The sequence below is a fragment of the Euleptes europaea genome, chromosome 11 (genome assembly GCF_029931775.1).
Source record: "Euleptes europaea isolate rEulEur1 chromosome 11, rEulEur1.hap1, whole genome shotgun sequence".
NCBI lineage: Eukaryota > Metazoa > Chordata > Lepidosauria > Squamata > Sphaerodactylidae > Euleptes > Euleptes europaea.
Window position 1 is genome coordinate 11,153,715 of NC_079322.1, and position 247,562 is coordinate 11,401,276.

A 247,562-nucleotide genomic window follows, 5' to 3' on the forward strand; every position below is an offset into this window, starting at 1 on the left:
AATTATCCTAAACAACTGTGTCAGGCGAGAGCTAGTGGACGCAATGGAGGCTGCATAATATTCCTTCTTAGCAGGAAGGAAGGAATGGAACTTCCAACCCCCTGTGAGTGTCATGGGTTCCCCACTTGTATGATACTAATTTGAGAAAATGGAGTTTTTTCCTTTGGATTCTAATTTTGCTTTGTATAGTCCATATTTCTCAGAGTTTATGTTATATAGACTATGTAGCGTAAGAGCCATACTTTCCACTGACAGAAGTAGAAGCCGTTCCATTACAATCAATAGAAACTGATCTGATTAAACTTGCATTTACTGTCACATACGAATCTTATTATCCTGCTGAGCAACGTGGTAAAGTTTTACAGGCTTCCCCATCTTAATGGAGCGAAGAACCTACCATATTAGTCAAGTTACCAGCCTTCAATGACAAGATTGCATCTCCCAACCTTATTCTGCCACCCAACAGACAAAATACCCTTTCCAACGGCTTCTCCTGTTGCCATTACTGTTAGCAGAAGACAGTTTCACAACCAACAGGTTCGTTCCCTGGTATCTTCGCCCAATTAAACACACCAATGCAGGAGAAAGTTGAAAGATTTATTATTCAGCTGAATAACAGGCTCTGGTTTATAGGTAGAAGCAAGGATTTTTAGTCCAGCATAGGGTTATATACTTGCCAAGATGTCGATCATTACAAATGTCATTCTTTCCCCCGCCTTATACATGCTTTACCCTGTTCTACCCATAACATACCTATACACACACGTCGCATGATGAGAAAACGGAGGCGATTTTCCCTTTAGGGTGGGCAATTTACTATGCTAATAAATACTCTATACTCTGGCCTTGGCCAAAGCAACAACCTCATCAACAGGCTAATAGAACAATTGGTGCATGGGGGAGACTGTGGATACACTGCCCTTCCTTATCGCCTACAACCACACCAGAAGTCCGTCAAGCCACGGCTCCTCTCATCTACTTTAGAAAGCTGCTCTATTTATTTTCATTAACCCTTAACTCAGGCCCACATTACCAGAAGTAAACGGAGAAGCTGCAGGCTCCGTCCTTCAACACACTAAAATCTGCTCCTTAACTTAAGGCAGACCTTGAACATTTTTTCTTTGGATCTAGAAGCCAGACTCACAATTTAGGAGCCAGCAAATACACTATTGTCACTGTCAAGCAAGCTGCCTCAAGCAGGTCTCTGGAGAGAGGGTATAGCTCCGTGTTGGTGAACCTATGGCACGCGTGCCACAAGCGGCCACCCATAGAGACCTCTCTATGGGCACGCGTGGAGCCGCTGGGCCCCCCCGCCCGTCCCCCTCCTCCACCCCTCCTCGCGGCCTCGACGCCATATGCCTCCCGCCACCCTGCTCCACCTCAGCAGCAGCAGCACCGCCGCCCCACCCAGGCACCGCTCTACCCGCCGCCGCCCGCTCATGCTCGGCCCCGAGGGCTGCCTTGCCGGCTGCACCACTACGCCCACCGCCTCGCCCCCGCCCCGCGACAAAGTTGGCTGCCCATCCCCCTCCTCCGCCCCTCCTCGCGGCCTCGACACAAGTTTCCAACTTTGTTGCGGGGCGGGGGCAGGGGCGGTGCGGCGGGCGTAGCGGTGCGGCCGGCAGGGCAGCCCTCGGGGCCGAGCATGAGCGGCCGGTGGCGGCGGCGGGTCCAGAGTGGCGCCTAGGTGGGGCAGTGACACTGCTGCTGCTGCTGCGGTGGAGCAGGGCAGCGGGAGGCATATGGCTTGCGGCGGGGCGGCTCTTCCGCCGGCCGGCCCGGCGCCCCCGCCGTGGTACCACACCTGAGCCGGGTGGCGGCCGAGGAGCTGCTGGCCTGGGCTGGCTGTGATGGCAGCTTCCTGGTGTGCGACAGCGAGAGCATGGCCGGCGCCTTCACCCTCTGCCTGCTGTGAGTGGCCCTGGCCCGCCGGGGAGCATGGCGCGACGGGGCGGGCGGTCCGCGGTCCCCCTTCCTGGGGCGGGGGGCGCTCAGTGCTGCGCTGCCGGAAAGCCTTCACTTGGCAGAGGCGGGGCACAAGGATCATGGAAAAAAAAAACCCCACAAAAAAGGAGGTTTTGCCTTGGATTTGCCACTCAGATGCACATTTTCCCCATCAGATTCTCAAAACTCTGCATGGGGGGTTATTGGCCATTGTGAATGGGAAGTTTTGCCTTGGATTTGCCACAATGGTTCCATATTAACATACCACACCCTCATTAGCACATTATCTTGATACTTACAATGATTAGCACATTACCTTTGATACTTTTTGCAGGACGATGATTCAGCTCAAACCCAACCCCTTTCTGACTATATATTACTCTTCCTACACACTTGACACTGAGAGACACTGTCCTTCAGTGTTACTCCTCTGAAGATGCCTGCCACAGTTGCTGGCGAAACGTCAGGAAAGAAAATACCAAGACCACAGTTACACAGCCCGGATAACCTACAAGAACCAATTTGTCAGTCATTGTCATGATTTAATTTTATGGATGACAAAGGATAGCACAATTATAGCACAATTAGTTCTGAAAATGAAATCCTTAAAGTGTGGAATTCTCTGCCAAATAATTTTAAGTCAATGAAAGCACTTGGGATTACTTTCCTTACTTTCTTTGGATCATCTTATGATTTGTTTTTTCTAAACCAAAACCTCAGTATTCAGGTTAAATTGTCGTGTTGGCACTTTGCGATAAATAAGTGGGTTTTGGGTTGCAGTTTGGGCACTCGGTCTCTAAAAGGTTTGCCATCACTGGTATAGCCATTCACTAGAATTTACTTCATAAACAAAACTGTACATCGCCCTTTTGCTGTCTACGTGTAAAACAATAAAACAGTTAAATATTATAAATTTGCCTCTGGTTGTTGGGAACTTTTATTCTATGGTCATTTGTTTTATATATATATATATGTAATGTACTTAAAGAAAAGAGATTTAAACCATATAAGACAGCAAGGTACGAGTAACAGTAGGGTTGACAGGTACTCCCTGGCCACCAGTGAGGGATGGGGGGCTAGGGTTGCCAGATCCAGGTTGGGAAACTCCTGGAGATCTGGGGATGGAACCTAGAGATCACAGGGACCTCAGTGGGGTACAATGCCATAGAGTCCACCCTCCAAAGCATGCATTTTCTCCAGGGGAAATGATCTCTGTAGTTTGGAGATGAGCTGTAATACTGGGGGATCCCCAGGTCCCACCTGGAGGCTAGCATCCCTACAGGGCAGCAAGCACAGGTGCCAGTATTTTCATGCAAACTGGGCTACTGCTTCTACTAAAAGCCACCTAATTTCCTTTATAGATGCCGTCCTGGGTGAAAGAAAGGCGTACTTAAGAAAAGCCATGCTGGACCAGACCAAGGCCCATCAAGTCCAGCAGTCTGTTCACACAGTGGCTAACCAGGTGCCTCTAGGAAGCCCACAAACAAGACAACTGCAGCAGCACCATCCTGCCTGTGTTCCATAGCACCCAAGATAATAGGCCTGCTCCTCTGATCCTGGAGATAATAGGTATGCATAATGACTACCATCCATTTTTACTAGTAGCCATGAAAACCCCTCTCCTCCATGAACATGTCCACTCCCCTCTTAAAGCCTTCCAAGTTAGCAGCCACCACCACATCCTGGGGCAGGGAGTTCCACAGTTCCGTGAAGAAATACTTCCTTTCATCTGTTTTGAATCTCTGGCCTTTCAGCTTCAGCAGATGACCCCTCGTTCTGGTATTATGAGAGAGGGAGGGAAACGTCTCCCTGTCCACTCTCTCCATACCAGGCATCATTTTTCAGACCTCTATCCTATCTCCCCTTAACCAGTTTGAAACGGTGATTTCGACAAGAAAACCATACAGCGAGAAAGGGGGGAGGAGACCCTGTCCTCCACGTTGCTCTCTCCCTTAAAACTGCGAGCCCAGCGGCTGCATTTTGCGGGACAAAACGTCCCAGGAGAGAACCTCGGAAATATATGACATTCTACTGCTATCTACTTTTTATCTAAAAGGGGGGGAAATATCCAGCCCCCTCTCTCCACGCCAGGCATAACTGTACAGATCTCTATTATAGCTGAAGAACTGTTAAAAGAACGGGGAGAAATTCAACGGCCCCAGGGCAACGGTTGCCTCCTCCTCCTCGGCTCGCTTCGCGCCTCCCCTCAGAGAAACTCCAGAAGAGCCCCTCCCCTCCCCCTCCCCCTCCCCCTCCCCCTCCCCCTCCCCCTCCCCCAGCACACGCAGGCGCGGCTACGAAGTTCAGCCGCTGCCGCCGCCTCCCACTGAGCGGAGCGTTTCTGCCGAGGGGTCCCTTTGATTGGCTGGCGCCTCAAAGGGGCGGGGTTTGGGAGGCCGTTGGCGTTTTGGCGCGCGGAGGTGGAGGCGGGGCTTCGGCTGAGGGGTTGGCGGTTATTCTTCTGGTGGGTCGAGCCCCGCTTTATGGGATGGGATGGGGTGGGGGCGCTGTGAAGAGAAAGAACCGGGGTGGGGGGTGCTGTTGAGGAGGGGCGGCGGCATGCTACCGCTTCCTCCTCTTCCTAATGCTTCTAGACCATACCGCCCGGAGTCGTTGTGCTTCCGTCTCCCCGCCCGCCATTGGAGGGCCGCTTTTGCCTCGCCTCCTAGACGCCTTGGCGCAGGCCATCGCCCGGCCAGGCGGCAGCCGCGGAGTCGTTGTTGCCCGTGTTCATTTCCCGGCCGCGCGGGGCCCTGTGGGCGGGGGGGGGGGTCTGAAGGGCGAGCGGCAAAGTCAAGGTCTTCCAAGCAACGGGCTGCTGGGCAAGGAGCGATTTGGGATCGGGGCCCCAAGTGAAGGGGGGTGGGGTGGGGTGGGTGGATGTGGTGTTCGCTCTTTCCGCCTGGCACCTTTTACTCTGTCGTCTTTCACACTTTATTACCGTTAGGGTAAAAGTGAGGCAAAGTTTCCTGGAGTCGCACGTGCCGCCAGATCAGGTTACAAACTGCCTGGAGACAATAATAATAATAATAGTAATAATAATAATAATAATGGCCCTGTATGTAAAGGCTTTATTTGCCAGGCAGTTTAATTTATCTCAGTGTCATGAAAAGGCATCGCAATCTCGTTTCCAGGCATTAAGCCTCTGTTAAAGCCTCAGGGCGTTTTTCTCCCGGCCTGTTGGCAACCCTTCTAGCAATGATCTAGGGCAGTGGTTCCCAACCTTTTGACCAGGGACCACTAGGACTTTTTTGTTCGGCGCAGGGACCCCAAGGCTCAAAATAAATTTGAAAATAAACCTTAATCATAACTGTTAGTTCAACATTAAAATTAGAATAATATTTGAATATATATATATTATAATAGAGAACTTTTAATTGAAAATATTAATTTATTATGGGTTTATAACTTTGTTTTGCGGACCTTAATTTAGTTCTCGCGGACCCCTGGTTGGGAACCAGTGATCTAGGGGAAAAGGGTATTTCTATGCCCCAACGAAGGAGTCTCTGGGTCTGTTCCAGGGTTGTGCAAATTGTCACTTTGGGGTCCGGAAGCAATTTCCCTCCAGGCCTGATTGGCTAGGGATCCTGGAGGTTTTTTTTGGGGGGGGGGATCTGAACATAGAGTAGGGGTCACTGGGGCTGTGGGGGGAGGTAATTGTGAATTTCCTGCATTGTGCAGGGGATAGGACTAGATGACCTTAGTCCCTTCCAACTCTGATTCTATAAACCCCCCCCCCCCATTTTTTCACTGTATCTGGGTTTGCAGGGGTGGAATAATCATGGTCACCAGGAGGGGAAAAGTCCTGGCGCGCCAGAGGTGTTGGGAGTTGCTTCTCCAATACCTGGGCAATGTATGTGGTGACCGCTGCAAGGCCCTGCTCTGGCATTTTGTATGGTGGCTGCTGCTGGGTGGACTGAGCCTGGGCACTTTGGGTCCCATTCCACACATTAACCCATCTCTGCTAAAGGGACTGGATACTTTCCTCCCAGCTAGGTGGCAACAATATCTGTATGTAACATATTTATACAACATCAAAACATGAGATGTGTAATAAGAGGAAGACCTTGTGTATGAGACAGTTGCTGAGATGAGCAGTTTTAAACTGCATGTAAAACCATTACATCAAAGAATAATATGTTTGAAATTGGATGAATATATTCAGTAGTACTGAATTAATTATATATCAGTATTCATTAACTGGCATCCAGAAACTACGTCTATCCCAACGTAAGGTCTTGAGATAGTATTCCAGTTCTTTTTGTCTTCATGTGGTGATGGAAAGTGCTGTCAAGTTGCAGCCGATTTACAGCAACCCCATAGTCCAACATATATAAGGTCCTTCCGTTCCTACCAGTCTGTGTAGCTACGAACGGTATGAGGCTTGTACAGCCCTCCCATATTTACCATATCAGTGTTCTAGAGGGAAGAGTGTTAGCCAGGAAACTTCCAAACCAGGATTGCAGGAGGCCATTGTCTTTATCTCTCGAATGTATTTTTGCTAATTAAGCTGTTCTGGTCGTTGTCCATAGATAACGGCAACCCCAAGATCTAATGTGGAGGTGGAGCAAGATGTCAAACCTCAGAAGAGAGGAGTGCCTGCACTACTGTTATTTTTGTAACAATGTAATCCTAAACGAGATACACCCTTCTAAATTGACTGAGGTCCAGTGGTCTTAGAAGAGTGTCTAGAATTGCATTGTAAGGATCAACACATATACTTCTAAGTATACATGCTTAGCATGGCATTGTAAATGTAGGAGGGTGTTGTTTGAATGCAGAAGGTTGGTGTGAATGATAGGAGGAATTATTGAGTCCTCTGCTGTTGAGAGATTCATGCTCCCTTTGACAGATAGCACCATAAAATGTTTGAACCCCAAAGCACTACCTAAACTGAAAAATGTTAGATTATTTTTTTAGATGTCTGAAATATTTGACAGGATTTAATTGTGGTCAAGTGAGGTGATGAATGAAAGAAGTATTGACACTTGACTGTCTCTTCCATAGCTACGGCTAATGTTGAGGTAAACTTTCCCCCAGCACTAAATCTTTTTGTTTGTTTCTCTGTAGATCATGGAGACTGCTAGTCCCAGTGACATATACCTGAGTGAATGGCAGAAGAATTTCTTTGCTGTTACCTCTGGCACCTGCACACCAGGACAGAAGGCAGATGCATACCGTGCACAAGTTTTACGCATTCAGTATGCATGGGCAAACTCTGAGATCTCCCAGGTTTGTGCTGCCAGCCTGTTCAAAAAATATTCAGAAAAATACTCTGCAATTATTGACTCTGACAACACAGAAACTGGCTTGAATAACTATGCCGAAAACATTTTGACTTTGGCACAAAGTCAGCAAAATGACAGTGACAAATGGCAATCTGCTTTGACAACAAGTAATGTGATGGAATTAGAGTGTGTGCAAGAGATGATGCAGACTGGCAAAGAGTTCCAGAGGTCTCTGATGGCACAAGCAGATAAAGAGGTCAATGCCTCTGTTTCTTCAGGTCTTCCCAAACCTGCTCTCTGCTCTGGTGATGGGCAGTCTGTTGTTGAAGCTGGCTCATCAAGTTGTATAAGTCAGGGACCAGATATCCTTGTGGGTCCCCCTTCTCAGAATGGCATAGCTTCCTCAACCAAAGTAGCAGTTGCACATTCTTTTTCATCTGTGCCTGTAAGTGATGTGTCTGATAGAGGGACTCATGCAACCCCATTATTTAATAGTTCTCTGAAATATGCAAGTATTTCTGGTTTGGGGCAGAATTCCTCATCTACTCAGTCTGCTTTTCCAGCAGGGGTGAACAATCTGGGAAAAAGGAAAACTTTTTTTGGAGTTAGTGAAGAAAGCAGTAATATAGCTTATGGGTATAAGTCTTCAGTTAATACAGAAGGAAAAGACATTTTTGGGAGTAGAAGCAGAAACAATGAGAATAGAACATCTGGTTTCAAAACTGCAAAGGAGCAGCTCTGGGTGGATCAGCAGAAAAAATACCAAAATCAACCCCAGCGTGCAACACTCTCCTCTTATGGTGGTATAAAAAAATCTTTGGGAGCTGGAAGGTCTCGGGGGGCATTTGGAAAATTTGTCCCTCCAGTGCCAAAACAAGATGGAAATGAAAATTTGGGAGTGCAATGCAAACCTGGTGCAGAGTCGACTTGTCCTACAGATGAACGGTTAAAGAATATAGAACCAAAAATGATAGAACTTATCATGCATGAGATTATGGATCGTGGGCCTGCAGTCAACTGGGATGATATTGCTGGAGTTGAGTTTGCAAAAGCAACTATCAAGGAGATAGTAGTGTGGCCTATGTTGAGGCCTGACATTTTTGTTGGCTTACGGGGTCCACCAAAAGGAATTCTTCTGTTTGGTCCCCCTGGGACAGGGAAGACGCTCATTGGCAAATGCATTGCATGTCAGTCTGGTGCCACATTTTTTAGCATCAGTGCTTCTTCACTGACTTCTAAGTGGGTTGGTGAAGGGGAAAAGATGGTCCGTGCATTGTTTGCTGTGGCACGATGCCATCAGCCTGCAGTAATTTTTATTGATGAAATTGATTCTCTCTTGTCGCAGCGTGGAGATGGGGAACATGAATCTTCTAGAAGAATAAAAACTGAGTTCTTGGTTCAACTAGATGGAGCAACAACTTCTTCTGAAGACCGCATATTAGTTGTGGGAGCAACCAACCGTCCACAGGAGATTGATGAGGCTGCTAGGAGGAGGCTGGTGAAGAGACTGTACATTCCACTTCCCGAAGCTTCCGCCAGAAAGCAGATAGTGTCCTGTCTAATGTCAAAGGAACACTGTTCCCTAACTGAAGAGGAAGTGGAGCTCATTGTCAAAAAATCAGATGGGTTTTCTGGGGCTGATATGACTCAGCTTTGTCGAGAGGCTTCTCTAGGTCCCATTCGTAGCCTTAAGTCTGTTGATATTACAACTATTACACCTGAGCAAGTACGACCTATTATTTTTCAAGATTTTGATAATGCTTTAAAAACTGTGCGCCCTAGTGTTTCCTCCAAAGATCTGGAATTGTATGACACCTGGAATCAAACATTTGGTTGTGGAAGATAAGGGAAATGAATTAGGATCTGGAAAATTTTTTTATATTTTAAAATTTCTAAACTGTTCTAATAAATGTGAAGAAATTGACAAAATTGTGTTTTTTGCTTCACTGAACTAAATTGTTTTTTGCTTGACTGAACTAATGCCATAGAGCAGATAGAGACTGCTTTTGAAAGAGGCATTCTCACTATGGCAGGTTATACTTGAAGAATTTACTTATGAGTAAACATGTATTCATGGCCTGCTGTACATTGTGACAACATTTGAGCTGTTCCACCATACTGATACACAGTATCTATGGAAAGAAGCAGGAGTGCTTTTTTTGCTATGTAAGTCAAAAACTCACTGGCTTAAGACTTTTAGGGCTGGGCATTCATCAGAGTCACTGGGTATACTGTAAAGCTGTCACCGCATTCTTTTCCTCCACTCAGACTTGAAGTCTGCCTAAGCTGCTTTGGGCGGTTTGCCCCCCATCCCCTCTGTCTCCTGTGCAGTTTGTACATGCCTGGAATGAGGAGGCAGAGTGCTGAAGTGGTAGACTTATCATTTTAGACTGTGTAAGAAGGGTTGTATTTGTCAAAGTTCCCCTACATTAATAGTTCCCTACAAGTGGACAAGTAGCAGACCAAGGGCTAAACTGGCAAATTTCACTTGGATGTGCCAATTTTTTAATTCCAAGGTGTTTTCACGCATATTTATTAATTAAAATATTTATATCCTGTTCTTGTCAAAAGATTCAGGGCACATACCAGAATGCCAGATGGCAGAAAAATAAAATCACAAAACATAAATTCCGCTAATAAATGAAACATTACAAAGACATATTAATCCTAAGTTCCTTCGTTGCAACATCCCTCCCACCTTCTGATTGGGATATAAGGTCTCGGAGATTTCCATTCCGACTCATGTACGATGAAGGGACCTTTGACTCTTGAAAGCTTATACCTCAAAAACCTTGTTGGTCTCTTAAGGTGTTACTGGACTCGAATCTAGCTGTTCCACAGCAGACCGATATGACTGCCCTCTGAAACTCAAAAATGCATGGAGCATTCCCACTTGACCAGCCATCTCTTCAAAAGTGGTTACCTGTCCATGTCAGTTCACTCAGTTGATAACATTAATTGGCGATCTGGGTATACTTTCACCCTGCTCACAAGCAGCTGCAAGAGGTGTAACCACAGGACAGCCTTTCATCCATAGTCGCCTCACCCAAAAAATCACAAGGTTGGAAGAGACCACAAGGGCCATCCAGTCCAACCCCCTGCCATGCAGGATCCCACCCATTTTTCTCTACACAAACTTTATACTACCATATCCTTTTATAGTCAAAGTGCCTTAATTGCAGCATCCCCATCATGATACAGGTGCTTGAGATGTGTAAACATTTCAGGTGGGTTTAATGGCAAAAGAAAAAAATCAGCCTGGTAGGTACAGATTCTTAACTCCCTGCCTCAAACTGGACTGTGGGTCAAGGAAGAAAAAATCACTGGGGAAGTTGGGTATTGGAGAACTTGCTCTTTGCCCGTCATTTTTTCTCTTCTCAAAGTTTCAGTGCTCATCCAGCCCAGAAAGTGGGCTATTTGAACAGCATTTCTCCCTTGTGCACCTGCTAACCCACCTATGTTTGGAGTACCTTCCACATAGCCCCTGAGAAAGCATCAGCAGTAAATAAAACCACTAACAAGGGTAACTTTCATGTTGGCTGAGCCAGGGGGGAAGAATGATGGAGGAACAACATGAGGAACAATGTTCAGGATTTCATTGCTACTTGTGCATTTATACCTTGGTGGCTATCCCTACATGCCTGGGGAAATGTTGGATGCATCCCTCAAACCTGCATGCCATACGGCAAATGTTAGTGAGGACTTTCGAAATCAGGTTATGATATGAGGAAGGTATCAGGGTCTGCATGTTTAAGAAAAAGTATTTTTTAAAACGCTACTTGGTAGGCCTATGCTTGCTCTTGGGATTTTATTAGAAAAAAATGTAGAGCCACATTGGTCCATGCAAAGGCCCAAATCAAGAACAAAATCCATATACCTTTTATTAGGACCAGCCAAACTGGCACAAACATTGTTCAAGCTTTCAGGTTCACAAGAGCTCTTCATCAGGCTGGATGTTACAAAATTTAGAAGGGTAGAAGGCAGAATTCGCAGGCCATGATCATAACGTCTGATCTTGTAGGTATCTTTTGGATCATAGCCACTGTGTAGCACTGAAAGAAAAGTTAGCTTGTGATCAAATAAATACATGTTAAAACTTGACTACAATCTTTCTTCTGTACAGATATTTTGCTCATGTAGTAAAAAATTAATGTGGCACTTATGGTGAAATTGCCTTCTCTAATGACTTTCTCTTTTATTAGTGTGCAGGCAGTTTGCATATTTATCCCACCATCTTGCAGAAATCCAGATCATCTACTGAAAATCGTGGATCCATTGAAGCCAGTGGGGGTAGGTGACTGTCTAATATACATATGTGTTCCATAATCTCCTATTAAAATGCTACCTCAAATGAAAAATAACACAATTTCACAAAATATAGACAATTGCAACAAAGCAGGGCATGAATGCAATTTAAAGGAAATGATGCAGATAAATCCACTTTAATGGATATGTTCAGTAGATGCAAAAATATAATACTCTGTTATTTCTTCTTTTTTGGCTGGTTGAACTCGGTGAGCACAACCCTCTTCTGTTATGTGGTTCAGCAACACTAAGCATTCTTTCTCCCTAAATTGTAGTAAGTAATTTCTGCAGTTTTGGAAAGGTGAACCTTTATTAACAATTAAGGCTGTTCAAAAAAATTTTGTTTCATTTTCTCCCTGTATTTCCCACATCAGAGTTAGCTAAATTGCATCGGTATATTATGAAATTATCTGCATTTCCATTTAAAAGCACTATACCAGTTAGGACACTGAACTTGATAAGACGGGTAATGATTGCTACTTTAATAAAGATAACCTCAGTCGAAAACAATGCAGACAATATGGTCTTCAATGAGATTGAAATATTCAAATGAGGAACAAGTTTGGTTCTTCAAATGGGAATTGTTCCCCCCCCCACACTTTTCCCTTTTCTCCCCCTATTATGTGACATGTCTATGAACTGAGTATTTTTTTTAAAATAAAAGTCTGCAACTTTGTAACAGTGTTTAGCATATATGGTACTCAGAAGTTCAAAACCTTTTACCCAGACCAGTGAGGGCCTGTTGAGTTTTGGCCTGTCAATGCAACTCTTAAAGGCACAGAGTTCCTGTTACATAAAAAGTGGGTCTCTATTTTTTTGAAAATATGTCATACTCAAAATTTGGCAGGCTGGGTTGAGAGTCCCTACTTTTCACAGACATAGATGATAACTATGGACACAAATTCTGTCTAACCCTTTGGATACTGTGTGTGTGTGTGTGTATGTAGAGAGAGAGAGATGGACTAATTGGGCTGCAGTTAAAAAACTTATTAATAAAAAATCTACAAAAACCGGTGGTGCAGGTAAATTGACGGAAGTGTTGGATGTAAATACACTTTGCTCATACCATTCATTGACAAAGATTTCTTTAACTGATAGCAGCCCTCATTTATTTATTTTTGTGTTTTCTGTCTCTCACTTTAGAAGGATCACCAAGAAGAACTTACACAAAATGAAAAAAATACAGGCATACTTCATTTTATTGTGCTTCGCTTTATTGCGCTTTGCAGATATTGTGGTTTTTTTAGAAATTGAAGGTTTGTGGCAACCCTGCGTTGAGCAAGTCTATTGGCGCCATTTTTTCAGCACCATGTGCTCACTTTGTGTCTGTGTTACATTTTTAGCTATAAAGTATTTTTAAATTAAGGTATACACATTGTTATTTTTAGACATAATGCTATTGTACACTTAATAGACTTCAGTATAGTGTAGACATAACTTTTATATGCACCAGGAAACCAAAAAATTAGTGTGCCTCTCTTTATTGCAACAGTTGCTTCACTGCAGTTGTCTGGAACCAAATCTGAAATATCTCTGAGGTATGCCTATACAGTGGATTGTATTCAACCACCCCACTCAGCAAAGTATGTCTCCTCCTTCCAGACTAAAAAGTATTCTTCCTATGGAAGTGAGCTTTTTTTCCACTGGAAGAGTCACTTCTGTCAGAGTAGGCTCCTTCGGCTGGAGGGAGGCTTGCAAGCAAATGAATTTGGGGATGCTTCCAGCCCTTCCCACCCAAACATGAACTCTCATTAAACCCTTCTGATGGTTTCCAGCCCCTTTCATCCAGTCACAGTTGTCTAATAAACACAGAATGGTACAATTTTTTTAAAAAAAAGAATATATGAAATGCTTTTAATAGTTCATTAAAAATATAAAAGGGCATGCATATATAAAAGTACATTCTTCCAGGTTTTGTGCTGTACTATGTCTGAAACTATTTACTGCGTTTAGTTTGTCTTTCAGTCTATCGTATTGTTTGAAGTTCCCCTTTCCCTATCACCTTCATTACTCAACCTTTTTGGCTCAGTCCTAAGTATTACTAGATGGTCTAGGTGACTAGAAGGTTGGTTTGATGTCGCTGTTTTATCTAGCTGGCTTGCAGGAAGGATGGATTGATTTAAATCAAAGTAATCTACATTCAGCAACTTTACTCTTGATTTCATTTGCCAAGAAAAAAAAGGCTGAGTTAAATCACTGAATTAAATTAAGGTCTTTCCTAAATAAAAGTTAATACTAGTTTGTTGCTAAAAGCCTAAAAACATGCAGATTTAAAACTGAATAGGATCTTTATACAGCCACAGAAGCTACTTAATAAGTAAAAAATATTTAATACTTCTTCAATTTTAGAAGACCACGCTCAATAGCTTGCTTATTGTAACAGTGACCCGAAATAGGATCCTCTTACAGCCTTTAGCCTTAACAGAGTTTTCATAGGCGGGTGCTGATTGGACTAAACCAGTGGTTCCCAACCTTTTTTTGACCAGGGACCACTAGGACTTTTTTGTTCGGTGCAGGGACCCAAAGGTTCAAAATAAAAATTCTGAGAATTTGAAAATAAACATTAAACTTAGAATAATATTTGAATATATATTTTTATAATAGAGAACTTTTAATTGAAAATATTAATTTATTATGGGTTTATAACTTTGTTTCGCGGACCTTAATTTAGTTCTTGTGGACCCCTGGGGGTCCACGGACCCCCGGTTGGGAACCAGTGGACTAAACACTGGGAGGGAGGCTTCTGCTTTCCAGGGTTCCTCTGTTTTAGCCCACCCCATGTCCTTTATCCCATCCTCCACCCCACAAAGTAAACTATTTATTTATTTATACTGATATGTATAGCCCGCCCTCCCCCTGCATAACAGGGCCCAGGGTGGGTAACAACCATTTAAAATCCACTAAATCCCTGAGTTCAGTCCGAACGGAAGTTGGTTTCAGGTAGCCGGCTCAAGGTTGACTCAGCCTTCCATCCTTCCGAGGTCGGTAAAATTAGTACCCAGCTTGCTGGGGGTAAAGGGAAGATGACCAAACCACCCCATAAACAAAGTCTGCCTAGAAAATGTTGGGATGTGACATCACCCCATGGGTCAAGAATGACCTGGTACTTGCACAGGGGACCTTTACCTTTTTAAATAAATACATGGATTAAAACTAAATTAAAATAGTACAATAGATGGTGCTTAAAAAGCAACAGTATGCATAGTGCATAATGTGGGAGGGAGCCCCCACAAGGTCCAGGCTGGCCAATAGATTTACTGTATACTGGTGCTGCCCTCAACCATATGCCTGGCTGAACAGCTACACTAGGAGCAAGGGCTGTGATAATAGTTATTGGGCAGGGAAGGGTTCTGCAATAGACTTAAGGCCAAAGAAAACAGTTGTTTACTAGGTGTGAGAGGAAAGGAAACGAAGTCATCCAAATGATGAACAGACATCACCTGTAATGAACTGCCAGTTTGTTAGCCCCCAGGACCAGTGATTTATTTAGTACATTGTTACCTGCTCTTCCTCCGAGGGGCTCAGGGCAGTGTATATAATTCTCCATTTTATCTGCGCAACAATCCTGTGAGGTAGGTTAGGCTGAAAGAAAATGCTAGGCTCAAGATCACCCAGTGAGGTTCACGGTTTGTGGCGATTTGAACCTGGGTTGGGTTATGCTGTTTGATGTTTGGGAATATGTTTTCCTCACTTTTTTAACAAACAAAAAACCCTTTGTAAGTTTGCCAGAGGCCCACTAGTTCACTTTTAAGAGATCATATGTTGTATTAAGTTCAGATTTCATTTTAAAGCTGGTTATTTTTGAAAGAGGCATTGTGGCTGAATCTTAAAATTCATAACCGAATGTCCGTTTTCTTTCTCTCTTTTTTTAAATCCATCCATTTTTATCATCCATTTGTCCAAAAGTCTTTCTCCTAACACAACATGTTCTTATGACTTCTATGGGGATGGCTAGATTCCACCCCCCTTTTAGCTGTCCATGTTTTTATTTTCTGTTGCTTTGCTCTTCTTTATAAGTTCTCTTGTTTAAGGATGCTTGTAAGAGTTTTGTACCACTAGAGTTTTGTAAGAGTATACCACTAGATGGAGATATTTTCCTTGAAAAAAATGATACTTAAGGGAAGGACTCAGAAGGATAAACACACTTTCCTCCTTTCTGCTTTCTAACCTAAAAATGGATAAAGGTATGTAACCCTTTTTGCTGTGAAAAGGGCCAGGTTAGTGACCACAGGATTTGTAGATGCCCCCATTCAAAACCTGGAACACTTGAACACTTAAACAAATAGCATTTATTGAAAGGGGAGGGGAACAATAAAGTGAAACTAGGAGTGTGAAACAAACAGTGAGGACAACCATTATATCAACCCGTCCCAAAGTCAGTGGGCAAAGGTGAGGAAGTCTCTTTAGTCTCTGCGTTCTGACTCGCAAGCTGCAGATAAGGTCCCACTCTCCTCACAGTCCCTGAGAGAAACCCCTTTTCCTCCCAGTCGCAGCAAAGTCCCCGTGATACTCTGACTTAAAGACTCAGTCCAGAAGATGGCCGCTCTTCTGCCAGCTGGCTGTCAGGCACGGCCTGATGCCCGCCAACAGGGGAAACGGTGGACAGGCCAGATGGTATTTTCAAGGTTGTTCTGTTTTTTTGTTTCACTTTGTTTTGACTCGCTGAGAATGGGACTCAGTCTGAGAACGGGAATCTTATGTTTTCTTATGGTGTTGTTATCTTATGTTGCCGTGGCAACTTGGAGTTGTTCTGAAAGTTCTTTGCAACCATATATCTATTGAACTCTGCTTCCTACCCTCATTAGTCTCATTGCTTTATCCCAGTTAGATTCTGTAGCTGCTGTGTATTTTCCCATTAAACTAACTTTCTATGGAAACATGCCTAGAGGTCGTTTGTGGGATTTATCTGGCAAGCCCAGAGCTGACAGACTAATCATCACTCTTCCTTTTCAACTTTTTTTCTTTGATTTGTTTTTGTGAGGAATGGGGCTTGAGCCTCTTTCCTAAGTTCTGCATGGCAGCAGCGGCTGAATTCACCCGTCCCTCTGGAGAGGGGGATGACAGGTCGTCCCAGGGAGGGAGGCTGAGGACAACTACTGCCAGAGAAGTACTCCGCCAACTCCTCTGGGAGGAGGTTAAGGTACAGGCCCTGCACGCCTGAGAGGAGGCCCAGTGCGCCTGGGAGGTGGCCCGGCGCATCCGGGAGAAGGTCGAAACGATTGCCGGACTGGAAGCCGAGCGCCTCATCCAGGAGGAGGATGAGCAGAGGCGCCGGGAGGGGGCCAAGCGACTTGCCCAACGCCGGGCTGGGTGGCAGGCCCGGGTGGCGCACATGATGGAGCCGGTGGAGTGGCCACTCCCGGCTTCAGGTTTTTCCCTCCGAAAGAGGAAGTAGGTGGAGGGACCATTCTCCGGGAGTTCCCAGACGTGCGTGGAAGGGACAGTTCATCTGAATGGCTTCTATGCAGTCCCACATTGGGGACTGTGCAGGCGCAGGCCAGCCACGGATAAGATTTGTTAGCTTCTAGCAAATTCTAAAGAGTGCTCCCCCTCCCCTTGGGGCATGCAATCTCCCCGCCCCTCGGTCACATGTCCCGAGGGGGAGGGGGCACTCTTCCCTCCAGTTCTCTTTCTGCCGCCACGGAGAGAGAACGTGTTAGCTAGTGCTCTAGCCATGGAATCCAAGAAAATTCCTCTGTTCAAGAATTGCACCTTTTGCGGCTTTAAAATGGCAAAGAATGATACGCTGAGTGTCTTCTTTGCCTGGGAGAGGGACATATTCCCTCAACTTGCAAGAGCTGTGCTAAGTTCATCCAGAACGCCTTGAGGATGAGATCTACTCGTCTGCTGTCTCATCTCTACAAGGAATCTCTTCAACCAAGAGGCCAATCTGCTGAACTAAGTACTTCGGCGGGTAAGACTCATTCGGGTCAGGGTCCCCCATCAAAAAAATCCAAGCGGGGAGGTCCCTCTAAGATAATCAGCCCAGCGAAGTTTATTTTCCACCCGTCCCAAGATGGCCACCAGGCGAGGCTGATCGCCCCGTCGTCCCAAGATGGCCGCGGCCGGGGTTCTTCGCGCCAAACTTCCCGCCCAAAATCACCTCGGCAACAGCCGTCATCGAGATCCCCCAAGCCTTCTCGACACCGATCACCATCGATGTCTCCTCGTCGTTGATCCGCAGCGGCGTCTTCTCGACTCCGATCACCATCGACCTCTCCCCGATGTCGATCCGCAGCGGCGAGACTCGCCGAAGTGGCTAACCAGCCCATTCCTTTCGAGGCTCCTCCTCATTGCTCCCTGGCTACTGTGCCGGTGCGGCCGAGCAGTAGCCAGGATGACCCTGACGGGTTTAAGCAGCACCTTCTGAATCTGTATACAGACGTCCCTCAGGTGCATGCAAAGTCCCCACGGCCTGCTGAGGCAGAGCCTAGGGTAGACCTGTCCGCCCTGCAGCTCGATATCGAGCAACCAGCGGACCTGGAAGGCGTTCAGCAGCAACCCCAATGTCCTGCATAACAGATACATTCGGAGACGCCTAAAGACCCTTTGCAGTTGGAACCTGGTCAATGACCTCGACTTCGTTCTCTCTCTTGCCGTCTGTCTCTATCCCCGGCTCGGTCCAGAGGCGTTCGGCACCACTCGACTTCGAGGCAGTATTCTCTAGCGCGTCGGAGCAGGTCGTCCTCAAGGCGTCGCACACGCCACAGCAGGTCGAGCCGTCGGAGTCGATCAGCTAGTCGGAGCCGTTCAAGCCGTCAAAGTTGATGCAGCCGTCGGACCCTTTCGAGCAATCGAAGCCGAGACACCCGTCGGAGCTGTTCAAGCCGCCGGAGCTGTTCAAGCCATCGGAGCTGAGGCAGCCGTCGGAGCCGAGACAGCCGTCGGAATCGAGATGATCGTCGTCCTCCCCGTGTAGCCCTACGGGACAGGGGCGCCACCATTCATCCAGGAGCCGATCTCCCTCTCGTCAGAGCCAAGAGGTATCTCGACGCCGTTATCCCACTCCGGCATATTCTGGCTCTTCGACGGATCATCGCTGTCGACGGACTCACTCCCGTTCACTATTGAGGAGCCGCCGCCTGCGTAGGCATGCGCCGTCTCAGTACCCTGTTGCAGAAGAAGTCACCAATCGACCAAGGCAAGAACTCTCCCCTCAAACGAGGGACGTTGATTCATACGAATATGATGAGTCATATTCTCCTGATGAGGACGAAGAATCTCGTGCTTCGGCCCTCTCGCCAGAGGACGCTGTGGGGGACTCTAAGCCGGGTTCCCCTGCGGGGGAAACTCGACTGTACGCGGAGCAGCTGATCCGCATGGCTAAGGCCCTTAAGATTGAGTGTAAACCTGAGGACTCAGGTCCCATTGACGATATCATGGATATTCTTCATAATCCAGATCTGGGCCCCATAGCTTTTCCCATTATTAAAAGCATATGGGAGGTGCTTCAGGCTAACTGGGCTAGACCCGCTTCAGTCTCTTCCTCCTCCAAAAGAGTGGAGAATATGTACAAAATACGTAAGGAAGGAGGAGAATTCCTCTTCCAACACCCTTTCCCTAATTCAGTTATAGTAGAAGCCCTACCAGGGAAGTACAGGTCGGGGACACATTCCTCTCCACAAGATAAAGAGGGTCGCAAACTCGACATCCTCTCCAGGAAAATGTATTCCTCCAGTGCGGTGAACATCCGCATCTCTAACTTCCTCGCCATCGTGGCAAGATACCAATACTGTCTTTGGGATCGTATGTCCCCATCTATCCTCATGATACCTGAAGATCAGTGTCCCTCAGCGGTCGCTATACCATCTGAGGGTATGTCCTTAGCGAAGCAACAGTTGACGGCAGCACGGCATGTAGCTGATGCTACCAGCAAAGTAATTGCTTCATCTGTAGTCCTCCATAGACATGCGTGGCTACGACAATCTGCACTTCCGCACGATACTAAAGTGCGGATTGAAGACCTTCCATTCGAAGGTACCTCCTTATTTAGTGACCAGACAGACACGTTTCTGGATCGTCTAAAAAAGAATAAGACCAATGCTAAGTCACTTGGGATAGCCCCTCAGGCACCAGACTTCAAAAGACGGTACTTTGGCCGGCAGTCGGCCCAAGCACCCCGCCCATACAGTTTCCAAGGCCAGTTTCCACGGCCCTCCTTCCGCCCTTCATTTCCCCATCCCCAGAATGAGAGGAAATTTCAGGGCAGACCCAGAGTACGGAAAGGCCCTAGGGGGTCCCCAGGGCAGTTTTCAAAGAACAAACAGGCATGACTAGACGTGTCTGTAGATTTCCGGGATCGGTTGTCAAAATTTTTCCATGCTTGGTTTTCCATTACCTCAGATACCTGGGTGTTGAAAATAATAAACGTTGGTTACTTTATCAAATTTAGTAACTTGCCTCCGTATAGGCCTTTGGGTCATTCTCGTTCACAGACTCCTACCCTGCTGTTGCAAGAGGTTGAATGCCTTCTCTCCAAGGGGGCTATTTCAGAAGTCCCATCTGATGAATATAAAACAGGGTTCTACTCCCGGTTTTTTCTCATAGATAAGAAGGGAGGGGGCAAACGCCCCATTTTAGACCTTCAGGACCTTAATACGTTTATTAAGACTAAGAAATTTCGAATGGTATCAATTTCAGAGGTCCTTCCTCTCTTGAATGGTCACATGTGGTTCGCGGTTTTAGACCTTCGCGACGCCTACTTTCACATTGCCATTCATGAAGAGTGTAGCAAGTTTTTGAGATTTGAATGTGGAGGCAGGCTCTACCAATACAATGTATTGCCCTTCGGGTTGTCCACAGGCCCCAGAACATTCACGAAGTGTCTGGCGGTGGTAGTAGCTCATCTGGCGCTCAAGGGATGTGTAATTTTCCCTTATCTGGATGACTGGCTCCTGGTGGGTACCTCCCACTCCCAGTTGTCTGCTCAGGTTGATTTAACTCTCCAAGTTCTTGATAGTTTGGGTCTGGTGGTTAATTTCAAGAAATCCAGATTAGAACCGGCACAAATTCAGACCTTCATAGGAGCACGCCTGGAAGCAGTCCAGGCTAAAGCTTTCCTCCCAGTTGACAGGGGCCGTGCCATCCAAAAGATGGTGTCCAGATTTACAAGAAAGCGCCTCCAGACAGCATACAATATCCAGCAGTTGTTAGGCCTTATGGCCTCCACTACAGCCGTGGTTGAGTTCGCAAGACTCCGTATGCGCCCAATGCAAAATTGGTTTCTGCACGCATTCAGACTGAATGTGGACTCCCAATTTAAACAACTGTCCGTTCCCCGGTACGTCATTGCCTCCCTGCAATGGTGGTTAGACGATGCCAACATCTTTTCGGGAGTTCCGTTCCTTTGCCCTTCCCCTGACAAACAGTTACAGGTAAGTGAAACTGTTTTTTCTCCATGCCAGACGCGAGGGGATGAGGACGAGGTCCAGTACCTGCGACACCAGAGTCGGGACTTACAGGAACAATTGACTCAGGTGCAGGAACAGATGGCTACCATGTGGTAGGAGATGGGGAAGTTACAACGGACTCAACCAGCCCCCATCCCATTCCCACCGGCACCGGCACCGCCTTAGCTTGGAGGGCTAGGTCTACCCGACGCGGGTTCCAGCCAGCCAGGATTACCAATGCTGGCTCCAGGCCAGCCGGGAACGCCAGGCCTGGGACAGCTTGGAGGGCCGGCTCCGCAATCTCTCCCATATGCCCCACAAAGAGACTTACGAGCAACGTTTGACGGGTCAGCGGAAAGGCTGCCTTATTTTTTACATCAAGTGGACAGTTTTATGAGAGAGCAAGGGCTCCCCTTTCCCACAGAAGACAGTCGGGTCAGGTATGTGTCCTCCCTGGAAGGAGAAGCAGCAGAATGGATGATTCAATAGTTTGAAATTCGGGACCGATCCCTACAAACTCTAAATGACTTTATGCGAGCATTACGGAGACGCTTTGAGCATCTCTTCCGAAGTGAGAAAGCTAAAACTGCCATCCTCCAACTGCGCCAGGGTACTAAGTCAGTCCGGGAGTATGCCAGTGAGATTCAACGGCTTGACAATAAGATTGTGGATTGGAATGAAGTCACACAGATACAGTATTTTCGGGAGGGGCTGAATCCCGAAATACTGTATTGGAGTCTTATGCAGAGAGACCCGCCGAACCTCGAAGAATGGATACTATTGGCGGGAGAGGTAGAGAGTCATCAACAACTTCTCTCCCTCTGCAGGCGCAGGGCGAAGGAGACTGGGCCGCAACAGGCCCGAACGACCCTGCAGGCAACCCCAGAGGTACCCGCTCCGCCGCCACTGAGATCAGCTCCTGAACTTGAATAAGGTGAATGGTTCCGAAGTGGAGCTTGTTTTGTTTGTGGGGCGGTAGTCCATTTCGCCACAGCCTGCCCGTCGCAGCTGGAACAGCCAATCCTGACTCCCCGCCCTGGAAGTGCGGCTTGGGCGGGAGGAGACAGCTGTTGAAGGAGCCCTACAACCGGACGTGCCTCCACCGTCGGATGGAAGGGTCCCTCCGCTCTCAATTTCGACGCAGAAGTCCCTTCAGCGGATCTCACTGTTCCATTACCTGGCCCCTCCGGGCTCCGGATTACAAATGCCACTGTCCTGAGTGGGGACAGTACGACCTTACCAGAGGAAGAGGGAACTTGGGGAGCCCCGGCACTGAATCTGTCGCGCACAGCTTGTCTGGACTTCAGGAGTTTACCTGGTAGCAACTTCACACCACGCAGTTCTGCTATGTACAGTTTATTTACAATATTTACACAGAGTTCTTTGCTGTTAGCATTCACAGCTCTGAGCATCAGCATGCTCCGCCAGCATATATATTTCAGGCAATAGGTAACTTACATTCACTATACAGACTTATATACACATTCATGACCAATCACAGTTCACCTGAGATGAGTCATTCTGGAAATCCCCATTCCTGGCTGTACAAACTGGATCAGACCAGCATCATCACATGACTTAGCTGTCACTCTGATCAGTATGATCTGTTTAGCAAACTGCAGACTAGGCATAACTTTGACATATGTTGACACGCCTCCCTAGTCAAACGTTTGTTAAACACAGCCATTTCTTTAACTATTGAAACCTTTCAGTATTCAAACATTTCAGTCTCCTGGCTTAGTGCACACCAACCATTCTCATTTCTGGAGACTTGCACCCCTAGGTAATTCTTAATTGGGCCTAGATGTTTCCTGTCCGACCACCTGCGTAAATCCCCTCGCAACTAATCTTGCCTTATATTTAACATTTCCATTTGGCAAGGTTTTGAGTCTGTACAACCAACGGCAACTCAGAGTTTTCTTATCTGCTGGCAATTCAGATAAGGAAAATACTTCATTTGACACCAATGAGTTATATTCCGCCTCCATGGCTTGCAGCCAAGCATTTCTCTCTTCTGAGTCTAAACTTAACACTTCATTGTAATCAGTTGGAACTTTAACAAACACATGGTTAGCAGTTACACCATACCTTTGAGGTGGAATACCTTTTGTAGATCTAGAGGACACTCTTGGTACTGCTCTCTGATCTGCACTTTGCACACTCTCAGAGTCTGCATGTATTGGTGACTGCACCTCCTGTTTCACCTCTGGCATATTTTCAGAATTATCATCCATAGGTAACATTGCTGTAGATGGTAATTGGTTTGCATGTATTTTAGGCCAATTAGCATCCTCACAGAATGAAGCTGAACGACTGAAACTTAATGTATTCTGGTTATTTACAAAACGGTAAGATTTCATTCCTGTCTGATACCCCAGGAATGTCAACTTTTTTGCTCTTTCACCACCTTTCCTACGTTGTTTCAGTGGTATATTAACCCATGCTTTACTGCCAAATATCCTGATATGATCCAAACTGGGATCTTTCCCATACAAAGCCTTGTATGGAATGTTATCTGTGGCACTTGTCCAAATTCTATTTGAAATATAACAAGCATTTTTTGCCGCTTCAGCCCAGAACATTTTTGGCAATCCAGCATCAAGTAGTATTGATTTTATCATTGTTTGCAGTACTCCTGCCTTTCTCTCTGCAACACCATTTTCTTGACTCATAGATACATTTGCAATTCTGTGTTCAATACCTTGAGTCTTAAACCAATGAGCCATTTCACCAGACATGTACTCGCCCCCAAAATCACTTTGGAACTTACAAATTTTATGCCCCAATTGCCTTTGCACATTGTTAGCCCACATCTTTATAGTATCACACACCTCTGACTTCTTTGCTATGGGATACACCCATGTGAACCTTGTGGCATCATCTATCAAAAGAAGATATTTTCTTTTAGATATACTGTCTGGGAAAGGGCCTACCAGATCACTATGAATAAGATATAGAGGGGTTTTTGTCACTCTGTCACTCCTTGGTGCAACTGGGTGTGCTTTAGATTTACTTTGCTTGCACACATCACAATCCAGATATGTTTTGCACCCTTCAACCTTCTCTTTGCCCAGCAGGGCAAGAGTTTTATTCAAGGTACCCCAACCCACATGGCCAAGTTTTCTATGTAGCAAATGTATACATTTATGGTGTGGGTTTTTATTTAACACAGTTTGTGCTTTACCTGCCATGTTCTCTAGCACATACACATTATCCTTCAAATTCCCCACTGCCATAACTTTATCACCTTTGAGAATATTACAGCACTTATTTCTGAAAGTCACACTGAATCCAGCAGAATCTAGTGCACTAATACTTAATAAGTTTCTCTCAAGAGAGGGTATACAAATAACATCATTGAATGTATGGTTTAAACTTCCAAACATTACACTTCCTTCACAGGAAACAGTTGCAGAACGTCCATCTGCCAAACTTACATGACCTAACGCCGATTGATGTGAGTTCATTAGTAGCCTTTCCTCCCTCACAAATATTTGTGAAGCTCCTGAGTCAATTATCCAAGAGTCATTCAGGGAGTCTGGACTTGCTCTCACCAGCGTAGCTTGTTGTTTGGTCACAAATTGAGTCCTTTTTCCTTCTTTGTATTTCCTTGCAGCAGGGCAAAATCTTTGAATGTGTCCCTCTTTCCCACATCTGAAACATCTCTTTACACGTAACGCCACAGGTATAGGCTTACTTGCTTCACAGCTGGGGCTTGTATCCTTCCTTATCTCTTGCTTGGCACAGCTCCCGGTCTGGCCGACTGCCAACTCCCGTTGCATATGTCGCGCCTCTTCCTCTAGCAATCTGCCCGTGACGTACTGCAAGGTCAACTTAGCTGCCTCCACAGATTCAAGGGCTGAGATAAGTGGGTCGAAACGCTCCGTCAGGGAACTTAAAACTATAAACACCTGGTCAGAAATCTGTTTTCCCCTCTGAGCCAGCAGTTGAAAATACGTGGCTAAGGTGTTCAAATGAGCTCTGACACTCTCATTTGGCTCCATAGTCTTTCTATAAATCCTTCTCATCAGGGAAATAAGAGATCCAGCTGTGTCTTGCACATATACAGCCTTGAGGCTATTCCAGGCATCTTTAGCTGACCCCTGTCCCGCCACATGCACCAACTGGTCATCAGCAACACTTAATATCAACGTAGCCAATGCCTTTTGGTCTTTTAAACTTTCCTCAGGCGTGGGAGCTTGTGGGGGAGAATCCACATACGTCCACAATGACTCACGCTTAAGATAATGCTCCATTCGCAGAGACCACACGGCATAGTTATCTGCGGTCAGTTTATCAACCAGCAGGGCAGAAACAGCTTGCGCCATGATATCTTCTCTCACCGGCAGTAGCTGATTATCCTCCCCTGGTTCCTCCTCCGACTCTTGGTCAGAAACAACTGAAACGTCTGCAGACTGTACATCAAGGTCCTCAGCGTCGCTGGCCTCTGTAGACATCCAAACTGCTCACAGCAGCAACTCACGGCAGTAGCTCACCAACTCCAATAGAACCTCCAGCTCTCAGCGCAGTCTATCTGGGCTCATAACCCTGTCGCGCACAGCTTGTCTGGACTTCAGGAGTTTACCTGGTAGCAACTTCACACCACGCAGTTCTGCTATGTACAGTTTATTTACAATATCTACACAGAGTTCTTTGCTGTTAGCATTCACAGCTCTGAGCATCAGCATGCTCCGCCAGCATATATATTTCAGGCAATAGGTAACTTACATTCACTATACAGACTTATATACACATTCATGACCAATCACAGTTCACCTGAGATGAGTCATTCTGGAAATCCCCATTCCTGGCTGTACAAACTGGATCAGACCAGCATCATCACATGACTTAGCTGTCACTCTGATCAGTATGATCTGTTTAGCAAACTGCAGACTAGGCATAACTTTGACATATGTTGACACTCTCGACCAGTCAGAGGATGGGGCGTCCCCACAGACCCTTGTTCCAGTGCAACCTGAAGCTCCAAGAATGGTGAGCGATGTAGAGGACACTATGTTCCTAGATGTTATTTTGCAGTCCTACAAGGGGCCCCCCCAGATTCATGTAAAGGCCCTAATTGATTCTGGTTGCGCCCGTTCCCTAATTAACGACACATTTCAAGCCTTAAAAGTAAAAGGGGTGCACCTATCCCAACCCATCCAGTTCGCTCAAATGGATGGCAGTGAGTTCCAGGGAGGGCCGGTGAACCATTGCACCAGTAGAGTTGCCGTGGGGGTGGGCCATCACTGGGAACAGTTGCGTTTCACGATAGCACCGAGCATTCGCTACGCCGAGGTGTTGGGGGTGAATTGGCTACTTGGGCACAGTCCCACTATTGACTGGGCAGCTAGAATGATTGAATTTGCCCAACCACTGCGACCGCCATCGCAAAGATATAGCGGTGAGAGAACCCGCCATGACGGTGCAGCCTAATGATACTATGAATCCTCCTCAACTACCCCCCGAGTATTCGGACTATGCTGATGTTTTTGATGTACAGGAGTGTGATGTGCTACCTCCCCACCGCACAACGGACTGCTCCATTGAAGTAGTGGGGGAAGAGCAAAATTTATCCAGAGCCCAAGAGCAAAATTTATCCAATGAGCCCCAAGGAAAAGTCGGTACTCAGAGACTTCTTAGATAAAAACCTACCTCAGGGGTTCATTCGACCATCCGTCGCTCCAAACTGCGCCCCTGCCTTTTTCGTGAGCAAGAAGACGGGTGATTTACGCTTGTGCGTAGACTTTCGCAAACTCAATGCGGTCACCCAAACTAACGCCTATCCCATCCCCCTGATCTCTGATTTATTGAGCCAGCTTAAGGAGGGGCGCATTTTTACTAAACTAGATTTGGTTGAATCATATTATCATGTGAGGATTCGGGAGGGGGATGAGCCATTAACAGTTTTTTGGGGATGTTCGAGTACCTGGTGATGCCCTTTGGGTTAAAAGGCGCCCCGGGAGTCTTCATGCATTTGATTAATGAAATACTTCATGATCTATTGTTCAAGGGAGTGGTAGTGTATTTAGATGACATTCTTATTTACTCAAAGACTTACAAGGAGCATGTTGCCATTGTTAAAGAAGTGCTCCAACACCTCAGAGAAAATCAACTCTATGCTAAAGTGTCTAAATGTGAGTTTCACTGGGGCCAATTAACTTTCCTAGGTTATATAATATTGCACCAAGGACTGGCCATAAATCCTAAAAAGGTACGAGCCGTGGTGGATTGGAAACCACCCTCCACCCGTTAACAAGTGCCCCCACACAGGAGGCACTTATAGTTCATAGGGACCTGACCCTTAAATTATTGGAAAATTTAGGGTTAATGTTCAGAAATCAGTTTTATCTCCTTCATGGTCAGTTCAATTTGTAAAGGTAAAGCCTTTTTGGCCATGGATCGGCTTACGCAGCTTAGGCAACTTGTTGTTGCAACTCAGGCAGTGCGCTTCTGCTCTGCTCATTTTCTCCAAATGCTCTTGGGCAAGATGGCTTCAACCACAGCAGTAGTCCCCTTCGCCAGGTTAAACATGAGACCCCTTCAGAACTGGTTTTTCCAGGCTTATAACCCTTGTGTTGACCCACAGTCCAAGAATTTTCTGTGCCTAGGTCAGTGCTGAGATCCCTTAACTGGTGGAATTCTGAGGACAATTTGAGGCAAGGGATGCCCTTTGGGATGCCCTCCCATTCGGTAGTGGTAACTTCTGATGCCTCTAATTTGGGTTGGGGTGCTCACTGTGATGGCTCCTCAGCGCAAGGTGTTTGGTCCCCTGCTGAGTGCTCTTTTCATATTAACTTACTAGAGTTACATGCAATTAGTTATGCTCTTATTTCATTTGCAGATGTACTACGCAACGAAAGTGTGCTTGTGCAGACAGACAATACTACTGTGATGCATTACTTATACAGGCAAGGAGGCCCTGTGTCTGTGTCGCTCTGCCAGGAAGCAACCAGAATTTGGAAGTGGGCGATACTCAACGGGGTGTCTCTACGTGCTATTCACATAGCAGGAGTACAAAATTCTCTTGCCAATACATTAAGCAGGGTGTTTCTGCAAAACACGAGTGGTCCCTCAACTGGGACTATCTGCTCCCGGTGTTCCAGAAGTGGGGTTTTCCTGTAACTGACTTATTCGCTACATTGAGCAACACCAAAGCCCCTCGTTTTTGCTCCAGAGCAGGACTCGATCCCAACTCAGTGGGGGATGCCTTTTCGATTCCTTGTATTGTCTTCTGTGCAGGCACACATCCCACCCTCCTGCCCCGCTTTGAGCTTTAATTGTGTTCTTATCTTTCAGGAGTTCAGGCGGTTGGCAAATTAAAGAACTGAGGGATAGGGGGCGCTGCCCTCCAACATTGCGTCGCTTTGGCAGGAAAGTGCATGCATGTGCGCAGCACCCCCTATCTAGTACCTAGAAGCTATTGAAATCCTTCCAATGGCCGGCCTGCGCGTGCGCAGTCCCCAATGTGTGCCTGCACAGAAGACAACTCGACGAACAAAAGTTACAGGTAAGTGAAACTTTGTTTTTCCATCTATGAATCGGTAATAACTGGGGATTTTTCAGGGCAAATCAAGAAACCATTTTAGACCAATTTCACAGCAGCTTCCTCACAGAATGGATTGGGGTTGGGTGGGCTATAAGAAGAAGACCACATTTATTCCCATATTCGAATACAGGGAAGAGGATGGGATCTGCTGCGTGGGAGGGAGGAAATGTTCAGTAGCCAGAGAACCCGCAAAAGGTTCAGAAAAATACTGAGCATTTCTGCTGGGGTACTGGAGAGGTGGTATTGTTTACCTGGAAGTGTTCACCAACACTACACATAGGCTTTTATCATAGGAGTGCTTGTGTGCCGTGTTTTATTTTCATAGCTATCTGATATGCAGTGCCCTAACAAGGCTAGCCTGGTCTCAGAAGCAAAGCAGGGTTGACAGTGGCAAGTATTTGGATGGGAGACCGCCGAGTAATACCAGGGTCATGATGCAGAGGCAGGCAATGGCAAACTACTCATATGTGACTTGATGTGTGTGTGTTAAGTGCCGTCAAGTCGCTTCCGACTTGTGGCGACCCTATGAATCAATGTCCTTGATAGCCAAAAAATAAATTAAAAAATCTGATATGCAAAATTATTACATGAAGCTTTTTCAACCATTTCATCTCCAGCCCGGGAAACTTCATGTTTTAAATTTCTGTATGTCAAAAAGATCTTAAAGGCAAGGGAATTCTGCCACAAACAAACAAACCAACCCCAGTTCACAGACCTAGATACATGCGCCTTCCCATACGTGCGCAAATATGCACACATCCTCTTAAAAAGAAAATTTAAAATATTCGAAGTAGACAAAATGGTGAAGGCATTGGGGGAAGGGAGTGGGTTATATTGCTTATTTGGCAATTACCACTTAACGTGTAGCTGCACAGCAAGGGAAGAAATGACAATGTCCCAATTGTAAAACAGTGTAGTTTGTGGTGGAACCAAGCACGTTTCTTCCCACCTGTGTCACTGCTATGAGGAATGGTACTACGTAGTAGTAATATTTGTTTGTATGGCTTATTTAGGGCATTTTTAACCCTCCATTCTCCAGCGAAGGCTTCAAAATGGGTCATAATGTTGACTAAAACTGTCAATGATAAAAGCCATTCAGAGCCATAACGTTTAAACTCTGTTCTTGTAGAGGAAATGTGTTTCTCCAGTGTATAGTTCAGACCAAAATGGTGGGTGAGTGCATCTCCAAAATAATGTGAGTTACAGAAGTTCAGAAAATGCTCTTCAAGCACAACCATTATATTATGAGTGAATTGAAAAATAGAACATAAGAGGTGCCCTACTGCATTTGGTCCATCTAGTCTCACATCGTGTTTCACACTGAGGCCAACCAGTTGCCCTACAGGGCCAACAAACAGGGCATAGAGCTTTAGGTCTTCCCTGATATCGCCTCCTATCCGTGTTTATTTAGACACCTTTGAATATGGAAGTTTAATTAATAAATGAATTCATGTATTAACCACCAGGGCTACAAAGTCCTCTCTGCCGGGGCCATCACAACGTCCTCTGGTACTCAACTCCATAATATAATTAGTCGTTGAGTACAGAAATATTTTTCTCTCTCTCTTGCATCTACCCATCAATTTCATTGGGTGACCCAAGTTGTAGTATTATGGGAGGGGGGAGTTTCTCTCTCTCTCTCTCTCTCTCTCTCTGTGTTCTCCACCCCATGCATAATGTTATACATTACAGGATCCTGTCAAGTATTATCTTACAAAGTTTTCCTTAATGTTCTGAGTCAAAATCAGATCCGATAAAGAATAAACTTCCCTTTTCCTTCCACACTTGGGTTGCATGACCACTTCTGAAGAACTAGAGTGCCACCATGTATTACAAATCAGCAACTAGAAGTTACAATGAAGTAGCCATATCACCCTGGGGCAACAGTGAGGAGCAGTTACTCAACACACAGTTAACTGGCTCTTGTGTAACATTCTGGGAAAGAAGTGGGAATAATCTTGCCCCTGTGAACTTAAGGTCTAGAGCAGGGGTGTCGAAGTTAATTGTTATGAGGGTCAAATATGACATAAATGTCACTTGGTTGGGCCGGGCCATGCCTCGTCAGCCCTGATCGGGACTGGGGGTATGTTGCTAAATCGGCTGGTTCGAGGGCCAGAGAGCTTTCAAGGGGCCGGATCCAGCACGTGGGCCTTATGTTTGACACCCCTGGTCTAGAGCAAAGCTTCTTAAACTGTGGGTTGTGACCCCATGTGGGGTTACGTAACTGAATGTGGGGGTCGTGAAAAATTTGGCAACAATAAAAGGTTTCTGAATGTGCAACGACCAAAAATTAATTCAAAATCAAATGCGTAATGAATCCGAGGTGTTTCTGGCAGCGCTTGCCCGAGTTGCATCACGCGACTTCACTGCAGCCTTGGTTCTGAACAAACAACATGAGCACTTTGCCATCACGGAACGCAATGCCAACGAATGCTACCAGAAACACCTCAACTCAGATAAGAGACTATTGTGTTTTTATTGTTCCTACTTCTGCCATTTTGTATTATGTATTTATGTGAAGTGGCATTCTCAGCATTGACGATTATAAAATAAAAAAATATTGATCGACTCTGAAAAACGTTGAAGATGCTCAACGTCCTGCAGTATCAAATATTCTGCCAAGATTTAATTATGTAAAAATAAACAAGCACATCCATCTCATTAGTATGCAAATTTACTTTCGTCTTTAATAAATGGTAAAATTATATGTATACCAAAGATTTGTTTTAAAATAAATGTCTTTATTATTTATTATCAGTAAATGTTTGATTTGTATACCTATTTTATATACAGGGATCGTGTTAAAATTTCTTGGGCGAAAAGGGGTTGTGAGTGGAAAAAGTTTAAGAAGCCCTGGTCTAGAGGATTCAAAAAAGCCTACAAAAATGCATAGCATGGTCAGGACCTGTTAGGGGCTACGGAGGTCTGCGATGATCAATAAATTATAGTATTTACATCACCATGTACTTCATCTTTCCATTAAAACAGTTGTCAGAACGTTGTTGCTATAACTTTGTCCCCCTTGCTGTGCAACTCTTCAGGGTACAGAAATCTGGTCTTTTGTACGGAGTTGTGCGTTATGTGCTGTCTAGTCTCTTCCAACTTATGGCAACTCTATGAATTAATGACTTCCAAAACATCCTTTCATTAACAGCCTGCCCAGGTCTTGCAAACTGAGGGCTTTGGCTTCATTGATTGAGTCAATCCATCTCGTGTTGGGTCTTCCTCTTTTCCTACTGTCTTCAACTTTTCAAAGCATTATTGTTTTTTCCAGTGACTCTTGTCTTCCTGTAATGTGAACAAAGTACGATAGCCTCAGTTTAGTCCTTTTAGCATCCAGGGAAAGTTCAGACTTAATTTTTTTTAAAATTTCAAACAAAACATACAAACATAAATGTTAAATTATTACATTGTATTGGAACTTACTTTATGATTACAATCCAATTATCACCTTCTTTGACTTACAGTTTTCTATTTTCTGATTATAGTTGCATATCTGACAATGCATTTCTTACTTAAATTCTTACATTCTATTTTTTATTGGTTATCAGCTGTATAATCAAGGAATGCTTTCTATTTTTTATAGAACTCAGAGGTTGATCTATTATACGCTAAAATGTTAATTTAGCCATAGTTGCATATTCTGCTAACTTGTTTGCCCGTTTAGTTACATCTGGGTATTTTTCTGCTTTCCACTTTCTTGCATAGACTACTCTTGCCGCTGTCACAATATACCTAAATAATTAATTATATATTTTTGGCATATTGTTTGGTAAAATGTTCAATAAGGGACAGTTCTTTTTTGCTGTCCATGGTATCCATAAAACTTTCCTTCAACACTGCATTGCAAATGAATCAACTTTCTTCCTGTCCACTTTCTTCATTGTCCAATTTTCACACTCTTACATAGCAATAGGGAATACTATGGCATGAATTACTATGGCATGATGGGGCCAAGGAATAGGAACTCTTGAACAATTTCAGTTTCTTCATCATCAACCTTAAAGTTGAGTAATTCCCCAGGACATCTTGCTCAATACAGGAAATCCAAAGATGGAACTTTTCCAATGGATGGTTGTCCAGCCTCTTCTTGAAGATCTCCATGGAAGAAGAACTTACCACCCACAGGGCCCCTTCTCATTCCAAGACTCTGTGACTATTTACACTGAATCCATTCCCTGACATTTTGTGGCTTTTTCTTCACCAAAATTACCTAAGTGCCCCTCCTCCAGAGCATTCTTCCCATGATGTACTTGTTTCAAAAGTAGTAGGCAGTATCTGCTTATGACCAGCTTATCCTCTTATGTATAATGGGGGATGGGATATTATTCATTTATTTATTTACTTTATTTATATCCTGTCTTTCTCTCCAATGGGGACCTAAAGCAGCTTACATTGCCCTCTCCTCCATTTTATCCTCACAACTACGCTGTGAGGTAGGTTAGGCTGCGCATGCATGACTGGCCCAGTGTCGCCCAGTGATTTTCCATGGCAGAGTGGAGATTTGAACCAGGGTTTACCCAGATCCTAGTCTGACACTTTAACCACTGCACCACACTGGGTCTCTTGTGTCATGGGTGTTGGATCAGGGCAAGTTCTGGTAAAATACTTAGTGTAACACTTTTGCGGGGAAGGGGGGAGTTCTTTTGAAAAGCATTGCGAAGTCTCTTTGGTTGTGCCACAGATAAAGTACATGTCCTTTTAACCTTTAGTTGACACCGGTGAAAAGTTACTAAGGGCAATAGTTCTACACAGTGAATCAAGGAACAGGAACTTTTAACAGATGTTCAATGTGCAAGGGAGAAATAGTAATAATTTGCATCCTGAAAGAGCGAACTATAGACTGTAAAGCCATCAAAGCCAAGTGGGTCTAGAGCACAAATAATTGTCCCAGGAAAATGAAGTAGCTCATGGAGTTCTGTGTTACGTCAGTGAACAAAGTAATGGATATGTTTCAACGGCACCAATGGAATGTAGCTGATATCATGCAAGGAGACCATCTGGAAGAAGGATGGCGCTCCTGAACCTGAATGGTTGTGAGGGACAGCCAGTGTGCTTAGAGACTCGGGCTCAACTTCCAGCACTGACATAAAGCTCACAGGATAACCTTGGGCCTGTTACACCTAACTTCAAAGGTTGAAAGTGAAGGATTGTGCAGTGTTCCTTTGTACAGAGCACACCGGTGCTTCTGAGAGGGTAGTAAGGTTAGATAGGTCACTTCCTGTATCCTTCCCTTTGTTCTGCTGCTGCCCTTTCGTTACCCAGAATGCTACTTTGAGGGATTCCTTCCTTCCTGCTATCTTCTTTTCCTGCTTTGGTTTCTAACCACCATGAGCACAAGAGCAGTCTGTGTGCTGTTCTGAGCTTTGTGGAGGAAGGATGTCCCGTTAAATATACTCGACTCATAGATAGAAAACTGCACTTGTGGTAATTTCTTTTTCTTCACAACTGATAAAAGTACAGAAACTGATAAAAGTGCAGTCCTGTCTTCCTTTGCACATGAGCAGGATCAATGCCAGCACTGGGTCTGTATACTATCACTTTATATAATTCCTTACGTATGTACGTTCACTATCAAATTGCAACCGACTTAATGGCGATTCCAATAGGGGGCTTTCAAGGCTCAGCAGTAGGACATCCGCTTGGCATGCAGAAGGTCCCAGGTTCAATCCCTGGCATTCCATTTGAAAGATCAGGTAGCAGGTGTGAAAGACCTCTACCTAACACACTGGAGAGTCGCTGCCAGCCTGAGTAGACGATACTAACTTTGATGAAGAAGTATAAAGCAGCTTTACATGCTGCTATCATACTGCCCTTGTACAAATCTATGGTGAGACCCCCCTTTGAATACTGTGTATAGGTCTGGTCACCACACCTAAAAATTGATATTGCAGAACTTGAGAAGGTGCAGAAAAGAGCAACCAAAGTGATCAGGGGGCTAAAGCAACTGCCCTATGAAGAGCGGTTAAAATGTTAAGGGCTGTTTAGCTTGGAAAGAAGGCGGTTATGGGGAGACATGATAGAAGTCTAAAATTATGCATGGAATGGAGAGAGTGGACAGGGAGAAGCTTTTCTTCCTATCATAATACTGGAATGCAGGGACATCTGAAGCTGGAGGGTGAGAGATTCAAAACAGATCAAAGGAAGTATTTCTTCACACAATTAATAGTTAAATTGTGGATGTCCTTTCCCCAGGATATGGTGATGGCTGCCAACTTGGAAGGCTTTAAGAGGACATGTTCATGGAGGATAGGATTATCCATGGCTACTAGTTAAAATGAATACTAGTCATGATGCATACCTATTCTCTCCAGGATCAGAGGAGCATGCCTATTAGGTGTTGTGGAACACAGGCAGCATGCTGCTGCAATCGTCTTGTTTGTGGGTTTCCTAGAGGCACTTGGTTGGTCACTGTGTGAACAGACTGCTGGACATGATGGGCCTTGGCCTGATCCAGCATGGCTTCCCTTATGTTCTTATGATCTGACAGCTATCAGTGGCTCAGGAGATTAAATTAAATCAACTCTGCAGATCCAAAGGGAGCATTTATTCCCGTCTATTGAGGAAGTTCAAACAAAATAGCAACACTTTGTCTGAAACTAGCAGCATCTTAAAGTGATGTTGTAATGTACTCATTGATTTCAGCGGGGCACTGAATAAGCAAGTCCACTCTTTGCAGAACTGAAGGCTGGAACAGGTTGGTGGGTGGGAGGAGATGGGAGCCATGGCTAAAAGCTGTACTAAATCAGCCACAAGCATACCCACAGGAAAGGCCTTGCACAACAGCCTTCCTTTAAAAAAAGTCACTTGAGGATAGGATTGCAAGATTCCTTAGGGGGGCAGAGCTCTTAGGCTTAGCAGCAAGAATTTTGACTGCCATTGCTATTCTGATAGCTGTTTTCTAAACAGTTCTTAGGGAAATCTTGTAGCAATGCCAGCCTGTGATGTCTATATGGTTACTGGCACCTTCACATCAGTTCTTCAAGCGAAATGTGGCCTGGCTTTGAGCAACGATTTTGCATATTTATCCATAACTATGCATGTTTCCAGATTTCTCTGTAGAAAATGTACATACCACAGAGAATGGGGGAGGGGGGACTGGAAAAATAGCTTTTGCAAGGGAGCATTTCTAAAATTTAAAGGCAATTAGGCAAGCAGTTTCTTTAGAAGAAGTAGAAGCAAAGGGAAAACTGTTAGGCTGTTTCGTCCTTCTGTCTATTTCCCCTCCTTTCCAGATCCTGCAAAACTCGACAAGCAGGGTGTATAGCATGTTCTTCCCTATTTTCAGGAAATCCCACCCCCTTCCCCACAGCTTATTCTTTTTCCTGTTGGTGTGTGTGCAAATTCCTTCCCCTGCTCCCTTCTAAATGTCCTTTCTTTGGTGGCAAACAAGCACACTTTTGAAAATGTATAAGAAAGGGATATAAACTATTAATAAGTGACTTCCCACCCTACCAAACTACCATATATTAGAGCTCCCCCCGCCTTTACTGCTAGAGAGAAACATGCTGAAGAGAGGTCCGGCTTCTTGTGTGTGTTTTTTTAGACCGTGAAGATAAGCCCAGTTGTGGTTGCTACAATAATTACAAAATTCCTACAAAGTAGGAAATTGCACATATCCCACAATGATCTGCATACAGTGTTAACACAATTTCCTACACAGAAGGGACTTGCGTTTAGGAATTCTGTAATGTGTGAAACATGTTAAAAGCCCTGTGGTGGCAATTAGGTGCACAATGCTGATGCAAAGCCCACATTGGCTAGAGTATTAATGCACATTACAGGCTTCTGTTCCACATGAACAATGATCAGGTGTCAAAACAAATAGCTTGAAACAAACTCAAAGCAATCTCAGCTTTGCAGGTGAAAATGCTGGTAGTGTATGAACAGTGGTGTGTGTTGTTGGCACTATGCAGTATCTTTAGGGATGGCTGGACCTCTTTTTAAGTACCCCTTGTGTGTTAAAGCTTTCTTTGGAAGGTATGTGGTATTGGGTCACACTAAAACAGCGTGGTCTAGGAGCAGGCCGTTAAAAAAGTAGGTCACCTTCCAGTTATCATTGTCCCACTTTCACTAACATGAAGTACAACCACATGTTTTGGAATTGAATGTAATAGACCCAAACCTGCACTGCAATCTTCCTTGTTAAAATAAACCAGACTAAGATCTGTCCAGCTATGGAAAGAAAATTGCAGACCTTGATTGGCCTTGGAGCAGTGCAGGAAAGGGAGCTGCTACTGGGATTCTGTGCATAGCTCTGGTTGCCTCAAAAAAGATCTATAGAGCTGGCAAAGATCCAGACAAGGGTAATTAAAATATTCAATGGTATCTCCCCTACAAGGATTGGATATTTCCTCCCCTTTAGATAAAAGGTCGCTAATAGTAGGATGTCATATATTTTGTTTTGCAAAATGCAGCTGCTGAGGTTGCAACGTTAAGGGAGAGACCAACCTGGAGGACAGGGGTCTTCTTTACCCTTTCTCACTGCATTGTTTTCTTGCTGAAAAATCACCATTTCAAACTGTTCTAATCCCCAATCAGTAAAAGATATTGCACACACGTTTTTCCCCCAGCAGTGGTAGAAGCAGGTGTTTGGGAGCAATTTTGAGGATTAAACATAACAGATGACTAAGGAGGAGAGGGTTATGAATTTGCTTGATGTGGAGACAATGGATAGCAGACTTTTTCCCTCCCTCTTTTTTTTTAATACCCATTCTGGAATGGGAAGAAGCCATTCTTGATGCATATGAGATACCAATTTTCCACTGCTGTCCTTACTTGCATTTGCTACACTTCCAGTACATTTGCTCTGTTTTGAATAGCCAAAGTATTGCTCAGCCATTTGGAAGCTAATCTGGACCTCTCTCTCTTTGATAGTTTGAGATCATCCCCTTTAAAAATTGCCACTAGTAAACTAACCATCGATGTTGTTGCCAAATCATTTTTGACTAATATTCTCCCACATTTTCTATACAGCAGATTTGCACTGGTTAACATTTCCTCCCACATCCCCTCATTTGGAGGATGTCTGTTCTGTAACAGGGAGGCGAGATCTCTAACAGATCATTCTCAGAACTGAACTACAATTCCCAGGATTCTTCGGCTGAAGCTTTTCCAGTCAGTCAGGCATAAAACAATGTAGTGTAGGCTGGCACTCTGTTTACATTCTGTTTAGGACAAGATAGCAAGAGGGGTGCTTTCCTCCCTTTTTATTATTGCTCCTATGCCTTTAATGTGCCACATGCACAAGCAAGTGACGTTTTCCCCACCATCACTGTGCTCCAATACAGGAAAGTTTAATCTGCTACAGTTCTGCCTATCAGCCTGCTGTTAAAGGCAGAGCTACCAAAATGCTGTCAACACAAATCAAGAGGGGCAAAGCTAAGGAGGTTACTTAATGTATTATTCTTTGGAATTTTATGGGTCTTAAAATAACTAATGGGATTTCTTCCCCTTGTCTTGAAACAGGTCAGAGGCTGAGCTAAGAATGGCCGGGGTTGTGATGTACAGTGCAATCCTTTGCTCGAAGGCCACAGGAATCAATAGGCTTAGACAGAAGGAATTCAGCATAGAGATCCACCTGTCTGAATTTAAGAACATAAGAAAAGCCCTGCTGGATCAGACCAAGGTCCATCAAGTCCACAGTCTGTTCACATGGTGGCCAGCCAGGTGCCTCTCAGAAGCCCGCAAACAAGACAACTGCAGCAGCAGCAATATCCTGCCTGTGTTCTGCAGCACCTCATATAATGAACATGCTCCTCTGATCCTGGAGAGAATAGGTATGCATCATGACTAATATCCATTTTGACTAGCAGCCATGGATAGCCCTCTCCTCCATGAACATGTCCACTCCCCTCTTAAAGCCTTCCAAGTTGGCAGCCATCACCACATCCTGGGGCAGGGAGTTCCACAATTTAACTATGCATTGTGTGAAGAAATACATCCTTTGACCTGTTTTGAATCTCTCACTCTCCAGCTTCAGCAGATGACCCTGCGTCCTAGTATTATGAGAGAGGGAGAAAAGTTAGCAGTCTGATAGGCAGCATCTCTCCAGAGTCTGGTGTAGGGGTTTTTCAAATCACCTACCACTTGATCCTTTTAACTGGAATTGCTGGAGGTTGAACTGGAGATGACCTGCATGAAAAACACATGCTCTACCAATGCCGAAAGGGCTACAGTCTCGCTGTAGATGTGCCTTTAATAGCAACTCAATGAGCAGGCGATGTTTATCTCCAAGCTTGGCATGCAGGTTTCTCAACCCCAGGTTATGCTTAAAGGCAAAAGAGCAGGCCAGTTTTTGGATGGAACCAGAACAATGAGTAGGGATTCCCTTAGCTGACCTTGGGGTGTAGTGAAGATGTCTAGAGGTAGCAGACCAAGACCACAGACTGATCAGGTAGTAGGTGATGTGAAAGACCTCAGCTTGAGACCTGCAGAGCCGCTGACCTTGATGGACCAGAGGTCTGGTTCAGTATAAGGCAGTTTTGTGTGTTCATGTGCCTCTTTGATAGTCTCCTCTTTGTAGTCTAGTACTGAAATTGTTGGACCCTGATTCACATATCAGCCCTGGGATTATGAATTCCATCTGTTAGGCTGAAATCGTTATCTTGAGCAAATCATGTGCTTGGTTGGTGTATGTCATACCTGGGGCCAACAAAACTAATCTGTGTTACAGGATCCCAAATCAGACCGCCTTGGGGACCGTAAGCTGGGTGGAAAGGCAGCACACCAATGTTTTAAATAAAATAAACATTTCACGAATAAACTGAAAAGTTGGTCTTCTGTCCCAGGTTCTTTTCTGTGCAGAGAAAGTAAACTGTAAGTGGTCAGTACAGCCATTGACCACTTACATTTTTCTTTCTCTGCACAGAAAAGAACCTGAGGTAGAAGACAACCTGTCAGCGAGGGCATGCAATCGGACCCGGGATAGCGAGGTGACTTTCGTTTCATCTCTCCTTCCCGTGGGAAGGAAGAGGCAACAGCCAAAAGGCTCGAGAGATCTCCACTTCAAAGTGACTTCCTGATTGTAATCCTGCTCTGATCTTAAGGTGTGAATTCTCTCTCTTGGTATTGGGGAACCTCTGATGTTTTGCATTTCAAAGATGTTACTTGTAAACATGCTAGTGTGTGTACTCTATAAGAATACCCTCCAAATGATTTGGCGCCATTGTAACGTTGTGTTTCATAGGTTACTGTACCCTTCCTTTCAAATAAATTCTACTTTAAACTCTCTGCTAACGTCTGGAGTAAAGTGGATGATTCCTGAGAGGCAACGGAGTCCTAGAACCTGACAGTACGTTACAATCCCAACCTTTTTTGTTTTCGGGTTAGAAGTAGTATTAGGATGTCGGCACCACCCTCGGTCCCGCTCAACGCGGGAGAGGAGCTTCGGCAGACTCCCGCTGATATTGAGGTTGGTCAAGGAGCAGCGACCCCGGAGCAGCGCCCACCCGGGCCTACCGATGTCCCTGGGAGGCCGACGTGGACCCCCCGATTCTCGGAGACCGGGCAGCGGCAGAGAGCAGCGTCAGAACCAGGAGGCGACTTCTACCGGGGACCGCTGGCCGCTTGGTATGGAGAAGGGGAAGGGTGGAAGGACCCCACGCTCGCTCACACCCCGACCCTCACTGCAGAAGCGGCCACTCTGATACGCGGACAGAATCAGATGCTCGTTCTGCAGAATCGGGACCTGCAGACTCAGCTAGATACCTTGCAGCGAGACCTGGCAGCCGTTCTAGGGGCAGTGAGGGGGCTTGGACAGCCCGTGCAACAATCCCAAACGGGTTCACGGCCGACTACAGGACCGCTCGTTGTTGGGGAGGCTCCCACGCCCAGACGCCCTACGGCCAGAGACCTGAAGGTATCTTTCGACGGGTCCAGCTCACAGTTGTCTCACTTCTTACTCCAAATCTCCGGCTTTATGAAGGACCAGGGGGAGACCTTTGCCTCGGAAGAAGCTCGGGTCAGGTATGTGATCAGCCTGCTGGAGAAGGAGGCAGTGGAGTGGGCAGTGACAGTGGCGGAAACTATGCCCCGAGTTTTGGCATCCCTGGATGAGTTCTTGTGCGCTCTACGACGCCGGTTCGAAGACCCCCACCGGGGGGAAAAAGCAAAGATTGCCATGCGTCGTTTGAAGCAGGGAACCCGCTCAGTAAGTGAGTATGCACAGGACTTTTTATCTTTGTCGTGCAAGATAAGGGAGTGGAGTGAGGCCACAAAGGTCCAGCATTTCCGCGAAGGGTTGCGGTGGGAAGTGCTGGATGGCTGTTTGACTTTGGGAGATCCAGAGTCAGTGGAAGAGTGGGTAAATTTGGCAGCTCTAGTGGAGAACCGCAAGCTTACCCTCCAGTTCTCCAAGGATCGTCCTTCGAAGACGATCCCTATCCCGCCCACGAGAGGGGACAGCGCAGCAGGTCCCAGGCGAGAGGGAAGACATCGAGGAGTCTACAGTCTCGACAGGGCACGTCGGTTCAGGGAGGGAGCTTGCCTTCAGTGTGGGAAGATGGGTCATTTTGCAGCAAGATGTACCAACACGCCGTCAGAAGGGACGAGCAACAGGGCGACACAAGAGCGGGAGGCGACACCACCTCGGAACCTGGAGCACAGGAGAGCGGAGGGGACGAACGGTCGCCGGGGGGCGGCGGCCCTGCAAGCGGAAACCTCATCGGATCGTGGCACCCGAGATAGCTTCCGAAGCCCCTCACCGGCAAAAAACGAGGACGGCCTTCTGTGAGGGAACCGGCACAGAGGGCACCCTTGGAAGAAACCAAACCGGCTCCATGTAGGGTGAGTGACCAGGGAGAGACATTGCTGATACCTGTTGTATTACGAAATCCCCAAGGGGGGGAACCGGTGGCCGTTGTGGCTATCGTGGACTCCGGGTGCTCCCGGACCCTAATTGATCAGGCGGTGGTAGAACGTCTGAGAATTGGGACTCGAGAACTGGATCAACCCTTACATTTCCATCAAATGGATGGGAGTGACCTGCGGGGGGGGCCGGTTCATTTGCACACTCGCAAGATGTGGCTGGGGGTGGGAAACCACTGGGAACAGATCCACTTCACGGTAGTGCCTAAGATTTCCTACCCGGTGGTCCTCGGCGTTAATTGGTTGGCGGGACATAACCCGAGCATTGACTGGGAACAAAGGCGGGTGGTGTTTGGAGCTCCTCAGTGCGAAAAACACAGCCGGGATGATTTACCCGGGGGCGAAGGGGGAAGCGCCGCTGCCTTGGAGGAACCCACGTTGCCCCCAGAATATAGTGATTTCGCAGATGTATTTGAGGGGACGGACTGTGACTTATTGCCTCCTCATCGCACTACGGATTGTGCCATCGAACTGATTAAGGACGTTAAACCATCCAAGGCCCGAGTTTACGCCATGAGTCCTCAAGAGAAAGCAGTGCTGCGAGAATTTCTGGACAAGAACTTGGAGCGGGGCTTCATACGACCGTCCAAAGCTGCATTTTCTTCTCCCGGCTTCTTTGTGAAGAAGAAAGGTACATCTGATCTCAGACTGTGTGTAGACTATAGGGGGCTTAACGCGATTACTGAAACTAATGCCTACCCCCTTCCCTTAATCCCAGACCTCCTGAGTGTGTTACAGGAGGGTTGTATTTTCTCGAAAATTGACCTGGCGGAAGCCTACTACCGGGTCCGGATCAAGGAGGGGGATGAAGCTAAGACAGCCTTTTCTTGTTGTTATGGGTTGTTTGAATTTTTAGTCATGCCGTTTGGTCTGTCTGGGGGGCCCTCGTGCTTCATGCAATTAATTAATGAGATTCTACACGACCTCCTATTTAAAGGTGTGGTAGTCTTTTTAGACGATTTGCTCATTTACTCCAAGGATCCCGCAGAGCACAGGGAATTGGTGCGGGAGGTGTTGCGTCGTCTAAGGGACAATCATTTGTATGCTAAGTTATCAAAATGTGCATTCAACCAGGACCAATTGTCGTTTTTGGGTTATGTGATCTCGCCACAAGGGTTAAGCATGGATCCGGAGAAAGTGAGGGCAGTGTTAGAATGGGAACCTCCCAGAACTCGCAAACAGGTTCAGCAGTTTTTGGGGTTTGCGAACTTTTATAGAAATTTTATTCAGGATTTCGCTCAAATAGCTTTGCCTATTACTGATTTGCTTAAAACCAAAGGGAAGGGGCAAGGGGCCACTTTTGCACAATACCAGGTACCTTGGACCGCCAGGTGTCAGGCGGCTTTTGAAACTCTTAAGGAGCGCTTTACCTCTGAACCCATTCTGGCGCACCCAGATTGCTCCAGGCCATTCACTTTACAGGTAGATGCCTCGGACAAGGCGATGGGAGGCGCACTCCTTCAGAGGGATGATCAAGGGAGGCTTAGACCCTGCGCATATTTTTCTAAGAAGTTCTCTGGCCCTGAACTCAATTGGCCAATTGGGGAAAAAGAGGCAATGGCGATTAAACATGCACTCACGGTTTGGCGACAGTTCCTGGAGGGGGCTGCCGAGCCCTTTGTGGTATGTACTGATCACCGCAACCTCGAATCTATTTTGGGTCAGCGGAAGCTGTCAGCCAAACAAGTGCGTTGGTCTACCTTTTTCTCTAAGTTTAATTTTACCATCAAACACATGCCTGGGAAAGAAAACTGCTTAGCAGACGGACTGTCTCGCATGCCGCAATATGAGTGTCAGGTTGAGCGGCCGGTGGGTTCTCTTTTCACACGGGAACACCTGGGTTTGACTCCAGAGGGGAATAGTGCAGGAGTTCTGACCAGAGCGCAAAGCCGCGCGGCGGCACAGGACTCGAGTTCGAGTTCCCCTCGTGAAGTGGTCGCTCCCACCTCCTCATCCCCAGCAGTCCCCGGAGAACTCTCAACCACTACCGCTGGGGAGGGGGGGGGAATCTCCCAAATAGAGCGAAGGGACCAGGCTGAAGGGCCGGTACCCACCCCCTTGCCGGGGTCGGATGTTGCCATTCCCCGCCTCTGGGCAGTTCCAGAAAGCCTCCCGGAGGTAGTCAAGAAAAGGTGGGGGGAGGCTCTTCAACGGGAGCGGGAGGAAGAATCTATCCCGTCCCAGATGACGGACAAAAACGGTATCTGTAAGAACAAACATTACGTGCCCAGGGAACTGAGGCGGGAGATATTGGAACGGAGCCACAGTTCAACAATAGGGGGACATTTTGGGTTTGCTAAATCCTTACACCTAATAAGAAGACAGTTTTGGTGGCCTGGGATGCGCCAAGACATCGAAGTATTTATCAAATCCTGCCCTGTGTGCGCAACTAGTAAACGTTTGATGGGAAAACCCCCGGGATTATTAAAGCCCCTAGAAACTCCCGAGGCACCCTGGCGAGTGATTGGGATGGATTTCATAACAGACCTCCCATCCAGTCAGGGGAAGACTGTCCTGTGGGTAATCACGGATCTTTTCTCTAAGCAAGTTCATCTCGTACCGTGTGAAGGGATGCCATCTGCACATAAACTGGCTCGCTTGTTTGTGCACTGCATATTCAAATTGCACGGATTTCCACGGAAGGTCCTGAGTGACAGGGGCTCCGTGTTTGTGTCCAAGTTCTGGAAAGCGTTTTTAGGAATTGTAGGTGTGCAGTTGGGTTTGTCATCTGCCTATCACCCCCAGACGGATGGGCAGACCGAAAGGGTTAATGCGGTGATGGAATGTTATTTGCGTTGTTTTGTTAATTATCACCAAGACAATTGGGTTGATCTGCTGCCACTGGCAGAATATGCCTACAATAACTCGGTGCACTCTGCAACCGGGGTGAGCCCATTCAAAGCAGTTTATGGAATGGATTTTGGACCATTAGGGGCTGTACCCACCCCGCCAGAAGGCGATCCCCCCGAGGTGTCTAAATGGGCTCACACAGTGAGGAACACTTGGCCCTGGCTTGTAAAAAACCTGGAACAGGCTAAAGATAGGTACAAACTACAAGCAGACAAACACAGAACACCTCAGTGGGAATTGAGGGTCGGAGAAAAGGTGTATCTTTCCACTAAGAACCTCAGGTCTTTACGCCCGTGTAAAAAATTGAGCCCACGGTTTGTGGGCCCATTTTCTATCTCCAGAGTTATCAATGAGGTTACGGTAGAGCTGGAGCTACCCAAATCCTTACAAGGGGTGCACCCGGTGTTTCACGTGAGTCTACTAAAACCCTTTCTACAAGCACCAGAATGGCACCCCGAACCCGAAGCGGCAACTCCCATCATGGTACAGGGCGAACGGCACTTTGAAATCTCCAGGGTGCTCGATTCTCGGAGGCGCAGGGGCCGACTGGAATATCTTGTGCGTTGGAAACATTTAAATTCCAGTCACGATGAGTGGGTGTCCGCTGTTCACGTACAGGCTCCAACCCTTGTAGCGGATTTCCATCGCCATTACCCGGACAAACCAGGAAATCTGGAGGGGGGGCCTTTGGGGAGGCGGAGTGTCAGCGAGGGCATGCAATCGGACCCGGGATAGCGAGGTGACTTTCGTTTCATCTCTCCTTCCCGTGGGAAGGAAGAGGCAACAGCCAAAAGGCTCGAGAGATCTCCACTTCAAAGTGACTTCCTGATTGTAATCCTGCTCTGATCTTAAGGTGTGAATTCTCTCTCTTGGTATTGGGGAACCTCTGATGTTTTGCATTTCAAAGATGTTACTTGTAAACATGCTAGTGTGTGTACTCTATAAGAATACCCTCCAAATGATTTGGCGCCATTGTAACGTTGTGTTTCATAGGTTACTGTACCCTTCCTTTCAAATAAATTCTACTTTAAACTCTCTGCTAACGTCTGGAGTAAAGTGGATGATTCCTGAGAGGCAACGGAGTCCTAGAACCTGACACAACCCAATAACTCATTGAATATTTTCCCCACTGAGTTCCCACACTGCAAAGCTTGAGAAGGTGCAGAAAAGAGCAACCAAAATGATCAGGGGACTAGAGCAACTGCTCTATGAGGAGCAGTTAAAACATTTAGGGCTGTTTAGCTTGGAAAAAAGGCGTTTAAGGGGAGACATGATAGAGGTCTATGAAATTATGCATGGTATGGAGAGAGGACAGGGAGAAACTTTTCTCCCTCTCATAATAGCAGAACGCAGGGTCATCTGCTGAAACTTGAGGGTGAGAGATTCAAAATGGATAAAAGGAAGTATTTCTTCACACAATGCATAGTTAAATTGTGGAATTCCCTGCCCCAGGATGTGGTGATGGCTGCCAACTTGGAAGGCTTTGAGAGGGGCGTAGACATGTTAATAGAGGATAAGGATAACCATGGCTACTAATCAAAATGGATACTGGCTATTCTGTATACCTATTCTCTCCACTATCAGAGGAGCATGCCTATTATATTAGGTGTTTTGGAACACAGGCAGGATAATGCTGCAGTCATCTTGTTTGTGGGCTTCCTAGAGGCACCTGGTTGGCCACAGTGTGAACAGACTGCTGGACTTGATGGATCTTGGTCTAATCCATAATGGCTTTTCTTATGTTCTTATGTTCAAAAATGCTCCAGATTTGGAGAGTCCATTTGGATATCTTGCTTAAGGCATAACTGAAGCCATTCCAGGGCCTATTTTCAATACCTTGCTCCTCCACAGGGCTGTCATGTCTTCCTATGATTCAAATTTCACTTGGCCCTTATCACCAAGCATGAAAGCATGCTTTACATGAAAGGTCCACATGAGCCTCCTTTCTACTCCCTCACCACCTAAGGGGGACTGCTCCATCCCAGCCGTTGGTCACTAACTGTTGTGACACTTCAGTTGTCGCTCCTGACGTAGGCCCTTTTGCATTCCCTGAACTAACACATTATTGGGAAACACTCAGAGGCCGACTATTCAATCTGGCCCAGCGTAGAGACTGGGAAACAAGAAGTGAAAACAGACAACTATGCCCAGATCCATGCAGATCACTTCAAGGGGGTTAGTTTTGGTACCAAATTATCCCTGTTATGCAAATTTCCTCCCCAACCGGCTGGTTCCCAGTTATGCATGGGGAGAAGCGGTGGCCACATCTGCTTCCCGTTTTGCCATTTCAGAGCCTCACCATCTGTTTGGCCTCATCCCGAACAGCCTGTGCTGTGCTGATTAACTTCCTCACCCAGCCAGGCCAAGCCCCAGTGACTTCTGCAAGGTGCCGATGTCTTTTTTTTTTTCTGAACATGCTTACAAACCAGAACCTTCACTTTTCTCCCAAGGGACAGGAAGGCGTTGGTTTGTGTGATTTGCAGCACGGCCCGCATCGGCAGCTGCTTTTGGAAAGCCACATGCCCTACATATGGCAGGGACAGATAAAAAACAAACAAACAAAACCCCTAGGATTCCTCCTATCTCTGGGGAGCTTTTGGCTGTGAGATCCTGGATGGGAAAGCCAGAGACATGTGCTCTTGGTAAACGATTACGTATGTGCTGTAAAGTTGCACACAACTTATGGCGATCCCAGCAAGGGGCTTTCAGGGCAAGTGAGAAGCAGAGGTGTTTTGCCATTGCCTTCCTCTGCAGAGTCTTCCTTGGTGGTCTCCCATCCAAATACTGGCCCTGCTTGGCTTCCGAGACCTGACATGTTCGAGCTATAGCATGCCGCACTTCCTCCCAAGAAATTGTTTCTAACAGTCACTTTGCATACTGAGAGCATGTGAGGTGTGGTGGTTACAGTGTTGACCTTGGGTTCAATCCCCATTATGCCTTAATACTTGGATTCAGAGGCTTTCCTAGTCCTTGCTTTAATTCAATGTAGGGCTTGTGAGAGGCTCAGACTTGAGCCATGTGAAAACATAACAAATGTCTCTGAGCATGTGGAAAGTGTTCTTCTTATTCTCTATCATAACCACAACTTCAAGAATTAAGTAACGGCTTCTATGGCAGAACGCCTGAATTATCCAGGCATCATTGAGCCACACAATCCACAATTTAGGCATTAAACAATGTATGCATTTAGAACAGTTTCATAGAGTCATTGCTCTTAGTCTGGTTATTTAAACTTTATGTATCTTGCTGAAGGAGAGCTTTGTCTCTATGAGCTTATTTTGCCTTTGTGGCAATTTATAGCTTCAAGGCCCACTATTCTCTAGAGTCACCCAAAGAATACTGGGTTGAATCCAACCAGCTCTTCTATTGGTTAACAGGGGACCCCAAAAAAGACCGTGCTAGGGGTCATGAGACCTGCGTGGACAGAAGGTGTGTGACGGGGTCTTTAATAAGGGGGGGAATTGGGTGAGGTTGAATGAAAAGGTTGGCTGGATCCAACCCCCTTTCTCCTGTTGTTACACGTTACACACATGAAAAATCTGTTTCTTTAACTCAGTCAAATAGTTGGAGTGATGCGTCTCTCATCAGGCAACCAATCTTATAAAAAACGAGACAATTAGAGACGGGTCTGTCTGTGCCTTAAGCATAAAACCTCCGGACCAACGAGTAATACCTTGAAAGAGAACTGGCACTGAATTGACTTTCTACTTTCCAAATTAAGGTGGAGAAATCCCCTAAGCTTCCAGGGTCTGCACTGCAGATCACAGCTTGTGATGATCCCTTTTTCAATAGAGTCCTGCATTAAGGAATAACTGCTTGCACAGAGGAAAACAGCACACTGGCGTCACAGCCCCACTTTTTCAATGGGAAATTTGTTCCCCCTTTTTTATTTTTAAATTCCCTTCCCCCCCCCTCCGTGGTGGCCAGGAAACCTCAGAGGAGGCAGTGCAGCTCTGCCTTTCCCAGCTGCCACAGATCTATCCCCCCCTTTAGGAATGGGCTGCCCATTTGGAAATCCTACATAGGGGATTAAACTGGTTTAAATCAAAATACTTGGGAATGAGTTGTGAATTTGGCTGTCATTCTCAGTTTCTGCTTCCTTATTGCCTTGTTGGTATTCTCCCTTATCCAGTCAGCCACAATCCCAAAGCTCTTGAATGTATTTCCTTAGAAGAATAGGTTCCAAGTATGCTTTGTTACAAAATGATATTCTTCACTTTCAAAGAAAATTTTACATACATTCTGATTTTTTTTATGAAATTTGCTTTTTTTTAAAAAAAAATTGTACAATGGTCTGAAAGATAACTGAGGTTACAATATAAAACCACAACAAAAATGTGTTTAGTACAAGTATAAAAAGGCAGTGCTGAGCCAGGGATGGGGAGTGAGTTCTGAAAAGCATTTTCTTATTCCGTAGCTATTTACAGCTGTGAAATATTATTTAATAATACATCTCAACATAAAAGAATGCCACCACTTCGCCCCTCTAAGTCGTCCAGGACAGGCATGGCTCTCAGAAGCCCGTTGATCAGAACCATAAATTAAAATAAAATCAGTAGTACATTTTATTTTCAAATAAGACCCATTCTGTGAGCCTCACAGAGAGGGGGCAGCAGACCCCCACCCCGGGGTGGCCCATAAACTATGCTTTCTGATAACAGTGCCACTTACTAATATGCTAAATCACTAAACTGTATGTGCTTTCACAATCCATGTACTTGTGTTACAACATAAATAGGAAAACCTAGAATCAAGAAATGCAATCACTCTGATAATGGCTTACTCGATATTTATACAAGTATGGCTATGATACATATAAAACCACAGACCGGGGTGAAGGTAAATCGACACGGGCCAGTACGAAGTGCTGTTAAGAAAGCAGTCTTCTAATCTTTTGTTTCAAGCCCCCCCTCACACATGAAAGAACTGGTTTGAATTTAAGTTACTTCCCCCCCCCATTCATATAGTGTTAAGAACTATACGAACCTGCAGGTAGATGCTCCAATCCAGAGCACTGTGTGTGTGTGTGTTTTCTGATGGCCACCTGGAGCTCTTAATATGTGCTCAGGCTGCCCATTTAATTTAATGGAAAAACAATTCTATGTGCGAAGAAGAAGAGTTGGTTTTTATATGCCGACTTTCTCTACCTTTTAAGGAGAATCAAACCGGCTTACACTCTCTTTCCTTTTCTCTCCCCGCAACAGACACCTGGTGAGGTTGGGGGGGCTTAGAGAGTTTGGAGAGAACTGTGACCAGTTCAAGGTCACCCAGCTGGCTTTATGTATAGGAGTGGGGAAACCAACCCAGTTTACCAGATTAGAGTCCGCCGCTCATGTGAAAGAGTGAGAAATCAAACCCAGTTCTCCAGATTAGAGTCCACCACTCTTTACACCACACTGGCCTAGCTTCCTCCGGTGAACTGACTGGTGCATGCCTTGTGGACAGCGAAGTTCTGGGGGCACAAAGAAGCATCTGTGCCCATAAGAATCTGCTAGATAGAAGTGAGAAGTTGTCAGTGGTGTCCAGCTCATGGGGTGAATTAGAAATATGTTTAAAGCCTTATTCTTTCCAATTATAATGGCCAGATTAAATACCGCTACAAATTGGGTTCATACCAAAGTTGGTAGTAAAGGAATAGGGCACACCAATACAGCTTTGAGCAGCTTTGTTTCCTCAATGCCATCAAGTATTATGGTCTTTTTGTATAGTACACTTTTAAGTGCAGGCCAAAGAATTATTTCAAGCATGCGCCTAACAGAAAACAGCCTGGCCATGGCAAAGAGGGGTTCAATTAAGTTTGCAACGTACATGTGCATGTCAGAGAACAAGGACTGGTTGCAACTCCCTAGTGAAGATATTCTGGATTTTACTGTGGTTTAAAGTGTAAATAGTATGAGCTTCAAGCCCTCTATCTGAGCTCAGAAAATATAGGGGAGGGCTGGGTTGGGGTTTTCTTTCTTCCATAAAAGCAAAAGAAGTATTTTCCAGTGTAAAACGGGTGTGTTTTTGCAGATGTGGCTTAACCTCATGACTGAATGTGTTTGGTCACCCCAAAGCAAGAACATCATCACTCCTACCAATGTACTTTCCCTCATTTTTAATATTTTTTTTTAATAAAAAGATGCTCTTGATTTGAAAAGTGGCTGATCTTTTGCTGAGGCAGATGGAAATTTTCTTAACCAGGAGCCAAATTCATCAACAGAAAATGCGCAATCCAAGTTAGAGATGTTTGCGTTACACTAGAACTGTTCAAGTGCTTGAAAAAAGCTGATTCAACTCAGAGGAACCCAAACAGGCATCCTGGACAGCATTTATTGGCACACAATGCTTTTGTTTTATCGTCTTTCTCATGTAGACACTGCTGTCATTTTTAGGAATTAAGTTGTCCACACCAGCACGTGCAAGAGATTTCACATGCGGGCCATTTATGCATGGGAAGTTTGCCTTGGATGTGCCGCTCTCTGGATGCACATTTTCCCCATCCGAATCCTCAAACCTAAAAAATAAGCCCCCATGCAGAGTTTTCAGAATTCGGATGGGGAAAATGTATATCTAGAGAGCGGCAAATCCAAGGCAAAACCTCCCATGCATAAGTAGAGGATCAATGTATTTTTGTTGAATAGCAGCTCCCCCTCACAGCATTAGAGGCTTTTTTGTGAACTTCAGTGAAGTTTAAACAGAAATCTGTGGCCAAGGGCAGGGCCTTACAGTTTGGCAAAAGCAGATACGAGTCCCATTCTTCTCTAGACTTATTTCAGAGAGTTTAGGAGCTTTTCTACATGAGTTTCTTAATCGGTTTTGACCTCTTACTGCAGGGGTGTCAAACATAAGGCCCGGGGGCCACATCCGGCCCCTTGAGCGCTCTTATCTGGCCCACAAGCCAGCCAAGGCTGCCCACCCCCTACTCTTGATCTGAGCTGGCGAGGCATGGCCCAGCCTGACCAAGTGACATTTATGTCATATCCGGCCCTTGTAACAATGGAGTTCGATACCCTTGCCTTACTGCTTTGGTTTATCCTGATTTCCACATGCCTTTTTGTGCCTTTAGTTTAGCTTCTTTTTTTCCTGGTTCTTCTGAGACCACTTTTACCCCCATCTTTTTGGGAAGCTGATTTTCAATTGTCTTTTTCCTTTTGCATAAAGTTTCTTTTGGTTGTTTGTGTGTCGCCCACTCCCACCCACTAAAAAGGCACTAAAATATCGATATACCAATGTAATGATAGTTTAAGCAGGTTCTCTGAATTCCCAGCTTTCATTTTTTTAAAATAGTAGGTATCTAGCCTCTTCCCTTGCGGAGATATGCCTTCTTCCTTATTCCTCCACAAGGGAAGGGAATAGAGACTTCTTCTTTTTTTTTTAATGAAAATTGGGGATTAAGAGAACCTGCTTAAACTATCATTACAATATATAGTGTCTTTTCAGACCATCAACAGAGTAAAGGTCAGTGTTAATTTTGTCTTTCTTGTTTTCAATCAGATTTGGATATGAGTATGCAGTTAACTGCCTTGGATGAAGGGGGAGGGAGGAGGGGGTGGTTGAAAAGGACTGCTAGCTAGAAAAAGTTTCCTCTACCTAACTAAAAAAAAAAGCTTCTACTTGCTTTACTAATGTTTTGGATGGCTTATATCTTTTTGCAGCAAAAGCATCAGTATTAATAGCATAAGGCTGAATTGTGTGTGCAAGAGGAGTCCATTTATGGGGCCCATTTGGATTAAATGTTGTCCTGTTGCTGTTTGTATTTTGTTTTTGTGTTGTGGGGGTGGGGGAGGGGTTGCTGCCATCATGCAGCTCCAATGCGCAGGAAAAGCTTTAACTCATGCGGAAACGGTGTTCCCCTCGGGTTATGTGAGAAGAGAACTCATACCTGTCCTGGCTGTGATAGCCACACATGTTGCACTCAAAAGGGTCACGAAACCCATGACAGCCCATGTGGATGGTATACATGACATGGTCTAAGAATAAGACTCTACAGTGTTCACAGATGTAAACTTTCACTTGTTCTCCGTTGCCGTTGATGACTTTGAAAGCATCCTGGGAGCTGTCGCTCCCTGCCCTTAGGACATCGTATTGCCTATGTTCCTCCTTAACGGAGAGGCCGTTGCGCGCATGGGGCGCTATGTGATTTGTTAAGTAAATTAAACCGCTGCGTTCCTCATTATTGCTCTCTGTATCAGTGGAGTCGTGGCCACTGTTGCTGGGTGACGGGTCCCTTTCTGATGAGATTGATTTGACTTTGGAAAGCAAGAGCAAGTTTTCCACGGCACTGTCCTGAGTGGCATGATTGGAGCGAGTGTGGTTGTCTCCGGGGGGCTTGTGGAGCTGGTATATTGGGCTGATAACAGGCATGACTTCAGAGCCCCCTGGTGGGGTTTGCACCAGGGGACGCAACGATTCTGCCCCAAGGTAGCTGATAGCATTGTTGATGGCCTGATCCATGACATGGGTTTGCATCATATCGTTCTCCTTCTCGTAACTGATGGTTGCATCATAAGGAACATCAGATATGCATTTCTCCCCTGCAAACCAAAATGGTGAGAAGTTAGGCATGAAGCTGAAACACTCTTTAAACAGTTGCATTAGCCAATCAGAACTGACAGAGGCACTGCCCTGTTTGATCTACATCTGATGCTGTTGTGAGATGAATGGCTTTCAGTCACTGGTGTTCTTTTGTGCTTTTGAATCAGGCAATAGGCTCAGCTGCAAATATTTCGATAGGGAAATTGAAAATTACAGCAGCAGTACTGTATGATTGATGGCAGCCCGACATTTCAGTTGGATTATATTTCTAACTGAGATTGTTTGATCACTATAAGCCATTTTAATGTCCATTGTTGGTCAAAACGAAGCCTAATCAATACTAAACTTAAAGTCAGTATATCATAAATATCATAAATGACATGAAACTGTTGGCTGGAGCCAATATGAAACTGTTGGCTGGAGTCAGATAAATTTCTATTTCCATCATTTACATAGCAGAGAATTTTTATTCTGTAGTCAAAACTTCTTTGGTATCTCCTACATCAGATGGTCAGATGGTATGGGTAAAAGCCTTTCCTTTCCTTCTTTGCTCTTATGACCCATAGGTCCTGAGCAGTTATTTCTTAGAGAAAATGTGATGGCGAGATATTTGGCCACGGCCAATGTTATATTTGGGTCTCTGTGGCCCAGGCTAGCCTGATCTCGTCAGATCTCAGAAGCTAAGCAGGGTCAGCCCTGGTTAGTATTTGGATGGGAGACCACCAAGGAATACCAGGGTTGCTGTGCAGAGGAAGGCACTGGCAAACCACCTCTGTTAGTCTCTTGCCATGAAAACCCCAAAAAGGGGTCGCCATAAGTCGGCTGCGACTTGACGGCACTTTACACACACACACATTCATCAGCAAAAAGAGGATTATTTTGTCACTTGTTATGGTGGTAGGAATTCTTGCCAGTATGGGGGTAATCCATTTATCTCGGTGGTGTTTAAAGAGGGGGAATTCCATCATCTTATGAGATATTGTGCCAATTTTCTTCGTATTGCATGAGCAAAGTCTGTCAGAATATGGTAGATTTCTATATCTTCCGTTTAATACTGCTGAAGGTGCAACATACGAGTAAAAGAAAGGAAGTTCAGGAGATCCCCTCTGATTTTTCAGCCCTCAGCCTGACATTCCTATTGCCTGCCAACTCCTGTCTCAGCAGAGACACGGTTCTTGAAGAGGCATCAGGGTGTGAACATTGGGACCACAAGTATGTGCAGAACCATCTGGGGGAGGGTGATTGTCAGCAGGTGCCGACAGTGGTGCTCGAGCCTTCTCCCGGCACTGCATTTCTGCTGTGACTCACACACACATAAGCAATGCCGACCACATGGGGGGTTCCAGATACTTGACTGCAACTATAAAAAAGGTAGTAGAAGAAGAAGAGTTGGCTTTTATATGCCGACTTTCTCTACCATTTCAGGAAGAATCAAACCGGCTTACAATCACCTTCCCTTCCCCTCCCCACAGCAGACACCCTGTGAGGTAGGTGGGGCTGAGAGGGCTGTGACTAGCCCAAGGTCACCCAGCTGGCTTCATGTGTAGGAGTGGGGAAACAAATCTAGTTCACCAGATTAGCCTCCGCCGCCCATGTGGAGGAGTGGGGAATCAAATCCGGTTCTCCAGATCAGAGTCTACCACTAAACCCCCGCTCTTAACCACTACACCACATCGGCTTAAGTCCTTCTCTCACCACTGCTTCTTTGCTGAAAATCAGCCCCTTCTGAAAGCTGCCTTTCCTTGGAGGGACTTAAATGTGTTTGCATATAACAAAGAATTTGGTCTATTTTTGTTTGTGTCATCAAGTCACAGCTGACTAATGGCAACCCCATAGGGTTTTCAAGGCAAGAGACGTTCAAAGGTGGTTTGCCATTGCCTGCCTCCTTGTTGCAATTCTGGTGTTCTTCCATCCAAGTACTAACCAGGGCTGATCCTGTTTAGCTTCTGAGGTCTGACAAGATCAGGCTATCCTGGGGCTATCCAGATCAGGGCTATTTGGTCTATAGTTACATTTATATCCTGTTCAGAGTAGCATTTTAGCCTTACATAAATCCTATTAGATAGGTTAAAAAAAAAGGGGGGGGGTAACTCATCCAAAGTCCAGCCCAAGAGTTTCAGAGCTGAACAGGATCTGAAGCTGGACTTAGAAATCTATCTTTCCAGCCAGTCTGCTCCACAGTCTATAGATACTGCCCTATTCTTGGTCTTGGGGTGCTGGTTTTCGGTACTGGTGCCTGGAATGCATGAGGATGAAACAGATACGAGTGACACTTAGGAAGAAGAAGAGTTGGCTTTTATATGCCTATTTTCTCTACCACTTCAGGAAGAATCAAACTGGCTTACAATCACCTTCCCTTCCCCTCCCCACAACAGACACCCTATGAGGTAGGTGGGGCTGAGAGGGCTGTGACTAGCCCAAGGTTACCCAGCAGGCTGCATGTGGAGGGGTGGGAAAACCAACCCGGTTCACCAGATTAGAGTCTGCAGCTCATGTGGAGGAGTGGGGAGTCAAACCCGGTTCTCCATTTTAGAATCCACTGATCTTAACCACTACACCACGCTGGCTCTCAAGTAAGAGTTTTTCCCACACCAATGAGTAATACATAGTGCAATTTTAAACAGAGTTACACCTGGTGGTGAAATGCCCTAAACTCTAGGATTAATGCCAAAGTTTGTAGCCCCAAAGGATAATTTTCGAATTTGCAGTCAGTACAGCTACAGAGGCTTTGAAGGACTCTTTGCGGACAAGCTGGAGGAAAGTGGAGACGGAAGTTAGGAGGGGTTGCCTCAGAGTCAGCCAGTGTCACAGAAATGCAGATGACCCCGTCCAGAGAAGAGTGATGGGCAGCCAGAGTCCCACCTAAGCTATAAGATATAGAGCTTCTGGAGCCCAAAAGGCAGAGTGGACATTTCCTGCAGAAAGGAATGGAAAGAGGGTCTGCTGGAGGTGGTCTAAGGCACATAACAAAAACCCCAAGCATGTTGAGGAAGATCTCTTAGCTCTGAGTTCTCTTAACCTCTCTTAGCTCTGTGACCTCTGAGTCTTCATTTTGAGGAGGAGGATTCCATCATGGCTCTAAGTAGCCGGGTGCATATGGCACTGAACTCACTAGGGGAATGATTCCTAGATACTGAAATCAAGAAATGGATTATTTCTAATGGCTTACAACTCCAAGAATTATGCTGCCTATCTATCTGTAGGGATATGTTAGGGTTTAGAGGATTGTGTTTTATCACTTTTTTTTAATGCTTGCTTGTTCTGTTGTGTTTGAATATGCATTGTGTGCATTTTATGTCTTATTAAACTTCTTTTCACTTTCAGTGCAGCTAGTTTGGTCTCTGTGACCCAAGTTAAGCCCTGTTCAGTCCACGCACACCAGGAACAGAAAGGAGAGGGGCCGTGGATAAATCCTACTTCCCTAGATTGCTCAACTCTGTTGGTCTCCCTGTTAGCAAGTGTGGTAAGAGAGGGAGATGCAAAAACAGAGATAAGCCTTTAATTGGCAAAGCAGCAGAGGGTGTTTGAGCGCTAACCTTTAGGTGGAAACCCTGAAAGGAAAATTGATTAGCTGGAGGTGGTGAAAGAGAAACAGAGACAGTAAGGGAGGGAGTGGAGGAAGAGGAACCTAGCTGGGTAGGAGATGGCTGAATAACTCCTGGGCAGAAAGGAGTACTTGTGAAGCCCATTATCCCACACAAGCTTCTAAATCAATGGGTTTAGAAAGGTGTAACTGTGCTTAGGAGTGTGCTGACAGAGTCTTTCCCCCATAAGAAGCACGATGTGCAGTTTCTGGAAATACTTGAGCCTCTGCATCTTTTGCTGTAGAAATTAAGCAACTCACCACACTACTCTGAGATGACACATTATGACAATCCAAAGGATGATAACTGGAAAAGATAATTCTGCTTTTGGGAGGAAGCAAAACTTAAGCTGCTAGGAGAAGGAAAACTGGGGCATCTTGATGCCATTCAGATAAAGTTCCCCACCTTTTGAAGTTTCGTCCTGAACTGTCATTCTAGGATGTTTTTTACACCACACTCTGAATAACTGACAGGAAATGCTACCCTTTCAGACCTCATCTCTGGCTAGTTTTTAATCTTCCCTTCCCATAAGGGCAGAAAGTGAGAGCCTGAAATTAGAGTTTTCACCTATTCCAAGAGCAGAACACACCCTTAACCAAAAACTGCCTGACGAATCCCCTTTTGTTAGAAGTATGCTCTCAGGGCAGACATTAGTATGTACTTTTACCATTCTCTGACAACTAGTTCTGGGAATAAAGCATGCTAGGATTTTTAAAGGAAACATTTTTGAAGCTGAAGAACAGCCCCTTAGGAAAATTCTTCATTCATGTTCTCCCTTTGTCCCATACCATGTACTGAGAGGAGGCACTGCTGGGGCGGGGGGATCATTACTGGAAGCCCAGTAGAAGTCCGCCTCTGGCATTCCATGCCTACATACACCCTTCTGACCATTTTATTCTCCTCTTTTAGGCAATTAGTAACATCTGCCTTCTTTAGCAGGGTTTTTGTTTTCATACAATAATGCCTGGAGTAGAAATGTGTCCTCTGCGATTTTAGCATGGCTTTATGATTTTGTTGTGTGTGTGAAATGCCGTCAAGTCGCAGCTGACTTATGGCGACTCCATAGGGTTTTCAAGGGAAAAGATGAACAGAGGTGGTTTGCCATTGCTCTGTGTAGCAATCCTCAACTTCCTTGGTGGTCTCCCGTCCAAGACCTAACCAGGTCCGACTCTGATTAGTTTCTGAGATCTAATGAGACTGGGCTAGCCTGGGCCATCCAGGTCAGGGCTTGATTTCGTTAAGCATTTGGATATATGTTTTAATTTTTTTTTACAGTGTAGGGATGGAATTGCATGTCTTTTTGTTTTGTATTTCAAGCCACTTTTGAGGGCTCTGACAGGAAGTAAGGTAGAAATGGAATAAAGAATGAACTGGATTAAGTATCATAACCATTTCAGTGAACAGCGCTGCAGCAAAAAAGCTGATATAGCCAATCTCTTCTGTGTGTCAGCCCATGCATGCAGGGGGCTGCTCTTATTATCTGTTTTCAAGTGACATTCTGAAAATAAACACACTTATGTAAATGCAATTAATTTGTATGTCTGGCTGAAAATGCTGCATCTCTCATCACTTTTTTTTTTAGCAGTGACCAAAAGACTATTGAGCCAGGAAAGTGAAGCACTGCTTTGTGGGGAGAAGCAGAAATGGGGAAACCCTTTTGCAAGGAAATGCTAGGCAGTGCAGTGGGTCCAGTGATCGATTGGAGAGCAATCGATCCTGTAACGCTGCTGAAACTAAGGCCTTTTAGGCAGGGACGTTTGCCTGTGGTCCCCCCACCCCACCCCACCAACTGCTTTGGGGCTTCCTTTTAGTTATGCATGCCTTTTCAACCCGTCAGAGGTTGCCTCGCTCTCCCCTCATGTTTTGCCCACATTTTCCAGATTCTGGCTAAAACAGCATCTGGAAAATACAGGCAAAACGTGCAGGGAGAGTGAGGTGACCTCTGACATGTAGAAAAGGCATGCATAATCAAAAGGAAGCCCTAAAGCAGTCGGCGGGGGTGGGGGGGACCACGAGGGAAATGTCCCTGCATAAGTGGTAGAAGCTGGTGTGGGTCTGGTCAGTGACCACTAGAATCCTCCTGGGTGATCTAAAGAGTCAGGGAAACTACCCAAATATGTGATCACATAACACAAGTCTGGTTCATGGTTTTTGTTTGTTTTTTACCCACGTTATTCTGCTGTGACAAATGAAACAAGTTGGTAAAGGATCCATGCAAAACCTTTGCCTATTGCTGATTTCACCAGAGCTAGGAACTGAGAAGATGGGCATATGTGTGTGCAAGTGGGTAAATTACTTTGCCTGTCCAGTTGCAATGAAAAATACAAGTAACAGAAAAAAAATCCAACTAGGTAAAGGAGGCAGCAAACATTTAACTCTTACCCACAAATTTCTGAGGCATAGAACTCTTACGTTTGGCGACGTTACTTGTGAGTCTGTCCAGCACAAGGGATCGCTCAGATCCCATTTTGCACAGGTCTTCGGCTATTTCGCTCTGGCTTGTTTCCTCTTTCAGGACTGAAAGTTAAAGGGCACGAGACGGCTTATTAGGCTCACAGACTGCCAGGGCGAGACTTTGCTGAGACACTGTCTACAAGCTGGCATTCTTAACAAAAAAGAGAGCAGTTTTGGGCACCCAACGTTGGTGTCGGTGGGGAGAGGATGTCGTTGAACTAGCTGCTTTCCCCACTCTTTCCCTTCATAGCTTGAGAATAAAGAGACATATGGAAAACAGCGCAATAAATACATTTTTTTAAAAATTGTATGTTTTTTTAAAAGACCTAACTTAAAATTGGTTTCAGTATTAGAACACAGAGGGATCATCACAGGGTACAACACTTTGTAAAGGGCAAAGGGCCTTTAAACATGTGCAGGGTACTGTGGTCTCCCCAATAGGAAGCAGTAAATATTCTGTCTGTCCCCACGGCTTCCATGTGATTCTGATTCAATGCCGGTATTAGCTCAGTTCAAGTTGCTTGAATGGTACGCAGTACAACTTAGGTCAGCACCCCGGGGCATCCTTTGGATGGTAAAGAGTTAACCCTCAGACCAGGCCTGGGGCTTTGGAGCCTTCATGGACCTGGGACAGGAAGCCCTTGAGTGGGGTCTTTATCCTTGACCCATAGACCAGGCGGCTAGGGGGACAGGAAGGCTTGGCAAGGAGAAGCCATATGTGATGGCTTCAAGGCACAGAGCTGGGGTGGCCTAGCCCATAAATTCAGGGATGCGCAAACAAGAGCAAGAGGAAGAAGAAGAGTTGGTTTTTATATGCCGACTTTCTCTATCTTGTAAGGAGAATCAAACCAGCTTACAATCTTCTTCCCTTCCTCTTCCCACAACAGACACCTTGTGAGGCAGGAAGGGCTGAGAGAGTTCGGAGAGAGCCGTGACTGGCCCAAGGTCACCCAGCAGGCTTCATGTGGAGGAGTGGGGAAACCTACCCGGTTCACCAGATAAGAGTCCAATGCTCCTAACTGCTACACCATGCTGGCTCGGGAGGCCTGACTCTTCTACATCTTACCAATCGCCCACATGCAAATGGGTTTGGAATGGGGTTTGGTCTGCAGGAGTCGTAGATCCCCTTCAATCAATGTAAATAAATAGCTGAATAAAGTTGGCCCATTTTATCTCCCAGCTGAGGTGTCTGCTCCCCTTATTCTGCGTCTGTAGCAACAGGAAGCAGTAACCATTCTCTCTGCACAGCAGCAGAATGATTCTGATTCAAAACCAAGCTCAACTGAAGCATTTACTGCCACATGTTTTAGCTGAATGTCTAAATGTGAGTAACTGTTTCACTACACTCATTTTGACTGATCAAACGCTTTCGGAAGCTTGCATGTAGATTCTGTTTCAGACACAAAATTTTATTCATGAGAAAGATGCAGACCATCTTTAAACCTCCTCCACGAACCCCAGAGATTAGCTATCAGGCAAGGCTGAATAAACTTTCACCACCTGTGGGCAGTAGCTGTGCTACAACAATGGAGTTGCACTCCTGGTGGACTACCACAACTGCCCAAGCACGTCACTTGTGATTGCAGCTGGTTCTGAACCTAAACAGAAGATCCCTGGCACAGAAAATCCCTGAGCAAGGAGACCCCTCGGATGCCAGATGTCCCTCAACGTGGACACATTTGCCTTTTATGTGCATTTATGTAACACGTTAGAAAAGATCCTTACATGTAAGGATGTGTCAGTCACTGGCAACCAAGATCAAGTTAATTCATGCCAAAGTATTCCCTATAACTATGCATGGGTTTTAAAGCTGGACAATGAAGAAAGCTAACAGGAAGAAAGTAGATTCCTTTGAACTGTGGTGTTGGAAGAAAGTATGGATACCGTGGACTGCCAAAAAGACAAATCAAGCCTGAATTGTCCCTAGAAGCTAAAATGACTAAGCTGAGGCTATTGTACTTTCGTCATATTATGAGAAGACAAGAGTTATTGGAACAGACAATAATGCTAGGAAAAGCTGAAGGTGGCAGGAAAAGGGGAAAACCCAACGTGAGATGGATTGACTCAATAAAGGAAGCCCCCAGCCCTCAGTTTGCATGACCTGAGCAAAGAAGGCTGTTAAAAATAGGATATTTTGGAGGACATCGATTCACGGGGTCCCTATGGGTCAGAAGCGACTTGATGGCACTTAACACACACATGTAACACTCTTTCTGAGAGAAAGCTAGTTCCTCTCACTAATTTTGGCATGCTGTTTTCATGTTTGCTCATCATGGGAAGCAGCAGAAAGAAATCTATAGCAACATTTTCACTGAAGACTGGACTGTCTCCAACGAGATTTAGGTCTCTATTCAGCAGAAATGAATTAGGACTAGCAGCACCATCCGCAGCAGACTTAAGCCCTTCTGAATCCATTCAAGTCAATGGGCTTAGCTTCAGATAGCGCTGTAAGATCCACTCCCAGCAATGCAACTTAAATTAATGACACCAAAGACCCTTCCGTTGCTTTCCTTTTAGAGGGTCTTAGCAGCAACTCACTTTTGGTGGATTGGGTTGGTGTATCTGGTTATGCCCTTCTGTGAGTTTTTGAAGCAAACACAGACCCACAGCGGAAGCACTATGGCTCAGTGGTAGAGCATCTGCTTGGCATACAGAAGGTCCCAGGTTCAATCCCCAGGATCTTCAGTTAAGGGGACTAAGCAAGTAGGTCATGTGAAAGACCTCTGCCTGAGACCTTGGAGAGCCACTGCTTGTCTGAGTAGACAATACTGACTTATATTTATAGAATATATAATAACTTCCTCACCTAGTCAGCAATGCGAGAAAGGGAGCTGTGTGTGTTTTACGTCCCATCAAGTTGCTTCTGACTTATGGAGACCCTATGAATTAATGACCTCCAAAACATCTGGGCATCTGACAAAGGGCTATGACTCTCGAAAGCTTATATCCAAAACACCTTATGGACTCTAAGGTGCTACTGGTCTTGAATCTAGCTGCTCCAAAACACCCTATCGCTAGCAGCCTTGCTCAGGGTCTCACAGACTGAAGGCCTCGGCTTCCTTGCTACATATTTTAGATATGCTGTTGTGTCAGTTGTTTCTCAGATGCTTCTGGGTGTTATCACTACACTTTTAATTATCTGATAACACAAAAACATTGTCCCAAACACTATCCAAGAAGAAAGTATGAAACGAGGCTTCGTTGAATCTGGGTCACAGGCAGCCTTCTGTTTTTTCCCGTTGAACAGCTGACTGGATCCAAAAGGTATGCAGGATCACATGAATCTTACATGGCATTGCCTGGTGCTGTGGATAACAGTAGATCTGGCAATAGATCCCTCTTAGCGGACCTGTTGTATACATAAGAACATAAGAAAGGCCGTGCTGAATCAGACCAAGGTCCATCAGGTTCAGCAGTCTGTTCACACAGTGGCCAACCAGGTAGACAATGCTTGTAGGAGCGCCCTCTACAGGCATCCCACCTCTAAATATTCCATGTCAAAATAAAACCTCCCTGCACTTGGAGAACCAGGAAAAAAAATGATCTAATCCAGTCCTCTCTGCAATTGCTAACTTCCCACAAGGGAGCATTCAAACATACCATTCCCCAGTATGCAGTTCTAACACAGCTGACCCATATGATTATTCAGAACGCATAGATCATCTATAAGAGTCAGACAACTCCCTAATCCATCTGCTTATATATGTGTGTGTTTGTGTGTGTTCAGATATAACGTGAAAAATATGTTTTATTTTTAACACTGGTAACAAGGCTCACAGGTTATTCTCAAATCCTGGTTTGCCTTGTCAAATGCTGATATAGGCCTTTTATGCATTGCTGTTTCCCTCATGGTCATCCCTCCGATGACTTCGGGTCTTTGTTTTGATTACGCATGCCATTTTCGACCGTCAGAGGTTGCCTCGTTCTCCCTCCGTGTTTCCCCACATTTTGCCTGTGCTTTCAAATTTGAGATAAAACATGTCCTTGAAAATGCAGAGGGACAGGGAGAGCGAGGCGACCTCTTATGGTTGGAAACGGCATGCATAAGACCCGAAGTCGTCAGAGGGGTGACCATGAGAGAAACAGCCATGCATAAAAGGCCTTAGTTGCCTTTGCTCTGCCTAGGGCCAGGAACAGCTGGATTCAAGTCCAGACCTTAGAGAGCCATAGGATTTTTGGGGTACGAACTTTCAAGAGTCAGAGCTCCCTTCATCAGATATCTGACAAAGATATCTGCCGAAGGGAGCTTTGACTCTCAAAAGCTCATACCCCAAAAATCCTGTTGGTATCTAAGGCGCTTCTGGATTTGAATCCAGCTGTTCTACTGCAGACCAACACGGCTACCCTTTGAAACTATAGCCAGGAAGGTCGCTAAGGCGGTGCCCAGGAACAGGGCAGGATTAAGCCAGAATGTCTGTGTTCATATGGCTCAGGGAACCAGAGTTCAGGCAAACTTTAGACCATGTTTTCAGATCCTGGGTAGATGGCCCACAGCTAACCGTAGTTTGTGGAGTGTCCCACATTCCAACAGTCACAGTAACCATAACGAGTTCAAGTAAAACCATGGCCAGTCCAATATTTTTTTGGGGGTGTGTGTGTGAGCATCTGAACTGAAGCAGGAGCAGGTAACTACTTCCTTTTTATTCTCCGGTATCAGCAAATTACTGCCCTTCCTACTTTGCTTGAGCTGGGTTGGTTGCTGGTTTGATGGTGGTATCTGTGCAGCCATTCTTTGGACTGGATCTGGTGGTCGATTTCCATTAATGCAAAGGGAGGAGGAATTTTTGGTGATTGCCCCCCTCCACTGCAGACCCCAGATTCACCCATGTTGCTGTTCCTAAGTGTCCCTTACCCGGAGCTGAAGTATTTCAGGGAGCCTTTTGGGCTGCGGCAAGACAGGGGGTGGCGAGAACATCCCCTTCCACTATTCTTATAAAGGGGCAGAACCACAACACCTACAGCTGACTCATCTCCTTAATAGAAGGAGTCCGCGGTAGATGTTAATCTCTCAAAAGAGGCTGAAAAACAATGTCAAGAAGCTGGGAGAAGGGTCGCAGCTAGGGTTGCCACCTGGAGATCTCCCACAATTACAACTGATTTCCAGGTGACAGGGATCAGTTCCCCTGGAGAAAACAGCCTCTTTGGAAGGTGGCATTATACCCCACTGAGGTTACTCCCCTCCCCAAACCTTGCCCTCCTCAGGTTCCGCCCCCATAATTTCCAGGTATTTCTCAAACTGGAGCTGGCAATAGGGTTGCCAGGTCCCTCTTCGCCACCGGTGGGAGGTTTTTGGGGTGGAGCCTGAGGAGGGCGGGGTTTGGGAAGGGGAGATACTTCAATGCCATAGAGTCCAATTGCCAAAGCGGCCATTTTCTCCAGGTGAACTTATCTCTATCAGCTGGAGATCAGTTGTAATAGCAGGAGATCTCCAGTTAGTACCTGGAGGTTGGCAACCCTAGCTGGCAACCCTAGTTGCAGCTGATGGGTTTGTGGAAGGTGGATGTCTGCATACACACAAGTAGAAACGGATTTTCAGTTGATTTATTTAAAACTTTTATTAGCCACCTTTCTACCTTACCGAACTTAAGACAGCTGATAATGTTAATAAAATAACGATCATAAAAATACATAAAGAAACCAGAACTGGGATGGCAGAATTGGGAAGGCAATGGGTCTGTGAAAGCCATTTGCAAGAATGGAAGGTAAAATGGGAAGAGGGCATGGCCAGAGGGGTCCTGATCCAAGAAAGAGGATGGGAGAGCCCTTCCTCCTCTGCCCTTAGCTGGATGGGGGGGGGGGCAAACAGTCCTCGCCAATCCCCTACCCTCCACGGGAATCTTGACAGGAACCAGAAAGTAAAACCATGGCCAGTCCAATATTTTTTTGGGGGTGTGTGTGTGAGCAGAGAGTGCCCAGGGACCTTCTTCTCTCCCCTGCATTACCACCTGGCCCCCTCTCATGCCTCCCTCCCCACCTGCTGACCCACATGCCTGCGCATCCTTCTTCCACCCCCTCGTAAGCCCTCTTCCCACCTGTACTCACAGATGCCTGCACCATCCACATGCCTGCTCCCTGACAATGCTGGGCACTGTGTACCACTGGGAGTATGGATGGCACAGTGCTTGCAAGTGGGTAGGAGCGGAAAGGGTGGGTGAGCAGCAGACAGGGTTGCCAACCTCCAGGTACTAGCTGGAGATCTCCTGCTATTACAACTGATCTCCAGCCGATAGGGATGAGTTCCCCTGGAGAAAATGGCCGCTTTGGCAGTTGGTCTCTATGGCATGAACCTCCTTCCCTCCCCAAACCCCGCCCTCTTCAGGCTCCGCCCAAAAAATCTCCAGGTATTTCCCAACCTGGAGCTGGCAGGCCTAGCAGCAGTGAAGGCGTATGACACATGAAGCTGCCTTATACTGAATCAGACCCTTGGTCCATCAAAGTCAGTATGGTCTACTCAGACTGGCAGCGGCTCTCCAGGGTCTCGGTCAGAGGTCTTTCACATCACCTATTTGCCTAGTCCCTTTAACTGGAGATGCCGGGGATTGAACCTGGGACCTTCTGCATGCCAAGCAGAGGCTCTACCACTGAGCCACAGCCCCTCCCATGTGGTTGGTGGCAGCGGGCCCTGCTAGAACCCCTGGGTGCCAGCAGCGGCCCCACCTCAGGGTATGCTGATGCCAGCCGTGAGTAACAATGGAAGAAAAATGGGAACAAAGAAACTCAGCCTAAAAGTAAGGGCTAACCAAAGCTAAACACTATCTAATATAGCAACCAGTAAATCTATTTTTATTATATATTGTGCACAATTGTATTTAAAAACACAGGGCCTAAAATACAGGCTCCCTAAAAAGTACAAACATAGTTACAAATATTACCAATACATAACAGTTGATGTTAGTACATAAAATGACCAAAATCTGACCAGACGCATTTCATCCTTTTACAGGCCTTCCTCAATGGTCATATATAACACAATTTTACAATACACATCCTGACAAATACGTCGTACAAGGTAAAATATATATATAAAAGCCTTTTATTCTGTGTGGCTTTATGTTAAAATAATTTGCCCATGTGCCCTAAAGCATGGCTCCCGGCTCACATCTTGTATATGATGCCCAGTGTTTCGGGATGTGTATAACATCAACAAACGTGAAGAAAAGGTATGTTGGGGAGTCAGCTACTCCTGACTCCCCAACATACCTGAGGATCTGAGAATAAGGTTGCCAGCTCTGGGTTGGGAAATTCCTGGTGATTTTGGGGGCGGAGCCTGGGGAGCGCGGGGTTTGGGGAGGGACCTGAGTGGGTTATAATGCTGTACAGTCCACCTTCCAAAGCAGCTATTTCCGCCAGGGCAACTGATCTCTGTAACCTGGAGAGCAGGTTACACCTTGTCTCCACCCAGAGACTGGCAATCCTATCTGAAAATCGTGTCCAAATATCCTCTGTGACATTAGAAAGAAGGCCTTGCGGTATTAGTGGCCCTAAAACTATTTATGCGCCAAGCGACGGAGTGGATTGCTCATGTACTTGGACTGACCTGGCTGATTATGGCATTGTACAGCAAGGGAGATGATATGGAAACGCTTAATGGTGCCTGTCTGTTTAGTTCTCTTACCAGGATAAAGGCCGCCTGAGAGGTTCATGGTTTGCAAATAGTTGTGACAGCGCTCCTTATGTTCTTCCAAAGAGCTCCGTTGCTTATAGCTCCGACCACAATATCCACATTTGTGGGGCTTGCCAACTGAAAGGGGGGAAAATAGAATTTACTTTGTGATCCAGATTAAATGCTGGGTAGCACAATCCTGAGGGTAACTATGCACTAAGTGGAAGCAAACGCTTGGAATTAATGGCCCATCCAGAAGTCGGCAATGGACAACTGTCCTTGTTGGTTTATTTAGATTTCTACGCCCCACTTTTCTCCCCAATGGGGACCCAATCCGGCTTTCAACATCATTCTCCTCAGTTTTATCCTCACAATAACAACCCTGTGAGGTAGGTCAGGCTGAGAGAGTGGCTGGTCCAAGGTTACCACAGTGAGTTTCCATGGCTGAGTAAGGAGTTGACCCCATGTCTCCAAGATCCTAGTCTGCCACTCGAGCCAAGGGGTCCCCAACCTTTTTGAGCCTGTGGGCACCTGTGGAATTCTGACACAGTATGGTGGGCACAGCCACAAAACGGCTGCTGTAGGAGACAGAACCAGCCACCAAATAGCTTCCACAGCTTACCTTCAATAGCACAGTAGTAGAAGAAGAAGAGTTGGTTTTTATATGCCAACTTTCTCTACCACTTAAGGGAGAATCAAACTGGCTTACAATCACCTTCCCTTCCCTTCCCCACAACAGACACCCTGTGAGGGAGGTGGGGTGGAGAGAGCTGTGACTAGCCCAAGGTCACCCAGCTGGCTTCATGTGTAGGGGTGGGGAAACAAATCCAGTTCACCAGATTAGCCTCCACCGCTCATATGGAGGAGTGGGGAATCAAACCCGGTTCTCCAGATCAGAGTCCACCGCTCCAAACCACCGCTCTTAACCACTACACCAGGCCGTCTCTCCAGTAAAGATCCTTGTGCTGTGGTGGCAGCTGCTGCCACACGGCTAATCAGAAGCCTTTCTGGAAGAAAGCCCCACCTGGCCCCACCCATTTTCTAAAAACACCTGGTGGCACCACGAAATGTGTCAGCCGGCGCCACGGTGCCATGGGCACCCCACTGGGGACCGCTGCTCTAGGGTTTTCTGACGTGCACACCTACCGGAATGGGTCCTCAGGTGGCCCGTAAGAGCATCTCTACGGCGACAAGCGTAGTTACACAAGTGGCACTTGAATGGCTTTTCGCCGGAGTGCAACTTGATGTGGCGGAGTAGGTTGCCTTTTTGAGTAAAGGATGCCCCGCACTGATTACACTGGAAGGGGCGTTCGCCTAGGGGGAGAAGGAGAGGGAAAAATACGTGAGCACAAAACTCCGACATTGTAACAGGAGGAAGATTTCAGTGAGAAAGTTGTTTTCCAACTGGCTCTCTATGACTTCCACCGGCTGCAGGTTTGATATAACATGAGCTTTTCAGACTAAACCTGCCAGTTGCTTAACGCTTCACTGGCTGGGTCAATTTGATCTGAAAATCTAATTTTTTTTTTCTAAATCAGAATGGCACATCACAATGCAAATTCAAACTCATTTAAATAAAGTGACTGCAACATTTTGTGTTGAAGAGCCACTCTTCCTGATCAGCAGTTTTGGAATAAACCAATATCCAATTTTGCATGTTGTGGCATTTGGTGGAGTTTTTTTTAATGTGGCTTTTTTCAAAGGGTCTTTAAAATATGCCACTGAAGCAGCAAAATAAAAAGGAAACTCATTAAAAATGCATTTCAGGATCACAAGTTCATTTCAGCGTTACATTCTTATATTTAAATGAAAGGCACTTCATTATAACAGTTATAATAACTTCTTTTCATTTACATTTTCCCTGTATTTTCCCTTTCAATTTCTTCTCCATTACCTGGATGTCCCTAAGCAGCCAAATCAGGAAAGAGACAGAGAAGAAAAAGAAGGGGGGGGGGGCTAAAAAGAGTAGTTAAGACAGTGCAAAGGAAACTGTTTCTTCCACCCAGAATCCTGACCTTCCCTGTACACAGGATACTATTGGCACAGAATCTGCATTATCATGCTTGGTTTCTTCCTATTTTAGGGGGAAAAGAAATCCAGAACTATCTGTATAAATTCGCAGACTTTATCCAGTTTGATTGGCATTGTGAAGATTTCTAAATTGTACTTTCCTCCCCATTATGAATGCCATTGGGTGGAAATAGGCTCGTTTGCTTTGGCCTTGCATTACCTCTGTCAATATAATAAATTTTTTTTTTTTGCTGATTTCTTGTCAGGTTCTGTCAGGTTATTCTATCAATGAATTATAAACAAATTTGCACATTACCCCAAACTCAATCTAGATGCCTTTTAAAAGTTATGAGATGGCTTGCAACAACAGCCACCACCGGTCTTAAGAAAATGTTGAGGATAACCTTTCCTTCTTTGTTGACCCACAAAACAACTGCAGACAACAAACATGGCTTTACAATCAGTGCTTGAAAAAAGTGGGACGGTAGGGAAAAAGCAAGAAATCAAATGCTTAGGGTGAACATCTGTTGGCTTTGCAGGAATAAATGAGAGAGTAAACTGTGTCAATATTGGGAAAAACGGCTAGTGGAGCATTCCCAAAGAGAGAAGCTGGTCTTATCGTGGATCTCAATGCCAGGAAAATCTTCCCCTGCTAAACTCCTATGTGACTATCTATTGGTAAGAAGTAGATCCAGAAAAAATATTCATAGGGTTGCCAACCTCCAGGTAGTAGTTGGAGATCTCCTGCTATTACAACTGATCTCCAGCCGATAGAGATCAGTTCACCTGAAGACAATGGCTGCTTTGGCAATTGGGCTCTATGGCATTGAAGTCCCTCCCCTCCCCAAACCTTGCCGTCCTCAGGCTCCGCCCCAAAAACCTCCGGCCGGTGGCAAAGAGGAACCTGGCAACCCTAGTGAATAGAGATTCGAAAGTGTGGTTTCTTCCCGTATTTAAATTTGCCAGTTGGTGGGGGGTGGGGGGCAGGAATGCCCTGCCCTTTTAAAGAGAGATTTCATATGTGGAAATGGACAGTTAAAACTTTTCATGGCATGAAGTCAAATAACATCACTTGGGATTTGCTGCAGATTTAAAGAGACGGCTGGAGAGACCAGTTTAAAAGTGGGCAACCCTAGCTGTATTGCCAGGCCTAGGACTAACCCTTCAATTGAGACCTGATCCGTCACCCAAGCTAGATTTACCGAAAGCACACGGTACAGTCCTTATGTGACTGTACCACCTCAAAAGGCTCACGGACAGATCAGCTGTGTGAAAGTGCCCCTCTTTGAAAACATCCTTACATCTGCACAGGACGCAGGTAGCCAACACAGAAGAAGCAGTTTATAACATGCAAGTTGTTTTGGGGTGTGGGGGTTGCCTGGGTGGTGTGCCAACAACCAGTTAGGCCAAAACCCTATACCCTATATACCCTACATTGGGGTTGTTCATTTGGAACTTAAACAAGGAGGATCATGCTGAGGAAGGCAAATCTCTTCTCATCCTGCCCCTTGCACTGTTAGGTTGCATGCTAAACACAGACAGACAAAGAGACAGGCGGAAGGAAGGAAGGAAGGAAGGAAGGAAGGAAGGAAGGAAGGAAGGAAGGAAGGAAGAAACCAATATTGAAAATACAACCCACTGACACCCATGAATGCCCCAGATTTTGTAAAGCATGTATTTTACAGTTCAAAGAGAAAATGCAAGAGAAACCCTCAAGTGGAGTACATTAGAAAGTTGCTACCAATGAAGAAATAACTGGGGACATTACTAGCTAGGGCGACACCCCGGAAAACAAGCTAAAGGGGCAAAGGAACTGACCTTTCAACATCATTCCTGATAAGCTCGGGGCTGTGCTGAATGTTTGTTATGTGAACATTTTCAGGGTGAAACGGGGCTCCAAAATGTTCCCTTAACCCTCCACCCACTTTGGGTCATTTTCATGCTTATTTGCCAGTTTCATAGCCTTTCTTGGTTGCTGCTGCTGGCACCATTTTTAAAAAACTGAATTTGCTTGTTCCTACAGCTGTGAGCCCAGCTGCCTAAGGAGCGTGTCATAAACTCGCTGAGGTCACAACGCCACACAGCCGATCGGAGTTAGCCATGAGATGAAATCATAAAGCCAACTCAGAGCGAGGGCTCTCCTTACTGTGCCTGGAATCAGCCAGTTACTGAAAGGCGTGGGGGTGCTTTTATCAGAGGGGAAAAGGAGCTGCTTTTAAGTCGACTGCAAATTATTCCTTTTCGATATCCAGGAAACAGCTGATTTAAGAGATACAGTCAGGGGCTGTTGTGCGAAGCTTATATAAGAATACTTTTTGCTGATACGCTAGCTTACCAATGAGCAGAGATAGTTTTGGTTTTTAAAAAAAATGTGGAGGAGCCTTCAGAAATGCAATACAAATCAGCTGCTAAATGTATTGCATTCAAGGCAGTGGATCCTTACCAAGACAAAAATCTGTCCATTCTGTATACATTTTTAGAAAAAATGCAATGTTTAAAAAAACAAACCCCAAAAAATGTAATTTTGTGCATTCCTTATACTTGGGGCTGGCTGTGCTAAATGCTCAAAAGCCATTTGCACAACAGATTCCTAGCTAGGGTTGCCAACAGACCTGGAGAAAAAAAGTTCTGTCCTTTTAATGCACAGAAATGGGACAACTGAAGCTTTTCATGGCATGGAGGTAAATAAAATCCCGTTCAGCCTCCCTTCGAGGGACAGAATATTTTTCTCCAGGTCTGTTGGCCACCCAATCCCTAGCACGTTGTTTGATCAACACGGTCCTGCACAAACCAGACTGACTTGCACAGTGGCCCCGAACAGATCAACCACTTTAATTAAAAAATGGGACACCTACAACTTAAGGGAACTAGAAGAAGAAGAGTTGGTTTTAGATGCCAACTTTCTCTACCACTTCAGGAAGAATCAAACTGGCTTACAATCACCTTTCCCTTCTCCTCCCCACAACAGACACCCTGTGAGGCAGGTGGGGCTGAGAGAACTCTAAGAGAGTTGTGTCTAGACCAAGGTCACCCAGCAGGCTTCATGTGGAGGAGTGGGGAAATCAACCTAGTTCACCAGATGAGCATCCACCGCTCCAAACCACCGCTCTTAACCACCACACCACGCTGGCTAGGTTTAAAGGAGCCCAAAAGAAACTCCATTTCCCCGCAGATTGGATCAGCTGTAGCAGGGAACATCAGCACTTTAAAAGCCTGAAACGTGCGGACCAATTAGGCGCCTATGGAGTTCCATTTCGGGAAGGGAGGGGGCTAGTGGGTGGGAAAAACCAGATCACTTCAGTTGGCTACAGAACTTTTTAAAAATCGTAATAATGGCTGGAAAATATTAGGTACTTACTCGGCATATCTGCATTTGGCAGGTGTGTCGATTAAATGTAATTATGTGTTTTAACTAGGGCCAGCCATTCATCACTGTCTGGCAGTCCCCATGCCAGAGTTTTATCCATTTATCAAATGTTTACTTAAGAGAACCTCAGAATCTATGGGACATGTAGGTTTTGCTTGAATAAGTGGATCAGCTTTGCAAGCCTTATACCTTCATCAGTCACACACTGCAATGTGTCCCATTTTTCGCTTTTAATTTTCTCAGCTTCAGCTGAACGAGGTGGTGGGAAGACTTAAATGAGCAGCTTCCTTGTCACAGGCCTTTCATTTAGAAAGAAGGAGGCTGGTTACTACACTCTGCCTACTTCCACACTGGTCTCCTCCCCCCAGAACATAGAGTGACCCCCCCTACACACACACATTTAAGGAGAGCATCTGTGTCGCTGGGCTTAAAGTGCATCGAATATAAACCTGCTTTGATTCGGTTTAAAGGGATGGTGTAATGGAAATTGCGGAAGACAACTGTACTCACGAGGAGGTAGGTGGTGCTTAATGCAGCCCTTCTCCATGTGAGAGCAATCTCAGGGTATCAGGGAGTTAATTGTCACACCACACTGTAAATAATGAGCACCTGGTGGTGGGGAAATAAATCTGGCTTCGCTCACTGCTGAAGAGAGGAGAGCTCCAGGTAAGAAGCCAGAGAGAAGGAGCGTCTGCAGAACAAGGATGGGCTGCCAGACAGGATGAAGCAGCTTGCTTGCCTCTCAGGAGACGACTTCCCATCTTCATAAGGTTATTAGCCTGGATACAGGGTTATTTTTGTTTAATAAAGCTGCATACCTTTTTCTCCCCAATACCTGCCTGTTGGAATCTGTTTGTTTTCTGAATCATGGGTAATACAATTGGCTCTGTGAGCAGGATTCCAGAGGCAATATGGGGACAAAAGAATGCAGGGAGTGTGCAAAGCTGCATCCCAGGATTGTCTTGTACCAGTGCATGGGCCCCAGCTGCACACATATTGAACTCAATAGCCCCACCTAACAAATGGGATACTGAGCTAGAAAAAGCAGGAGGTTCCACACCCAGGGCAATAAGTAAATGCTTAAGAAAGATAGGAATAAGGGATGGTGAAGGTGTAGAAGAATGTGGCAACGTGGGTTGGTTACTTCTAACAGCATTAAAAAAGGTCTGGGAGTTGTTAAAAACTTCCTGGAAGCAAGTGGAAGAGCGGGCAGAAGAGATGTGCCTTAAAGGAGCAGCAAATGATTTTGCAGGAAGTCCTGAAGAAGGCAAGAGAAGGCAGGAATGCTGCTGAGGAACAGGCAGGGGCTATAGCTGTTTGTGTGACTAATATTAAACGGAACCGACAGCTGAAGAAATACCCCTATAAAACTAGAGCACTCAAGGTCCCTAGAGACTGGAGTTCTGCAGAGTCATGGGATTCCAGTGAGGGAGAGTGGACTGAAGGGGAAGGTAGTAGAAATGATAAAGTGCATGTAAGACCTCTGGTTTCCAACAAGGCCAAGGGCCCACCTGGAGGGCAAGCACAGGTCACTCACACTGTAAGGGATTTCAGCCAGCAGGAGCCGTCTGAAATCACCAAAAATGCTAAGCAGCCGGCGGAATGTTTGAGCCAATGGTTGGTGTGTCTTTGGGATCAAGGCTATACAGGTGTGCATATGAGCCCCCAGGAGTTATTGAAATTAGGTGCGCTATCCAGACTTCCGGTAACGAGCTGGTCCCAAGCACACGTCCCTAGGGAAAGCTCCCAAGGGAATCCAAGAAACGATTAGAATTGGAGTGTTTTTAGCACACCAACCCGGTTCTAAATAGTGGACCAGGATCCAGGAATTCCTCTGCAGCCCGAAGAAAGCGGTGTGACTCCCATACTCCCTGAGGGAGCTTTTTAAAGTCCCCCGGGGGTGTGGATGTTGTCCCGCTAGGCATCGATGGGAGAAGGCATTGCCGCGAGCGTTTATTTGGCTTTTGGCTTGGACCTCCATTACCTATAACCAACTTATGAACTATTTAATGAAGAAATACCTCACCCTGTCAGGCCTAGCCTGGGCAATGTGCAGAGAATGCCAGGCATAGTCTGACAGAGAATGTTGTGCTTTCACCAGGTGCTGCCCAAGGTCAGCCTCACCAACGGTCAACTGCCAACTATGTATTTTGACTCTAAACTTCGTGGGAACTTATTCCGGTGGGAGGGGGGTTGCCATGGTTTCCTGTGTTATTCTGTATTCCTTCATTTATACCCAGCACCAAGCTTTTAGTTCTCATAAGTGCCGTCTTGATTCCTAGCTACTGTTAACCTGTGGATTCTCCAATAAATCAACTCTCTTTTAGACTACTTGTCTGTGGATGTTGTTTATGGGACTGTCATGGGGCAAGTGCTCACACAGCCTGTGAAATCTATGTGAGTAACAAGAATACTTTTGATCTTACCAGAAATAGAAGGCTGACCTGGTTGGCAGAAATAACTGGGAACTCCGCATTCTCCCCCCCGCATCATACAAAACGTTTTGGTTAAGATAAGATATCAGATAAAGCGGCAAAGACTCTATCAAGTTGATCTGTGGGTATGTCAGGCCGGCTCTCTGTAGAGAGAAACAGACTGTGCATGTTTTGGTTTCACCAGGTGTGGTCCTAGGCCGAGAACTGGTAACTGTCAAATTCCTTTCCTAGCTGTGGGAACGGCCCTCATAAGGAGGGTGGTTGCCATGGCTGCAACCGCTATCTTGATATGACCAATGCTTTTCCATATAGGCCGCAGGCCATGCCTTTGGTTCCCATTTGTGCCAATTTACCTGTTAGCTCTGTAAACTTGTAGGTCTTCTAATAAATCAACTCTCTTTTGGACTACTCGTCTGTGGATGTTGTTTATAGGACTACTATGGGGACAAGTGCTCACAGGGTAGACTAAACAATTGACATGGACGTGGCAAGTACCAATCAGACTCTGTGACGTTTGAGGGGAAAGGAGAAATAAAACCCTCCCTCCCCTTGGTCACGCTACCTTTTCCGGGCCGGGAAGGTCCTCCTGCCACGTTTTTAAAATTCATCTTGAAGCACTGGAAGACCTCTAGGAATATTACTGTACTGCATGCATGCCTGCCGACAACGGGGAGAAGGGAAGTATAGAAGCACGCAGGACCGGAAGCGAACTCCCTTGGTGCACCAAGGTTTGCCATTGAAAACTACAAAAAGGGGACGATGGAAGGTCCGCGGCTGTACTGTTTTTGGCTAACTTCCTACTTCCTGATGCTTGCTGACCTAGAGCGTCTATAAGAAACTCGTTGGTTTTTCAAATTTAAAAAACTTACTTTTTACTTTTTTGTTGAAGATTTTTACGAAAATATCTTAGCGACTCTGCTTAGCATGAACTACTAGTCTACCCACACCCTGGAAAAACGCTTTTTCAAGACTTGCCAAAATTGCTAAAAATAAGGCATCAACTTTAAATGTCTTCAACTTGTCAAAGATCTGGATCACTGCATACAGTATCACCTGCAATATCTAAATCCAAAGAACCCTCGCAAGAAGCAAACATGGAGAAAAAAATTCAAGATATGTTTGCTAAGCAAAATGAGGCTTTTGCAAAACAGCATAAACAGCTGTCAAAACAACAGGAGCAGATGTCAAAGCAAATGGAACAAATGACTACTATGATTACCTCTTTATATCAGACATTGACTCAGAAAATGAACGAGGTGACAGAAGATCTTAAAGAAGTGAAAACCCAAGTCAATACAATTAAAACAGATGTGAAGATATTAGATGGATCATTAAAGAAAGTGATGGAAGATCAGAAGGATGTCAAGAAGAAGGTGGATAGCCATGAGAGACAAATAGATGCAATGTTGGTTCAGGAAGACACAGTGAAGGACCAACTGGTGCTTGCACAGGGGACCTTTACCGGTGCTTGTACAGGGGACCGGTGCTTGCACAGGGGACCTTTACCTTTTTATATTAGGGTTTCAACCTAAAACCCTAGTTTATTCTGTCTACATACCTAATTATGAAGTTATTCGATTTCCCATGATAACAAGGTGCTCCCTTTACCCATTTTCCCTTAGGGACACTTCATATTATCAAGTTTTTTTTCCTCCAGGCTGTACTTTTTCAAATTTTCAACTTCTGTTAACTTGTTCAACAGTTACTCCAGCGTAGTTTTTTTTAAATCATTCACTGAGATCATTTTGATTCTTGTAATGATTAATGTTTATTCCCATATCATCCCATTTATTTTTGAATTTTCTCATTCACTTAGTGAGTCCATTCAAGAATCTTTTTATCAATACTTATTGAAAAACTAGAGATAAAAATCAAGTTAATTTCAAATAAAAATATTAGCTTAATATTTTATCAATAAACTCTCATCTCCCTTTATATAGATATATATTTACTATGTTTATTTACTATGTTTGGCCACCTAAAATGCTATGAGTGTCATCTTGTAACTGATTAATTCATTTGCAGATGGGAACAGATTCACCCCCAAAGAAAAAGCAAATAATCCACCTGTCAAAATAATACATGTACTGAAAATACAGGGGCACAATCCAGTCATCCTACTGATCAAAAGAAGTATCCCAGACAATGTTTTTGGCTTTTTTTGGGGGGGAGGGTAACAAAATTCTGTAACAACAAATCTGTAACAATATTTATGATTTCTGCAACCTTTCGCAGAATCAAAGAAGGATTTCTCACATACACAAATCATAAAGGATTCTGACAGAATGAACTGTGTTGCTTTTAACCAATTATCCCACTAGCTAATGAACTGATCTCAGTCTAGATAATTACATTATTACAATTATGAAAATAACAGTTCCCTTTAACCAAGCAACGCTTTTGGTACATAATCTTCTTGACATAGTGCCACAGTGCAAGTGGCTGATGTTCTTAAAGTTTGGGAAATGGGTTTAAATAATGTTCCTGAATACAGAAAAATGTTTTATTGTTTGGTGTTTTTAGCTTGTGAACTGTATCAATTAAAATAAATAAATAAATAAATAAAACAGATTGTCATAAATAATGTCAACAATACTGAAACCTTTAGGCAGACAGGATGAGAATCAAACAATCTACTTTTTAAATCTCTGATTAATCAATTATATTCCTTGAAACTTTCCCTTTTAATTCTTTATTCGAAAATATAGCAAGTTATGTAATGGGTATTCTGGGATGCGGGATGGTATCGTATAACCAGATCTTGGAAGCTAAGCTGGGTCGGTACTTGGAAGGGAGACCTCCAAGGAAGACTTTGCGAGGCAGGCAATGGCAAACCACCTCTGCTTAATCACTTGCCTTGAAAGCCCCATGGGACTGCCATAAGTTAGCTGTGACTTGATGGAACTTTACACACACACATAACAGGCATTTCCTACATTATAGAGATCATTAGCAGTGCGATCGTAAACAGAGTTCATGAAGCAATGTTCATGAACAGTGGTAGAACATCTGCTTTGCATGCAGAAGGTTCCAGGTTCAATCCCTGACATCTCCAGTTAAAAGGATTTAGGTAGCATGTGATATGAAAGACCACTACCTGAAACCCTGGAGAATAGGGTTGCCAACTGCCAGGTAGTAGCAGGAGATCTCCTGCTAATTCATCTGATCTTCAGCCGATAGAGATCAGATCACCTGGAGAAAAATGGCCGCTTTGGCAATTGAACTCTATGGCATTGAAGTCCCTCCCCTCCCCAAACCCTGCCCGCCTCAGGCTCCACCCCAAAAATCTCCCACCGGTGGTGAAGAGGGACCTGGCAACCCTACTGGAGAACCACTTCCACTGTGAGTAGACAAGGCTTGGCTGCCCCGGAGGAATCTCCTTCTGTGTGTTCTTGTGGGACCCCAATTGAACACATGAAGCTGCCTTATACTGAATCAGACTCTTGTTCAATCAAAATCAGCATTGTCTGCTCAGACCGGCAGCAGCTCTCCAGGGTCTCAGGATTGTTATAGCGTTATAGTCTTTCATTTGTGAGCCAGTGTGGCATAGTTGTTAAGAGTGTTGGACTAGTATCTGGGAGACCCAGGTTCGAATCCCCACTTTGCCATGGAATCTTGCTTGTTGACCTTGGCCTAGTCACACACTCTTAGCCTAACCTACCTCACAGAATTGTTGTGAGGATAAAATGGAGGAAATGAGAATGATGTAAGCCGCTTTGTGACTATATTTAGGACTGCATCGTAAAACTGATAATTTTGGAAATCATAAAAATCAACAACCCCTTAAAACAACCCTTTTAAAAAAAAGAAAGCATGACAAGTTATTTCAAATATTAATTGGTTTCAGTTAAATTTTGGATGTTTAGAACTAGCTTAGCTGAAAATGGGATAAAATGAAAGTATACACATCATTAGGATTACTGTCAAAGTCATTAGCAGAATTAGTAAAATTGTATGTCTAAATGTGACCTGCAGAGAATGTTTGGGAGTCTGTGTTTCCATTTGGATTGCCATGTTGATAGCAAGGCATATCTCCATCCATACCATGAATTCATACTACAATGCATGCTTCAAGCCCAAATGTGAAATGCAATGCAAATGAACATCTGCATCCAGTGTGTGCATGTGCATGTATCTGGTCAAATGAGGTAATCTATGGGTTGGATCCAGCCAAATTTTCGCCTTAATCTCACCTAATACTATGTCCCCCATCTCACATGGCTGTGTCCAGGTATTTCCCATGATTCCCAGCAGAGCCTTTTGGGGGTCAAAGGGGAGCTCCTCCTCCCTTTTCCACCAGGGGAAAAGCTGCTTGGATCCAACCATACATGTAGAGGTTTCTGTCGCACATCTCCCTCCCTTACTGAATGGGGGTCCCCATGGAATCAGTTTGATGTGATTGTGGAAGGAGCGCTCTTTCGCATGGAATAAAAAATAATAACTATCCACACTGCAAGATGTCATAGTTCCACTGTACACTGCATTGGTCAGGCCGCACCTGGAGTATTGTGTGCAGTTCTGGAGGCCTCACTTCATAAAGGATGTGGATAAAATCAAGCGGGTGCAGAGGAGAGCGATCAAGGGCCTGGAGACCAAGCCCTATGAAGAAAGACTGAGGGAGATGGGAATGTTTAGTCTGGAGAAGAGGAGGTTGAGAGGGGACATGATTGCTCTCTTTAAGTATTTGAAGGGCTGTCACTTAAAGGAGGGCAGGAAGCTGTTCCTGTTGGCAGCAGAGGATAGGACTCACAATAATGGGTTGAAATTGCGGGAAGAAAGGTACTGGCTAGATATCAGGAAAAAGGTTTTTACAGTAAGAGTTGTTCGACAGTGGAATCAGCTACCTAGGGAGGTGGCGAGCTCCCCCTCTCTGGCAGTCTTTAAGCAGAGGCTGGACAAGCACTTGTCAGGGATGCTCTGACTGATCCTGCGTTAAGCAGGGGGCTGGACTAGATGACCTCTATGGCACCTTCCAACTCCATGATTCTATATCAGGCAAGAAATTAACATGCTCACAAGACTCCCATAAATAAATCTCTTCCTGCTGATGTAGCAACCTTTGCTGTGACTAAAGGAAAAAAAGAAACTCCGCCAGGCCTTACCCGTGTGGCTTCTCTTGTGAACCATAAGAACATTGGGGCCGATGCAAATTATCCCACAGATATCACACTTCAGTTTTCCGTTTGGGAGCCGAATGCCTCCAACACCTGACATGGCTTTGCTGCCATTGTGCGAGCCATTCATTTTCTCTCCTGAGGCATCAAGCATTCGTAAATCCTCCGCACATTCTTCCCCATTCATTTCACAGGCACGCCCATTCTCTTCATCACTCTGTGTCTCTATTTTAACATTACTGGCTGAAAGAAACAACAGAGGGAATCCCGCTCAGTGCATGGTGGTTTTGAAAGACAAATCGAAAACATAGCGGCAAAGAAACGATGAACATGGACGCGCCGCTTGGCAGAATCAATAACACAAGCACTTAAACATTTGTAGGGGTGCAAGGGAATTATTGCAAAAGCATTGGGAAACATTAAGCAATGATGACTACACGGATAACACTATGTCTCATATCTGTATTAAGAAGTCCTACATTAAATGCAAAAACAGAGGGGCCGTCAAGCATTGTTAAGACCGCACAACATGGCAGCCAAATGCACAGCGGGGATTACTTCCTGTAACTCTGGGCTCAATAAGGCGCTGCATTTTGTGGTGGCTTTTTGTGGAAATGTCTACTTTGTCCCTGACTTGTAAGCCATCAAGCTGAATGTGGTCAACATTTTTTGGCAAACCAGAGATTGAAAACCTTTGGTCTGCTTTTGCAAGGTTTGCCAACTCCGAGTTGGAAAATTCCTGGAGATTTGGGGGGGGGGGGTGGAGCTTGGGGAGGGTGGGGTTGGGGGAGAGACCTCAGTGGAGTATAATGCAATAGAGCAGCTATTTTCTCCAGAGGAACTAATCTCTAATCTGGAGATCAGTTGTATTTCCCAGAGATCTCCAGGCCCTACCTGCTAGTTGACAACACTAGCTTTTGCAGTCCCAGGTGCACCATGGTAGGAGGCCATGTAGAGGTGGTGGGCCAGCAGGGTGTAGTGGTTAGAGTGCCTGGCTAGGAGACCTGAGTTCAAATCCCCACTTAGCTGTGAAGCTCATTGGGCTAGCCATTCTCTTTCAGCCTATCCAACCTCATTGGATGGTCATTGTAAGGATACAATGGGGAGGTTGGGGAATGATGCCAAAGCCACATTGTTAAGAAAGTGGGAAATAAATTTCTAGATAAATATATTCAACTTGGCAAGTTAGAAGTTCTCCAGGCCTGGGATATGGAAACCGATTGGTGTTTTAAAGGTAAAGGAAGAATGATACCAGATGGAAATGTTATTCGTTTCTGCTTTTGTTCTCTTATGGCCTTTTTTTCTTTTCATTGCACAAGTTATTGCAAAGACATTTGAATTACTTGAGCAAAAATATTGCTACAAGTCAAAAGGCATAAGTAAAAATGTTCCCCTTTCCGTTGTGAATATGCTGAAGGTAGAGCATTTTATCACGGACAGTATAAGAACTGCTCGTGATAGGCGATGGTTATCTTATGTAACCACATTTGAGATCTGCAAACCTGGGAAAATAAAATTGGGAGGAATGACTTTGCACGGAAGTTATGATCATTTTGTCAGGAAGAGGCCAACCTATGTGGTCAAGAGAAGCTTTTGCTAGACTGAACCACTTCAGACTGCAGGCCAGGAACACTGTATTGTTGAATGCCCCCCCCCCCCATATTAAAACCCAAGCACAGGGAATCAGGAAGAAGACAACACTGGACCCTTTCTCCCCAACATAGCCAGTTTATACATTCAGGAAGCTTGCTTTTTAATAAGGTGGAGGATTCAAACACGCAACCACCCAGCTGCATTAGCAAAATGCTCCTCAAGGAAAAGGCACTGGAGAGGAGGGGTTTTCCTGTTCTCCTGCACAGTTTTCTAGATCTAAATCTAGGGCTCCTGGTTGGGAGATTCCTGGAGATTTGGGGGTAGAGCTGGAGAGGGCAGGGTTTGGGGAAGGGTATACCTCAGCAGCGTATAATGCCATGAAGTCCGCCTTCCAAACCAGCAAACAAAATTAGTGTCTATGTACAAGGAAACTTTTCAGCAAGTCTTGTTCATGTACTAGTTCTAATATTTAAAAAAATCCTTGGCTACTTATTACCAACCAGACAGCACTCAATTGCTGTAACCAAGTTAATCTAGGCCAATTCTTCCAGTTCTCCTGCAGGCAGATGTGGGAAGTAATCCTTTGCATGCACATATCTCCCATGGTCAAACATGATCTCCCATGGTCAAACATTACTGGAGAAGTGAGCCACAGAAGTAACATAAGAAGTAATCTGCTGATGAGCTCTGGCTGGATTTTTACCCAGCTTGCTGGGGGTAAAGTGTAGGCAACTGGGGAAGGCAATGACAAACCTCCCTGTAAACATAGGCCTTGTATGCATGGTTGTTTCCCTCGCGGTCACCCCTCTGATGACCTCAGGTTTTTATTTTGATTATGCATGCCGTTTCTGACCGTCAGAGGTAGCCTTGCTCTTCCTGTGTTTCCCCATGTTTTGCCCTTGCTTTTAAATTTGAGATAAAACAGGTCCCTGAAAACGCGGGAAAAATGCAAGGAAACACAGGGGTGAGCGAGGTGACCTCTGACGGTGGTAAACGGCATGCATAATTAAAACAAAGACCCGAAGTCGTCAGAGGGGTGATCACAAGGGAAATAGCCAAGCATAAAAGACCATACCCAGCTTTTGGTTTTTTAGGTTGCATTTCTTTCCCCTCCCCACCCCCCGTTTTAAAATATTTCAACCATGATGCTCACATGTCCACCCACTATTGTATACCAGCTCTCAAAAATATGGGGTTGTAGGGGGACAGCCACCTGAGCACTTCTAAATTCCACTGAATTCTGAGAGAGATCTGGCCATATGCTGAATTCTCCCACTTTCCTTAATAGCAAGTCAAAACACTTTGACTTTAGTGGCCTTTTGCAAATGGCCTTTCAGCCAATATTGGTTAAGGATCTCATTACTGGCTATTTTTCAGGAGACGCTGTATCTCAGAAGCATAAACCAGGCCCTCCCCCACTCTCCCCGTCAATCGTTTAACACTAACAGACAAATAAGTCTCCCCTTTAAGCAGTTTAGCCATGTGTAACAATCATAAAAAAAAATTACAGACTGCAAGCAGAAGAACGGAAAGGGAAATAAATACACGGCTGCTCCCTCGCTGCACAATGCAGGCACAGGAGAGCGCATGGGAGTGATAAGCAATCCAGTGTGCGAGATGGGAAAATGGAAAGCTGGGCCATATGCAGACAACACATGCACAGTATACTTACGGGAAAAGGATTTGGGGAGGATGGTGTGAAAATCCCTAAAGCTTTCAGCCCCATACGCAGCTGCAAACAGAGAAAGGCAAAGAAGACAGGAGGTTGTCAGCTGGCTGGCAGCGCAAGTCACAGAACCACAGAAGACGTCAACTGGGAGCAGCGGAGACTGGGAGCAGCGGAGGCGCAGAAAGGAAAAGACAAGGGAAAAAGCCAGCCAGCACAAGGCCCACCCGTGTCCTAGTATTTCTAATTGTTCATTTTGCAGAGTGAGAGTCACTCAGAGCTCTTTTGAGCCCCGTTCCCCAATGTGGCACCTGCCCTGTTTTTCAGAGACGTGGGCAAGGCCCTTGCCTGGTGGGGCTTGTGCTTAGCAGATGGTTCCTGCCTTGAAATAGCTGCCACCAGAAGCGCAGGTAAGGAACGCGCCTCCCTGAGGCCCATGTCTCATGCCTGGGATGGGGGAGGGTTGCCAGCCTCCAGGTGGGGCCTGGAGATCTCCCAGAATTACAACTGATATCCAGACTAGAGATCTGTTCCTCTGGAGAAAATGGATGTCTTGGAGGGTGGACTCTATGGCATTATGTAGACAAAGATCAACAGAAATTCCAGGAGAACTCCAGGCCCCACCTGGAGGTTGGCAACCCTAGCTTATATAGGAACAAAACCCACCACATGTCATGTTTGTAACACTTTGCTGATTAGGAAATGTCCCTGTCAGGAATGTATTAGCGGAGTCACTCGCTCCCCCTTCCCTGACCACATGAGTATCAAAGAAGACATCTAGAGACCATAATAACAGTCACATCTGTTACCAACTGTCACCAGTTTGGCTCAGTTACAATAACTAGATGAACCAATAAATGTTAATTTCAATTTGGTTTAGATGCAATACATAGATGAACCAATAAAGGATCTTGATTAGTTAATATCCAAAGGCATATTATAGAATCATAGAGTTGGGAGGGTCCATACAGGCCATCTAGTCCAACCCCCTGCTCAATGCAGGATCAGCCTAGAGCATCCCTGACAAGTGCTTGTCCAGCCTCTGCTTAAAAACTGCCAGTGAGGGGGAGCTCACCATTTCCACAAGTAGCTGATTCCACTGTCGAACAACCCTTACTGCAAAAATTTCCCCCCTAATATCCAGCCAGTACCTTTCCACCCGCAATTTAAACCTAATATCACCCGTATGGATTTTGATCTGTTGTTTTACAAGGTTAGCTATGTTTCCTACAAAGCACACTGCGAACTATATTTCGGTGAGAGCGCTGAGAAGACCATAGCGCACTTTCAAACATGCTGAATAATGCACTTCCAGTCCACTTTCAATGCACTTTGCAACTGGCTTTTACTGGCCATTTATGCAGGGCTGTTTCCCCGCAGTCACCCTGGCTGACTGCTCCGGTGCTTCATTGTGATTATGCATGCCTTTCCCGACTGCCTTGCTCTCCCCGCATGGTTACGCGCATTTTGCCTGTGCTTTCCAGATGCTGTTTTAGAAAAAAATCCGGAAAGTGCGGGCAAAATGTGCAAAAACGTGTGGGGAGAGCGAGGCGACCTCTGATGGTCAGGAAAGGCATGCATAATCGCAACGAAGCACCGGATCAGTCGGCGGGGGTGACCGTGAGGGAAACAGCCCTGCATAAATGCCCACTGTGTGAAATGACAAAATCCATTTGCAAATGATTGCTAAAGTATATGTTGAAAGTGGACCGAAAGTGCATTATTCAGCATGTGTAAAAGTGCCATCTGTGTCTCTAGCTCCTTCTAGAGCTGCAATTCCCAGGATTCCTGGGAGGAAATTAAGCCATGCCCTCATGTTCTCCCAGTGCCTGAGAATTCTGCACAGGAAAAGACTTTGTTGTGCAGCGTGCTGACAAATTCTGATCACGTGGGGAAAAAAGGCAGCATGCCCTGGATGGGAACAAGATCGATGCACAGTTGCACGATGTATGTTGTGGTCGAAATGTACAGGTGCTGCCCTCTCCCAGGAGGGATTGTGGCTCAGTGGTAGAGCATCTGCTTGGCATGCAGAAGGTCCCAGGTTCAATCCCCGGCTTCTTCAATTAAAGGGACTAGGCAAGTAGGTGATGTGAAAGACCCCTGCCAGAGACCCTGGAGAGCCGCTGCTGGTCTGAGTAGACAATACTGACTTTGATGGACCCAGGGTCTGATTCAGTATAAGGCAGCTTCATGTTACCTTCTAGACGGCACTATAAATTCCACTCACTGGCTCAAAGACCACCCAATCAGCTTTGCATATGAATTCCATCCCTGACTTGGGAGTTTGACTTTCAAATAAATATTAGTGATAAGCGCAAAGCAGCATCCCACAGATAAGTTATCTCTTGCTGAGCAACCAGGGAAAGGAGCTCCACCCATCTCCAGAGGTTAGTGGTTCCTTCCTTAGTGCATTTCAAGAAAGCTGAAACTGACAATAATACAAACAGCAAGATACACATGGGTGAACTTGTGTATAGACATTTAAATCTCACAGAGGTGTGATCATGATCCTCCAGTTGACAACTGCAGAATAAGCAGTTGGTAAAATATTCATGGATTATAGATCAATTCAAGCCTGAACTGACCCTAGAGGCTATTGTAGCTTGGTCACTTTATAAGAAGACAAGAGTCACTGGAAAAGACAATCATGCTAGGAAAAGTTGAAGGAAGAAGGAAAAGAGGAAGACCCAACAAAAGATGGATTGACTATATAAAGGAAGCCACGGCCCTCATTTTGCAAGATCTGAGCAAGGCTGTTAAAGATAGGATGTTTTGGAGGACATTGATTCATAGGGTCGCCATGAGTCGGAAGTGACTTGTCAGCACTTAACACAAACAAAAAAATATTCATGCAGGAAGACATGCACCCAATCCATCGGGATGTTTTCTTGGGCCTGCCTCACTCCAATGGTGGTGAGTTGTAGGACAACAGTTTCCTTTTCCTGGTGTGCTGAGCTTATGCATAGCCCTGCTGCACTTCAGTGGTGCTTGGGCAGCACAGCTTCTGGGCTGCAATCTTGAAACTCTTCATTCCAAATGATATCAAATTATTTGATATTTGTTTGCATTAGAGAGCCAGTGTGGTGTAGTGGTTAAGAGCAACGGACTCTAATCTGGAGAATCGGGTTTGATTCCCCACTCCTCCACACGAAGCTTGCTGGGTGCCCTCGGGCCAGTCACAGTTCTTTCAAAGCTCTCTCCGCTCACACAGAGGCAGGCAATGGCAAACCCATCTCCATATGCCTCTTGCCTTGGAAACCCTATGGGTCGTCATAAGTCACCTGTGACTTGACGGCACACACACACACACACATGTTTGTATTAAACATTGATATTGGTTTACCAATTCAACTGTCACAGCTTCTCTAAAAGAGCACTGGAAATTGCAGTTTGGCAAAAGGGGTGAGAATTCTCTGTTAGAGATTCCAATTCTTCCCCAACAGTCTCCTCTTGGGAGAGGGCGCAATTCACTTGGGAGAGGACGCAATCATGTTCTCATTGAGAAATCCAACAAAGATGCACAAATGAAGAGATATATGTAAAAGGAATAATTATCAGAAGCCCAAACCACCACTAAAATGTGTATTCATGAAAATAGAGCCAAATGCTGTAATTCCTACTGCAATCCTTCTGACCTTATACTTTAGATGTGCATGTTGTAGTGGCCCCAGGCTAAGGCTGTCAACTGCAGGTTGAGAAATTCTTGGAGATTTGGGGATGAAGCCCTGGGAGAGTGGGGTTAGGGAAGGGACTGCAGCAAGGTATAATGCCATAGATTTTGACCTAATACACTGCTTGATGTATACACATCCTTAAGAGCCCGGCATACAACAAAAGGTGAGACAGTGAAGCCAGGTTTTAGCATATAAGAAGTAAAGTAATTTACAGGGAACTTCACTGTACTAGAAGGGCTTTTAGATATCTCTTACTGCCTATTATGAGAAAGTTGTATTATTAGGATGTATGATAAGTTATAATTCTATACTGACCACTGAGGAAGGCCTTTCCAGGGCAAAATGTGTCTGGTCCTTTTTGGATCTCATATTGGTCAATAAAAGATTGTACATCGCAGTTGTTCATGTTTGTATATATTGAATGTGTAAGTTTCTGCTTTTACTAGGAGTTTCATGTTTTTAATTTATATGTGCACCTTATTAAAAATTTTATTTTTGTAATTTTAGCATTTTTCAGCTCAACCTCTTTGGTTTGTAATAATGCCATAGATGCCAGCTTCCAAAGCAGCCATTTTCTCCAGGGGAAACTGCTCTCTGTAGCCTGGGGATCAGCTGTAATTCCAGGAGAACACCATGCTCAACCTGGCGGTTGGTGACCCTACCCCAGGTACTTTGGAACATCTTCACGTGCATGCGCCCACCATGTTCCATGGAGCCAGATGACCAGTGCATGGCTTCTCTTACCTTGTTTCTCCCTCAGTCCCATCACCCATATTCAGCTCAAGCAAGTGACATGGAACAAGAAGATGTGGCTATGTTAAAAAGATCAGGGGCCTATAGAAAAGACCTGGGAGATGTTCTCTGGGTTGCAGTCTCCCAGCTCTAATGGAGTTTACTGGGGAGGAAATCAATGAGTTGGATCCATCTTGCTTTTGTTGCTGTAAAATGAAATGAAATGACCACCAAAAGGGATAATTGGACCCGCGTGTACACAAGCTACGTGGGACAGCGGCTGTTGTAGGGAGCAGACTTAGGCGAGATTCAGTTTTATGTTGCTGTAAAGAAGAAAAAGACTAAATGCTTCTTTAATTAACACAACCTCCATATTCAGTTGGTCTCTTTTATAAATTTTTGGTGACCACATATTACAATGGTTTTTGTTGTCATCTTCTGTACATGGAGCTGCGGTCACTGGGTGTGTGTGTGTGGGGAGGTAGTTGTGAATTTCCTGCATTGTGCAGGGGGTTGGACTAGATGACCCTGGTGGTCCGTTCCAACTCTTACGATTCTATGAAGGCAGAAACCTTCGGCTGCTAACACAACGTATGTTTTTGGAGTTTGGTCTTCAACATAAACGGGTGCTGAAGATCTGATTCGTGAGGAGTGAGACTTCATAAGCCAAAAGGGCTATTCTGAGGTTAAAGGCGAAAGCGCTGAGTTCCCTAGGGAACTGGGATAGGACAGCTGAGACAGCACATCACAGCTTCCCCCTGTCTGGTTTAACAGGAAACCTCCATTGGCTGTTCCTCTCTAGGTCCAGGCACAAACCATTCTGGGGAATCTGATGTCTTTCTCCACTCCCTGCCACTGTTTTTTTTTTTTAACTATCTCACTCTTCCTCACCAGCTTGAGTAAAACTCTTTGAAGACAGCAGCACATCTTAAGGACTGTGCTTTCCACCATGGGGTTCCTTTGGCGGGAGTGAAGACGTAGCTCCTTATCCTTTTACCTCCCTAGAAAGCTCTTCTCATGTTCTCTGCAAATGTGCAGCTTGATTCCGGGAAGGGCAGCTGAATGGTTTCTTATGAGTGAGCTTTCCCAGACTGTTAAGAGAAGCCACAGGTGGACTGTGCTCTTAAGGAGGTCTGTTGGCTCTTTGGAACAGTCAGCCTAGGCAAAGAAGGATCCGCATCAAGATCCAGGCACAAACCCTTTCAGCCAGTGGATCTTCTAAGCATTCAAGCCAAAACCACTGAGGCAAATAACTTCATTTGGACATGGCCTACAATCTCGCCTGTCTCTTGTTCTCTGACAGGCCCTCTGACTACATGGCCAAAGCCTTAGTTCCCTGTTGCTATATTTGCTTGTGGATCCAGTTCAGTATTGTTGTTGTTGTTGTCATAGGTTATGCACGTTGTGCACAACCCCCCTAGGATGTTCTTCTGAGCAGCTTCCACAGATACAAAAGGGAGAATTAGAAGAAGACGACAAAGAAGAAAAAGAAGAGTTGGTTTTTATATGCCGATTTTCTCTATCGTTCAAGGAGAATCAAACTGGCTTACAATCACCTTCCCTTCCCCTCCTCACAACACACACCCTGTGAGGTAGGTGGGGCTGAGAGAGGTCTAAGAGAGCTGTAACTGGCCCAAGGTCACCCAGCAGGCTGCATGTGGAGGAGTGGGGAAACCAGCCCAGTTCACCAGATTAGAGTCCGCCACTCATGTGGAGGAGTGGGGAATCAAACCCGGTTCTCCAGATTACGGTCCACCGCTCTTAACCACTACACCATGCTGGCTCTCAGAATACACAAAAGCAACTGCTTTTTCACATCTCCTGTTTGCCTACATAGGGCTTGCACAGAAGAATCTCCTACTGGATTGTGGCCCGTGCCCTCATCCAACTTTAACCAGAACATTTCACTCAGGTTCCAGTGCCTCTGAGTAAACATATACGCAGATTCACACGCATGTACACACTCCAAGAGGTAGAACAGCTAGATTCGAGTCCAATAGCACCTTAAAGTATCTGACAAAGGCAGCTTGGTGTAGTGGTTAAGAGCGGTGGTTTGGAACGGTGGATGCTAATTTGGAGAACTGGGTTTGATTCCCCACTCCTCCACATGAGTGGCGGAAGCTAATCTGGTGAACTGGATTTGTTTCCCCACTCCTACACGTGAAGCCAGCTGGGTGACCTTGGGCTAGTCACGCTCTCTCAGCCCCACCTACCTCACAGAGTGTCTGTTGTGGGAAGGGGAAGGGAAGGAGATTGTAAGCCGGTTGGAGTCTTCCTTGTGGTAGAGAAAGTCAGCATATAAAAACCAACTCTTCTTCTTCTTCTCTTCAAAGCTCATACCCCCCAAATCTCGTTGGTCTCTAAGATGTCACTGGACTCGTACCTAGCTGCTCTACTGCAGATCAACTCGGCCACTCTCTGAAATTATCCAAGAAGTAGGGACTTGCTGAACTGTGCCGTCTCAAGCAGGCGACACCTTTCTAGCCCACTGACTTCAAAGGATTTAGAAACGGGCAACTTTGCTTAGGACGGCACTGTTGGTCTCTCAAGTTGCTGCCCATAATGTAGCTGGGTTTCCACATCCTCCTCACACTGCTGGAAAAAAAAGTGCTTGAAGAGGAAGAAGCTGCAAATAATGAAATATAGGATTGCAGGAAAAAGAGGAAACAGCAGGCAGCCAAGAGCCCAACCGAAATACTAAGAATTATGGAGAAGTGACAGAAAGGGAAGCCCACACCAGGAATTGCTCTTGGTGGCTTAGCCGAGAAGAAAAAACAAAACAAAAGAGCAAAACTCAGAAGAAAAAAAAGGGGCCTCCAGCCTTGAATCAACCTTTCATGCCACAATCCCAATTTTTCATGCTTTACATGCTACAAAAAGGCTCCGTACAGTATCCAAAATGGCCTCTTGGGCCTTGGGAGAACCAGTGTGGTGTAGTGGTTGAGAGTGGTGGACTCTAATCTGGAGATCCTGGTTTGATTCCCCACTCCTCCACATGAGCGGCGGACTCTAATCTGGAGAACCTGGTTAGTTTCCTCACTCCTCCACATGAAGCCTGCTGGGTGACCTTGGGCCAGTCACAGTTCTCTCTGAACTCTCTCAGTCCCACCTACTTCACAAGGAGCCTGTCGTGGGGAGAGGCAGGGAAGGAGATTGTAAGCCGGTTTGATTCTCCTTAAAAAAGGTTGAGAAAGTCAGAATATAAAAACCAACTCTTCTTCTTTAACCCGTGTTTCACAAACTTCCTGACTCAGGGAACCTTTCCACCTCATCCTCTGACTATGGGCCACTGAGCCACTGAGGCATGTTCTAAGGCAGACAGTCCATATGGGCAAGTGGCTAGCTGCGACAGACGGGGATGTCAGATCAACCTTGGTGCAAGTGAAGCCAAGGGCTGGGTTCGAAATTCCAGGTTGGAAATTCCTGAAGATCTGGGGGTGGAGCTTGGGGAAAGTGGAGTTTGAAGAAGGGAGGAACCTCAGCGGGATATGATGTCATAGAGTCCACCCTCCAAAGCTGCCATTTTCTCCAGTAGCTATGATCTCTGCAGTCTGGAGGTCAGTTGTAATTCCAGGAGATCACCAGGCCACACCTGGAGATTGGCAATGCTAGCCAAGGGGCATCCTGCAGTGCTGGAACTCAGATAGGGTTGCCAGCCTCTGGGTGGAGCCTGGAGTCCTCCCAGAATTACAACTGATCTCCAGATGACAGAGGTCAGTTCTCTTGGAGAAAATGGCTGTTTTGGCATGTGGACCCTGCTGAGATCCCTCCCCTCTGCTGTTCTCTATGCCCAAATCTCCATGAATTTCCAAACCGGAGTTGGCAACCTTAGACTCAGACCAGGGAACTGCCAGCACTGGAGGGGACCCCCCTGCCAGAGCTGGCTTCCACACCACCCTCTTGGAAAGCGATCCATAGGGCACTGATAAGTTAAAGGCCCTGGGGGGGGGGCAGGCCTAATGGACATGGTTACTGCCCCATGTGAAGATATTGTTTATCCAACACCCTCTGGCATACCTATTGCAAGGGAAGATGGGTATCAAAAGGCAAAGTGTCTTTCTGGGAAGCCCTCCAATTAACCTCAGGGTTCTCAGGAACACAGCTGGAAAACCAAGACCTTAACCAAATGTGTTGGTATTAAAACTGGTGCAGTGGGTTGGCTGAAAAAAGAGCAAAGCATTGAATGGATGATTAGGGGTCTGGAGACCAAGCCCGACGAGGAAAGGCTGAGGGACTTGGGAATGTTTAGTCTGGAGAGAAGGAGGTTGAGGGGGGATACGATTGCTCTCTTTAAGTATTTGAAGGGCTGTCAATTAGAGGACAGGGAGCTGTTTCTGTTGGCAGCAGAGGTAGGACTCGCAATAATGGGTTTAAATTGAGGGTGGAAAAAGACCAGCTGGATATTAGGATTTTTTTTTTAACAGTAAGAGTTGTTCGACAGTGGAATCAGCTACATGGAGAGGTGGTGAGCTCCCCTTCCCTAGAAGTCCGTAAGCAGAGGCTGGACAAGCACTTGTCAGGGATGCTCTAGGCTGATCCTGGATTGAGCAGGAGGTTGGACTAGATGGCCTGTATGGCCCCTTCCAACTCTATGATTCTATGAATGGGCAATGGCAACTGCTGGTGTGTGTGTGTGGAGGAGAGACAGAAAAAGATGATTTCTCAGCAAGTCTGTTCTAAGAGCTAAAGTGGACATTACATCTGGCATGAATCAAGTAGGACCTCCATGAGGTCCGACAATGTAGGGAAGAAGACAGAAGCCTCTCCTTCCTCTGCACTTTAGTCCTATGCTAAATTAGGCCCTGACGCACTTGGAAACTTCAGTTCCCTGACCTCAGATTTGGCTGTGCAAACATCAGGCCAAACGTGATGTCTGTTTTAGGCCTAAATGTTCCATATCGGCCAGGCAAGGGGTCCTTTTATCACAGGTGCCCCTGTGCAAGGGATTTGCTATTGCTCGCTTTTCACAACTTCTCAGAAACTCATACAGAACTGCAGCACTGCTCCTGGAATGGTGACCCAAAAAATCCCCAGATATCCCACAATATTGGCTTAGTTCTACTGTAGCACGGCTGGACAACTACAGCCAACTGTGGAGCTATTCACAAAACACTGTGGGTTGGTTACAACCAGCTTCTCCACTGTTGAAAAAGGAAAGATGGGTCTTCTTGGGCCACCAGAAATGGCTAGGCTGAGAACTGTGGGACTGGTGTGTACAAAAGCCACATAGGATGGGAGGAGGAGGAGAAGAAGAAGAAGAAGAAGAAGAGTTGGTTTTTATATGCCAACTTTCACTACCCTTTAAGGAGTCTCAAACTGCCTTACAATCTCCTTCCTCTCCCCTAACAGGCACCTTGTGAGGTACGTGGGGCTGAGAGAGTTTGGAGAGAACTGCGACTAGCCCAAAGTCACCCAGCAGGCTTCATGTGGATGAGTGGGGAAACCAACCGGGTTCACCAGAATAGAGTCTGCTGCTCCTAACCGCTATACCACACTGGCTCCAAGAGGGAGGAGAACTGGGTGATACTGAATGGAAAACATGGAGGGATCCAACTCAGCATATATAAAACCGTGACAACCTATTACACTGCTCCTTACGAAACGTAACACATGAATGCGTCATGAAGGATGAGGAGCATGCGTTGCAGTCTTGCATTACTGGTGCAGAGACACAGAGGAAATAATGGAGAATCTTTCCAAAGAGATTGTGACATTCTATATCCTGCAACTTCAGAATGAAACTTCCGGGCAGCAGGAACAGCTGAAATGTTTGTGCTAAGCATTTTCTCTTCTCTTTTTTTCCCTCAGCAAAGGAAAGGAAATGCACTGGAATAAAACCCCTTTGTCGGGCCCAAAAACATTATTACAAAATAAATAAATAAATAAAATAACCCAACCAAATCAACAGCTTGGATCCAGCCAGCTTCTTCACTCAATCTTACACAATTTTGTTGCCTCCTACAGACGCTGTTCCACATGGCAATTGTACACGCAGCTTCCATGATTGTCTGCATAGCCTTTTTTTAATGGTCAGATTGGACTCCTTCCTTTTTCACCAGAAGAAATGCTGGGTGGATCCACCACAATGTGTTAAGTCTGTCTCTAAAAGATATTTTTAGAAGCTATCTAAAGAAGCCTGTATCAACTTCATCAAGAATTTTGCCTGCTGGTGGTTCATGGCGAATTTTTAAAAAATCCGTCTTAGAAGAACTCTCTTGTCTTTAAAATCTGAGGAAAGACCTCAAGGCTGTGATTTGTTCATAGGTGCTATTCATATTCTGTGCCCTCAGATAGACAGCAGGGTGACAAAGGGCATGTTGACTGATTTAGAAAGGGTTTAGGTGGCATTGAATTAATCGGGGCTATATTGCTAGATGACCTGGATGGCCCAGGCTAGCCTGATCCCATCAGATTTTGGAAGCTAAGCAGGGTTGGTCCTGGTTAGTATTTGGATGGGAGACCCCCAAGGAAGACAGGAGCAGCTATGCAGAGTAAGGCAATGGCAAACCACCTCTGCTCATCTCTTGCTTTGAAAACCCCATGATGGGTCACCATGAGTCAGCTGTGACGTGACGGCTCTTTCCACCAACTTCACCCTGCAGTCTTCCTTGCCATTTTTAGACAGCCAGCACAGTGTAGTGGTTATGGTGTTGAGCTAGGATCTGGGAAACCCAGGTTCGAATCCCTACTCTGCCATGGAAACTTGCTGGGTGACCTTGGGCCAGTCACACACTCTCAGCCTCGACCCTGGCAAGTATTTGGATGGGAGACCTCCAAGGAATACTAGAGGCAGATGCAGAGTTAGGCAATGGCAAACCACCTATGAACGTCTCTCGCCTGGAGAACCCCATGGAGTCGCCATAAGTCAGCTCTGCCATTCCAGGCAATGGCGGACATGTTCCAGAGTTTCCCCAAAAGGGAAATGGGAGGAGTAGGAGGGGAACATGGAATGGGGAAGTGTCGGAAGGAAGGGAAGGTCAACCCACACGTTACACGCACTAGCAAGCACTCGCAATAACCACGATTCTTTATTTACTTTCAGGACAAAACTGGGATTGGAAAACCAGGGGAAGTCTCGCAACAGAAGTGGCTTGGCGACCATGCGTTATAACAACGGAGATTTGCTACATTTGTGGGGAAATCGCACGACAAAACAGCCATGCATTTTCAACCAAAGCGAAGTAGGTGAGGCTGAGAGAGCTCTAAGAGAACTGTGACTAGCCCAAGGTCACCCAGCTGGCTTCATATGTAGGAGTGGGGAAACCAAACCAGTTCACCAGATTAGAGTCTGCCGCTCATGTGGAGAAGTGCGGAATCAAACCCGGTTCTCCAGATTAGAGTCCATCGCTCTTAACTACTGCACTACCACTACATTTCTACTCCACCTTTCTCACTATCCAAGGCAATTCAAGGTGGCTTTCAAGACAGCACCCTGACACACAAGAACTTCAAAATCATTCAGCCTAAATTTCTGTAAAAACGTCAGCTGACTGCCTGGAAAACCCTCCTCTATAAACATGCTGCAAGATCTAAGTAGCAATAGTGCTTGTGCGACCAGGCCATGGTAGCAACCTCCTGGGTGACTATTCCATAAGATTGGCACCACCCCTGGGAAAGATCTTGTCCAAATGGTAGCAGATCAAGAGGGGTGCAGCAGGAGATAGTTCTGACAGGATTCTGAGATGGTGCACAGGAATAAAACTGAATGGGTATAACTGACAAGCAAAATGAAGATGTGATGCTGTTGTTGATTCCTCCAACCATAACTCCTTCCAGCCAAGTATGTCTACTTCAACAGGAGCAACTCTCAGGTCCCAAGATAGCAGGGGTCTTTCTCAGTCTTGCTATCTGAGATCCAGGGCCATCTCCTGGATTCTGGAAGCCCTCAGACCTCTTGAACTAAACTAAGTCAGCACTTCCAACTTCCTTGGCAAAGGTGGTCCGTGCCAGCAAGCCAAAGTACACCACAAGCAAAATCTGACATTGTTTTATTAACACACTGGACATCGGTTTCTATCAAGGGTGTCCCACAACAAGTTCAGTTCAGGTGAAGGAGGAATCATCTTGTAAGTTTAGACCAGGTTTTTCCATGGGCCTCTGCTGATTGCGGGGCCCTGCATCCACGTGATCTTGTCACCCTCTGGAACCAGTCAAGCTGAGATCCTTTTAACGGGAGGGGCCAGGGGTGAAACCTGGGACTTTGGGCACCCAAAGCTCTGAGCAGGAGGCCTCTACCCGTCAAAGTGAAAGAGAAAACAAATGAGGCAAAATTAAAACTCCCCTCATCAACAAGGGTGACCAATTCTACATAGGGACAAACGTCAGAGAGACAGCCCCATCAGTCAGTTGAAAGACTGTGTGAAGTGTTCCTGCCTACATATGCAGAATAAGGAGAGCCGACACATCAGTTGGGAGATAAAACAGGCCAACTTTATTCAATTATTTATTTACATGGATCGAAGGGGACCTGTGACGCCCGCAGGCCAGACCCCATCCAAACCCGTTTGCCGTGCAGGCAATTGGTGGGATGCAGAAGAGTCAGGCCTCCTCTTGTTTGGGCATCCCTGAATTTATGGGCGGGGCCACCCCGGCCCTGAGCCTTGAACCATCACATATATAATGTATGTGAACAGGATGCAATTCAACAAGGTTAAGTGCCAAGTTCTACATCTGGGTAACAAAAATGAGGGACAGTGGGGGATACACTTCTGGGTAGCAGTTTGTGTGAACAAGATCTTGGGGTATAGGTGGACCCTAAGTTCAGTATGAGCAGCCAGTGTGATGCAATGAAAAAAAAAAGGCTAATGCAATATTAGGGTGTATCAACAGAGACATAGCATCCAAATTGCCAGATGTCATAGTTCCTCTGTACACTGCATTGGTCAGGCTGCACTTGGAGTATTGTGTGCAGTTCTGGAGTCCTCACTTCAAAAAAAATGTGGATAGAATTGAGCGAGTGCAGAGGAGAGCGATGAGGATGATCAGGGGCCTGGAGACCAAGCCCTACGAAGAAAGGCTGAGAGAGTTGGAAATGTTTATTCTGGAGAAGAGGAGGTTGAGGGAGGACATGATTGTTCTCTTTAAGTATTTGAAGGGCGGTCACTTAGAGGAAGGCATGGAGCTGTTCCTGTTGGTGGCAGAGGAACAGACTTGCAATAATGGGTTTAAATTGCAGGCGGAAAGGCTGGATATTAGGGGGAATTTTTTTTTACAGTAAGAGTTGTTCAACAGTGGAATCAGCTACCTAGGGAGGTGGTGAGCTCCCCCTCACTGGCAGTCTTTAAGCAGAGTCTGGACAAGCACTTGCCAGGGATGCTGTAGGCTGATCCTGCATTGAGTAGGGGGTTGGACTAGATGGCCTGTGTGGCCCCTCCCAACTCTATGATTCTGTGATAAGGCTCAGGTCCCTCCTAGAGCTGCTGACACCCTCCCAAGCCTCTGCCCAGTACAAGAGCATTGAGTTTTATAAATTTGTTTTTTTTTTGTGTGTGTGTTTTTACCACGTAACAACATGGATGCGGTTGGAGGGGGAGGAAAGGAGCAAGATTTACCACAAAAGCTGGTAAAATTGATGCCTTTGCCTTAACAATGCACAATGAAAAACTTCTGGCTTTAGTTTCGTATCAGTCTCCTTCAGAGTCCAACGGCAACATTTTCAAAAGACGGCAATCCTGAAATTTTGCAACCATTGTAAATTGCACAAGGCTTCCTTTCAGCTGCAATAAAAATCCCTTTCCTTCACCCATCTGAAAAATTGTTCTGCATTATAACAAGGCTTCCTGATTAGCCAGGCTCTCAGTTACTCTTGCTGAGCTAGAAATCCTGTGCTCAGTGCGGTGTAGTGGTTAAGAGCGGTGGTCTGGAGCGGTGGATACTGATCTGGAGAACCGGGTTTGATTCCCCGCTCCTCCACATGAGTGGCAGAGGCTAATCTGGTGAACTGGATTTGTTTCCCCATTCCTACACATGAAGCCAGCTGGGTGACCTTGGGCTAGTCACAGTTTTCTCAGCCCCACCTACCTCACAGGGTGTCTGTTGTGGGGAGGGGAAGGTGATTGTAAGCCGGTTTGATTCTGCCTTTTGTGGTAGAGAAAGTCAGCATATAAAAACCAACTCTTCTTCTTCTTCTTCTTCTTCTTCTGGAGCTCAGCCCATCACAAACCTTTTCTTTAAGAAAAACAAAGTGACCAAAATCAAGCAGAGACAGGGTTGCCAGGTTGCTGGTTCCAGCGGGCAATTGCGTGCCAATTCCCCAGGGTGCTTGGAATGTCAATTGCATGCGCGTGAGTGTGTGCAACGCGATTACATCATTTCCGGGTTCACCCCTAGAAGAGCCATATCATGATGGGACGCTTTAGCACCCAAACCCAAACATCATGCTGGTTTGAGTGATAAAGCATCCTGTCACGATGCGGCACTTCCAGGTTAAACCCGGAAATGATGTAGTAGTGTCATGCCTGTCTGCGCATGTAGGATTGCTGCCCTAGCCCCACCCCAGAAACCTCCTGCCAGTGGAGAGGAGGGACCTGGCAACCCTAAGCAGAGATAGAGTTGCCAGCTCCAGTTTGGGAAACTCCTGGAGATTTGGGGGTAGAGACTGGAGAAGGCAGGATTTGCAGAGAGAAAGGACCTCAGCAGGGTGTAATGCCATAGAGTCCACGCTCCAAAGCAGCCATTTTCCCCAAGGACAACTGATCTCTGTCATCTGGAGATCAGTTGTAATTTGGGGAGATTGCCAGCACCCATCTGGAGGCTGGCAAACCTAAGCAGACAGGCACGTGTACTCCACTGAACTCAACTAAGCACAGGAGATGTGTGACGGATTGTGGCCTACTGACTTTATGGCATTGGGCTGGCTCATTCTCTCCCCAAACATGGCTTAGTAAAGAAGCAGGTGCCACATGCCTCCCCCTTCCCTAAGCTCTGGTTATGATGTACATAAGCCAGGGAGCACATAGACTTAATAGGTGCATTCTTTTCCCTCTGCCCTTTTAATGAGGTAGGATCACACAAATTGTGCCTCTGGGCATATGGACTCAGATAACATACCTTATCTGCCCAGTGGGGAAGAGTATGCAAATGGCCACCCACCACCCCATGCCAGTCTGGGGGCAAAGAAGAAGAAGAGTTGGTTTTCATACCCTGATTTTCTCTACCTTTTAAGGAGCCTCAAACTGGCTTACAATCGCCTTCCCTTCTCCTCTCCACAACAGACACCTTGTGAGGTAGGTGAGGCTGAGAGAGTTCGGAGAGAACTGTGACTAGCCCAAGGTCACCCAGCAGGCTTCATGTGTAGGAATGGGGAAACCGACCTGGACTGCCAGATTAGTGTCTGCCACTCATGTGGAGGAGTGGGGAATCAAACTGGTTCTCCAGATTAGAGTCCACCGCTCTTAACCACTACGCCACGCAGGACAAGGGAAAGTGACTATACTTGCTGTTCCCTTTCCTAGCTACCAATGTTACCAAATAAATGTGCCGAGTCCTTTTCACTCTAACTGTGTCTTGTGGCAAACCTCCCCAGCGTGCTTTGGGTGCGAGGGCCGCCGCCAATGTGCAAATGTGCTCATTTTGTTAGCCTATCTGATGATCGCTCCCATCCAGCACCTCCGCATGAAAAACACCAGCCAAAGCCACAAGTCAAAATGTGTGGATCAGTATGTTCTCAGGAAGTGCGCAAGTATCTGAGAATCTAAACCTTGGAGGTTATTTTAAAAGTGGAGGTGGGGGGAGAGAGAAAGACGTTCACAGAGCCAACACCAGAATTCACACAGGAAGACTGGGGTTTTCTAGGATGGGGCCTGACGTCATTCAGAGCATTAGTTCTGCAGGAACCTTTTTTTTCTGCAATGCTGCTGCCATTTTTGGCTTGGGGTACACTGTGGACTCAAATGGATTAGCTGATTTGGGCGGGGAAGGCTGGTAGGTAGATTAACTGTGATCATGTAAGGATTCTAGAAGTACCCCCTAGTGTTAAACATTACATTCACAGATACACTTGTTACCGTATTTTTCGCTCCATAGGACACACCTTTCCATAAAACGCACTTATTTTTTAGAGGAGGAAAACAAGAAAAAATCTTGTTTTCCTCCTCTAAAAACTTGTCTGATGGAGCGAAAGCCGGCTGCGTTCCCCACCCTGACGGCCAGCTGGGAGGCGGGCGGTGTCGCACAGAGCGAGCCGGCGCACGCACCCAGCCGGCACTGAGCGCCCCGCCCGCCTCCCAGCTGGCCGTCGGGGCGGGGAACGCCGGCTCACGCCGTCCCGACGCGCATGCGCCCAGCCGGCTCTGCGTGTGCGCGTCGGGACGGTGCGAGCCGGCGTTCCCCACCCCAACAACCAGCTGGGAGGAGGGCAGGGCACTCAGAGCCGGCTGGGCGCGTGCGCGTTTGGACGGTGCGAGCCGGCGTTCCCCGCCTCAACGGCCAGCTGGGAGGCGGGCGGGGCTGCACGGAGCGAGCCGGCGCACGCGCCCAGCCGGCTCTGTGCGGCTCCGCCCACCTCCCAGCTGGCCGTCGGGGCGGGGAACGCCGGCTCGCGCCGTCCCTATGCGCACGCGCCCAGCCGGCATTTGCTCCATAAGACGCACGGACATTTCCCCTCACTTTTGAGGAGGAAAAAAGTGCGTCTTATGGAGCTAAAAATACAGTATTTGTTTACTTCATTTATACCCCGCCTTTCTTCCCAACTGGGACCCAAAGCAGCTGACATCATTCTCCTCTCCTCCATTTTATCCTCCTAAGAAACAGCTGCTAGAATTGTTCTAGCTAGAAAATGGAAGTCGATATCACTTTCAGATGTTGAAGAATGGAAGGAAAAGCTGTCTGAATATGCAATCATGGCCAAAATGACCAATTTAGCTAACAATGACCAACAATATGAGCTGTTTATGAAAACTGGTAAATTTATTATCAATATGTAAAGCATTAATCATAGATGTTAGAAGGATAGAAGATATTATAAGGATAGAACTGATACTAAATTTTGATATCTTTATCAATTATCTTTTTAAGCTGGGAAAGTTGTTTAGATATGAGTAAACCATGTACCATGAAACACAAACACATGCATGTAACAAACTGTTTCAATTGCTTGAGCAGCCTTACTCGACCAAAAAATTCTGGGCAGTTTATTAGCTGCCTTATCCCTTGGTATACTAATGTGAGAATTTTGCCAATTATGGGCGCCCATTTCAATTGATAAAGTCAACGGGAGATGGTCACTCTCAATTCTATCCATGACTGAAAAGGTCCGAATCTTGTTATTCAACGATGCTGGAATTGATATATAGTCCACCACACTACAACCCCGAGCAGACAGATATGTAAACTCTCCAGGATAATCAAAGGGAGGAGAACCGTTTAAAATATTTAGATTAAATCTCAAAGAAGCGCTAGTAGGGTTCCAGCATCATTATATACCAAATCCCTGGATAATCTCTGGTCAGATAGACAGATAAAGGGGGCATCTTCAGCATGAAAACCCAGCTTCTCTGTTATCCCACTACTATTCTTGCCCGTCCTAGCATTAAAATCGCCAGCAAGAATAATATTTAAGAGAAGAAATTTCTGTTCCAACAATTCTAAATATTCAAAAAGCTTTCTCCAATAGTTAGAGATAGAATCCTTCGTATGGCATGGTGGGATGTAAACATTTATTACCACTAGGGACAGCCCTGTCCTCTTCAACAAACAAACCTGAGCTATATGATCACATACTGTTAGAGGATAGAACTCAGCACCACAAGAGGACCACATTGTCAGGCCTGCTTGAGGACAGCCAAACCACTGAGATTTAAAAGCATGAAGGGAATAAGCCCCCAAACCCTCTAAGTTAAGATCATAATCAGTCCAGGTTTCCTGCAGTAAAATAAGGTCAAATTCTCCCCAAAAATTTCTAAATGTAGGGTCAGCTCTCTTGTTTCTCCAGCCAGCTATGTTCCAAGATAAAATCTTGAGACTGGATTTCTTTGTCCTAGAGTCTAGTCAGTCGAACTGGGTTATTTGGTTGAGGGTTCCTTCTTTATCAATGAAAACACTTCCATTCCTCATATCCATGGTCACCACGCCATTCAGCGTGCCTTGAGAGTCATTGGTCCAAGGCTTATTGGGTCCTTGAGGTTGTAGTAGATTTAAGGACTTCTCTGCAGGAATTTTTGGAGATAAGTCTGTTGTAATCATCAGGCTAGGGCCTGGGTTAACGTCCAAAGCCACATCTGACCGGGAATTAGATGTGGATAAAAGTTTCTGTGCAGTTGATCTCAGCTTAGCCAACTTGTCCTTCAGATTCCAGAGTCTGTCAATAACGCCCAAGCAATTGAAGGTATTTTGACCCCTGACATCTTAGATGAATTTGCCCTTTTTGTGGAAAACTCACCCGAGAGCGTGGCCTGGCTATCAAAGTATAATAACATTGTAAACCATATTGCTACGGCATTGAAGGTCAATCCGAGCACCATCAGTGTAGGAGGGCCCTACCAACGTCTGGTTGGTTTGACAAGGAATGCCTTGAGATGAAATGCCAGCTACATTCTATTTACCAAAGATACAGAGATTTGAATAGATTGCGCCTTCCAAGGGAATATGTCGCTCTGAGAAAGACCCTCCACCTTCTATTTAAAGATAAGCAAAAGAATTTCATGATAAAAAATTGGGAATCCCTAATACAAACAATAAATAGGAATGAATCAAAGAAGTTCTGATCACTAATTGCTAACGCACTGGGAAGAAACGGCTCGGCCAACGGAGCGATCACTATGGATAAGTGGCATGAATACTTTTCAATGACCTTCCAGGGAGGTAGTGAGAGCTGCGATGAAATGTCTTATCTCAATTTAACAGAGTGCCCGGAATGGGACCCGGCTCAGCCTGAGGAGGTTGAATCTTTGATTGCTTCGATGCACTTGGGCAAAGCTGCTGGTCTGGATGTGATTCTGGCTGATGCTATCAAAACTTTCCCACACTGGTGGATTCCCTTTTTAGCTGCCCTGTTTACGGTTATTGATAGAACTGGGGTAATACCAGATGACTGGAGAAATGCCATAATAGTCCCCATCTTTAAGAAAGGCGATCCCATCACTGGTTTAATCCTTTCCTGTTCTAGACTCATTTCTATCAGTAGTTTATAAATCCGTCCTATCAATCCTTTATTTCCCTTAGTTAATATAATCTCAAATTTGGATTTAGTTTGATTAAAGCCCATCTTATTATCTTTGTTGAATATATCCCTTAATTTATAATACATAAACCAATTTTTAATTTGAAGCTTTTCTCTGGTTTTCAACATCCATAACCCCCCTCTATATTCTATCAATTCTCTCTATATAGTGCTATCCAGATTTAGATGTACACCCCTTCTCATATAGGCTTCTATCGGATTAATCCAACCGGGAGTTTTGTTTTCCAGGAAACCTTTATATTTGTTCCATGTTTGCAATAAACTTTTCCTAATAATATGGGAATTAAAATCTTTATTTACTTTCTCCTTTTCATACCATAAATATGCATGCCACCCAAATCGTAAATTAAATCCCTCTAATTCCAATAATTTCGGATTCTCTAATAGAATCAAATTTTTTATCCAGATGAAGCAAGCTGCTTGATAGTACATTCTCAAATCTGGTAATCCCAACCCTCCTGTTTCTTTCAATTCCACTAAATTATTATACGCTATCCTATGTCTTTCTTTACCCCAGAGAAAACTTAAAATATCTTTCTTCCAGTTTTTGAATATCTGTGCACCTTTCACTATTGGTAGGTTTTGAAACAAAAAAAGCATTTTAGGTAATAACATCATTTTAATTACAGAAGTTCGTCCCCACAATGATAATGGTATTTTTTCCCAACTTTTTAAATCTTTTGCTATTTGTTGCCATTGAGTTACATAATTATTTTGAAATAAATTAAGATTATTATTTGATATCCATATACCTAAATATTTAACTTTATGTTCAATGCTAAATCCTGTCTTTTTGGCCAGTAATTGCTGTTGTGAAAGAGTCATATTTTTAACCAATATCTTAGTTTTGTTTTTATTGACTTTAAAACCTGAAAGCTGTCCATAAACCTCCCAAATTTTATTCCAACTATCGAAATGGATGAGGGAACTAGGTTATAATATAGATTTGGAAATATGGGAAAATTTGTGGAAGAAGGAATTTAAATTTACTATTACTAACGAAATGTTCTACAGATGGTATATAACTCCAATACTATTAAGTAAAATGAAAAAAGAGGAGGAGGGTTTTTGTTGGAAGTGCAGAACCAAGATAGGTACATTTATGCATGTTTGGTGGTTTTGCAAAAAAATCAAGAGATTTTGGCAATTAGTTTTAAAAGAAACTAACAATTTGATTAAGTCAAATATAAAAAAAGATCCTGCCTTTTGCTTATTGGGTATTCCCAATAAGAATATAGATTATGCTGATAGAGTCATATGCCAATACAGTTTTGCAGCGGCTAGGATTACAATGGCTAAGAAATAGAAGCAAATAAATAAACCTTCAATCAAAGAGTGGAGAGAAAAGCTTTGGATGTATATGCGGATGGCCAAAATTACAGACTCTTTACATGGTAAAGATATGGATGAATTTAAACAAATATGGTCAAAGGCCGCCACATATTGGGATAAATTGGCAAAAATGGATTTTAAAGGTATAGTTAATGAATTATAGATTTATGTGTTTTTTTTAAACAATGATTATAAAAATAAGTTTTTATATACTGTCATAACACCTCTCCGGAAGTCCAAAGGTGGAGGGCACTGAGGTGGGTGGTAGAGGTTTGGGCACTATATATTTTTTAAAAGATAGTAAACATTGTATTAGTAATAGATGTAATAGTGCTCTATATATGTTTTTGTATGTTATATGTTTTATTTTGTATTTTTCTTTTTTTGTTTAATTTTGTGTTTAATTATAAAAGCAATTAAAAATTATGAAAGAAAGAAAGAAAGAAAGAAAGAAAGAAAGAAAGAAAGAAAGAAAGAAAGAAAGAAAGAAAGACGATCCCCAGACTCCGTCAAATTATAGGCCAATTAGCCTTTTATCTTCTATTGGGAAGCTATATGCCAGCCACCTAGTATACAAGCTTAAACCCTGGATGGTAGAACAACAAATCTTGGGAATGGAACAGATCGGCTTTTGCCAGGGCAAATCAACATTAGATCATTGCGTTATCTTAAACTATCTTATAGACAAATATAAAAAGGGGAAGGGGCCTAAATTACATGCTGCCTTTCTAGACTTAAAGGGAGCCTTCGATTCTGTATCCCGAGGTATCCTATGGAAAAAGTTAAAAGATATGGAGACTGACAAACGTCTTCTACTTCTGATAAAAAACTTGCATTCTGGAACTACTTGCCAGATTAGATATTCCCATGTGGGCGAGCTAACCCCCAAGATTCCAATGTCAATAGGTGTGAAGCAAGGGTGCATTCTGCCCCCCACCTTATTTAATCTTTTTTAAAATGACCTGGCTCCCTGAGTGAAATAGATGGCCACTATCCAAAAATAGGAAATATATGCTGACGATGCAGTTCTACTCTCGTTATCGAAAATTGGCCTATCTTATTGCTATTCCTATCTTATTGCTCTAGAAATAAACTCTCTTTAAACTTTGAAAAATCGAAAATTATGGTCTTTAGGAGAAACTGGAAACCCAATAAATGGATTTTCCAAGACAGATGTATAAAACAAGTCAGAAGCTTTAAATACCTCGGCATCTATTTTAAACCTAATTCCAGGTGGCCACTCATGTCAAGGAATCGGTAAAAACTATAAAAGGTACAACCCTAGCGATTTCTCGTTTCTTTTTTACTAAAGCAAATCAGTATATACCTGCTGTACTCAAGGTATTCAATGCAAAAATCTGCGCCATACTATTATATGGTGCCCCAATTTGGATTTCTGCTTTTAGTGCACTTCTTGAAAGGGTGCAAGCAAAATTTCTGAGGAAAATTTTAGGGGTTCCGTTTTGTGTATCCTATGTGGCTATATGTTTGGAATTGAAGCAGAGACGGTTAATAACCAAGGCCTGGCTGATAACGATTAAATTTTGGCTACGTCTTCACTTTAGATGTGATTCTAACAGCCTGGTATCACTTATGCTCGCTGAACACCACAGTTCTGAATGGCTGCTCAACATTGATAAGAAAATCACAGCCATAGGCCTTAATATAAACGACTTGGCCATGATATTGTCGAAGGCTTTCACGGTCAGAGTTCATTGCTTCTCGTAGGTTATCCGGGCTGTGTAACCGTGGTCTTGGTATTTTCTTTCCTGACGTTTCGCCAGCAGCTGTGGCCGGCATCTTCAGAAGAGTAACACTGAAAGACCACGGTTACACAGCCCGGATAACCTACGAGGACTTGGCCATGCTTTCAGAAAACAGTGCCTTTGAGTTGATTAAACAGAGGCTTATTGATATTGAGTTACAAGAACTGAAAAGCCTTGCTTCTGGTCGATGCTCCCCAATGCTTTGCGGTTTTTCACCCGAGTCCGCGCTTCCCAAATATTTTTCTTGCCTGATCGACCCGCCCTTACGTAGGGCATATATGCTCGTTCGTTTTAATGTTCACCCCTCTAGGGTGCTATACGGGAGATTTGAGAAAATCCCTTATACAGAAAGATTGTGCCCATGTGGGATGAACAAGATAGAGGATAATGAACATGTTTTATTATACTGTAAATTTTATAATGATCTTCGAGTTCCTCTTCTTCAGTCTATTTTGCAATTGCTTGAGAGGCAATTGGATTCTGCCAAAGTCCGCAAACTTATTGTAACACAGAATAGGAATACAATTGAATCGGTAGCAAAATTTCTCTATTATGCTATTAGGAGGAGATATGTTTTTGACCATTGACTTGTATGTAATTTATGACGTTATTATGCCAATAAAGGTAAAGACAGACTGAAACAAACTGTTTATCTTTTTGTACTTTATTTTTCAACTTTTTCCCTTCCCCTGTACTTCCCTTTCCCCTTTATATTAAAAATAAATAAAACATTTTAAAAAAACTTGTGAGGTTGGTTAGGCTACCAGAGTGTGGCTGGCCCAAGGTCCCCCAGTGAGCTTCCTTGGCTTAAGTGGGGTTTCAAACCTGGGTCTCCCAGGTCCTAGTCTGACACTCTAACCACTACACCACACTGGCTCTCCGAGGAGGCAGTCTGACTTGTTTCCCAAAGCAGGAGAGCAGGCAATTCTTCTATGTGTTGAAATATTTGTCCATTAGGCAGTTACTGAATATTCGTCCATTAGGCACTTAGAAAATTATCATCAGTTAGGAAGCCTTGATCAGGGCTGAGTTGGAAGCTTTATTTTAAACATCAGGGAAATGCCTCTTTATGAAAGCCATGGGGTCAATGGCACATCCTGCTCATTGTATCCTAGACAGCAGCCCTTTAGTTTTGTCCCCCAGAATGCAGTGGGAACCACTCAGATCCCGTTACTTACACAGGGTTCTGTTTCTTGGTCACCCTGATGAAAAGGAGTTGGTGTATGTACATATAAGGAGTCACCAGATTCTGTAGTGGGAATTTTTGCTGTTGGGATTTGTTGAATTCTCTTTAAATAAGACAAGATCTCAAAGCACAAATGTATATTGCAAAACATGCTGTACCATGATTTTTTTTTTGGGTGGGGGGATAAATTCTAAAAGTTATACAGAAAAGAGAATAAATATTCCAAAGCAGTACAGTTGTAGTACAGTTAATAAAATACTCTGGGTTTGGACACAGGAGCCCCATGGCGCAAAGTGGTAAGCTGCAGTACTGCAGTCAAAGCTCTGCTCTTGACCTGAGTTTGATCCCAATGGAAGCCGGTTTCAGGTAGCCGGCTCAATGTTGACTCCATTCTTCCAAGGTTGGTGAGAGGAGTACCCAGCTTGCTGGGGCTCAATTTTAGATGACTCGGGAAGGCAGTGGCAAACCACCCCGTAAACATAGTCTGCCTAGGAAACATAGTGATGTGACTTCACTCCATGAGTCAGTAATGACCGGTGCTTGCACAGGGGACTACCTTTACCTGGGACACAGGACTGTCTCTATACACATTACACATAGGTTGAGACTGAAATCTCCACTCTGTGTCCTGTGTTACAGACAGCCATGAGTTGTGTGTTCTCCTCAATTCCTGCATACATGGGGCCCAATTCAGATCACAACTGTGTTTCACATGGAGAAGGGGTTTCAGCCTACCCCTGTCATGCCGTTTTCCAGACCTGAAATGGTACGAGACAACTATTTGGCCCATTGGGAACATCCCTACAGGGTCTGCCCAGAAGAAAACCCTTAGGCACAGTATAGCTAGATTAGGGGTATGAGCTTTTGAGGGTCAAAGCTCCCTTCGTCAGATACGCTGACTCTCAAACGTTTATCCCCAAAAAATCTTATTAGTCTCTAACGTGCTACTGGACTCGAATCTAGCTCTTCTACTGCAGACCAACACAGCTACCCCCTGAAACTATCCTGATGTACAGTTTCTATTAAAGGTTGCCTGAGTACATTTTCTATTACTGTAGGATCGAAAGGACCTTCCAGACTAGCTCCAGGCCCTTTCCATGCCAACCTCATTTCCTGGTCCTTTGCATTCTGCCCCCACCCCCCACCCCAGGGCCATGATTTAATGGAAGAGCGCATGTTTCACAAGCAGGAGGCCTCTGGTGTAATCTTCAGGCAGTGTGGAGGTAGTTTGCCATCACCTGTCTCCATGTGGGCTGAGAGAGTTCTAAGAGAACGGTGACTGGCCCAAGGTCTCCCAGCAGGCTTCATGTGGAGGAGTGGGGAATTGAACTGGGCTCTCCAGATTACAGTCCTGCCTCTCTTAACTACTACACCACGCTGGTTCTCTAATCTTCAGAGACTACAGAGATCAATTTCCCTGGAGAAAATGGCTGCTTTGGAGGGCAGAATCTGGGGCATTGTACCCTCTGAGCTCCCTCCCCTAACCAAACCCTGCCCTTGCCAGGCTGCATTCCCACATCTCCAGGAATTTCCAAACTTGGCAACCCTAGTAGAGTCACATCCTTCTAAGTCCACTGAACCCTGTTTAGAATTGTACTGTTAATACACAAACTGTGTGTCAGGCAGTTGCTGTGTCAGGCCTTTGACATAACTCTGTCAGGCCTTTGCTGTGTCAGGCCTGGCTCTGGCTCCGTGTCAAAAGGCCTTGATTCTCATGCCTGTAAATACTGTGTACACTTCCCTCTGTCCGGTTTCCCGCAGCTGCCTAGTTGTTTGGTCTATGCTTCATGGGAACTCTTATCTCGGCTTTACCTCACTAGTTTACTTTTGTGGCTAAAGTGCTTTTAAGCTTATGCTTTCCATATTGGGGTCATTAGCAGCCTTCCTCTGTTTCTATATAGTCAATTCTTATTTTTACCTTTTTGCTCCTAATAAAATATACTGTGCAGGAGGCTGCACAGCTGGCCGAGCGGGCAGCTTGACGGCGGATACTCTTGGAAGAGGCCAAGGGTGACCTTGCCGGGGAATTACGGGGATCAGGAAGCTCCCTGGGACCTTCCCTTTGATGCCACTATCAGGGACATGGGGCTTTTGGAGGAGCCGTCGTTATGGGGCGCCAATCTCCGCCGCACCCAGGACTGGCAAGACCGGGAGGGAGGCTGGCCATGCCAAGGGCAACGGAGCCGAGAAAGTGACGAGGAGTATCAACACCTGTTTCACCAGCATCAGGAAATTTTGGAGAGCTTTGCGGCATGCAGGGACTCTGGCAAGAAGTCACTGACCTCCTCTGGGCTCAGCAGGCACAGCTGGTGCCTGTTGTGCCTCTAGTAGTGCCTGTCGTTTCGGGCGCTCCTGCGGCGGGATTGCAACTGCTGGCCGCTCTGGGTGAGCCTGCAGGGGGTCCGCAGGTGCCGACCGCTCCTGGTGTGCCTACGGGGGGTCCGCAAGCACCTGCCCCCTGTTAGTACCTCCGGTTCCAAGACCACCCGCTCCCCTTCTGCAACCAGCCGCCTCACGGAGGGAACCTCCTTTGACAGCTCAGGGAAAAAGCTTCCCTACTTCTTGCTGCAAGTAGACTGTTTCATGAGCGAGCAGGGAGCTACTTTTGCCTTCGAGGAGAGTCGGGTACTGTATGTGGCCTCCCTCCTGGAAGGAGAAGCTGCGAGCTGGGTAGTCCAGCAGGCTGACCTCCATTCCCGCACGCTGCGGATCCTAGATGATTTTATGGTTGCGCTCCGATGACGTTTTGAGGACCCATTTCAAAGTGAACAAGCTAAGACGGCTCTTCTTCAACTTCGCCAAGGGGCCAGGTCAGTGATGCAGTATGCAGGAGAATTCCAGCTGTTGGCTGGCAAAGTTGTAGATTGGAGTGAAGCAATGCCGGTGCAGTATTTCCAAGAAGGACTAAACCCTGAGATTCTCCACTGGACTTTCATGCAAGGCAACCCTCCAGATCTGGAGGGGTGGATTTTGTTAGCGGTAGAAGTGGAAAACCGCCAACAACTGGACCGCGGCCAGAGAGGGCAACCCCAAGAGGAGGCTCCCGACCGCCAGGGAAGGCGCTAACCACTCCAGTGGCCGAGAAATCGAAACGGTTCCAGCGTGGGGCGTGCCTAGTTTGCAGCAGAATGGGACATTTTGCTGCTGCTTGTCCTTCCCAACCAGAGGGGCCTCCTGCCACTCTCCAACTGTCCAAAGGGGAGACGGTGCGAGTCAGGAGCAAGGATCGTCAGAGGAGCATCGCGCCCGGGAAGCGAGGGCCCACCGCTCTCGCCCTCACTCCGACCGGCCAACAGGACTAACGTAGAACGTCGAGCCCGGACATCTCATCCGCGTCAGAGGACAACGAGCCTGAAAGTTCCGAGCCAAAAAAAGACCCCGGTCTGCTGTAAGGGGGGCTCCACAGCAGACCCTGACTATGAAGCAAGGAGCTCCAGAAATGGTGAGCAACAAGGGAGAGATTTTGTTGTCAGATGTGGTTTTACAGAATTATAAGGGGGGTCTTTGGATAGCGGTAGAGGCCCTAGTTGACTCTGGGTGTGCACGTACCTTAATCAGTGAAGAGACTTTTCAAGCCTTAAAAGTGAAAGCAGTGCACTTGCCCGAGGCTATCCAATTCACCCAGATGGATGGCAGTGATTTTTGGGGTGGCCCAGTAAACAGATGTACGGGCCGAGTAGCAATGGGAGTGGGGGCACACTGGGAACAAATACATTTCACCATTGCTCCTGGCATTCAGTACCTAGTGGTACTAGGAGCAAATTGGCTACAAGGGCACAGTCCAGTTATTGACTGGGCAGCCAGGACTATTGTTTTCGCTCAGACCCATTGCGACCACCATTGTAGAGAAGTGGCTGTCAAGGTCTGTGCCATGTCGGTGGGGTCTAGTGCCCCTCAGTTGCCTAAAGAATATGCCTTGTTTGCTGATGGGTTTAACAAGAAGGAGTGTGATATCCTACCACCCCACCGCAAGACGGACTGTGCTATCAAACTGGTGGGGGAGGGCAAGCTGCCTAAGGGAAAAATTAATCCCATGAGTCCTAAAAAGAAAGCAGTTCTAAGAGAGTTCCTGGACAAAAATCTAGTCAGTGGTTTTATCCAACCTTTGTCAGCCCCTTCGTTCTTTGTGTGAAAAAAGACAGGGGATCTACATTTGTGTATTGACTTTCAGAGACTCAATGCGGTTACTCAGATGAATGCCTATCCCCTTCCATTGATTCCTGACTTGCTCAGCCAACTGAAAGAGGGACACATTTTTACCAAATTGGACTTGGTCGAAGCTTATTACTGAGTCAGGATTCAAAAAGGGGACGAATGGAAAACAGCCTTTTCCAGCTGTTTTGGGATGTTTGAGTATCTAGTTATGCCCTTTGGGTTAAGTGGGGCTCCCAGTGTTTTCATGCAAATGATTAACGAGGTGCTGCATGACTTATTGTTCAAAGGGGTGATCGCAAAAGGCAAAAGGTCTACCCAATCATCTTGATGGTAATTAACATAACAGCACAAATAGCATTCCAACACCGCATTCACCCGTTCAGTTTGACCATCCGTTTGGGGATGGAAGGCACTAGACAGTCCTTGTTCCACTTCTCCACCAGTAGAATCCACTCTTCCAAGGTGGCTGGGTCCCGCTGCATGTATGCCCAGTTTAGAATCTCAGGATGCAACGCTGCTCTGAAGTAATGCACCCGGGTAGCTTCAGTCCAATCCACTATCTTATTAGTGAGTCTTTGGAACTCATCCGCAAACTCTCGGACTGAGGAGGATCCTTGACGGAGTTGGAGGAGGGCAGCTTTGGCCTTCTCCCCTTGAAACAGATCCTCAAAACGTCTCCTTAACTCTTGCATGAATTCATTAAGCGACCGTATGGAGCGGGCCCGGGTATCAAACTGGAGGACCATCCATTCTGCACCCTTTCCAGCCAAAAGCGAGGAAACGAATCTCACCCGGCTATCTTCCGTGGGAAAGGTATGCCCCTGTTCTCTCATGTAACTGTCCACTTGGTGCAGGAAACAGGGTAACGTGTCCGCGGAGCCATCAAAAGTCACTCGCAAATGGGGTTGCTTCCACTGCATGACCGGGACCACAGGCTGGACCGATCCCACTGGTGGTGGTGCTGGTTGTTGTCCAGGGATGGGGTGTCCTGGGGGCGGCTGCCCGGGAGCCGGTTGTACTGGGGCCAGCTGCCCCGGAGGCAGTTGCACCGGAGGTTGCCCTGGAGCCGGCTGCGCTGGAGCCGGCTGCTGGCCGGGGGGTTGTTGGCCTGGGATTGGTGCCGGCGCAGGCGCCACTTGAGCTCGCTGTAGGCGACTACTCACACATCAACACGTCCATTTGGTCCTGCATACGGGCCATATGATCCAACAGTTCTCAGTTTTGAAACCTCAAGGCATGGATCTCCTCCTCAGCTCCCCCCCCCCAGTTCGTTGGGCTTGGCTGACTCGGTTGTTCGTATTCTAGTCGCCCTCCTCTGCATACAAGTCCTCCTCCTCTGAATATTCTTGCACATCAGGAGAAAGGTGAGCCGTTGCCTGCGCGCTACTTCCCGGGGCAGGCCAGGTTCCGGGGAGCCCAAAGAAAACGAGGGGAAAGACCAGTCCAGTCCCCCGCTAACTTTCGACCGCGCTCCAGTTCCTGCCGTCGCCCGAGCGGCGGCCGCGTCCACCAACAGTTGCTTCTCCGCCCGCCTCCGGTCAGTGAACGCTCGGTCCGCCTCAAGTTTGGCGACCGCGGCAGCTGTCACAATTGGTTCGGCTGCTTGTTCCAAGAGCATTTGTATTTCCTTGTGCTGGCCCAACAGCGGTTGGATCTGCTGAGCAAGATCCGCAGAGGAAGGACCGTATAATGTCAGGAGCAGGCCATGAGGATGGTATGCGGTAGTGCTGGTGTGCTGCTTCCAGGTGCTGTTGTGCTATTCTGTCCAAGGCCAGTCTATGCCCCGTGTTTAGTCTTCATAGATTCCCATAGTGTGGGAATCGCCAAGTGCTCCTTCCTGCCTGTTGGAGGGGAGGGGGTTGCCTGGGTAACCGGTTATCTCCTTTTACTCTCCCATATATGTTGCCTTGCCTTTGACCCTGACTAGTATCCTAATGTAAGCTCTAGCCCTGCGGCAAACCCATAAACAGACTTCAGCAGACAGCAAATCCACGAAAGCAGTTTTATTGGGAAGAATCGACAGGTTTTAGAAGCCATATTCAAAAGGATACTAGTAAGGGTCAAAGGCAAGGCAAGACACATATATGGGAGAGCAAAAGGAGATAACCGGTTACCCTGGCAACCCCCCCTCCAACAGGCAGGAAGAAGCACTTGGCGATTCCCACACTATGGGAATCTATGAAGACTAAACACAGGGCATAGACTGGCCTTGGACAGAATAGCACAACCTCACCTGGAAGCAGCACACCAGCACTACCGCATACCATCCTCATGGCCTGCTCCTGATATTTGGTTTTCATACCGAAAGTCGAACTCGGACCGCCTGGGTGAAAACCAGGAATCCTAACCGCTAGACCACCAGGGTGTTTATAACCCCCAAACAGATGGCCTGACTGAATGTGTCAATGCTGTGTTAGAATGCTACTGTCAGCTCTGGGCTCACCAGACAAATCCCACAAATCGACTTCTAGGCAGGCCTTCCATAGAAAGTTGATTTGTTAAGAAATATACAGTGAGTTACAGAAATTGACTTGGAAATTGGCAAGGATACTAATGGGGGGAACACTAAGGGTACGGGAGATATAAAGGTGAAAGTGAACTTTGTGGATGACTACTGGTTGCTACGGCAACCCCCTGATAAAACTTGTTCCCAGGGAAGAGCAAGACAAACTAAAACCAGAGCTGAATAACAGTTTGACCTTGAAACACCACCTGGCTTAGCCGCTGGGTACCAGCTGGGTACCTGACCAGGCTGGTGTCCCACATGTGCTACAGCAAAAAGGGTGGTGGGGAAGCCGTCTGGACTTTTGAAGCTGTTAGAAACACCTTCGGCTCCCTGGGAAGTCATTTCCATGGACTTTGTCACTGATCTCCCTCCCAGCAGGGGAAGACAGTACTTTGGGTGGTTATGGACCTTTTCTCTAAACAGGTGCATTTAGTCCCCTGCGCGGGACTGCCTACAGCCCAGAAATTGGCTAAAATGTTTGTGTCACATGTTTTCAAATATCACTCGTTTCCGCGTAAGATAATTTCCAACCGCAGAGTTCATTTTGTTGCTAAGTTTTGGAAAGCATTCCTTAAGTTGGTGGGGGTGGAACAAGGACTTTCTAGCGCCTATCACGCCCAAACAGATGGCCAGACTGAACGTGTCAATGCTGTGTTAGAATGCTACTTGCGTTGCTATGTGAATTACCACCAAGATGATTGGGTGGATCTCCTATTTTTCGCAGAGTATGCCTATAACAATGCCTCTCACCAGTCCACCGGTCTCAGCCCATTCCATGTGGTTTATGGTAAAGAGTTTGGACCCTTTGGTAATGTAGATTTAATAGGGGAGGCGGAAAGTGCTGAGGTGACTGATTGGGCAAAAGCCATACAATATACCTGGCCCTGGTTACAATTTTTTTTAGAGCGGGCCAAAAACAAGTACAAAGCCCAAGCAGACAAACACCGCGCCCCGGGGTGGAATGTCAAAGTGGGGGACCAGGTGTATCTGTCCACAAAAGACCTACGCTCCCTACAGCCTTGTAAAAAACTAACTGAAAAGTATGTGGGGCCTTTCCCAGTTTCCAGACTCATCAACGAAGTCACAGTGGAGCTTCAACTTCCCAAATCCTTGAGGGAATCCATCCCGTATTTCATGTCAGTCTCTTAAAGAAACATGAGCCGGCACCAGAATGGCATCCTGGTCCTCCGCCAGAGGTTCCAGTGTTGGTGGTGGTGGGGAGAACATTTTGAAGTGTCCAAGATCCTGGATTCACGCATACGGGGGGGGGGGTGCTCTTCTACCTCGTCCACTGGAAACACTTAGGTCCAGGACACGATGAGTGGGTGGCTGAACACCATGTTGCTGCCCCTTGACTGGTACAACAATTCCATGACGCCTACCCCCAAAAACCCCGTCCTGGGGGGAAGCTGGGGAGGGGGCCTTAGGGGGGGCCAGAATGTCAGGCCGTTGCTGTGTCAGGCCTGATCCCTTGACATGACTCTGTCAGGCCTTTGCTGTGTCAGGCCTGGCTCTGGTTCTGTGTCAAAAGGCCTTGATTCTCATGCCTGTAAATACTGTGTACACTTCCCTCTGTCCGGTTTCCCGCAGCTGCCTAGTTGTTTGGTCTACGCTTCATGGGAACTCTTATCTCGGCTTTACCTCACTGGTTTACTTTTGTGGCTAAAGTGCTTTTAAGCTTATGCTTTCCCTATTGGGGTCATTAGCAGCCTTCCTCTGTTTCTATACAGTCAATTCTTATTTTTACCTTTTTGCTCCTAATAAAATATACTGCTTCAGGATCACCTGCCTGAGTGTGTTTGCTTTTGGGATGCTACAGGTAAACACCTGATTCTGACACTGTGCTGTATTATAAAATATAAATTAGAGAACACTTCTAAGCAGGTCTACTCAGAATTCTATCCAAGACTATTTAGTGGGCTTACTCCCAGGAAAGTGTCCTTAAGATTGCTTTGTAGATCATGCTGAATCAGACTGTGCAGTTTCAACAAGTTTAAAGTGGAAAAATATTGGTAAAGATAACGTTATTGGACTCAAACCAAAATGGGTCTTTTTCAGTCCATACATTTTATAAAATAAATAAGTGGCCCGTGCCCACAAGGACTGGTAAAGATAACGTTATTGGACTCAAACCAAAATAGGTCTTTTTCAGTCCATACATTTTATAAAATAAATAAGTGGCCCGTGCCCACAAGGATAAAATGGTTAGAATATGAAGATAACTGAGAACGGTTGTCACATGAACAATAAAATTAAACCTAAAGATTCTTGTACACGGAAAGAATAAACAATACAAGATCCCCCCCCCCACACACACACAGCAATTTTGCGGGCAGTATAAGAAATTCCATTTGGCATCAACATTAAGCCCAGGACAAGCTACCAATTTCAACGGGATCTATTAGCAACGCTGAGAAAAAATTAAGGAAATGTACTGCAGGCTCAGTTAATACCTCATTATCATTGTGATTCTTCCCTTTCTGTGTTTGACAGCCTCCGAAGCCAACAAAATCCCCCCTTCATGAATTAACATTTCTTAATTTCATTTCTAGGCTGTTGTGTATGCCAACAGGCAACAGATATTCTCATTATTTCCCAGGATAAATAAGCCTTCCTACATCCACCTGGGTATTGTAGTGGGCACGGAGGGGCTGTGGCTCAGTGGGTGAGCATCCGCTTGGCATGCGGAAGGTCCCAGGTTCAATCCACGGCATCTCCAGTTAAAAGGACCAGGCAGTAGGTGATGTGAGACCTCTGCCTGAGACCCTGGAGAGCTGCTTCCGGTCTGAGTAGATTATACTGACCTTGACGGACCAACGGTCTGATTCAGTATAAGTCAGCTTCATGTGGGTTTGTGTGTGTGTGAAAGAGGTTTGGAGACATGCGGGTTCTGCTCAGCCAGGAAGCTCACTTGAGACAGTCCGTTTCTCTCAGACTAACCTACCTCATAGAGTTATTGTGAGGTTAAAAGGAAAAAGAAGGGGAAGGACCATTCATTATCTGAGGAGCCCTGCACTAGGGTTGCCAACCTTCAGGTGGGGCCTGCAGATCTCCCAGAAATACAACTGAATTCCAGGCTACAGACATCAGTTGCCCTGGAGAAAATGGCTGCTTTGGAGGATGGCCTGTGTGGAATTATATCCTGCTGAAGTCCCTTCCCTCCCCAGCCCCCTCAGACTCCACCCTCAAATCTCCAGAAATTTCCAACCTAGAGTTGGCAAGCCTACCCTGCACAGATGGTCTCCTGGCTATACCCATAGAGCAAAATTCAAAATAGAATGGAGCATGCTTGAAATTAATGTGCTCTAAATGTGCTTGACTAGTGAGTCCTTCCATATGGAAGTTTTTCCCCCAGTGTGGGTGTCATTTTTTCTCCAAGTTTCCTCACTGCATCATTTTCCATCAGCTGTCTTTTCTGTGGTTCCCTCATCAACTCTTTGTGCTTTCTTAAACATCCTTTGATCCAATTTGAGATAGCATGGAGGACTGATGAAGAAACCATGGAAAGAGAAATGGAAATGACGCCATGAGGAAACTTGGAGTAAACCTGCTGCGGTTCAGCACCCAAATTGTGGAGAATCTCCATGTGAAAAGGTCTCCCTCTCTCTATTCTCATTACAGACATACCGATATAACCTTATGTTTAACAATGCTCATGTTGATTTAAGCATCTGATTATCAAAATTGGTGTAGCACAGAGAATGAATATGAAAGAGTTTGAATCTGCAAGGCCATTTCATCTGCTAGGGCTTTTAATGGGGCATTTTTCTGTGGTTGGGCAGGGTTCATTGTTCTTTGTACATTTTAAATTCGAATATCTAACCGACATAGGAAAGGCAGGATATAAATACTTAAATTACCAACTAAATAAACCTCGCTTCTGTCATAAACTTACTAGGTGACCATAGGCAATCGAGGGTTCCTTCAGCCTTTCCTCCTTTCTTCCACATACATTATAGAATTATTTTATTTTATTTTTTACTTTCTCTTCTCCTCTGCCTTTCACAGAGCTGGACGCATGGTAATTAAGCTGCTGAACCTTTTCCTGACAGGAGAATCTTCACTTGCTGAATTTCAGCATATCAGACTTCTGTTCATGGCACTAGATCAAGGCCAGTCAAAAAGTTGGCAACCCTAGGATACTATGGCTGACCATACAGTTTGGGGGCAAGGATTACTGAGACAGTGCAAGTGAAGCATTTAAAGCACTCAGGGAGAGGCTGTGGCTCAGTAGTAGAGCATCTGCTTGGCATACAGGGGATCCCAGGTTCAATCCCCAGTGTCTCTGGTTAAAGGATCAGTTAGTAGGTGATGTGAAGACCTCTACCTAAGACCCTGGAGAGCAGCTGCCAGTCTAAGAAGACAATACTGAACGAGATGGACTAATGGTCTGATTCACTATAAGGCAGCTTCATGCGACACACATTTAAAGGTTGAATATCTCTTATCCGGACATCCGATATCTGCAAACCAGACTTTTTGAGCCGGTGTGCAGGCATCACTCACAGGCCCTCAGTGGCACGCCAGTTTGCTTTCTGATGGTTCAGTGAACACAACATTATTAAAAATATTGTTTAAAATTACATTCAGGCTATGTGTATAAAGTGTATATAAAACATATACAAAACATACATGAATTTCGTGTTTAGACTTGGGTCCCATCCCCAAGATATCTCATTATGTATATGCAAATATTCCAAAATATGGAAAGATCCAAAATACGGACCACTTCTGGTCCCAAGCAGTCCGGATTAGGGATACTCAACCTGTATATGTGTGTGTGTGTGTTAAGTGCCGTCAAGTCGCTTCTGACTCATGGCGACCCTATGAATCAATGTCCTCCCAAATGTCCTATGTTTGACAGCCTTGCTCAGATCTTGCAAATTGAGGGCAGTGGCTCCCTTTGAGTCAATCCATCTCTTGTTGTATATGCTTAGAATTAACCTCACTGTGTATAGATGAAGCTGTGCTGAAGAGCGGGAGTCTGTACCATTTCTGCCTGCCTCCACGCAACAGGAGTGCAAAGTTTTCCAAATACCTTAAAGCTTTCAGAAGGGGAGGGGGGGAATCATGGAATTCCTGGGCAACACCCAAGCAAGTCCCAAGTTCCTCCTATAGTATCTGCTGCTTTCTAGACCTGGATGCAAGGGTGGCAAAAACATAGTGGGGTGGAAAAGGTCTCAGCCCACAGAGAAACTGATTAGACCAAGGTGCATTCGCATGGATCCACAAGGACACAGAACAACGGTCAAGGAAGCTTAACGAAATGCAGAGTAAAGATGCTCTCGCCCTCACCTACACGATATCTCACCAACTGCTGAAATCATTTTTTTTTAAATTGGCGGGCTTCTAGAGTTCAGCTAGAAAGGTATGCTTTAATGCATGGCTGCAGGCTATTTTTTATTGAATTTAATGCAGCTAGAATTTGGTTTTCAGGGGTGGGGGTTACCCTGACAGTGCTAAATCAGTTAATTAGCAGTGGTGGAAAGTGCCAACCCTGTAGGGCAGAGGTATCACCCGCCAGCCGGATCTGGTCCCTTGAGTACTCTTATTTGGCCTGCGAGCCAGCCAAGGCAGCCGCCCCCAATCTGGACATGGCGAGGCATTTACGCCATATCCGGCCCTTGTAACAATGGAGTTCGACACCCCTGCTGTAGGGTTTTCAAGCCATGGGACGAACAGAGGGGGTTTGCCATTGCTTGCCTCCGTGTATCAATCCTGGACTACTTTGGTGTTCTCCCATCCAAATACTTACCAGGGCCGAGTCTGCTTAGTTTCCAAGATCTGATGAGACTGGGTTAGCCTCGGCCATCCAGGTCAGGGCAATTAATCAGTACAAGCAGGACATTCTGATGCCAAGAGCCCTTTCTCAGTCATCACAATGCTGATGCTCAAACCACACATCAGAGGAGATTGCACCAATCACAACACTCCTGATAATGCGCGGTCACCATTTTGCATGAACAGAGCAGCACGTGGTATTTTCCAGCTTCAGTGGGTACAAATGCATAACCTTAGCAAATCACAAGACCACACATACAAAGCTGGAAAATACATGCATGGTTCTATTCAGACAAAATGGTGACTGCATGTACCAGGAGGAGAAGAAGAGTTGTTTTTTTACCCTGCGTTTCTCTACCTTTAAGGAGTCTCAGAGCAGCTTACAATCTCCTTCCCTTCCCTTCCCCACAACAGACACTCTGTGAGGTAGGTGGGGGTGAGAGAGCTCTAACAGAGCTGTAACTTGCCTAAGGTCGCCCAGCTGGCTTTCATGTGGAGGAGTGGGGAAACCCACCTAGTTTGCCAGATTAGTGTCCACCGCTCATGTGGAGGAGCGGGGAATCAAACCTGGTTATCCAGAGTCCACCTTTCTTAACTACTACACCACTCTGGGGGAACTGAGGTAGCACATCTCCTGAATGCACAATTTGACTGCCAAAACTGTAATAACTAGAATGGTCTTTGAAAAAGTTCAAGGTATATGATTCTCTCAACCTGGCAACACTAAGATAGAGGAAGAGCTGGAAAAATATCTGCACCTAACAGAACTCCCTGCTATATTCAGATTCCTTCTTCCTTTGGAAACAGAACTGGAAAACTGTACTTTCAATAGCATTTCAAGAGGCTTTAATACTTTAGTGATAATTTTCTTTTTCTAAAGACTCCTCAGTCCTCTCCCCATAATTCTTGGGATCATGGAGAAGAAGAGGAAGAAGAAGAATAGTTGGTTTTTACATGCTGACTTTCTGTACCACTTAAGGAAGAATCAAACTGGCTTACAATCACCTTCCCTTCCCCTCCTCACCCTATGAGGTAGGTGGGCCAAGAGAGCTCTAAAAGAGCTGTGACTAGCCCAAGGTTACCCAGGTGGCTTCATGTGTAGGAGTGGGGAAACCAATCCGGTTCACCAGATTAGCATCTGCCACTCATGTGGAGGAGTGGGGAATCAAATTTGGCTCTCCAGATTAAAGTCCACCGCTCCAAACAACCACTCTTAACCACTATACCATGCTGGCTTACAAAGCTCTAACATCTGTGCATTTATTCCACCCAAGATTTGCTGGCATGGGCACCTTACACTCTTTCAAAACAAAGGCAAGGAACTTTCAAAGACTGCAAAGGGTATAATTCCGGGAAGCTCACATCCATACAAAAGGAAGATGTTGCAAACGCAGGATGCTCTTGAATTACAAAATAAGAGGGACTGAGTATTTCCCTCTTGAATAAGTTGGAACAGATGTTAAAAATTCTGCCAAACTCATCTGAAGACACTTTCAACATCTCAATACTTGTATTTTATTGTGGCTAGCAAGAAACAAATTAATTCATGAGACGGTTGCAGGCGAGGGGCTGTGGCTCAGTGATAGAGCATCCGCTGGGCATGCAGAAGGCCCCAGGTTCAAACCCCAGCATTCATTTATTTATTTGTTCATTTTATACCCTACCCTTTCCCGGCAGGGCTGGGCTCCAGTGAGGAGGAGCAGGTCATAGGTGCTGTGCAGGAACTCTGCCCGAGACCCTGGAGAGCCTCTGCCAGTCTGAATACTGACCTTGATGGACGAAGGGTCTGATTCACTATAAGGCAGCTTCATGAGTAGGTATGTGTGTACAGTGTGAAGGGGTGGATAGGCTGCTATTGGCTCTGTAGGGCCAGAGACACTGCCATGAAGGGAAGATGTGGGTAAGCTTGCCAACTTCCAGGTGGGGGCCTGGAGATCTTCCAGAATTACAACTGATCTCCAGACTAGAGATCAATTTTTCTGGAGAAAAGGGCTACATTAGAAGGTAGACTCAATGACATTACACCCTGCTGAGGTACCTCCCCTCCCCAAGCCCCGCCCTCCCCAGGCTCCACCCTCAAAATCTTCAGGAATCTCCCAACCCTGAGTTGGCAACCCCAAATGTGGGACATCTCTACACTAGCACTTTTCTAATTCGACTTCTTTCTCCAGCTCCTTTTGCTTTCTCCGTCCTAGTGTGTCGTGAAATAATCCTTGTGCATTTCTGCTCACACAGAGTTCCCCCTCTTGAAATGGCATATGTGGAGTTTTTTTTTTTTTTAAAGGGGGGGGGGAAATCCCTAAACAAATGCAGAGTTTTTGCAACGGCCGTGTGCAAATAACCACAACCCTTAGTGGGAATCACTGCAGGAAAAGCAATGTTCCTTTTTTGAGAACTCACTTTCCAACCACCCACCAGCGGAACACCAGCTGGCGACTCTGCCTGGGTTTGGGTGTCAAAGGCACCATCTTTTGCTTACAGGCCTTGGGGCACAACATTGGTGTGAGTACACCATAACTTGGCCATGTCGAGATTCAGCTGAGGGTTGGGGTTTACGCTCATCCATCCCCTCTGCAGGGAGAGCCTCTCATGCACCAAACTCTCTCGAAATAACCAAAGGGCTTACAGTGTTCAGGGGCGAATTGGCCACGTGAACAATATCATTAAAGGATTCTAGAACCAAAGGGCTTAGCTTCTGACCCCCAGTCTCAAATGGTTCTCCTGGTTTAAAACTCAGCCTTTGACAGCCCTACGTACCTGCTCTCGAGCCAAAGATCCCACCAGATAATGTAACTCCCCCAGCTAATGTGGAACTTGCCGGAAAGGGAGAGATGAGCTTCTCAGATAAAGCCGACTTCCTCCCTTGCAGATAAGATCGGCAGCCTCACTATCCGAACAGAAAAAGCCACACGGCGAAGCGCATGTTTTCACGTCTCCTGCTCAGCCAAGCCCTTTCCTTCTCCTCAAGTAAATAAAGCTCAATAAGTTTGTTTCTTCCTTGAGATTGGCAGTCCTCATTGGCGGATCTCTCTGTTTATTTAATAAAGCACACTTTAATCCTACCGTTCTTCCACAGGGCAACATGATTCTGCTCTCATAGCAACCTTGTGAGGTAGGTTAGGCTGAGGACATGTGCCTGGCCCAGGGTTACCCAGGAAGCTCCCATGGCAGCACAGGGATTCGAACCCAGGTCTCCCAGATCCTAGCCTACATCACACCGACGACCCCTGAAATAAACACAAGCACCACAAACCCTCTTGAGCTCTCTCTTAAAACCCTGACCTATCTAGAACAGACAAAGCTCAATCCAACGTGGATTGTACCATCTCAGAATGCAGGTGGAAGTTCACAGGATTGTAGGTTCACATTGTGTGGAAAAGCACACACTACATTAGCCCATCTTCATCTTGTAGGGATCACTGGGGGGGTGTTGTGAATTTCCTGCATTGTGCAGGGGATTGGACTAGATGACCCTGGTGGTCCCTTCCAACTCTATGATTCTATGATCTGATAGAAAGCTCAGCTACAGTGCCTTTGGCTTCACATGCTACCCTTTCATAGATAAGGAGGCGAGGGGGTTGTGGCTCAGTGGAAGAGCCTCTGCTTTGCATGCAGAAGTTCCCAGGTTCAATCCCCAGCATCTCCAGTTAAAAAGATCAGGTAGGAGGTGATGTGAAAGACCTCTGCCTGAGATCCTGGGGAGCCGCTGCCAGTCTGAGTAGACAACACTGACCTTGAGGGACCAATGGTCTTGTTCAGTATAAGGCAGCTTCATGTGTGAGCTGCTGATGCGGGCAAGCATCAAACACACCACACAGCCTCAGATCTGCATCCTGCAGTAGTTTAATCCCAGGGCCAAAATGAACCCAAAGCATTAGGAAACAGGTCGAAGGGCTCAAAGAAGAAGAGTTGGTTTTTATATCCCAATTTTCTCTACCTTTAAGGAGTCTCTAACTGGCTTACAATCAACTTCCTCTCCACACAACAGACACCCTGTGAGGTAGGTGGGGCTGTTCGGAGAGAACTGTGACTAGCCCAAGGTCACCCAGCAGGCTTCATGTGGAGGAGCGGGGAAACCAACCCGGTTAAGTCCACTGCTCTTAACTGCTACACCATGCTGGTTCTCTGCCACTCCTAACTAGTAAATAGTTCTGTACATTCTGCAGGAGAGCCAGAGTGGTGCAGTGGTTAGATTGTCAGACTGGGATCTGGGGAACCCGGGTTCGAATCTCCACTCTGCCATGGAAGCTCGCTGAGTGACCTTGTGCCAGTCACACACTCTCAGCCTAACCTATTTCACAGGATTGTTATGAGGGTAAAACAGGGAATGACGGAAGCCCCTTTGGGTCCCTACTGGGGAGAAGGGCAGAGTCTAAATGAAGTAAATAATAATCCTCTACTGACAGCATCTACAGAAACAGCATTCGGTCTCAAAGCAGTGGATTGTGTTTCACAATCTGGGGTGGAGCGCTTCCGCTTTCCCCTCGAGCTACCCAGGCTTTTTTTTTTTCTAGCTTCCTTTCTCTCCTGACAACCTTCTTGCCTACATCTGCACGAGGGCCTCAGCTTCAAGGGGTTTCTCTTTCGACCGTTATTCCAGAACACCACCGAAACCCAAGACAGAAGACATTGCCTCACTCAATTAGACCAATGCCTACACAGTCCAACATTTTGCTTCCATCAGCACCAGCTGTTGCACCAGGCGTTCAGCTCTGCTACGCTGCCTCTGTTCATGGAGGTTCCATTTCACTGGCATCGCCACCGACCATAACCAACCTCATAGTGAGACCTGGAGTTCTCCTGGAAATTACAACTGAAATCCAGACTAGAGATCACTCCCATGGATAGGGTTGCCAGCTCAAGGTTGAGAAATACCAGGAGATTTTGGGGGTGGAGCCTGAAAAGGGCAGGATTTGGGGAGGGGAGGGACTTTGATGGGGTATAATGACATAGAGTCCACCCTCTAAATTGGCCATTTACTCCAGGTGAACTCATTTCTGTCACCTGGAGATCAGCTGTAATCCGAGGAGATCTCCAGCCACCACCTGGGAATTGATAACCCTACCCATGGAGGAAAGGGCAGTTTCAGAGGGCAGACTCCGCGGCATCAAATCCTCACTGAGCTCCCTCCCCTCTTCATCCCTCTTCAACCAGCCCCCAAATTGCCAGGAATTTCTCCATGCTGGAGTTGGCAACCATATGGCTATAGCACAAGCACTCCCGCTGCGACAGCTCCCTGCATCCCCAGCACAAGACTGCAGCTGAGTAACTGTGAGCTCATTAAATGTTCATGGAGACGCGAGAAGTCTTCTCTCCTATCTTGGAGGGTTCCAGGACAGGCCCAGGGCCGGCCGAGAAATCATCAGCTACTCCTTTCATTTCTTTAGTTTTAGAAATCTGGCCACAGCACAGGCTTGAGGCGCCTTTTCAGCTCCACTGATTTCAAAAGAAGAACCGAGCAAAGTGATTATCTGGGTCCCTTCAAAAATCAGTTGGGCTGAAAAAAATACCATTTCCTCCAACATTTTTAAAATTAACTACAGTAAATCAGGGTCTCTGGAAGGAATCAATCCTTAATGCCCACGCCCCCTTCAAAGGCAGTCCAAGGTATGCTGGTGCCCACGGCAGACAAACATTATGTTCTCTGAGATGTTAAACAAAAAAATAATACAGCAAATAATCAACATTTAAAAAGGTAAAGGTCCCCTGTGAAAGCACCGGGTCATTCCTGAACCCTGGGATGTCACATCCCTACATTTACTAGGCAGGCTTTGTTTATGGGGTGGTTTGCAGTGCCTTACCAGTCATCTTCCCTTTACCCCCAGCAAGCTGGGTACTCATTTTACCGACCTCGGAAGGATGGAAGGCTGAGTCAACCTCGAGCCGGCTAACTGAAACCGACTTCCGTTGGGATCGTGAGCAGAGCTTGGACTGCAGTACTGCACTTACCACTCTGCGCCACGGGGCTACCCTTTAAATAGCCCTTTAAACGGGGCTTTGACTCAGTGGTAGAGCAAATGCTTTGTGTAGCAAAGGTCCCTGGTTCAATCCCTGGCACCTCCAGTTAAAAGCAATTAAACATGAAAGACTTCTGCTTGAGACCCCAGAGAGATGATGCCAGTCAGAGTAGACCAGGGGTCCCCAACGTGGTGCCCGTGGGTGTCATGGCTCCCACTGACACCTTTGCTGATGCTTGCCAAGTGTTTTTAGGAAGTGGGCAGGGCAAGGTAGGGTTTTTGCCCATAGGGTGGCCAGGTCCTAGCACTGTGCCCAATGCTAGGTCCCCCTGGCCACTGGTGGGGGGTGGGGTAGGGTTGCCAGATCCAGGTTAAGAAATGCCTGAAGATTTGGGGGTGGAGCCTGGGGAGGACAGGGACCTCAGTGGGGTACAATGCCAAAGAGTCCACCCTCCAAAGCAACCATTTTCTCTAGGGGAAATGATCTCTTTCGTCTGGAGATCAGCTGCAGTTCCAGGTGATTCCCAGGTCCCACCTGGAGGCTGGCATCCCTATTTGCCGAGCAAGGCTTCTGATTGGCTATTCAGATTTTCTAAAAATGTCACTTTGGCAGCTGCCGCCACCACAGAACAACGTTCTTCGCTGTGTGACTGAAGTTAAGCTGTGGCAATCATTTCAGGACTGGCTCTGCCTCCTGCGGCAGCCATTTTCTGGTGGCCATTTTGTGGCTCCACCCACCACACCATGTCATAATTCTAAAGGTGCCCACAGGCTCAAAAAGTTGGGGACCCCTGGAGTAGATAATACTGGCTGTGACTTAGTAGAAGGCCACTTCTACTGCCTTAGTAGAAGGCCACTTCGTGCGTTCAGATGTACTATCACGAATGAAATATGTCATTTCATTTCATTTCATTAACCTTTATTGGCATACCAAAAGACAGAGATAAAAAACAACAACAATATACCTCCAAAGGGCAGTACATATAAGTTACAAGTCGGGTTTATAAAACTTTTCTTGTTCTTTAAGAACTCCTGTAAGAAATTCAGCCACGGTAGCCGTAATTTTAGGATCATGATCACTCAAAAGAAATTTGCATTTCACTTCATTACTCCTGTATCTCTTGTACTGGAGCAAAGTAAATAGCAGTTTATCCCGCAGAGTCACATAGAAGGGGCAATCTAAAAGGATGTGGTCAATTGTATCCAACAAATTCAAACCGCATGTGCATAGGCGTTCATGTTTAGGGATCTGAAGGTATCGGCCTAAGAGCATCCTAGATGGGAATGCGTTAACCCTAGCTAATAGAAAAGCGCGGCGTTGAGAAGGTATCTCTAGGTTATCTAGATACCTGGCCATTTTACCCAATCCATTATTAAGGCCTAGGGCCGCCGGAGAACAGATGGGGGGAAGAGCTGGGTTAAAATTCTGCAATTCTACATCAAGGAGATGTTGCTTGATTCTTTTAAAGATGTAAGATTCATTGGCCAGAGCAAGATTATCTAAATCAATTCCAATTTGGCAGAGTCTAGATCTAATCAATATGTCCCATGAGAAATAATGAAGTTCACTTTTCAAAAGATATAAAAGGGAACCTGGCTCAATTTGAAAATATAATTTGAGCCAATATCTTATTGTTTGAATCCAGGCTTTGGTGGCAATCAAGTTTTGCCTGGTTTCAAGACAAATTGTAAAATATGAAACACATTTAGGTATCCCCAATATTTGTCTAAGAAATATGGCTTGGATGTTCTCCACTTCTTGATTAAGAGTTCCAAGCCATAAGGGAACACCAAACAGAAATTGGGGGAATATTTTCAAATTCACGATTTTGATCACTGCAGGAACACACTGATTCCCCTTCGTGTAGAAAAATTGCTTGAATTGATTTAAGGAAATCCTGGTGGCTTTAATAGTATTTTGTCGATGTATCGACCAACTGAGATTATAGTTATAAGTAATTCCCAAATACTTATAGCTTTTAACTTGTTCGATTGAATCCTTCCCAATATGCCATTTGTATAAGGACCATTTTTTGGAAAATACCACTACTTTTGATTTGGAGGAGTTAATAGAAAGTAAATTCGAACGGCAATAATTATTAAAAGCATCTAGATATCGTTGGAGGCCTACTTTGGTGAAAGAAAGAATGACGGTATCGTCCGCATAAAGAAGTAGAGGTAAAGACTGGGACCCTAATTTAGGTGGGTGACTATTAACTGAACCCAATGACTGCACTAAATCAGAAAGAAAAATATTAAAAAGTAGGGGAGCTAAAACACACCCTTGTTTAACGCCTCTTTGAATTAAGATTTTCTTAGTCAGTCCACCATTAGGTGAGTATTTAACTTGGCAGGTGGTGTTTAAGTGTAATTTCTTTAAAAGTATTAGCAGCCTGGGGTCAATTCCTAGATTTGACAATTTGTCCCACAGTTTCTCTCTAGAAATAGAGTCAAAAGCACTTTTTAGATCTATGAAGGCTGCAAACAATTCCCTCCCTATCTTCATGTATTTTTCCACAAGAAAGGATAAAACGAGACAGTGATCTAAAGATGATTTGTTCTTAGTGAATCCTATTTGCTCTGGGCCAATAATGGATTTAGCTTGAGACCACTCCGAAAGGCGGGTCTCAAGGTGTCTAGCATATAACTTGCCCAGTACTGATAGCAAGCTAATAGGACGATAATTTCCCGGTAGATTGGGGTCTCCCTTTTTATAGATTGGCATTAAGATTGAGTTCAGCCATGAATCAGGAAGGATACCATAATGATCAATTGATGTAAAAAGACTGGCTAGTAGTGAAGCCCACCAGTCAGCATATTTCTTAAAGAGTTCGACAGGGAGCCCATCAGGACCTGGTGCTCGACCAGTTTTTAGTTTAGAAATTAGGGTCATAATTTCTTCCCTACTTACTGCATGCCATGGAGGGATATTTGAGGGAATAATTTCCTCATTATCAGATGGAGGGACCACAGCATGGCCAAAGACGTTGAAAAAATAATCAACCCATACTTGAGGGATAATATTTGAGTCAGGAAAGGGTTTGTGGTTTAATAGACAAGAAATTGTTCTCCAAAAGATTTTACTGTCACTTGATTTCAGAGATAAAAAGAGCTGGTCCCATCTTTTTTGATAATAGGCTTTCTTTTTATTAGCCACTAATTCCTGATATGCTTTTTTTGACTATAAATATTGCTCCATATCGATTGTTTGGCCTCCTTTCCTAGATTTCCCAAAAACCGATTGCAAATTCTTTTTTTGAGTTAAACATGCATAATCAAACCAGGTCGATGGTTCAAAAGTAGTTTTACGTATCGGTTTGGCTATAGAGCTACATTGCTCTATAACTTGAGAAAAGGCTATTAGTATCTCCTCATGAGAGGAAGAGCCAATTATAGACATCTTTAGTTTGGACAATAAGTCAGATTGGAGGATATTGAACAATTCAATTTCTGTAGATTCTGACCATTTAATCCTTGTCAGGATTAAAACCTTGTTCTCATCAGGGGAGGGATTTAAAAAATTGAAGGTCTTTATTGGGAAATTTAATAGAAATGAAAGGGGGAGATGATCACTTTCGGTACGGGTTTCAATATTCACTGACTTGACAAGAGGCAACAAGTTCAAAGAGCATAAACCATAATCAATCACACTACAGCCTCTTGTAGATATAAAGGTGGAGTTTGTTGATGAAGGGAATTGTGGTAGTCCATTTAATTAAGCTATGAGTCACACAAAACTCTATCAGTCTAACTCCAGCCTTATTATATATTTTATCAGTAAAGAGGCAAACTTAACTGGGGAGGTAACAAGTCTTCCCCATCAAAACCCATAGAGGTGGACCATTCCTGCTGGTTTGACCCAATTCGAGCATTTAAATCTCCCACTAAACAATTTGAGCCAACGGATAATTTTGAGCAATTTTAAAAGTAAATTTAGAGAGGTTGGACCACATAGTGTCCAAGTCCTTAATATTATTAGAGGGTGGCAGATAGGTATTAATCATAATAAGGCTCAGAGTGGGAGAGGAGAGTAATATTGCTTGAGCAAAACAATCACAATTTCCCAAAAAGGTTTGCTTAAAGAAGCTATTGTTCCTGGTCAAACTGGCCTGGCTGCATTTTGGGTGACCCATTGAGGACACTTTATAGGCTGGGAGGAGAAAAGTTTGGAAACCATTTATACTCAAGTCAGTAGCTGTAATCTGAGGGAGCCAACCTCAAGCTGCCCAATGCTGGAGCCAACCCAATCAGTGACCACATACCCTCTGAGAACAGGGACGTCATAGTTGTGGAACCCATATTGTTGGCAAGGCCAGCTTTATCTGGGCAACGTGGCCATATTGTAAGGGGCCAGAGTGTTACAACCCGTAGGATCTCGGTTTACACATGCTAGAGAATGAGGCAACTGTCAGAAAATCCTGAGGCAGAACAGTGGAAAGCACCACTTTGGATTGTGGCTGGTGGATTCCAGCTTTGAATGTTCCTCTGCGTAATCCCCCACAAATGGAAAAGTGGAACGGTAGGCAAAAAAAAATTCTCCTTCCTGCTCTTTGTTTTGCTGTACTGCCTATTCAATTAGTAGAGAGCTTTCTTTGATATCAGTGGGAGTCAAGCACATGCCCAGCTCTCTCCCATGACAATCCGTGTTGTCTACGTGTCCTTCAGTGTACCTTGGCTGAATTGTTACCTGTGGTTTTTTTTAAAAAAAATCAAATAGCTGGAGAAACCTCAAATCTTTTAATAACCCCACATTTGATTGAGCAGAAGTGCCCCTTTGGACTACATTTTTGTAGGCTACATGAGGCCTGGGAGCACCTTACGGCATGAGATTTAGAACAGGAGCTTTCAACTTTTTCAGATGTGTCACCCCAAATTTTCAACACGAATCCACTTTGAATTTTTCACCTAATCTCTACCATTTACTCTCCGTTTTTCTCTCATCTCTGTTTCGTCTTTCTCTGTCCTTCTCTTGCCTGTATATATATATACAGCCACAACACAAAAATAAGATCATGAAAGTAACAATGCCACTGCTGTGACAATCCACTTGGGTTTAGGCCATGACCAGTTGTGGATCATATAAGCTACCACTCAAAAAATTTAGATGACTGGGAATTATAAGGGACTGGGATTTCAGATATGATATTTCAGATACTTCATGTCAAAAGAGAGCTCATAGAATCATAGAGTTGGAAGGGACCACCAGGGTCATCTAGTCCAGCCCCCTACACAATGCAGGAAACTCACAACTATCCCCCACACACACACCCAGTGACCAGAAGATGGCCAAGATGCTGTACTTTCAAACAACCAAGTCAGCACTGGGAAATCTAAAGGAAAAGGATATCGCAAACTGACTTTTCCATTTCCCATAATCACGTGCTTTATGTATTTTCTTCTCAATTGGGCAATCATTCAAACGCAGAATGAGAAGGGATCTTTGATGAGATCTCATACTTTAAAGCTACAGAGCTGGCTGGATATTTCTTTAAAAGTGAACAAGTGTGTTATCTTTAAAACAGAAGAGGAAACAAACAAAACGAAGCACATCGGAAGCACCATCTCAAGGGCAGTAGTAAGCGGACAGATATCAATGCTCTTACCCAAAACTCTCTCATTCCTAGAATTCTGCTGTCCTCCCGTGCTGGTTGAAAGATCTTCCGGCACAGGCATGGACTCATCACCATCGTCCGGGACATCACTTAATGGGGGACTTTCTTTCCCTGCAAATAAAGTGAACACCTTTAGTAAGTTAAGGAAGTCCTATAGTTCCTGCACCTATGCAAATTTACATGTGGTTGATATCATGGTTCCACAGCCATCAAAATACAGAGCACCACTGTGATGGATTCCTGGTCAGCGACTAACAATATCAGGGAGCCAAAGTCTGGATTTAGAAAAGGGACAGAGCGAAGATTTGTTCCAAGCAGGTGCATGCCAGTGCCTGTTCCTATGAGGGTATGCAAAGAAACACAGGAATAGTAGGATGGGACTATTAGTTTGCTATTATTATTTTTATGCTGGTCTTTGACCATAATAAAGTATAAGAAAAAAGTATAAGAAAAAAAGGGGTTATTACTTTTTCAGGACAAGACACAGTAACTAATTACATATTCTATAGTTCTATGGACCACACAAACTACAGGACACGTCTACAAAAGAGCCACGACCACTGTGTACATCCAAAGATCACGTAATTACTTTTCTGGGAAGCAAGCAGGACATGTGCCTTACTGGTGGTGGTGGAAAGTGCTGTCAAGTCGCAGCCGACTTATGGCAACCCCACAGAGGGGGGTTGCCGTGGCTCAGTGGTAGAGCATCTGCTTGGCATGCAGAAGGTCCCAGGTTCAATCCCCGGCATCTTAAGTTAAAGGGACTGGGCAAGTAGGTGATGTGAAAGACCTCAGCCTGAGACCCTGGAGAGCAGCTGCCGGTCTGAGTAGACAATGTTGACTTTGATGGACCGAGGGTCTGATTCAGTAGAAGGCAGCTTCATGTGTTCATGTGTTCACAGGATTTTCAAGGCAAGAGACAGACAGAGATCGTTGGCCACTGCCTGCCTCTGCGTAGCAACCCTAGGCTTCCTTGGTGGTCTCCCATCCAAACTACTAACCAGGGCCAACCCTGCTTAGCTTCTGAGATCTGATGAGCTGGGGTTGGCCTGGGCCTTCACACCCGCAATTAAATCAACACGCCGCCCATTCCTGAGCCTTGCGGCAGCCAGGGACAACATAGCTGAGGCTCTGCCACAGCGCCTCCATAGATGTTGCCCCGTTGCCACAAGGCTTTAAAAAGCCCCTTTTAAAGATTTAAAAAGAAAAGGGGCTTCCCCCCCATAGAAAATAGCGATGCTACACCAGGAAAAACCTGGCACAGCAACGCTGTTGTTCAAGGGGGCATTCCCCGGCTGGACAGGCTTTGGAAGCTGACTACCGTCAGCTCCGCCCCCGGGAATGTGCCTCCCCCCTACGACGGCGCTGCATTTGTCTTCTGGGATTTACATCCCAGAGAAACTGCGGCATCAGAGGAGCGGCGTGCTGCTCTGCGGTGCCCAAGCGCTAATGGAACTGCCCCCGCCGCCAGCGTGAGAGGCCACTTACGCTGGCGGCGGGGTTACACCGCCTCCACTCCACTTTCAGCCGCCCACCTCCGGAATGGGCTGCAAATTTGTTTCTTCAGCCTGCACATCCCTCAATACAGCCTTCCTTTTGAGAAAAGGAGGCTAAATACTGGTTTGCTCTTCTTCCTTTAGATGCTGGAGCATGATATTTCCTATTTCATGCCTTAACTGCATCTACGTTGTTATAGTCTGATAAGTCCATGATTGAATGGCCAATTTTATAGATATGTAATCACTCTAACATTTTCTAGCAGATGACTTTCAAAGTGGGGAGGAAAAATAGCCGGCCTTTAATTTCCATGTCCAGAATATTAACTGAAGGTGAGGTTTGCCATGGCGAAGTGAGAAGGAAATATTAGGTCAAAATCTTAAAATGTCATCCAAGAGTCTGAGTTTCAAATTCCTTTTTTGGCTGTTTTAAAACACCAACACAAAAAGAGGTGCATTTCATTCACTGTCTGTGTCTAGTCCAGGAGCCCCCAACCTTTCTGAACCTGCGGTCACATCTGCAATTCTGACACAGGGTGGTTGGCCCAACCACAAAATGGCGGCCACAGAAGGCGGAGCCACATACACAGAGGAAGCCCAAGTACAGGGGGGAGTAATTTTTGAAATAAATTGGAAAGAGAGGCGAGAGAGGAGAAAAGAAACACTGGGGTTGCAGCTGCCACAGAAACGTTATTTTAATCTTCATAGCCAATCAGATTCTCAGTGGCCAATCAGAAGCCCTGCTGGGCAAGAGCTCCACCTGGCCCCGCCCACTTTCTGAAAACACTTGGTAGGGTCAAAGATGGGTGTTGGCAAGTGCCATGATGCCCCCAGGCACCCCGTTGGGGACTCTGGTCTAGACTATAATGTTTAGAGACTTTTTTGTGCAGTGAAAGACTTCCCCTTCTCAATTCCATATTCCCCACCCAAATCACTTGGCCCCCAACAATGGCTGCTTTTAAAGAAAACGAAGATGTCTGGCAACATCTGCTTACAGTGCAAGAGTTGTACCCCTCTAAGCCCATTGAAGTAAGTGGACTTTAGAAGGGTATAACTCTGTTTAGGATTGCATCGCTGAAATGTAACTAAAGAAGATCTGAAGATGCTGGAGATCTATGATCGTGTTACATTTCAGCGGTGCAATCCTAAACAGAGTTATACCCTTCTAAAGCGGTGGTTTGGAGCAGTGAACTCTGATCGGGAGAATTGGGTTTGATTCCCCACTCCTCCACATGAGCGGCAGAGGCTAATCTGGTGAACTGGATTTGTTCCCCCACTCCTCCACACGAAGCCAGCTGAGTGACCTTGGGCAAGTTGCAGCTCTGTTAGAGCTCTCTCAGCCTCACCTACCTCACAGGGTGTCTGTTGTCAGGAGGGAAAGGGAAGGTGATTGTGAACCGATTTGAGCCTCCCTTAAGTGGTAGAGAAAGCCAGCATATAAAAATCAACTCTTCTCCTTCTTCTTACCCCTGGGCTTAGAGGGGTACAACTCTTGCGCTCCAAGTTGTCATCTGGCTCTTTGGTTTAATGAAGCAGTTTACAGCAGGTGGATACAAACATGCATTTGAGAAACTGCTAGTATAATGAAAGATGAAGGGTTAGTTCCATCATACTAGGCTATACAGGAATCAGGAAACACAGGATGGAGTTAGAGAACACATGGGTCCAAATCCATGCTAAAATTAGTTCTGAATACCGGTAAGTCCAAATGAAAGCAGTGGGATTTAAGTGAACCACAGCTAACTTACTCCACTTGGTAAACTTCACTGCAACTAGCATTAATTGGATCAGGGTCACAGTGGAGTCAGGTAAGAAGAGATAACTAAATATAAAAAATTTGTAAGTGTATGATAATACTCAGCAATTATATTTAGAATATTTAAAGCCCCTCACATATATTATCACAGTAATCCTTATAACAATACTGTAAGGCTGGATGGTATTGTTATTATTCCTATACTGGCTATGAGATGGTCGTTTGCAGCTGAGTTTACAATGGTGAGATTCAAACCTAGGACTTTCTGGTCCATAGCTCAGTTCAGTGGAACATAATGGTTGAAAACATAAAATTGTCAGTGCAGAAACAATTTCTCAACCCAGACTAACTAAACCAGGAACATTCATTCATGTCTTTGTTTGGAAACTTTAGGCCACTTTAGAGTACAAAACTTAAGAAAAACATGAATTCTGGAGAGTTCTAGAAAGCTATGGGCATGAATTCATCCAGCAAAAGTCAACTGCTTTTTAGTCCCAGCGCCGATCTCGGTGGGCAAGCTGAGCCTGCACTGAAATCTCTCCTGCTGAAATCGACAGCATTTAAAACGCCTAACTTGAGTTAGATCTTGCCTAACCACAACATAAAAATAGCTGCAGATAAACCCAAGCCCCACTTGGCTTCCTAGGAGTCCCGCCAGGCAAACCATGAGACAAGCGTTCGCAGCTTGCTCACAAGAGCATGGTGGAAAATAATTTTCCATTGCAAAAAGCTTTTAAACTGTTGCTGGTATGCTGTCTGTATTTCCCAGAAAGGCTTTGAAAAAGACCACTTAAGGCTATTGGTTTTTCCCCTACTCCCCATTTATTTCAGTCCCTTTTTCCACCAAATAGTCCCATTTAGGACCAGGCTGCAAGAGAAGAAGAAGAAGAGTTGGTTTTATATGCCAATTTTCTCTACCTTTTAAGGAGAATGGCTTATAATCGCCTTCCCTTCCTCTCCCTACGACAGACACCTTGTGAGGCAGGTGAGGCTGAGAGAGCTTGAAGAGAACTGTGACTAGCCCAGGGTCAGCCAGCTGGCTTCATGTGGAGGAGTGAGGAAACCAAACAGGTTCACCAGATTAGAGTCCCCTGCTCATGTGGAGGAGTGGGGAATCAAGCCCAGATCTCCAGATTAAAGTCTACTGCTCTAAACAACTACACCATGCTGAAGTTCAAGGAGACGGCAATGATAGCCCCCTGACAGTGCTGCCAACCTCCAGGTAGTGGCTATAGGTCTCCTGGGGTTACATCTGATCTCCAGGTAACCAAGATCAGTTTCCTTGGAGAAAATGGCTGCTTTGGAGGGTGGACTCTATGGCATTATACCCCACTGAAGTCCCTCACCTCCCCAGACTGTGCCCTCCCCAGGCTCAACCCCCAAATTCTCCAAGTATTTCTCAATCCAGAGCTGGTAACCCTACCCCTTGACCTCATAACAAAGGTGAACCACAGCTACACTGTGGTGGGGCTTGGAAGAAGGTGTAGCAGGCTGACTTGGGGTGGGGAAGTCACCTGCTTGCCCATAAATCCATTCAAAACTTCAACAGGCCAATACAAGTATATTCAAAACTGCTTGTTTTTCACACATCAAAAACCTGATCCACATTAATTTAAAACAGGTTTTTTTGCAGGAGAAAGCCAGTGTGGTGTAGTGGTTAAGAGTGGTGGTTTGGAGCGGTGGACTCTGATCTGGAGAACTGGGTTTGATTCTCCACTCCTCCACATGAGCGGTGGACACTAATCTGGTGAACTGAATTTGTTTCCCCACTCTTACACATGAAGCCAGCTGGGTGACCTTGGGCTAGTCACACACTCTCAGCCCCACCTACCTCACAGGGTCTCTGTTGTGGGGAGGGGAAGGGAAGGTGATTGTAAGCCGGTTTGATTCTTCCTTAAGTGGTAGTTGGCATATAAAAACCAACTCTTCTTCTTATTCTTTAAACACAAGCACACCAGTTAACTGTGGGAGAGAGGCTAAAGACCACTTTTAAGTGGCCTGTGCCCATTTAATCTGAATGACAGACATGGGGTTTTCTTTGGTCCACTTTAATGTGTGAACCTTCAATGCATTCATGAAACCTTCCCATTCCCTTTTTCACTGGGTAGAGCCAATGCCGAAATGTCAGAGAACAAAAAGCAGCAGTGGGGAAAATGGAAAGCTTACTATGACTACGTCAAACTGTGAAGTTTAAGAACAAGCAAGCAATTTAATAGTTTAGCAACAATTTAATAGCACAGTATGACATTATAGCCATCATATTTAAATCTTATATACGGTAAATGAAGAATGCATAGACTAGCAAATACATAGACTAGCAAATAATATATAAACAAGCATTATAGTAGGATAAAAGTATAAGCTAAAAATTAAGTCAGAAGTTCCTTTTCTCAAGTATTTAATGTAGGTGACATTACGAAAGGTTTCTTTGTTATCAGTAAACACTAATAAGGATATTTACAAATACAGTTCTATAGTGAGGATTACTTAGAATAAACACTAACAGATATAAGATTTAGAGTTGAATGAGGCACACCTGATCTTATGTTAGGTTTTTGTGTTAGATTTAGAATCTATGTTAGACTTTGTATTTATGTTTTGTGTTATATGTTTGGTCTTTGTTAGTATAACTTTAAAAGTTGAAATAAAAGTTTATTAAAAAAGAAGAAGAAGAAGAAGCAGTGAGGAAAACATGTTGGAAAATATTTCTGGTCCTTATTTGTTGGCACCTGCTCTGCATCTCCAGTTTAGCATGGTAATGACTTGCGTCATAAAATATTGCTTTCGGTGGGAAGGGGGGACAGATGGATGGAAAGAAGTGTGAACTCTAAGCTCATTGTGTAGGTTGGGGTTCCTTTAGGGATGGGTAGCAGCCACATTCCAAGAAAGGGGAACAGCTGCATCCTGAATGCCATTCTGCTCTCACTTGACAGTCGCTGGCTTGCTTCCTTAAAGCAAGTTTGAATCTGAATATGCTGTAATCCACAGATCAGTTTGGATCTCATCATAACCACTGATTTTACACCATTGACTTGTTTTCCACCCTGTTTAAATTCTTGCCAGTATCACAATACGGGAGTCAGCATGGTATAGTGGTTAAGAGCGGTGTACTCTAACCTGGTGAACTGGGTTAGTTTCCCCACTCCTACACATGAAGCCAGCTGGGTGACCTTGGGCTAGTCACAGTTCTCTCCAAACTCTCTCAGCCCCACCTACCTCCCAAGGTGTCTGTTGTGGGGAGAGGAAGGGAAAGCAATTGTAAACCGGTTTGAAACTCCTTAAAGATAGAGAAAATTGGGGTATAAAATCCAACTGTTCCTCTTCTTCTAGTATGATGTGCTCTGATGCCTCTGGGAAGTATGTGTGTGCGTGCATACATCTCACAATCACAAGGTTAGGGATCAATTGTGTGACTCCCACCCAAGTGGTACTCCCAATATTTACTTTGGTTCCAAGAGAACAATCCCCAGGAGAAATGGGGGGAGGGTGTTGCAGACGCTTATTGGAAGCCACTTCCTGCATTGAAACAGGAGTGACTTCCCAGTGGTGTTTTCCTCCCCATTTTCCTACCTGCTACTTTACTGAGTGAACGAGGGAGACAGGGAGCGTTACCAAGAGGTCCCCTGACATTACCGCCATTATAGTACAGTGGTTAAGAGCAGTGGACTCTAATCTGGATTTGATTCCAATCTGGGTTTGATTCCCCGCTCCTCCACATGAGCAGCGGACTCTTATTTTGTGAACCAGTTTGGTTTCCCCACTCCTCCACATGAAGCCTGCTGGGTGACCTTGGGCCAGTCACAGTTCTCTCCAATCTCTCTTAGCCTCACCTACCTCACAAGGTGTCTGTTGTGGGGAGGAGAAGGTGATTGTAAGCTGCTTTGAGACTCCTTAAAGGTAGAGAAAATCGGGGTATAAAAAACAACTCCCTCCTTCTCAACCCTAGCCTATCCTTTCACCCACTTGCCTGCATCCAAGCAACGCCCACCACATGTTGAGAATTAACAGTGCAATCCTAAATGGACTTAGAAGGGTGTCACTCTGCCTAGAGTTGCGCTCTTAACAAGAGATTAATTCTTAAACTCCAGGCTTAAAGGTAAGGTAAAGGTCCCCTGTGCAAGCACCAGGTCATTCCTGACCCATGGGGTGAAGTCACATCATGACATTTGCTAGGCAGACTTTGTTTACGGGGTGGTTTGCCAGTGCCTTCCCCAGTCATCTTCCCTTTACCCCCAGCAAGCTGGGTACTCATTTCACCGACCTCGGAAGGATGAGTCAAATTGAGCCGGCTACCTGAAACCAACTTCCGTTGGGATCGAACTCAGGTAGTGAGCAGAGGTTGGACTGCAGTACTACAGCTTACCACTCTGCGCCACGGGGCTCCTAAACTCCAGGCTTACCCGAAGGTTATTCTTTATTCCTGTAGGTGGAGGATCCTTCTTTAAGTTAGGGCAGGGGACTCAGATACATGAATTTCAGGTACCTTCTAGTCATGCGACTATATGATTGTCTTTAGCATTCAATCAATCAATGCTATTTGCAGTGAATACAATTAACAGTTGCATTCATTCCTCTGTTCACCTCCAGACGCCCATTTTTAAAGATCAGGATGGTTTCATTCATTTCCCCAGATATGTCCATGTTTCCCAACATTATTTATATTCCACATTCTATTCTTGAGTGCCCCCCCTCCAGTACACTGGGGTGTCTTTTACAAAGGAGGACATTTGCCCTCAGTCCCCTAGATTTCACACCACATACGAATATTCCTCAGAAGCACCTTTATTTCTGGCCATTTCGATCGCCACTCAGTGTATAAACACAACATCTGAGGCCCAGTTCTAGCTACAGCTGTGTTAATCTGCAGCAGTAGAACAACTAGATCCGAGTCCAGTAGCATCTTCGAGACCAACACGATTTGGGGGGTATGAGCTTTTGGGAGTAAAAGATCCCCCCCCCTCAAGCTCATACCTTCAAGTTTTTGTTGGTCTTTAAGGTGCTACTGGACTACGGTTGCCAGGTCTTCCCCGGCCACTCGTGGTGGTGGGGATGCCAGATCCAGGTTGGGAAACTCCTGGAGATTTGGGGGTGAAACCCGGGGAAAGCAAGGATCTCAGTGAGGCACAATGCCACAAGAGTCCACCCCCCAAAGCATCCTTTTTCTCAAGGGGAACTGATCCCTGTAGTCTGGAGATGAGCTGTAATTCCGGGGGATCCCCAGGTCCCACCTTGAGGCTGGCATCTCTATGACTGGACTCTGCATCAGTTCTAGCTGTGTGTGCCAAAGGCACTGGGTAGGAGGGGAGGGGAGGGGGCAACCTTTGACCTTTTCTCCTGCCATTCATGGTTATGATCATGAGGTACAATGAAACAATCACACACGAAATGATCTCAGACTTGGGGTTGGGCAGTTTTAGTTCTAATGTTTCCAAAGTTTCCTTTGAAAGGCTTGAATGGCCTCCCGCTGCCTTTTAAAATTGCAGTTCTTTTTATAACTGAAATGCAAAATGGTACCCTTCCTTAGCATCGCCAACTCTGGCATGCAAGTGCCCGGAGATCTGGAGGTGGAGCCCAGGGAGGGCGGGGTTTGAGGAAGGGAGGAAGGGAGAGTAGAAGGCCATAGAATCTGCCTTCCAAAGCTGCCATTTCTTCCAAGGGCACTGATCTCTGTAGTCTAGAGATCCGTTGTGATTGTGGGAGACCTCCAGGCCCTACGTGGAGGTGGGCCTTCCCTATTTAAATCAACTGAGAAACAAGAAAGCTGCTCTCAGATCGGTTTGCTTCACAGGCCTGCCTTTTGCAAACCTTCACACGGCATCATGGCCCCTTGAGCACCTTCCGCACAAAAAGGATTCAGCAAGGTGACGGGATGCCCCCCGCAAACGGAAAAGAAATGGTGGGCAGGATGGCTTAATTTTCCAGGAGGAGCCTGGGCCTTGGCCACCAAAGTCAACCCCCCCCCCCCAAAAAAATACCACATGAGGAAGAAGAGATTCCTTTCATTCAGAGAAACTACAGCCGAGTGATGAGGAACTGCAAACGCCACACTGGGGAGAAGCAAAATTAACTCCCCCCACCCCTCAATTGGCAATTTAAGGAAGGGACATTTCCCTATCCTCTGATCTATTTCCCTTTGTGGTTGCATCCAGCTGAAAGGGGTAACATTTAGTTGGGGTTGGTGGGGGGGGGGCGACATTTATTAGATGAAAGCACCTGTCACTGAACTGGAGCTGTGTGTCGTTTTACAGATCGGTGAACTCTGAGAGGACTGCAGTTATTCTCCTGGCAAATGCGTGTTTCTAAGCCCGTGTTTATAGAAATAAGAGGAATGCAGAAGTACAGGAGTGGGGCATTTGCAGCTGAGGATCAGAAGCCAGGCTGCTGAATTCTTTGACAAACATACACCGAAAAAGGCCAGTTGTGTTGGAAATACAATGTCTAGTGCACAAAGATCGATTAAAGAAAGGAAGATCTGCAGGGGGCAGCAAGGGTGAGAGTTGGATAGATAGAAAGGTTGTGATCCTTCTCCCTTCTCTTCCTGTGTTCTTGTTTGTTCCATAATGCACCCTTACTCTTCCTTCTAGTTACAGTGAAAGAGAGGAGCAACAGGCTGCATGTTGCCCTAGTTAGAAATATGGACCCTAGTTAGAAATAAGCCTGTCTCTCAGTCGTTTACCAAGTTTGTGATTTCTGAATAAACTCACTTTTAGTCCTTAATCATTCTTAAGAAAAACTCCATTCCTTCAAGTTTCCCCTTAGCCGGGCTGGTTTGGATACCGGCTGGGAAGAAAACCACTAAAACTGCTTCCTGGTCATTGGCAGGAGAGAATTGGTGGATAGGGAAAAGGTTAAACACCTTCTCCGCCCACCAATTCTCTTTTCGAAATGCTGCTGCGTGGGTTTTATGAAGGGAAACAGGGGTCTCCAACAGGGTTGCCAAGTCGTCCTTGGCCGCTCATGGTAGATGGGGGGGGGGGTAGGATTGCCAGATCCAGGTGGGGGAAACTCCTGGAGATTTGGGGGTAGAGCTGGGCAGGACAGGGACCTCAGTGGGGTACTATGCCATAGAGCAGGGGTGTCAAACGTATGGCCCGTGGGCCAGATCCGGCCCCTTGAGAGCTTTTATCCAGCCCGCAAGCCAGCCAAGGAAGCCACACACACACCCAATCTGGTCTGGCGAGGCATGGCTTGGCCCGACCAAGTGATATTTATGTCATATCCAGCCCCTATAACAAATACGTTTGCCCTCCAAAGCATCCATTTCCTCCAGGGGAACTGATCTCTGTAGTCTGGAGATAAACTGTAATTCCTGGGGGATCCCCAGGTCCCACCTGGAGGCTGGCATGCCTAGTCTCCTACCTCGTGTTTCCCTCAGGGCATCCAGCTGTGCCCGAACACAATGTCAAAAGGAAGTGTTTCAAGTCTGGGTAAGTGCCTCAATATTGCAGGCTGCAAACAGTATAAGGAGAGGGTGACCTTACTGGCAAGGTTATTGAAGCTCACCCCCAAAGCAATCTCCAGGTGGGTAGGCAAGAAATTTTCCTCACAGACTGGCAAGTTGTCCTGATCTCTCCTCCCCGCTGCGGACTCCCCTTATGACATTCCTCACGGTCTCCTTTTCCCCAGGAGCAAAATTTGACCTGATGTTGTAGAGATCAGCAGGATACAGTGTGGGGCCCCCGAAAGTTCAATTCTACCACTGAAAAATTCAGTCTGGATCCAACCCCATCCCTCTTGTTAGACCTGGCCATTTGCTTCCACACTGCAACCTCAGCAGCTTATTCGGGCTACTCTTTACACAAGAGCCGATTGTATTAATTGACTTTCATTATTGTGGGTTGAAATTCTCCAGAACTGAGATAGTAGCAGAATATATTACCCAACAAACAGGTCTTCCTTTCAACAAAATAGAACTACTTTGTCGTAATGCCTGTAAGTAATAGCACATACACACACGGTGTACACAGGAGGCCATCGAAAAACACAAGAACTGCATTTATCCCCTGATAGAGAAAAAGGAATAACTGCACATGGAATCCATTCAGCTTCTTCTGTCAGGGTCCAGGTAGGGTTGCCAGGTCTCCCATTATAGCAGGGGATCTCCCACTGGAAGCCCCCAACTGCTTGGTAGCTGGCAAGGGGGGTGGGGATGGATAAAGAAAAAATGCCACAGAGTCAATGGTGTGAAATAATTTCTGGGGTGAACTCAGAAGTGATACCACACCTCTCTAGGTTTCAGCAGAAATGCTATGATTTAGCGTTTCTGCTGAATCCTGGAGTAGATAAGGATGCCAGGTCCTCCCGGCCATCAGCAGGGGATGGGTGGGTGAGTGAGGTAAGGGTTGCCATCTCCAGGTTGAGAATCTCCTGGGGATTTAAGGGTGGAGCCTGGAGAGGACAGGGACCTCGGTGGGGTACAGTGCCACAGGGCCCACCCTCCAAAGCATCCATTTTCTCCAGGGGAACTGATCTCTGCAGTCTGGAGATGAGCTGTAATTCCAGGAGATCCCTGGGCCCCACATGGAGGCTGGCATCCCTAGTGCCAGCACCCCCCATGTCCCCGCCCCTGAGTCTCCCGCAGGGTGCTAGCCACCAGCTGGCAACCCTCGGTGCACATCGGCCATAAAGAAGGCAAGAATTTTATGCTTTTACTACTCATGAGAGAAAGACTTAACAGCCCTCTAGGTAGGGTTGCCAGCTCTGGGTTGGGAAATACCTGGAGATTTTTGGGGTGGAGCCTGAGGAGGGCGGGATTTGGGGACGGGAGGGACTTCAATGCCATAGAGCCCAATTGCCAAAGCAGCCATTTTTTTCCCAGGGGAACTGATCTCTAGGGACTGGCTATCAGTTGTAAGAGCAGGAGATCTCCAGCTAGTATCTGGAGGTTGGCAACCCTACCCCTAGGAATTTAGGCTATAGCACAAATAGCCACTATGCTGCTGATAACCGGCCAATTCTTAAGGTCTTGCTGAATCAGACCACCTGTCCACTTATTCCCAGGCCACGGGTCCAGCAGCAGCCATCCTGGAAGCTTGCATGAAGTACTGACAGCTCTCCTAAGATTAAGGCCTAGAATATGAACTATGATCAGAAAGTGCTTCCTCTCCAAAGATGTAGATGAACTCTCATCCTACATATGCACACACTCACACCGATCCCCACCCTCTCCCTCCCATGCAGGTGTCTCTACAGGAAACCCACAAGCAAGAGGAAACACTGCAGAAATGGTACTTCATCTTCGGCCCAGCTTGGTTTTAGCGGGATTTGCCGCTCAGGCAAATGCCTGCAGCCTAACAGCAGTTTCACTTGAATGTTCGGTCTCCCTTTTTAAGTGCGCATGAAACTTGGAGTGAGGAGAGGCCTGCACAACCGGCAAAGCAACAAGCCAACCGCAGCCCACCAGCTGTAACCCGAGGCCTGACAGTTGCCAAGCGGCAACTATATGCTCAAACAGTTCCAGCAGCGTGCAGGAGATTTATTGTACTTGGTGGTCACCCTAAATATACTGATAAGCAGCATCTGAAGTTGGGTTGCCAGGTCCCTCTTCACCACCGGCGGGAGGTTTTGGGGCCGGAGCCTGAGGAGGGCAGGGTTTGGGGTGGGGAGGGACTTCAATGCCATAGAGTCCAATGGCCAAAGCGGTCATTTTATTCAGGCAAACTGATCTCTATCGGCTGGAGATCAGTTGTAATAGCAGGAGATCTCCAGCTAGTACCTGGAGGTTGGCAACCCTAATTTGGAGCTGAGCAGGCCCAAATCAGAAACGCAACCCTGGGCCCACATCTTGAATGTCCAGTCATAATAAGTGTGTGGAGTTCATAATAAGTTCTTAATAAGTGTGTGGAGTAAGGCTGCCAACCTCCATCAGGGGCCTGGTGAGCTCCCACTTTTACAACTGATCTACAGGTGACAGAGATCAGTTCCCCTGGAGAAAATGGCCACTTTGGAAGACAGACTTTATGGCTTTATACCATGCTGAGGTCTATCTCCTGCCCAAACCCCACTCTCTCCAAGTTCCACCCCAAAATCTCTAGGTATTTCCCAACCCAGAGCTGGATACCCTAGTGTGGACGTTGGGGGGGGGGGGGTTGGCAGGAGATCACCCCAGCCCCAACTGGTGCCTCACAGCCCAGTGTGGGGGGGGGAAATGGGCGAAAATTGGAGGGGGGAGTACGCCAGCTAGGGTTGCCAACTGCCAAGTAGTAGCAGGAGATCTCCTGCTAATTCAACTGATCTCCAGCCGATGGAGATCAGATCACCTGGAGAAAAATGGCCGCTTTGTCAATTGAACTCTATGGCATTGAAGTCCCTCCCCTCCCCAAACCCTGCCCTTTTCAGGCTCCACCCCAAAAATCTCCCACCGGTGGCGAAGAGGGACCTGGCAACCCTAACGCCAGCATTGTGCCAGGATTGCACCAGCATGTGACATCACTTTTGCTGCCTAACCAGGAGCAAATCCTGGGCAAATCCTAGACTATCAACTGCTACTGTGATGATGTCACTTCCAGTTTGGCATTGGAAGTGATGTCGCAGGCCAGCAGGCCTGTCCCCACCCCCCAGTCGCTCCCAGGGGTTAGTTAGTTGAGACTGGCAACCCTACTAGATGTGCATGTATCTCTTTATCTCAAGAGAAGTAAAAACTGGATGACTTTATAAACAAAACGGGGGAAAGGATATATGGAACGAAGGAGATTTTACAAAGCTGCATAATTATAGTTGGTTGTGCGCTAGCTTTGGGGGAGAGAAGGAACCTTAACATTCATATGCAATAAGCATATGATGACAGACTGATGGTCTAATTCAGTAGCGCTCTTCTTATGATGTTAAACTTATTCTGTAGCCAGTGTGGTGTAGGGCGCCAGCATGGTGTAGTGGTTAAGAGTGGTGGTTTGGAGCGGTGGAGTCTGATCTGGAGAACCAGGTTGGTTTTCCCACTCTTCCACACGAAGGCAGCTGGTGACCTTGGGCAAGTTACAGCTCTCAGCCCCACCCACCTCACAGGGTGTCTGTTGTGGGGAGGGGGAGGGAAGGTGATTGTAAACCGGTTTGAGTCTCCCTTAAGTAGTAGAGAAAGTCAGCATATAAAAACCACCTCTTCTTCTTCTTCTTCTAGGCCTAATTCCCAAGTTAAGCGATTGGGAGCAGGGGACTAGGCTTTGGGGGGAAATAGTCGCATCCAATGGTATTATTATTGTTCAAGTTACCATCTGAAGAAAACAGATAGTTAACACCGATGCTCTGCCCTTTTATGGCTAAAACAGCATCCGGAAAACACGGGCAAAATGCGTGGGGAGAGCAAGGCAACCTCTGACAGGTGGAAAAGGCATGCATAGTGAGTGGATGACTTCTGGAGGGAGCCCGAAACAGGAGATCATAGAATCATAGAGTTGGAAGGGTCCATACAGGCCATCTAGTCCAACCCCCTGCTCAATGCAGGATCAGCCTACAGCAACCCTGACAAGTGCTTGTCCGGCCTCTGCTTAAAGACTGCAAGCGAGGGAGGGGGAGCTCACCGCCTCCCTAGGTAGCCGATTCCACTGCTGAACAACTCTTACTGTAAAAACAAATCCCCCTAATATCTAACCGGTATGTTTCCATCCACAATTTAAATCCTTTATTGCGAGTCCTATCCTCTGCTATCAACAGGAGCAGCTCCCTGCCCTTCTCTAAGTGACAGCCCTTCAAATACTTCAAGAGATCTCCAAGGCCTTATTTTAACATGTTGATGTCAACCAGCTGTGGAAAAGAGCAGTGGTAGAACAACCTCCAGGAGGTTGTTCTACCACTTACCTTGCATAGACTCGGGAGTGTGCACTTGTATTTTTCGTTAACAATTGTTCATATTATTTACCTTGCTAGCACTTCGGAGTGTGTTTTCATGGATTGTCGTCCTTCTGACACATATTTCATGTTTGTACTTGTGCTTATGCATTTACATTATATTCAATGAAAAACTGAGCTTGATATCTTTATTGCCATAAGTGTCCACTGTTTAGTATTGCTTTCCCTACTTGGGACACTAGTTTTCTTATTTGATTACCACCTGGAGGTTGGCAACCTTACTCTTTTTGTCCTCAGCTGACTGGTTGAGAGTCTATTGATGCAGCTGGAGACAAGCATCTCCACTCACATCCCCCAGTCGTCACACACACAAGACTAATTGTCTCTGACAAGGGCCAAACTGGTTCCCAAATCTAAAAAATGACCGTTCTGCCTCACACATGCACCCTTTCAAGGGCACCTTGATTTTAAAAAAATTATTTAAAAAGAAATCCATGCTCTACTGAATTTTGCACACAGTGATAAACGTTCATCATATCCCAATTTCCACTCTGGCAATACGAAAAGACCCAAAGCAAATACAATGACAATAACAACAACACTGTGTTCTGGTTAAGAACTAAATGGATTTTAGGTTAGGGGTTCCTCCCCCCACCTTTTCTAAGTCATATTCTTTAATGATCTCACCTGAAACTTGGGACATATCTTGAGCCTCGTCTGTTTCCATTTTCCCCAAGTTTTCTGAAAAAGAGAAAAAAAGCCTTAAGTTTAATATGAAATACAAAATCACCAAAGAGACAGAGAGATGGAGAGAGAAAGGAACAGAGGGAGAAAGGGAGGAAAAAAATCTTTGCTATTTAACTATGAGATTATCTGGCAGGACTAATGTATTTTCTCTCTCTCTTTCTTTCCCATCCTGCATAGTTGTGGGGGTATCAGGCTGCCACAGACCTTGATCCTTTTAAAAAGAGCATTACAAAGATTTATAAAAAATATCATTACAAGCATAGGAGGACCAAATTTGTTATTTATTGTTAATTTCCTACTGCATAATAACCCAAAATGCAAACTGACTGCAACAAAATTAAGCAGAAAATTAAATGGCCCTGGGTCATTGTAGGCAAAGAATTCATTCTCTTGGCTGATCCATAGTTATGTTCTTTCTAATTTACTGAGCATGCATCGATGAACCTTGAGTCAGCTTGGTGACACGCGTACAATCAGCAATCAAAAAACGAAGCAATTTGCTGAAGAATGTCTCATTTACCCAGGCAGGCCTGCATATCTGAACAGCAACCGCCACTACCTCCATTAATAATGAATACACCTCAAGTCGTGGCAGATGGGCAAAACAGCCGCTTCAGCCTGCCGGTCCTCTCTGGTCGGGGAGGCCTGGGTTTCGAACCACACCACCTTGCCTTGATGCAGGGAGAAGAGGCACTCCCCAAAATAGCAAACCAAGCCCTGGAGAGAAAGGGAACTCGGGCCTTCCTGTTTTGCTGGCAGATGGCCTGGCTCCAAAGATTTGTAACAATTACTGGGAAGCTGCTTGCCCTGCTGTTGCAACACATCATGTTCCAAAGGCGAAAGGTGCAAATTGACCACAAGCACCAGGGAGAACTGCATGTCCGGGGTTAGTGGGGTAGAAATAAAAAGTCCAAGCCCTGTGTTTGGACTGCGAGTCTATGGATCGGAGGTCTCCGGGGTGGACATCTGGTGGTCCTTTGGATAATAAATGCCTTGCTAACACAGGTATTCTCAGCACGCCCCGACAATGAACTCTCAGCGCAGTGTCGGCAACTCTGGTGGCCTGCCTTCGGGATAAGCGGCTCAGAACAGGTTCCCTGCTCAAGGCAACTCCTGCAGCAGCCAAAACTTGGTGGAATTTCTAAAGTTGCCACAGACAGCTTCTTGATGAAGGAGAAGGAAACAAAGGGTTTTGACTTAGGTCAGAGCGGAGAGCATTTCCCAATATGGCATTGTTAGAATAATCTGCCCCGTTTAATTCACGAGAACCAGCCCGCCCGACTTGTAAGCCACCAGAGGCTAGCGCAGCCTGCTAGCCACACGTGGTAGCCCTCCAGAGCGCAATACGCCTCATCTTGTTACCAAATATTTCCCAGGTGAGCAGAAGGGGGAAAGTTGTCAAGTACTTAGCAGGATGTCAACGAGACCTTGGCTAATGACCTGAAACTGGGTGCCGAAAACCCAAGTTCAGTCCCCAGCTATGAAGCTCATGGGCCTGAACTATTGCACAGTCTGCTTTCTCACTGGTTTGCTCCAGCTATGTGTCTGGAGTAGAGTTTTGGGAGCATTCACACAGCTGTACAGTTTTCTCTTCACATACAACCCTGTCCCCCCCCAAATTCCCTCAAGCTCCACCCTGAGGCACCAGGGAAAGTCAGGCTCTTCCTCAACTCCCACGCACCATCCTCTGCGTCCACTAAGCTCCACCCCCTGACCTATCATATGTTACATTTGGCTGTGAGCCAATGTCCCCATGCTTTAGGATCTGATCCTCCGGAGATCTGGGAACCCTATTTCACAGCAATAGATGGAGAAATATCTCTACTAAATTCAGATTAAGGAGGAAATGGTGCTAAAGTTGGAATTAGCTATCAAAATCTCAGTTATCCTCACATCATTCAATAACCATTAAATAAGAATATTTTCCGAGGCTAACGTCATTTGTTGACATCAGCCTACCCTATTTCTGCAGGATGACCAGTGACAACATTTCCTTCTCATACACCCTCAAAAACAATTATTGTTAAGTGGATCCCAATGATACTCATTTCACAGATGGGACACAGAGGACAATAGATAGTGACTTATTCAGGGTCACCTCAGTTCATCTACTGCGGCACTGAGTCTTGAACTCATATTTTCTAAATATGAAGTACAAGTTGCTACTGACTGGCCCAACCAACCAAGATATGGTTGGAGGTTCCTGAAGTTAACCAGGTCTGAGTTGGCTCTGAACCTGAGTGGCAGACCTGCTGGGAACCCTATAAATAAATAACCATAAGTTCCATGATGGAAGATAGGAAAGAGGGTAGTGGAAAGTGCCTTCAAGTTGCAGCCAACTTACAGCGACCCCAGAGAGCTTTCAAGGCCCGACATGAACAGAGGTGGTTTGCCCTTGATTTCCACTGTATAGTGATCCTGGACTTCCTTAGTGATCTCCCATCCAAGTCCTAACCAGGGCTGATCCTGCTTCGCTTCCAATATCTGACAAGATCAGGTTAGCCTGGGCTACCCAGGTCAGGGCAAGGAAAGACATAGATGTAATGTATTTATTTTTACATCTTTATCTAAGAAAGATACAGATGTAAAAAGAAAGAAAGAAAACCACTTCAACTGACAGGATAAATCTTCAGTCAGCCAAGCAATTTGGAGGCCCTAAGACCGCCGGCAGAAAAAATAAGGCTACTGTTTTTGTGCCCATCGGAACCTTGTGAATAGTTTATTATTAATTATAAGATAAATTATGTATCTAATGCTCTTCTAATGCTGTAAATCGGCCACAACAAAGGCAGTGACTTATCTCTGCCTTAGGAGGAATATTCTGCACAAGAATGCACAGTACATTTTAAATACATTACAGTGAATCACCTAGACTGGGTCAACTATGTGGCATCTCTTGCCAGATCATTATCCTCCCCCCTGGTTGGCTGATGACTGAGATGGAAAGGCCCATGTGATTGGCCGTATCTGCATAGTTCCCGGGTTCACACATACCACTGTTGAGCGAAGACTGAAACATGAAGTGGATCCTATGCTACTGCATGGCCGTTTGACAGGGCTCCTTCCAGCGAAATATAAGTACTCTTAAGTGCCACTAATCAATACAGGGGACTTCAAGGCTGAAATCTTAAGAACTTTCCTGGAAGCAAGCCCCACTGAATAAAATGGAACTTACCTTTGAGTAGGACCACTTAGGATTATCCTCCCATCACTTAACTTTGACTGGATTGATTACCCTGTATTGATTACCACTCACTGCAGATTTCTGTACCCTTTTGACTAAGTATCTCCTGCTGTCCTTTCTATCAGTGGGAATCTGATCCGTAGAGGCAAAGCAGAATACCAGCAAGGAAATGTACCTTGTGCCTATGAACTCATCTTGTTTTCCTTTACTCTTGTGGAATTTGGTGATAAAACCTGCTTTAGGGCTATATTCCTCCCTGGGACATTCTACTACTACAGGAAGCTATAATTACTAAAAGGTCTATTTTGTTTTCCTTCTGTCTCAATTTTTCTTCTCTTCTGAACAACTGATAACATTCCTGCTTAAGGGTACCCTCTCAGAATGGCATGCCTGACCACCACCCATTTTTGATCCCTCTTCACCACTGCACCCCCCAATGTAGAATCAACTTCCTTTGGAGGTCCATAGGAGCTGTTCTATGCTGGCTTTTAGGAGGGCCATGAAAACTTTATTTATTGCTAAAGGCATTTATTTGGCTGTCATTTCTGTTGTGGAATATCCAGTTCTAGCTGTTGCTGTTTTGATTGTTTTAACATGATATTTTAGTAATATTTTTGAGGGAAGTGTTTTTTGGTCTTTTGGTTTTTTTGGTTGAAGAAAGGCTAGTTATATAAAACCATATAAAAACCACCAATTTTAGCGAGAGAGATTTAAATGTGCTTTTACCAGTGCGAGAACCCTGCACACCCCACTGCTTGAAGTTCAGCAAGAGTTATACTGCTAAGGCTTCTGAATCCCAATTCCAGCCATGCTGACACTCAATTGTCTCATGTTAGTCAATGTAGCCTATTTGCAAGCAACTTTGCATAAGACTACAGCCTTAGACGCTTTAAAAAAATGCAGCATCCAATTGGTTAGAAAAGTAACCAACAGACATTATTGATCACAAATGTGTTAATATCAAGGCTAATTTAGAGGACAAAGTAGTAGGCTAGCTCATGATGAGCTTGTAAAGTATTATCATTTTAGAGAATGGATAAGTAAACAATAAGCTGAATATTCAATTTCAAAACTGAGAACAGTATAACAATGGCAACGGTTTTACCCAGGTACAGATTGTTTCTTTTATAGTTTAGGTTTAATGTTTTAGTATTGTGTTTGTTATGTTGACTTTATTAGCTTGTATGTATATTTGTTTAGATGTTTACTTTCTGGGAAAAATACTTATTAAAAAAAATGCAGCATCCCTTAAGAACAAACTAGGGCTATTCAAACAGGAAGCAAGAAGCATATCTGACTTAAAATAATTGCTAATAAATAATATTTGTTTCTGCCTTTTATGTCAGTTGACAGTTTCACCTCCTAGATGCAAGGATTATTGCAAAAGGAAGAAAAACTTTTCAATTAGTACAACACTGCAGAACCACAATTTTAGCTGTTGTTCATGAAACAGAAATACTATCAAATTTTGTCCCAATACCTCCTCACTTGAAAATTTCAAGGCTAAGGGGCTGAAGCTAACTCCAAGCCAATTGGGGGGGCGCTCAATGAAACTGACCGGCAGTACTTTCAAGATCGAAGAAATTACTTATTTCGCACAGTGCATTGCTAATTTATGGAAATGACAGCCACAAAAAGGCAATGCTCATCTAGCTGGATGGCTTTTTTAAAGGAATATACAAATTCTTGGGGGGAGGGGGACAGTCAGTCTACTGGATGGGAAAATGGAACCACCATGTTCAGGGGCAGTTTACCTCCAAAAAATAGACCAACAACAGTTGTGGGTTATTGCTTTCATCCCCTGCCTGTGGGACACCCAGAAGCTTCCAGTCTGTGTTGGACACAGGTTGGCAGACTAGAGGGACCTTTGGTCTGATCTAACAGCCTCTTAGTGTGGAGTTAATTTTTTTTTAAAATGTACAGAATACCATTTTTCCTTGAACTGAAAATATAGTTTCTTTTGCATGGATGTGTTGGAAATCCTTGTCCAAAATTGCAAACTAGCTTTAATTAAAAGTGTTCAATATCTCCTCCAGCAACTGATAATTAACTTTATTATTTGAATTTAATAAAGTAGACCTCTCAATCCCTGTGAAAGACTCGACTTTAGAACCATTTTAATTCTATTTTTAATTTCCTCTCCAGCACACAAAAATAATAACTAACAAAAAAGTCCATCCTAGAAACAAAAAACGGGGACGCGGACCGGGCTTTCTCTCATTTCCATTCAGCAATGGCCCCACCCCCCAAAAGCCCTGGGAGTATCAAGATGTGTAAGAAACAAACTTTATAATTAAGATCAATTCATTTTCGCCTCTTCTCCATCTACACATCTATAGGGAACTTTTCTATAGAAGCAACGGAGACTTTAGTCATAGTTTCTAGTCTTCTTATAGGAATTGACCATTCAGGTATACGTTTACCACAAAAAATAAAAAAATCGACACAGGAAATCCGGCTACCAAATGAGACTTGTCCCTTTCCTCTTTCTTTTTGCACCTTTTGCCTGGCAAAATTGATATAACATAAGCCTACAAATTCAGGCACCCCAATCTCCATGTGTGGTACTTTATCTCCACTGGCATTTAGCTTTTCTTGATCCAGACATGAGGAGGATTTGCGCAGGGTGACCAGAACCAGGCATGGTAAAGCTCCTCCCTGTCCCTTAAAAAAAAAAAAACTTCAAATTTTTGCCAATGTGAGACAGGACTGCTTAAATGGTACCTTTTCACCAAGCAAAGAAATGCTTCAGATTTTCCACACAATCCTTTAGTTTGTTTATACTGGAAAGCGAACTTGCCAAATTTGGGTCCGAAGCGTGATGAGACACACACACGCACCTTTAAGGAGCATGAAAAACGGCACCAAACACAAAAACCCAAGGAAGAATAAGAGTCCCCCCAGCCCGTTTGCTTTCCTTGCTTTCCTGCCATTTCAGTAACTTGAGTTCAGTGCCTCTGATGCCACTTCCTAATTTCTCTTGGGTTGCTGAAGGCTTTTCAAATGATAAAGGAAGCCCATCAACCTGAAACGTTTTTGTGCCTCAAACAGGGAAGCGGATTTCTCAAATGACGCCCGTTCGCCTCCTCTGCTTGCTTCCTGTAGCATCTGACAGGCCTTCTTTGCCTGCCTGCCAATGCCCGTTTTCAACAACTGACATCCCATTAATTTCAATGGGGCAGATTAAAATGATTAATGCAGTTGTCCCTTGACCTGGTTTGTTACATCGACAGCCCTTTTCACTATTTCAATTAACCGGTTTGTTTCGTTTTCTGCAGACAAAGAATTCACTATTGATAAGAGAAGGAAAAGCTGCCATCATTATTTTATTAGTAAGCGTCTTAGAACATCAGAAAAGCCCTGATGGATCAGACCAAGGTCCATCAAGTCCAGCAGTCTGTTCACACAGTGGCCAACCAGGTGCCTCTAGGAAGCCCACAAACAAGACAACTGCAGCAGCATTATCCTGCCTGTGTTCTGAAGCACCTAATATAATAGGCGTGTTCCTCTGATCCTGGAGAGAAGAGGTATGCATCATGACTAGTATTCATTTTGACTAGTAGCCATGGATAGTCCTCCATGAACATGTCCACTCCCCTCTTAAAGCCTTCCAAGTTGGCAGCCATCACCACTTCGTGGGGCAGGGAGTTCCACAATTTAACTATGCGTTGTGTGAAGAAGCTTCAACTTTGGGAAGCTCTGGCCACTTGAAAGGGATAGGCTCCTCTTTTGCTTCGACTGATTCTGTTGTAGAACAAATGCAGGAGCCAAAAAATTTAAGTACCCTTTTGTCCCTTAAAGACCAACATCAAACTAAAGGTGATGTCCTCTTGAAACTCTCAAGTGAACCAAATTCCATTTCACAGACTGCAGCTGACAACAGGTTTGGAAGCAACCATTTGCCTGTAAACAGGGCAGCTGTCTGAGGCAGAGGGGGAAGGAGGACAAAATTTCAGGGTCCCTGTTCACCAAGGACTCCAGAGAGCCGAGTGCAGTGCCCCTGGTGTACACCTATAAATCCTGAACCCTTTTATTGAGCAGTAGGGTTGCAAACTCTGGGAAATTCCTGCAGACTAGTGGGTGTAGGAGGGCGAGGTCTGGGGAGGACAAGGTTTGGGGAGAGGAGGGCGCTCAGACAGATATAATGCCATAGAGTCCACCCTCCAAAGTTGTCATTTTCTCCATGGAAACCGATCTCTGTCATCTGGAGATCAGGTGTAATTCCGAAAGCTCTCCTAGCCCCTCCTGGAGGTTAGTCACCCTAAGGAAGAAGGAAGGTGGAATTGTGATCTTGGGCCAGTAAGAGTACCTCAGACTAACCTACCTCATAGGGTTCTTGTTAAGAATAAATAAGGAAAGGTCATGTACAAAGCCCTGTGCTCCTTGAAGGAAGGGTGGGGTATCAATATGAGTAATGGAATGGGGGAAATGTATGGCAAACACAGAGGCAATCAATGATCATCCTCTTAATGCCAAGAGCATTGTATGAGTTTTTTTCACAGGATTGGGGATTGGGTCTGGGTGTTGTGGATGGAGTAAAGGAGATCTCTGTCTGAAGGCCTATCATGGGAAGTATCTCAAGGTGAGTGGGCCATGACTAAGAAGGAGGTTATTGAAGCCAAATGTTTCTGGATCCTTGGGTGTTGAGGAATACCCAACAAACCTCATTTTCAAAGTTCTAACCCAGACACTGTAGTAGACAAGAGTGTTGGACCATGGTCGGGGCGACCCAGGTTCAAATCCCCACTCTGCCATGGAAACTGGCTGGGTGACCTCAGGCAAGTCACTCTCTCTCAGAGCTAACATACTTCACAAGGTTATTGTTGGGAGGATACAATGGAAAAGGCGAGGATGGTGTTGTAAACTGCTTTGGATCCTGACTGAAGAGAAAAGTGGGGTACAAATAAATACTTAAAATTATGTTGGCCAGTTATCTTTGAAAAAATTAGAGAACAGAGCCATATCAATACAACACCTATATAAACGACACAACAACATCAACCAACATATTTTTGTGTGCCCACAAGCCACCATATGCAAAATACACACTGATATACAGCTGCTGGTCACCAATGGTAAGGATTTCCTCAATGATCAGACAGGAAATCTTTATATTATTTGTCTTCTAATTTACATTATTTGTTTTTTAAGCCAACATATGTATATATTAGTAAGCAGTATCTTTTTTTTTGCAGGCCAATAACTTTTCAGGTTTCTTTTTCTTTTTTTACAAGGCTGCGCTAAACACATATGTGTGCTGTTTCAAAGCCCATCCTTGGCCCACCGCCAAAGGGTGCTTTCATGTAACACCCGTCGCAGTCCGGCTCCAGCTAGCTATAGTCAAAACACAGTGTGACTGCCGAGGTTGTTGTATGAATGAGAGAAGCTATGACTGTTGACATTCACTTGTGGTAAAAGGCCCCTTGAGCGGTAAACGCCCCTTGCAATGCGTTTACACCCGGAAGTGCCGCATCACAAGGGGCCTTTTACCACTCAAACTGGGAGCCCTTGCAATGTGGCTCTTCCAGTTTACAACCAGAAGTGACGTGACACAGTGGGCAGGCGTGCGTGCCTGCATTGCCCGCCGACCCTCAGCTGATCGACGGGCAGCCAGGTGGATTGCTGGGGGTTTGACCGCCACCACCTGGCACTTGGCTACCCTACCCACTGATTCGCTTCCACACAAACTCGAATACAGCAAAGAATCTCTTAACCCTGTCTGGTGTGAATAGCTACACGGGCGCAGAATACCAAATGCCAGGGCCCCAATTTATCAGTATCACTTTATCAGTATTGTGTATTTTCCTACACAAGACATGCTGTAATGAAAGCGAGTAGTAGAAAAGAACCGCTAAGTTAGTTTGTGCCTCAAATATCCACTTTTGTTGACATACCAAAGGGAAGCAAAATGAGGAAACTATGACTTTCCCTGTCATGCAACCCTTCAGAGGCAGGCTTGCCTTTATTATAGGATACAAAATAAAAGAGGGCCGCACCAAACCAAACAGAGACAAAAAGCAGCAATTAGTGCAAGGGAAAAATATTCAACAATTAAAAGTTTCGTGATTGTTATCATTGCTTGCTTGGGATGTTTAAGTTAAGAAAGATTCCCCTGAGGAAGCATATGCGAAACACGTTGGGGCAATTTAATGATTACATATTTTTCCCTTGCACCAATTAATTGCTGCTTTTTGTCTCCGTTTATTATAGGATAAAAGAATACATAGAGTCCTATAGAGTTTCACTGTTATTATTAAGGTCTTTGTTTAGCACCCAGTTTCCCAAGTACTAAGCGTTGTTCAGTGCTAGATATCAACATTGACAGGATCCACAAACTAGTTAAACTATTAGACTTTTGCTCTGTCTTTCCCAACCAAGGTCGGGCTCAATTTACAAAAATTCAGTCATGCGTGGTCTAATTACGATTTATAATCTGAAATGTAGCTTCACAGTACTTTATTAGTATGAGAATATTCCTAATGTACGAGAATTTTTTTTTTTAAAACACACACCCTGAATCTATAGTTACTCATGCGGACCCCATGTTCCTTATGCAAGGCAACGTGGTACTCTTCAGTCAAACTTCTAATCCCATGTAATTTTTTGGGATCATCCATCAATTCTCCCATAATCCTGTAAAGGAACAGGAAGTTTTCGCTTTTTTGGTTATTGAAACAAACATTTCATAGCCAGGAGTGCGTCATGACTACAGTGTCAGATTTCTGTCTGGGAGGTCAGGGACAGAGCCCCATAGCCGTACTGCCCAGTGGCTACTAGTCAAGGTGAATGGATTCTTGGTCTAAAGCTGCAGGGTCCTTCTTGTGTCTTCAAGGGTGACATTGGGACGGGTCAATCACATTCAGATAGCCTAGACTACCTCACAGTACCGTTGTGAAGCTAAAAGCTCATTCTGAACCATGTGAATTAAGCATGATATCATACAGCTAGCATGCATTAATAAACACAATGCCTGTAGATAATAGGAAGTAATTCTTCTCCTGATACCAACATAAATACAATTTCTTACCCTTTAGAACAGGGGTGTCAAATATATGGCCCACGGGCTGGATCCAGCATCTTGAGAGCTCTTATCTGGTCCGCGAGGCAGCCCCCCCCCCTTCAATCTGGGCTGGCAAGGTATGGCCCGGCCCAACTAAGTGATATTTATGTCATATCTGGCCCTCGTAACAATTGAGTTTGACACCCCTGCTTTAGAATCTAAAGGTCCATTCTTCCCAGAGTGAAAAAAATTGACCAGCTATATTTTGACTTTTAAAGTATTTAATATATACCGTTTTCTCTAGCAAAATGCCTTTGAATCAGAGGCTATTTCTTATTTTTTATTGATCCAGAAATAGCACAAAACTACTTACATACTCAAATCAAATTCTCACTGCAAATTTCAATTTGAAGTGCTAGATTTTAAAGACAAGTAACGAAAAGGAAAGTTTCTATATGCTCTTTTGATACCCCAGGATACACTGCAAGTCTGCAGCATTCCCAAGTAATCCAATAGTAATTTCAGCCTCAACGCTTGAATCCCCTGCAACTTTGCTGCATACAGTGAGTGACTGGTTTTCCACTTCTAAACATAGTTCCTTAGAACAGAGTCCCTCATCCTTGATTTCAAAATTTCCAAGCAAGCAGAAGGTATTTCAATGCCTGTTTTACTCTCTTCTTGTGAAGTTGCTAAAACTACGCAACTTCAGTAGGTTTTCACACTGGCGCTTAACAAAGAGAAACACCCAAAAGAAATCAGACAATCTTTTGGTGAACTTTCCCAGCAAATATTCCCGCACTGCATAGATTTAAAGAAATACTGTACGTTTGCACTCCTAAACCCATCTAGGGTTGCAAGGTGAAATGCATTAAATCAGTAGATTCAATCAACCGGGGGGGGGCAGATTCTAACAAGTGAGAGTCAATTTTAAGGGGAAGGGCTGAGCTCTAAGGTCATCCTTGCTTATTTTTGAGCCTATTTTGGTTCTGGTGTGTTACTGTACCAGGGAATGAAAAAGTAAAGATTTGTTTCCCTTCCAACAACCCTTCCCTTCACAATAAAAACTCTTTGTTTTTTCCCAAATCCTTTAATATCTCAAATAGCTATGTACTTACATTGAAATGTTGGTGATAGGCACATTTATTTAAAAATAACTGCAAGAAATTACTAACCAACTAAATATTATTGAACTAGTCAAGAAACCTAAAAATGCTGAAACCATGTTGGTGTATGCACTGGATTTATGGATAGAACAGCAAGATCATACTTCAGATAATTTAGGGTATGTATATCCAGACAGTATTATATGACATCAGTTGAGGCTGCTGACTGTGGTCCTTCTCTCAAGCACTGTTATAATTGCTTAAGCTCCATCATTTGTGTTGGACATTCCCAAGCCAAGCTGTAGGTATGATGGCTTAATTTAAAATATTTGGATTAAAAAAATCAAGTTTCTGTTCAAATTAAAATTACCAAAAGCATCACCAGAAGTTAATATTTAGCCCACTCTAAATGATAAATACTTGAAGGTGGCTATATAACTAGAAACATGTGTTACTAAACAACACACAAATAGAGCAGAAATATTTTCCAAGATACCTAAGTCTTCTCATAATAACACATACTAAGGTGGATTGTGTTTTCTCTGCAATATATATAGTATCTGATATCAGTTTTCAACCCAAACGTCTAACGTTCATGCATACTATTTTGGAAGCACCGAGTATTGTCCACTAAATTTATTTTTTACACCTTACACTCTATATTTAACTTGGAATAAACATTTGTGCCTACAGTTTAATTTGAAAGGCACTCTGATCTAAAACAAAAAACTTTTATCTTTTTCCACATTTGTATCTCAGTTTAAAAGTATGATTGACCTGCAAAGTTTTTAACCTGGACAGTCTGTAGCTTGCTTGTTAAGAATCTTTGCTATTTGTGAAGCAAAACATTCTATGTCCAGGAACAGAAACAGGAGAACTAATAAAAATCCTATAAAACTATACATAATTTCCCCCATTTAATGTAATAATTATATTATAAAATATGATATTAAAATATACATGCCTGGCAAGAGCACTGGGGAGGGGGGTGTTTGTAATAATATCACTTCAATTTTGGTTCACAGTGTTTTGCATAACAAATTATATTTCTTTACAAAACGAGTCCATTTTAGCATGGCAGCTCAAGGATGTACACTGGAGTTTCTACGTTGCTAGAACTTCCTTATTTTATTTGAACCAAAACCAGGCAATATTTTAAAACTTTTTTGGGGTAAGATTTACTTTTATCTAATATGTTTACAACCTGGTCTCATGCACGTTGAATCAGAAGTAAATCCGATTTTGATGGGATTCACTTCCAAGTTTGTGCGTTTGTTTCACTTTGTAGCCTTAAGTCCAGTTGACCAATGAAAGATTTCAGCACCTGCTTAACCCTTTTGCCTTGGAATCAGAATCAAACTTAATTTTGCCTGGATCACTCACTGCTTTTTTAAAAAAATGCATGCCACTGATGCTGAAAATCTAACGCTCTTCAGCATCCTAATAAACATTATGGACAATCCACTGATTTTAATTGACATGACTGTGGGAGCAATCTTATTTACTGGGGCTTACTCCCAGTAAACTGTTTTTAGGATTGCAATCTAAGGATATGATCTTAACTGTGCTACCTAATTCTAAGCCTGTTTACTTGGAAATAAGTCCCATTGAGATCCATGAGACTTAATGCCAAGTAGACATGTGTAGGATTGCGTCTGTAGTTTACCTGATGATTATTTAATTTCCAGGAATACCTACTGCAGGAATAAAATAAATTGTTCAAATCACTTGTTTTTTGGGCTGTGGACTGAAATAAATGCATTGCTATTAAAAACAAGCACACAAGGACGGTTTAAGAAACTTAGATCAGGATCTACCGGTAGTTTAAATCTTTCCCTATCCAAGTGCTTAACATTAGCTGGCTTTTAATTTTTGACAGACAAAAAAACCATTTTCTCTTGGTTTTTCACCAGGTTTACGCTCGCCTATGGAAGAAACCCATGTGGCATGCAGTTAATGACACAGTACCAGGTATCTTGTTGACAAGCAAAATGGATTTCCTCATTCTTCCTTTCCATTTCCACACATAAACTTATCAGAAAAAAGATCTGTAGCTCTGCATTGTGCAGCACACAATAAGTCTGCTTTCTGACACAACAGAGGGCCAAAAGAAAAGTTTCAGTCTTCTCAAGCAGTTTGTTTTTTTGAGTCGCTCATACAATTTTGAAAACATCTCCTCCGTAACCTGCACCTCACCTTATCAATCGCACAGTATCTACAGTAGCGAGCCTTTACTTTGTAAATGGATAATCCTAACAAGCTACAAACTTGCTGGAAACTCCAAAGAAAGATCAGTTAGATTAGAATCCAAGTAGCACCTTGGAGACCAACAAGATTTTCAGGGCATCGTTTTTGGAATCAACGTTGCCTGTCTCACGAAGGGAGCTCTGACTCTCCACAGCTGATACCCCGAAAATCTTGTGGGTCTCGAAGGTGCTACCGGACTCCGGTCCACCTGTCCTACTGCAGACCAACACGGCTACCCTGTGAAACGAAAGAAAGGTCACTTTCTCTAATGACGAGAGCCTTGCAGGATGTATTCAGGAACGTGCTGACTTTGCCATCGTTTTCCAACCCCAACAACAAAAACTTAAAACATGACCTAGAAGATTTCAGGACAACTGCCCAAAGCAAGCTCCTCCGGACACCTGCCAGCTCCTAAAGCACAAAACTTCCAAAGCTCACCTTTCCAGCATCAGTTACCAGGCAGCAAAACTACAGTCTGCTGGGTTTTTGTACAGCTCTGCTGACCACTCTCTGGAATGTCCCAAGTTTTAAAGTGTGTTTCTGGAGAAGTTGGATTCTGGGTGGACTGGCCACAATTCACAGAAGGAAACAGGGTTGTCAGTTTCCCACCCCCTAACTGTGGCGTGAGCCTTCCTAAGCTCCATGCACCTAATAGAAGTAGGCTCTTGCCTATGCAAACTCATGCTCCAAGGAACGTGGCAGCCTTCAGGATGCCGCAGGGCTCTTTGGTTTGGGCTCCAAACCGGCCACCTTGTTGAAAGGCAGGGTTTTGCATGCTCCTCAGGATGAACTCCTTGGGATCTTTTAAGGAACATGTTTCCCTTTGCAAAAACGTCCGCCCTTTCGCTTTCTCTGGTTTACTGAAATGCCCAGGATAATTTACATCGGCCTCTTTTTCATTCAGCTTAACTTTTAAAAAAAAGTATTAAAAAAAACACGTCGTAACGTTACCTTTATTGCAAACCAACAGGGCTTTCTCCTTTTCTGCGACCGCTTCCTGAAATTTATTCCCTTCTCCTCCTCCCCCTTCCCCCCCCCGTCCAGTTTGATGCTTGTTTACAGTTCCGTCTAGTCCTCCCTTCAACTTTTAAGTTGCCGCCACCCAGGCAGCTCGCGCCTTCACCAGTCCTCTTTCAGAAAGCAGCAGTAGAAAAAGCTTCCGGCCCCCCCTTATGTCAGATCCCCATCAAACAATTCACTGGGAACCCAAAAAGGGGGGGGGGTTTCCAGCAGCAAAACAGAAACAAATTTTAAAAAAAAAAGTTTAGAGAGCCAAACCCAAGCCTATTATTATATATATATATATATATATATATATATATATATATATATATATATATATATATATTATATTTATTATATATTATATTTATTATATATTTAATATATATTATATCTATTATATTTATTATATATTATATTTATTATATATTTAATATATATTATATCTATTATATATTTATTATATTATAATAATTTATTATATTTATTATAATAAATATATTATTAAATATTTATTATATTATATATATATATTGAAGGCAACTTCTCCCTTCCCACTGTAACCCACCCTAGCAGTGAAATCGGAGTCACGCCGGTGTCGGTTCGGGTGCAGGGCTGTGGCCAAGAGGGCCGGCCCTCTTGCTGGGAACGGACGGGGGAACTCGCGGCCACTGGCCGGCCGGCAGCGCACGCCCCGCGCGCCTCTCCCCCCCTCCCCGCCAGGACTTTCTGGCCATTTGTGCCCGGGACGGGAGGTTCCGCTTCGGCTTTGCCCTGCTCTCGAGACGCCCACTTGCCCCAGCCCACTTCTCCAAACTCCGCCAGAAGCGCCCCCAAGTTGGCCGGCCGCTCCGACAGGTGTCGCCCCCCCCCCCCGCCTCCCGCCTCCCCGCCCCGGGACCCCTCGCGCGCCGCCCGCCAGGGGAACGGCGGTACCTGCTCCGGCCGGCGCGGGCTGCAGAGCGGCGCCCCGCGGCTCCCCCGCCGCCGCCGCCGCCGCTCCTCGGGCCAGGAGCGCGAAGGCGGCGTTGGGCAGCGGGGCTCCCGGCCCCTCCCCGCGCCAGCCCACTTCCTCGTTCCAGCGCAGCATCCTCGCCCGCGGCCCGCCGCTCCGCAGGGCATCTCGGCCGGCGGGACGGCGGCGCGCCGCTTTTGCAGGGGCGCGCGGGCGGGCGGGGGGAGCGGGCGGGGGGAGCGGGCGGAGTGGCCGGAGCGGGGAGGGGGGAGGGCGACCCCTCCCTTCGGCGCCGGCCCACAGCCGCGCCGCTCCTCGGGAGGGGTGGCAACGCCTTCCCACGGGACGGGGCCGGTCTTTGGTGCTGCGTGACGTAGTGCGCGTGAAGCTGCCCACCGAGTCAGGGTGGTCGACTCTACCACTGAGCCATGGCCCTTCCCCAAATAATGAAGCTGCCTTCTACTGATTCAGACCCTCGGTCCATCAAAGTCCGGCAGCAGCTCTCCAGGGTCTCAGGCAGGGGTCTTTCCCATCACCTACCTGCCTAGTCCCTTTACCTGGAGATGCCGGGCATTGAACCTGGGACCTTCTGCATGCCCAGCAGAGGCTCTACCACCGAGCCATGGCCCTTCCCCAAATAATGAAGCTGCCTTCTACTGACTCAGACCCTCGGTCCATCAAAGTCCGTTTTCTCTACTCTGACCGGCAGCGGCTCTCCAGGGTCTCAGGCGGAGGTCTTTCCCATCACCTACCTGCCTAGTCCCTTTAACTGGAGATGCCGGGGATTGAACCTGGGACCTTCTGCATGCCCAGCAGAGGCTCTACCACCGAGCCATGGCCCTTCCCCAAATAATGAAGCTGCCTTTCTACTGACTCAGACCCTCGGTCCATCAAAGTCTGGCAGCAATTCTCCAGGGTCTCAGGCAGGGGTCTTTCCCATCACCTACCTGCCTAGTCCCTTTAACTGGAGATGCCGGGCATTGAACTTGGGACCTTCTGCGTGCCAAGCAGAGGCTCTACCACTGAGCCACAGCCGCTCTCTATAATAACAACAACAACATTTTAACAGCAACAACTCACGGCGCATAAGCTTTCCAACAGTTATCAGGGACAGAGTGAATGGAGCCTCCTTGTCCAGAGGCAGTATACCTTAGAGTAACTTTTTTGCCATCAAGTCACTGTTGATTCATGGCGACCCCATACGGTATTGAAGGCAAGAGGCATTCAGAGGTGGTTGGACGTTGCCTGCTGGTGTGTCCATCCATCCATCCATCCATCCATCCATCCATCCATCCATCCATCCATCCAGTGTGCCCATCCAAATATTAACCAGGTCAACCCTGGGTAAGCTTCTGATATCTAACAAAATTGGGCCAGCCAGTTTGGAGCAGGTAGTGGAAAGTGCTGTCAAGTTACAGCCATTTTATGGTGACACTGTAAGGTTTTCAAGGCAAGAGGTGTTCCAAGGTAGTTTGCTATTGCCTACCTCTGCGTCGCACCCCTGATATCCCTTGGTGATCTCCCATCATAGTACTAGCCAGAGCCGACCGTGCTTAGCTTCAGAGAGCTGAGGAGTTCGGGCTGGCCTGGGCTATCCAGGATAACTTACACCAGGGGGAATAATCAGCACGCCCAACTTGTAAGCATCCTGAAAGTTTGGCTCCTTCAGGGCACATAAAGCTGATGTTTGGTCCAATTAAGCAAAATGGTTCTTCCGGTCTTTCTTTCCTTCAGTCACCAGGATCCTGATCCTAACCATCTTTACCTGGAAGTAGTGCAGTAATATTATGCACCATGACTTGGATCTGGCCCCTGTTATACTTCTGCCTAAGTGTACAACTTAAGCGTCAATTCCTGCAACACCGAATGCCAATGTGGAAGGTATTTCTGTTTCACAGTGACTATGAAATCCATGCGTAGATTGACAAAGCTGGTGGGCTTGTGCGTGTGTGTTTGTGGTGTATGCACTAATATTTACAGGATAGGAGACTGCAATTAGCTGTGGCTCACTATTGTGCACACACCTTATGTCCCTCCATGCAGAGAACAACGTGTGATAGATCTATCAGTGGCTGCTATCCATGGTGACTAAAGGGAACCTCCACATTCGGAGGCAGTCAGCCTCTCAACCCCAGTGCCAGAGGGCAACATCAGGGGAAGGCTTCAGTCTCTGTGCCCTGTTGTTGGCCCTTCAGAGGAACTGGTTGGTCACTGATGTGGGACAGGATGTTGGGACAGATGGATCCCTGGTCTGACCCAGCCGGGCTCTTCTTATGTTCTTATGCGTACGCCAGTGCGGTATAGTGGTTAAAATGTTGGAGAGAGTTGTGCAAAAAAAAAAAAATCGGTAAATTTCACGTTTATTGGGTATGATTTTTTCGGTAAACCCAGAATAAGTTTATTTCTGGGTTTAGCGAAAAATTCAGGCCCATTATAGTCTATGGGGATATTTTCGAAGCTCCTGTGGGAGGGTTTTTGGAGGCAGAGTCCCCATATTTGCAGCAGAGCTGCAAGGGACGCTCCTTTTACAGACACCAAAGTCCAATTTTATGGGCCTGCAAAGGGGACACTCGCATCCTCCAAGCATTTGCGAACCGAGTTGTCCATCGGTTTTCAGGTTCAGAAGTTCAGCGTTGCCGAGGACTGGCAGAAGGAGCTGATTGCCACACTGACACCTCAAAGTCTGAGGGCTGCCTTCATATCTGGGGCGCATAGCATGATGTCCATGCAAATTAGCTTTCAAACTGAGGGAAAAGGCTTAAATGCAAGAACTAACAAAACCAGTAAAAAAAGAGATAGAAAAATGGGAGAAAGCACAGATCCTCTACATCTGAGCAAAGGGGAATAGCCGAACCCGAAAAAGCCAAATAATTATTCAGCTTTTCCAGGAATTGCCTATTTGGCTTCAGGCAGACTCCCAGGTTTTGGCATTTGGTAAACCTGAATCCCGAAAATTGCCAAAACTGCTAATGTTGGGTTTATTTTCAGTTCAGGTTTACTGATATGCACAACCCTAGTGTTGGAGTAGGATCTGAGAGACCCAGTTCCAAAACCCCATATTGCCACGAAACTTGCTCGTTTAGTCTGGGCCAGGCACTCTCTTTCAGCCTAATCTACTTTACAGGGTTGCTGTGAGAATTAAACAGATAAGAACAATGCACATTTCTAAGAGCTTCTTGGAGGAAGCATGGAATGAAAAGGTCCTAAATAAGGAAATAAACCATACAGACCTGGTGACCTAAATAGTGAGACTCTTTAAACTTTATCCAAACTGTGCAGGAACTGCTTTTGTGGCTGGGGTAATTTTAAATAACTCAATCATGTGGATGAGGGTAATCCATGGAACTGACTTTTCCCTGGGAAGGGCTGGGGTGCTAATTTTGTGGAAAAGGCCCACTGGATCGACCTTCACCTGCATGGTTGCCATCATTATCCATGTTTTAGTCATGGCTGGGTTACGCTACTCGACTGCGATATGCATGGACTTGCCTCTGGAAAGTCTGTGGAAATGTCCACTGGTCCAAAATACAGTAGCCAGGCTGTCAAAAGGACTAGCTACAATAAGGGTTGCCAGGCCTAGGCTGGGAAATTCCTGTAGATTTGGGGGTTGCACTTGGGGAGGGGAGGGTTTGGCGAGGGGAGTGCACCCTCCGAAGCAGCCATTTTCTCCAGATCTTTGTAGTCTGAAGATCAGTTGTAATTCTGGGTGATCTCCAGGCCTTACCTGGAGCTTGGCAACTCTAGCTATAATAAGCAGATTTCTCTAGTGCTCGAAGCTTTTCAGCGGCTTCCAGTATGTTTCCAGGCACAATTCAAAATGGTGGTGCTGACTTTTAAAACCCTCAGTGGAACCAGTTTAACCCATGGGCCCACATTCTTCTGTGGGAACTTGCCTATTAGTTGAGATCAGAACCACAGTGAGAGCCAGTGCGATTGTAGTGGTTAAGAGTGGCGGACCCTAATCTAGAGAACCAGGTTTGATTCCCTGCTCCACCACATGAGCGGCAGACTCTAATCTGGAGAACTGGGTTTGATTCCCCACTCCCCCACATGAAGCCTGCTGGGTGATCTTGGGCTAGCCACAGTTCTCTCAGAACTCTCTCAGCCCTACCTACTTTACAAGGTGCCCATCATGGGGGGGCGGGGAAGAGAAGCCGATCATAAGCTGCTTTGAGAATCTTTATGGTAGAGAAAAGCAGGGTATAAAAAACAACTTTTCTTCGTCTTCAGGTGCCCCAGAAAAGTTAGAGGTCTGTCCACAGGAGACAGAGGCTTTTTTGTCGATGTGCCCCAAATGTGGAACCCTTTCCAGAAAGATGCTTGGATGACCTTTCTCATCTTGTAGGCACCAGAAAAATTCTGCCCCACTCACCTGAGTTTTGGGTGCTTTAGAGAGACCCTATCCTAAGCAGGTCTATTGGTGTCAGGCAAATGCATGGCGTTTCAGGCAATAGAACTCAAATCCAGACAGAGCAGCGATTCAAGGATTTATTCCAAAAGTCAGTGATTTCAGTAAAGAGACGAGCAAGGCTGGAATACATGACTGGGGGAGTATGGATACATATATAGGGCTGATACAACAGGGTTACAGGAACAAAGAGACAATGTAGTCGTTTCCTGCCGGTAACGACTTAAGTAAAACTGAATAGAAACCATTGCGAGCAATCAGTGGAGGAGATGGCCAAGCTCTCGGCTTTGTGCGCGGGCCCCGATATCAGATCGGAGATTTACATGGGCGGGTCCCAATACAATTGTAAATCTCTGGCCGAAGCTCGTGTGCAAAACGGGGGGGGGGAGTGCACGGAGAATTCCATCTTGTTCGCGGGGAAACCATCTTGTTTGGGAACGGAGCTGTCAGAAGCCCTATCTGACAATTGGGTCTGTCCAATAAGACTTACTTCCAGGATTGCAGTGTGTCAGGTCTCAGCAACACGTTGCGTTCCTGGTAATAAGGACTTCTCTCCAGACCGTGCAGCGAGTTAAAAGTTTTATTTCAGAAAGTCAGCGAGTTCAGCAGATCATAGAAACTTAAGGCTAGAATACAGGCATAGGGAAGCATCGGTACATATATAGGGTAAATACAATGGGGTTGATTAGGTTTTGAAGACAAAGAAACAATACAGAAGTTAACAACCGGTAAAGACTTAAGACAACGCATATAGTAAATAAATGCTTGCGTTCACTGGCTTATCTTCCTGGGCTTCCGGCATTGTTTTGCGGGACCCGGTATCAGATCAGCAATTACTCGGGCGGGTCTCCATTGAGGTGCAGATCTAGGGCAGGAGACCGGGTGCAAACGGGGAGGAACGGAGTGCACAAAAAACTCCATTTTGTCCGTGTGGGGAACCATCTTGTTTCATATCCGGGGCCGAGAGAGAGCCTATCTGACATCTCGCCTCCCCAAAGACCCCCTCCCTGGGTTCCCTGGTTTGTCGGGACAACTCCGGTGGAATTCAGCGATCAGGAAGGGGCGTTCACGTGTACTGTGGAAACCCATTCATCATGGCTAGAGTTCAGGTGCTTCCAGTGTACAAGGTATTCCAGCTGTCCCCTCCGTAGTCTGAAATCCAGGACCTTAGAAATTTCAAAGTGTTGTTCCCCCTGAACCATAGGGGTTGCAGCCGGAAGTTCGAGATGCCACTCGGGGGCGGGAAAAAATGGTTTTAAAAGACTGATGTGGAATACTGGGTGTACTCCCTGCAAAGTTTTAGGGAGGTCTAGTTCAGCAGTAACCTCAGTAATGACCCGGGATATGGCAAACGGACTCACGTACTTCTGGCACAATTTCTTACACGGGCGCAACGACTTCAAATTCTTTGTGAAGAGGTAGACCTTCTTCCCGGCCTTAAGTTCCCATTGGGGCTCTCTGTGCTTGTCTGTCTGCACCTTGTACCTTTCCTTAGCCTGGTCCAATTGCTTTACTAACCAGGACCATGCCGATACTTCTGGGGGGACCCCTCCTGGCGGGAGGGGAACCGCCCCCAAAGGGTTGAATTCCATCCCATAGATGGCTTTGAATGGGCTCAAACCAGTGGCGGAGTGTACAGAATTATTATAGGCATACTCTGCTAATGGTAGCAGGTCGACCCAATTATCCTGATGGTAGTTGGTAAAACAACGCAAATAACACTCGATCACAGCATTGACCCTTTCCGTCTGTCCATCAGTCTGTGGGTGATAGGCGGATGATAAACCTTGGTCTACTCCCACCAGTCCTAAAAATGCTTTCCAAAATTTGGAAATAAATACCGAGCCCCTGTCACTCATGATCTTCCGGGAAAAGCCGTGTAGGCGGAAGACCTGTTGCACGAACAAACGGGCCAATTTGTGGGCGGAGGGCATTCCTTCGCAAGGAATGAGGTGAACCTGCTTTGAAAATAGGTCATTGATCACCCACAGTACAGACTTCCCCTGGCTAGGGGGAAGGCTAGTGACGAAATCCATGCCGATCACTCGTCAGGGTGCCTCTGGAGTTTCTAGGGGTTTTAACAACTCGGGAGGTTTTACCATCAGGCGTTTATTAGTGGCTCACGCTGGGCAGGACCTTATAAAACCATCGATTTCCTGGCGCATCCCCAGCCACCAGAAACGACGTCTTACCAGGTGTAAAGTCTTTACAAAGCCGAAATGCCCCCCCCTGCCCTGGAGCTGTGACTCCACTCTAGTACCTCTCGGCGCAGTTTCTGGGGGACATAGGTTTTTCCCTCCGGCGTGCCGTTCTCCCCCTCCCCCAGGAGCGTATCCCCTCGCTCCTCCTGAAGAGCCTCCTCCCACCTCGTTTGGATGGGAAGATCCCCTGGGACTGCCGGGGAGCGGGAGGTAGAGACCACCTCCTCCTGTGGGGGGCCCGGGCTTGGTGTTGGAGCCACTGTACGGGCTTGGGCTCGGGTCAGAACGCCTGCACTCGCCCCCTCCGGGTCCAAGCCAAGGTGCTCCGGGGTAAACAGGGAGCCTACCAGCCGCTCGACTCTACAGTCGTATTGCGGCATGCGGGAGAGCCCATCCGCCAGACTATTCTCCCTCCCGTGGACATGCTTAATAGTAAAACAGAATTTTGAAAAGAAGTCCCCCCACCTAAGCTGTTTGGCCGAGAGTTTCCTCTGTCCCAAGATGGCTTCCAGATTGCGGTGGTCCGTCCAGACCTCAAACGGTTCTGCTGCCCCCTCTAGGAATTGGTGTCAGGCTGTGAGGGCGTGCTTAATTGCCATGGCCTCTTTCTCTCCAATTGGCCAGTTAAGCTCGGGCCAAAATAATTTTTTTGAAAAGTAAGCACAGGGTTTGAGCGTCCCCTGCGCGTCCCTCTGAAGGAGCGCTCCCCCCATAGCCTTATCTGAGGCGTCCACCTGGAGGGTGAACGGGCAAGAACAGTCAGGGTGGGCCAGAACAGGTTCTGAGGTGAAGCAGCTTTTCAGTAAGTCAAATGCCGCCTGACAGCGGTCGTCCCACGCCACCTGATAGTTTGCAGCTGTAGCCGCCTGTCCCTTCCCCTTAGTTTTTAGGAGGTCCGTGATGGGGAGGGCTATCTTGGCAAAGTCGGGGATGAAAGTACTATAAAAGTTCGCAAACCCCAGAAACTGTTGGACTTGCTTGCGAGTCCTGGGGGGTTCCCAGTCCCGGACCGCCTGAACCTTCTCGGGGTCCATGATCAACCCGTTGGGGGACACGACATAACCAAGGAAGGACAGTTGGTCCTGGTTCAACGCACACTTAGACAACTTTGCATATAAGTGGTGTTCTCGCAATCGGCGCAGTACCTCCCTCACCAACTCCCGGTGTTCTTCCGGATCCCTAGAATAAATTAGGATATCATCTAAATAAACGATAACTCCCTTAAACAAGAGATCATGCAAGATCTCGTTAATCAGTTGCATGAAGCACGACGGAACTCCAGACAACCCGAACGGCATGGCAATCTTGGCCCTCTCCCCTCGGTGGGGGTCCTCAAAACGGCGTTGCAAGGCCTCCAAAAACGTGTTCAGTGAGTGCAGGATCCCGGGTTCGGATTCTGTCGCTGTTACCGCCCACTCTACCGCCTCCTTCTCCAGCAGGCTGATGGCGTATCAGACCCAGGCTTCCTCAGAAGGAAAAGTCTCTCCCTGGTCTTTTATGAACCTGGACAGCTGGAGCAAGAAGTAGGGCAGCTGGGCGCAGGACCCATCGGAACGGGTTGTTAGATCGAGTAGACATCTTCTCCTAATATAAACTATTACAAAAATAAAAAAGAGATGATTCTAGCCTACTGTCAGGTCTCAGCAACACGTTGCGTTCCTGGTAATAAAGACTTCTCTCCAGATGGTGCAGCGAGTTAAAAGTTTTATTTTAGAAAGTCAGCGAGTTTAGCAGATCATAGAAACTTAAGGCTAGAATACAGGCATGAGGAAGCATCGGTACATATATAGGGTCAACACAATGGGGTTGATTAGGTTTCGAAGACAAAGAAACAATACAGAAGTTAACTACCGGTAAAGACTTAAGACAACACATATAGGAAATAAATGCGTGCGTTAACTGGCTGATCTTCCCGGGCTTCTGGCATTGTTTTGCGGGACCCGGTATCAGATCAGCGATTACTCGGGCAGGTCTCCATTGAGGTGCAGATCTAGGGCAGGAGACCGGGTGCAAACTGGGAGGAACGGAGTGCACAAAAAACTCCATTTTGTCCATGTGGGGAACCATCTTGTTTCATATCTGGGGCCAACAGAGAGCCTATTTGACACAGTGTCAGCATGTATGTATGTGTGTGTGTTCTTCTACACACGTACTCTTGGCAACTTAGTTTGATCTTAGTGTTATTATTGCTGCTGCTTTGTATTTTTTTATAATTTTAATATGTTTTCTATTGTTTGCATATATTTAAACATTCTGTAAGCCAGGATTCCCCAACATGGTACCCTTGGTGCTCACCAAGCTTTTCAGAAAGTGGGTGGGGCCACTGTAAAGCAGGGGTTGTTATTGGCTGCCCTCATTCAAATGAAAGGGTTTTCCACTGGAGGATCTGGAAGACTGGCAAGCCGTTGGGCTTTCCTTAGTCAGTGTGTGGTTCTACTCTCACTTCAGGCTTTCCTTCTTCGCAGGAGGTATTAGGACAGAGGTATTCAATTTGGCTGTGTCTCCTGCAGCAGCCATTTGGGGGAGGAGGGCAGTCACCATCCCCTCTCAACATTCCAGAGGTGCCCGCAGGCTGGAAAAGGTAGAGTATTCCTGCTGTAAACCATCTTGAATTCCCCATTCTGCTAAAACAGCAACATTGTATTTTAAATTAAATAAAACCTGAAACATTACCCCCACCATATTACTTATGGAAAGTGCATACTACAGGTTGAGTATCCCTTATCTGGACATCCGATATCCGGACTGACCCCAAAACCAGACTTTTTGAGCCGGCATGCAGGCATTACTCACCGGCCCTCAGCAGCACACCAGTTTGCTCTCTGATAGTTCAATGTATGCAAAATTATTAAAAATATTTTTTTAAATTACATTCAGGCTATGTGTATAATGTGTATATAAAAGTTATAGAAAACATACAAAATTTCATGTTTAGACTTGGGTCCCTTCCCCAAGATATCTCATTATGTATATGCAAATATTCCAAAATACGGAAAGATCCAAAATATGGACCATTTCTGGTCCCAAGCAGTCCAGATAAGGGATACTCAACCTGTATACAACAAAGGTGACTTTTAAGAGTCTCAGAGTTTCATGCTAAATTTCATGTAAAGGCCTTAAATCTTCCTATTCTCCCTGCTACCCAGTAACTGGTCATGGAAACTATACATTCTGATCTAACCCATTGTTTACTTGGAAATAAGCCACATTTATATATATTTTTAAATGCATTTATATCAGACTGCCCACCCCATAGGAGTCAATATGGCAATGTATATTTCCTCACCTAGGCCACTCTAGAGCAGGGCTTCTTGAAATTTTTACGAGACCCCGGGTATATAGGTATATAAAATAGGTATACATATCAAACATTTACTGATAATAACTCATAAATTTTTCACGACCCCCACATTCAGTTACACGACAGTTTAAGAAGCTTTGCTCTAGAGAATAGAAAGGCAGGCCCTTAAAAATGTATAAGTTGGCCATCCCAGTTCTAGTCCAGCTTCCCCTCTCTAAAATGTGTGTCTGTGTTATACGCCATCAAGTTGCTTTTGAGTTAGGGTGACCCTATGAATCAATGTCCTCCCAAATGTCCTATCCTTAACAGCCTTGCTCAGGTCTTGCAAACTGAGGGTTGTGACTTCCTTTCTAGAGTCAATCCATCTCATGTTGGGTCTTTCTCTTTTACTGCTGCCTTCAACTATTCCTATCATTATTGTCTTTTCCAGTGAGTCTTGTCTTCTAATGATGTGACCAAAATAAAATAACCTCAGTTTAGTCATTTCCGCTTCTAGGGAGAGTTCAGGCTTGATTTGATCTAGAACCCATTGATTTGTCTTTTTGGCAGTCCACGGTATCCGTAAAGCTTTTCTCCAAAACCACATTTCAAAGGAATCTACTTTCTTCCTGTCAGCTTTCTTCATTGTCCAGCTTTCACACCCATACTGAGTAATGGGGAAGAGTTATCTTGATTTTGGTCGCCCGTAATACATCCTTACACTTAAGGATTTTTTCTAGCTCCTTCATGGCAACCCTTCCCAGCTTAAATCTCCTTATTTTTTGGTTACAGTCTCTCTTTTGGTTGATGATTGAGCCAAGGAATAGAAAATCTTTAACAATTTCCATTTCATCATTGTCAGCCTTAAAGTTGTGTAATTCTTCCACAGTCATTACTTTTGTCTTCTTGATGTTCAGCTTTAATCCTGCTTTGGCACTTTCAGCTTTAACCTTCATCAGTAAAATAGGGTGTCCTTTATCTGAAGCATTCCTTAACAGTTGCCAGTCCAAACTTTTCTTAAATACCTCCAAGAAAGAAAATCCCATAAGCACCTGCTGCAGATTGTTCTGGAAGATTTTCATAATTGGGAAGGATGGCCTACCAGCTTTTCCACTAGTGCAAATGGACTTTTCGGTTGCCTAAGAAGTCTATGACCTGACCTGGATAGCCCAGGCTAGCCTGATCTTCTCAGATCTCAGGAGCTAAGCAGGGTCAACCCTAGCAAGTATTTGGATGGGCAACCTCCAAGGAATACCAGGGTTCATTCATTCAAACTTTATTGCGGTCCACGACCAGCACAAAAACAGGTACAGGGAATGGAATACCAGGGTTGTGACACGGAGGCATGCAATGGCAAACCACCTCTGAATGTCTCTTGCCTAGAAAACCACACCAAGGGTTGCCATAAGTCAGATGTGACTTGACCACACACACAAAAAGGCTTTGCTGGGGATTGTGGGACATGTGTGGACAAAAGGGACCGAGGCTGCAGAAAAGAGGGTTATTGTATGAGATCACCCATTCTCCTTCTTGTACCAGTGGACAAACATTTCTGGATCCAATGCTATGTCACAGCAGGCTGCACAGTAATAAAGAAGGAAAAAGAGTGGATTTTTAAAAAACATATTTCAGTGTGTGTTTTTGTGTGATTAGAAATCTCATTTGCCCTGACCTGGATGGCCCAGGCTAACTCAATCTTGTTAGATCTCAGAAGTTATGTGGGGTCAAACCTGGTTGGTACTTGGATGGGAGACCTTCAAGGAAGTCCAGGTTAGTACTTGGATGGGAGACCACCCTGGATAGAACTTGGATGGGAGACTACCAAGGAAGTCCAGAGCTGCTATGCAGGCAATAGCAAACCACCTCTGCTCATCTCTTGCCTTGAAAGCCCTACGGGGTCACCGTAAGTTGGGTGCAACTTGATGTTGCTTTCCACCACCAATCTTATTTAAAATCAACATTCTCTTTCACAAAGAGACCTCTGAAATGGTCCAAAATTCACAATTTTATGGGGAGGTATAGATATACCCCACTCTTCTTCCTTGTGGGGACCCAAAGCAGCTTACATAATTCTCTCCTCCATTTTAACCTCATGACCACCACCTTGTGAGGTAGGTTAGGCTAAAAGTGTGTGACTGGCCCAAGATCACCCAGTGAGCTTCCATGGCCAAGTGGGGATTCAGCCCTGGGTCTCCCAGATACTAGTCTGACCTCCTAATCACTAGGCCACACTGGCACTGATCAGCACTAGTGGGTCTAAAAAAGGAGTATGAAATCATTAGTGAGTTTTGAAGGATTCTCAGGGCCAAATGGGAAGATTGTCTAGAGCAAAGCTTCTTAAACTGTGGGTCGCATAACTCAATGTTGGGGAGGGGGGTCGTGAAAAATTTGCTTTTGTCTTTAATAAAGGGTAAAATTATAAGTACACCAAAGAATCATTTTGAAATAAATTTCTTTATGATTTATTATCAGAAAATGTTTGATTTGTATACCTATTTTATATACCTATATACCCAAGGTTGCATAAAGATTTCTTGGGCAAAAAGGGGTCGCGACTGGAAAAGGTTTTAGAAGCTCTAGTCTAGAAGAAGCAGCAGGGCACATTTCTCTTGCTTCCTCAACTGCCTCCAGGCACTTTTTGAGATGAGATCGAGGAGAGAGACTTGGCATTTCTAGTTGGGGCTGGATCCAACCCACTGACCCCCAATGCCAGCCCTCTATCTAAATACAAGCCAGTCTCTTATACTACAGGCAGATAGAGGGCTGTGTAATATTTTCTTTGAGGCTACAAACAGGGACTTGAAGAGACACAGGAACGGGAAGTGGGGCTATTTTGAAAGTGAGAAAACTACCTCCCCACTCTTTTTTTTAAAAAAGTTTTTTAACAAAATTCCCCCCTGCCAAGATAAATTGCCCTCAATCTAAAAACATTGTTAATATAACAGCAGCTTCAAATCAGTTAACGCTGCACCGTTCCCTCCTGAATTTGAGCCAGAGTCAAGCCTCTTTTTGCTCGTGGTCCTCTGGGAATTGGCTTTCTAGAAGCAACCCCCTCTTCCGATGTACTATTTTCATCCAAGAGTGAACAAACGCACTAATTCACCACAGGGCAAAAGCCACAAGGAGGGTAATAAGCCCACCAGGTGCATCAGGGCAAAGCCTTAGGACCGATCTTGTAAACCTTCTGTTTGGATTGACAGTCGCAACTCTTGTCCCCTGCGTACAATTTTGAAAGCTCAATCAAAGTGGGTTTTAAAAAAAAAAACTTCTCTTGACATTCTCCTGAAGTTTCATTTAGGAGGTACCTTCCCAGAATTCACTTTTGCCAAAGTCCTGTGACTACTTTAAGGATACCCTGAGAAAATCCACTGGTCTTGTTAACACTTTCTTGGGTCTTCCTTGAAGTTCCTCGGCGTGGTGTAGTTGTTAAGAGTAGTGGACTCTAATATGAAGAACTGGGTTTGAGTCCCTGCTCCTACACATGAGTGGAGGACTCTAATCTGGTGAACCAGGTTTGTTTCTCCACTCCTCCACATGAAGCCTGCTGGGTGACCTTGGGTTAGTCACAGTTCTCTCTGACACTCTCTCAGCCCCACTGTCAGCTAAGGCTTCCTGGCTTTCGGCCCCTGCCCATCCCCCCCCCCCCGGCATCTACACCTCAATGGAGACCTGCCCGGCTAATCGTTACTGAGTTACCAGGTCCCACGGAACAATGCCTGGGAGCCCTGGCAATCACCTAGCTATTTCACACATTAGTTTCATGTATGTTTTTTCCTGTGAATAGTTACCGACTGTTACCTTCTGTATTGTTTCCTTATACCTCAAGGCAACTCTGCCTCAACTCGGCCCTTTTGTATTGTGTCCTGAAACTAATCAATCCTATAGTATGAATCCTTTAAATGTACTGGTATTTCCCCATGTCTGCATTCTAGCCTTATGTCTCAACGGACCCACTGAACTCGCTGGCTTTCTTAAATAAAACTTTTTAACTCGTGATTATGTCTGGAGTAAAGTTCCTTATGAGAGAAACGCAACGAGGTGCTGGAGTCTTACACCCACCTACCTCACAAGGTGTCTGTTGCGGGGAGAGGAAGGGAAGGTGATTGTAAGCTGGTTTGAGACTCCTTAAAGGTAGAGAAAATCAGGGTATTAAAACCAACTCTTCTTCTTCCACGCAATGGGCTTATCTTGTCCTTGTTCTTACTCCTACTCTGTACATAGGAAAAGAACCCTTTTTTGTTGCGTTTAGCATTTCTCGCTAGCCTAAGTTCATACTGAGCTTTAGCTTTCCTAACACTCTCCCTACAAGCACTAGTTATTTGATTATATTCCTCTTTGGTTATAAGGCCCTCCTTCCACTTCCTAAATGAGTCTTTTTTATTTCTCAACTTTTTAACAAGCTGTTTATGGAGCCACCCTGGCCTCTTTAGGCTCCTCCCATTTTTCTTTCTCAAAGGAATGGTTTGGGATTGCACCTTCAGTATTTCATTTTTAAGAAACGCCCACCCTTCTTGAACTCCCTTCTCCTTAAGTATTTCCGACTATGGGATTCTACCTAGCATAAGGTTAAGTTTGTTAAAATTTGCTCTTTTAAAGTCCAACCTATATGTCTGACTATGTACAGGTTTTCCTTTCCCCAAGATTGTAAATTCCAAGAGTACGTGGTCACTACCACCCAGGGTGCCTACTTCTTCAACCTCATCGACCAGTTCTTCCCTGTTGGTGAGAATCAAGTCTAAGATAGCAGACCCCCTTGTTTCCCTCTCCACCTTCTGGAATAGGAAGTTGTCAGCAAGACAAGTCAGTAATTTATTGGATCTTGCATTTTTAGCAGCGTTGGACTTCCAACAGATATCCCGGTAATTAAAATCTCCCACGACCTCCCATGTCCCTTCTCTTTGAGAACTTTGTGAATTGGTCTAGGAGCGTCCCATCCAAGTCCTCTGCCTGGTTTGGCAGTCGGGCAACACTTCTGTGGAAAGTTAACTTCTTGTACTGAACTAAAGCGAGCTGGTGGAGCGGATTAAGGAATGTGGATGGGCCAAGCTGTTGAAGGAAGTCTAGTAAGGTGAAGGAGCTGCGAAACAAAGCCTGTGCAATACTGTTTCTGAGGGAATGTTTTGTACATTCATCTACAGGGGCTGGAGTAGCCTGGAGGCCAGGCAAGTATAGAGCTGAGTCTATACTGAGCAACAGCTTGCTCAAACTGAGGAAGCAAGTCAGAGTCAGGCGGTTATTTTTTTTCCCTTGCAAGGAAAAGATAGAGGAATTGCCTTTTCTTTTCCCCCATCATGCAAGGAAAACAGTATGTGTGTGTGGCGGGGGGAAGAGATTGGGATTCTAAATAGACAAACAGTAGAAAATAAAAGGTTTACAATTCCTTTCCCCAAATTTAACAGCCGTTAGTATTCATCTGCCCTGACCTGGATGGCCCAGGCTAGCCTGATCTCGTCAGATCTCAGAAGCTAAGCAGGGTCAGCCCTGGTTAGTCTTTGGATGGGAGACCACCAAGGAATACCAGGGTTGCTGTGCAGAGGAAGGCACTGGCAAAACACCTCTGTTAGTCTCTTGCCATGAAAATCCCAAAAGGGGTTGCCATAAGTCGGCTGCGACTTGAAGGCACTTCACACACACACATACACAGCTATTCATCTGCCATTTCACACTTTAAAAAGGGGGAAATAAAATTAATTTCTTGACACTATAAAGAGAAAAGTTGCCTCATCTCTCTCGCAATTCACTGATCTACTTGATAGCAGATAATGCAGTATCTGCTTCACACAAAGGGCGTTAACGCATGGCATTGCCTGGGGTGGTTTGTCGCTGGCCTGTCGTGTGCCTTTCAGTTCTGTGTTCAAAAAATTGAACGTATGGACTGAAGATGCACCGGTAGGAGTGTTTGCGTGCGCCACCCCCCCCACTTTGAAGTGCTCCTCCGATGGGTGGAGAGCCTGCCGAGGGGGTAAAGAGAAAAGTAAGCTAGTTAGGAGCCGCCACTGCCATACTCCTCCGCCCCCCACCCCGCTTGGAGGGTTCCTCTGATGGGTGGAGACAGCAAGCTGACCTTTCTCTTCCCCCCCCCCCCTTGGCAGGCTCTCCACCTGTCAGAGCCCTTCCTGGGGGGAGGTGGGGAGGAGCATGGTGGCGGCAAGCTTACCTTTCTCTTCACCCCCTCGGCAGGCTCTCCACCTTTCAGAGGAGCACTTCCAAGTGGGGTGGGTGGTGGACATGAACACTCTGGCAAGACCTCGCAACTGATGTGAGTCTTGCCTTTGAATCAGGACAACCCAGAACCTAAAAAACCTGGGGAAGTTTCAGATGGAGGTGGGTTGATCTCGCAGGCAGGGGGGCGACCATGCGTTCTGCCTGTGGAGATTCACTATTTTTGCTGGAGAAGTGGAGGACAAAGCGGCCACATGTTTCCGACCAAAGTTTCATTAGCTGTTTTCTCCAGGGATAAAAGCAACCCATGCTCTCATTGGTAGCCTCTGAGACTGGTTTTCAGTAGCCATCAGAAGACTGGTTTCCTGGGCTGTGTCCCCTTCATCCCTATGGGCTCCACCCATCTAGTCACACAGGCCTTTACTTCAGGGACATTTCCCTGCCGTCACCCCCCTGACTGCTTCAAGGCTTCCTTTTGATTATGCATGCCTTATCTTCCCATCACAGGTCGCCTAGCTCTCCTCGAGCGTTTTGCCCACATTTTCCAGATTCTGGCTAAAACAGCATTTGGAAAACACAGGCAAAACACTGGCTCTTGCTCTAGGCCAGTTCCAGACAGTGTGAGCCAGTCTTATGTTGACAGGTCTTCAACAGACATTAAGATCTGCCTTGGTCCCTGCTTGTGGCGGATGTGAGGGCTTTGTACTACTAGTGAAGTGGACTGGAGGTTTTTTTTTTTTTAATTGTAATTGCTTTAGGGCCTGAGGTAGGGCAGCTGCCATCTGCTAGGGCTTCTGGCAGGGGCCACTATTGTTAGGGTTGCCAACCTCCAGTTAGTAGCTGGAGATCTCCTGCTATTACAACGGATCTCCAGCCAATAGAGATCAGTTCACCTGGAGAAAATGGCCACTTTGGCAATTGGACTCTATGGCACTGAAGCCCCTCTCCAAACCCCACACTCCTCAGGCTCCACCCCCAAAACCTCCCGCTGGTGGCGAAGAGGGACCTGGCATCCCTAACTATTGTAACCCCCTCCTCCCTTTTCCTAGCAGGGGCTATGGACATTGGCAGTGGGAGGGCTCACCAATGGGCAGGGGAGGTACTGTGACTCAGGGGTAGAGCATCTGCTTGGCATGCAGGAGGTCCCAGGTTCAATCCCCAGCATCTCCAGTTAAACGGACTAGGCAGGTAGGTGATGTGAAAGACCCCTGCCTGAGACCCTGGAGAGACAATGCTGGTCTGAGTAGACAATACTGACTTCGATGGACCAAGGGTCTGATTCATTATAAGGCAGCTTCGTGTGTTCATGACACCCTGGCAAGTGGGAGGTGTCCGGATGGATGGGAAAGAAGGAGGAGGAGAGAGGAAGGCCTAGGGTGAGCAGATGGGGGGGAGGAAGGCCCTGGGAACTGTCTGCTTGGGCGGTGGCGGGGACAAACCCTGGAACTGGCCCTGAATTGCATGTTAGCTTCGGCTAATGCTGTTAGCTGACTTGGGTCCTAGAATCATAGAATCATATAGAGTTGGAAGGGACCACCAGGGTCATCAACCCCCTGCACAATGCAGGAAATTCAAAACTACCTCCCCCCTCCCAGTGACCCCTACTCCATGCCCAGAAGATGGCTGATGCCCTCCCTCTCATGATCTGCCTAAGGTCATAGAATCAGCATTGCTGACAGATGGCCATCTAGCCTCTGCTTAAAAACCTCCAGGCAAGGAGAGCTCACCATGTCCCGAGGAAGCCTGTTCCACTGAGGAACCGCTCTAACTGTTACAAAATTCTTTCTAATGTCTAGACAGAAACTCTTTTGATTTCATTGGTTCTGGTCCGACCTTCTGGGGCAACAGAAAACAACTCGGCATCATCCTGTATACGACAGCCCTCCAACTACTTGAAGATGGTTATCATATCACCTCTCAGTCTTCTTTTCAGGCTAAACATACCCAGCTCCTTCAACCTTTCCTCACAGGACTTGGTCTAGAGGTGGTTGCCATCTTCTGCTAGCAGGTGAAGCCTTTTTTTGTTTCATTTGGTGGTGTCTCAGTGGTCTCACCTTCCAGACAAATTTTGTCATTGTTGTTTTTGTTGGTTTTAATGGTTTTTAAAGTGCAGTTTTATGATGTATGTTTTAATTTGTGAGCCTCCTTGGTGGCCCTTATAAGGGCGGAAAAGTGGGGTATAAATTTTGTAAAATAAATAACACTGTGACAAGTCTCACGTACACAGCAGCAGAATTGCTACTAGTACTACAATCTGGAGAAGAATCTGTGAACGCACACTCTCTGAATAACTATATCAAAGAACAGGACATTTATAGTTCATTTTTTGTTTGTTTGTTAATGTGCTAATGCACACCCTTAGAACAGATGTATATCAGCCCATTCCTGAGCTGAGGCGTATGGGGACGGCGGGCAAGAGATGCAGCGGCGCCTCTTCCTAAGCCGATCCCCGTACGCCATTAAACAACAACAAAAAGCCGTTTCGCTGCTTTTTTTTGTTTAACCGAGGCCTTTCGCCCCATAGGGAATAGCGAGGCTGAGCCTGCTAAAAAGCAGGTGCAGCACCGCCATTCCTGGCACCGGCGAAAGTGGCCGAAAGGGGATATGGAGATGCCTAACTGGCGACTCCTTCCCCTGCCCCACCCCCTGAATGCCCCCCTGCGCCGGTGTGCCCTCTCCACCCCATTGCCGGCGCCATGGAGAGGCCACGCCGGCGGAGGGGGGAGGCGCGGTCCCACAGCACTCGGCTGCTGCCGGGACTGGCCTCACCGCCAGCATAAGTACGTGTAATCGCACGATTGCATGTACTTACGCTGGCGGTAAGGTCACGCCGCCTCCTATAGAGTTTCGGCCCAAATCTCAGGAATGGGCCGTATGTGTGCAATGTACTCATTTTTATGTAGTTCAAGGTACATAACAAGATTTATTATTTTAAAAAAAATGTTTTTATTGATTTTTAGGGTACAAAATTAAAAAGAAAATAGGGGAATGAGGGAAAAACAATAAAAAGTAATATTACATAGTTTGCATACCTTGTAACCCTTCTACAGTTTGGAACAAAACTTTACATTTAAGTCAGGTGTTTACTTATAAACCATACTAAAGGGAATGTACCTGTTCCTAATGTCTTCTTATTGGAGGTGATTGATGGAGTGAGCCTGTATTGGGTCAGAAAATGGCACTTTCATGGGATATAGAGAATGGAAAATTAGGGGAGATGGCATACTCCAGGATAAAATAGGATGCCCACTGGAGGAAGGAAAGAGCTGTCAAGGGCTCCAAATTTGGGCCTCAGGGCCACAGAGACAGGCTGTTTGTATCAGGACTGATATGGAAGAGAGAAATAGAAGAAAGGTTTATCAAGGAGACTCACAGACCGCTCTGAAATCCCCCAGGCCTGGGGGATCCAGACACACCCAAGAGCCAATTTGGTGCCTAATACAAAACTCCTAGTTCTTCCGTTGCCTTTCCTGTTGCAGAAGGAGGCTGCTGTCTCTTCCCTCCATTCCACCAAACTTTGTTTTCTCACTGGCCTCCATTTTACTGACTTTGACTTGCGTCTTGCCTCCTTGGTATCTGTCTGCTGGGCACTTGTTTGCTAAAGGTAATTATATCCGCCCTTAGGCTGAGTGCCTGATGGGTGGCTTACGTGGAGCCTGAATCTCTGGAAATGAGGCCCTGAGTACCTTCAGGGACCTTCTGAGGACCTTTTGAGACCTTGTGAGGTACCTTGTGAGGTAAACAGAGACTACTCTTTAGGACCTGCTGGAGTAAACATTGGTTCTAGACTCTGTTGTGGTAGGGGACACTCCCAGATGTTACAAAATGTACTTAGTCATCTGTTGTACAGCAATGTGGAATCTTCTGAGGAAAACTGCAGAATTATGCAACTCTGGTTGCCACAGTTTAGGAAGGATGTTGACAAGCTGACGAATGTTCAGAGGTAAGAAACGCATGTTAGAAGAAATGCTGTACATGCAGAAAGGCTAAAGAACTGGTCATATTTCTCCTAGGCAAAAGTATGTGAGGGGGAGTTAGGTCAACTGCCTTCAGAAGAAGGTAAGAAGCAATTCTTCATGCTTTGCCACGGAGGACAAAGCAAGAGGAAATTGGGTTCAGGGTGCAGGAAGGAAGATTCAAGTTGAAGATCAGGAAAAAGTCCTAATTGCAAGAATAGTTGGGCAATGAAAACAAGTTGCCTGCGGAAACTGTGGTTTTGAGCTTTTTTTTTTTTAATACCTCCATACAATGTTTTCTGGGGTCCTATTGGATCCACTGAAACATTAGATGGAGTACAAGCATGGACTTCCCGGTGTTCAAGCTTAGGGTTTTTTTTCAGGTCTTCTGAGCATATGAAAATCATCAGAGTTCTGGCACTGATTTTTTTAAATCTTTTTTTGTATTAACATTTTGTGATTTTTGTCCCTTTTAAAAAAATAAACCTGTGTACCGGATTTCTTTATATTATAAATCATTGTTATCTCATTACTGGGTTTCAGTTATGGCCTCTACTGTTTCACTTTTGGGGATTTCAATAAAATAAAGACATCTCCCCCCCCCCCCACTTTGGTCCCAACTCAAACACCTTGCCCTTGAGGCAATGGCTTATCAATCAACTGCTGCGTAAAAGCAGAACCCGAGCACAGCAAAACTGCAGAAAAGCTACTTGAACTTAGTAGTGCTGAAACATTCTGCCATAAAGTATTACTGCTGTAAAATGCAGCAAGACTTAACATCCTTCCTGCCTTATGATATGATAACATATGAGAGGGTTTTTCCTATAGCCAAGAGGAACACTCTGAGTACTGTACCTCATTGACTCTGGATTTCTGATTGACCATTATGCTTCTTCACTCACATATAGGATTTGTCAGTACTGAGCATATGAGATCAACCCTGTGAGATAATTTCAGTCTGCCCAATTCCTCTAGGTAGAGTAAGAACATAAGAACATAAGAAAAGCCATGCTGGATCAGAACAAGGCACATCAAGTCCAGCAGTCTGTTCACACAGCGGCCAATTGGGTGCTTCTAGGAAGCCAACAAGCAAGACGACTGCAGCATTGTCCTGCCTGCGTTCCACACCATAGCACAGTAGATTTCTATCTGACATTCTGACCATGTCTGACATTCTGCCCCTCCTATCAGCTCTAGTCCTGCGGCAAACCCATAAACAGACTCCAGCAGATGGCAAGTCCACGAAAGCAGTTTTATTGATTAAGCACGACAGGTTACAGAAGTCATATTCAAGATGTTACTAGTGAGAGACTAAGGGAAAGCATTTTGCATATATACAAAGCAATAAGAGATAACCAGTAACCCTGGCAACCCCCCTCCCAGTGGCAGGAAGGAGCACTTGGCATTTCCCACACTGAAGGAATCTATGAAGTCTAAACATGGGGCACGGACTGGTGATCTAATCTGGCCTTGGAGAGAACTACAAAACAACACCTGGGAGCGCAACCATGAACTGTCTTCATGGCCTGCTCCTGACACCCCCCCAAAGGCCCCCCCCTTATTTCCCGGGACCTGGCTTGTGAGGATAGGCAGCATGGAATTCGTGGACCAGGTGAGGGGTGGAAACATCGTGAGAAAGCACCCTCTCATCCTGAGCAGAATTGAAGTGTTTCCAGCGAACCAGATATTGGAGGGAACCATGGTGGATACGCGAGTCCAGGATTTTTGTGACTTCAAAATGCTCCTCCCCCCCCCCCCACCATCACAGATGCTGCAGGTGGTGGTTCAGGATGCCACTCCGGGGAAGGAACATGCGGTTTCAATAGACTGACATGAAACACGGGATGAATTCGCCTCAGAGATTTGGAGAGCTAGAGTTCTACAGTCACCAGGTTGATAATCCGGGAGATGGGGAACAGACCCACATACTTGGCACTGAGTTTGCCACACGGGCAGGTGGATCGTAGATTCTTGGTGGACAAATAAACCAATTCCCCCACCCCGTATTCTTTCCCCGGCGAACGGTGTTTATCAGCTTGAGCCTTATATTTACATTTGGCTCGTTCCAGATTTTTTATCAGCCACGGCCAGGTTGTCTGAATCGTGTGCACCCATTCAGCCACATCACCACCTCCCTCCTCCCCTGAAACATCAACATGGCCAATGGGGCCAAACTCTTGTCCATACACAGTTTGAAAAGGGCTAAAGCCAGTGGACTGGTGCACAGCATTATTGTAAGCATATTCAGCGAAGGGCAACAGTCCTACCCAATCATCTTGGTGATAATTAACATAACAGCGCAAGTAGCATTCTAACACAGTATTCACCAGTTCCGTTTGGCTGTCTGTTTGGGGATGGAAGGTGCTTGACAGTCCTTGTTCCACCCCAACCAATTTTAGGAAAGCTTTCCAGAACTTAGCCACATATGTGCTCCCGCGGTCGCTCACTACCTTGTGCGGAAAACTGTGCAATTCGGAAGACATGTGACACAAAGAGGTGGGCCAATTTTGGGGCAGAAGGGATACCTGCACAAGGTACAAGATGTATCTGTTTCAGAAACAGATCCGTGATTACCCAAATTACAGTTTTCCCCTCACTGAGGGGTAGATCAGTCATAAAATCCTTTGCAATTACCTCCCAGGGTCTAGTGGGGCTTTCCAAAGGTTGCCTTGGGGTCTCTTGGCAGCAGTGCACACTGGGCAACTGCGGATGAATGAATCCACTTCTGATCGCATGCCCGCCCACCAGAACTGTCTCCTTAGCAAATGTAATGTTTTGAGAAATCCAAAGTGTCCTGCGGTCTTAGCTCCATGAACTAGACCCAAAACCTCCCCCAGTAGCATCTTAGGAACATACAACTTTGAATCTTTGTACCAGTAAACTCCGCGTTCAATCAGAAAAGCCGGAAGGGTTTGGGCAGAGAGCTCTGCTTGGTAACTGTGACAGAGAGTTTCCTTGAAGGAATCATTAAGCCCCTCCACCTCCTGCACTCTAGGAACCATGCTGGCAGGCATCTCAGAGGGAGGAGGGGCCGGCGCCGTTGAGGGGAGCAGGGTGGACGGTTCGACCGGGTGTTTGGGTCCCCGCAACCCGGGACCTGCACCGATAGGCCGTATGGGTGGAGGAGTCAGTGCCAGTGAGGGAGGCGAGGGGATCGGAGAGGATGGCTCGACGGATGTGGTCGGGCATTTGGCTTCCCTGGAGGCGGTTGCGCCGGAGGTTGCCCTGGAGCCAGCTGCCCCGGAGCCAGCTGCATCAGAGGCTGCTGGCCTGGGGGTTGTTGGCCTGGGACCACTGCCTGCGGAGGCGCCCCTTGAGCTCACTGTAGGCGACTGTACTCACACATCAACACGTCCATTTGGTCCTGCATACGGGCCATATGTTCCAACAGCTCTCGGTTTTGAAACCTCAAGGCATGGATCTCCTCCTCACCCCCCCAGTCCGTCGGGCTTGGCTGACTCGGTAGTTCGTATACCAGTCGCCCTCCTCTGCATACAAGTCCTCCTCTGAATACTCTTGAACATCAGGAGCAAAGGTGAGCCGTTGCCTGCGCGCCACCTCCCGGGGCAGGCCAGGTTCCGGGGAGCCCAAAGAAAATGAGGGGAAAGACCACTCCAGTCCCCCGCTATCGACTGCTCTCCAGTTCTGGCCATCGCCTGCGCCCAAGCGGCGGCTGCATCCGCCAACAGTTGCTCCTCTGCCCGCCTCCGGTCAGCGAGCGCTCCATCCGCCTCGAGTTTGGCGGCGGTGGCAGCCATCATAATTGGTTCGGCCGCTTGCTCCAAGAGCATTTGTATTTCCTTGTGCTGGCCCAACAGCGGTTGGACCTGTTGAGCCAGATCCACAGAGGCAGGACCGAATTCAGGAGTTAGTATCTTCTCGACGTCGGCCGCTGTCACCCGGAGTGAAATCCACAAGAACCAGGACTGTCCTGGCGGCAGAGTTCTGTGCTTTCCGGCGGCATAGGACGGGATCTGGAACAGTTTGCGGAATGTCTCCCCCCTGAGTCCCCGCCGTTGGGAAACAGAGCTCAGGCCCCTGAATTGGGGCCGCCGACTCCTGTTGCGTCTCATGGAGCGCAAGCTCAGCCAACAACTGAGTTAGGAGAGCATAGTCCTCTTGCTCCAACCGGGCCTCCTCCAGAAAAGTATCTAGCCCCAAAAGGTCATTGTGGGCACGTAGATCAGCGTCCTGAGTCCTCCAGGGGGTCGCCGCTGCCAGGCGACACCACTAATCAATCACCAGCCCAACCATCCGGGAGGACTCCGCATATGTCCGCTGCGCCTCCTCCAAGACGGCACGCAGAAAGTCGGGGTCCTTGGGGAGCTTGTCCTGCACCTCAAACCGAGGAGACGAGTGTCTAGGCGAACCCTCCAGGGCTCCAGCCAAGGTCAGCAAGTAAGGATAAGTCTAGGGTCCTAATGTAAGCTCTAGCCCTGCAGCAAACCCTTAAACAGATTTCAGCAGACAGCAAATCCATGAAAGCAGTTTTATTGGTTAGAATTGACAGGTTTCAGAAGCCATATTGAAAAGGATACTAGTAAGGGTCAAAAGCAAGGCAAGACACATATATGGGAGAGCAAAAGGAGATAACCGGTTACCCAGGCAACCCCCCCACCCTCCAACAGGCAGGAAGGAGCACTCGGCGATTCCCAAAGTATGGGAATCCATCAAGACTAAACACGGGGCTTAGACTGGCCTTGTACAGAATAGCACAACAGCACCTGGAAGCAGCACAACAACACTACCACATACCATCCTCATGGCCTCTCCTGACAACTACATCCACATAAACAGTCTCTCCCACCTCACTCACCATTAAGGGAGCCTTGGGTTTTGCAGAAGCATCTGCAGAGGTCTGCGGTGTCACTCCATTCACCGCAGACCCAGTCCGTTTTTTGATTGATCCAGGGGAGACTGCAAGTTCAGAGCAGAGGGGTCCCAGTGGCTTCCTTCCTCTGATGAAGCTGAGCTGTCCCCTCCTGGGGCAATTGTAATCTGGGACCCCGGCGGGTACACTGGCGAAGGCTCGTTTGCAGACTCCTTGATGTGGAGAGCTGGGGGTGCTTTCCATCCTGGAGCGACGCTACGATCAGCGGCGACGCCTCTTCTCCGAGCGCGTCCCCTCCTGCGAGGTGTCCCCTCTGGCTGGGGAGTGGGAGCCAGTTGCTCCCGACGCAACAGGCAGGCTGCAGCGAAGTGGCCCATGGCACCGCAAATGAGGCAGTCTCCCCTTTGAAACCGTGACACTCGGTCTTGCGAGGGCTGAGCTGGTCTCCGGGGGCAGGAGCTGCGGCCTTGGGAGGGTTTTTCTGGCCTCCCCCCTCCTTGGCCCGATGTCAGGCAAGAGAGATGAACTGGCGGCGGCTTTACACTTCCTCCACCAGTAGGATCCACTCCTCTAGGGTGGCTGGATCCCGTTGCATATAAGCCCAGTTCAAAATCTCAGGGTGTAAGGCTTCTCAGAAGTAATGCACCCAGGTAGCCTCCATCCAATCGACGATTTTACTAGCGAGTGTTTGAAACTCATCAGCAAACTCCCTGACCGAAGAAGATCCTTATCGGAGTTGTAGAAGGACAGCCTTGGCTTTCTCCCCCTGGAATGGGTCCTCGAAACGTCTCCTTAACGCTTGCATAAAGTAGTTGAGCGAGCGAACGGATAGGGCCCGGGTATCAAACTGCAGGATCATCCACTCTGCAGCCCTCCCAGTTAGAAGAGAAGAGACAAACCTTACCCAGCTGTCTTCCATGGGAAAGGCATGCCCCTGCTCTCTCATATAGCTGTCCACCTGGTGTAGGAAATAGGGCAGCGCTTCCGCGGAGCCATTGAAAGTCACTCGTAGTCGGGGCTGCTGCCAAGGTATGACCGGTACCACTGGTTGGAGTGGGGCCCCAGCTGGGCAGGCAGTCCTGGGGGCAGTGCTGGCGGCAGTTGTCCGGGAACTGGTTGCTCTCCAGATATTGGTTGCTGCCCTGGGGGTGGTGGCGGTACCGGAGCTGGCGCTGGCAGAGGAGCCGGCGTGGGCGGAGGAGCTGGCGTGGGCGGAGGTATGGTTTGGGCCTGATGCAAGCATCCATACTCGCGCACTAGCACGTCCATCTGGTCTTGCATTTGGGCCATACGCTCCAATAGTTCCCGGTTTTGATACTTCAAAACATGTATCTCCTCCTCAGCCCCCCCAGTCCGCCGGGCTTGGCCAACACGGAGGTTTGTATTCCAGTCGTCTGAGTCCTCTTCGTTGGGCTCAACATCATCAAAATAATCCTGCACGTCAGAGGTGAAGGCGAGCCGCCGCCGAGCCACATCCAGGGGCGGATAGGGTTTTGTGGAGAACAAGGGCCATTCTAGTCCCCCCCGCCTTTTGGTCGCGCTCCAGTCGCCAAGGCCGCCCGCTCCAGGGCAGCCTTTTTCGGAGCAGCGGTCGCCTCAGCCAAAAGTTGCTCTGCCGCCAGTTGTTGAGCAGCCTGAGCCGCTTCCAAGGAGGCGGCCCAAGCCACCACCGCGGCAGCCACCAGCAGCTCGGCCGCTTGCTCCAGTACTAACTGGATTTCCTTATGATTGCCCAGTAACGGTAAAACCTTGAGGGGCAAGTTCCACGGAGGAAGAACCAAACTCTGGTTGCAGCACCTTAACCACATTGTCCTCCAATGCAGTGTTTGGAGGTAAATCCATAAGGGACAACACTGTCCTGGAGGCTACGTTATTCACGTCCCGGCTGCCCTGGTTGAGGTCCAGAATAGTTCCACTCCCAGCTCCCACAATTGGGAATGGGGAAAGGGGCCCTCGGATTGGGACCGCCGGTTCCCCCTGCGCCCTGCGAACCGCAACCTCGTCAAACAGCTGGGCTAAGTGAGTTGCATCTTCTTGCGCCAACCTGGTCTCCTTCAGCAAGACGTCCAACCACCAAAGTTCGTTATGGGCACGGAGATCAGTGTCCCGCGTCTCCCATGGGGCCGATGCCACTGACTCATGACCAACCTAGTCAGCCGGTTGGACTCGGTTTGAGTCCGCTGTGCCTCCACAAGGATAGCACTCAGAAGGTCAGATTCCTCGGGGAGCGGATCCAAAGCTCTTACCCGAGCTCCTGGCAATCCCTCCAGGGCTCCAGCCAGGAAGAAGGTCCTCGGGGAGCACGTCCGTAGCTCTAACCCGAGATCCCGGCAATCCCTCCAGGGCTCCAGCCAGGGATGAAACTATTTTTTTTGACTAGTGTCCAAATGTAAGCTCTAGTCCCGTGATAATCCCATAAACAACACCAGCAGACTGACAGTCCAAAGAAAGTTGATTTATTGGAAAATCCACAGGTAGCAGAAGCCAGGAGTCAGATGGACACTAGTGAAAACTAAGGGAACAGTACAGGGCATATATGAAAGAGCAAAGGGAAAATCTGGATACCATGGCAACCCCCCTCCCAGGAGCTGTCAGGGTACTAGGAGTCTTCCCACAGAGAGTAGTCTAAAAACGCTGTTTACAGGACGCAGAGCTGGCCAAGGCCAGCACCTGGAGAAACCACAACATTCCTTTCTCAGACCATGTCTGACACTATCCTTCTAGAGGATAGAGGTACTACTGGCTGACAGTAATGCAGATGAAGATTTGAACTGACCCTGCCTGATCTGGATGACATTGCACTCCCCCCATAAAGAGCAGGTACATAGTACACGGGGGCTGTTTGATCCAGAGCCACAGATGGAGATGCAGATCTTCATACAGAACATTCATTTATTTACTTCCTTTATAGCCTGCCTTTCTTTCTGAAATTCAAGGCAGATTATGAAATATTTTAAAAAATTCTATCAGATGGCAGTCCGAACCCCCAGTCCGAACCCCCCCCCACACCAGCGCTTAACATTCCCAACATGGCTGCCACATGTGATGAAGACCCACGGTCGGGGTCCTCAGAAGCCTCCTAGTCCCGCTATGGATCTAGGCCTTCAATCCGTCCACAACGGGGTGTGAGGATCAGCTAGGAGGGCAGAGAAGCCAACCCTATGACATGCAACCAGCCGCCCCATCATCCGCACCACCTCAGCCCACCCCATGTTTCATTGGCGTGGGTTTGCATTCGCAGTCTATGAGGGGCAGGGCCCTGGGTAGGCTTGCCAGGCCTCGTAGCTCCACCTTCGGGAGCTTTGCAGGGCTGTAGCTGCGGTGAACTATGTGTGCATGCGCCTGGCACGCACACGCACCCCACGTGACATGCCTACGTCACTTCCGGGTTCACCTGGAAGCGGCACAGACGCTCTTGCGATCTCAGCTAAAACTCTATGGAAACCATAGAGTTTTGGCCTCCACTGGACTGCAGTAGAGTGTGGCCAAGCTGGTTTGTCGGTCATTTCTTTCTTTTGCCATCTGACTCACAAAACTTACAAGGAATGAAAAGGGGGTACTTTGTACTTTTCCTTGTAGTCGAATACTGCCATGTCCCACCTTTCTCGTAGCAACATAGGAAGCTTTTCCATAATGCCCTCTTGGGCCCTGAATTGGTCAAGACATGCAAGCCCTGGTAGCTCTGGATTCCTTTTGGCTGCTTCCAACTCTGATAGGACTTTCACCAAATTCCAAAGCTTACAATGGTCCTTCATGGTCATCTTGGGGAAGTTCTCTAATTTCTGCATCAGGAAGTCTTCAGTCTCTTCTGACTCTCCATAGCGCTCATCAAGCCTTTCCCAAACTTGCTCAAGCGCTTTCTCTGGATCCTTGACATGTGCCGCGTAGATTCGCTTCATCTGCTCTGAAGATGCTGGTCCCAGCCATGCAGTCAAAAGTGTCAGTTCTTCATCTGCGTGTAGTCTCATTTCTCTGATAACTCTCTGGAAAATGGTCTTCCATATCAAGTAGTCCTCTGGGCGGTCCGTAAATTTCTGGACGCCTTTGTCTGCCAAGTCTCTTTTGGGGTTTCGTGATGATGCACAGCTCCCACAGTCCCGTGTGGTCTGGCCATAGAGAGGTGGTGTGGGATATCCTGATCCCGCCAGTGGACCCCCACGCATGGGGGATGTCTGTGCAGGGACCATAGGCATCGTTGGAGGTGCAACATAAGGTGGCCAGCTCCCAATAGGTGCTGCTTATATGGCATGTGTTGTTACAGGGGCTAGCACCTCTAGTGAGGGTACTGATGAAACAAGAGCTGAAGGGTTCGTCAAGATCATAACCGGCATGGCCCAACTCTAAGCTGGTGCAGCTGGTGCAAGGAACTCAGGTGCAGGAACTGCAGAGGTTGCTGGGGTAGTGATGGTTGTGAGTGAACTCCAAACAGGTGCTGTTGATGTCACCTGCGTTAGTGCCAGAGTCGTAGGAAATGCATGGGGGCCCACAGGCATGGACCAACTTGGGAGAGTCATTTGTGCGAGTTCCAGTGCTTTAGACAGGTTCCCATGCTCTGGTCGCCCTGTGGCAGATGTTAATGTTGTTGAGGGCCTTGTTAAGGGAACTGTAGGGGTGATTGGATTCAAAGGAGGCACCACTGGCATGAACTCTGGTGCACTGGGATTACGTATCCTCTCTCCCCCCATCGGGTTGAGAAGCTGGAGACTGTGTTTGCAGAACAAAGGAAGCCTCCAGTTCCCTCCCTGTCTTGGTCTATTTGCATGAAGAAGCCCCAGGGCCCCTGAGTTGCTCTGCTCAGCCTATTGAGTTGGAAATGTCAGGGTAATTTCCCTGCCCGCAAACTTCTAGGAATTAATCCAAGCCTGATCTTCTCCAGTTCAGCCTTTGCAAACTGCATGTAATAAATTGGAGACAAGGCCTCAAAGTTTAGGAAAAGAAGGCTTCAGCCAGAGATTGTCCCAGCTAATCAGGTCAGCTTGAAACGGGTATCAAAGCTATACAACCAAAGTTCCTTCAACCCAGAGAAAAACATTTCTAGTATATTGCATAGGTTCCAAAGCACAAGTGTGACCTGAAGAATAGCAAGTGCTCAGCCAAAATCAAGCAATTGCAAGCTAAATTCCCTTTTTGACTCCAAAACAAGAAGCATCACCACCCCTGAAGGCACAAAATCAGAACCAATGGCTCAGCCTCAAAGGCGAATTAAGAAGCTTGCATCCAAGATGAGGGAGCTCTTGGCCACTGAGAAAGCAAGGCTACAAAAAAGAATGCAGGGTGCATGGGCAAAGGTACAAGATGATCTCCGTGAGAGCATCCACATGATGACCTTGGAGGGCATGCACCACATTAAGACTCACATGACAAGCCATTATGAAAAATGGAAGGCCTACAAAGAATGCACCCTTGGCATTCTTAACCAGCTGGACACGGACGAAGCCTTGGAAGAAGGGCATCAGCTCGAGGAAGTGAGTAGATCACAAGAGAGCACATTCGATGAGGCTAGCAGGGCCCTGGATAGATCCATCAAGGAAGAAGATAAGCTTGCTTCAACAGTTGACGGAGTCGGAGAAGCCGTTGCTATTGGAACCCTTGTAAAGACCTGCAACCAAGATCAGCCTTCTCCAAGCATCGTTCCCTTTTCAACCCAGGACATGCATTCAAGGGCACCCTCCATAGTCTCTAACAGCTCCTCAAAATCCTGTTCCAGTTGCGCCAAGTCATCCTACCATTCCTCCAGCGCTTCTTCTAGAGCTTCATCAATGAAGAATCTCTCCAAGTCGCCACACCATTCTTCTGCTGCCTCCTCCAGGCTCTCCGCCGCTCTCTCACAAAAAGGTGCCCCCAGAGCCTCTTCCCACATAAGCAGTTCATCCCACAAGTACAGAGCTGCTGATTTAGCTGTGGAGGCATGTAAAGCAAGGGCCAAAGCGGCTGCAGCAATTAAGAGAGCTGAGTTCACCAAGAAGGAAGAGGGGTTAAGAAGAGAGACTGCAAATCAACAGGCGGAGTATGCAGCTCGAGAAGCCAAGTTGCAAGCAGAAAGGGAATCTAGAGAGGCGCAGCAAAGGGCAGAGCAGGAGGCCAAGGAAGCCAGGCTTGAGACGCTAAAAAAGGAAGCTGAAGCAGCTGAAATGACTGCTTGGGCAAAAGTCCTCGAGGAGGGAATCCAGGATGAGGCTCTAGCCTTTCGCCCAAGCTCAAACTTCTGTCCAGAAGATCTAGAAGAAGACGACCCAGGTCAGCGGGTGTCGTTCTATGTGTCAGGCCTGCTCTCTGCTGAGACAGCCAGACTGGCTGTGTGTTATGATTCCACCAGGTGCGTTCCAAGGCCAAGCCTGGTAACTGCCAAATTCCTATCCTCTGTGGGAACCGCTCTCATAAGGGGGGTGGTTGCCATGGCTGCCTTCACTATCTGATATAACCAATACTCTTCCATATAGGCCTCAGCTGTGCCTTTAGTTCTCATTCGTGCCAATTTACCTGTTAGCTCTGTATACCTGTAGGTTCTCTAATAAATCAACTCTCTTTTGGACGACTCGTCTGTGGATGTTGTTTATGGGACTACCACGGGGACAAGTGCTCACATTTTGGCACGAATCTCTCTCTCTATTTTTTTTTGACCTGCCTGGCTGGAGCCCTGGAGGGTTCGCTGGGGTCTCGGATGGGAGCAGGGAACGTGCTCTCCGAGTGAATTGCCTGTGGCTGGAGCCCCGGAGGGTTCGCCTGGGACCCCGGGTGGGAGTAGAGACAGTGCTCCCCGGGTAGAGGGTTTCTGGCCAAAACCCTGGAGGGTCCTGAGCCTTGGTACCCTCTGTTGGAACCGTCGGACGAGTACCGCGATGACCCTTCTCTGCTGAATGACATTCTTGCTGAGGCACTGCGGACGGATGTGGAGATCAATCACCTAATTGTACTTATTCGAGTTCAGTGGCGTGGCCTGGCTGACACGACCTCCTGGACGACCCCCGACGCAGATCAATGCACCCAGCATGACCTCTGAACACTGGATAGTTTGTTGGAAGAAGTTCGACTGGTGCAGGAGGACTTAGCAGCCTTAACCCGCTTGTTAGCGGGGTTAACTGTATGTGAGGCGCAACAGGAGCTGGCAGTGGCCCTGCTCCGCCCCGCTCCGCCCCGATCCATGGTGGGAACACCGGCGGAAGGAGTCCCGGTCTCAGCCGTTCCTGATCCCAACTTGTGCTTGAAGGAAGCACGGGATGTAGCGGCCCGGATGGCCTTACTGTTTATTGGACTGACCTCGGCCACAGTGGCCGAACTCACAAAGCGTTTAGCCCCTGAGTTTGGAGCAGATGCTGCTGCTTTGGCAGGCATCTTCAGATAACGGCTTCTGCTGACCAGGGGGATAGACTGCAAATAGTATTATCGAATGTATGTGAACACAAGGCAGCCACTCAGTATCTGCAGCTCTGAAGTTATTTAAAGCTAAATCTTTAGTTCAACTTCAATATGGTTTCTTCTCGGGCCCACCAACCTCTTGCTTCTCACCACTGGAGAGAGTGCAATCCAGGTTCCCAAATGCATCCCAAATGCCTGGATCAGATTAGAAGCCGGAATGCTGAAGGTGCAAACCAGAGTTTGCATCACATCCATCCAGCTGTGGTTGAAAAGAATATTGAACACCCAAGGGATCGTTCCTTTGATATTCCAGGATACATTTCAAGCAAGTTGGTTGAGGACTGTCGGTAAAAGAATCAATTCCTTGGGATTATCTCTGCAGGCACTGTTGAAAAGCGGGTATGAATGTGGGAAAGACATTATTCGTCAGAGGGTGGAAGATATTGAGCGGCAAGCAGACCTCTCTAGAGCCCCAAACTTTAAATGCCAGCCGAGCGTTAAATATGTGGTTACCCCGGCAGCCTATTTAACTAGAATTTAACGATAGCAGAAGAAATTTTACCTTGGCACTTCCTTCTGCCTTGCTGGTAGGGAGATTTAAAAAGATCCCATTCTCAGAAAGATTATGTTAATGCTCAATGGGGGAGGTGGAAACCACGGAGCACATGCTTCTGAGATGTCCATATTACAAGGAGGCCAGACCAAAATATCTTCAGCCAGTGTCAGTTGGATTTCTTGATGAATCCAATGCGGCTAAATTGGAATATCTGTTGTCTGACAAAAACCACTGGATATCCAGACAAGTAGCTAAATTCTGTCTTGGGATATGTAAGACACGGGGGGATGATACTACAGCTGAAGCAGAGTCTTAAACCCATTTGACCTGCTCAAATGATCATGTTGCCTTTTTTTCATTGAATTGAACCATTGTTGTTTAATGATGTTTTAACTTTGTAATACTGGTCAATGACCACAATAAATTATACATACATCTCATCTTGCCCAGGAAGGTAAATAATAGACGGTGTCATGAGTCTCTCCAGCCCAAGCAGTGTTTCTGGCTTGGAATCTCTAGGGAAGGAGCCAAGGTCACTGACTGAGGAGGACAGAGCGACCAGGAAGAGCCCGGCACTGCAGAGCCGCCTGAAGACGATGCCTCCTCAAGCCCAGAGGCTGCCCTGCCACAGCCTGCAAGGAAAGGCTCTCCACCAGCCCAGGGACGCAGAGGCAAACACTTGGGAAGGTGATGCGACTCTTAATATCAGTATCATTTCCCCTGACTCTGAAATAGCTCACAAGTTAGATCAGAACACTGGTCCATCTAGTCCAGTGTACTGTTTCACAAAGCACCAACAAGTTGCCTTGAAGGTAGGGTTACCAGGTCCCTCTTCACCACTGGCAGGAGGTTTTTAGGCAGAGCCTGAGGAGGGTGGTATTTGGGGAGGGGAGGACTTCGATGCCATAGAGTCCAATTGCCAAAGAGATCATTTTCTCCAAGTGAACTGATCTCTATAAGCTGGAGATCAGTTGTAACAGCAGGAGATCTCCAGCCACCACCTGGAAGTTGGCAAACCTACCTGAAGAGTCAAACAAGCAGGACAGAGAAACCAAGGCCTTCCCCTAATGTTGCCTCTTAGTTCTGGGTTTCAGAGGTTTATTGCCTCTGAATATGGAAGTTTCCTTTACTAACTATGATTAGTAGTAATTGATGGACCTATAGTCCATGAATCTGTCTAACCCCCTTTTAAAGCTTTCTCTGCTGATGGCTATCACTACCTCCACTGACAATTTAATTAACTCATTGAGTACAAAAGTATTTATTTTTGTCTGTCCTGAACCTAATTGCCTACAATTTCAATAAATACAAGATTGTGAGGGGTCATTTTTAGTTTGGTTTCTAGCCATAAATTTGCAAACATTTAATTGTGGTTTACTTGAATCAATTCTATCAGGCAGTACAGGCTTATTCCTATTTCACATTCAGGGAATTGAGATGAAATTTCATGAATTGCCCTGGTCACAAAATAATCCAGTGGAAGGGATAGGATTAGTGATGCTTGAACTTCCACCAATTCAGCTCATGCCCTGTTTGACAGACACAAACAAGACACCAGTTTTTCGGTGATTCTTTCGACTGTTCATCAACTGGTTTGCAGCTGTTCAACTGGATGCTTTGCTGTATTCCTTCCTAACAGTACAATTGTTTTTTCCTGCAGCCAAGGTTGCCATGTTCCCTGCCATGCCACCAGAAGGCTTTTGGAAGTTTTAAAAAGAATAATTGCTATTGTGATCTATCATTCTACCGATGTAGTAACATAATTGATGAAGTCCCAGCCTTCAGGTTTTTTTTTAAAGTAAGACTTTAGCCCCTTTCGTTGAAGAGTTGTAAGGGTAAAGGTGTAAACAGTGCAATAGAAGGGACTAGAAAACCTATTTTTAAAAAGGAAACCTGGGACTGCAGTAATCATGGTAAAGCATTGGTAGAATGTTAGATAGCAATAGCAATTACTTTTTCTTCTTATTTTTTAACTCCAAAAGTAAGGCAGGCAAAAAATGCAGGGAAAATGATGGCTCACTGTGCGGACACAGCTATAGTTAAAAGCTGTCTTAAATAAATGCTATGTTTAAGAAAAATCCTACCCTTTGGTATTTTGTCTAAGTACTCCTTCATTAATGGCTACCAATCTGCTTGGGTTAGCAGATTGTGGGGAAGGGAAGGTGATTGTAAGCTAGTTTGAGTCTCCCTTAGGTGGGAGAGAAAGTCGGCCTATAAAAACCAACTCTTCTTCTTCTATATCTCTATAGCATCACAACACCAAAGCACTATAGCTACTATATGATATACTGTTTAAAAGCCAGCAAAAAGCCCTCCAGGGGTATGGGGTGTGGGAGGGTAGGTCAGCATGAGGGATACTGAGGAAAACATGGCAAAAAACCCCATGTGGACAATCGGGCGGTGAGTGCTCACAGTCTCTGTGTGAATATAGCCAAAGTGGCACAAGATGTTATAAATTTCATGATAGCCCTTTATTATATCAAGAACAAATATTTGCTTCTGGCAGCTTGGGGGTATTCTTACAGAGGGTGGTGGTTTTGAGTTCCTGTGGGTGTCTCCTCCCACAAGGCTATAGCTTAAGATGTACCTAAGATGGAGGAGATAGGTGCTGTGAGGGAGGAAATTAGCCATAAAGAGAAAATCTCCAGAGAATGAGTAATGTAGTGTTAGGGCTATTAGAACAGAGAGTAAATGTCAGGGAAAAATATGTATACCTCAACTGCCCCATTACACTATAATTAGTTTATATAATTCAGGCTTATTTCCGTGCCATTTATATGAGAGGAAAACTACATGTGCCTGACTGGATAAATCACATGAGAATGAAGCTAGTCCGCTTCTGGACTTACCTTCTGACAAGCCAATAATGTCGAGGTTACCTCCTCACACCGTATTTGCTGACAAATACCTCTTGACAGACCACAGCTGAATTCAGTGAAAAATATTATTCATCTCAAGAGTCGTGAATAGTAATTATTTTCCCTGTTTCTCTGACTTCATCTTCCCGTGCGCAAGCTAGAATAATAATAATTTTTTTAAAAAACCGCACACCAGAAGTTTGAAACGACAGTTTGTGGCTTGAAATAGAAAGCAGGAATTTTTGCTTCTTTATATGTCTTACCTTGACAATGTGTTGTGTGTAGGCTGGGATAACTTAAGCCTTAACACCACCTTTCTAGAGCATTAAAAAGGTAAAGGTAAAGGTCCTCTGTGCAAGCACCGGGTCATTCCTGACCCATGGGGTGACGTCACATCCTGATGTTTAGTAGGCCGACTTTGTTTGTGGGGTGGTTTGCCAGTGCCTTCCCCAGTCACCTTCCCTTTACCCCCAACAAGCTGGGTACTCATTTTACCGACCCCGGAAGGATGGAAGGCTGAGTCAACCTTGAGCCCGGCTGCCTGAAACCGACTTCCGTTGGGATCGAACTCAGGTCGTGAGCAGAGCTTGGACTGCAGTACTGCAGCTTTCCACTCTGCACCATGGGGCTCATTTCTAGAGCATTAGGTTTCATTAATTGTGAGGAATTTACATGGAGCCCCATAATGGACTACTCAATGTGTAGAAGCTCTTGGTTTGTAGAAGACTCTCTAAGGTCTTCCTATGTAAGAACGGAAGTGCCCTGCTATATCAGACCAGTTTTAAAGGGTTGCCAGCCTCCAAGTGGTGGCTGGAGATCTCCCACTATTACAACTGATCTCCAAGCGACAGAGAGCTGGCAACCCTACCAGCAGACCATGTAGGCCTTGCATCCTGTCTCACATAGTGGCCAACAAGTTATTCTGGAGGTCCGATAACAGGGCATAGAGGTTGAGGCCTTCCCCTGATGTTGTCTTCTGGCACTGGTATGCAGAGGTTTACTGCCTCTGAATGTGGAGGTTCCCTGCAGATAGACCTATCCTCCATGAACCTGTCTAATTCTCTTTTAAAGCTGTCTATGCTTGTGGCCATCACTACACCTTCTGGCAGCGAATTCCACACTTTAATCAAACATTTGTATAAACAATATTTGTATAAACAAATATTTCCATTCCTCCACCATTCATCTACTGCCATCAACTTCATTGAACAACTTCATGTTCGAATGTTTTCGGAGAGGGAGAAAAAGTTATCTCTGTAAACACTACCTCATGCGCAATTTTATAAACCTCCATTATGTCCCCCCTTAAGTTGTCTCTTTTCTAAACCGAAAAGGCTACTGCATAGGCCAGTGTGAAATATGTTATGACTATCTAGAGAAGGCCTGTACAACATGTGATTCTGCCATTGAGACAGAATGTCCAGGAAGAGGTTTTTAAAAGTCCTATTTTGTTGCCTGCATTTCCACCTAGGCAAGAGAAACGTGGGCATTATTGAGCACCAGGCCATCCACAGTACATGGCTAGAATGGCTTGGTGGGTCTGGCAGTGTACTGGCTTGATATAGAGAGCACGCTGTTCTCTAGTTCAGGGGTCCCCAACCCTTTTCAGCATGCGGACACCTTTGTAATTCGGACGCCGAGTGGTGGGAGCAGCCACAAAATAGCTGTGGCAAAATGGCTGCCAAAGGAGTAGGGTTGCCGGGTCCTTCATCACCACCGGTGGGAGGTTTTTGGGGTGGAGCCTGTGGAGGGCGGGGTTTGGGGAGGGACTTCAGTGCCATAGAGTCCAATTGCCAAAGTGGCCATTTTCTCCATGTGAACTCATCTCTATCGGCTGGAGATCAGTTGTAATAGCAGGAGATCTCCAGCTACTACCTGGAGGTTGGCAACCCTACACAGGAGGCAGAGACAGCCACAAAATGGCTGCCACAGCTGACCTTCAGTCACACAGTGGGCACCTGGCAACCCTATCGCCACCGGCGGGAGGTTTGTGGGGCAGAGCCTGAGGAGGGCGGGGTTTGGGAAGGGGAGGGACTTCAATGCCATAGAGTCCAATTGCGAAAGCAGCCATTTTCTCCTGGTGAACTGATCTCTATTGGCTGGAGATCAGTTGTAATAGCAGGAGATCACCAGCTAGTATCTGGAGGTTGGCAACCCTAGGCCCTGCCCACTTTCTAAAAACACTTGGTGGGCACCTGGAAAGGTGTTATGTTGCCTAAGGGCACCACACTGGGGACCACAAGCTATTATATCAGTTTTTTTCTTCCAGCACCTGGAATCAAGGAAACTCAGGGCTGCTAAGAAGGTCGGCCAAGGCGGCCAAAAGTCCCGTCATCCTGGGGCCATGGAGGCTAGCAAATAGGGTTGCCAGGTCCTTCTCTGCCACCGGCGGGAGGTTTTTGGGATGGAGCCCTAGGAGGGCAGGGTTTGGGGAGGGGAAGGACTTCAATGCCATAGAGTTCAATTGCCTAAGTGGCCATTTTCTACAGGTGAACTGAACTCTATCGGCTGGAGATCAGTTGTAATAGTAGGGCACCTTCAGATACTACTTGGAGGTTGGCACCCCTACTAACAAGTGATACGACTTTTAAAATGATGTTTTGGTAGGGTCTGGATGGTGCATGTGTGTACATCAAGGGGGAGCGAGGATCTTTGTCTGAGGGCCTGCAGTAGCTCTCAACAGCACTGAGAAAACCAGGTGTTTTATGGTTTCTCCAGAACTAACCCACTAACCCATCCCTATAGCAACTGCATAAAGAAGCTCCTGTCAGGAAGCCAACTTTTTAATCATCACTGTCAGGATCAGATAATTATCCTGAGGAAACTCTTGAGTTAGAGATGTCAGTATCTTTATCTTAAACTTCTCAGTCTCCTGCCAGCCTGTCGAAATAACAGTCAGGAAACCAGGGAAGGAGAGGCATTTTGTGAAGGGTTTGTCCTCGGGTTGTTTCTGGAGACTGTTTTCACACAATTGCTTATTTCTGAGTGGTGTTTAGAATATGAGTTCGGCGTACTTTAGGGTTGCCAACTTCCAGGTACTAGCTGGAGATCTCTTCTTTTTATTACAATTGATCTCCGTCTGATAGAGATCTGTTCACCTGGAGAAAATGCCCACTCTGGCAATTGGACTCTTTGGCATTGAAGTCCCTCCCCTCCCCATACCCAGCCCTCCTCAGGCTCCGCCCCAAAACTCCTGCCAGTGGCAAAGAGGGACCTGACAACCCTAGCGTACTTTGATGTCTAGTCTGTCCTACAATGATACCCATACTGTGCTCTTATTTAACAAGAGTCGGTCTTATTTGTCAACATGGCATTCCACTTGTTAGGACACTAGTAGGTATGCTGAAAGGGATACGGTGGGTTGCTACTGTATTAACTGGGGCCGGGAAATCTGGTACTTTCATTATCCTGAAACCTTTAGAATCATAGAATCATAGAGTTGGAGGGGACCACCAGGGTCATCTAGTCCAACCCCCTGCACAATGCAGGAACCTCACAACTACCTACCCCCCACACACCCAGTGACCCCTACTCATGCCCAGAAGATGGCCAAGATGCCCTCCCTCTCATGAACTGCCTAAGGTTATAGAATCAGCATTGCTGACAGATGGCCATCTAGTCTCTGCTTAAAAACCTCCAGCGAAGGAGCACTCACCACCTCCCGAGGAAGCCTGTTCCACTGTGGAACCGCTCTAACTGTTAGAAATGTCTTCCTAATGTCTAGATGGAAACTCTTTTGATTTAATTTCGACCCATTGGTTCTGGTCCAACCTTCTGGAGCAACAAAAAACAACTTTGCACCATCCTCTATATGACAGCCCTTCAAGTACTTGAAGATGGTTATCATGTCCCCTCTCAGTCTTCTCCTCTTCAGGCTAAACATACCCAGCTCCTTCAATCTTTCCTCATAAAACTTGGTCTCTAGACCCTTCACCATCTTTGTTGCCCTCCTCTGGACACGTTCCAGCTTATCTACATCTTTCTGAAATTGTGGTGCCCAAAACTGAACAGAGTACTCTAGGTGAGGTCTAACCAGAGCAGAGTAAAGCGATACCATCACTTCACGTGCTCTGGACACGATACTTCTGTTGATGCAGCCCAAGACCGCATTTGCCTTTTTAGCTACCGCATCACACTGCTGACTCATGTTCAGCGTTTGGTCTACTAAGACCCCAAGATCCTTTCCACACACACTACTGCTAAGACAAGTCTCCCCCATCCTAAAATGATGCATTTGATTTTTCCTACCTAAATGCAGAACTTTACATTTGTCTTTGTTGAAGTGCATTTTATTAGTTCTAGCCCATTTCTCCAGCTGTCAAGATCATCCTGCATCCTGGCTCTGTCTTCTACCGTGTTTGCTACCCCTCCCAATTTAGTATCATCTGCAAATTTAATAAGCATCCCCTCTATTCCTTCATCCAAATCATTTATAAAGATAATGAACAACACAGGGCCCAGGACAGATCCCTGAAGCACTCCACTAGTCACTCCTCTCCAAGTGGATGAGGAACCATTAACAAGCACTCTTTGGGTATGATCTGTCAACCAATTACATATCCACCTAACAGTAACAGGATCTAAACCATATTTTCCCAATTTGTCAACAAATGGGGAACCTTATCAAAAGACTTACTGAAATCTATATAAACTATGTCTACAGCATTCCCCTGATCCAGTAACTTTCTTGAAAAAGAAGATTAGTCTGACATGACTTGTTTTTGAGAAACCTGTGCTGGCTCTTAGTAATCAGAGCCATCTTTTCTAAACGCTCAAGAACTGATTGCTTGATGATTTGTCCGAAAACCTTTCCTGGTATAGAAGTCAAGCTGAGGTTCCCAAAGGCCAGGGGTTCCCAAACTGTGCTCCAAGGAGCACTTGGTGCTCTGTGAAACATCTCCTACTGCTCTACTTGGTGCTCCGTGAAACATCTCCTACTGCTCCATGAAGAGATTGTAAAGAAAAATACTACTGTTTAGTATATAGGTGCTAGGTGAAAATTAGTGCTCTGTGATGAATTTCTCTCCTGAAAAGTGCTCCATGACTCAAAAAGTTTGGGAAACTCTGCTTTAGGCTATGGTTATCTAATTTTGTGTGAAGAAAGCTATTATAGTTTCTCTCTCTTGCTCTCCGGTAGGTCTACTATCAAAATACTGAGATGACAGAATACTGAAGAGAAAGATCTGGATGGGTAGGCATGTTAGTCTTCCTGTAGCAGTAGAAAAGAGCAGGGGTCCAGTAGCACGTTAAAGACTAACAAAATTACTGGCAGGGTATGAGCTTTCATGAGTCACAGCTCACTTCTTCAGACACACGTGCTACTGGACTCTTGCTCTTTTCTACTGCTACTCAAGAGAAAGAGTGCACTATACCACCTTCAGGGGATGCCATTTCTTTAATATTCTTTAATATTCCCCTATCTAAGAGTGCCCTCCAAGTAAAAACTTAGTACATCAGAGAGAAATCTTCTAGCCCTGCCTGCTCTGCTTGTACTGTTGTTTTCTTACATAGAGAGCAGTTCAAAATGTGATATTTTCAGCTTTAATGTGAAGCGACGCAACCCATTCTATCACTTATTCCAACTTCATCCTTCTGTATCGGTAAAGTAAGCTTCTCTCTCATGGTTCTTGAGCCCCCCTCCCTTGCTCACTCCAGAAGCTGTCAAAATTGTGAAGAGAGTCCCACAACACATTGGAAGCTAAAGGTTGATCCATATATATAGTTCCAGTATACCTTTTGGAGCAATCAATCCTAGCCAGGATGCTCCATCACCCCTCTGTTTGGATCGTTTTGATTGCAAATTTAAACATTCTTTGTTCTCGAATATTCAAAAGCTGTAGAACGAAGCATAATGTGTTAGCAGTTGACTGAACAGTAATGATGCAATTCAAAGCAAAGTTCCCCTCTTTTAAGTCCATGTAAGTCATCCTTAGGGTTGCCAGGTCCCTCCTGGCCATTGGTGGGGGATGGGGGGGGGAGTAGGGTGGCCAGGTCCAAGGTGGGAAACTTCTGGAGATTTGGGGATGGAGCCTGGGAAGGACAGGGACCTCAGTAGGGTACAATGCCATAGTGTTCACCCTCCAAAGCATCCATTTTCACCAGGGGAACGGATCTCTGTCGTCTGCAGATGGACTGTAATTCTGGGAGATCCCCAGCTCCCACCTGGAGGTTGGCATCCCTAGTCACTGGGTTTAGAAGGATGTAACCCTGTTTAGGATGGCATACATTCATACATTACAGCAGGTACACTTGCAGGAAACTTGTTATAGGAATGTTATAGACATGGCTATAGCATGCACATTGCCTCTCAGGCAGAATTTGAACTGTGATCTTTCACTGCCATAATTATCAGTAATTTCACCACGTTTATTAATGTTAATATTATTGATAGCAAAGTATTACTTGAACGTGTTCTGTAATGTTGTACTTTTGTGTATATGCTATTATTTAAAATAAAAAGGCTTTTATAATGTATATACCTTTATGTAGTGTTTTGGAGCATTCAAAGTGCTTCACATACATCAATAAATACGTATGGTATATCATGAGATTCAATATGGTACATTGTTTTTGGACTAGGATCTGGGAGTCCTGGGTTCAAATCCCTACTCTGCCTTGGAAGCTTGCTAGGTGACCTTGCGTCAATCACTCCTGCCTTGGCCTAACTTACCTCACAGAACAGTTGTTATGAGGTTAAAATGGAGGAGGGGGAGAATGACGTTGTAAAGCGCTTTGGGTCCACACTGAAAAGTGGGATAAAAATGAAGTAAATAAATAAATAGTTATTTATCCCACACTGCAGATTGGGTTGAGGCAGAAAGAGGGAGAGTCAACCTCTTGGCAGATGCAAGATTTGAACCTGTTTCCAGATCAGCCTTTTCAAACCTGTCTACATCCTGGGAAATGCAGTCAGAGAAACCAGGCTGTGACTGTGGAGGTTTCTGAAGGGCCCCCCAGAAGGAGAAAAAGTTGGAGGGGAACACAGATCCCTTGGCTACCTTTCTTTGTCTAGCCTGTATGTTTACACGTATCTTATCTGTCATGAGCAGTTCATTTTCCTGGCTCCTCCAAATCACTAGGGACAATTAGTAGGAACAAGCAGGAAAAGAGATGCGTCTCCCCCTCCAAGTTCTTGGCCTGTTGTCTGGGGTCCTTCAGATTTCTCAGCAGTCAAGAGTCTGTCTTTACACATGGTATGTGCATGTGTAATAGGTAGCCCGGCTTCTCGGCCACTCTGCTACATCAGCCCTCATTCAAAGCACCCCTGCTTCATATCGGCTCTCAGCCTGCCCAATTTTCCTGGTTGACAAGGATCACCAAATGGCAAGGCAGGGTAGGTAGCCACTGTGGTGTAGTGGTTAAGAGTGTTGGACGAGTATATTGGGTCAGTCACACATGCTCAGCCTAACCCGCCTCACAGGGTTGTTCTGAGGATAAAACGGAGGCGAGGAGAACAATATAAGCCACTTTGGTTAACCGTTGGGGAGGAAGGTGGGGTATAAACGAATGAATTAAGTAAATAAACGTGATCAGTAAGTTATACACACTCTTTTGAGGTTTGTTTTCCTCACTGAATGATCTAAATCGGGGAAATCCTATCAAAATAATGTTTTGGAGGGGGAAACACTGTTTGGAAAGATGGACAAACAACTGGTTCTTGTAGGTTATCCGGGCTGTGTAACCGTGGTCTTGGAATGGGCAAACAACCTTCAGCAGTTGCAAGGAATTATGGGGGAATGAGAGAGGATGGATGGAATGCTTTCGCATCCTCAAACTTAGCACTACATTGTTTTAATATGTGCTCTATAAGCCTGCAGTTGAAGCTTCAAAGTTCAGATATGCTGCATGGTTTGTCTCCCTCGCTCAACCAACAAGTCTTCCCCTAAATCTACTGTGGAAATAAAGAGAAAGAGCGACAGACAGATTTTAGCATTTTAAAAAAAAATCCGAAAGGTAAAATGGTTTTCATGCAAGCCCATGCCGGAGAATCGCGATGGTATTCATTTTATTTTGCGTATCTAGACAGTGATTTTAATGTTATGTAAATGCAGCAGGCAATTCCTAATCTGTCCTGAAATGCAAGTGTCAGAGCGCTTGTGTAGTACAGGTTACCCATGATAAAAACAAGATGTGTTTTATACAAGGAAGGAACGTGATTACTGGCTTTAGAAATTCGGGGCTTTCTTCCCTCCTTCATTACAAATTTTAAATAGGACAAGCCAGTGCAATAGAAACTGAGGGGGCCATGGCAGCCCGGGGGTGGGGGTGGAGATGTGTGAGTGTGTGTGTGTGTTTTAGAAAGAGTCAAGTTTGACAATAATAGTTCTCCCTTGTTCCTTGAATCCGGATAAAACATACCGAGTCCCTTCGGCTGGAGAAAGCATCTATCAATTGTCCAGGCTGAGAAGTGCTGCCCATTGTCGGTTGAAAGGGAAGCTCGAAGGCCGCTGCCAAACAGATTGGTGTAGCTTCGCAGGGGCAACTCATCCATTGGCTCAGTGGACGTGGAGCTGAACCAAGAGGAGGCCATCTTCTTCCCAGTTCTCCTGTGGGTGAGTTCATCAAATTCTTGGCAGAGACATTCTAAGAGTAGGGTTGCCAATAGGGTTGCCAACCTCCAGGTACTAGCTGGAGATCTCCTGCTATTACAACTGATCTCCAGCCAATAGAGATCAGTTCATCTGGAGAAAATAGCCGAAATTGCCAGGTCTCTCTTCGCTACCAGCGGGAGGATTTTGGGGTGAAGCCTGAAGAGGGCGAGGTTTGGGGAGGGGAGGGATTTCAACGCCATAGAGTCCAATTGCCAAAGTGGCCATTTTCGCCAGGTGAACTGATCTCTATTGGCTGGAAATCTGTAGTAATAGCAGGAGATCTCCAGCTTAGGGTTGCCAACCTCCAGGTACTAGTTGGAGATCTCCTGCTATTACAACTGATCTCCAGCTGATAGAAAACAGTTCACCTGGAGAAAATGGCCGCTTTGGCCATTGGACTCTATGGCTTTGAAATCCCTCCCCTTACCCAAACCCCACCCTCCTCAGGCTCTGCCCCAAAAACCTCCCACAGGTGGCGAAGAGGGACCTGGCAACCCTAGTTGCCAACCTCCAGGTGGTGGCTTGAGATCTCCTGCTGTTACAACTGATCTCCAGGCGACCTGGAGAAAATGGCCGCTTTGGAAGGCAGACTCTATGGCATTATAACCTATTGAAGTCCCTCCCCAGAACCCGCCCACATCAAGCTCCACCCCCCAAAATCTCCAGGTATTTCCCCACCAAGAACTGGCAACCCTACCTGAGAAGGAGGAACCTGCCAAAGAGTCTTTAGTAGATAGGACTGATTCAGGGCAATTTATTTATTTATTAGATTTGTACCCCACATCCCTGGCACAGCCCTAAGCAAGGTATACCCATTGCCATCCAGGCCAGACTGCTGCCAGCCAGGTTGCTTTCCTTGGATGCTGTCAGCGGCAGCCTAGGAAGTAGGATTGCCAGCTCTGGGTTGGGAAATTCCTAAAGATTTTGGGGGTGGAGTCTGGGGAGTGTGGGGTTTGGGGAGGGACCTCAGTGAAGTATACAGGTAGAGACCCGTTATCCAGACATCCCATATCCATATTGATCTGAAAACCGGACCCTTCGAGCCATCGTGCCGGCAGATCCATGCTGCCTGCTTTTAATGTTTCCTCTCACCTAAAATATAAAATACAGTATACACTGCATCGTAGGTGGAGACTGAAAGCCTGTCATTATTAGTTTGTTGTTGCTCTTGTTTAGCAGCTGATACAGGTATTCTGGTGAGATAGCTACACCTTTGCTTTCTGATGGTTCAGTGTACACAAAATTATTAAAACTATTGGTTCTTGTGGGTTATCCGGGCTGTGTAACCCACAAGAACCATCAAGGGATAACCCACAAGAACCAATGAACTCTGACCGTGAAAGCCTTCGACAATATTAAAACTATTGTTTGAAATTACATTCAGTCTATGTGTATAAAGTGTATATCAAACATACATGAATTTGGGTCCCCATCCTCAAGATATCTCATTAAGTATATGCAAAAATCCCAAAATATTCCAATATGTGGAAAGATCCAAAATATGGACCACTTCTGGTCCCAAGCAGTCCGGATAAGGGATACTCAACCTGTAACGCCATAGAGTCCACCTTCCAAAGCAGCCATTTTTCTCCAGGATAACTGATCTCTATAACCTGGAGACCAGTTGCAATTCTGGGAGATCTCCAGCCACCACATAAGAAAGGCCATGCTGGATCAGACCAAGGTCCATCAAGTCCAGCAGCCTGTTCACCACAGTGGCCAACCACTTGGAGACTGACAACCCTATTAGGAAGAGTTGCCATTCATCACTTTTGCCACTGGGTTGAAAAGCATGCAGGAAAGTCCCTGCAGTCTGTTAGTTTACTCCTTGTGCCACCCCAAGTGGTAATTTATTTGTTTACTTCATTTATAGGAGCCCCGTGGCGCAGAGTGGTAAGCTGCAATACAACAGTCAAAAGCTCCGCTCATGACCTGAGTTCTATCCCGACGGAAGTTGTTTCCAGGTAGCCGGCTCAAAGTCGACTCAGCCTTCCATCCTTCTGAGGTTGGTAAAATGAGTACCTGGCTTGTTGGGGGTAAAGTGTAGATGACTGGGGAAGGCAACGACAAACCACCCCGTAAACATAGTCTGACTAGTAAAGTTGGGATGTGACGTCATCCCATGGGTCAGTAATGACCCGGTGCTTGCACAGGGGACTACTTTACCTTTTTAAAACTTTTTAAAACTTCATTTATACCCCACCTTTCTCTCCAGATGGGGACCCAGAGCAGTTTACATCATTCTCCTCCTCACCTCCATTTAATCCTCACAAAAACCCTGTGAGGTAGGTTGGGCTGAGACTGCATGGCTGGCCCAAGGTTGCCCAGTGAGCTTCCGTGGCAGAGTGGGGAATCGAACTTGGATCTCCCAGATCCTAATCTGGCACACTAACCACTGCACTGTGTGATACCACATTTGTGAGCCTTGTTTGGAGAACTGGCTCTACAGTCACCAATGAAATGTTACGTAAAATAAAACCTGTTAGCAAATTTTGGGGATTTTCATCTCAGCTGAAAGGTGAGAAAATGTATGGGGAGACAAAAATTAAAAAAAATAAGACAAGCAATATTTCCTAGGCAGGGTTTTATCAAATTATGCTTAATGTGAAATTTAAAACTTAAGTGGAGGAAGCATATTGAAGGGAAACAAAAGTTTTTAAGAGACTAGTAGTGACATTTCTCAGGGTGTGTGTGTGAACAAGAGAAGCAACATTTTATGATATGGTAACTCAATTTCTGTACCGACAAAAGAAGAAAGAAGAAGAAGAAGAAGAAGAAGAAGAGTTGGCTTTTATATCCCGATTTTCTCTATCGAAAAGACTCTTAAACCAGCTTCCAATATCCTTTCTCTCCCCACAACAGACACCTTGTAAGGTAGGTGCAGCTGAGAGAGTTAGGAGAGAACTGTGACTAGCCCAAGGTCACCTAGCAGGCTTCGTGTGTAGGAGTGGGGAAACCATCCCGGTTCACCAGATTAGCGTCCGCCGCTCATGTGGAGCAGTGGGGACTCAAACCTGGTTCTCCAGATTAGAGTCCACCGCTCTTAACCACTACACCACGCTGGCTCTCAGTGCAGTTCTGTAATGGATCATGCAGATGTATAGTTCTGTAATGTGCAGATTTTGCATACTTTCTGAGCTTTTGCTAATAGTAGGAAGGCAAGAGGAAAGGTTTGGAACTGAAGTTCCACCTGCCCAGACCATAGACAGTCCTGCCCAGCTCTTCCTCAAGTTTCTGAGCCTTCTCTGGGCGCTTTGCCTGCATGCTTTTAAACCTACCTTCCAAGTCAAAGGGTCTAGAATCTTATTCTTTAAAAAAGGACCCCAAAAGCTGAATTCAATACCCAATGCCAAATTCTACGCTGCTTTGATTCATCTCTGATTCTTAACAGTTTTAAATAACTCCGTGTATCTCAAGCGAAGCTAGTTCTACAGAGCGCTGTGTACTAGGATGTGACATTTTACAGGAATAAATTACATTTTGTCTCTTAGGAAGGTCAGAGGTGGCTTCAAAGCCGGTAGGCACTCACCATCGTTGGCACAGCAGCTTTGGGTACCGGTGTCAAATAAGTTATAACAGATACAAGCATCCATCTAAGTAATTGCAAGAGGAGAATGTATTAAGAACATGGCACATGTTAAAAATGAACCCTAATTAAAACTGTTATTTAATAAACAGACTCTTTTTATTACTCACGGATCTCTTTTTTTAAAAAAATAAAAAAAATAAGTGGCTGTTAAACAAGCAATTATAAGGCTAATAAAGCTCTTTGTTCTGATTAGGGAAAGTATTCATTTCACAATCATCCGGCGATCCATCTTCCACCCCAGAGCTGTCAAAAAGAAGCACACTGCAACCCTTTCAAAATATGCCACTGTTATTTTGATCATGTACTACCGCTGCTAACCTCAGTCAGGATTGTAAACCTCTCTGCTTAATTCCTACTGTAATTAATATGTTAACTACATTTTGTTTCGCAGCCAATTTTTCCAATCTCAACATCCTTAACATCAGTACAACCAACTCCTGTGTTCAGCCAGTTAGATACATTTTAGTTTCCAATGTGGCTGCACAGACATGCCAATCCCCACAACTATATCCTTTTGTCCCCCACATGTCGGGGCAATCAAATGTTCTCTGGGAGCTCTGTGGTCAGAACTTAATTCCTAGGCATGCATAGGCCCAGTTTATGCACCAGGATAATGGTGTGTGGGGGAGAGAGGAATTAAGCCTTCTCCTAACTTTTTCCCAGTGTGAATGGCCCCAAAGAATGGCTATTTGCCCTGTAGAGGAAATTTGCATGTGTGGGTGAATTAAGTGCCATCAAGTCACTTCCGACTCATGGCGACCCTATGAATCAGTGTCCTCCAAAGCATCCTATCATTGACAGCCTTGCTCAGGTATTGCCAACTGAGGGTCGTGGCTTCCTTGACTGAGTCAATCCATCTCATGTTGGGTCTTCCTTTTTTCCTGCTGCCTTCCACTTTTCCTAGCATGATTGTCTTTTCCAGTGACTCTTGTCTTCTCATAATGTGACCAAAGTACGATAGCTTCCTGTCAGCTCTGGATCACTAGCTAAATCCCACAAACAAACTCCTAGGCAGGTTTTCCATAGGAAGTTGTTTATTGAGAAAATAAGCACAGTGGTAAGCAGAAAGTGACTTGGGAAAAGCAACGAGTCTAATGGGGAATTACTGAGGGTGCAGGAAATATAATAAAAAGCAAACTTTCGGAACGGCACTTGGTTGCCACGGCAACAGATAGGCCCCTTCTTCCCAGGGCCAAGTTTCCAGAATAGGACAGAGCACAGACATAACAATACAGACGAAGTACCAACAACATAGCGACCTTGGGGCTAGCACCTCGCAAGCCTCTGAACAATAGGCTGACACCTCCATTTAGTCATTTTAGGTTCTAGGGAGAATTCAGGCTTGATTTGATCTGATTTGCCATTTTGGTGGTCCACGGTATCTTTAAAACTCTCCTCTTGTCACGGACTCTGACATAATTATGGTATTTTGTGTACGTGTGCAGAATTAATTCCATATAGAGCTTGAACACATCATACAAACTGAACCACAAAACTGCAGAGGTTTGTGTAATGAAAAGCCTGGCAACAGCTTGCAAAATGCAAATGTCCTTAGAACAGCCTGACTGAATTCTTTCAAGGTCTGAATTCTTTCAGGAGCTAACTATATTACTCTGGTCTTGTCCTTGAAGGGAGAAGAGCAGAGTCACCCTTTGCTATCTGATAGAAAGGTGTATCCAAAATTACCCTTCCTGAGTCAGCTGCCAGCTGTTCATATCTTAAAGAGCAGAAAAGTCCTGCTTTTGAGCAGTTCTATTATAGACTTCAAGGCCATAAGTGTAATAAGCTTCTTGCTTTGTATAATCTTTCTGAAGGCTATATTCTATACCCTTGCTGAAGGCTACTGACCAGATGGTTAAATGTTTAAATGTAAGTAATAATTGTGTTTTATGATTTATATGGTTATATATTGTATTGTAGATTTCTAAATGGTATCATTCAATGCGTATTGAACTAACAATGAGAATGGTATGAAAATTGAGTATATGGCGTGATCATGGGGCTCAGAAATGATTGTTTATACTTTAAGCAAAATAGACTGAAAGGAAAGGAAGCCCATATTTGGTCATGGGGAGAAGCTAATAACTGAACAGCTGCAACTAAGACATTATTGCACTGCTCATGTTATCTGAAAATGAGGATAAAGATATCCCTCCTGATGGTAATATTAACACTCTCAATGAGTCTGAAACAGTATAACTACAGCTACAGTAAGCCCAGACAATCAGAACCTTCCAAAGGCTCTCAAGAAAAGGCTGACTGGTATGTATGGCTTAAATACATTACTCTAGACTTTATCAATTAGATACTTTGAACTGAATCAGAATAATTTGACTGTTATATTTTAGAAGTTGGATTTTGAAACTGAATAGTATGTAAGACTTGCTTGCTTTTACTTCATGCATTGTAAATACATACATTGTACTTTGACAAGAGTTTTTATAGAAGTGTTAAAGACTTGATAATCTGCATTTATACATATTTTACTAGAAGTATATCAATAAAAAGACTTGCTTTTTAAAAGTAAGTACAGTTGTTGAGTCCTGCTTACTCGATGACTGGCTGAATAAGATAACTTCACTTCTCAGTAAGTGATACATTCTAAGAGCCTGTCATCTGAACAGCATGACCAGCTTCACTCTCATACCACAATTCAAAGGAATCTACAGCACTACCTGCTAGAATTGGCAGGCTAGATAAGAACTGAACCACCAGAGCTTTCTAATGTCCCCCTGCATACAACTTGGCAGCCTCTTCAGAAAGATACCATGGTTGATACTATTGAAAGTTATCCAGGAGAACCAACTCTCCCTGTCATCCAACCAGAAAAGATTGTCAGTAGCAACCCACACCATTTCTGTTTCAGATTCAGGCCTGAGTAGATACAGAGTCCAGATTATCCATCTTCTCCAAGATGGAGACATTTTATGGCTACCTCCTGCTCAGATACCTTACTAAGGATGGAATGTCATCTACTGAGAGGTACTTCTGGGTAGTACAGAAAATACTTATAAAAATGAGAAGTTGCTATTGAAAAAAAGAACAAGATTAGATGTTAGACTTCAGACACTGACACCCAAAGGATTAAATTTATCCCTAGAATTGAAGTAGCGGTTTAAAATGGTTTAAAAGTGGTTTAAAATTTTCAATGAACCACTCCACCAAAGAAAATTTAATAAAAATACTGTTATCAGTGGCATCTGTCACCCTTTAAATTGGCAAAAATTTATCAAGGAGCTAAAGGGGACTGTTGGACATGTGGAGCTGTCAACGCAAATTTTATGCATATAGGCTGGGAATGCAGTAGAGTGGTAGAATACTGGAAGATGATTGCTACAGTGATCTCTTAAGGTATAAGGAAAGAGTTATTGTTATCCCCTAAGGGTTTCTTGTTGAATTGTGTGGATTTCCTTCCTAAAGAGGTCCAGGAATTTGTGCTGAACACTGTTACATCGGCTAAGTTAATACTTGCCCAAAATTGGAAGAAGGCTGTAATCCCAAAGATGGAGGAGTGGTTGGAGAAACCAGCAGAGTGCATTCATCTCTGTAAACCAACCTGGCTATTATATGGTCAAATGTCTGAAAATTTTTAAAAAAATGGAATATTTTTCTGTCTAGAATGAGTAATTAAGTTCGATAATAAAATTATGGGAGGGAAGGTAGCATGGTATAGCCCGAACTTGTCAGATCTCGGAAGCCAAGCAGGGTCAGCCCTGGTTAGCATTTGGATGGGAGACCACCATGGAATAGCAGGGTTGCTTTGCAGAAGAAGGCACTGTCAAACCACTTCTGTTAGTCTCTTGTCTTGAAAACCCCATAAGGGGTCGCCATAAGTCAGCTGTGACTTAATGGAACTTTACACACACACACACACAACAGTACTGTATTCAGTGTATTGTATTTTAAACCCTTGTTTTTATTTGGTTTGCTTTTTAATTTTAAAAAAATAAAAAAATAAAAAGATGAATTGTCTACTCAGACTAGCAGCAGCTCTCCTAGTAGAGGTCTTTCACATCACCGACTGCCTCATTCTTTTACCTGGAGATGCCAGCCATTGAACCTGGGACTTTCTACATGCCAAACAGATGCTCTACCACTGAACAATGGGCCCTCCCTGCAATGTGTGTGTGTATCTCTATCTATCTATCTGAATGAAAGGGACTTGAACTCCTTGTTGCCATTACCTTCTGCTTGCAAATGGAAGAATGGCCATCCTATCAAAGTGCTTGCTCACGATTAGTAACAGGTACGCAAGAAACTTGTTCTGTAAAAATTGAAGTAACTTGGGCAACAGGAAAAGTGAGGACACTGTGCTATATTCAGGAAGCGGGGGATAATGAAATAAGCAAATAGAGAATTTGGACAAGTACAGCATGCTTTTCGTTCCATTTCCTTTCTTGGTTAAAGGATACCTTATTATAGATTATACATTAGAGTGTTTGGGTGGTTCAAGGCTGCAATCTTACGCGTGCTTACTTGGGAGTACACCCTGACGAACTCAGCATCACTTACTTTTAAGTAAGCATGGACATGATCGGAGTGTGCATGATGTAGCGGTGCTATCTGGTTTAAGGGTCAGCAAGCACATTACACTGGCTGCTGAGTTCAGACATAACACAAAATCCTGGTTTAGTTAAACTCTGGTTAGTTTGGGAAACCAGGACTCTGCTTGCTCAAAACCTGGTTTGTCTGAACAAATGCTGGTTTCATCACTTTCACTCTGGTCAGGCATCTCTGTACTTGTGAGCAAATGAGAGTGACGCTGGGAAACAGAAGAATTAAGCTTAGATGTCTGATTCACACAAAACCATGATTAAGACTAAGAGCACATTCCTGAGGGGCAGTGGTGAAAGTAGTTTGGAGGTGGTGTGACCCTGTGCCAGCATAAGTGCCCACTTGTCATGGCACTTACTCTGGTGTGGAGGGGCATTCCCACTGGCACCTGGGTGCTGCAGAGCTGCTCGGGGCTCCCCCATCAGCGCAGCCTCTCCAGGAACGAAATCCTGGAAGAGAATGGTGGCATCGATGTTGGGGGGGGGGCATCCCCAGGGGCGGAGCTGACTTTAGTTAGCTTTCTAACCCCTTCCAGCCAGGGAATGCCCCTCGCTGTAGTGGCAGGGCCACAACACCTTTTTTGGTGTTGCAGCCCTGCTGTTCTCAATGGGGGCATTTCCCCCATTTTTGCCTTTTTAATTTAAAAAAAGGCTTTTTATTCTCTGTGGTTGGCGGGAAGCTACTGCGGATCCCCCCCCCCCCGAATGGGCTGCCTCTGTGGTTAATGAACCAGCTTCAAACCCTGGCCCCAGATCCTGATTGAACCAGTTAGCATTCAATCACACTAACTGTAGTTAGTTGAATTAAACCATGGTTTTTCATGATGTCTGAAATGAACCACTGACATCAGCATTCATACGCAATGGTGCTGACATACCATTCCTTTTCATAAAGGACCATGCTGATTTTCTTGGCCTTTGACTAGTAACAAGTCACTAACTAGTAACTGTGGCTAATTTGTTTTTGGAGAGATTTTGGGATGCCTTCTAGAAGAAGAAGAAGAAGAAGAAGAAGAAGAAGAAGAAGAAGAAGAAGAAGAAGAAGAAGAAGAAGAAGAAGAAGAAGAAGAAGAAGAAGAAGAAGAAGAGTTGGTTTTTATATGCCGACTTTCTCTCCACTAGTGCACGACCCAACTAAAATATTACAGAAAGCCCATGTGAAGAGGTCAAGGTGCAGACTCATGCCCCCCTGCTGAGCCACTGGGGAAGCTTGGGACTTGCACCCAAAGTCCCTATCACTTCTACCCAGAAAGTCTTGGAGAGGTTGAAGAAGAAGAAGACTTGGTATTTATATACCAATTTTCTCTACCTTTTAAGGAGAATCAACCCAGTTTACAATCTTCTTCCCTTCCTCTCCTCACAACAGACACCCTGTGAAGTAGGTGGGGCTGAGAGAGTTCAGAGTACTGTGACTAGCCCAGTGTCACCCAGCAGGCTTCATGTCGAGGAGTGGGGAAACCAACCTGGTTCTCCAGGTCAGAGTCTGCCGCTCATGTGGAGGAGTGGGGAATCAAACCCCATTCTCCAGATTAGAGTCTGTCGCTCATGTGGAGGAGTGGGGAATCAAACCCGTTCTCCAGATTAGAGTCCACTGCTCTCAACCACTACAGCACACTGATGATTCTTCTCTTCTGAAACGCTGCACTCACCTCACTGTGCGAAGTGATCCTTATCAGAAGAATCTGAAAACCAAAGGGTGGGGAGGATGGGGAAGAGAATGAGATTTGTCTGCGGATACCTTCTCAAAATCACTTGAAGGTGCCTGTTGATCTTTAGATGTGTGGCTAAAATGAAAAGAGAAAACAAAAGAGAGGTGTAGAGTTGTTTCCCTTTCTTTCTGAGTGTGAAGTCATGACCTTGAATCTATGTTTCTTTTGCTAAAAGCCTTCCTGAACTGGAATAAAGAAGCAGACTAACAGGTTGTGAGTGACGCTGATCCCATAGACATGCATTGGAAAGTACAATTTGTACAAAATTCAGAGTTGTGTAAAAATAAAGATAATTGACAGAAACTTAGAAGGGTCCTTCAAGTGATCTTGAAAATATACCTGCAGACTTTGAACAGTGTAACTCTGCTCAGGATCGTACTGCAAAGCATCCTAATATACAATTACAAGCTGCCTCTACCACAAAGAACCCCCTCCCAGGTTTTCCCCACCAGGATTCTGTAAGCTCTCAAGGGCTTGGCTAGCCTGATTTCTTCCTTCCTTCCAGCATGGTGTAGCAGTTAAGAGTGGTGGTTTGGAGAGGTGGACTCTGATCTGGAGAACCGGATTTGTTTCCCTCCTCCTTCACGTGAGTGGCAGACGCTAATCTGGTGAACTGGGTTGGTTTCCCTACTCCTCCACATGAAGCCAGCTGGGTGACCTTGGGCTAGTCATAGCTCTCTCAGACCCACCTACCTCACAGGGTGTCTGTTGTGGGGAGGGGAAGGTGATTGTAAGCCGGTTTGATTCTCCCTTAAGTTGTAGAGAAAGTCGGCATATAAAAACCAACACTAGTACTACTTCTTCTTCTTCGACAACTTTTCTCAACATTCCCTCCCTTATAGAACATATTGAGACCTCATCAGGGTGGTTTTTGAGATTTTGTTTTGTTGTTAAATTGTAATGTCATTTTCCCTTCAGACCTGGGGTGTTTCTTGAGTAGGCAAGAGACTCCAATCTTATCTGTGAGTGGTCGGGTTTGCGCTGGCTTCATTTCTGGCATGAGAAAACCCAGTTTACTATTAGAAATAGCAATTATGAATTACAATCTTGAAAGTATAGGCCTGTGACCTATCGCATGAACACATGAAGTTGCCTTGTGCCGAGTCAGAGCATTGCTCTCTCAAGGCCAGTATTATCTCCCCAGCAAAGGCTCCCTCAGGTCTTTCACATCACATAAGAACATAAGAAAAGCCCTGCTGGATCAGATCAAGGTCCATCAAGTTCACCAATCTGTTCACACTGTGGCCAACCAGGTGCCTCTAGGAAGCCCACAAACAAGACGACTGCAGCAGCATTATCCTGCATGTGTCCCACAGCACCTAATATAATAGGCCTGCTCCTATGATCCTGGAGATAATAAGTATGCATCATGACTAGTATCCATTTTGAATAGAAGCCATGGATAGTCCTCTCCTCCATGAACATGTCCACTCTTCTCTTAAAGCCTACCAAGTTGGCAGCCATCAACACATCCTGGGGCACTGAGTTCCACAATTTAACTATGTATCGTGTGAAGAAATACTTTAATCTGTTTTGAATCTGTCGCCCTTGAGCTTCAGCAGATGACCCCATGTTCTGGTATTTTGAGAGAGGGTGGAAAGCTTCTCCTGTCCACTCTCGTCATACCATCCATAATTTTATAGACCTCTACCATGTCTCCCCTTAACCGCCTTCGTTCTAAGCTAACAGCCCTAAGTGTTTTAACTGCTCATAGGGCAGTTGCTCTAGCCCCCTGATCATTTTGGTTGCTCTTTTCTGTTCAAAACTGCCATGGTAGTATAATTTCCCCTCCTCCCCCTGCTTTTTCATTTACTATACATTTTATTATGTGTGTATTGACTGTAAGACTGTGTTTTAACCTGTATACATTGTACAGCTATAATAATTTTTAAGGGATATTTATTAATAATTTTTTTAAAGGGATAGGACATTTTTCTTCAGGCCTGATGGCAACCCTCAATCAGGTATCTAGCAAGGCAGCATGAAAATTCCCTAAACAAACCAATGACAAACTAACAAAATACTCCTGTTGGAGAACAGAGTAACCAGTGGTGTGTGTTGATGGCCCCACAGGAGCACTGACTGCAAGAATCAATGTCATTAAATACATTTGTCTGTTTTTATTGTCTGTGTTGGCGGATATGTTTTATTTTTATTTTATTTACTTCATTTATACCTCCACCTTTCTCCCCATTTATACCGCATCTTTCTCTCCAGTGGAGACCCAAAGGGGCTTACATCACTCTCTCCTCACCTCAGTTTTATCCTAACAACAACCCTGTGAGCTAGGTTAGGCCGAGAGCATGAGACTGGCCCAAGGTCACCCAGTGAACTTTCATGGCAGAGTGGGGGATTCAAACCTGGGTGTCCCAGATCCTAGTCCAAACTCTAACCACTACACCACACTGTTAGCATAAAGCCATTCCTAAGCCAATTAAAGTTGCCTCCTATTATCATTCAACAAACTCTATGCTCTTTCATGTCTGAACAATGATTGCTTTTGCTAAAAGATGTTATCTTGCAAGCCTTCTTTCCCCTTTAGAGGAATCACCCCCTTCCCAAAGGGGGAAACAGCATACTTTAGCTGAGTGAGCTGCTGTGTGCTACCAAAGCCACACTGAGCATGATATTTATAGTATATCTTCTGTGACCAAAACCATGTCAGTTAAACCACTGGAGACCAATGACTGTTCCAGTGCCATTTGACTTGTCAACAGGATATAGATCAGTGTGAAAGGAACACCTACGTTTCTCTCTTTAGCAAAGAGAAGACTCGTCTAGGACTTTCAGGGACTTTGCTTATATATATATATGCCAGTGTTTCCTAGACTATGCACTTGCTGTTTGCTGAGAGAGAGCTGCTGGTGTGAGAAATTACAGCCCCCCCCCCAAAGTACCTTCATGCAGAGGCTGTCTGTTGTCTCTCCGCATGATTCTTCGGACTTGATTCCTCCCAATCAGCCCCTGCTGGGAGAAGGGTGGTGGAGGATAACTTTATTGAGTCTTTGCAGTGAACACACATGAACATATTCAGCTGCTCTATCAGACCACTGAGCCATCAAAGTTAGAATTGGGCAGATGGGCAGCAATCATCCAGGGTCTTAGGTCTTTCATATAGGGTTGCCAACCTCCAGGTGGTGGCTGGAAATCTCCTGCTATTACAACTGATCTCCAGGCGACAAAGATCAGTCCCCCTGGAGAAAATGGCAACTTTGGAGGGCGGTATCTATGGCATTGTACCTCTCTGAGGTCCTGCTCCTCTCCAAACCCCGCCCTCCTCACGCTCCACCCCCAAAATCTCCAGGTATTTCCCAATCTGGAGTTGGCAACCCTACTTTCGTATCACCTAGTGCCTGATCTCTTTTTTTTTTTTCAAACTGGAGATGCTGGGGATTGAACCTGGGACCTTCTGCATACCAAGCAGATGCTCTGCCACCGATCCACAGCCCCTTTTCACAGTGGGTGTCATATCATCCATTCAGTCATTCCCAACAGAGATACACCAATATGACCTTTCCTCACACTATCCCCCGTTACCTCTCTACATAGGATTGCCAACCGCCAGGTACTAGCTGGAGATCTCCTGCTATTACAACTGATCTCCAGCCGATAGGGATCAGTTCACCAGGCAGCTTTGGCAATTGGACTCTATGGCATTAAAGTACCTCCTCTCCCCAAACCCTGCCCTCCTCAGGCTCCACCCCAAAAACCTCCTGCTGGTGACAAAGAGCGACCTGGCAACCCTAACCCTCGCCAGCCCATATTGAGAGTGGGAGGGGGTGGCTGCCTCAGCTGGCTAGGGGGCTGGATAAGAGCTCTCAAGGGCAGGGTTGCCAGATTCCTCTTTGCCACTGGCAGGAGGTTTTTGGGATGGAGCCTGAGGAGGGCAGGGTTTGGGGAGGGGAGGGACTTAGAGTCCAATTGCCAAAGCGGCCATTTTCTCCAGGTGAACTGATCTCTATCAGCTGGAGATCAGTTGTAATAGCAGGAGATCTCCAGCTAGTACCTGGAAGTTAGCAACCCTATCATACATATAGCCATGCATAATGCAATTGCGCACCTTCCAGGTTTACTCCCAGAAGTGTCACATCGCTGTGGCCGCTTTAGTACTCAAACCTCCGCTTTGGAGCAGCCGGGTGGATTGGCGGGCAATTGCCTGCTGAAACCACCCACCTGGCAACCCTAGTCATATAGAGGGTGTTTTGACACTAGGCAAATATAGCACAGGTACGTGCACAGTTTTTGAATGCAGTTATTACGGAGGTTCTAGACAACCTCACCGTCAGTCTTTATTCACCTTTTCTTTAATGATCCTGTTTCCTTCTAGGAAGTAATTTGCTGGGATTGGCTTGTGTGTGGAATACTAGCACAATCTCTGACATGTGGAAGGTCTAAGCACTGCTATTTCACCACATGTTTGGGATGATGTGGCTTTTGAAGCATATTGAAAAACAACTCCAGTTGTCAACTTCTAAACCACTTGCTGTGGGTGCCATATCTCCTTCTATTATTAGGCAAAATTTCTGTTGTCATGATGTAATAGGGGGTAATCAGCTCAATCTGAGAAAATATGGAGCGATACATCGGCCAACACCAGTAAACTGATGGGGAAGTGGATCCATGCTCAGAGCAGAACAAAAGAGAATCCTGTGGGTGAATGAGAAGAGACAGGAGGTACTTGACTTCAAGAAGCACAATATCCACCACTTTGTGAATCCCTCGTTGCAATTCTGCAGACTGCTCATTCTGGAACAGCAACAACCTGGATTGTGAATAACCTGGTCTATGCCAATAGGGAGCCAGTGTGGAGGTACCCTATTGGCACCCACACAAACTTGCCTTCCTGATGATCTGTTGAGTTCAATGGGGCTTACTTCCAAGCGGGTAAACTTCTGATGTTTCAGAAAAAAAATGTTTCTAGTAGATTTTCTTTCCCCCATATGCTTAAAAATGCAAACTGATTCATGCTCATTACCTACCAAAAAATTTCTACCAGGCAGCTTTTTTCCTTCTCTCTCCCTTTTTAATTTTTTAATTTTTATTTTCTACATGATAATAAATACAAACCAAGGAGTTAAATATACTTACTATACATTGTGTGTGTGTGTGTGTTAAGTGCCGTCAAGTCGCTTCCAACTCATGGTGACCCTATGAATGAAAGTCCTCCAAAATGTAGTATTTTTGACAGCCTTGCTCAGATCTTGCAAATTGAAGGCTGTGGCTTCCTTTATTGAGTCAATCCATCTCGTGTTGGGTCTTCCTCTTTTCCTGCTGCCCTGAGCTTTTCCTAGCATGACTGTCTTTTCCAGTGACTCTTGTTGTCTCATGGCGTGACCAAAATCCGATAGCCGCAGTTTAGTCATTTTAGCTTCTAGGGTCAGTTCAGGCTTGATTTGATCTATAACCCATTGATTTGTTTTTTTGGCAGTCCACGGAATCCGTAACACTCTCCTCCAACACCACATTCAAAGGAATCTATTTCCTTCCTATCAGCTTTCTTCACTGTCCAGCTTTCATACCCATACATAGTAATAGGGAATACGATGGCATGAATTAATCTAGTCTTGGTAGCCAGTGACACATCCTTACACTTCACAATATTTTCTAGCTCCTTCATGGCTGCCCTTCAAGTCTCAATCTCCTTCTGATTTCTTGGCTGCAGTCTCCCTTTTGGTTGATGGTGGAGCCAAGGAATAGAAAGTCTTGAACAATTTCAATTTCCTCATTGTCAACCTTAAAGTTGTGTAATGCTCCTGTAGCCATTACTTTTGTTTTCTTGATGTTCAGCTGTAGTCCTGCTTTGGCACTTTCTCTTTTAACTTTCAGCAGTAGTCATTTCAAATCTTCACTATTTTCTGCCAATAATGTAGTGTCATCAGCATATCTCAAATTATTAATGTTCCTCCCTCCAATTTTCACTCCACCTTCATCTAAATCTAATCCAGCTTTCCTAATTATACATTCTGCATATAGATTGAAGAGCTAGGGAGATAAAATACATCCTTGTCTGACACCTTTGCCAATTGGAAACCATTCCGTTTCTCCATATTTTGTTCTAACTGTGGCCTCTTGTCCAGAGTACAGGTTGCACATCAAAACTATCAGATGTAGTGGCACACCCATTTCCTTTAAAACCAGCCATAGCTTTTCATGATCCACACAGTCAAAAGCTTTGCTGTAATCTATGAAAAAAAGCTGATTTTCTTCTGAAATTCTCTCGTATGCTCCAGTAACCAGCGTATATTTGCAATATGATCTCTAGTGACTCTTCCTTTTCTGAAACCAGCTTGAACTATACTATACATTACTAAATATAATTTAAAATAGGACAATGCACACAACTAAATTTATTTTTTACTCACAATACGTTTAATGTAACATAATAACAGAATCTAATATGCTTCCCAGCTTTGAATTTCTTTCCTATTAACAAAAGCAGTAAGTCTAACTAATTTCATGACCTCCCAAATTTTCCTTAATGAATCCAGTTTACTTGGAAAATATTTTGTCTTCCAAAAACTAGCCAAGACCAGCCTTTCAGCTGTTAACAAGTATTTAACCACTTATTGTATTGATACATCTAGGATTTTTTTTTTTTTTTGCTGTCAAGTCACAGCTGACTTATGGCGACCCCCGTAGGGTTTTCAAGGCAGGAGAGCTCTGGAGGTGGTTTGCCATTGCTTGCCTCTACATCACGACCCTGGTATTCCTTGGAGATATCTCATCCAAGTACTAGCCAGGGTCGGGTCTGAGAGCATGTGACTGGCCCAAGGTCTCCCAGCAAGCTTCCATGGCGCGAGTGGGGTTTCGAACCTGGTTTTCCCAGGTCCTATTCTGACACCTTAACCACTGCACCATGCTGGTTCTTGATAATCTAGTACCTTAACATAATTCAATTTTAAAATCTCAAGGTTCCTGTGTTCTACTACTCCCAAGACCTTTAAAATTGTATCAGCCATCATATTCCAATATTTCTGTACATGGTCACATGATCACCACATGTGGAAAAAAGCAGCTTTCCCCCTTCTCATTTCCGTCGACTATTTTTCTACTAGCTCTCGGTGTTTTAATGACACACTCTATGTAACAGCTGAATGTGGAACTGGAAGTAGAGGAGTTTCGTCCTGTATGAAGCGGCCACCCTTTTTAAGTGGAAAAAACCACATCTGAGAGCTGCTGAAATCCAGTGGCCAAAGAGTGTCAACTGGGAAGTCTTGCCTCGGCCGTGAACTTCAAACTTCAGATAGCTTCTGAGGCATGCCATTGAATGAGGTGAAACTGGAGGCATGTTGAACTTTCACAGCTGAAAAAAGAAAGAATTCATTTCCAGAATGTGTAGGAGGAGTTGGGGCGACCCACTCTCAGAGGAGACCACTGTCGGAGCCTCTGAACGTGCCTGCTGATTGGTCAGAAGGATGGCTCTGCCCTTCTCCATGTGGTTCTCACAAGAACCCTGTGAGGTAGGGTTGGATTGAGAAAGGGAGTGATTGGCCCAAGGTCGCGGGCTGGATAAGAGCTCTCAAGGGGCTGGATCCAGCCTGCGGGCTTATGTTTGGCACCCCTATTCTAGAAAGTCTTCAGTTTGGTCTGAAAGTCCTGAAGGGACATGGCAGTTCTCTCGTCCTGGGGAGGGAACTGCATAGTCTGGGGGTACTCGGTTCTGCAGAAGACTCTTGGGGTTACCTGGGCAGGAACTGTGAAGTGGACAGTAGCAGAAAGCTAGACAAACATTGCAGTAGGCAAAATCATGGGAACTTGTATTGGGTCAAGCGGCATCTGAGAACTGATGCCATCCTTGACGGATGTTTATCCTGCTTCTTCATGAAACCTCCCAAGGAGGAGATTCTGCAACTTCCTGAAGCAACTTGTTATATTGCCCAACTGCTCTTACAAGTAGGAAATTTTTCCTAATGTTCAGCTCGAATCTCTGCAAATAGAACTCACTTCCTCTTGTCCTAAAGCAAGAGGCAAAAGGAGAACAAAGCTGTGGTTGGTCTCCTTTATGGCAAAACTTCTACCAAATGCCTACTAAAATGTCCTTCCTCACCAGGACTTCCTTCTAGAAAGTTCCATGCACACAGTTGCTAACATTCAGCAAGTCCTTTGGGGTTCTCCTTTGTGGAGGGCAGAATGCAGATGCTCCAGCTGTGCTCAAGCCCCAAAAATACAAGGCATGGAGAGCCAGTGAGGTGTGGTGGTTTGGAGTGGTGGACTTTAATCTAGAGAACCAGGTTGGTTTCCATACTCCTCCATGTGACCTTGGGCAATCACAGCTGGATGACCTTGGGCAATCACAGCTCTCTCAGAACCCTCTCAGCCTCACCTACCTCACAAGGTGTCTGTTGTGGGGAGAGGAGATCTTGGTCATATCTAAAGATGTTATTCTCCAGAATTATGTCTGTCAGATCTAAAAGAAAGTGAGTGGGTGGTAGTGAAAGCGCAATTGTTCATCCGGACAGCGTTTCCATTTTTTTCAATATGCTTCCTTCCATGTTCCCTTGAAGAAGTTGATCATTGAAACAAAATTTATAAAAGAAAAGAAAAAGTTATTAACTGAACTGAATTATAATTCATTTTGATACTATTGTAGCAAAGAGATATAGCTACTTTGTTTCTCTGTCTTTATGTTTTGTATTGTCTTAGTTGTTACACTGTATAGAATTGTATAATTTTGGACACTCTGTACGTATTCACCACATGTTTGTAACAAGTATAATATAGCATTTTGATAAGCATTGAGAGCCTCATACTATTACTTTATACAGCCTAGCCCTATAGTATTGGTGTTTACCTTCTCTAGCTAACCTCCAGATACTAGCTAGAGATCTCCTGCTATTACAACTGATCTCCAGCCAATAGAGATCAGTTCACCTGGAGAAAATGTCTGTTTTGGCAATTGGACTCTATGGCAAGTCCCTCTCCACTCCAAACCCCACCCTCCCCAGGCTCCGCCCGAAAAACCTCCCGCTGGCGATGAAGAGGGACCTGGCAACCCTGCCTTTCAGCAATGCAATGATGTCACCAGTGACACTCCGACGTCATGCCCCGTGTGCCCAGAAATGATGCCAGTGTGTCCCTGAGGGATGCCAGGAACACTGGCCTTTGGGCAAAACTCTATGCCAGAATGTCTCCAGCGTCCCCTGGCAACATGCTGACATAACGTTCTAGGCATGTGGGGAGTGATGTCAGGGCATCGGGATGTTGGTGACATCCCCCATTTCCCGCCATTCCCCTCCCCCCCCAGCCAGCTGAGTAGCAGCAAAGAAGTGCCCATTGGGGGCGGGGAATTCCCTGCTCCCCAGTGCGGGAATGGCAAACCTAGGGATGACCGGGTTTGATTCTGCCCTCAGCCATGAAGGCCTGCTGGGTGACCCTGGACCCATCAGAATCTCTCAGCTTATCCTTACAAGGTTGTTGTTGTGAAGAGGAATTGGATGTGGGGGGAGGAGATATGATGTGAAAAGCTGCTTTGGGTCCCTGATGAGGGATAAAAATGGGATAAAAATTAAAACAAACAATAATCATAGCCCCGCTCATGACACTCTAGGAATTCTACACATTCCCCAAGTGTTGTAGGCAGCTGTTATCACCCAATAGTGATGTCACGACATACGCAGTGTAACCATCCCACTTTTACTCTCGCTGCTCATTTGATTGAGCATGGGCAAAAGTGGGTGGGGGTGGGCGCTTGCCCACCAGTGGCAGCCTACTTTCTGGGCCACACCATCACCGGGCAGGTTTAAAAAGGGGTACCAGTCACTTTCTGTTCCAATGGGAGGTGGGACAAGATCGTGATGAAGGAGTAGCTTTATCCAGTGTGGTGTAGTGGTTAAGAGCGGTAGTTTGGAACGGTGGAGTCTGATCTGGAGAACTGGGTTTGATTCCCCACTCCTCCATACGAGCGGCGGAGGCTAATCTGGTGAACTGGATTTGTTTGCAGTGGCACACGAAGCCAGCTGGGTGACCTTGGGCCAGTCACACTCTCTCAGCCCCACCTACCTCACAGGGTGTCTGTGGTGGGGAGGGGAAGGGAAGGTGATTGTAAGCCGGTTTGATTCTCCCTTAAGTGGTAGAGAAAGTTGGCATATAAAAACCAACTCTTCTTCTTCTTCTTCTTCTTCTTCTTCTTCTTCTTCTTCTTCTTCTTCTTCTTCTTCTTCTTTCTTCTTCTTCGTCTTCTTCTTCTTCTTCTTCTTCTTCTTCTTCTTCTTCTTCTTCTTCTTCTTCTTCCTGCTCTGCAGTTTTTAGTTCTTTTAGTTCCATTATTACATTTTTAACTGAATGGTGATGGGAAGTGCTGTCAAGTCACAGCTGACTTATGGCGACCCCAGAGGGTTTTCAAGGCAAGAGACATTTGGAAGTGGTTTGCCATTGCCTGCCTCTGCGTGGGGTGAGAGAGTTTGGAGAGAACTGTGACTAGGGTTTCCAGGTCCTCCCTCTCCACGTGAGGGAGGTTTTGGGGGGTGGGGTTGGATGGCCATGCATGAAGTGCTCAAGTCACTGCCGAGTTTACTCCCAAAAGTGCCCCATCGTGATGAGACACTTTCAATTCAGTTCTTTATTATTACAGTCCATGACCTGTAAGTACATAAAGAAAACATTAAATACAGAAAGAATAAAATACAAATACTAGCGATTAAGTCGCTTCCAGGGACTAAAATATCTGCCAAACGAGACACTTTACCACTCAGACCCCCAGGGGGTTGAGTGGTAAAGCATCCCGTCATGATGTGGCGCTTCCAGAAATAAACCCAGCAGTGATGTAAGCACGTTACACGCATGCAGCCGCCACTCTGAGCAGCCTGCTGGATTGCCAGGCAACTACCCACCGGTTCCAGCAACCTGGCAACCCTAACTGGCCCAAGGTTGCCCAGCAGACTTCATGAGGAGGAGTGGGAATCGGCCCTTATTCTTCAGATTAGAGTCTGCCGCTCTTAATCACTACACCACACTGGCTCTTTTTAACTGATTAGGCTACCTTATTTGCCTTGGATTCCTGGATAAGTGGATTAATTGGACTATGTGCATCTTTATTCTTTGAATGCTGGCTGAACTACCTAGCTACACCGGTAAATTACACAGATGCTTACATGAGATATTGACGTGCCGGGAACCCCTTCCCAGAGAAGCATATTACAGAGTTTAACTACAGCATTTCTGTGCCACTGATGGCTGGGAGTGAACCAAGCCTCTGAAGTGCATCAGTGCCCCCCTCCTGGTGCCCAGCCAACCCAGCAGTTGCTTACCTGGTTCACCTGGAAAGCCAGCCTTGTCTGTATACATTAAGTCAGGGTAGGGTTGCCAGGTCCCTCTTTTCCTCCGGCAGGAGGATTTTGCGTGCGGCACTTCTGGTTTAGAACTGGTCCCTCGCAAAGGGCCTTTACCTCTTAGTTTGAGTGGTAAAGCGGCCCTTTACCACTCAAACTAAGAGGTAAAGGCCCCTCGCGAGGCGGAACTTCTGGTTCTAAACCAGAAGTGCCGTGCACAGTATGCATGCGCACGTGCACGTTTGCCCACCAACCCTCAGGTGGTCAGCGGGCAGAGGGGGCAATTGCCGGAGGTTTGCCTGCCACCAGCGGTCACCTTGCAACCCTACGTCAGGGGTCTCCAACATTTTTCAGCCGGTAGGCCCCTTTGGAATTCTGACACAGCATGCTGGACAAAGCCACAAAATGGCCGCCACAGGAGGCAAAGCCAGCCACAAAATGGCTGCCACCACTTACCTTCAGTTACACAGCAAAGATCCTTGTGCTGTGGTGGCAGCTGCTGCCAAAGCAATGTTTTTTTTTTTAAATCTGCACAGCCAATCAAATCTCCAATGGCCAATCAGCAACCTTGCTGGGAAAAAATACCCACTTGATCCCGCCTGCTTTCCAATAACACTTGGGGATAACCAGAAAAGGTGTTGGTGGGTGCCATGGTGCTCATGGGGATCTCTGCATTAACACAGATATTAACTTACCAAGTGGGATCACTTATGATTCGGATTCGGCAAAATTCAGCCCATTTTTATTCAGGAAATGCCGAAGTCCGAACTCCCCCGCTTCAGGTCCATGCAATTCGGCATGAGATCCGGAGTTTGGGGAAAAATTTGGCCGAATAAAGCCATTAAAAACACAATTGTGCCTTTCCGTGGCTCCGGAGGGGCATTTTTGGGGGTAGAGGTCCCAAACTTTCAGCGTAGCTTGAGGGGACCCTTCTTGCAAGAACCCCCAAGTTTTGTGAAGATTGGGTCGGGGGGGCTGAGATATGGGCCCCGAAAGGGGTCCCCCCTCCTTAATGTGCATCTCTGACAATGGGGGTTTGCAATTAGCAGAGCTTGCCACCTACTTCCGAAGCTCCCAGCCCTGACAAACAGCTGAGCTGGGGGGAGCAAGGGTGGGGCAGGTGCAAAGAAGTTTGCAAACCATGCAAAGCAACACGTTTGCAACCATGCAAACCATGCAAACCATGCAAAGCAACACGTTTGCCATGCAAAGCAAATGTGACGCCTGGGAGTTTGCAAACCATGGAAAGGGACAGAGGCATGCTAGCTATGCATAAGGAGCAGGAGGGGGTGGAATTTCCCCTTTTGCATCGGACTCAGGACCAGGCAAATGCATTCTTTAAGTCACAATTTGAAAACCAGTTTTGAGCAAGCATCAAAATAGACCTAACCGATCTTATGAATGAGGGAAAACCTGAGGACACACAACTGAAGCCCCCCCTCAAACCAGGGAGAGAGAGACTCGAGGGGGCAACCCCCCAGGCAGAATGGGCGAAAGCCCCCTTTGGCTTCCCCCACCCACCCACAGAAACTGCTCCCTCCCCACACACACACAGACTCTGCTTCCCCCCCCCCACACACACAGGAGAAAAATTATAGAGAAAAGCCACAAAATGGGTCTTACTGTGGATGTCTTCTGTTCCATCTTCTTCGCACCTGCCCCGCCCTTGCTCCTTGCAGCTCAGCTGTTTGTTGGGGCTAGGAGCTTTGGGCGTGGGAGGCAAGCTCTGCTAATTGCAAACCCCATTGTCAGAGATGCACATTAAGGGTGGGGGGACCCCTTCACGGCCCCATATTTCGGTGGGCCCTGATCCAATCTTTACAAAACTTGGGGGTTCTTGCAAGAAGGGTCCTCTGAAGCTGAAAGTTTGGGGGCTCTACCCCCAAAAATGTGCCCCCTGCAGCCACAGAATGGCTCGAATGTGCACACGCACTCCGCCCAAGGGGGATCTCTCTCTCACACAAACAGATACTCTCTCTTTCTCTCCCTGGGCCGCGCAGCAGCTGGGCTCATGCACTCAATCACTGCTGATTGGCCAGAAGAAGACCCAGCTTGGCCACCGATTGGCCACGGGAGAATGCTGCTTACTAACTGACGGTTATGCTGCTGCGCCGAACCCCGAATTTGCTGAATTTATTTGCTGAACACCCCAAACTTGCTGAATTCGGCTCCCCGTTTTCACACCTTTTTTTAGTTTGGTTCCATCCGAACTAAAAACCGCCGAATCAGGGGAAATTCGGCTGTTTTTCGGTTCGGGATGAACCGAATCGACAGCCCTAGAAGGGTGTCAGTCCATTCTAGCAGCTTGTCACAGTTACCATTTCCAGTCAGTAGTGGAGGAATGATAAAAATGGCATGACTAAGTGAGCATCTTTGGTTTAGCATTGACAAGAGACGAAGCCTGGCTGGCTGGGAAATCTACCCCTCATCTCAGGAAAACAGGAAACTGTGAAATCCCGCTCCGGTGTTTAGAAAAGATGCTCTGAACCTCTGAAGCCAGTAGCCTGAATAGGAATTTTAAAACAATTGAGAATGTATCTCCTCTCCCCGTCCCCCATGGCTGAATTGCCAATAGATAGGTAAGGATCTATTAAAACATCAGTGCAGAAAAATCTATCATTCACATAATGGACAGTCTCTATTGGGTATCTGCCCTTTTTTCTAGGCTGCCCTGCGCAGTCCGTAATAGAAAGGAGGAAGAGAAAATTCAACTGAACCATTTTAGATTTCATGGATCTTTAACCATTATTTAATGAATGCTTTGGGAATTCAGGCCCAAATAACTGAGCCAGTAATGACATCAAATAGTTAAGAAAAAGGGAGTTAATAGCGTTCAACACAAGTAATCATGTTAAATAGCAAAATTATATTTCTTAAAAACTTAAATCCTCATATCTTTTGGAATGCATTGTACTGCAAGATGTTGGAGTAAATTAAATTCTCCCCTGCACTCTAAAGCATCAATTTCCTTATGGTAATTATCTGCTAGATTGGATCTGTCAGTAGCAGGGAAGCATGCCTGACATTATACCCTCTTTACAAAAATGATTACAAAAAATTAAGACGAATGAGTAAAATTAAGGCTGGAGCTGGTACACCTATATAAAGCTCTCATAGATCACTTTACATAAGGTCCCATTGTCCTGGGGGGCTCCGCTTTTAATGACAAGCCATATAATGAGGAGAAGTCCATTAAAGTGCTGCAAAGGTAACCGATCATGTAGATAAGGGCTCAAAAAATGATTTTTCCACCAACTAGAAGCAATTTATTATATACAAAAAACACAGCTCTAAGTGAAATGCCTGGATAGACAAGAAAGTTTTTGCAAGTTGACAGATTTCCTTCCTGGGAAAGTTTTGACCAAAATGACGGGATCCCATTTCTGTCTCATTTGATTTCCTTTTCCTTTTTGGACATTCATTTCTCTCAAAATAATTCTCTCTCTCTCTCTTTCTCTCTCTCTTTCTCTCTCTCTTTCTCTCTTTCTCTCTCTCTCTCTCTCTCTCTTAGGGGCTGAGTGATAATACTTAGCTTTATTGCATCATTTAGAAAATAAATTAAAGTCAGGCGTGAATGACAGGATGGCACTTAGTAAGCACACATTCTGTACGAAAACCAAGCTAATTTCCAACCAGTCCCTGTAAAATTGTGATTTGTATCTCTAGAACTGTCTGCTTGAGGGCAGGGTTGCCAACCTCCAGGTAGGTCCTGGAGTTCTCCCAAAAGATGCAGCTGATCTCCAGACTGATCAGTTCCTCTGGCGAAAATGTCTGCCTTGGAGGGTGGACCCCAGAGCATCATATCCCTGCTAAACTCCCTCCTTAGACTGCACCCCCAAATCTCCAGGAATTTCCCAACTTAAAGTTGGCAGCTCTGACAGGGGCACAATCCATAATTGAATACTGAGAGAACCTTGGGGAAATTATGAAGTTCCTTTCTAAAAAGAAAGTTGCCACTTGGAATCCATAAAGGCAACTCTGTGGCCATTGATGCATGGCTGTTTCCTCGCAGTCACCCCGCTGACTACTTTGGGGCTCTGCTTTGATTAGGAGACTACTTCGGAACTTAGGGGACTACTTTGGGGCTTTGCTTTGATTATGCTTGCATTCTCTGACCATCAGAGGTCACCTTGCTCTCCCCGCATGTTTCTGCCCATTTTGCCCACATTTTCTGGATTCGTGTTTAGCCAGCACCCCACTTTTTATCCCACTTTTCTCCCTCATCAGGGTCCCTACAAGAGTCGTCGTCGTCGTCATCTTCTTCTTCTTCTTCTTCTTCTTCTTCTTCTTCTTCTTCTTCTTCTTCTTCTTCTTCTTCTTCTTCTTCTCATCCTCCTCCTCCTTCCACCACCCAACTGGATTCCAAGGGGAAACTTCTGGGGGAAATTTGGGGGGGGGGTTCAGGGTCACTGGCAACACTAGCATGTTACTTCTGGTGCAACCTGGAAATGACATTGTTGCATCAGGTGACCCTCTAGCATTTGCCCTATGGAGTTTTGGATAAGTCCTAGAGTGTCTCAGGCAAAATGATGACTTCACTTCAGGGTCATGCACCCCCTGGCTGAGTCTCTCACCTACTCCTGGGTGGTTCTTGAAGTAACTCCCACTTTGATGAGGTGGAGGAAAATCAGGATTCTGGGGAAGAAGGAGTTCTGGGGAAGAAGGAGGTGGATGTCAGAAAACATTGGTGGACACCATGTTTGGGATCACCATACTAAAACATCAGCACAATTTAAAAAGGGAAAGACCGATCCAAGACTCAATACTTGTCTACATTATACAGTTAAGCTATCTTAGAAGTCATCCTCTCTCTATAAGGAGCCTTGAAACTGTAGGTTTGTGAAGAAGAATAGAGCAAATTGTTTTTTTCGCTGGGAACATGTGTGTTCCATAGTGATTTCTTTTTGTTGTTTTCTGTTTTGTACTTAAATCCTTGTAAAGCCTCAGTGCTTAGACATCTACCCTGCAGAGAGCACCACCATTTCAACTGTGTAAATATCAGCTTATTTACTGTGTCAAACTGTTTGTGGCTAATATAATTATATGCTTTTTCACCGATATCTGATCTCTTAATTAGCTGGAAAAATTCTTTGATTGGGGTGACTGCTTAGCCAAATTATTTAATAGTCTCACAAGGAAGTCTGTCAGCAAAAAAATTAACAAAAGGAAATGATTGCTAAGGAGCTGCATTTTTAAAAATTGCCTTAATTGTGATCTAGGTTTGGTGCACTGTAGGAAACGCAACATGGTAAAGAAATAGGCAGGAGACAAATGCTTTCTTTTCAAGCTGAATTTGAAAAGAAGTCTAAAAACAAGAATTAAACTGAAGATTTCCTATAGGACTGTCAATTCGGTTCCATCGAACTGAAAAACAGCCGAATTTGCCCCGATTTGGCAGTTTCTAGTTCGGATAGAACCAAAGTCAAAAAAGGTGGGAAAACGACGAGCTGAACTCAGTGAGTTCAGTCGGACACCAGATAAATGCGTACAAATTCGGCGCCCCCGAATCAGCATTCTCCCGCAGCCAATAGGTGGCCAAGCTGGGTCTTCTTCTGGCCAATCAGTCGCGGATGAGTGTGTGAGCCCGGCCGCTGCGTGGCCCGGGGAGAGAAAGAGAGAGTGTCTGTGTGTGTGAGAGAGAGTGATCCCCATGTGTGTGTGGGGGGGTGCGTGTGCATGGTCCTGGTTTGCTGCACGACCTGAGGGGGGAGAGAGAGAGAGGCATTTATGCATAGGAGGTTTTGCTTTGGATTTGCCGCTCTCTAGATGCACATTTTCCCCATCCAAATTCTCAAAACTCAAAAATAAGCCCCCATGCAGAGTTTTGAGAATCTGGACGGGGAAATATGCATCTAGAGAGTGGCAAATCCAAGCGAAACCTCCCATGCATAAATGGCCAGAGAGTCTGTGTGTGTGAGTCTGTATTCCTTCCATTGCTGCTCCTCCTGTGCTGCCCCTGTGCTGATCATGAGAGATCCTGAGCTGAGCTGACCTGCTGCTGCTTGCTGGAATCAGTATGGATTACTCCTCCTGACCCCTGCTTCTGCTGGAAGAGAAGACATCCACAGTTTGACCCATTTTGGGGCTTTTCTCTATAACTTTTTTCCTGTGTGTGTGTTGGGGGGGGGGAAAGCAGATTCTGTGTGTGTGTGTGAGGGGGGAAGCCAAAGGGGGGTAGGTTTACCTGCTCTGCTGGGGGGTGGGCTTGATTGCCTCTGTGTGGGACTGTGCTTTCTGCTGTTTTCACCGGTTGCCAACTTCGTGTGGAGTTAACTGTGGGTTAGTGAGTCTCTCTCTGGCTGGCTCCTATTGTTTCCAATGGGCTGTGCAGCCGCTCCTGTTGTTTCTAATGGGCTAGCCTGTCATTTGTTTTAGTACATCCCATGTCAGTGAGTCTCTCTCTGGCTGGCCCGTTCTTCTCCTTCGTTTGGAATTTGCGTCTTCTGGTTGGGGGGAGGGCTGTTCTGCTGGGGGGGGGGGCTTGATCTCTTCTTTGCAAGTGTGATTTTTGGGGGGTTACCTGTCCTGGGGGGGACTGATCTCCTCTTTTAGAGTGTGATTGTTGCTGTGGAAGATTTGAATCCAGCAGCATGAAATCTATGCAAGATAGGTCGCACTTACGCTAGTAGCCTTATAAGATGCGCTTTGGCTGTGTTGAAATTAAAAGATACGTTACCCATGCTAGTTACACTGTTTACTTACGCTTTGAGTGGTATGCACTTTCGGCGTAGTTACATCAGCTCTTAGAAGCCATGGACTGGCTTCTACTGTGTGTGTGTGTGTGGGGGGAGCCAAAGGGGGAGTGACCTGTCCTGGTGGGGGGGGGCTGCTTGATCTCCTCTTTGCGAGTGTGATTGTTGCTGTGGAAGATTTGAATCCAGCAGCATGAAATCTATCAATCCTGAAGATATGCAATTTGCACAGGTTGCACTTATGCTAGTAGCCTTATAAGATGCACTTTGGCTGTGTTGAAATGAAAAGATACGTTACCCATGCTAGTTATGCTGTTTACTTACACTTTGAGCGGGATGCACTTTTGGCGTAATTACATCAGCTCTTTGAAGCCACGGACTGGCTTCTATTGTGTGTGTGTGGGCGGGGGGGGGGAAGCCAAAGGGGGGGTGACCTGTCCCGGTGAGGGGACGGCTTGATCTTCTCTTTGTGTGATTGTTGCTGTTTTCACTGGTTGCCACCTTCGCCTGGAGGTCAGTGTGGGTCGGTGAGTCTCTCTCTGGCTGCCCCAGAAACAATGGGAGGTTTTGCCTTGGATTTGCTTCTCTCTAGATGCACATTAAGGATTGCCTGCTCCCATTTATTCCAATGGGCGGATGGGGGGACCCCTTCCAGACCCCATAACTCGGGACCCCCTGACCCAATCTTTACCAAACTTGGGGGTTCTTGCAAGTAGGGTCCCTCCAAGTCACCCTGAAAGTTTGGGACCTCTGACTCCAAAAATGCCCCCCCCCGGAGCTGCAGAAAGCCACGAATGTGCTTTAAACGGATTTATTCAGCCGAATTCATTCGGGAACACTGATCCGAATAGGGGGAGTTTGGACTTCAGCATTTCCTGAATAAAAACAGGCTGAATTTTGCCGAATCCAAATTTTACCGATTTCCCCCCCAACAGGCCTAATTTCCTAGGCTCTGCTTCTTAAGGCCACAGATGATAACAAACTGCTTTATTCCGTCAAAGGTAGAAAAATAATAATCTAATGGCTCTTATTACTATGCCATGGCCTGTTGGAGAGAGAACTAAAAAGCTCACCACTTAACAATGAATTGGAAACCTTATGGTCTGAAGCTTGGTCCTAGACCTACACATCTGATTTTCCCGGCAATATCCCTGTGTCAGTTCAAGGGACACGATCTGGAGTTCCGCATTTCCCAAGTAGCACAGATTGGGACTGTGGCAAGAGAGTATAGAGGGAGCATAGACAGGTCACAGGAGGTTCAAGAGGTAATTGATAGGGCTGCCAGTTCTGGGTCATACTGTCATAAAGGACTCATAAGGACTCATGAAAAATAGACTCTAATATAAGATATGGCAATATTTTACACATTTACATGAATACAATCCCTCAAACCATGTATGCAAATATCCAATACCCTCAAACAATGTATACAATTAATCCAAACTCCTAGGGAATAACCAGTTCTCAAAGGCATGAAACAAATCTCAACACAATACAAGGAACACCAATATGGGTGATGATGACATTAAATAAGTATATGATGGATAATTAACTATGGCAGCACCCATTCAAATACCACATAAATTAAATAATTAAAGCCAGCTTTAATGCATGCTGGAATTGATCACCATTAATTTATTCATGTATATGTGTAAAATTATTGCCATATCTTATATCAGAGTCTATTTTTCATGAGTCCTTATGAGTCCTTTATGACTGTACAACAGATAATGTAAACATTGCTTGCATTGTATTTGGATTGGCCACAGTGCTGTTTTCATTTTTGCATAGTCTAGGTCAGCATGAGTTTTGTCTTTCTTTCTTTTTACCACCTGGAGGTTGCCAAGCCTAGTTGTTGATGAGGACAGATATGAGCACAGATATCTTCCATTTTCCAGCTGCTATTAGTTGGGGTAAGGGAAGGTGGCACAATATGCCTGAATGTCAGACATGGTCTGAGAAAGGAATGTTGTGGTTTCTCCAGGTGCTGGCCTTGTCCAGCTCTGCATCCTGTAAACAGTGTGTTTAGACTACTCTCTTGGGAAGACTTCTAGCACCCTGACAGCTCCTGGGAGGGGGGTTGCCATGGTATCCAGATTTGTACTGTACTGTTCCCTTAGTTTTCACTAGTGTCCATTTGACTCTTGGCTTCTGTAAACCTGTGGATTTTCCAATAAATCAACTCTTTTTAGACTGCCTGTCTGCTGATGTCTGTTTATGGGATTATCACCGGACTAGAGCTTACACTGATATCATTGGATCTGGGAAACTAAACAGGATCAGTACTTGGATGGGAGATCACCAAGGAAGACTCTGCAGAGGAAGACCTTTGCTTCTCTCCTTTTTTTGAAAGCCCCTTGATAGAGTTGCTATAAATTGGTCACAACTTGACAGCACATACGTACTTATTAGTTGGGGCAAACGCAAGACAATTATGTGTGAATTAAGTGGGAGAATCACAATTTTTCTTTTCCTCCCCCCTGCTCCCCCAATACCTTCTATTGCTGCATTTGTTTTAACATTATTCTCTTGGCCTGGCTCACTCATAGGGTTGCCAACCTCCAGGCAGGACCTGGTGATCTCCCAGGTGCCTCTAAGAAGCCCACAAACAAGATGACTGCAGCAGCATTATCCTGCCTGTGTTCCACAGCACCTAATATAGTAGGCATGCTCCTCTGATCCTGGAGATAATAGGTATGCATCATGAAAAGTATTCATTTTGACTAGTAGCCATGGGATATTAATTAGCTATGCACTTTGATAATCTTGCCATTTTTAACCATTTTAACTACTTAATCATTTTAATAGCAAATCTATTTGTATCTGTTTTTATCCTGTACATTTTAACCATGTAAATTTCTTTTATTTGATGGTCTATGACTGCAAATAAACTATTGATTGACTAGTAGCCATGGATAGCCCTCTCCTCCATGAACAAGTCCACTCCCCTCTTAAAGCCTTCCAAGTTGGCAGCTACCTTGGGCAGAGAGTTTCACAATTTAACTATGCATAAGAATGTGTAAGAATGATAACGTAGCTCTTTCCCACGCCATCTTATTTTCAACCATTTATTTATTTCTGTGTATTGTTTATCCCAGAGACATTTCTCTTTCACTGGGTATATTCATTATGAAATAATTCTCTGAGAAGATACAGGCCACTGATTTTTTGCAATTTGCATCAGCCACACTCTTAAGTTATGTTGAAAGCTAAGCTTTTTGGTCCCCTTGCTTCAGAAGTACATTAATATTTCTGTGACCTTTATCGGATGGCAGACGAGAAGGATTCGGAATAAAATAACAAACAAACCCAGAGAGATGGGGCAGTCAGAATTGCATATTTGTGATCCTGAGCCAAGAAGAAACATGAGGAATAAAAATCTGCTCCTTAGGAAGTTGTCCCCAAAGTTTAAAACAAGCTTCTACTCTGGGCTCAGATCTAAGGGCAACCCTGATGGCGGTGGAAACTGCCATCAAGTCCTAGCAGATTTATGGCAACCCCTCATGGGGATTTCAAGGCAAGAGAGGAACAGAAGTAATCCTTCTATACTATGTTGACCTGTAGTAGTCTCTAAAAACATACGCAAAGTGTCAGGTGAATGGTTTGATAACTCAATGACTTCGGGTTAATTCCTTTTCAAAGCCTGCATGTTAACTAGTGAAATGGTCACTGCAAGTTATGAGTGGGAGAGCGCTTCTCTTTACCAGGGGCCAGGAGGTCAGCATCCCAATGCCCTTTTACACATGAAAACCAGAGCTTCTCTCTGTCTGTGCAGTGTTCTTTTTCAGTGGTTTAACGCCACACCCAGGAAGTCAGCCCTGTTCCTCTTCGTTTAGTACTCATCAGTACTATAGTTTCAAAAGGAAAAACAAGAGTGGGACGTGGACAGACAATAGCGGCTGGTTCGCATTGTGGCTGGTGGTGGGGAAGAGGGCTGGACAATCAATGGTAGGCAGAGGCACAGAAAATGGTAGGCAGAGCCAACTACCTCTGCATTGTCCGGTGATCCCTGGATTTGTACAACAATCCTAAAAAACATCTAAGTGCTGCAGTACTGTTAGGGTTATGAAATCATAAAATCATAGAGTTGGAAGGGACCACCAGGGTCATCTAGTCCAACCCCCTGCACAATGCAGGAAATTCACAACTACCTCCCCCCACACCCCCAGTGACCCATACTCCATGCCAGAAGATGGCCAAGATGCCCTCCCTCTAATGAACTGCCTAAGACGGAATCCAGATTAGTTATGATCTGTGTTTCATACAGTATAATTGATAAAACAAAACAAGTAGAAATGAAACCATACTTCTTATCAGACCACAAAGCTATCTACGTTGAACTATATAAGTTTAATAAAAACAGGAAAGATTGGAGACTTCCTGAAAATTTGCTAAAAAACAAAAAAGATGTAGATAGAATAAGAGAACAGATTAAAGAATATTTTAGTATAAACAATAATAATGAAGTAGACATAGGGACACTATGGGATGCTTTTAAAGCAGAGGGAATTTGATAAGTTTGGCGGCTGCCAAACACAAAGACAGTAAAAATGATACATGAAATTAATTTTCTTATAGAAGAGAAAAGTAGTAAGGTTAAAAGGATTAAAGGAAGGAAAAGTAACAGAAATAAAAATTTAGAAAAAGAAAGAGATTTGGAAAAAGCAGTTAATAAATGTTTTAGATAGAGAAATTAAATCGGATATGAAGCAAATGAAACAAAAAGCATTTTTTGGAGCAAATAAAATAGGAAAACATTTGACAAAATTGTTAAAATATATAGACTAAAAGAACAACAACAATAGGATTACATCAGTAAAAACTGGTAAGGATATATATCATGATTTAAAATCTATAAAAGAGGTGTTAGTAAAATATTATCAAAAATTATATGAAATACAAGATATTAAAGAACAAGATATAAAAGACTATTTATCAAAAATTGAGGTTCCTAAAATTAATGAACATTTAATATATCAATTAAATGATACAATATGCATGGAAGAACTTGATTTATTAATAAGTAATTTAAAAACTGGGAAAAAAAACACCTGGTCCAGATGGTTTTCCTGCTTTATTTTACAAAACATTTAGAGAGGAAATAAGACAACCTTTATTAAAAACAATGAATGCAATAAGAGAAGAAGGGTATATCCCAAATTCTTGGCAACATTCAAATACTACATTAATTCCTAAAGTGGAAAGCTCTCCAATTGAAATAAGCGAATTTAGACCTATAGCTCTATTAAATTGTGACTATAACATTTTTATGACAATTATGGCAAACAGATTAAAAAACAGATTACTTCTACAAAAAGTAATAAGTGATGAACAAACAGGATTCCTTCCTAAAAGATATCTGAATGAGAATATCCGTTATCTTATGAATCTTTTAGAGATTGGAAATAAAGACATAAGTAAAAAATAGCATTTTTCTTTTTCGATTTTCAAAAAGCATTTGATAATGTAAATTGGAAATATATTGAACAAGTGATTATGAAGTTTGAACTGGGAAGCAAATTTTTGAATGTATTTAAAGCTAAAAAAAATCAGACAACCATCTTGATAATTAATGGTGAAAAATCAACGAGCTTAATAATAAGGAGAGGTACAAGACAGGGTTGTCCCTTGTCTCCCCTTTTGTTTATTCTAGCTTTAGAATGCTTGAATATTCAAATTAAAAATAGCAATAAAATTACAGGAGTGAAGAGCTTATGCAGACAATTTATTGTTATTTACTGAGAATCCAGTAGATGATTATAAATATATTGAACAAGCTTTATAAGGAGAGACACTGTCCTTCAGTGTTACTCCTCTGAAGATGCCGGCCACAGCTGCTGGCGAAACGTCAGGAAAGAAAATACCAAGACCACGGTTACACAGCCCGGATAACCTACGAGAACCAAAGCTTTACAAGATTTTGACCATATTTCAGGTCTTCAAATAAACAACAAAAAGTCTAAATTATGGAAATTAATCTCAGTAACAAAGAAAAACAAAAACTATCCCAATTATCAAACTTAGACATAGTTAAAAAAATTAGATATCTTGGAATTTGGTTCACAAAGCACAATATAGACTTATTTAAAATAATTATATTAAACTCATAAATAGAATCAAAGAAGACTTAAGTTCTTGGAACAACCTTAAAATTTCCTTTATGGGGAAGATTGCAGTTGTAAAAATGAATATTCTCCCTAAATTTCTATTTTTATTTCAAACTATTCCAATAACGATAAATAGAGTCTATTTTAAAACATGGACTAGGATGTTATTAAGTTTTGTATGGGGAAATAAGAAAGCAAGAATAAAATATTTGAACTTAATCGATGATAAATCTAGAGGAGGTTTAAATTTTCCAGACTTAAATCTTTATTATGAAGCAGCTTGCCTGACATGGGCAAGAGAATGGATCATTCTAAAAAATAAAAAGCTACTTAACTTAGAGGGAAAAGCGAAAAGCGTTGGTTGGCATGCATATCTTTTCGATAATAAAATTTGGCTGACAATTTTTTAAAAAAGCATTTTATTAGAAAAGGTTTATTTAAAATTTGGGATCAATATAAATTAAATTTTGAAAATAAAATACCACTCTGGACTGATCCTATAGATAGTATAAATAGATTAAATATATATATATCCCACTTCATATAACCTGAAATACAGAGACATACTTTATGTACATAATAAAGAAATTATCTTAAAAACTAGAGAAGATATAATCTGTTGCAGCAAAGATTGGTATTTATACAGACAATTTCAGGAATTATTCAAATCAGATTCAAAAAGGGGCATTAATCCTCAAAAATCATGGTCAGAAAAAGAAATAATTGAAAAAGAAGATAAATTTCTATCGAAATTCTATAAATTTCTTCTTATGTTAGCAAGAAGTAGTAAAGGAAACCATGGTGAAATGGGCCAAGCTATAGGGCAGAATATAAATATGTCTCAATGGGAAAAAAGCTGGAAAACACAAAAATTCACTCCATGTATTAGTCTAAAAGAAAATTACTACAAAATGTTTTATAGGTGGCATTATTTGCCAAGAAGACTACACAGGTTTAATAATAGAACTTCATCACACTGCTGGAAATGTAGAAAGAAAGAAGCAAACTATATACACAAGTGGTGGGAGTGTAAAAAAGCTAAAAAGTTTTGGTCAATGATTAATTAAGAATTAAGTAAGATGCTAAAAATTAATATTAAAAAGAGTATTCCTTTATATCTTTTGAATATTATTGATAAACCAATATATGCTAACAATACGGTCTTTCTTATGTATGCTACAACAGCAGCAAGAATAACTTTTGCTCATAAATGGAAGAACAGCAAGGTTCCCAAGAAGGAAGATTGAATCTTTAAACTTTTGGATTACAAAGAGTCCGCTAGATTTACTGCTCTTTACGAGGATAAAAACTTGGATAAATATGACTCAACATGGATGCCATTTCAAAATTATATCAACTTAAAATATGGTTTGAAAATATGATTGGACTACACAAATTTATGAGTCTTAAGACAAATTTTATTTAGGTATTGGTTTATTATAACAGTTTTTCTATTCACAATTGTTTTAATATAGAGTAATTCATAAAATGCGTGATATAATCGAGACAGATGAATATCAACCAGAGTAAGCTTGGGAAGTCAAAGTAAATTGAGAAGATACGACTATTCTTTGTATAGTTTGAAAGTCTCAGTGAAGAAATTTTGACATTGTTTGATTTTAGATCTCAATTGTAACTCAAATTTTTTCTTTTGTGTTTCCTCTATTGTTGTTTCTTAATAAAGTTAAATCAATTAAAAAAAGAATCAGCATTACTGACAGATGGCCATCTAGCCTCTGCTTTAAAATTGCGCAGGGAATTTCATGAAGGCGATAAGAAAAGAAGGGAGGGGGCAGGGCTTTATAGACTGATTAACCAATCACAAACATCCAGCACTCCCGAGTTCTTAAAGAGAACATGCTGTAAAGACTATATGAAACAGGAAAGATCGAACACGTTGAGTCCGTTGGGGGTAAACGTTTGGAATGCGTGAATGAGGCGAGATTCTTGTTGGAGTAGAATCTTTTTGGTGTCTTGGATATGAAAAGGTTTCGTCCTAAACTGCCATAAAACAAAAAACAGAAGATCAGTGTCTGAATGATGAGCATTAATATAGTGTTGAACAAGGGAGGCCTCGAGATTCCTTGCGCGTATGCGCGCCCTGTATTCACCGATCCTAAGGCGGACAGGGCATGATGAAGCAGTTGCTGAATTGTTGAAGAGTATATGAAAAGTTGGATGTGGATGAATGTACATCCTTGATGGGAAGACTAAAAGGGCACATAGAACAGTGACCGCATTTGTGACGACCTTTGACACGGGGGGCGTCTTGAGATTGCGGTAATAAAGTGTCAGTCTTGATGAGAATATCCCTAATAGACAAAGTTTTTCTCATGCCTAAAACAGGTGGGTTTTGACAGCCCGTAATATCATGAAGATTTTTTGTTTTTTGTTTTATGGCAGTTTAGACTATGCACTTGATAGTGTATTTCTGGCATGGCAAAAATGTTAAACAACGTCCCTTTAAAGGTAGATTTGGCTCAGGCAGAAATTCCGGCTCTGAGGATTTGTCTGCCAAGAGAGGCAGTTCCAGCATCTTGAGTGGAGACTCCTTCGATTCAACTTATCATCTTCGTCCCACCAGGCGGGGGCCACAACGGAAACAACAAACCTCATAGTCAATCTCTCCTCACAGAGGCTTACACCTGAGGAGGAACACATACTTAACCTTGGTCTGGGCTTTGTCCCTGCTCCGCATTACTCTGGTTTTCAGATTCGTATAGATTTATATAAGTTGTTTAGGAATATCAAATTGAAGGAATTTTTTCATGCACGGGAAAACACACAAGAGAGCTTTACCAATAAGTTTCGTCCTAGATCCACCTTCATTCCCAAAAATCCGGGTTTTCAAATTAACGCGTTCCAATCATTAGTCCTACAGTATGTGGACAAATTAGAAAAGCGGAGGAAATGGAAAAGTGACACTACTAATTTATCGCAACAGCAACTGGACACACTTAAGAATATTTCCTCGGACTCCTCCATTATGTGCAGGCCAGCGGACAAGGGTGGGGCCATCGTCATTTTGGACACTTCCGCATATGAGGCAGAAAACAAACGACAACTCAGCAACACACAATATTATCGAACCTTACCATCTGATCCCACCAATAGGGTGGTTAATGTTATTAAAGTGGTAGTTTATGAGGGGCTTGCTCTCCAATATATTAATAAGTCCACTGCTGATTATCTTATGGTAAAATTTCCTAGGGTTCCTATATTCTATTCATTGCCCAAAATCCATAAGACTTTACTCAACCCTCCAGGCAGACCCATAATTTCCACTGTGGGAAGCTTCCTTGAACCCATCTCCTGCTTTATAGATTTCTTTTTGCAACCATTCAGCAAAGCTACCAGCTCTTACGTCAAGGACACTCGGGACTTCATTAACAAGGTCAAGTATTTACCTATCCCTCCAGAAGCTGTCTTTGTGACATTGGATGTCTCCTCGCGCTATACTAACATACCTTTGGAAGATGTGCGATTTATTATAGAAAAACGACTTAATACTCGCAGTGACAAGTCTATACCTACCCATTTCCTGATGAGTTTAGTAGATATTGTGTTTGAGAACAATTTTTTTAGATATGCTGATCAATTTTATCTCCAAACACAGGGGGTGGTGATGGGCGCGGCTTGTGCCCCGTCGGTGGCCAACTTATACATGATTGCCTTTGAAACTGATTCCTTCATGTGTCACCAGAATTTTCTTAACCACGTATAAGTCTTTTTCAGATTTATAGATGATTTGTTTCTTATTCTGGACTCTTCTTCCACGTATGACTCATTTTTGCACTGGATCAATTCTCTTAACCCGCATCTGCAATTCACAGGCTCCTTCAACAAGGATGCTATTTCTTTCTTAGATCTGACGGTCTTTAGGACCCATCTGAACACCATAGCGGTGAAGCCTTTTCGGAAACCCACCGATGTTGGGGCAGGACTTCACTTTACTTCTCACCATCCCCTCCATCTACGGATGAACTTGCCGTTCAGCCAGTTACTGTGACTAAAACGAAATGCTACCTACAACAGGATTATCTCGCAGCAGCACAAGATCTAAACAAGAAACTGCTTCATAGAGGTTATGCTAATTCCATTTTAGAAACAGCTCAGTCCAAGGTGTCCAGGAGGGACCGTGATTCGTTGCTTCATCCCAATATGAAATTGGAAAATTCATCACCGAAGATTCATGCCTCTTTGGAGTACAATCACCTTACCTGTGAAATCAAAAAAACCATACGCCGCCACTGGCACGTCCTATACAATATACCAGGGTGCGCTGAACTACCTATATTTGGACTCAGAAAAACCTCCTCATTTTACAATTATTTAATAAAAATGGATTCTACCAGCAGCAAAGTAGGTGTTAATATTAGTGGCCATCATAAATGTGGCACCTGTTCGGTCTGTGCTTACAACTTACCAATTAAAGAAGTAAGTTCCACCAGTTTTAACTTTAAATTTAAATTGAACAATTCACCAATTGTCTTTCACAAAATGTCGTTTACGCCATTTTGTGTCCATGTTTTTTAATGTACGTGGGTTCAACGTCCAGACAATTAAAGCTACGTATTGGTGAACACAGGGCACGTATATGGATGCGCCACTCACAAGCCACTACCTACAAAAGGAACATGCTGAAAATGATTTGTTATTTTTTGCCCTATGGCAATATAAACCACGTTCCTATCACCGTGAAGATGTTATGAAATTACTACACAGACAAGAAATGAGATTTGTCTATCTTTTTAAAACAATGTCCCTTGCAGGATTAAACAATGAATTCGATCTAGCATGTTTTCTTTAAGAAGGTTTCACGAATTGGATTAGGCTCAGCTGGGTGACTGCTGGTTCAGTAATTTAAACCATACCAAACTGTTACTCCACACCAGCAATGAGAAAGCACCCAGAGGGTCTGCTGGTCTTTGAAGGGTAAACCTGATTTTCTCAAAAACCTTTAGGAAAGTATCAGAATGTAATTGATGTATTTTTAAGTACTTTGGTGCATGTATATTGCTAGTATATTCCATGTCCTTTTCAGAGGTCTTTGTACCCGGTTAATTACATATTATACATGCCAAGAAAGGACAGATAAACAACTGATGAAGCAAGTTTATTGCGAAACGTGCACTGATCCAGAAGTGTCATTTCGGTTCTAATTTTTTTAATCATTCTTTTTGGGACTATTATCACTTTGGATTTCCTGTACTACTGTGGATTTTCATGGACTGTGCCTGCTGATGGAATTTACCTGGCATCAATTTCCTGAATAGATAAGGAAAGAACTTTATTTACTTTGTGTTCTTTACACATTTGGCTTATAATTGTACTTTGTAGCATTGTCTGATTATACAAGACTATTCTATGTTTTATGATTTTCATGATTATTTGAATTTATAAAGAACAAGATAGAGAGACATTGAGCCTTGTGCTGTTGTTTTCTAAACCTCCAGGTACTAGCTGGAGATCTCCTGCTATTACAACTGATCTCCAGCCAATAAAGATCAGTTCACCTGGAGAAAATGGACACTTTGGCAATTGGACTCTATGGCATTGAAGTCCCTCCCCTCCCCAAACCCCACCCTCCTCAGGCTCCACCCCCATAACCTCCTGTTGGTGGCGAAGAGGTACCTGGCAACCCTACTGAGAACTCATTTTCCATGTTGTGAAGCAACACAAGGAGGCCTTTTGGCTACGCATTTAAGTCAAAGGCATTCCACCACTAGGTAATTAATAGAGTTACCAACCTCCAGGTGAGGGCTGCAGATCTGGAATTACAACTGATCTCCAGAGTACATAAATCGCTTATTGATTTATTATTTAATTAAAACATTTATTCCACTGTAGAAAATGGCTGTTTTGGAAGGTGGACTGCATGGCATTGTACCCTACCAAGATACCTCCCTCTCTAAACTATACCCTGCCAGTAGGGTTGCCAGTCCCTCTCCGCCACCAGTGGGAGGTTTTTGGGGTGGTGCCTGAGGAGGGCGGGGTTTGGGGAGGGGAGGGACTTCAATGCCATAGTCCAATTGCCACAGCAGCCATTTTCTCCAGGTGAACTGATCTCTATTGGCTGGAGATCAGTTATAATAGAGGGAGATCTCCAGCTACTACCTGGAGGTTACAATAAGTGAAAACACCTGTGCCAGAATTAACAAAGTTGAAGAAAATGGCGGCATGGGGGCTCAAAAATACAACACCACACTGGAGAATCACAAAAATCAATATGTAATAATACCAGGCATTACTTCATGCCAAACCAAGAAGTACAAACATCATGCAACCATAATAATATTCACACATCTCAAATAAACCGAACAAATGTTCCTGAATCGGGCGGGATACACCCATCCCAGAGAATCAAATAGTCCCAAAATAATAAGGTCCAAAGGTACAACAGGTAAGAACAAAGGAGAACAAGGAAGATGTGTGGCTAGTCGTTGGTGCACGTTTCAAAGGCTTTCTTCAGCTCCCACAAAGTTCAAGACAACTAAGGACTTTATACTCCATTTGGAAAGTAAACACATTGTCCATGGACCGTCAGCTGTGAAATTGACAAACAATCATGCTAAGTCACTAAAAAGTTTTTATAACAATAAAACAATAAGACAGTGAAACTAGCAGTCACAACTCATAATACATGCTTACCTAGAAGAAATATGTGTCAATATGAATTCAAGTGCGCATGTAATTTCTTATGTTATAAGCGGTAAAGTGAAAGGGAAAAGGAGGTCTTTTTATATGGGAAGCCAATCGGTGCAGAAAGGCTGGCTGAGGAAGGCGGAAATAAACCGCTGATCTTAAAGGGACAGTATCGATGGAACAGAGTAAAAGAAGGCTGCTATAGATCAGATGAAGCAGGAAAGATCGAACTCGTTGTTCAAACCTTTAGGTATAAGAGTTTGAAACGCATGGATCAGGCAAGATTCCTGTTGAAGTAAAACCTTTTTTGTATCCTGAATGTGATAGGGTTTGGGTTTAAACTGCCAGAGGACAAAGAACAAAATATCTGTGTCCAAATGGTGTGCATTTGTATAATGCTGGACCAGGGGGGCTTCAAAATTCCGTGCGCGTATGCACGCCCTATGCTCACCGATCCTAAGGCGGACAGGGCAGGACGAACAACCAATATACATCAGACAACATGGGCAGAGGACCGCATACACGGACATGGCCGTGCTGCAGTTGCTGAACTGTTGCAAAGTGTAAGAGAAATTGGAAGTGGTGGAGTGAACATCCTTTATAGGCAAGCTGTAGGGACACATGGAACAGTGGCCACATTTGTAATGGCCTTTAATTTGTGATTTCTCCATAATAGGAGAAAGATCAGTTTTGACCAGCATGTCTCAAATAGAGGGTGTTTTCCACATTCTGAGAATGGGTGGTTGGTTGCAACCAGGGATGTCTCGAACTAGGTGCCAGTGGCGTGCCAGGATCTTTTTGATATCATATGATAAATGAGAGTATTGAAAAGAAGCTACTATTCTCAGGTTGGTAGAATGTTGAGCTGGTGAGGAATCTCTCTGGAGAAGATCTGAACGTGGTCTGGATGAGGTCTTATCAAAGGAACGTTGAATTATATGAGGTGGATATCCTCGTCTGTGAAAGTTAGATGCAAGGGTTTGAGCAGAAGAGAGAAAATCTTTTCTCTGGACGAGTTCCTTTTAATGCGGAGAAAGTGGCTGAAAGGTAAGTTGGAGTGTAAATGCAGTGGATGATGAGAAGAAAAATGCAAATTAAACCCAGAATCGGTGGGTTTAGTAAAAGGTTTAACAGCCAAAGTGTTATTTGGAAGACGAAAAATGGTAACATCCAAAAAGG

At 45.4% G+C, this 247,562-nt stretch overlaps 2 protein-coding genes across 5 annotated transcripts; one reads left to right on the forward strand and one right to left on the reverse strand.

Annotated features, from left to right (window-relative positions):
- Positions 1-6,962: 6,962 nt before the first annotated feature.
- Positions 6,963-9,029, forward strand: FIGNL1 (fidgetin like 1). Its single transcript, XM_056857465.1, has one exon. The coding sequence runs from the start codon at positions 7,018-7,020 to the stop codon at positions 9,016-9,018; it is 2,001 nt and encodes a 666-aa protein (XP_056713443.1). The 5' UTR covers positions 6,963-7,017; the 3' UTR covers positions 9,019-9,029.
- A 42,909-nt stretch (positions 9,030-51,938) lies between these two features.
- IKZF1 (IKAROS family zinc finger 1) lies at positions 51,939-161,757 on the reverse strand. 4 transcript variants are annotated; one of them, XM_056857361.1, is made up of 9 exons: positions 161,604-161,757; positions 146,072-146,125; positions 130,343-130,462; positions 82,479-82,538; positions 79,202-79,456; positions 67,434-67,601; positions 66,300-66,425; positions 58,613-58,747; positions 51,939-52,645 (listed from the first exon to the last, which is right to left on the reverse strand). In XM_056857361.1, exons 1-9 carry the CDS (start codon positions 161,755-161,757, stop codon positions 51,939-51,941), a joined length of 1,779 nt encoding a protein of 592 aa, XP_056713339.1. The 4 variants fall into 4 exon arrangements, with proteins under 4 accessions (XP_056713339.1, XP_056713341.1, XP_056713340.1 ...); XM_056857363.1 differs by lacking the exons at positions 79,202-79,456; positions 82,479-82,538; positions 161,604-161,757 and having other exon boundaries at positions 58,643-58,747; positions 146,072-146,124; XM_056857362.1 differs by lacking the exons at positions 79,202-79,456; positions 82,479-82,538; positions 161,604-161,757 and having other exon boundaries at positions 146,072-146,124.
- Between the last annotated feature and the right edge of the window lie 85,805 nt (positions 161,758-247,562).

What these genes read in the sequence shown, in the direction of transcription:
- IKZF1 (XM_056857361.1), bottom strand. Translation starts at nt 161,757, where the DNA reads ATGCTGCGCTGGAACGAGGAAGTGGGCTGGCGCGGGGAGGGGCCGGGA. An exon ending in GCCCGCGCCGGCCGGAGCAG is followed by an intron (nt 146,126 to 161,603) that starts GTACCGCCGTTC and finishes TCTCTTTTTCAG; the next exon opens with AAAACTTGGGGAAAATGGAA. An exon ending in CTCAGGCGGCCTTTATCCTG is followed by an intron (nt 58,748 to 66,299) that starts GTAAGAGAACTA and finishes TTTAACTTTCAG; the next exon opens with TCCTGAAAGAGGAAACAAGC.
- FIGNL1 (XM_056857465.1), top strand. Translation starts at nt 7,018, where the DNA reads ATGGAGACTGCTAGTCCCAGTGACATATACCTGAGTGAATGGCAGAAG.